Raw genomic sequence first — 256,859 nt, forward strand, 5'->3', positions numbered from 1 at the left:
GTTAACTGAAAGAGTGTCAACAACTCAGGCCATTATCATGATGTGAATGATGATTTTATCATCTTTTGAGTTGAAATCTGAAAAGTGTAGTGAGAAGCATGCTGAGACATGGAATATCAATCTCTCATCAATTTCACTAACAGACAATGATGTTAAATCTTGAATAATTATTGTTGGGTCCTGTTCCTGAAGGAATTTATGATTAACTAACATAGAGTTGCACTCTGAGTCAAGACAACAGACTGTTAGTTTGAAAGAGTTCTTAATGTAATCTTGTGCTGTTGCATGTTTTCAGTGACAGAAGTTTCATTGCATGTCCAGAATGAGATTAATGTGTTGCAACATCACTATATCATGTTCAGAACTAGTGAGATAGGCTGATGATTCACATGTATGTAGATGTTTGAAGAGTTGGTTTTGCAAAGGAAAGACTTCTTCACAATGATAGCAGATAGTGTGAGAATCAGCATTCATCTGATCTATTTCAGATTCTGAAGATGTGTTGTCTTCAGTGATAATTAAGTTTTCTTCTGATTCATATGAGTAATCTTCATCAACATTTGTTGGGTCTGAATCTGTTATATATGCTTGTTGCAGTCCTACTGTATTATGGAATGGAGATGATGGACTTCATTCAGTTGACTTGAACTGTAATTTTTGGAGTCAGTCATTTGATCTTGTTCTCCATTGTTGATTATTTTGTGTGCAGCTGAACTGTTCATAGAATTGACTAGTTGCATATGAGCATCTTATATTTGGTGTCTGAAATGTGATGGCTTTATAGAGAGGTCAGTAGATAGATGTCATGTTATATTGATCAAATCAATTGACTTCTTTGTGAGCCAGCAGTTCACAAAAGACATTCATTGTTGTGCCTTCTAGTGATTCATCTATTGTGACTTGTAGAGAAGTTTCAAGATAACACCATGCATGCAGTACAACTGCAAATTCTAAAGTGGCCAGTTCACATTGATAAGCTGCTGCTGTGATATTAGTGAGATAGACTGCTGTTGACTTATTGTTACAGATGTCCAGAACTGTGTAGTGGATGTTATCAAATTTTGCTTGTGCTTGGGCTGGTGAAATCTGGAAACATTTTTCAAGAGCAAAGCATCAATCATGAATGCCAACTGAATCTCAGATGAGAACTTTGCATGCAAGATTGTTTAGTTTAACTGTTCATCAGATTATGATATTTTCATGAAGACATGAGTGCAATTCAGCTTCTATCTGCAGTGAGTCTTTAATTGCTGCTGCTGCTTTAATTCTAGTCATGAAAAGATAGACATCTTTAATTCAGATCTTTTCTTCTTGATCTGCAATGTCTCTTCCTCAATGATGTGGCATATCTGGGTAGAAATAGTCAATATCAGTGATTTTCCAGTTTTGCTGGAGTATGAGGTTGTTAGGTGTAGAATGTTGGACTGATAAAACTGAAGTTGGAAGAGAAGTAGATGATTCTCTGTGTAAGACTGCTAATTCTGAGTGTATAATTGTGTGCATATTTACTGTTACTGCATCTATAATATATTGCATATTCATGTTGTTTGTATGAGCTGCACATTTCTCTAGGGCTTTAATTGATGATTCTGAAGAATTGCCAGTGTTTGGGGGGTTTTGATTGTTAAAGATCATAATTGCAATTGATTGTTGATTTTCTGTAGTTGTCTGGTCAAGAGATGGAAATTCATATGTTGTTGGGGTAGGTAGTTTCTGCTGTATTTGATCAGAAGTTGTTGATGGGACATTATTTAAATTACCACTTTCAGACAAAAAGTCCATCATCAAGTTAGTCAAGAGATTGCTTGAGAACTTGTCCAAGATGGCTTGCTTGCTTGGTAGTGATGCTCTATAAGAAGATAGCTTTGTAACTATCATTGTGTTCTGAATGAATTTGTGGATTGCTGTTCTGATTATTGATGAGTCAAGATTTCAGTCTGCTGGGTAAAAAATGTTGAAGAACTCTGATTCTGATTGAGTCAGCTGTGAACTGTTCAGTGGAAGCACTTTAGAATTCTTCTTTGGTATACAAGATTGATAAATACTGGAGGCTTGAATTTGTGGTAATGGTATCTTATTATTTTTGGTGATGAATTCTGCTAGATGTCATGTGCCAAGTGAAATTACTTGAGAGCTAGAGTTACTTTGGCTATAGTTAATTATGTATTTAGCTGTTTGCAATACAGAATTAGGGAGAGACTCAATAATTGATCTGGTTTTGTTTGCTGGTTCCATTATTTCTTGTTAAATATGTTTAGAGTTCATGAGTATTTCAGTAAGATTTTTTAGAATTTTGGGCTGCTCTCAGAGTCCTCAATCAAGCAAGACATGCTATCAGTTTGTTATCTGATCTAACTGAGCTATGGAATGTCCATGCAATTTTGATTGTGTAGTAGAAGATGATTCTCCTATTTCCTTCCAGCTTTGTGGGTAAGCTTGAAGGGCTGACTAAGTAGCTAACTATTCTGGTATTATGTACAGTAATGATTCCATGTCACTGCTTCTGTGGCAAAATGATTAACTGTTGAAATTCTGTCATTAGTGCTCACCATCTTCACAGCAGAACAATTAACTATTAATTGTTCATCATTTATGCTCATCATCTCTGTAGAACTAGTGGCAGAAAGTGTAGTAGATGTTATACTTTCAGATAACTTAATTACAACATCTCTCACTGTCTCTGTAGCTTCTGTGGCAGAATGATTGACTGTCATTGAAAGTTGATTTAGTGTCTCTATTTCAGTCAATGATGTTGTTAGATCATTCAGAAGAGATTGAATGTAGATGTCTGAAGTTAATGACTCTAATATTAACTCTGATGTTGACAATGCACATGTCTCTTCTAATTGATCAGTTAGTGTCTTAGTCATTGTCTTTATTAATTTTATTGACTGATCAATGATCTTCTGACTTTTATGTAGTGTATTCTTCTCAGAGTCTTCATCTTCACTGTCATGCTCATTTAAGCTTATCTTGTTAATATCACTTACTTCAATGAAAAATATTACATCTGACACAATGAAGCTCTTCTGTAATAAAAGCTTGCTGTTGATCTTATTAGAATTGAATAGCATATCTTTGTTGAATATAACATCTCTTGTTAATATAACTTTTCATTGTACTGAAATTCAAATGTGAAAAATATTTATTGATTCATATTCAATACGATATTCAACTTCTGCTCTAGAAGTCAGTTTCTGATTTCTTTCATATTGTGCATTCTTAATTAAAGAATACACTCTACAGCCAAAAACTCTTATATGTCTAATTTTAGTTAAAGAAGTTGCAGTTTGAAGATATTCTTCTAAGAATTTAAGAGAAGTGTTCCAATCAAAATCTTTAACTGAAATTCTGTTTAAAATATACACTGCAGTCTTGACACATTCTGATCATAAATTCTCAGACAAATTGACTTTAATTCACATTATATGTGCTGCTGTTGTTATTAAAGCTTCTGCATGTTCTGCAGCTCTATTTTGAGCTGAGATGTAGAGTGTCAAATGTTGAACAACTATATTATATGTTCAAGTCAACACTGTCAGATCTGACTGCATAGAGATCTCTCCATCAATTCAAATAGTTAAGATAGTTAATTGATATAAATTGAGAATTATTCTTATCATTTTTGCTGTGTATGTCAAACTTTTGGATTTTTGCTGCATCATTTTCACATAGTGCAGATGAGTATAATCACAATATAAGTGAACTGCCCACCTATCTTCATTATAATCTGAAGCAAACTGTATAAGATTAACAGATATTTTCATGAACAGACATATAGATCTTTCTGATGATGTTCTGTGTATAATTTACTTTGCTTTTAAAAGAGTGCAAGATCTACACTTTATGATTAGAAAACTCTGAGAGATCTTTTCAAATTTCATGTTAATAGACATCTTTAAGAGATGTGTCAGAGACTTTCTGTTCAGATGATTAAGTCTCAGATGTCAAATATTCATGATTTCTAGTGAACTGAAGACCAACATCATGACTGATTTTTTAACTGAATCTTCATTCAATGAGACAGTAAAGACACTCTTTGTTATACTGTCTGTTGCAATGTTAATAGATCTATATTCAATGACCATTTTTCTCTCTTTAACAGTCAAATTGAACAAGATATCTCTTGTGTCAGTGTAGTAAACTGTAAGAGACTTGTCATTTAAATAACAATTCTTTGCATGCAGCAATTCATGTGCTACTAGATTTGTATGAAAGTCAGAAATGTAGAGAATGTTTTGTAGTAATATTTTGTCAGCATCTGCTGATGTTTGAGTATAAACTTCAACATCACCATATTTATGATTTTTACAATGAGTATTTTCAATGAGCACAATATCTGAAGAATCAGCATTTCAGTAGTTTTGAAATTTTGTAAAATCATTGTAAATATGTGCATCTGCACTCTCATCTAATATGAAGCTGTTCTGTAATGAATAGGGTTTATATTTATTGCTCATGTTAGTGAAGTTAAAAACTGTTACAGAAGCAAAGATAGTTGAGTTAGAAGATGTCTTGACAACAGCTTTATTAGCATCATTATCTATCACATTGTCTGAAGTGTCAACTTCTTCATTAGTATTTAAATTCTTTAATTTCCTTCAATTTGCAATCTTCTTCTTTAATTTTCTTTTGTTCACTGGATTCTTCAATGCTTTCTTGATCTTATCATCAATTTTTGGATCTGATTTTCAGCCCATTGATTGAACAAGTGAATTAAAATATGAGCAGTATGCCCAATTATGTTGCTCTCTGTAAAGACATGCAGAGTTTATATTTTCATTATTCTTCTTCAACAGCTTATTTTAAATGATTCTTTCAGTGGAATATGCTGATGGCTTATTACTTTGATCTGGCTCAGCATCTTTCTTTAACAACTGCCAAAATATCTAAATATATCTATAAACATTCAGCTCATGTTCCCAATTCAAATTCTTCTCAGTTAGAAGCTTAGATAGATATGTATAGAAGAACTCTCTATAATTTAAAGAGATTGCTCTTAGAAATTGTTTTGAGACAAAAGATTCACAGATATACTTATTCATTTTGTACACAGTTGTCTGATTCAATACTTCTTCATAGTTCAGTAAATATGCTTCAATTGATTGATTCTTTAACTCTTCTTCAAGAGTTTTGAATTTCTCTACTAATCTAGCTTTTAACTGAGAAGCATTCATTACATTTCTAGCATATAAAGCTTTTAGATGTTCTTTTGCAGTAGCTTCTACACTGTTCAATTCACTTATTGTAAGAATTTTCAGAGATGAATTTATATGATTTCTTATTGTCTTCTGTAGCTCTTGCATTGCTAAGACTCTCTTCTCTTAAGTTCTGTATTGATCTCTTTGCATATTTCTTGCATGTTTTGTATCTGCAGAAGTTGTGATTTCTTCAGTTTTCTCAGAAGAAAGAAAATTCTCTATAATGAGTTTCTGAAGTTTGAAATGTATTTCTTTTGTCAGATCAATATACAGTCACAATTGATGAAGATTTGCTAAATACTTAATGTCTTTGATTCATTCTTCTCAATCATCAGAACTATTCAGCATAACAACTCTTCTAGATAATTCATTCATTTTTAATTAATTATTGAAGTGAGACATTGACTCTAGAGAATGGAATTTCATAGACTTAGATTGATAAAATATAGATGCATTAGATCTCCATGAACTCTGCAATTAAGATTTTAAGCTTAAATAGAAGATTCAATGTATGATCTCAAGATACTTAATAGTGATCTCTATTTGTATGGGTAACAAAAGTAAAATAAAGTATCTTGAATGTATCTTTAGATAATAATCAAATCTTTGAAAGAGTCTGGGCTCATAACTATTAAATGACACAGAAGCACATGATGATCATGTGACTGAGTGTCTATATTGTTATGTCTGATCTGCTTCTAATGAATGAGACAAGAATACTTATAGATGAACATGCTATAATCAAGACTATGGAAAAAACATATGAAAAACCTCTAGCAAACCTCTGCCAGCCTGATAGACAAAGATAATGAAATTGGTACTGTGGTTGAGAAGAGGTGGTGGCAAACCTACGGTTCTCCAGTTCCTCCTTTGGAGACCTGGTCACCTGACAAGTCACCTGACTCCTGCTCAACAGCTACGAAGGTGTTGGCTTTCAGCCAAGCCCTGTTGTCTTTGCTTCCGATAAATTTTCGCCGTCCGAAGCGTGAGAAATAAAATAGTCAATGCAAAAAGCAAGGTGCTCAAGACGCCAGTTTCCAGACTTCTGAGAGGCTATTGATATCATTTCACCGCTCACGCATGTTGGATCTGGTATCGTCGCCGGCAAGTGTGTCTCACTCAGAGGTGCCATGGGTGAGAGATGGAACTGATCGGGGGATGAAGCCCCAAGTGTGGCTCCGGGGCCGGGCGTCTCGTGCTGGATGGCGTTTGACTGCCAAACTTCGGGGCGTCGCGAATGCGCTGGTTTGCCCCTGTCGAGGTGGCTGCATCACACGCCTTGCTGAGTCAGCTCTTATCGACACGATGACATAAGCCACCGTGGGGCTGACATGGCTTGGCGAGCGCGTGTTCCTGGGAATTTGCTCTGTTTGCATGTCAGAACCAGGGACCGGCAACGACGTCATTGGCTGGCCCCCAACGGTTGCCCCGAGACGCGTGGTAACGTCCGGTAATAATACATATCTTAGTGTGGTCCTGACTGGTCCACCCGCCATGTTCAGCTGTTTCGCCGGGTAATAATATGTCTGTCATTCGTCTGGATCATTACATATGCATGCAGTCATCAGTCATTCGTGATCCCCCCCCTCCCCCTCATTACCACTGGCGCAGTCATCACCATCTCAAGAACTCTTCCTGCCTGTTGGTCACCCAACTTTTATTGCATACGCTCTGGAAGACGCTCTTTGTATAGTGCCAGGCTACGTGAAGCCTCTCCTTTCTATTGCCACTGGTGTTAAACCAGGGCTTCAACTCGAAGCTGGACCAGCTCCGGGAGCTCCGTTTATCCACGCGCTGGGATTTCGAACTGCACGTTGTCCTACCAAGGCAATATAGACCTTGACTGGGAGGCCTACACTCAACTTACATAGCAACAGCTGATCGCTTATATGCCCCCGCTGTCGAGCCCAAGCCCCCATAACTCTCACCCCGACTCTAGTCTCAACGCGTCTTCTTCTCCATCCTCTATCACCGGCGCGGTGGCTCCAAAAAGGAAGAAGTATGCTGCCCGAAAAGACAACAAGATGGCGCAAGCCGAGCCAGATACCCAGTTTAACAAGGGGTAAGTTCTGACCCGGCGTCGACACCCAACCTACGTTTTCTTTTTTGGTTTGTGCTATCTTTCAGGCCAAAAACTGACCGGAAGCTGTCTATAGGAATGCCCCTGACCTCCTTTTTGAGTCTTTCCCGTCAACACTTTTAAGAGAGCCCGCGTTGGTGAATACCACGTCGCCCGTTCTAGATGCTCTTACCTCGCTACCTCTGTCCCAACTGCATGATACCAACATACGGACAGATGATTGGACTAAGTCCATCCCTTTTGGTGGTACGCCGCCTCAAGAAGCTACGAGTATTGGTGAATCTCCACCTACTTTTATCATGCCGACAGATAGAGGGGCGTTTGACCGAAGCGCCACTCCGGCTTCTCCTCCACGTAGCAGACATCGACCCTTGAGTATTGGAACCGAGCATTCTGAGTCTCCAAGATACCAGTCTCACGATAGGCAGAAACGAAACTCCATAAGTACCCAACAGCAGTGCTACCCTCCTCCACCCCATCTTCCTCAGGCGCATTTTTACTCTGCACCCGATATCGATATTCCTGGAATTCCTCCAATAGGCACAAGGGCGCAGGAGACACTTGGGTCTTCATTTTGTGCAGTTGATAATATTATCTTTCAAAAACCTCGTCCTTCTGTGAAGAAAGTTCTCCTCGTCGGGCGGGATGGAGCCTTAGAAGTCTTGTCACTTGACGGCGAACAGGCACGACTTCTTGGGGCTCTTCGAGGACTGAACGGTAGGGTACTGGATGCAAAAATACTAACTTGGACTTGTGGGGCTGATCCCTTCCTCTTGCATCGACCGCTTGTTGTGGCTACAATATTTGGTCCTGTCACTCCTGATGACACGGAGCGGCCAGCTTCCGTTGTGCCTGATAATATTTCTACTAGGCAAGATGGCAATCCAGGTCGATCAGATTTACCACATATGCAAACCCGCGTGCAAGTATTCTCGCTTAGGTCGCAAAGTTTGCTTGCTACCCTTTTTGCAACCAAACCCGAGACATGCTACAGTGCGTTTCCCGGGTCATCTCCATCGGTGCCTCCGCCTTCTGGAGATTTGAGATTGTTCACCAGTGGAAATTATATTGTTGTTGCTTCCGGAACAAGCGGCGAAGTCTTGATATTTGGTGCTAGTAAAAACCAACGAAGTCCCTATAGCTGTCTTGGAAAGACATGGACCAATGTTCGCGTAAGGGATACACACAGGCACTCGGGGTCATCCAATTCAACTACCACCGACGAACTGTACTCCGAATTCGGCTATGACATAGGATTCTCGGAGACTCCAATACTGTCGCTAAGTGGCCGATGGCTTGCTGTTTCTCCACCGCCTTCGAGTCGAACATCACTAGGAGGCACTATCCGCTGTCACATTCACCACAAAAGGATATATGAGACAGATGCTCATAACCCACCAACTCGGCCAACTGTGACTTGTGTGGCAGACTATGACAATGGCAGTTTTTTAACTAATCTCACAAGAGGTGTGACTCAGGAGATCTTTCGAGGAGCGACATGGACTGGAGGCCAGGTTGCGCAAACTTGGAATAATTATTTCTATAAGGACGCCCACCATAGCCAAGATATGGCCTCGCGTCGAGGAGCACACATGGATCCGCCCCATCCCAATTTCTTCCCACCTACCCACTCTCAGGACACCGAAAAGCCCTCGGTAAAATCACCTGATTTGGTCTCCTTGATTGATTTGAAACGTCTGGAAGAAGGTGAAAATGGTAAAGTCACAACGATTAACCCAGTCGCGACATTTCAGCCACCCAACGGATGCGGCTTCGTCTCTTTGTCACCAAACGGTCTTATGCTTCTGACCGTAAGCAGAAAGGGAGATATCCAGCACGTTTGGGATCTTATGCAGATGCGGTTCTGTCGATCAAAACTTGTTGTTACGGATGATATATCTCAAACTACTCCATCTCTTCCAGCATACGTTCGGGAGGTAGCAAGATTTGACCGGCTAACAATGACAAGTATTCTTGATGTGAAATGGACAGAGCCCATCGGAGAGCGCTTGGGAATCGCCACGAAGAATGGTACTATTCACTTATATGATATCCCAAAAAGCGCTTATCAATGGCCACCGCTTCGGAGGGTTCAGCGTCACCAAAAGCCCAATTCCGATGATTCAACAAAAGAGAAACTTGACGATCCATCGCCACGTGGATATGGTATTTCTACTGCTGTTAAAGTAATTGGTGACACGACTCAGCCCATATTGTCTGCCTTCAGGGGACGAGCACCGAGCGTTGGCGCCGCATTTGCAACAGTGGGCATAGGTTTCGCTACTTCTCGTGGAAGTAAAGTTATTGTTTCGGGATTGAGCAAGTCAGTGGGGGCAGCAGCTGAGACGATGAATGCTATTAGGCATTTCGGAGAGAACCGTTTGCACCTTCGTGCTTTTGCCAGAGAGGCCGCTCCGTGCCGCATGGCCTGGCTTGGCGATGACTGTGAGCCTTTGCTAGGAATCGTTGATGGCGAGTTCTTTCGGGTTTATAAGATTCGAGACGGGAAAAAGAAGCAAGAGCAATCGGCGTTTGGGACTAAAGTACGGGAAGTACTTCTTCCCTCATATCTGCGTATCCCGCCTGGGCCAAGCCAAACCCTACTTACAATGATAAACGTTGAAACTGCTGGACACTGGTCACCCCCTCCGATAGTACCATTGACATTTCCTCCGACTGTGAAGTGTTCGCCCCTTTCTCAGGCAGAGATTGAGACAAACGCCCCCTATCAACCTTTCCACACAGACCGCCGAGTCAACCTTGAAATTTTTACTGCGAAATACCAGGACCAAGGCCCAGATGCCGATCCGTGGGTATTTGGGAAAAGTACACCTTCCAGGAAACTCCTGCTTCAAGCTAATAAGAATACCACTGATCCTTCAAACCTATGCGAAAATGGAATGGAAAACCACATAAACCTAGGTAGAAGAAATGGCACCGTCGAATATGCAGTATTGACCACTCGACAAAAGAAAAGAACTGGCTCTGGAGACGCCTATGGTACTTCTGAAGGCAACGAGGAAGGCTTCTTTGAGGACGATTGTGATATACTTGACTTCGCGGCCGATCGGGTTTGATATCTGCTCTTATTTTCCTTTCTCTTTTTAATCCTCTTCTTTTTATCACATATATTGTCTGCTTTGTTTCAGACACTAACTACAGCATACACTTGAATCGATCAAGTCGGGCGTTTGGTTGAGGTATTGTCGTCAGTGGTTGATGCTATAGTCCACACCACAGTAATAGAGTCGGCGCGCATAGTCTATTTGCAATCAGTGGAGTTATCATGGGTGTTGCCTCCCGGATTTCGATGCTGCTGGATTTCGTTTTATGTATTCACATTTCAAACAATTTTTGGATTTCTTTTCCTTGGGCGTTGTTGGTACTATGAATATGTATGTCTTTGGATTTTGCTCTTATATACTGAGCTATCTGGCGAGATACCTAGTATATTATCTACCTACGTGTAGTCTGATGTGTTATTATTTATTCTTAATCTCATACTGAGAATTCTTTGGTACTTTGTAATCGTTTTGTCTAATAATATGTTGGAAGAACCGAGGTACATATTTGGAGCCAAACACCCGAAAGCCAGAGTTTAAAGGCGGTCGTTGATAGTGAGTCGAGTAAAAGCAATGCTTCGAGCTTAGCTGAGCGACGTCTAGAAAACGCCATTCAACCTTCCCCGACAGCCACGACGTTACAGCATTAATTGCGATGCGCGCTTTCATTGCTGACATCACCCATTTCGTCCTGCCACCAGTGCATAAACTCCTGAATTCTTAACGTCCTCTTCCGGGCCATATCACGACCAGAGTCCGTTTTCATTATCGCTTCCAGCTTTAACAGTTTCTCGCTAAAATGGTCCACTGCCTCGTCGAGTTCCCAAGGCAGAGGTCCGCCAATCCCCTGCCGCGGCCCTTTAGCACCCAGATAGGTAAAACACCGCCCGATGCCCACCGCGCCTATTGCATCTAGACGGTCTGCGTCCTGCACAATAGCTAGTTCTGGGAACCCTTCCTCCGCGATGAGACGCCTGGCAACGCTGGGGTCCTTGACCTCCGTACTGTAGGAGACGTTTGAAACTATGGTCTGAACCTTTTGAGCAAACGACGGCTCGCCGCCGCTGCGGATGATGGTATCACGGACTATCGTGGTGGGGTCTTGTGTACTGCCCGGTGTTAGGTATTTCCTGTCTCCGATATCGTGAAGGAGGGCGGCAAGGGTGACGAGTGAGTCATTGTATACGATCCGCGAACCGCGAGCGCGCTCGGCGGCGAGGAGGCGGTGGGCGAGGCGGACAACGCGGGTGATATGCGCCGGGTTGTGAGAAGGGTCGTAGTGCTGCATCTGGTTCGTGACAAAGGATCGCATGCGCGAAATCAAGACACTGTCGGAAACTAGAGGGTTATGGTTGGGCCCGTCCATGGTGCTCAAGGTCCGTAAATTCCGATCGCAGCTGAAGGCTCGTGTCTTGGATAGACGGGTGACTGAGAGATTGGGAAGAGGCCTCGGCCAAAGACTCGATATCAACCGAGCCATCTGGACAGAGACTCATTTGAAACCAGAGAGATCCCATGCCTTACCCGATGTTGTGCATGTGGCTTCGACGATTGGTGGAGGACGGAAAGTTGGGTGGAAGAGATTGCGCTGTGAAGGTTCAGCGATGACTAAGGGCCAGTTCCATAGTCTCACATTGATTTGTTGTCTCGGAATGAACGGACAGCATACAGAGGATGTATCGATTGGATATCATATCATATCATTGTGTTGGCATAGATACTCTGTATAAATGCACGGTCGTCATGCTTGTGCATCACCTAACCAGACGTTTCTAGCACAGCTGTTCTGTCACACATGACAGATGCACTCTGGAAATGTTAAATGTTGACAGGAATGCCAACAGTGATCATCAACAGCCGGACTTAAAAATGTGCAACTTAAATGGAACAATGAAAGTCCTTTTCTCCATGTTCATTGGTATATTGGCACAGCTAGGTTGAAGATTGTGCGACTGATATGCAAAAGGCCGGATGAGGCGGCGACTCTTGTACAGAATACGAAGTACCAATATTCGTTTGGCCGATTCAATGACTTTGTGCCCTGTGTGTATGGGGTACTCAGTAATGTTCTGACGCCAGTAGTCTGTCTGTACTACCGAACAAGAGATACTGGATTACGGAGAGGGAAAGGGAATGGCGTGTAGAGATGAGAAAGCTCTTTAGAGATGGATTCACTGCAAGTGGGAACACTATGGGCGACAACGAAGTAAAAAAAGAAGACGGGTAAAAGGATATTAATCTTTCAGTATTAAGGTCCAAGTACTAAAGAATCCTACTATTGACAGATCACACATATATCCAAACACCAAACCAACAGCCCCAACCAGCATTACGAGGTCTCGTGGTCATCGCTTTGGTCGAGCGAAGGGCATGATTAGCTTCATTTAGAGGGCAAAGGCAGCGAGTGCGAGGCCGAAGAAAGTGCCAGCAGAAGCACCGGAAAGACCGGCAGCAGCGTTAGGAGTGCTGGCAGCGCTGGTGGCGCTGGCGGAGCTGCTTGCGCGAGTGCTGGTGCTTGCTGTGAAAAATGTCAGCTATGACGAATGCGAAAATATAGCAATGTAGGGCATAACATACAACTGCTACCAGTTGGGCGAACAGACGAGCTGCCGGAGGCAGTTCCGGAAGAGCTACCGCTGGGGCTGGGGCTGGGGATAGGGGTTGGGGACGAAGCGCTGGTTGGCTGGGCGGGAGCGCCGGTTTGAGGAGGGGTAGCAGCGGACGACAAGTAGATGGACTTAATGCAAGCCTGCTGGCACTGGGCGTAGGCCTCAGTTTGTGCCTGGCTTCCGTTGCCTTGGGGACACTTGGCGGCGCATTCGGTGGTCTTTTTGGCAGCATCAGCATCAGGGCAGGGAACACCAGCGCACGCAGCCCTGCAGCAGACGTCGGTGGGATTGCCTAGTTCCAAAGCATTAATCAGTCAGTCCCATGCAACAAAACCTTTCGCTAGATTGACACACATTTAAGGGCACAGCTGGCCGCTGGCGACAGTGGAGCGGTAGAGGACTGGCTTTGGGCAGAGGCCAGAGCGAAGAGGGAGAAAGCGACAACACCGGAGAACTTCATGATGAATGGGAGGTAGAAAGCCGGAAACTGGTATTAGGATTAAATGGAGGGTAGAGGGAGAAAAAAACGACAGAAGAAAAGTAAACGAGTGGATGTGGTTGATGGAGAAGAAGGGGAATAGCGAGCGTCTTAAGGGCAGAAACAGCAGGACAACAACAAACAGTTTCTGGGGGAAAATTGGCGCCAGCAGCCCTTTTAAAGGGGCAGCAGACGAGTCACCAGATCGCGCCGGGCATCATTGGCCTGACAAAGACGATCCTCTGGGACTGGGTGCGGCATAGCGAGGCCACCGTCACCCACCATACCCTGGGCAACGCCGCGCGATTGGCCGCTGGCTGGTGGCGTTCGATTTCTGCTCCATCGCCGGATCAACAAACCTCTTTCGCAGCTGACGGCAACGCCCGCGATCCTAGCTGCAGCGCCGCCTGCTGGAAGGGCCTCGGAGATGCATCATCGTACGGGCCACGCAAAACAACCCGTCCGTGGTCTCCCCCATCGCCCGCGCAGCACCCAGCACCAACGGCCAGTCGCTCGCTAGATAAAATCCAGCTGTGATCAACTGCGGTGTTTCAGCAGAACCCCTGCCTCGCTAGTGGACAAGGCGGCTTGGCTGCTCCCATTCTTGCCCGCTGCAGAACCACTCCAACAATAGCATTCTGTGTGGTCGCTGGCCCACGCCTAGTACGGCATGTCGGAGCGCTCGCAGAGCCAGGCCGTGGGTATCTGAGGTCAATAGCACGGCTTGTTCGCGTGCTGGAGACTGTGAGGTGGTGGAGTTGTTTCTTCCTGCTGCTGATGCCACGCAACACGCTAACGCAAGTGGGCTCGGGTTGGCTTTGCTAGCAATCTTACTTGATATTGGCGCTATACCCAACAAGTCTGCCGTTAAAGTGCATAGCCGGTTAGGCAAGGGGTCTGTACATAATAATAAAACAGGCCGTGTGAACGCGAGCGGGCCACCCCCATCAGCCAGGGTTTTTTAGAAACAACAACAAGCTTCTCTCTGTCCGTGATGTCATGCGCAGGCATCCCGCTAGCCCGCCGCGTTTCGACACGGTCACGTGCTAACGCGTCACTACAAAACACGTGAGCCGAACTTCTGCCGGCGAGGAGAAACGTCTTTGAGAGCATACAGAGTATACGAAGAAGCTCCATCGTGGTGGGCTCGCTGGAGAATACTCCGAATGGAGCGTCGGTGACCGCTACGTGCGTGTCATGTCCACGCTTGGCATGCTAGGAAATGTCTGATACTGACGGCTATGTGTTTAGCGACTTCGACTGTGACAGTGGGCTTTTCATCGAAGCTTCCAATGACACTCTCCCCCCAGGAGCTTTGCGACCTGCCAAACGACGACGTTTAAGCCCGGAGACTACGGGCCGCCGTGCGGCCCATGAAGCTGTTTCGAATTCTTCCGTGCCAGCGACAACTCACGATGACAAAGTCGCCGCACGAAAGTCCAAAATTCATCTGCCGAAATACCATGTCGACCACGAGCCTGTGTTTGTGAGCCAGACCCAACCGCCGTCTAGTCCATCTGTGATTCGCGGCCCCCGGTGGAAAGCACCCGGGAGGCAAAAATCTATTCTTCAAGCAAAAAGAAGTCCCGCGAGAGCTGAATGCAAAAAACAAACTGTCCCTGACTTTGAGGATGAGCTAGAAGATGAGGATATTGATGCTGCCATTGCTGCATCGCTTCAGTCGTTCAAAGAGGAGCAGTGGGCCCGGGTACCCGTTGAATCGTTTGAGAACCCAGTTGATGGCCCTGGTGGAGGCCTGGGGGCTACGGCTCATAAGCAAACTCCTAAGGAGGAAGCTTCGTTTGAGTTTGATGACATCCCAGATGATGCGTTCGACTTTGAACCCGAGTATGGGAATACTACTAATAATAATGTCCCAAATTTGATTTCTTCACAGCAGCTATCACAAAAAAATCGGTCGCGAGGTTCTCAAAATGGAAGTTTTCGTCAGACTACACTATTTGGAGGATTTACTAGCAATATAGCCGCATCCCAGCCATCATCTCGTAGCTGGCCGCTAGCAAGTCAGAATGAGCCTCCTACCCACCACGAGCTTAACGAAGAAGCTCTCCAACGCTGGACTTTTCCAAATAACCTAGGGAGGAAGAGAGAATATCAGTACAATATAGCCTACAGAGCTCTGTTTCACAACCTACTAGTTGCACTACCCACAGGCCTCGGAAAGACCTTCATCGCCGCCACGGTCATGCTGAATTGGCTTCACTGGACGAAAAGCTCTCAGATCGTATTCGTTGCACCAACGAAGCCGCTCGTATCACAGCAAGTTGAGGCCTGCTTTAATATTGTGGGAATCCCTCGCTCTCAGACCACTTTGCTTACGGGAAACACCCCACCAGGCGTGAGAGCCGAGGAATGGAAGTCCAAACGAGTGTTTTTTATGACACCCCAGACAATAATGAACGATCTTAAAACCGGCATTGCTGACCCGAAGCGTATAGTCCTGCTAGTCGTTGATGAAGCTCACCGTGCAACTGGCGCGTATGCCTATGTTGAGATTGTTAAGTTTCTTTATCGATTTAATAAGAGCTTCAGAGTGATGGCTCTGACTGCTACGCCTGGCGCCACGGTTGAAGCTGTGCAGGAAGTAATTGATGGGTTAAATATATCCAGAATTGAAATTCGAACGGAACATTCTCTTGATATTCGCGAATTTATCCACTCGCGAAACGTCGAGTTAAAAACGTTCGAAAACTCTCAAGAAATGGTGGCTGCCATGGAACTTTTTTCTAAAGCACTTCAATCCACTGTCGATAAACTTCGGAACCAAAATGCCTACTGGGGAAGAGACCCCATGGCGCTCACCCCCTTTGGTCTCACGAAAGCTCGGCAGGAGTGGAACAACTCTTCGGCTGGGAGAGCAGCGTCCTGGCCTGCGAAAGGTGCTATCAACTCACTATTTACAGTGCTTGCCAGCCTTGCGCATGCGATTGATCTTCTAAAATATCACGGGATTGGACCATTCTTTAGAAACCTAGTCTCTTTTGAGGATTCGGTTTTGAAAGAAAAAAAGGGAGGAAGATCTTCTGCTCAAATTGCTTCGGACGGCAATTTTAAGATCTTAATGTCAAGGTTGCGTTCTTGGACGAATAATCCAGACTTCATAGGGCACCCTAAGTTGGAATACCTAAGAGAGGCGATTTTGAATCATTTTTTAGATAACGAAGGCGGGAGTGACCAAAATGGCGAAAAATCCGATTCTAGCAGCACTCGTGTCATGATATTTAGTCATTTTCGCGACAGTGCTGAAGAGATAGTTCGTGTGCTTAAAAGACACCAACCGATGATCCGGCCGCATGTCTTTGTCGGCCAGGCCAATGCGAAGGGGTCAGAGGGGATGGACCAAAAGACACAATTAGCGGTTGTGTCCAAGTTCAAGAGCGGCATCTATAATACCATTGTTGCGACCTCTATTGGTGAAGAAGGGTTGGACATAGGTGAGGTCGACCTGATTATTTGTTATGACGGGCACTCTTCGCCAATTCGCATGTTGCAGAGAATGGGGCGAACAGGAAGAAAGCGATCTGGAAATATCATACTTCTTTTATCAAAAGGCAAAGAAGAAGAGTCCTACAACAAGGCAAAAGATAGCTACGAAAAAATGCAACAACTCATTGCTTCCGGTAAAAGCTTCAACTTTCACGATGACAAGTCGCCGCGGATCATTCCGCGAGCAATTCAGCCAGAGGTTGACGAGAGGGTGATTGAGATCCCAATTGAAAATTCTCAGCCGGGGCTCCCTGAGCCGGCTAAGCGCGCTCGCGCACCTAAGCGGCCACCAAAGAAATTCCACATGCCAGATGATGTAGAAACGGGTTTCACAAAAGCCTCACGCCTGGGTCGCACGAACACCAATTCAAGCCGGGGTTCAAAAAGACAGAAACCCGTTCGCTCGCCGAGCCCCGAGCTTGAGGAGGCCCCGGACCTTGATGATCTATGTGCAAATCAGAGCGATGAATTGGCAAAAGATCGGGATTTTCAGGCGATCGTCAACCAACCGGCTCCTACCGTTCGAATGGATGCATATCCGGTATTGCAGAGATCGCTGCGACCTACAAGATACATACCACACGGACGAAGTACTCGCCGCTTCGTTGAAACACTTCGAAAGATTAGAAGTATAAGCCCTACGTGCAAGGACGAGCATACAGCTTTTATGGATAATCCCTATGGAGATAGCTTGGACTTCGAAGACCTGCCCACAGACCGGGAAGATGATCCGTGTACCTTGAATACGCCTCAACCCCGTGAACCACTATCTGATTGTGAGAGCGTGCAGGGTATGGATCTTGACCAGTTGATTCTTGAAGCACTCAGCACTGGAAAGAAGCGCGGACCACCTACTGAGCCTGATATCAATGAGGTGGATAGCCCCCTGCCGTCTCAGCGGAGGAAGCGATTTGTGATCAGTGACGATAGTGATAATGAATAGGGGTCTTTTTCGGATAAATAAATACATACTTCAACTTTTGTAATTAGGATTCGTCTCAAAAATTTCCAAAATTTCTTGTGTCTTTACACTCATATATTCCACAGATGTACAAGAGGGAGGGCGAGGGTTTCACGCAAGCCCCGTGTTGCCACGCACTTTGTGGGGAAGCTGGTATGTATCATGTCGACCAGAGATTCCTGGCCGCGAACAACAGCATTCGAGAACCAGTCGCATAGGAAGCGCCTCACAATTTATTGCCATGGCGGATACGCAATTTGACAGTGCATTGTAAGTGCCATCAATCCGCGATTTTGGAATTCGTGTTGCACCCATACCCCACCCATTACAGCATTGAAGCTCATCAACTCGTCCGTAGAGACCTCCTCCGTCGCCTCTCACCCCGCGACACCAAGCGCAATCTCCAATACATCACTACACTGGTCCCCGACCTCACAGAAGATCTTCTTGCTTCCGTCGATCAACCGCTTGAAATCCGGCGTTGTGCCCGCACCAGCCGCGACTATCTGCTCTGTGACTACAATCGCGACGGAGACAGCTACCGGAGTCCCTGGAGCAACGAGTTCGACCCACCGCTCGAGGATGGCACAGTTCCTAGTGAGAGGGTGAGGAAGCTAGAGGTTGCGGCAAATGAGGCGTTTGATGTTTATCGAGAGCTCTATTATGAAGGTGGGGTTGGGAGCGTATACTTTTGGGATCTGGACGATGATGGGTTTGCGGGAGTCGTGCTATTAAAGAAAGGTTTGTTTGCTCCAAAGGCCTATGCAAGGTCAATTATGGATAGGTTTCGCTAACGGAAATTCTGCGTTAGGAATTACACCGGGCTCAAAGAATTCAGGGGCGTGGGATAGTATTCATGTCTTTGAGGCCACTGACCGAGGACGAACCTGCCACTACAAGCTTACAAGTACTGTCATTCTACACCTATCTACCGGTTCCGAGGCTCTTGGAGAAATGGATCTTAGTGGCAATATGACGCGGCAGATTGAGGCAGATATGCCTATTGAAGGAGAAGCGAGCCATGTCGCCAATGTTGGTCGGTTGGTAGAGGATATGGAGTTGAAAATGAGAAATTTACTACGTAAGTGCCATTTCGGGTTTATTGCTATTACACATGGTTTTGCTGGCTTCGTGCACTGTGTGACGAGGGCTGACAGGATCTTCATATAGAGGAAGTGTATTTTGGAAAGGCGAAGGATGTAGTTTCTGAACTGCGAAGTAAGTTCCAATGTTATATTGTTTATTCCTCTTCCAATACACTAACCCATGTATCATTCAAGGTATTCAACCATTATCTGAGACAAACAGAGATCGTTCCGCCCATAGAGACATGATCAACTCGATGATGAAATAAAGGCTTTGGTTGGCCATTTTCCTCCCGACAAATGGTTCTTAGTGGCTATAGCCAAGTCAATATCATTGGCATGTATACACACAAACACGCACACATACCTAGCAAAATGGATAGACATCATACCATCTTTCTAACGAGCCTTTCTACTTTTAATGCATGATAACCAATGACCATATTCCCAGAAACCTCCTTCCTTGGGCGACGTGGGTCCATTCATATTTCTCAGAATGATAACAGATACGGATCGAATTTAAAGGAAACTACAGGTCGTTTCCGTAGAATTTCAAGTTTCCATATTTCTAGTATGTATGTTGTTCATAAATGGGGGCGGCATCTGAACTATTCTGGCTTGGTCTTCGTCTTGATTTTTGGGCGCACCGGAGAGGTAATCTAGATTAGTGACAGACAATCAATCGACGTCCATTTCCTTCGGCAGGTTGTCATTGGATTGCGGCTTAGGTCCGCCATCCGTGGTTTTCGATTTCAACTTCAAAACGAATTCTCTTGCATCTGCCCATAACTCCGCTTCCTTCTCCTTCTCAACAGTGTCTTTGCGAGTATTCAGCCAGCTTATCTCCAACGGGTTCGTTGCTCCTGGGGCAGGAGGCACGGCACCAATACCAACGCCTTCGCCGGCTTTTACTGCTGACTCGGGGCGAATGATTGATGCTTCCTCAAGGGCGTAGACTTGCCGACGAAGACGAACATCGATTGAAGAAAGGAGGGAAAAATATTGGGAGGAGGCTTCCTTAAAAGCGTCTTTATGAGCGTCTAGGACATTTTTCTCGGAAGACGAAGAAGCAGTTTGAGAAGGGTTATCGGTAGGAAGAGGCGCGTTTGTTAGTGCTTGAACAGCGAGTCCAGCAGCATGGAGGAGTTTGGCAACATCCTATCAAGCGTCAGCCGCTGCGTGAGCCTGCTTTGTCGCAAACTAACTTGATCAATTTCATTCAATTGCCGAATGCGATCAGCAGCACTAAAGGTGTGATCCGGCTCTTTCGAATCCATAGTCGCGACGAATATGATAGATAAATTGCGCTTTTCATTGGAATTTTGTGGAATACCGTAATGTTATGGTAGTGGCAATGTTGCCACTCCATAGTAACTCAGCACAATGTTGATCCAATAATTGCATAATAATATTAAATCAGATTGCCATTATTCTGAGATTTCAATTTAACATATGCAGCTGTCTACACTGCACAACATATTGCATTCTTAATGTTATCATTACTTAATCTATATTCTCAATCTCTCTGTTCTTTAAAATACTGTTGAACCAATTAGTGAAAATGTATTTAATACTCTATAATAGAATCATATAGTCAATATTGGATTTTTTTACCATACATTTTACTCTCACAGAAGATAGTAGTTACTCATTCTCACACATTACCACATCAGAACCTCATACTATTCTACTAGATTTTACTGTTTTCATAGTTTTTGCGGACTTAGAAATTTTCTGGAAGGTTCTTTGTATGTAGGTGTAATTGTACTTGTGGTAGAAATAGCTAGCTGTACTCCAATACAAAGACATTACTAAAGTCAAATACACTTAATCAAGTTAACTGGATATTCTGTATAGAAATTGATTCAACACAAGGCGTTGCTTTGGGAGTAAAGGTCTTGCTTTTCGGCCCATAAGAATCTGCGATACATCTGACTTTGGGTTATATAGTGAATTTCTCAAAATCAGATATGGATCCTACTCCTGCAATTACGAACGCTTCATCCTGTTCATGCAAAGATCCAGAGCCACCTCCCATCGTCACATTGCCCTCCTTCGGCTTTCCAGGCGACTCTCCCCCGAGCCTTTACGGTACAGGAACCCCTGACGTATTAAAAGTCATAAAAATACTTGAAAACGCTGGTATCTGCTGCTGTCTAGTAGGAGTCTCTGCATTAAAATACTATGGCGCAGAACGAGTCCGACATGTTAGTACATATCATCTCTGCTCTGCAATTTTACTGACCGGTAACCCAGGATTGGGAAGTCTGCGTGCCAACAGATTTGCTTAAGAAAGCCTCGCAGATTTTCGAGTCGGAACCCCACAGTCAAGTATATCAGGCGTTCCCTGACGAAACGCCTCAACTTGGTTGCCTCTACCATACCTTCCCGCGCTTCAAAATCCGTGGTGTCACGCTTTATTTCGTTATCATCCCGGCAGAAGATGCCTACCTGAAATGCGTGCCCTCAAATATAGAGAGAAGTCAAATGGGCCTTCCGTACCCAACGCTTCCAGTTTTCGCCCAAAGTCTGCTAGATACCGATTCTGAGGTGGCCTTGACTGATTTGATTGACGGTATGAATTTGACAGAGGAGTGGGGTCTGAAGCATCTGAATCTCGATGGGACAAATGATGTAGCATGGGCTTTTCGTAAAAACGAGAAGATTCGATCGTCAGTCCCGTTAACTGATTACTCTTGTCTTTTGGAGCTTGCTACACATGCTACGAGCAAAATGGAGACCTGGAAACGAATTGTTGGAACAAAAGAGAACCGAATTGGGTTTGAACTCCCAAAAGAATATTATGCCTCAAGGTTTTATGCAAAGACCTCTGGGGACCCACGGTTGGAGAAGAGAATTTACGTTTAACCATATTCGGGCACGCCTGCTATTCGTTCAAGTTAACACTCAGAGTACAGGCCGAGGTGCTGCTCCGCTCTTGCTAGTTGCGAAGTGCTCTTACCACATCGCTTTGAGCAAAAGCAAGGTTTGAGATGATGAGGGCCTGAGATGCTTTTACAAAGTTTCCCGTGACCCTGCCAAGCCTCTTAGCGCTTTACCCACTAACAGGTAGTTACCCGCGCCAGGCGCCCCTCATTTCAGTAGCCTAGAGCTCTTTATCCACCCGCGCCACGCGCCCTTATGATACTAGCAAAAGCCAGGGAGCTCGGCTCGTTAACATAAGCTTAGGATAACTACAGAGACTCCCTTCTCCGTTTCACCGATTTGTTTCTACTGTCGCAAAGTATGGCACAGGTATCTGGTACCTATACAGTAGAGCAAGGTATGGCTCTTGCACGGGCTTCCCGCCTCGTACGCAATGAGCACTTGCTCTTAGCTGCACGCCAAATTACTCAAAAACTTACGGCTAGTAATATTCCTTATGCGTTGATGGGTGGTTTCTCTCTGTCGCTTCGCGGAAGTCGGCGTGATACATTCGATGTTGATATTGCGGCCGGATGCAATATGTTACAACTCATACAGGCAGTATCAAATAATGAACGGTTGGTTCCCTCGATCCGAAAACTATCATTACTGACATATTGTATCTCAGTATTCTCCGGCCCCTAGGCCCTATGTCGGGGGTTTTGAGGCTGTTTGTGCAAGTGGAGTCGGGAAATGAGCCCGAAATTCATGTCATGGTTGACTTGATTCTTCAAGGTAGATCTGAGACTCCCTCAGGAGGAACAGTGAACTTCGCTGACGGTAGTTACTGTATGTTAAGGCTCACTTGGCGCACCAAGCGACCTCAGGACATCATCCGAGGCGATCAGCATAAATACGGAAACGGGGCCGCAGACATTTGCTGTCCTAAACATTAAATCTATTGCAGAGAGCAAGCTAGGGGCATTCTTTGCTCGAGGTTCCTCAAACGATTTTACAGATATCCAATTTCTCATTCTTACTTTCCCAGAGAAGGTTTATGAAATACGCGCGGGACTGGATCAGACGCACCGGCAGCATTTTGCCAACATATTTGCTCAGAAACGTACAGACCCGTCCGGGCGAAATCTACTCAAACGCGTGAAACAAGTACTCGGAGTAGTGTAACGTGTCTCTTGTGCCTACCTTGCCCTACTACCTACCATATCAAAGTCCTATTTACTTTGATTAGCCAAAAACAATCTTAAACCTTTTACTAACCCTTTCTTAAATAACTAGCTAAAAAAGATTATGCTTAATCAACCTTGGTTAACTACTCCTATGGCGCAGATTGGTCTGAATAGATCAGGTGCAGGGTGCAGCCCTACACCCTAAATACAGAATATACACCCTCAAAATCAATAGAACCTGCTTGAAGAATTGTGATAGGAGTACTTGGTAGCAAGAGTGGAGAAGCGAGCAGAGCGAACTCGCAGTAAAGTATTATAGGACGCGATGAGATAAGTTATAAGATATCATGTAATTCTAGCAATATTTTCCATAATCTCACAACATAATCATCTATAAATTCAGTTATTAAGTGTAAACTCGGGATACGCAAGCTCTATATCTAAGCACGTCAGCACCCTTATTCAACCTTCAAGGGAGCGCCGTTGGTGTGGTGAGTTTGAGAAATAGATCTGCGACGGGAAATATTCGACCAAATACTCCACCGTTAGATATGCGCACCGGTGGGAGTTCGGCACCGATTTGTGTATGCCATTCATTGCGCAATTATCGTAGTCGTTGATCAGCATTTTCGTGATGAAAAGAACGATCGCGATGACTAAGCACTTGGCCATCGCTCGATATCAACCGACGCTTCATCCAACAACTAGCAAGCACCGGCGGCCTTTTGGAAAATCTGCCATGATACCCTTTTCATTGAATGCAAAATTCTCAGCTGCTGCTTCCTAATTTTTTGTAGCTGACTATTTTGTTACATAGACTTACTCCATATTTTTCTTCACTTCAGGAGCGCATAACATGTCGGCTCCAGCTCCAAGCCCTGGCCCGCGCGGTGGCAGTATTGGGCCAAATAACCCACAGCCTCCCTCAGCTCAACAGCAGCCGATCAGCAATACCCACGCTTCTAGTAGCGGAACCCCTACTACTACTACAAGTTCGTCTCCCCAAGTCATGTCACAACAAAACCTGAATCAGATTGTAAGTCATGTTCAACACCCTGCTATTTAAGACAAGTTGCGACTTTTGACTTTGTTTCTGGTTATTTTCTGGTGTATACAAATGTCTTGTCCTTTTTCTGTTATTCTCACTTAAATTTCAATTGCATGGTCTTCTGCAGTGAAATGGAATGTCACAACCTTCTTCAGACGAAAAGTGTTGCCACTGCTTTTGGCAATACCATTGCCTTGTTAGATTAGTTCTCACGAATCTCACGTGCACTTCAGTGAAGTCACCCCTCCACTTTGTTTTACTAAGTTCCCCTCTAGCTCTTATGAGCCCTATACCCCAATTTTGTCCATCCATGTACCTCGATTGAAATTTCAGGAAGGAAATTTGAAAACCATTTGAAGCCACGGGGAAATATATTTCACCTTACCCCAAAAGAAAACTATATGTCAGACAATATGGATGTCATGTCTAATATGAAATGTCTGCTTTTTTAATCTTGATAACGCTTTCCCTTTTCCCTTGTGTCTGTCTACCTTTCTCCCAACTATACAGCACTTGAGTTTATTATTTTCTACATTTTACCCCCTTCTTTTTTCTTTCATATATGGCTAATCAACCCGGCTCGTCAGGTCATTGATTATCTGGCGAAGAAAGGCTATAATCGCACGGAAATGATGCTTAGGATGGAATCCGCAAATCAAGAAATTGACGGGCGCCCCCTGCCGCCTACTGGTGATGATTCACGTGCAAGGTTTCGGCCTGCATTTGGTACGTTGCAGCCTTTCCTGTCTAATATTCAAACAACCATTTTCATCCTTTAACATGAACGAAGATATGATCAGGGCATGGGTCGAGAATAACCTGGACATCTACAAGGTATGCAGAATTCGTTACCTGAAGACTTAATAGCTAACGCAATGTCAGCCTGAACTCCGGCGTATTCTATGGCCTATTTTTGTTTACTCGCACATCAGCCTTGTGTCAACCCTAGCTCCAGCAGAGGCTCGTCAGTTCTTTGACACAAATAAGGACTATTTTCTCCCAGATCACAGCGACGATATTCGCACACTAAGCCCTGTCACACTTCCAGAGCACCTGAACACCAATGCTATTGCAAAAACTTACCGAGAGAACAAATATCGTCTCACACTGAGCAATCCTGCTTTTTCGAACCTTATGCAATATCTCGAGAGCAAAGGCAAGGAAGGATCATTGGTATCGGCATTGCTTAGCAGTTACTGTACGATAATTACCAAAGATCGTTCCTCCGATGACAGGTTCAGTTTTGCAGCAATGCTGGCTAGGGCCAAAGATATTGACGGCGGCCCACCTCTGGAAGATGAAGGGATTCCAGGTCATCACCCCGGCTCCGCGTACACTGGTGATAACCCCGCAATGGCAGGCACTCTCCCACGCCTTAAACTTGGAAAACTTCCCCTCGAACCTGAGCTTGAAGGCGATGTGAGAGCCGAGCTAGAAGATGCAGATACTAAGGAGCCCCCTCCTCCTGGAAAACCCTCTCTCGTCCAGCATTTTGAACAAATGATCAAAAAGGAAGAAGACGTCGAGTCCCCTTCTCGCTCTGATATCCCATATCCGTCTTCACTTGCTCGAGATGTCGCTATTGAAGTTCAAAGGGTTAAGGAAAATCGCGATAGGTTCAAAATTGAGAGCCGCACAGGTGGCGTTGGTCCCGCTATAAGCGTTTGCATGTTTACATTCCACAACACATACGATGGGTACGTAAAACGCCTTTCATAATAATGACAGGAACTTTTATACTGATGATTCCTTTAAAAGAATAAATTGCCTCGACTTTTCGGGCGATAGCATGCTTGTTGCAGCCGGCATGCAAGATTCATACATTCGTGTATGGAGTGTAGATGGCCTTCCGATACAGCCCACTTATCCTGAACTTGAGGATAAAGACTTCAAACCTTCGAATTCTCGTCGCCTTTATGGCCATTCTGGACCTGTTTTTGCGGTTGCGTTTGCGCCATCAATTGCTAGTCCTGACGAGGCAGAAGTCAAAACAAATACTCGCTGGCTTCTTTCGTCTTCTGGCGACAAGACCATTCGATTGTGGTCCCTCGATCTTTGGCAATGCATGGTAGTTTACAAGGGACATGACCAGCCCGTTTGGGACTTGGCATGGGGTCCGTATGGCCATTATTTTATTTCTGGTGGTCATGACAAAACTGCAAGGTTGTGGGTTACCGATCGCATTCGCCAACAACGAATATTTGCGGGTCACGATCAGGATGTCGACTGCGTTTGTTTCCACCCTAATTCAGCGTACATTTTTACTGGGAGCTGTGATAGAACAGTTCGTATGTGGGCAGTCACAACCGGAAATGCTGTCCGTATGTTTACGGGGCACACAGGTAACATTACCTCGATGGCCTGTAGTAAGGATGGAAAGACGCTGGCATCGGCTGATGACCATGGCTCCATTTTCCTCTGGGACTTAGCACTCGGCAGACTTCTCAAGCGGATGCGTGGCCATGGAAAGGGTGGAATCTGGTCGCTATCTTGGAGTGCAGAGTCTACGGTTCTCGTGTCTGGCGGCGCGGATGGAACCGTTCGAGTCTGGGATGTTACGGGTCCTTCCATGGACCCTACTAATAGTCAAGGAAAAATTATCGGTGAGGGAGGAACGGGGACAAAGATCGACGGTACAAACACGGCAGCTTCCTCTACAACTCAGACCGGAGCTGCAAGTGGAAAGAAAAAGGGAAAAGACGTCGTTGTCACCCCGGACCAGATCAGTGCCTTTCCAACTAAGAAAAGCCCGGTCTACAAAGTCCAATTTACAGGAATGAATCTGGTCATCGCTGGCGGTGCGTATCTACCATGAATCCCTAGCAGTATTTTATGCTGTGCCACTGCTTCGCCATTTTGGGTTGTGCATCCTTAAACTTTCCGGTTATGTGCATGGGTTGGAAATTTGATAGGAGCATAGGGACGGCATGCGATTTTGTGGCGTTTGGGTGAGTGGCAGCTGACACAGCAACGGTTGATATTGTGGAAGGCGTTCTTTCTATTTGCTATGGCCATAAAATTGCCGGATTAATCCAGTATTCCCCAAGAGTATACTCCGCGACTAACTGCCACCTAATGGAACCTTGATTGATTTGAATAACTTCTTCCAACACTTCGGTTGCATTTGATTTCAGGTGGCAAGTAGCTACAGTTTTTAGCTCATGATGATGGAAAACCAAGGACTTTTGACATTGCCTTAGTAGCCATCATGTCACCGACCTTTGGGGGCAATACAAGGGCGCTTCTATCGTTTCTTTTATAAAAATCAACTAGAATACGAGCAGTCTTAGTGGGCTGGTCTTCATGAATGAAATGACCCGCCTCAGGAAAAACCTGCAACTGATATTTTCCTAGAACTTCTGTTAGAACACCAGGGGAGTGCTCTGAGAGGGGAGGGCGCATGTATACACATACCTTGCATTTGACCGATGATCAACTCTTTATCTAACCGATCTGTTCCCGCAAGAAGAAGCAACTTTCCTCCCTTGGCTTCGAGAAACTTTTTACTAAGGCCGATGAACCAATTCTCCCAAAACGGCTTTGTGGCAGCTAGATTAGTATTCCATTTCCACGGTCGCGAGGAATCCGATTTATCTTCACGGAGAAGGCCTGGAACAGAAATACGGGCTGAATTTGTATTGCGGATGGTTCGAGATCGAAGGCTGATGATGAGTAAGTCAGGAGGCATTGAGAGCCCGTTTTGTGGATACACCTACTGCCAAGTGATGCCGGCTGATAAAGAGGGAAAACTAGACGGTCGTATGGAAAGATACGTCTCCATACTTTGGAGTGCATCCATTGCAGAACCTAGACATGTGAGCGTTAAATAGCTGAGTTTTTAGACTATAGTAAACACGAACCTTCTACAACATCAAGAACAGCATAAGCAAGCACATCAGAGCCTAGTTCACCAGTTCTAGCAACATGTGTGACAACAGCACCACCAAGGCTATGACCAATCAAGACTAATGGGGGAATAGATTCCCATTTCATCTCTTCTTTTGTGTGGCGGATGACATACACCAGGTCGCGGCTTAATGTCTCCAAACTCAAGTCCAACTCATCAGTATTTACTTCAATATCAGTGGGCTGGGTATTGCTTCTGGATGTGCTGTTTCCATGATTGCGCGCATCCAAGGACAAAATTCCAGCACTCGGCAAGATTTTTCTAATTTCCTGCGCGCAAGCAGCAAATGAAAGACCTGAAGATCCAGCCCCATGATGCATGACGAATAGGGGCCCGGAATCTTCTGGAGGTGTAATATAAGCATGATGAGTGATGTGTAGATCATCAGTGTCCTCTTCAAGAAAGAGCTCTCTTTGAAAATAGTCTATCCATGGAAGAGATGACATTTCCCCTCTTCCAATTTGCGTCCTTTGGAATACCCAAACGTTAGAAATGTACCAAGTAAAATTGAATATTAGGGATCCAAGAAGAGAAACCCTCCTACGCAGTAACACACAGGGACACCAGAAATTCACCGACACCCAATCTGTATTAAGGGCTGCTATGTAAAAAGAAGAAACATACCCACTATTTCTCGCAAATAGTTTTTGACTAGGAGACGGCATCACCGTGCCCGTTGAAGATGCAGACGAGGCCGAGGAAGAATCATCATCAAACTTCCCCCACTCCCCATGCCCAGCATTTGCCGGTTCATGTTCCGGCAGTTCGTCGAACATGGAGATGTCGGGAGGTAGCCTCGCTAATTTAGATTTAGCGAACGACTTCTGCAATTCACTCATATTACAATTAACCAGCTCATGATATTGTGGTCTCTTCCTGAGATACTTTAGCGCGCCACCCACCACCATGCATACGAGAAGGCTCTCGGCGGCTGTGGCGGGATTATCACCACGCCCGTGGTTACTTAGTTAGTTAACTAATAAGCTGTTGTCCAGCTTGGCGGCTCTTAAGTCAGCCCCGAATTGAGTTCACATCCTATAGGGAAACCAGATGTAGTTTATGGTGCAAGATGTTGAATTTTGGGCGCCTTTATTCTATCTCGTGTCCAGTTCTAGAAAATAGGGCATTTTCCTATTCAGCTTTCTGTATGATTGAGTATTTCAACAATGCGATGTGAAAAATACAATCAAAAAGGCATGTTTGCTATATCCACGGCCCATCAATCTGAAACATCACACTTAAATGTCAGGGAAATCAAGAATGACGCAAGTGAGGAGGGACAGACAAATGATGTCATGGTATTATTGCCACAGCCAATGTTGGGTGACGTACGACCTCAGGTATCATGGCATTTGCAAGTGAGGATATTCCTTTCTTCACAATGCTCTCACAGTGAGTTCATTTCTTCAATTGTGTGAGTATACTGAACCACTCAGTCTTTGCTGTGCTTTGCAATTATGTCCCCTCTCTGGGGTTTACGGAGAAGCGCTAGCGCGGAAAGAGATGAGGAAAGAGAGGGTAGCAATCAGGGCCAAAGGGTTCAGGATGAGAGGGATGTTGATCAACACACTCGTCTCCTCCCTCCAGGAGGTGCATATCTGAGTCCAGATGATCCAGCTGTAAGCAGTACACTTATTTCTACCCATCATCCTACTTCTAACAACTCCTGCAGGTATCTCCTTATAACTTGTGGGGCATTCGCGCTCTTCGCTCTTTAACAGTTCTATTTCTCTTTATTACTCTGATATGGTGGATTCTATTGTTTATTTCTATATTCGTCAGTCCTCCAATGATGAGCACCCGCGGCTCAGGATTCTTTGATTTCTCATTCACAACATTGACGCTTGGCAACCTACTTATTGCCTTAATCTTCTTCTCGGTACCCTCAACACCAATGACAATATGGGGAGTATGGATGTCAGTATTCTTAGCTGTGAATATGTTCATAATACTTGGCGTTGCGCGCCTTCGGGTCGAAGAAGGATGGGTTGGTATAGCATCAGTGGCTTGGGCTACGCTTATATCCTTATACCTGGTGGCTCAAACTCGCACTGTTGCTTGGGGAAAAAGAGAGGAGGAAGAGCGGCTGACCGGACGAGAAGAAACAAGACGGCCACTTCGAGAATGGATTGCTGTTCTCGTTCAGACAATCGTCATGACAGTAACTGCCTTGGTTGCAATCCTGCTTATGTCGACATTGGTTCTTCGCGCAACGGATGCCGGCCTTGCCCCTCCAGGGAAAAGGTATTATGTCGATAACGACAAGTATCAAGTTCATGTCGCCTGCGTGGGTAACGTTCCCGATATACTCACATCAAAAAACAGGACGACTCCAACTGTTCTCCTTGAAGCTGGCAGCGATCCCGCTGAGAATACTTTGATTGAGTGGGTAGATGCTGCTTATAAACATGGATCAATTCCTCGGTATTGTTATTGGGACCGCCCGGGAATTGCATGGTCAGAAAACGCCCCATCACCCCATTCTGCCGGCATGTCCGTCGACGCACTCTCCGAAGCTCTAGCACTTGCGGATGAGGAAGGGCCATGGGTGCTTGTCTCCGCAGGTGTAGGTGGCATATACAGCCGTATATTTTCGAGTCGTCACTTGCGCGATATTAGCGGGATAATGCTCGTCGATGCGATGCACGAAGCGTTTCTTTCTGACCTGGGTAGGCCTGGAAGAGGGTTAATGCTATGGATACGGGGGATACTCTCACCCCTAGGGTTGGATCGCTTAGCAGGTGCCATTTTCAAAGGTCGCACCCGGGAAGATAGGGTATGGGGTAAAAGAGCGTACCAAAATGGGAAATTTATCAAAGCAAAGTTGCAAGAAAGTTTGGTTGCGGACTCAATGACGAAGAGTGAAATATCAAGTGCCCGAAATATCCAAACACCCTCTACACCACTGGTGGTAGTGAGTTCTGGAAGAGAAATGAGAAGAAACAAAAATTGGGCTGAGAAGCAGGAAGATTTAACCAAAATTACTCGGAACTTGATAGCATGGGATATTGTAAAAGGTGTCCCACACCAAGTGTGGGAAACACTTGAAGGGCGAAAAATTCTTGAGAAGAGATTGAAAGAATTGGTCAGAGGAAGCTAAGCTTTTGAGATCAATTTGACCTTCATTGATATTTGTCAAAGGTTTTCACCTTTGCTTATTATTTGGGGCTGGTTTTTTTTACTGTTGTATTGCCTGTCTCTCCTGCCTGTACCATCTTGAGCAATGGCGTGAAGTTTCTGGTGGAATTTATTGTAAGAAGCTGGATCAATGGAGAGTTTCGGTGGTTTTACATTGGTATTCGTAGCATTGAATACCCTGAATTGAATTGTTTTGCTTCAGTTGCCTCACGATGAGTAGTTTATTCGAAGTTCCAGTGGGTCCTAGTCGGGTGCGGATGGTACTATAGTCCGTACGGAATACTCCATAGTAGAACCTGTAAATGCTTAGAAAATTTGCCTTATAAACTCGTAAGGGCTCAAATTCATAATAGCTGGGGAAATGGAGCTTTATAAATCTTCTGAGCAACGCATCATATTCTAAATTCCAATATTTACAAGCCATAGGATCCAAAGTATAGTGTGTTGAAATGAAATTATCTTAACAACCATCTATGATCGCCGCTGTACTCTCCGTAGATATTGCGAGGTTGTTTGGAATTCGTGTTTAGAGGGCGCAAAATTTGGATAGTAGTGGAATGCACACGTGACCAGCTCTCTCGGCCCACCCCAAGCGCCCAGAATGTGCCCAGCATAGACTGGACGTCAATAAATTTCTGACGAAATGTGAACAGTTTCAGTAAAGAGGCAGAAGGTATTTTACAGAGATTGACTGGGGAATTTCCAAATAGTTGGTGACGAATTGCTTTTCTGGGCAGCTATTACTCTTTCTATCTACTTATCCATACAACATGTGGACAAGGCGATTTCCTCACCTCCTCAGTGGGCACCGCATTAAAACATATATACGGCTAATATCACCCTCAGAATCAAATTCGTTACGAGATAAATGGTTTTGAGTCTTTCTTATCAACCGTCACTTTATCTGAGTCATCGGCGGGAACGACAACATCTGGACCCAAGTACTTATGGCCCCGGACAATATAAGCAATCAGTGCAACAATAACAGTAGAGCCCAAAGCTAGTGAGCTCCAATTCATCGACTTCGGGGTAGGGTGTGGCGCGATCGGGAAGGTCGCCGAAACCAAGAAGCAGATAAGAAAACCAAGGGCAACAATATTGATAATATTGCCGCCCAGTTTTCCGAGGAAGAAGACCGGTGGCCTAGAAAGGTTGCCGTATACACTACCAAAATTGCGGTTATGCAAACGACAAAGAATGGCAATAATGTATGAAGCCAGAAGCGCAGTGATAGCGATGGACTGGATGTTAAGGAAAGCCTCTGAGGACCCAAGAGGGATCAGGGCGATGAGGCAGCCAATAAACCATGTCAAGAAAACTGCATTCGCTGGGACATGTTTGCTCGAGGACACCTTTAAAAGCATTGTTAGTACCCATGTGCCCAAAAGGGGACAAAAAAACAAGAAAACAGGAACATACGTGGCTAATCCATTCAGAGCATGGCAGCCCACCATCACGCGCAAATGCAAAAAGCTGACGAGAAGAAGTAGTGTTTGCATTTATGGCACAGAAAACAAGGAAGAAGATGATCAGTGCCATAAAAATCAAGGTAGGTATGCGTGATTGAGTTGCATTTAGGATGATTTGGACCCATGGGGCTCCAGTAGGAGTCTCAAGAACTTTTTGCACGTCTCCTACCACAAACATGGATGCAAGGAGAACCATGAAACCAACAAGGTAGTTCACGCCTGCAGTCATTAACATTGCCCGAGGGAGATGTCTTGATGCATCCTTAAGCTCTTCTGCCAGGTGGACCGCAGAATCGGACCCGATCATAGTAATGACCGGGCCACTCATACCCACAAAACAGGCAGAGCCGATACTCCCCCATCCCGCGTTGTCTTGAAAAATGGTGAAGACTTCTTTGGCACTTGAACGCTCTCCCATGACCAGCAGCACAATGAAAATTGCAAAAAACTCCAAGATATATAGTGCAAAGACAAGACCCTCAATCCCTGGCATTTTCCTAGCAAAGAATGTGTTGAAAAGAACAGCGAGCGTGCAAATGGCTATTGTTAAGACAACAACGTGCCATGGCTTGGGAGTATACGAATCTGAAGCAACCACTGCAAGTGCTTGTATTGTCGCTCCGCCAACATTCGCTGGGGCCGAAACTGCAGTCTGCCATCCCAAAGCACACATCCATCCTATTCCAAACTTATGTCAGAACCAATAGAGTTTCAATTACTCACATAGGACACCAACCGACAATATAGCTTGCAATTTTTCGCCATTTTTTAGGGGCAAAAACTGCAACCCAATGATACTGACCACCCGCAGTGGGTTCACTTGGTCCATCAGCCATGAAAAATAGTCTCTATAGCTTTGAAGCACTCACAGTGATGCCATTTCGGCCATTGAAAGAACTACAGTGAACATACCAACACATACCCCCAAATATACCCAGATCGCACCGGCTGGACCGCCATTTGTAAGGGAAAGTGCTGATGTACTGCTCCCAGTAGTCAATTGTCTGCAAAAACCAGTAATCTACTCCACTGTAAGGAAACAGATGGAAGACTTTGCTTACAAGAGCGAAAATGGCCAGGTCAGACCGAGAATAACTGCATATCCGGCAAGAGTGACAGTGCTGTAGACTCGCTGTGATTATCAGCAGGGATTTAGCAATAACATTCTATTGCGGGCATGGACTTACATTCAGTTGCTGCAGTTTACCCATGCGCCTCATGTCCTCTGCATCGTGCACTGTGCCAGGCAGCGGCCCCTTGGAGGCATGGCCGGGAGTGTTCATCTCAACCTCGTCAACACCCATGTTTGAGAGCAAGCAGATTGTGCAACACTCCTAAAAGAGGGCTCCTGAACAAAGACTTCGTCGGTTTTGTTGGGCATGGGGAAATGTAACAAATACGGAGTACAGAAATGATGGGATGGACGGAGGGAGGGTCTTCAAAATCACTTTGTTGACCCCCCTGCTCTGCTTCGTCCCCGCTACACAGGCTTCGTAATGTGAGAACACTCGGTTGGCTACCATGCATTCTGCAGGGGTGGTGTTCACAGCCGCTTGGCAGAGTTTACCATCCTATGAGGCAAAGATGTCTGCGGGCGCTGGCTGTCCCGAGCCCGCGGAAAATCCTAAGTTCGGAGCTTTGATACTCCACACGGCGCATTCCACGCGAGTTTTCAAACTCTGTACTCCGTACGGAGTATAGTTATCTCTTGCCCAGATAGCCCTTCTGCCGGGTCATACTATTGCTTGCTATGCCAGAATAAGGCCAGGATCCCGTGTCCATCGCTACTAAAATTGTTAAATCTCAGCCGTTCGCGCAAATAATCTCCCTCTCAGCATGAAGTTTGAAGCAATTCGCTATCTCCAATTGGCTGTAAAAGAAGAGACGCCGGCCTATGGGCCGCTTTTAGGCACGGATAAGCCTTCCGTGCTTAGCGTGCTTTTGTGTGGCTCAGACCAGTTCTAAATTCTGCTCCGAGAAAAGGTTTCGTGGAGGCCCATGTCCATGGCCGCTCTAAATGCCGCCGTTTCTCTCGGCACCCCGAAGGCGTTGAGCTTAAGCAACCGATTCCGAGCTAAACAGGCGGTTTCCAAATTTTAGCCTCTCAAGCCCTCAAGATCTCGGGTTGTCTTCTGTTATAGTTCCCAGAATTAACTAGTTGTTTTTCAATGCAGCCGGGTCCCTGAGCGGAGAAGCAAAGTGAAATCGACCCAACTACATTAAAGTACGAAGCCATGCCTGTCGTTCTGCAAGGTCCTATTTCCAAGCTAGCTCCGGCACTTGAATTATGCTCCCCGTTGCTCGAATCCCTGGCCTCCTTTCAATTTCTTGGGGATGTTAAAGATTTGAAATACGGAACAAATGTGACTGATAATATAAATGTGAATTCCGTATAATTTCTGAGGAGTACCAAGTCTCTGGGACTTTTTTCTTGAAAGTCTCCAGAAAAATGCTCAGTGGGAATTCAAGCTGCAACTTCGTTGGACCTTCAAGCATATCAACATTGAGCAGTCGCTGGGATGGAGGCCGTAAAGGGCCCTGGGCGTATGACTAGCTTATCAGAAAACAACCACCAGCCATGGCTCTGGTTTGCTCATATGTTTGCTCTAATATTTGTCTTCCTGGCAGCCGTCATACGAGCTCGAATCAAGCGAAGACACTATGGGCTTGAAGATACGGTGCTCCTTATCAGCCATGTAAGTTGTCAACATCTAACTCACAGGGATGCCAATACATGCCTTGACACAGGTTGGATGGCCCAATAACCCTCATCTGCTCTTAGATCTTATACCTTGCATATTGGATTGTCCTTCTTGTTGCGATCCTGAGCTCCCTCGGGAAATCTGGAGAGATTTCAAGCCGAGTCAATATTGCGAAAGTGTCAAGAGTAAGTGGTTCCAGAGCCTCCGTAGATATACTATTACTGACAAAGTCTCATTGGCAACAGTTGATATTCGCAAGTCGAATAGTGTTGACACTAGTCCTTTGCACTGTGAAACTTTCAAGCGTGCTTCTCATTTACAACATCTTCATAAAGTCCGTGGACCCTTCATGCGTGTCGTTGTACGTCATTATTGGGTTTATCGCAGCTCAGGGGGTCGTTGGGCCGATAACCATCTCAGCCGGTTGCTCTCTGGATTGGATACCACTCGCCGGAGATAAATCGGCCTGCTCAAATATCGTACGTCCCTCATGCTATATCATTATTGTCATCCACTAATTATATGTGCAGGTGCCGCGCTGGATTATTTTCACGACCTTTGAAACTATGTTGGAGTGTGCACCTGTTTTCCGAGTAGTATCTCAGGTTTTAAACTTGCAGGTTGTTACAAAGACAAAGGTTTTTGTAATAGCGGCGTTTCTAACCCGGCTGATGTGAGTTCTCTGAGCTTTCTTTTTTTCCAGACACTTTGTAAGTCGAATACTAATTATTACGAAGAGTATTGGTTCCAGCTTGGATCCATTTAGTATGTTACCGACGTTTTTTACAACACGGAAGTGACAATATTGGTATTGTGTCGACTATCATTTCCGAAGAGCTATGGGCAAGTGTGGCACTTGTATCAACCTCCATCCCGGTTTTGATGCGAGTAGCGAAGAAATTCTCCGTGTCAAGGGAGATAGGCGAGACGACAGCTCGGGGATCTCGCTCTAACAAATCACGAGCAACAAAAAAGACCCCCAACCCTAGCTTCGAGATGGCTTCAGCAAACGGGCATGGCAACTGGCAACCGCACAAGAACCAGGAGGCGTCGTATCTGCACCGGGATAATTATAGTGTGGCAGTTCTTCCAAGGAAATTGGCCCCAGAGTCTATCACCAGTACGAGCGAATCGCAAGTCGGTATACTGCGAGAAATCCAGGTCGAGATTTCATCGCTCCATATAGCTAAGTCTGGACCTAGAAGTCCCACTGTACTTTGAAATGATCTCTTTCCCGAAGTTTGGTAACCATGAGAGGGCCCGCAATGACCATTGCTGATGAGGGGCTTCATGTGAATAGTCAAAGCGAAATTGGGCGTTGTGTTCTTCTCTTTTTCATCTCTACTTCTTCCACGAGGACCTTGAAAAACTGTGGCATGAAGTATAGAACGGGGATATTATGATGGGGTTTTTTGTTCTTACCTGACAAAATTTGTGACTATGTCGCTGGATCATTATTATTATTCTTATTATTCTATACTTAATCATAGTTGCTCTGTTTTGACTTCGGGTCCAAGTCCTAATAATAGCTAAATTCATCCTAATAACAGACTTCACTATCGAGGTGAACATACTCTCTCATGCGGAGAATATTCTTCACTGGCGGTGCCTGGCATGTGGGATGGAAAAACGACACCGGGAGATTGGCCGCTGATACCCAGGCCTCTGGGAGGGCTTCCTGCACCTGAAGCTTTGTTTTTTCTTATTTCTCGTTTCACCAAAGCAATGAGCCGTGCCATAGCAAAAAAAGCAATACGAAGGCAGGGGGAGCACGAGCGAAACATTTCTTATCTGGCTGAAGAGGAGAAAAGCTGTCTTAGATGATTGCATCGCGGCAGCTCTATATTTATTACTCTCCTCGGATCTTAAGTAAATCATCACCGGTTCATATATTTATTACCTGGCTATCTCTTCGCAGCAAAAGTTTAGCTTCAAGCTTCTCAGGTCAACATGCTTAAACCGAACGTGTAATTTTAATACCAGGATAGAGTGATGTTTTATAGAAGTGGATGTACTGATATACCCTGCACTCATATAGTAAATCTTAACAAATTTTTCTAGGGGAATTTCACTTGTACGTTCTTCTTTATGAATATGGGTGACTGTTATGTAATTTCTAGCTCATAACTTAAAATTATTCAATCCCTAAATTGCTTCTGGGAGAGTTCTTTTACTAGAAAGATGTAGTCAGAAGCTTCAGTCACTTGCAAACTGAATTCTGAGGTTATTCTCTAGTCCAAAACCCAGGTATATTAATGAAGTCTCTTGCCCCTGCATATACCGGCAGATATCTGGCAGATAACCAATAAGGTAGTCAGGCAAAGGGTAGAAGAAAAAGAACGAGTGTTTTTGCGGGAAAGAAAGAAGTATAATATCGCGTCGGTACACGCCAGCTTTATGATGCCCACGGGCTCACACTGTATGGGAGCGACCTTACAAAAACTCTGTTGAATTTCTTTTCCTTTTTTTCTGCTTCATCACTAGCCAAATAGTTATCCGAATATCACTCAGAAAAAAAGCATATCACACCCTCAAGGAACAATAATATTCAAACGGTATGCTCCAGGCATTTCTTCTCGTTATTTGCACTAAAAATGGGGAGAATCGTGCTAGGCGAAAAGTATTTTACGGGTAAGGATGTACGAAGGGCCGGACGGAAGACGCGAGCATGTGGGACGGAGAGAAAGAGGCTTATTCTAAGCTAGCCCCCTTAAACCTCTTAGCAAGCTGATCATTCTCGGAATTAACAATCTTAGGGGAGAAAGTTTGACGGTGAGAATGGTTAAAAGAAGCATTCTCTGAATCAAATGGCCAAGAACGTTTAGGGGGCGGCTCACCGCTCTCCTGAAGGATGGTTACCAAGGTTGCCCATCCTGGGGTATTAATCAACTGGACACTATCGGCGGGGTCATGACTTCGGGCGACGGTACAGAGAAGAGCTTCCTCTTCCTGAGATGATATAACTTGAGTCAACCCTAATCACAAAAGCGTACATGCAGGAAATGGAAAGGGTTGCTTACCTTGCTAAGAATACCAAGCCCGCGGAGGAAGCAGAGGAGGTGGAAATTTGACACGGCGCGGATGGCGGCATCCGGATCGGTTTGTGAAAGGAGTCTTTTGGCAACTGCTCGGATATCTTGCGATTCTCCAATGAAATCTCGGTTTTCAATGGGAAAGGTGCTATCGGTAAATATGCACGAAGGCTCAGTCGGAAAGCCGTGAGTCAAGGTGACGAAGAGATATTCAACAGGAAAAGATGGTTTAGCGTTCTCCTGAACTTTCGCACCATATTCGTTGACCTTCCTATAGAATACTTCGGGTATGTAACGAGATATGCTGGTATCTGCATTCTCCAACTCACTCTCCACTTGCACCAACATCACAGAAGGGTCTGCAGAGGGCTCAACTATGTCTGCTCTCACCATTTCAACAGCTGAATTGGAAGCCTGATATGCACTAATGGAAATAGCACCGTTCTCATCTCCGCTCAAGACACAGGTTATGAAATTCGAGCCAAATCGGCCTGTTTCGCTCCACTTGCTTGGTTTAGGATACCGTGCTTGGAACTGAGCCGCAAACGTAACTTCAAGGGACGATAGGTAGTAAGAGTCAATATGTCTTCGACATATGACTGTTCCATCTCCAGCGCCAGAGTCCAAAAGGTCAGTAAAAATAACACCTACCTTTTCTAGGCCACATAGCCCAGCAACCCCATCAATGTCATTCTCATTCTCCCATTCACGAAGAGTGACACCATCTACTTCATCGGCCTGTGGAGGTTCATAGATAGCCTGAACAACTGCCTTTACACCAAGAGGAACTTCGGAATACTCCTCATATGTGCCATATAAAAACCCAATTCGTTGGGCACCTGATTTCCGCCAGAAGTCAAGTAGCGAATTAATAAGGTCTGGTGACGAGAACTCAACATGGTCAACCATCCGAAATTCCTGTGGTTGTAATGTGATGGCACTAGGTTGGCATTTTGTGCATATCCCTTCGGGCCAAGACGGATGCCCAGAAGGGCAGTCTTTTCGGACTCTGTAGTATGGTTCTGTTAGGGGAGGCATATATGAGCTCTTTAGCTCCGGCTTATTTTTGGATGAGTTGACCTTTCGCAAGTAAGAGTGGAAGGACAGGTGTTTTATCTTCTTATCCATCAAATACTCAGGGGCATATGGCTCCAAGGGCATGCAATAGTCACACATCCCCTTGGGGCCATGCCGACACATCTTCACATCCCGCCCTCTCGGTATCTTGCCATCTTTCTTATCTAAGCGGTTATCCAGATCAGATTGCTGGACAACTTCCCACGGGTTTTTAATTATGGTCGTCGGCGATGATGGCTGCGTGTGCGTGCTCTGGGTGGTAGGCTTGGTTGAACCGCCGTTCGCAACAAAAGGCTGTTCGCTGTATCCAACATACAGCTTATCTCCATGCCTTTTGTCTCACTACGTTATTCTTTGGTTGCCTAGACAGCACCGAGGGCAGTGCTTACTTTAAACCAACTCTCTGTATTGATACACCCTGTAGTAGCTTCACTTTTCTCTCCTCACCGCCCGTACCTATGGGTCTATTTGACAGGCAGATAGAATCAGGATCAACATTCGGAGGCAAGTTTGAAAGGATCTGTCGTAAGGCACGCCTGGAAGTCAGCCCGAGTTTTATATAGTGGGGGAGGTCTGGGGAAATTCTCTAGATGCTTCGATACCTTCGGTAAAAGCGTTGGGAAAAGCTCTGTTGGTGCAACAGTAAGTCGAAATTGGCCGTTTCGGCTTTCAAATCGGAGAAGTAAAGGTCTTGGAGGCGCGGGCATGCTTTCCAGTCGGTAGTATGGCAGCACAAGAAATCTGGTCTGCTGGGATTCCTTGCTTGGCTTCAGTCAAACTGCATAGTGTGAGAGTGATAAGTGAGAGAATGTGCGTAGCGTGAGAGAGCCCCCGCAGAATTTGATACTTAAAAGGCGTGCAGAGTAGAGTCAAGCAGGTGCCTACCTGTTAGCTTGAGGTCGTGGCGGTACTCTGTACATTCCGCTGCTTTAGCAGCCTAGCTTGCGGAGCTCCATTTAAGTTAACGCTGCTTTTAAGCTAATTAGTTAGTTAGTTAACTAGTTAGTTAACTAACTAACTAACTAGTAAATTAACTAGTTGACTACACTGTAATTTACTCCCCAGTTAACAGCTAACTAACATAACTACAACTCTTAACTTGTGGCATGTTTTCCTGGGTTTTGTGTTCTCAGCAGACACATAGCACCATTTCTTTTAATAATAAGTGGTTTTGACGATAAATTATGCTCATTCAATGCCATTTCCCGAAGGGTGACGGCAATTAGGTACATGTATATCACCGCAATGGCATCCGGCATTATTCATATTCTCCTCCTAATTTCATATACAGGAACGGGCTGTTTCCATACCATTTGACTTCTTACTGCCCATCTGCAAAGTTCACCTTCGAGACAGCCTGATAGAACGACTTGCCTTGAGTCTCTGCAAGCTCGATTTCAAGGGCAGAAGGCTGGCGCGAGCCATCGCCAGCCTATAAGAAATCGGTTATTATAGGAACATCAACAATAGCATCATGTAACGGCAGCAGTGGCACTTACGGCGAATGTCCCGGCGCCCCAAGGGCTTCCACCTCTGGTCTCCGTCAGATTCGAAAGTATAGGGAAAGCAGTCTTGTATCCAAGTGGAACAAAAATCATTCCATGGTGGACAAAGGTGCTCATGGCCGAGATTACAGTACTCTCCTGACCACCACCGGGAGTGCCAGTAGAGACGAAAGTTCCGACATATTTACCCCAGTAGCCACCCTTGGCCCAGATGGAGCCTGTTTTATCCCAAAAGGCTTTCCATTGAGCGGGGAAATTACCATAGCGGGTTGGGATTCCGAATAGAATGGCATCGTAGCTCAACAGTTCCTCCGGGGTAACAACAGGATACCGTGATTTGGCGGGAGCATGCATTTTTGTAAGGACTTCCTCTGGCAGGGTCTCGGCAATTCTGAGTGAGATGCACCGTTAGAGGGTATTCTAAAAGATATTGGCAAAGGCGGGGTTGCATGGGGGAGATGATCATCGGAGAAATGTCCGGGGGCTGCCATGGGGGGCAGACGTACTGGTACAAGGTAGCGGCACCTCCAGCAGCTTCAATGCCTCGCTTTTCAGCTTCAGCAAGTTGCTGGACATGTCCGTACATGGAATACTAGGGCGGACGCCTGTTAGCATGGGTCTCTCGGCCACGCGGGGTCGGCGGGGTCACCACATACAAAGACAATTGCAATTCTTGGGGCCATATTGACGATGGGTTGAGTGCAATACAAGCGTTGATGCGATGTCTAACAAGCAAAGCCGAGCGAAGAGAAGTTGGTAGTTGGGTTGTTGTTAGAGCCCGCCGGCCAGCCGCGGGAAGGTGGTTAACTATATTGTTGCGCAAGGCAGGGAAGCCGCAGTCTGGGCCACAGCAAGCTCGCCCACGGCTGCCCGCCGGGAGAGTTACGCAAGCTCGAACTCAATTCTCGCAGCGGCCTCCAGGATTATCAACCACTGACAAATGGCCACAGCACGGCCAGTAACAGGCCTCGTCTGGGTGGGCACGCCATTCTTTTGCGGCCGTGCTCTCGTTAGCAGCCGACGCTATGCTTAGATAAAGCTTACAAAAGTTCTCGAGCGCAGCGTCAAAAAGCTGATGTCAAGGCTGAACCGGCGGCTGCTGACCAACCCTAGCACGAAATAGGCGTCCACGGTACGACAAATCGGCGACCATGCATGCAGCTGCAGGCATTTATCATCGCTGACGGCGCTTTGGTGAGCTTGTCTTGTCTTGTCGGACGCAGGGGATGACAAACCGCCACGCCGATCACTGGGCTGTGCGCTCCACTCCACCCATGGTTGGTCTGGCTTCGACTGATGATGGAGATGTCCTACGGAGTACGGAGTACTCCGTGCCCTACAGTGGGACTGGGTTTGGATGCCCATCCCAATACCCCGTACTATCGCGACTGAGATACGTGGTATTGCATCTTTTGGAAGCCATCTGTCTCACACTGCTCCTGTTTGAACCTCTCACATCTCGCAGCTTTATTTAGGTTCGTGTCACTAAGGGGCTCCTCGGGCAAGTCAACCGGGTGCCTCAGCTCCGGCCCAATGCCTTGAGCACTCCATGCCAACTGTCCATCCAACCCCAGCTCTATACTCTTTGACCGCCATTCGCGTCAGCGCTTGCTCCATTCAACCCTCTGATCCTTGAACCACCGCCGTGATGTCATCTGGGCGAGTGCTGGGTTACGTTGGCGCCGCCACCGCTTTCTGCATCCTCGTTAAACTCGCATCGATTCTCTACCCCCTTCTCCTACCTTCTCGCCTCTCTAAGTACATACGAAAAGACAAGGACACGTACGCTCTCGTCACCGGAGCCACTGATGGGATTGGATTGGGTTTCGCCCGCGAGCTCTGTCGGCAGGGCTTTGGGGTCATTCTCCATGGAAGGAACTCGCAGAAACTGCAGCACGTGCAGGATACGTTGAAGAATGAATTTCCAGACGCAAAGATTCGTCAATTCGTTTGCGATGCGGCCGTCTTAGCCCCTCCTAAGGTTTTCGACGACTTTGCTCGCGAGCTGGATAATCTGAACTTAACTGTTCTTATCAACAATGTGGGAGGTCAAGGGGGAGGCGAGGGCGGCCCATATCAGAGCTACGATCATTACACAAACGATGACATTGACCGAGTGATTAATGTCAATGCTCGCTTCATGACGCAACTAACACGGGTACTGCTACCCATCCTCGATCGCTGCGGACCTAGTTTAATTCTCAATATGAGCTCGTTTGCCGCTGGAGGTATTCCATATGTTGCTGTTTACAGCGCTACAAAGGGCTATGTCAAAACATTTTCAACGGCTCTGGGCATGGAAATGAAAATGCAGAAGAAAAAAATCGACGTGGTGGCTCTCAACGTTGCAGAAGTGCAGAGTGGTAGCCACCAAGTGCAGACAAATTTTTTCATTCCAACAGGGTACAACTTTGCGCGGGCCGCCCTAAAGAATGTGGGCTACGGTAATGGGACGGTAGAGGGCTGTTGGTCACATGCGATTCAAGGAATATTCGTTGGTATGATTCCAGAGTGGATGAGGCAGATGACTGTGATGCAGGCCGTGAGCTCTAAAATGGCAACATTCGCTAAGCAAGCCAAGCACGTGGAGTGAAATATATATTTTGATTTCTCTATACGTTATCTGAAGGTGCATCTTTATCTTTATCGATGAAATTCGAATTTTAATTGGAGCATAGGAAAGACAGAATTGATACCCTTAACGAACAGTGCCTAACTCCAATCCAGGTCTCTAAACGCACAACATGAATTTATATGAAAAATGCTCCCTTTCAAGCACGTATCACAATCATGAACCTCCCGAGAACATTCCACAAACAACCATCATCTGCATCATCCTCCTCCGGTCAACTTCCTTTTTCAGCATCAGCAGACACGTTGCCACAACCAGTGCTTCGTCGATTTCAGCGCCCATCGCCTCGCCATCCAGCATTAGCTCTCCTCCATTACCCGCCGTACACTTCGACGTCCCTTCCGGCCTCGTAGCCTCATTTCTTACCAACTGGGCAATACGTCGGCTAGCAACGCTATTCTTCACCTTCTCCAACACCAAAAGCTTCTTACACACCCATCTAGGATCGTCGCACCTGATATATCGCCACTGAAACGAATCCCCATAGATGGTAGTGAAGTACTGAGTCCGCGACTTCCATTCACTGGTGACTCTGATGGTGGGAGGAGAGTCTTCTGGGATGCCATCGGCTTGCAATCCCTTGCTCGCCGGTTGAATGACCGGGTCTCGATTTGGTCCGAAAAAGTACGAGGTGCTGAGAAGCTCTCCTATTTCGGGCGATGAAAGCGTTGCATCCCCTGAACTGCGCTTGCTGCGCTTGGAGGTATATGCGAGCGATCCATCGGCGTTATGAATCGGGATCTCTAGCTCTGAGGATGGAAGTGGGAGTCGAATGAGGCGGATACCGTGCGCATCGAGGAATAATGACTTGCTTGGGCTAAATGGATGTGTGATAGTAGGGACGGCTGTGGTTGTATCGCTGATGGACCACTTGTTGCCTTTGCAGCTCATGAGTTCCTCTTTGTCTAGCTTCTCTTCATAAGTCATGTTGCTGTATGGAGTGGATTTTATGTTCAACAGAAGGCTTCAGACCCCAGATAAAAGGTAAGACTATGATTTGAGAAAGCCCATTTCTATAAGCATTTTCACTCTACTTTATAGAGCTGGGAGGCCTACCACCACAGCCACCAAGGCTCACATCGTTAGGCATATTGCAACAACTATATATGTAGAACAAGGGCATAGTATAGCCAAAATAGGAATATTTTCGTATTCTTGGCTTTTCAGTGTGTGGTCATAGCCAGTTTCGTGGCGAAGTATACTAAGGTCGTGGCTGTGAAGCGCAACTAAAAATGCTGTGTCAACCAATTATTGCAGTTCACTGCCTTTCCCTCGGCCAGATAAGCGCATCTCCGACAAGAATGATAAAATTGTCTTCTTAATCAAAGCGGTTCAGAATGGGCAGTGCAAGTGAGTTGAGCCGTAAGTAATAACAAATCAACTTTCATCAAATACATGTCACAGTCTGGTTGACCAGAAACATAAGAGTATTAGAAAGATGCCCCGAAAAATAGTATTGGATTGATTTAAAATATTAAATGGATGTAAAGCTTAGGCTGCTTGATAGTAAGCAAAGCTCAAAATGCTCTGTATAGTCCTTTTATCCCCACACATGATGGCAAGCATGATACAGAATATAGGTAGGAAAAAGGTAAAGTTAAGATTCCCGAAGTATGGAAATTTCTTGAAGAGAGCTTCATTTTCAGCTTGATCCCTATTTAACCAGATTGTTTTGTTACTTCCAAGGGGGAATAATCGCAAGAATAGCCGCATTGGAATAGTAAACCTGAATAGAAGCTTCATTGCCATAGATCAATCGATATAATGCCGGTTTTTCGTGGGCTGGTTCATTCACCCAAGTGATCCCAGGAACTCTGATGTTTGGCCAACAGTCCTCTAAGACCTGATGGTTAAATACTATCAGTCATGGGATTTTAGAACATAGAGAAAAACTTCTGGGGAAAATCCACATACGTCTTGCAATGTAATCTCATCATGCCAGTTGGAATATGTATTTGGATGGAAATCAGTTCCCACAACGTCCATTGGTTCTCCGATACTGGAAGGCAGCCGGGTCACATATAGGTGTTTCCACCTCTGGTGAATATCTTCAATATGATGTTGACTTTGCAAGAGTGTATGATAAGTCAAAGGTAGCGAAGTGATATAGTTTTTCTTTTTCTCTGCTTCGCGTTGAAAAGATGCTTGGTCATGATCGCTATATCGACTGCTGTATTTAATACTGTATTTACTGCTGTCCTGTGCCCTGACAATCTCGCCGCCCTATTTGCAAGCATTTAGTATCATGCCTTATTTAATATCTGTGGAAATACAATAACGTACACTGAGAATTGGGCGGACTGTGACCCACAAACCAAGAGATTTTAGGGCCGCGTAGATGGCCATGTCTGAGCCTTTGAGCTTCCGTGGTAGTAGATATTCCGCTTCGTCGCTGGTATGTGGGTATGAATGGGAACAATAAATGCCAATCACTCCGCCTGCAGCAAGAGTCAGTAGAGATAATTATAATCCCAGGTCATGAATTGCTCACCTTTATTCATAAAACGAGGGCTGCTGAGAAGGCTATCCAAGTGGCCATATAGCGGAAGGCTGCAAGGGTCAATAAGGGAGGGCTGGATGATACCTGCAGCTACTGGCTCAGTAATAAACAGGTTATACGTTAGAGTCACACGGTGACCTTCTGTGACACGTTCTATCTCAAGTTCACAATCGCTATAGAATGCCGCCCACTGAATATCAGAAACGGCCTTCTTATCCCAAGCAAACTCCACTGAATCCTCCTGATGTCGGACAATAAGTTTCCCACCTTTATGGGGGACGGTAGGCAGACAACCAAAGATCCAAACTGATTCGAAGAGCGTGGAGTATCCACATGAGCGCGAAATACACCGGAAGGACCGGAGTAAACCTATAAGTATAAATAACAGAGTCCAAGAACTCGAGACACAGGCATTCTCACATTCAATTTATAGAGCTCTGCTTTAACACGACGGAATTCTAGCTGGTTTTGCAGGGTGGAGCTGATATTTGGCAATAAGGTCTGTTCAATGGACTCTAATATGCCAAAATCTGCAGGATGAAAGGTGCTGCAGAAGCGGTCGACGTCAAGTTTCCCAGCATGCCGGTAAGACGGATCCAAGACATCTTGTTGGCCGAGTCCGAAAGTTGCAGGAGTGCAAGTGTCCACTAACATTTGGAAAGAGGTATAGTCAGAACGAGAGTTGTCCTCCGGCAGCATAGTCTTGTAAAGGTCTTTGCCCTCTGAAGTCCAGTAAAAAGTAATGGGCAATGATCCTCGTAGCAAATCATCATTTCGTTGGGTAACGATGTTGACCGATCCGCCACAGGTAAAAAGAGCCTTCGATTCACTGTCTTTAATAATATATCTTAGCTCATCGAGTTGGTCTTTCGGCTTTCCTTCAGCCTGTTCCGTTTCGGAGTTGGTATCAATTTCTTCTCCTACATCAGATTCCACTAATTCTGGGTTTCTTGAAGCTCGTAAAAGGTTTAAGTACGGTTCTTGGTGGATTGCGAAGTTTTAGCAAAAGAAAATTCGCGGCCGTTAAAAATGTCTCTCTCACCTGAATATGCATATTTCAGAACATGGGACTTCATTCCTTTGACTTTTTCTTTGAGCAAGGCGTACTTCTCAAGAGCAGTGGCCGACTCCGGGAAACTGACTTCACCATATTCAGGGACGAGGTTGTCTAAGTCAGCAATAAGTTCTTCCTTAAGACATTGCTTCTGATGCCAGTAAGCAGATAGTTCTTTCTGTGCTTCAGGAGCTTCGATGGTCTTGTTTGGCCTTTTGTTTTTCAAGGCTAAAGCGCGGCTATTGTATCTATCAATACACGCGTCGACCTTGCAATCCTGGAAAAGGGTCAGCATAAGTTTAGGCTAGCGAGTCTTTCAGATGCCCACAATTTTCATTCGTTTCAGAACAATTTGTTTGGCTTCTTCCAACGATTTTTTCATGATACGACGTCGGGAAGAGTGAGACGACATGGTCAGGGAGATAGATAGGGCGTTGAGGTAGAGATTAAGATATCGATTGAAAAAACTGCAGGGTGCTATGGCAGAGAAAGCTTATAGCTCAGGTAGATATCTGGACAGATGAGGAAATCATAGGGGCATTGGAGGTATTTATGTATTTGGCAAAAGAACCCAGCCTTTCACTTTCCTTTGCAAGCTGATCGCGGCTATCGGCGATCTCAACATTTCGAGTGCCATTGATTTTAGGCAGCCGTCGACATTTCCGAAATTTGATGCACAAAATAGTACTGGCCCCGTCTCTAGTGACCGGGACCGAATATGTGGTTAGGTATGGGTGAGACATGGCCAATCGTGCAGTACTGCAAGGGTCAATTCATGCACCTGCATACGGCCAATACAGTCGAGATTCTTTCTTCGCTGCAAGGAGTCCAGGCAGCAGTCTGGATTGAGCCTCCGTTTAATCACAATTGGACCAGCCACTATTTGGTGTCACCATAGTTGAATTTGTGCAGAAGACACGGGATGCTGCCTGGCGCCAAGGCTGATCTTTTTCATTCTGATGTTGTGTATGTGGTTAAGCACATATAGGATGGAGCCCAGATGATCGAGAATGACCTGTAGTTAGTTAACTAACTAGGTAACTAGTTATGTAGCTGGCCAGCAAAGAATGCTGCGAGGAAATGATTGAGGGAATAATAGCCTGGTTATGTACTTCAGGCAATCCGGAGCACACCAAGTCAAAGAGTTACTGGTGATTCCAGTAGTTTCTTAAGCAGAATTTAAATAGTCCCTCCATGTTCTAAAAATATTGGACAATAGTAAATCATTCTGTCGATGTATGTTCTGCCAACTTTCTTTTCCGGAAGGATGCCTTCACATTTTCCCTTGCGCCTTAACCCATCGGTCTCTCCCAACAAGCACAGTACTGAGCACCATCGCGCTGCTTACGACTAGCGGCGAGACATCAATCCAGCCAACAAATGCACCTGGCATAAGTAGGTCGCATCCATTGACAATAAGATTTCGCGCCAGGCTGGAAGCTTTCGGGTGTAGCTCTGTACGTTTTGATTGCCCCGTAATGCTTCCTTCGGCACCGGACTTTTTGCTCTTTTTTGACTTAGATGAATTTAAAGAAGCATTCCCCCCCCTTCTTTCTTCATGGCCGCCAAGTTGGGATGTGTCCAATGTTAGCTGGGCGCATATAATCTGCCAAACGTTACTCAATATTGAAAATAGAATTGCATAGAACCAGAACTTGTTGGCCTCGACAAGCATCATTCGAGACCATTCTGTAGAATGAACCCCCAAAGCATCGAGCTGGCAAGGAAAGCATGTCAGCCGTTCGTCAGCCTTTGGGGAGAGGCGCATGCTGGTTTTGGAGTTGGACGAAAGAAACAAAAAGCAGGTATCCTCCGACGAGCACCAAATTGGTACTCACAATCGTAAAAGCTTCTAAAAGTAAATAAATTCCATAGGAGCTAAGCATGCAAACTTCGATACTTAAAGCTGCGCGACCACGACGGCTTACACTCTCGTGCTTCCCACTAAAAGTATCCCATGCGTTTCGAAAATACGTGAGGAATTGAAAATAGCGAAAGTATCGGCGCCCTATGTAAGAGCACTTAACTTGATTGTCCCATGTTTGAATGTGCAGGCCTTTAAATACCCAGAGAGAACTGTCTTCCCAGAATTCGCCAGTGTTCAACTTCGAGGACGTCCACTGTTGGCTGTGTCGCTAAGATTTGGGAGAGAGCCTGAAGTAACCGGAGGATATTTTCAATCCCAAGCGCCGTGCTTATGTAGTTGTTGAACTGGAAAATGAGATTGGGAGTTGGCAACTCGGACATGGTGGCATCAAACACACAACGATTTTTTCGGCATGGGCTGGAAGTGTTAATTTAAGAAGCTGTCGGTCAATCCTCCGTGTCCTTCTATGCTGATCACAAGTTATTCCGCTGAAAACATTCTGAATTATGGATTCTTCTGAATGGAGGTTCAAACTTCAATCTTGAGTCACATTTACATATAGAAGATGATAATTTTTTGAAAGCCAAGCCAAATTCCAAACGTGCCCCTTTCTTTCAGGCACATTTGCATTGCCTTTGCATTTCAAAGTATAAATAACTAGCGACTCCACATACGGAGTACATATTCACATTTTAAAGAATACAAAATTTAATATTGGTTTGATTTTAGAACAAAAAATTAAGATAGGGGTATCTTTCGAATATGAGGCTTGATATTGAATGAACAAGGCAACGCTAAAACAAACAAGCAAGTCGAACCATTGATTTTAACAAGGGCGAAAAAAACCCGACGACCATGAACGCCGTATTCTTACAGGGCTTCCTGTTTGATGCAACGAGAAAATAGCGAAATGACTGTTGAAAATTCGTGTTATCTCTTTCCGCGAAATCTCCCGCCCATGAACCGCCCTCCGCGACCCCGATTCTCCCTTCTCCATTCCCTTTCCCTTTCTTCCTCTTTCTCCTGCTCTTCTCTGATTCTAGCCTTTTCGATCTCTATTTCCTCCGCAGATTTTTCTACCCTCACAGTAGGCTTTGGCAAGCTATCTGGCCACCTTGGGTGTGCTTTTTCGCAGCCCCTGCCATCAGGGCAGAAACCAGCGAGGTAAAAGGGGCATAGTTTCCTCCGCACATGTTTTTTCGCACAAATGGGCCCCAACGGGCAAAATCCTTTGTCATAATGCTCGCACGGCGGTAATTTGGCTTCTTCAGGAACGTGTTGATATAAACAGTCATCGCCGTTGGCACAATAGCCACTTCGAGAAAAAGATTGACATTCTGGCATGCGGCGTAGGTTGTATTCGTGTAGATACTCGCATTTGATACCCTTCTTGCAGAGTCCTTTCAGGTAATGTTTGCACACGAGACTCCCATGTGTAGACGACGGGGCAACAGCGGGCGAGGTAGCAGTTGAAATACGAGATGGCGTTGGATGACGGTCCGGGCACACGGGTCCGAGAGGGCAGTGTCCTTCCCGGTATGCCTTGCAAACAGGGACATCTGAGGCGAGGCCGAAACCGAATGTTTTTTGGAGGAATGGGCTGAAGGCAAACTTAGTGAAATTCGGGTCTCGTGAAGCATCAGTTGACAGGATTCTGTCGGCAACAGCCATTTTGAATGGAGGGCAACTGGGTCACTAGAACTCAGGCACAGGCTGTAGGAATTATTGAAGCAAGCCTTGATCAAGGCTCATCAAAGCTATCTGGAGGGTTCTGATTATATAATCGGGCCTCGATGACAAATCACCAGCATGACGCGAGACGAGCCCATTTGCAAATATTTGCAATTCATTTCAATCCATCAGGTATTTGAGAAGACACGTCTAGCGAGCCTCGTCAACCACGAGTCCCATGGGTATTTGACTATTTAGCGACCCAATGGCGGCCCGATATACCCTGAACTGGTGCATTTCGACAGAATTTATTCTCCACTTACTACGGAGTACTGCACTTCATATCATGTGGAACAGGGTGATTTCGGCGTGCATAATGAGTATTCTGGGCGGTGAGAGAGAAAATTACCCTAGCCTCAACCGCTGTTTTGATTGCATGAAGGTGATCTCGTTTCCCAAGAAAACTTGGTAGCAATGCGGCCCAAACGCGCATTCAAGGGTTGAATGATTAACCTGGCTGAGTCCACGTATGGCTGATAATACTAGGGGTTTTCAAGAACATATATTGGCTGGTCTTCTATATTACAGATTATGGCGTACGCAGGGTTTTAAATTTGGTCAATGACGTCCAGCCGAACATTCACCCTAATGGGGAATATCATCCAGCTGTGGTCTCTATCGACCGTCGCAAGGGATTGAATCTTTGCAGAGAGCCCCTCATATGGTATTTACTAGGGTGAAGCGATCAAGGCTGCGCGTCAAAATGAAACAGTTGAAGGAATACATCGTCAGAATCAAATATGATGAATTCGATGAAATATCTGTTCGGTTACTTAAATCATGCCTGGTTAAATATCTCCCGATATTGAATAAAGCTGAGGATATTATTTTATTTTCTGGTATTTGAGTTTATAATCCCTGAGATACCCCCAAGAAAACCTTAGATTACCTGACGGGCAACGGTTTTCTAGAAGCCCTTTGGAGCTTCTGCTCGGTATCCTGTGCTTGAATTTTAGGTTGAAATTAGCCTACGCATTGATCACTGTTTCTTCAAAGATAAGTTGACCAGCTGGCAGACTATCGATACAAGTGTAATTCCAAATATCCTTGATATTCTGCAGGAGGGATCTGTGAGATATGCTAATAAGTACCCCGGAATTACCACACGAGTGGAAGTGATTGAATCCATGGGCTGTAACGTGACATGAGCGAAAATGCACTCCATTTCTTGTTGTATTTTCGGTGATGGAATTAGAATTGCCAGACTCCTGGCTAGAGATTTTACACCCTTATATGGCTCCATTCACTGACATGCGAGTCTATAGCCAGTAATTGTGACCTAATCCTTCATTTTGTGGTTAATTGATACGATAATGGAACAATGGAGCCGCGTGGCTTACGCAAGAACACGGGCAGATATATGAACGGACTATGCATGCACATGACCACTGGGTGCATATGTCTGTTGGGGCGCTACATCTAGATGGTGCAGTCCCCCATTTTATATACAAACCTGTTTTAAGACACGGGTACGGAGTAGGCTTTCCCCCCACCTTGTGGCAGCCATTACATCGGGGAATCCTTGCTAGTCCAGATGGTGGAGAAATCAAAGAGCAGATAAACCGCAGGCATCGGGCCTTTCGTCCGCACATCTCACAACCTCTACTATACGCAATGAGGAATCAAGGTCATTGTTTTCCTCGGGGTTAACTTAACTCTCACCACCGCAAAAGTTATTCCAGTCAAGGCTTCAAGATTGTCAATTTGAACAAACTTTAAGCTGCCATTACATCTGAGGATCATCTATCTTTCTTTTTTGGCATGAACTGTGGCTGTACGCCGAGAGTTGAGGCCTGGTAAGAGGGCCCCCCATTTCTCTCGAGCCCCAGCTTGGGCTGCCATTGCTTCAATACTATAGGTTCTTTGCGCCTGGCCACGGCGCATAGCTTGCATGGCTGGGGTTGTAGAAGTCACACGGCATGTGAAGCTAGTAACTAATTCTCTGAAAGGGTCGGGGTATTTTGGGTCCCTTATTCATATGGAGTGCTCACCTATCTTGGGTAATTCCCTCTTGGTAGTCTTGCCCAGGCGTTTAAACCGCTTGGAAAAAGGATGAACAACTACCGAGCACACATAATATCATTTGAACCCCAGATAATAAACCCCAGTCGCTACAGCATTAGCCTGAAGCCGATATCTCTCAATGATGAAAAATAGCGGGCAAGGGCCTGGCGGATCAGCTTTTCGAAATAACTAGTGTCAGTACTAGTGGTGGCCCCCTGAGTCGCCGTTCACCTCGCATCTCTGAATGGACAGTCTATGGGCCCTGAGCCATGTCAAAAAAGCAACCCTTGCTAATCCTGCACATCACTGAGTTTAAGTCGGCGATGAGGAATTGTGCTGATCGACGCCAACTGTTTTGTTCGGTTTTTGCCTTTTTTTTTCTGCCGTCATTCAGCCAAATGTGAACTGCTCCAAAGCCTTTTTGCTCTTCTTCTCGTATCTTCTTACTTTTTGTACTCTGTACTCCATATTTGGGAAGTCATGGCCAGAGTTTGTGTTAACTAACTACGGAGTAGATCAGTAAAAATAGGCAGATGGCTGGTGATGTACTCTGTACAGAGTACATTGTTGGATAACTTACCAACCGGCGCGTGCCAAATTTACAGCAACGTCCAACGGTGTGGAACAGAGAACATGCTCATGAGGCATCTCTCGTGGGGCCTTTTCTCTTAGTTTTTAAGTGGCTCGTACCTTGGAAAAGCCTTGCCTCCCTACGAGCAAAACAATCTTTCTGCCCAATCTGTATCACCTTTTTACACATCCTCTTTCAGGCTCGCTGTTACTCTTCACAACATCAGAGCAACCCTCAGCCTTTTTGCTTCTTTCTCTTTACTGTATTTCTGACGACGTAGTCAGTCCTCCATGCAGAATGTTCAAATATACCGGACCTACATACGGTCCGTGGCCCTTGGGGATCAACGGTGCCTCCGGCCAATATGACACCATGATGGTCCCAAGTGACATCTCCATCTACTTCAACGCTGTCTATTACCCAAGCTGGAGGATTTACAAAGACCAGCCGCCGTCTTCGCTACGGCTGGGGTTTGTGAGTCATGTGTTTTATGCATTTGCATGGTATGAAAACAAATCGAGCTGTCTGCTTTGAGCTACCTTTCCCATTTTAGCTGATGACATGGCGTGTCAAGCCGTACTATGGTATCTGAAATGCTAAAGTCTCTTCTTCGTTCTTTAGGGTGAATCCGGATGGGACCGTCAGAGTGAGCGTTTCTTCTCTTCCCAGCTCCTCCTCTAATGGACCTGATGAGGTGTCTTATTAGCTCGGTGACGAGTGGGCAGACGAACAGATGCCTGTGGATGGCACACAAGGATGTATCAGGGCCTTTACACAGCTGAAAGAGCAGCATAAAGGAATGAGGGTGCTACTCTCAATTGGCGGAGGGGGCACTGGAAGTCAACATTTTGCTGCCGTGGCCAAAGACCCCATAGCGCTTCGCACTTTTATATACAGTGCAAAAAATCTGGTCGATCGATTCGACCTCGATGGACTAGACAGTACGACCTCCTTGCCCTCCACCAGATAATATACTCCATGACATTAAACCACTAACGTCGAGTTCTATACAAAGTCGACTGGGAACACCCCTCCGACTCCCAACAAGGAGAAGACTACGTCAACCTCCTCCGCCTCCTCCGCAGCGAGTTTCCATGCTCCCACTACACACTCACCACAGCGCTTCCAGCAGGTGCTTGGGCCCTGCAACATATCAATCTCGCGCACGCGCAATGCTACGTCGACTTCATCAATCTTATGACCTACGACTTCTCGGGGCCCTGGGTCCCGCACAGCGGCCACCAGTCGCAACTTTTCGCCCCCGCGGCCCCGCACAGTGACGCAGCCACGCTCTCGTGCCACTCGGGCGTATCCTACGCGCTAGCGCATGCCGTGCCCGCGAGCAAGATCCTGCTGGGCGTTCCTGTGTACGGACGCGCGTTTCCAGGCACGACGCGCGCGGGTCAAACACATGGCGGCGACGGGGCGGCTGAGGAGACCGTGTTGGATTATCGCGACTTGCCTGTTGCGGGGAGTGTGGAGATGCACGATGAGTGTGCATGTGCGGCATTCTGTGTGGGTGATAAGGTTGGGTTTGTGTCTTATGATTCCACGGCCACTGTTAGGCAGAAAGCGGCGTATGTGCGCGAGATGGAGCTGGGCGGCTTGTTTTACTGGCATATTGCCAGCGATGCGCCGGGGAACAGGAGTTTGGTCGCTGCGGGGTATAATGCGCTGCATGATCTTTGACGCGACGTGGGCCAAGCTGTTGTCATTGCTCTAGAACCGAGCTCAATTAAGATGCCTGCGGCTTAGAGAAGTTTGTTTTGTTCTTCGTCCAAATATTACATGTATATTCATAGATCCTGTTCTTCAAACGTCTGTAACATACAGAGCTGGCAGGACGCTGCCAGGCAAAAGCTGACTCGAATCGGAACAATTTGTCAACTATTCGGGGATATCATAAAAACCAAGCAGGCGGTAACGCGTTTCCAATTCATATGCTTCAAATAGATAGCAGGCCGACAAAAAAGAAAGTAGCGGCAGGCAAAAGCAAAGAAAGCTCCGAGTTCCGCAAAATTATAGGGAAAATGCCATAGGAATGCTCTGGGATATATGCATCCAAATCGATTCCAAAAAAAAAGAGGTACGTGTATTTTACTTTAATATATTACTAGAAGTATTCAAACGGCTCCGTGTACTTGGCCTAGGATTTCCTTCCGGACAATCCGCCCAATGCAGAACCGACATTTAATTCGACATTGAGCGTATTCGATTTCAATGCCTCAGTGAAATATGGCAAATTCTTACCATTGTACGTGGCTGATTCGCCGACGATTCCAATGGGGAGAATACCATTCTTGTATTTCGCATTTTGGCCGGCGATGAGGCCAATGACGATGGTCTGGTTGACTTTGGAGGTCATTTCAATGTTGTTGTCGCCGGGGCGAATGACGACGTCGTTCATGAACGACTGTCCGATGGGCTGGCCGTCGACGGAGAGGTTGAGGGTGAGGTTGCCCTAAGGGGGAAGCCACATGAGCGGGAGGTCTTAGGGGCAGGATCTTGGAAGGGGAAGCTCTCTTACCATTGTCAGGCCCATCACGCTTGGGTTGGGGATGAAGACATTTCCTCGCATGTTGGTTCCGTCTGCGCGAGCTGGAAGGATCAGGGAGAACTGAGTGACATTGAAGCCCTTTAGGCCGTTGAGGCCTTTCAGGGTCACAACCTTGTCATAGTTGACAGGAGTCTTGCGCAGAGCACCAAGCTTGAGCATAGTTTTGCCCGAAATCTTCATACCAACACTATCCTTCTTCATGACAGCGAGGGCAAAGTCAGTAAAAGCATTAGCAGAGCGGATGTTGACGTCCTCCTCGATTTCGGCGACGGCTCCATTGACGGCCTTGACCGGGGGAACATTAAGGTGAAGGAAAGCTGTCGAGCTGCCGTCGAGGAAGACTTGGGCGGGGAAGCCGTCGAGCTTGGGGTGGAATGCGCTCTTGGTGCCGATGACCTGTCGCAACTTGATACGGAATGACTCGGGGCCTGGGTTGGTGATATCCATGTTTGTGACATCGAGAGTGGATCGGTTTACGTCGCGCTGGGCTAACCGGGGGTAGGCAACGAAGACGCTGTTCGTATTGATATCAGCACGACTGCGCACAACCACGAGGGGAAAAAAGCCAGGCACTCACATTGGCAGTACGACCACAAGGACAACAATGACCAAGATGATCAGGCACACCCACCAGAAGCGCTTGCAGATGCCGATACAGCCGCGCTTCCTGCGAGGAGCAGACCGCTCAACGGCCTCGGAATGATTCTTGTCAAAATTGTCCGACATGATGAATTATTTGTTTCTTGCGCAAGGGTATCCAGATATCCAAAAAGAGAGCGCACACAAACAAGGGAGAATCAATGAAGGTTGGTAGCGACCGTCTGACACGAGCTGGGGATCTGCTGGTAAATCAGCCCACGTCCAAATCGTACACGGCACCGATGAGGCACGGAGATGCAGGGCGAAAGTCCAGTGAAACAATGTTTCCCTACAACGACCTTCTCACCTGCGAGAAGCCGGGGAGGTGAAACAGTTGAGGTGGAGGCAGGTCTATATCGGGGAGCATACCTAGAGTAGAGAGACAGCGCACCCACGTCGCACAGAGCGCCAAACGAACCAAGCAACAGACGACGACTGACAAGCAGAGGGGAGTAAAAAGGGGAAGGAAGAAGAGAGAGAGGGAGGCCAGAGGGGGCGACGGGGGGAGGCAGAGGGGCCCGGGGAATTAAATACGACAGTGGGATATGTCGTCCCACGGCACGGAGGCGAACAGACAGCGGGTTTATCGACAGGCACGAGAGGATCGGACTCCATCACATTATTATTAAATGGCTGCCAAGGCGTAGGATAGAACCGCCGCCAACTAGCTCGTTACTCGTTTCTCGGTGCTGGCGGGCGGCCCAGCGACCGCGCGAGGCAGTATGGCCGAATGAATCCAGGTTGAAATCCACGGATCCCCGACTGGCCTCCCCACACCGGGTTGAGTTTTTCGCAGCCGGCACGCATGGCTAGCGGCGTCTTGGGCATGGAGCTTGCGCTGGGGTCGTCTGGGGAGGGAGCTTGGGGTATGCGGGACACCCCTTCACATGTCCGGTGCGGCCATCACCCGCGGCCCAGCGAGCGATGAGCAGAAGCAGAGCAGAGACCTGGACTGGGCTGGTGCTCGGACAGCGAGCGAGCGAGAGGGCGAGGGCATCAGAGAGAGCGGGCGGTGTTCCGTGGGCATAGCAGTCAGTTAACTATGCCACTCTACGCCGTACAACTCTGGAGTATCACTACTCCGGCCGCCTGGTGAAAATACACTCGCTCACTCACACATGAACGACCGCGATGGCGTTTCGGCCGGCGAGATCGACACGCCGCTCCCACAGGCCCGGGCAAAAAGCAAAAAGCCACCCAGCACTCGCCAGCACCCGCGCAGGGCCAGCGGAAAGTGAAATTGCAGGGGAGAAACACTGGTTCAGGGCGCCTTTTGGCTTCGCCTGGTCTGCCTTGGTTCCGCCGAAAAGAGTTACCAGCCCGCATTGCTCTTTGCTCTTCCTCTCTCGTTGCTCTCTAGACGCGCTGTGGCAGGCGACACCGCTTCTCGCCACCACTCGTCGGCGCATCCAGACTCACACGCCTTCACCGCGGTGGTGGCTGTCTCGGACTGCTGCTGCTGCGCTCGGGCTGCTCCGAACGCCGGGTTGCCATGGATGTCCACGCGTGAAGGGCTTGCATGGGCCACTTTAGCTAGTAAACTAGGCTCCCGACTCACCTACTTGACTCACTACTCTACTAGTAACTCGCAACTAACGCTTACAACCTTCACTGCTAACTTTTAGCCTCGCCTGGATTTGCCAGCATCCTCCCTCTCTCCCCACAAAGAATTAAATAGTCAACACATGGACGCTCTATAATACGAGTTCAGCTATGGTTGTTGTTATTCCCATCCAACTCCTTCGTATGCTGCCAGACCCAGGACACTCTGTAACACCACCGCGTTTGACCCTCGACGGCCCCGGTCGAAAAACGCGCTTTGGAAAGCAAGGTTTTCGAGAACAAAAAGCCTTCTTTTTTGCCACAAGCTGATCATCTCTTCTCACCCTATGATTGGCTCTGCTGCAGGAACTGACGGCTCTTCGGGGTCGCAGACTGATTGCTTTTCCACACGAAATCAAGTCGTCCCAGACAACACCCGACTTCGGACTTGTCTGGGTTTTTCTTCGGTCCCAAAGAAATAATAGCAAGAAGCAATAATAAAATAGTATAATAGTAGGCAGCGTTGGGGCCGTCTGACACGCGTGGGCGGTGAAATAACGGGTTCATGTGCAAATCGCAATACTTGTAATTATATGAGGACCCTTAAAAGATTTACATCTGATGATCGCGTGTCAAGGAGCCCTGGCCTGGTATAAGCTTCGGCCTGGTCACCTGCTTCACCGCGCCTCCAGCGACGACTCGGTGATTTTGGAGGGAGAAAAAAAAGAACGCCAAACTGCCCATGTGGGCAGCGTCTCCGTACCCCAGAATGGCTAAATCTAGCGCCCTGGGGTACTCCGTATGGGGCATGAATTATCACATGTTGGACGCGTGCGCGCGCGAGCGCCGCCCGAGCCGACGGCAAATATGGGTGACAAGCCCTCACGTCTTCCCAAGTCTTCCACCCAACGACAATTAATCTCAGACCGACTTTTCTGAAGGAAGCTATGACAGTAAACGGAAGAATCCCATTCCTAAATCCTAGATGAACAACATCCTCTATTCTTGGTGGTGTTACACAGAGTTTTCAGGCAATTGGTGCAGGGCAGCACAGGCGCAAAAAGCAAATTAGGAGTCACGGTAAGGATAAAGAAGACAGCCAGCTAGTCATGATGAAACGTCTAAGGCAGTAAGAGGCATAGAGGAAAAAGGTCTCCTGGCCGGAGGTTTTTGAACGACAAAAATAATAAGGGATATCATGGTAAAAAGGAATAGAAAACTCGAAAGGCATGGTCTTGCTCATGATACTTGTGAGTATTAAATCATCTCCACTCTGCGGAGGTACGTCAATGCAGAATATGACCCAAATAAAAGAAAGCGAATGGCAAAGAATATACAAGGCGTGTATGCAAGGGTTGGAAACGAATGATTAAAACAATAGGCCAAAAAGGACCAGCTCAACTAGTGTCCCAATGCCGGCGCAAAAAAAAAGCTTTGGAAGAATCGAAAGCAATTAACGGATCGAGATGTCATTTGACGCTCGTATGACGAAAAAGGCGAAAAAAACGGGCGATTAATTAAAAAAGGACAAAAGAGAAAATCTTTTTTGTTTTCCAGGTAACGGAACGAGCGGTAATTAGTTAACCGTCGTGAGCACTCGACTTCTTTCGGCCAAAGATAGATCGAGTTCGAGATTTACTTCGTGGCGACTTCTTCTCCGAGCCCGCCGCCGACTTCACACTCTTGTTGCGTGGTACCGATTCGTCGTCACTCTTGTATTTATCTTTGTATATCCTGTGACAGAAGAGCACACGGTCAGCCAAAGAAAAAAAAGACACGCGCTTAAATATAAACGAAGCAAATAATGCCGTTCGACATACCAGCTATTCCCAACCATACTCATCCCCTTCGCCTCCGCCATTCGATAATACTTGGCCGCCTTCTTCAGATCTTTTTTGCATCCGATACCCTCAACATAGCAATATCCCGCTTCCGCAAGGGCATCGGCGTCCCCCCACTGACCGGCAATCTCAAAACACCGTCGAGCCAGAGTTTTATCCTGGTCGACGCCCCATCCATTAAGATGGCTGACGCCCAGCTCGTAGATGCTCAGCGCAAACTGCGCCTGGCGGGCCTTTTGCTCTATTAACGCTTTCCCTGTGGGTTTCAGCGTCGTCGTCGTGGGCTCTTGCGTGATGTCGGCGACGGAATTCACTGCCTTGCGCAGCCATTCGACGCCTTCTTGCTGGTTGGGCCGCATGCCCCATCCGTGTCGGCACGCCAGTGCGTACATCAGCATGCCCGTGGGGTGGTTTTGGAGTGCTGCGAGTCGAAGATAATACGTTGATTCCTTCAGCGATCCGTTCTCGTGGCACTCAATACCTTTAGCAACATGTTCTTCTGCTGTCAACTGAGAGGGGCCAGTATCACTGAGGTTAGAGTTACCCCGTTTGTGGCCTGTATGCGGTCTGATAGTGCTTCCGCTGTTTGCAGAAGTAGATTTGGCATCATCCTGGTCCACGGTCTTGGCTTTTAATTTGCTACTGTTGTTATTTCCTGGCGATTTTACTGTCAGAACCTCTTGGGTCACATCGTCAAATGAGTGTCGCGGTGGCATTGCTGGGGCTTGCACATCTTGTATGAGCTCCTGTGCTGCAGATGATTTTATCGAGGGAGCCTTCTGGATCTTTAGGGTCGGCTGGATAATTTGCCTGGGTGGAGGCGGCGGAGAGGGCGTTCGGCCAATGTCCTCCCGGAACACGCTGGGTGGTGGAGATTCAAAGAGCGGCTCTTGCCATTCGAAATGCGGAGTTTGGAGGCCGGAGAATATCACCGAATCTCTCGAGACGCCTCGTCCGCGCGGCAAAGTAAAGGTAGCGTACGTGTATGTTCCTGAGGGAGGTAGATCTTCCATCTCAGCGGCGCGATTTAGGACACTGATAGGCGCAGGCCGATTCTCACGAGTCAACGCTTGAAGCTGTCGCTCTCCCGTCGGGCCCATCTCTGGGCTTAGCGGGGATGGAAGTGAGACACTTGTGCTAGATCGACTCAACGGCCGGGAGAAATTGAAGGAGGGCCGTGGAAGTATATTGGGGGTGCCGGCTTGCTCCAGGGCTGGTGAGGGCGAGCGTGGCTGCGCACGAGTGAAGTTCGACATTGGTGAATGAGGCATCGACATGCCGCTGCTCGAGGAGAGCTTTCTTGGCTTGGAGAATGTAGAACCAGCGGCGGAGCTGGTGTATCCATAATAGTCGTCGTCAGAGCTTTCTGGGAGCGATATGCCTCCCGGGCTGCTCGTCGATCTAGGCAGATAGATTGGGGGCGCAAGGGTATTTGGTTTCGATTTCGATGGGGAGTTCTGAATGGGCCCTCGTCGAGCTTTGGCTCCAGCTCCAGGAGACCGCAACTTCTGTACTCCTGCGATAGCATTGCGGGCAGAATTCTCGTCGTCTGGCGATCCAGCAATATTCTCCTCTGAGCCCGAACGGCTCCCAAGGAGGTTTTCCCACGGCTTCAAGCCAACACCATCATAGTCTCTCTGAACACCGCTCAGGCGTGGGTGCTGGGACTTTGGCCTAAACCTAGGCTCCTCCACCTCTGGATTTCGATCGCGAAAGGCCGGGCTGATCGGGGTTCGTGGGAACTCGCGAGGTTCGTCGTGAGAGGCGGAGCGAAAGTAGCCTGGGCGAGGGCGGGATAGCGATCGGGCAACGCTTGCGGGCGGGATGCGGCTCATGCGGCGGCCAGCTTTCCTGGATTCATCGAACTGCTTCGCCAGCAGTCGTCCCTGGGCCGCAAAGGCGTCCAAGGGCGAGAGAGCCGGCGGAACTTCTCCATCGAAGTGCTCGACACGCTGCGACGGAGAGAGGTGGTCGCCAGGACTCATCTTGCCTGGGCTTGTCCGCGGCCCCAACTGGTCATGGCTTGCCATAAAAGAGAGCGTATAGAGGAAAGAAAGAAAGGACAGATCACAAAACGAGCGACAGAACGCCGGGCTGGGAGTATTTTCGCTCGGGGTTCGGTTAGAGGGTCGCGGAGTTTGGTGCAGATTCGCAACAACAGGCAGGGATCGGGCACATTGGCGATAGAGAGCGAGATGCCGTGAAAGGGCAGGTTAACTAACTAGTCAACGAACTAAATTGGCCTGCGCCCTAAGTATTAATAACTCGAAGCTGTAACTAATAACGTAGTGTCTTGGGGGGACATCCAGGGGCCGAGCCGGGGTGGATAGTTGACGCACTGAAATCAGCAATGGGATGGGAGTAACTAGTTAGTTAACTTACTGAGGACGGTGGTCGGGCCGCAGAGAGGCCAGCAGGCTCGCAGGACAGGCGGCCGGGTTATAACCAAATGCACGATGGGCGCAGCAGCGGGCAGACAGGAGGCGCGAAGGGGGGAAAGCGTCGACATGAGGATGTTTTGTATTTGCTTTCGCTCCACCGGGTCGCATCGCCAGATCGCTAGCGGGTTGCATCTCAGGGGCGCCAAAACAACAGCCTAGCCAAGCCGCCATCACTGCGCTGCTCATCTCGCGCGCCGCCCAATAACGGCTGCAGTTCTGCCTGCCCGGCGCTCGCCCGTCCAGCCGCGATCGCTCTCTGATCACGCCCGCCTCGCACAGGCCCGTATTGGAGCCGCGTCGCGCTCGCTCGCCGTGGCCGCCGCAGACCGGTCTCTCTCTCTCTCTCTCTCTCTCTCTCTCTCTCTCTCTCTCTCGCCGGCAAGGAACCGGTTTTCCCGCGCTGTCTCAGCTTCGAATCAATCTAACACAGTGGATGGCTCAGGTTGCTGGGCGGTAAAACGTGCTCGTCGACGACTTCAGACATGCTGCCGCGAATAAACAAGCCGGGCTGCGGTGCGATGCCACTCTCTGTGACTAAATTCGCGCTGTCTGGTGCCCTTGGATGCGGCCATTTATTGCCTCTCCCCTGCCTTTATTGCCGCAGAAGGGGTGCATGATCGTGTGTACGAGACGGCTGTGTCTTAATAGCTACTCTACCCTCGGGTCCATTGATCAAATGGCAGGCCGTTGACCAGACATTGACAGGCGTTATAATACTATAACTGACAGCGGAGAAATGCAGCATCTATCACATTTGACAGCAAGCCATGTGCTTGGGTTTGCCTAGGAAGCTCCCACCAATCCTTCCCGGCCTACGAGCTTGATCTAGATTAAATCAAGCTAAATTCGCGCTGGTGCCTCGATGCTACGCATCTCTCGCTTGCTACTGGACAATTATGCCGCGCTGCTCATCCGGGATGTGTCCGCGTGAGGAAGAATCACGAAGATAATAATCTTAAATCGAATAATAATTCCCCAAGGTGACAAGGATAGGCGCCATCGATCCAGACAGGCACTGTCAGTGTTCCCTATGGCTCCGTAATCCCTGCATCTGAACGCCCACTGTGGCTTCAACCAGGGTTACATCGTGCTCGTCGCGTCGATACGCGCATTCCGCATTTGAGCAGCTCACGGTCCCTCAACACCGTGCTTAAAACACTGTACCTGTGTCTCCTGGAGTTTCACCCCCACCGGCTAGATATCTAGCCTCCGTCCTCCTGGATGACTAGATTTTCTTTTGCGAACTGCCCGGCAGAGGCAAGTGTGTCTTGAACTGCACGGAACGCCCAGGACGAGCGCTGACACCGTTTTTTGACAGAGTGTTTTGCATTGCAACACATTTGCTTGACTCCCAAAAATAGCTGGTTATAGTTACCCCAAGAACTCCACTGTGAGTTTGAGCTCACGGACGGGCCGGCGAACCTGCCAGCTTCGCCCAAACCACCATCCCCAAACACAGAGACCTCTGCTCCAGATGGCCTTCCAAACCGACCAGTATAGCGCTGCGTCCTTTAATAGCTCGCCCGACATTCTGTCGCCGGGCCTTTCGGACGCTCTGATGCTGCTGCGACCGTTGCCAAGGTCTCGGGGAATCTAGGCCTCTCCACTTTGCCAATCGACCTCGTCACCACGTGTGTTGGTCCAGCATACAAGCAAGTTTTGCGTCCCTCGAGCAGAGCCGCGTTGTGTGCGTGTGCGAAGACGCATTCGATCTCCCAGAGGCCAATGGAAGGCTGGTGACGGGTTTGGATCTCTATGATTGCCAGGAAGGGGACGTCAAGAGAGGTGCTATTATTGGTTGTAGGCATCACCTGCAAACGAGATCTCTTTGAACGCTACGCAATCATTGCGTTGTGTAAATGTCTTTGAGCCTGTGAACAAATTGTCTGATGCTACTTATATCAATGAGAGAAGGGCTCCAAAGCTTTGACTCCTTATAAGGATCATCCGTTTAGGATCCAGCTTTGCTTGAAGGGGCGGCGGTGACCCGTGTAGCCTACCGTACAATAATCCCTTTATTATACGCATTGTGCAAGCTCTTTTGCAGTACGTGCGAACTCCCTGACAGCCTTCCCTGACAACCCTCGTTCTCAAAGTCGTTCCTCGTCTGGTGCTGTCTTGATAAATTATACTTTCGGGCCGGCGGGAGCTCCTCTAGGGCGGAAAATCCATACCCCGCTTCCCAGGCGGCTTGCCTGTTGGACTGCCTACTACTATTCCGTACTTTGTTTTTTGATCCATCGCCCTCCTCCCTCCTGTCAGGATCTTTGACATTTAAGAAATTCCGCACGGGATAATACTAATCCTTCCTTCATGGCATGAGCTTGGTCGGAGCACAGCCCAATCTGTCCTCCCACCTCCTGTTGCGTTGCCGAGGCTGCTTTCTCCGAACCTGGCACAGGTTTCCTTGACCCTGTCAATGCAGTCGCCCAAGTATTCTCATGTTACGGAGTATTTTCGACGAGTTTTGCATAAAGGTGATACCTCACAATATTTTGATGCAGTCAAAGCTGCCCGATGCGAGCTGGAGTCTTCAGTGCAGCCCGCTTACCCAAGCCCTTCTTGTGTACATCCACCCTACATATGCTTGTTGATATCACTATGGCCAAATACCTTACATGGGCCGATCATCTACGGAGTAGCGAGTCAACGACTGGGTTCCAGTCAATCCCCGACTTCTCTTGGCAAGATGCACCACCATGTCTTTTAAGTTTGTTTGCCTTTTTTCCGCCGAAGAGTGTTTTGATACTGGCTTTTAGTTTTGCAGAAAGGACGGAACCAGGTCTGGGATTGTCAAAGCCCGTTATTTCCCTAATAATATCTAGACGCAGAAAACGTGCCCATTTGACGAATGTACAGCGACCAAGTAGGGACCCTTGTTCATTCGAAGCTGTACAACCAGCCTCTTGGGCTCGTTTTTGAGGACTCTCTGCGAAAGTGGAGCTTTCTGGTGATCATGCGTCTACAATATCCAAAAGGAACCATTCCTTCGGTTCAATTCGTCCTACGCCTCAAAAACAGGACTTGCTGCCAGCATGAATTCGTCACCCTCGATTCAGCACCCGCGGTGAGGGGGACGGGGGCTGGTCCATTAATGGCATGGTGCGCCCAATACGCGTCTTGGTCATGCAACGAAGTCTGGTAAAGGCCGCACAGAGCAATTTTGTTCCGCTGAGGGGAGACCGGGTTTTGGGGAGGAGGCAGTAGGATGCCGGGCTCGCTAATGAGGGCCAGCGAGAAGGCCACGGACCGCTTGGCCCAGAACAGAACGCTCAATGCCTGCAGTTGATAAATGGTCTCCAGGGTACGGAGTATATGTCTCTTGATAGCCGATAGCCAGGTAGCTGTGGGCGAGTACGGAGTGCTGGTTGGGGCCTCAGCCAGCTGCCGAAAGCGGGCAGTGGTTAAACCTCCCGGCGCGCCAACAACAGGCCCGAGTCAGTCACTAGTTGACTAGTAGGTTTAGCATGCACGGTCTGTTACTTGAGCACTCCTGTTCGCTCCTCACCACGCTGGCCGCGACGTTGGCGGCGCTCCGGTGGCTGCAGACGGACGTTTCTGGGAGCATCGGGCGGTGTTTTGAGGGCGGTGCAGGGATCAACGCGGCGTGCAGCCTCCAACGACAATTGTAATCCGAACTCGATCTGTGGGCGGACGAGAGCAGAAACGACACAGCATCCAGAGCGCCGTCAATCCCTCCATCGGCATCCCGCCGGGTATTCAGCGACGGAGCCTTGCGGTGCTCGTCCCTGCTGGGCTCGACCGCAACGCCATCATACACCGCGTCGCCCCCGGTGCTGGCAGCGAGGCGGCCTCGGCGCCGCCGGGATGCGCGCTGGCAACAACAACAACAACAACACCTTCGAGGGTGTCAGGGCGCGACTATCGACCGCCGTGCTGAGACGGAGCTGGAAGCAGCGCGGGCAGAGAAGGGGGGGGCGGGCAGGCCAGCAGTTGCAATTCGGACGGGCAGGGAAAGCCGGAAACGGCTGGAGGCAGACAGAGTGGCTGCGTCGCACGCCAGCCGGGGGTTTGTGATGCGTCCACTCGTGCGGTGTCAGGTATCAACCCGCCCGTTGGCGGGCGTCGACCCCCCCCGCCGTTGGCTTCTTGTCGCGGTGCATGCAGCATGCAGAGTCCCCCTCCCATCACCAGCTGTGATTGGCATCGCACCGCTCGTCGATCTGCGTGGGCGTGCATCTTCTTTCTCTGCTCCTTGCTCCGCCAAACAGGCGGACCAGCGTTGCCAATGTCCATATAAACCCCTTGATTCGCCTTCTGCGAGCCGTCAGGAGAAGACGCTGGGGGCCCATTAACTAGTTAATCAGTGAATTCATTGTCCAGCTTTGTTGTCGGCTTCGTACCCATCCACACGTCGCAATGGCATCGTCGTCCGTCACGACCGTCATCAACGGAAACGAGGTCCAGCTAGCCTCCCTCGAAACCGTCGATTACATCGGTGTTTTGATCGGCCGGGAGGAGGATATCGCGAAATTGTACACCGCCTGTCGCACCAAGGGCATCTTCTGCCTCGACATGAGAGACACGGCTTTGTTCTACCACGGATACGGCTACCTCCAGCTATTGAAGAAGATGTACAAATTTCACAAAGAGTATTTCAACCATCCAATGGAAGTGAAACTAGAGAGCCTTGTTGGCCCTTCCATCGAGAGTGGCTACCACAGCCAGCCAGACCGTGAAACCTTCGAAATTCCCTTTGACAGCCTGGGCATGTATGCCCCGGGAAAATTCCCCAAGCCTCTAGACGACGTGGCCGTCTATGAGTTTATGCACATGTCGCAAGCCGTCATGGAAAAGCTCATAGAAAGCCTGTCTGCCTCTTTATGTGAAGAGTTCCCCGATATACCTTCACCAAACACTCTCCATAATGATCGATACCCGTCAGCCTCCGGCTTGAAAATGGAGAGCTTCCCCACTGTTGATAAAATCGTTCCTTCGTCCGAGCAGACAGACGGTGGCACCCTCACTTTGCGATTGTGCAACACTCCGATAATAGAAATTCAAGATGAGGCCAATCCTGACGGCTGGAGCCTTATACAGCCACCAGAGGGACATGCCATTGTGAACGTGGGAAACTGCTTGGAGAAGCTATCGGATGGGAAGTTCAAAAGTGCTCCTTATCGAATTGGGCAGATAGCGGATGGTACTATGGATAGGAGGTGTATTGTGTATTCTCTGCGACCAGAGACGAAGTCGGGAGTATACTGAGTTTAGCATTCATATTGGAATGCGAGATGTGCTGCGTTGAAATTTCGTTTTACCTGAATACACGTGTAGGTAGTCTGCTTCATTCCATGTGGGTAGCATAATAATATGTGTGCGGGTTATGATGTTTTGGCTTCCGGGTCTGAGAAGTTATGCCCTTGCACCAAATATTCAGAGTAGCACTACCATCCATGCCAGAAAACAAATGCAATACCGAATACGGACCAGTTGTCACCAGTTGTACAGAGCATTTATTAATCACGCGCAAAAACAAATTACTGATATTATACATGCATATAAATTATGTGATGCGTAGAGGTAGCTAGAATGTGGCATCTTCGTTTAAAGGGTTTCGGGGATTGGTCTCTGTTACCATGTGAGACTAGGTCGTTGCTCATGCTAGAGGCTTTTCCCGAAGGTGCATAACAATCGGGACCGCTAAAAATGTCATGCAGAAAGACAGAACAGTACGATGATCAGCATAAGCATTGTCATGTTGTGGCACCGCATGTATTACACTCACTGGGCATGAGCTGAAAGCTCTGCGAATATTCGGATCGTACAACAGCTTGGATCTTTTCCGGCAAAGACCGTGAAAAATGCATGTCCTCCAGGATTCCCTGAATAATCTGTTGTTTAATGTCAGAACGTTGTTTCAATGGCAAGAGCCGTCCAACAACAGAAAATCCTACCTCCTCCCTGTGAGGCACGCCCTCTAAGGACCTGAACAGTCTTCGATAGAAATCCTGTTGCATGAGTAGCGTTGATGTGCCCACACCTAGCACCATGCCTACTTCCTGGCATAAATAGTAGCTGCTCACAGCGGTTGATATATGAGATTTTGGGGCATTGGCTAATAGCCAAACGAATTGAGCAGAAAGAACTAGCCCAAATGAAAGCCCTGCAGGAAACACGTATAGTGCCTCCCAAGCACTCGTTTTGTGGACCCAGCGAAGTGCTATCACAATATACGCCAGGCAGCCGAGTGCCAACGATCCGATAGAGAGGGTTTTATAGGTCTTGGTTCTGTAATGGGGTTCATTTTGTATATTTTTATGTTAAAGGTAAAATAAACGAAACTAACCTGCTGATAATCACGCCAGATACCAAACCCCCTAACGCGGTTCCGATGCTGGACGGAACGATATATGTCGACGCAACCACATTCGACGTATCCTTTGTTCGAATATAAAATGATGCTAGGTGTGTAAGAGTCTATAGAGGTTAGGAATCTTTTCACACGCATTGAGACGGGTAGACGGAACGCACGGATAAACGACCCCAGGAAAGCAAGATTTGCACGAGAAACAGAAACCCGATTCCATTTTGTCCGATCATCCATATGGGGGTCAATGGCTCCTTAGCCCAGTAGGCCTCGATAAAAAGGAAAACGATAAACACAACAACGCAGGCAAGAAACCGCAAAAGATCATAAACGTCACAGTATAATTTACGCCCCGCAACGTCCAAAACCCATAGCAAAATAGACAATGACAGTGTTAGAAAAAACAAGCCGGCGAAATCTATACGACGCAGAGTAGAAGAAAGGCTAGGATTGCTATTTTTAGAGATTTCGCCCTCTACATCTGGTGGAAATGATGTGCAGATGGGGATATAATACGCCGCTAGAATTGCGCACACAGTCGCAAGCGGAATTTGACCAAGAAACGACCTATTTTGAAAATAAGCAATTGAATATAAAAAAGAAAAAGGGGGAAGCTTCACCATCTCCAGCCCACAGTGTCCACTAGATATCCCCCGAGCGCAGGACCAAGGCTTCGGCCTGTAATACTTACTACGTTGACATAACTTCTGTATAGCGCAATTTGCTGGATACCTGCGAGGTCTTTAATTTCAAAGGTTAGTATTGTAGGTCTCATACCCCCTTAAGCTACTTTACCTGTGATAATAATGGAAATCAAGGCCATCATTCCAGCCGAGCCAAGCCCCATAAATACCCTCCCAAAGATAGCCTGAGTGATTGAAGTGGCGGTACCTCTGCATCCGTCAGTTTCTTTTTATCAATATAGTTAAAATCAGATCAAACAGAAACGTGCATGAAGAAGCAGCCAGTATTGAACAAACAATAGGCAGCCATTAACGGCCGTTTTCTCCCATACGTGTCGCTCAATCTTCCATACTAAAAGAGAATATCAGACATGCTGTATTTGAGGTCATTTTTTAAACACACAGACAAGGCATGTTGAGCGATTGGACTTACAATTGGCAGGGCAACACAATAACCCAGTGTATATCCAGTCACAAGCCACGGCCCTCGGGATAGTTGGTGCAAATCAGAGGCTATGGACCCATATGTCGATATAACCATTGACTCGTCTCCTCCAGCGACAAAGGCCCCTTCACATCTAGTAAGATTCCAGTTTGAAGTCAAGAACGCTTTGAGAAACTCACCTAGCAGAAGAGCAGCCACTCCTAAGAAGCCCGGTCTCTCATCTTCATTTTTCGTCTGCTGTTTATTCCTGGTAGCTTGTTGGTTTGGTGCATTTTGTTCATCCAGTAAAGGAGATTCTTCATCCATCATCAAATATTGATTCTCCCCACGATGCTCCAACACCATCTCAAGACGGATGACAATTGGTATTCGAAGACCATCTAGAAAGACTAAAGATGATAGCATGCTTGAATCTTGATAACCTATCATGTCGTACAATAATGTTGACAATCCTGTTTCTTGGATAAGCCAATCGAAATTCACGGGGGACGGGATAGGGTTCTCGACAAATCGGTTTCTTCACGGATACACTCAATGAAATTACTGTAAGGCCAAACTTGATCCGGTTGTTATCATGTAGCGTGGCTTCAAAGACGGGAGTTGCACCTAGAAGCCTCTCATTGGATGGTATAGAATCTCACAAAAGTTGAGAATTGGTCTATGAACTAGTAACTCCGCACACGGTTCGGTGTTGAACGTAGCTCTCGCAGACCAGCCGGATTCAATATCGATTCGAGCGGTACAGGGCAAACTTTCGCAACATGTCACGGTAAAGGTGACCCACAGTCCATCAAGAATGAGGGGGCATATAGGGCTTACATTACCAGAATACGAAGTTGAATGTTGCTTTGAGCAGGTGCAGTTTATAATTGTGAAGCCAGAGCCACCGCTTGGAAATTTTTAGGGGCCAATTTTTGCGAAGCTCCTCTAACTCTAGTGGAGATTTGGGCCATGTGCCTCGATTGGTGATGCGTTGCTTATAGCAGCTATAGTTCGCTGCGGCCATTCAAGCTGGTAAGCACTTTCTCATAAAGTGACATCTTCTGAGAAATGAGCTTGCGTGTAGCAGCCTAGCAGGGTATCCTCTTGGGTCAGTCCTCTTTACTGCCAATTCTAGGAAGAAACACTGCTAGTGTTTCCGCCCGAACGATATATAATGAGGTTATGTTGGATTAAAAGGTTTGTGGCTTGAAGTGTCACAAATATGCATAATATGGACTTGCTAGCACGACGCGTCAAATTCCGGGCCCAGAGGCATCCATGGTCAAGAATTGATACGCTAAGAAGCCCAGTGTTATTTGTTCAATATTCAGCGACAGGACAGGGTCATAGACACGGACGGTCCAAGGAAAAGTATTTTTACCCCAGCTTGATAGGATCTGCGCTGGATTATTCCCGCGCAGTCTACAGAGGGTTTCGGTAAAGGTTTCAAACCAATAATTGCAGAAAGGTAAACAGCTGATGCTTCCAGCCATAGTCTTTGTCGGATCTGTTTGCTAGGATAAGTTCCGGGTATAGTGAGTCTACTGTCTCTGAGCATGACAGAAGCAGCTTTAGTACATTTGAAGAAGAAGCATATTCCTGCAACTTGTAAAGCTGCATGCTATTAAAAAAAGATTCTACCTATCACCAAACTACTGAAATAGAGAAGTGGTAGGTGCGAACAGTCCTTCCAAAATTTGAAGAGGAGTTATAGTTATTCCGAACCGAAATTATAGGACGATCACGTGCCGGGCCCTCGTGTCCACGTGTGGCAAAGGATTCTCCATCAGCGGTAATCAGAAATGTGCTTCCCTGGCTTCTGGTTCCGCCAGCCGTCGTTGAGGGCCCAAAATCAGGGTGGAATGCCATTTTTCATTAATTGATGAGGACATGTTGTGCTGCCCGCTCACTAGTTAGAAGGGTACTTCGGAATCTGTGAGTTACCTGAGAAAGTCATTCATATTAGGTCTAACCCCTGAATAATAATACAAAACTCTCAAGTGCGAGCTGTCCAAATCCTTTCTGCGGGGAATATTTCTTTCAGGTCTCTGCGGGTCGGCATCCTCTACGCTGACTGGCGGGGCCCGTTTTACACGTTCTCCATCGTGTGGAGTAACTTACACAACAGAGCACAGGTTGGAACTACTGGAGGCTAAATAAAATCTTTGCAAACCTCTCATTTCCGGAGTACGGTTTCCTAAAATACAATCATCTATATGCGCATAGTACACCGTGGAGAAGTGTATATTGAAGAGTGTTACCTTATTTGTATCATATGTCTTGTAGCTTGCCTGGGCCGCAAAAACGCTATTTACGGAGTATCTCTTTCACTTTGCTGCCCGAAAATAGGTTCGACTAATGCATCCAAATCTCAAGCCAAGTAGTTACCATCAAGCGCCCTAGCCTGCAGTCAAGTGGAGAAGCTAGTTAGTTTTTCAAGAAGACCACTCCAAAGACAGGATACGGCTGCTTTCAGGTACATGAAATCGATGCAAAGCTGGTTTAGGGCGTTTTGGAGCTTCATTCGACATGTGTGACGGGTGCACTTGGTACAGACATAGTTATATGTGTGACGCGCAACGGGCAACACGCCTTGTGCAATGCTTTGAAAAAACAAGCTATTTTAAACTCACGTATTCTCTTTAGTCCATCAAAAAACCCTAAACTGTATGTACCGTCCAGCAACGATTTTGGCGTGTTGCCCTCATGGCGTCGAGCGCATTTTGGTCACTGCAGTAAAAGGAATGGCGCGGCTGTTTTAATGTTCACCCGCCCCCATAGCTATTCCTATATCCACGGTCCTCATTTCTCGCCGCCACCATCTTTTCTTCTTCTTCTTCCTTCCCTCTCTTTTCTTTTTCTTTCCTCCCTTTTTGCACCTACGACGTTGGTGTCGGTTGCTGGTAACTTGTCGTCGAGACAACCAAGATGGCGCGGTCTTTCCACGCGCTGATGGGCGCCGATAAGTCGTGCGACCATTTGTTCATGTACGAGACGTCCTGGTGCTTTCGGCCGTATATCTTAGCCGCTATCCGTGCTACCGTCTCTTTCTATGTTTTCGTATCGACCTTCTTCATGTTCGGCTGGCGAGGGGTCCATGGTCGGACAGTGGAAAATGAACGCTCATTCAGCTACTTTACAAACTTGACGTACTGGGGACTGGCGTTCTATTTCCTGTCCGCCGCAGTCCATACTTTTGGGTATGCTGCAACAGGCCGGGCGCTGTTCTTTGACAAACTGCCCCGAAGCTTCCGTACGATGCATTATTTGCTGCATACAACAGCCATGGTTTTTCCACCTTTAGTCGTCATTGTGTACTGGCCGCTGCTGTATAAAGGAACATGGTTTTCCTCCGAGTTCGACTCCTGGTCAAATGTGCGTGCTGCTGTTCCGTCCTGCCTAATTCTGGCCAAGAATCCTCCCCGCCGTGCCCCTCATGCTAATTATCCATAACTACATGTAGATTTCTCAACACATCTTTCCTGGCTTCTTCTCAGTAATGGAGTTGACCTACGGGAACACCCCCGCTCCGCCATGGCTTCATTTTGCGTTCGTGACTGTTATCCTTCTCTTGTACGTGGGTCTTGCGTACGTCTCGCATGCGACCCAGGGATTTTACCCCTATCCATTTCTTGACCCAGGAGAAGATGGAGAGCACTCAAGACGGGTCGCTGCCTATATCTTCGGAGTTTTCGGCATCGCCCTCGGCTTGATGCTATTTATGAAGTTTCTGATACCCTGTCGCCAGCGCCGTACATCCCATAAGGTAAAATACGCAACGCCGAGGCAGCAAGAAACACCTAATAATATGGAGTTGGGCGTGATCGATCCTAAGTAGCTACGGAGTATTGGTTTCGGGAATGCTGGGCCGGGGACATTTTATTTAAGTGGTATATCGAGCGGCGTTTGTAACCCATGTCTTGAAACCTAGTAATATATTGTGACTGGATAGTTTAGCTAGCAGGAGTCAGGTCATAGTGAATAGCATGTATGTACTAATATTATTACCATTTTGATGGATCAGGCCCGCGAAACACAGATTCAAAGCAGGCCCGGTACGGATTATCATCTATCCGTAATCAATTGTTTTCTTGACTCTACTCCGTATGAAAGAATTTCCTCGCACTTCATGAGAATTGCTAATCTGAATGAAGCCCTGCGATTGCGAAATAGCAAACGCTGGCAAACTAATAACTAACTGCCTCCTCCACAAATGCTTTGCTATGAAATCCCGTCAATTACCCCTGGGCAGTACCTCCATATTCATCAACAATCACGATTGCCTTCAGCCACACCCTCCACTCTTTGTAATTTTCTCCTTCATTGCTTCCAAATGCCAGGACTGCGGGTTGGATCACGGCCAAAATATCATTTCCATCCAGTCGCGTATCCCCTTCGTCCAGTTTCTGAAGGCGGTGTGCAGACATGAAAGGCGAGTTGACCTGAAATTTGCCCAGATCATGTAGCCAAAGGCATTTGATATTGTTTCTCTGTGTCCAGAGACCCGCGGATATGTTGCTAGCATCTAGAAGAAGGCCAGCGAGTGACTCGCTTCTGAGCTCATTTTCTTCTCTGGTAGCCTCGCGACAAATTCGAGATATAGGCCCGTTCATTATCGCGCAAGCAAGCCATTTGCAGGCAGTCTCTCGCTGATGCCCCGCATGTGGAAAAATAGTATTTGATGAGCTTAAAAGTCGAACTGTCTGAGAGCGCCAGGAATGGGCCTGCACTTCATGATCTGCTGGGAAGTCAGATTCTGTACACGAGGTATTGTAACGCGCGACTTACCCCCTTGGAACAACCCATAAAGAGCATGCAAATCTTGGGCAAAACATGACTCAACATAACCATCGTGGGCTGTATCATACAACCTCAAGAAATGGAAAGGCCGCAAAAATACGTCACGAAATCCACACCTGGAGATGATGGCTTGGACCAAAAGGAACGGCGTCTTATCCTTCCAGGTTTGCTTGTCCAGACTTGCACGGCAAAACGTATGTAATTGTACCACATCTTCTAATACCTCGTTCAACCATTGGATATCGCGATGCGATAAATTCTCCAAAACCGAACACTCTTCGCCTGCATGCTTCTTTGCCCATCCTCTTACTACTCCCTCAAACTTTTTCATTTCAGTACGAACAACGCTGTCTTCTTGCGGTGCCCACTTGCCCTCGCCCATATTTCGAAATGCGCTTTCTTGTGCAATCCGAACCTTTTCGGCATCCGCTTCCCGCTCGGACCTAAGCAATTCTAGCTCGGCTTTTAATTGCTTGCTTTCCGACTGCAGGTGCTTGGCTTGCTGAGTGTATTCGTTTTTTGCATCAATTAATTTTTGCTTGATGAAGCCCGTCAGCCATGGATCGAATCTCAGCTGTCTGCTACTCACCTCAAAATAATGTTCATTTTGCTTCTCTCTGCGATAACATTGGATCAGCTCTTGTTCTTGCTGCTGGAGCTTTTTTATCGCCAAGTTGAATTCATATCTAAGGCCCCCTTTTTCTTGTTGAGGCTGCGTCTGACAGCTGGGATTGCTTCCCGAACTTGACTCAGACTGCGAAACATTTCCTGACGGTGTATTGTCATATCCAACCAGAACTGAACTGTATGATTGCCCCATGGCACGCCTGGTTTGAGATCTACCCGTCTGGTTCATATCTAATTCGAGTCTTGAAAATCTTAGAGGAGGCAACTTATTATACGCATATGCCACATTCCTAGAGGCGAAATCCGAGATTAACATACAAACATGAAGGAACTCGCCTTGAGTATAGAACATTGTGACTGTCCATGACTGAAAATTTTTCCTGACATTTTTCTCCTTCGGCTGACTGCTCTTTTACTCAACATATACTGTGCGTCGGATTCACCTCGACATGGCCAATACTCAGGAAAGCGGTTATTTTAACGCCCATAAGATCATTGTTGGAGTGGACTATGGAACCACATTTACTGGTAAGTGAAGTGCATGTGTTGTCTAACACGCCTTGTCCAATATGCTATTTGCTCATACAACGGCCTGAAGGGGTTGCCTATGTTACTACCGCCAAAAATGATATCGATGATATAGTTGTTATTACCAGTTGGCCTGGAACCGGTCGCCACTCTGAGACTGTGTTCAAAGTTCCATCTCGGATCGCATATCCTGATGAAAACTACAAAATTCAAGATATCAAGTGGGGCTTTCAAGTAGAGCCTCGGATGACCTCTTATTCCTGGACTAAGCTGCTTCTTGACAAGAATGGGCCAGCAGCAGAGTTCGATGACGAAACACTTGCCCTGCAGGCGGCGGTTGGTATGCCAGTGCTAAGATTACCGAAGAACAAAGACGCCGTATCTGTCGCTGGGGACTTCTTGAAGGCTATCTATAAGCATACAATAAACATTCTTGAAAAGCAGATATCAGAAAAGACTCTAGCAGTTACCCCTCTTGAATTCTGGTTTACCATGCCAGCCATCTGGTCCGATGAGGCGCAAAGTGCAACTAGAGAAGCCGCTATGCAAGCTGGGTTTGCTTCCCGTCGTGGTGATCAGATTTTTATGATAACAGAGCCGGAAGCTGCTGCACTAGCTGCGCTCAAACGCAGCGCGTCTGCCGGCCCATTAATGTGCCCTAAAGAGGTATGCATAGCTGTGAAACTTTATATTAGCTATCTATTTAATGCCTAACGCCAATACAGGGCGATGGAATTTTGATTTGTGATTGTGGCGGGGGTACAGTGGTAATAAGTTACTGGTTTCCTATGTTTTAAATATTTCTGCTTACATTCTTAGGATATTACCACGTATAGGATCATAGGCGTTTATCCAAGGCTCACTTTTGAAGAGCTATGTACAGGAACAGGTACATACGTACATATATTGATAGGCACTGTTGATAAACTAAGTTGCTAAAATCTGACAGGTGCAAAATGCGGGTCTACCACAATTGACCGGGAATTTTACAAACTGATGTCAAAACGGTTCGGGGACGCCTTTGATCGACTACCTCTAAAATTAAAAGGTCCTGGAAGTGAATTCATGAACGCCTTTGAGCGGATCAAACAAGATTTTGGTTATTCAACAGTGGGAGATGAAATATATGAATTACCACTAGACATGTCGACTGAAGACGCCCTACCAAAATATTTCGATGAAGACGAACGTCTAGTCAAGATTTCCCAGTATGATAATCCTTTTTTTTTTTCTAGGCTAGCAGCTTCCCACTCACTATTTTCTTAGGCAAGATGTTTGCAACCTCTTCGATCCGGTTGTAGAACGGGTAAAAGCACTTGTCCTTCAACAAATTGGAGCAGCAAATCTTGATGCAGCAGAGGATGTCATCAATGTAAGTTTTATCCTGATAAGCTTGTAACAGTAAGCTGATTATTGATGCTCATTTTAGAAAATAATTTTGGTTGGTGGGTTTGGCGATTCAGAGTATTTGAGAAAAGCTTTGAAACAGCATTTTACCGCGACGAGCGATATTCAACTTATAGTTCCTCAGTACCCGTAAGACTCCGAACCCGCGGATCTGGTCGACCACTAATAGCGAAATGCCTTAGACAAGCCGCGATTGTGAAAGGTGCTGTTTTGAGAGGCCTTGAAGGTGTGCGTCCGACCACGCGGCGGTGTCGTCGTCATTATGGTTTTTGTTATGTTGCTCCCTTCAGGAAGGGGGTCGATGATGAGGCAAAAGCAACTTTCTGTGAATTTTACGGAACTAAATTTGGGCCACCAAGAATGAACTGGATGATAGAAAAGGTCAGTAACCTCTATCTATTAGGGCACCTAATATTCTAATTCCTTACAGGGGGAAAAAGTTTTGGAAAATACATGTCAACGCGTAGAACTGTATAGATCTAGCACTGTTCCGTTTACAAAAATCTCCACCTGCCTCTATTCCTGCAGCCTGGACGATGCGCCGCAAGATCCCAGTCACCAAAGTTAGTAGCAAACGGATGACGCCAATTTGTAGTCGAAACTAACACTTGTGTAGGGGTCAATATTGTGGGTAACATTGTTTCCGATGTTTCAAACATTAGTTCGCCCTTTATTGAATCCAAAATCAACCAGAATGGCGTCCGTGTTTATGCACTGCATTTTGAAATTGAGATGCATTTTGGGGCGAAGGAGGGTGTTCTGAAATTCAAAACAGTTGTGGGTGGGAATGTCGTCGGAGAAGCAGAGATTGATTTCTCGAAGAACTAAGCTCTTAAACAAGTCATCCCCCTAGTACTTTGCACTTATGTATGTACAACACTTGAAAATAAATTCTCCATAGCGCTGTCAAGAAGTATGACACGATAAAATGTGAATAGCCAACGCCTTCCGGTATTTTAATAGAGAGAACTCAGTATCTTCCACCCCTCCGATAGCGTTTGATGTATGATCGAGGTACTATCATGTTGCAAAAGCGCGCCTTGGTTGGAATTAAGTTGAACACACCAGTGAGCATTGTACTAATTCGTCGGGTAAATCTGTTTATGACACCCAGCGACATTTTGGCTACGCGAATGGTAGAAGCCTAATAAGGCTCTGGTGAGGCATTCAGATGGCAATCTTGAGATGAAAATATATTAAATACCTACTGCATACCTTGGGTTTAAGGTATGTTTTCCTAGGCTATTTCGCTTCCATACCCATTGTCCTCATCAGAAATCGAATCGCCGGGAGAAATCGTAGACCCGGTTCGTAACCCAAGCATCCAGCCAATCAAAACGCCAGGGATAATGTTCCCAACGATAGCATAGGTTCTAGAGCCGCGGCCAATATATACAACTTGGCGCTTCTTTTTCCGTATTCCAAAAAATGTCTTTTGGCGCGGAAGAAGGGCATCAAAAACCGCAAGATGCAACTCCCTTGCAGGTGTTCCGTAGAAATTTCCTAGTCGCCTAGTGCGGTGATCCAGGCTTGCTAGATACGGTGAGCCGTATAGTGCACGGTGCTGAGGTTGCCAAGTAAGGACTTCAGTGCCTTTGTTCTGGCAATTAGAGTCGCGAAACCGTCCAAAATCGAAGTTACCTAGCTTCAGCTCGATAACATCAATGGAGCCGGTGCCATTTTCTAAAAGACGTAATTCTTGTCGTAAACTTGTTGCAAAACCAGAGAGAGCCTTTGTTACGGCAACTTCAGGGCTAGCGAAAGGGGAAGAGAGGGACGATTGAATAGATGGTGTTATTACAACAATAGAGCTGTTGTTGCTTTTTAGGGTAAAAAGGGGTAGAAACAATTGGGTTGTAAGTATTGGGTACAAAAGACGGGTATGAATGGTGTCCGCCCAGTTGGATGCTGGGATAGTAGCAACAGGGCCAACGGGATATTTTATAGAAGGCACCAGGACAAGTCCAGTTAGATGACAAGTATGGGGTGGAACTCCTGGCATTGGGGCTTGGGGATTTGTGATTAACGATTGGATAACGTATAGCGAAGGGTGTATTTCGGATGGCTCTGACGGTGTCTATTGTCCGTGTTAGAGGATTTATACATATAATTAAGAGGCAGTAACATACGTTAGCTAAATCCAGCCATAGGGGCCGAATATCCTGGCGGGCCTCATTTTCGACTACGTGTTCCTCGTCGGAGGATGTGACTGTAACAAAAACAATAAAGCCTCTCCGTTCAAGATCGCAGGCAATAGACCTCGTAATTGCCTCATGCGCTGAGCCCGCAACGACTATACGGAGGTTAGCAAATCTTTTGGACAGAATCCTGCTGAGCGGGTGGATGGAGCCCTACCGACTATCTCTTTTCGGGCACCGTTGCTTGCGCGCCTTGCTTTCCGCTTTTTCACATTTAATTTCTTATTGCCGTATATCAAAAGGCCACCGGTGCCGATAAATGCTAGGCCTGCGGCTGCCCATGCGGGATTCTCTAGAACCCAGGCATGGGCCTTATCTAAAATGGATCTTGGAGGTAAAGGTTGCGGAAAAGAATGACTGGTTCTTGGATGAGGTCGAAGAGTAGTTGGAAGCCAGGTTTGTCGGGAAAACACATCGCGCACATTTGCTGCTGCACGATCTACATGGTAATCGATAGAGCTTGCGACCTGGGTGGAGTACCGTTTTACGTCGTTAGGGATCCAGGACAGCTTCTAGAGCTGTTAGCGTGCTAGACTCCGACACATAGGAAACTGGTAGCACAACTTACATAGTCAAAGAAAAACTCATCGTCACTTGTCATGCTGTACCAAAGGGTGTTATTCCGTCCTCATTGCAGAGTGCCGAGCAGGCAGCTATCTCTTGAGTCTGCTCGCCTGCAGATTCTCGGCGATGATGTGATTTGCCACTCGATATCTTGGCATAGGCTTATGTCAGCTATCGCAATGCCCTGTGATATCAACACGCTGTTTGGCTGGGCATCGGGCGGCGGTTAGAGAGCCGCTGGCGCCAGTGAAGATGAGATGACGGTTGTCATCAGTCAAAATTCTCATGAGGTCCCCTAACTGTTGTAACCGCCGTGATGAGAATCCTGCCGCACTGTTATTTGAATTGCAGCAGCCTGCGCCCCACTCATTTATGCTTCTACCTGCCAAAATCGAATATCTTGCTTCCAAGATTTTGGCGTTCATATAACTCTCTTTTCACTGTGTCTCCTGCCTTGTATGCCTTGCGATGGCCCCAAAATTCTACTACAAATTGCCCCCTGGCGCGAAGGGAACCGACCAGTTTTTCCTCATATATCAACATCACAAACACAGGGCCAAGGAGGCAGAAGCTTTGACGCTTTTGCGTAGAGTCGCTTCTTTGGTCAAACCTATTATGCGTCAACGCTCGTGGAAGGTCCACACACTCTCAGAGTTCTATCCTTCAACTGCTAGGTTATTGGGATTGAATGTCAACCATGGCGAAAAGATTTGTCTCCGTCTCAGGCAACACTATGATGAACGGGTGTTTCTTCCCTATGAGGAAATAGTTGATACGATGCTTCATGAGTCCGTTTTATTTGGTTTTATAGGTTAGTTGGAGGCTAATATTTCCTCTAGATTGTGCCATATTGTTCATGGCGAGCACAATGCAAAGTTTCATGCTCTTTGGAATCAACTCCGACTGGAATGTGAACGGCTCATTCGAAATGGCTATACTGGGGAAGGCTTCCTCTCCGAAGGAAGGCGACTCGGTGGTCGAGAAGCACCATTTGATGCGACCCGAAGGATCGCCGCAATCTCTGCGCCGCCGGCAGCTACCGGGAAGAGACCCAGTGTTTTTACCACTGTACCTGGCCAAAAGCTAGGAGGCACCCCTGCTTGGGGAAATATGGACATGAGAAAACTCATTACGGATGCTGCAGAAAAACGTAGAAAGATAAACGAAGGCTGTGCAAGCGGTACCCAGGCAGGCCAAAGTCTAGCAGAAGAGGCCTTGCGAAATGGATTCAAAACACAAGCAGAAGAAGACGATGCAAATGATCGTGCAATAATACAGTCCTTCATCGACCTGATTCAGCAAGAAGGAAAGGAACGTTATGGGAATTCATATATCCCCCCTAGCGCTGCTAACCCTGTTGGCCCGCAATCTGCCAAACAAGTATCGGCCCCCCAGAGTGCCTGCTCCCATGATTTTCCCGCTCCGCAGCCAGGAAGAATCGAGGACGATGCGTATGGCTATGCTTGGAGTTGTCCGCGATGCACCCTAGCTAACCCGCCGATGTTCTTATGCTGTGAGGCGTGCGGCCAGGAAAGACCTACAGTTGTTGATGTTGCTTCTTCTGATAGCCTGGCCCCTGGTCAAAAGCGTCGCATCGTTCACTCTGGTGATTTTTCTGATAGCTATCAGCGGAGCAAATCGCAGAAATCCCAAAACGATTCTGCATATACTGGAATCCCCGAGCCAAGCGAATGGGGTTGTCACAGATGCGCAAAGTTTAGGGACCGCGAGTGGTGGGCCTGTTCGTCTTGCGGTTCGCTAAAAGCATCGCCATCATGATATTCCTATTTACGGTCTTAAGATTTATGATACCCTTCTGGATAGATGTTCTCGTTGTTTGAGACAATGTTATTTAGGTTCTGATGATAGGTTCAGTGTGGTTTTAGCAGGTGAGCTTCGGTTTTTAGCTTAGGAGTCTTGATTCAAAGGCTATATGATACAGGAGGATTTCGGTAGACATCAAGTAGCCGGGCTAGCTCAATCGGTAGAGCGTGTGGCTCTTATGAGACTTTCATAGGATCCGTAGATCACCACAAGGCTGCGGGTTCGACCCCCGCGTTCGGCTTCCTTTTTGATTTTTTGTTTCGATCTGTGTGTGTGTGTGTGGGTTTTGGGCGAGCTTGGACGGAAAAACAATCTCACCGAAACCTCGACGCCAAATGCTCTTTTTTTTTTTCTCTCCGTACGCAGTAAACTTCACCTTTAGTGGCATTTTAATACACAAAACCATATATAATGCATGTCCGTCTTTGCTCCTAGCTTGAAGTAAGTCCCTCATTTCCGAATGATCATTATATTCGATATCTTGCACCCAGCCCACCGCGTCCCAATCGCGGTTACATGATGACCTACCAAGACCCAATTTCTTTAGGAAGAGCCGGAAGAGGAATGGCAGCCCATCAGCCCCTGTTTAGGGAAAACTTCCAGGCAATTATGTGTTAGGACTCCCCGCAGAGATGGAAAAACGAACGGCTTTAGCCCAGATGTATCGTCATATGCATCTTGATACTGGAACTGTTCCTCTTTTCCCCTCTTCTGCGGATTGTATTGATGCATAGCCATTTTGCCTGGAGGGATGGGACTGTTGTCGGTGCTTAGAACGGGTTTCACTGATGTTTATGTTTATATCGAGGAAGGAAGGCATCGTATTTCGCTGCCTCGTTCGTTCCGGGTGCTTTTCTCGGATTCGACTTGTGATGCAGATGTTTTACTTTGCCTGCACGTCCTTGTTTTGCATAATCGTTGTTCGCTTCCACTACAAGCTCGTTTATTGGCAATGAATACTAACATTCTCGCGTTGGAGCTACCTGGCTCTGTTTAGGCACTGTACAAGGTCTCGATGCACCATATGACACTTCCCAGAATTCAACCAGAACTTTTGACTTCTAGCAAAGACATGTAATCACTGAACCAGCATTTGTATCCCAGCTGGGTCTACTACTCTTTGTAGTAAATTTTCATCCTGTCATCTTAGCACATTCTATTTAATTCTACTGTCCAAACCCTCTTTATATAATGGCATATCGATAATCGTATGTCCCAAAATCGTGCATAGCACCACATACAATACAATAAATGTCTAAGCCTAAAACACCATGGTAAAATCCCTTCAACTCCCAGATACCAACAAACTTTTCCATATCATGCCCATGCTGCTAGAATACTATGTATGATGGCTTCATGCAACAGTTATAAACTGTCGCTTCTTCACACCTTGTTGCTGCCGCTCTTCTTGCTCCCACAGTTCCTCGTCAACATAGTCCGATTTGCCCTTATCTCGTACTTGACCACCGATGAATTGCAACGCAGCTAGGTTATAGCCCATCTCGTCCTTTTGCTTCGAAAGTACGGCTCGCAGGCTCTGTCGGATGCCATCGAGCATTGGTCTCATCATCTTGCTTGCCACTATTTGTCGATGATGAGTCTTGAGAATGAAGAAGAGTATGCGGCATGTTAAAGGAATGTCCCACTCCTTAGTTGCCCAAAGGTTCAAAAATGTGAAAAGCGCAGGAAGTTTGGAAAATGAAAGAACAAGAAGGGCATCTTGTAGGGAAGCAGATGGGATTTTTTTGACGGTATTGAGAAGATACTTTTCCGCCGAGATGTTGCCATAGGCAAGATAGAGGGGGTTGCGAGATGGATAGGCAACTTTGGGGTTGGAAGCCTTCCTCTCATTGTACTCTTGCATTAACTCAAGATCCTCCATTCCGAGTTCAAGAGCTTCGATTATCCGCTCTCCAGCCGTCAGGGTTTCTATAGTTTGCTTACCAGCAGCAACAGCTTCCGCCCTATCCTCCCCTTCAATGGCTTCTTCTCGATCTAAGGAATCTGCGAGGTTTTGTTCATATAATTCTTCCAATTCCTTTTCTCTCTCCTCTTCGAGAAAAATCTGTTCTTCTGTTTGTTGCCAAATTCGAATACTTTTATCATGGCTTGCGGTGACGATAAAGTCTCCCGAATGACTTATTATTAGCGACCAGATTTCTCCATGGTGGCCTTCAAGTTTTTGGATCTGTTCAAACTTGTCACCATCCCAGTATTTTATCAATCGATCTTTACTTGCGCTGAAAAAGTTGTGTCCGTCTCCTTCCTTGTTGTGAGGCATAAATGCAACAGCCATGATGCTGTCTTGATGTGCGAAGAACGCTTTATGGCAATCTCCAAAATCAAGGCCCCAGAGTCGCACATTTTTGTCAGCCGAGCATGTAACTATTAATCTGCTGTCGTATGAAATGTCCATGTTAAGGACAGGGAGTTTGTGGCCATATAAGTTCAAGAATAGGTTCAAGGTATCAACAAAGAAGACCTTAACAGTGTTGTCTAAGAGAGAAACTGCGAGTAGCCGGGCGTCTGGAGAGAACTTCAAGCTTAAAATATCATCGCTTACTTTGAGGGTTCTCGTGTGCACCAGCTTGAGCTTTGGTGTGGTACGTTTGGTGCCTAGAATCTCTTCCTGCACAACTTCGAATCTCCAGAACTTTGCGGTTTTGTCGGCGCTACCAGTGACCATAGACTTGCCGTCAGGATGAACATGCAGCGCCCATACAGGTCCATCATGGGCCTTGATTGTATCAAGTAAAGTAGACGAGGCAATGTCAAAAACTTCCAATTCTCCGTTCTTATTACCCACCACAACGATCTTGTCTCCAGGAAGGAAAGTGGAGCAAAGAGCGTATCCACACTCTAATGTTCGAAGACATGTCTGGGTGCGAACGTTCCAAACTTTCAAATTTCCACTAGACGCCGACGCCAACATCCTATCATCTGAACTGAGAGCCAGCGAACGTACGTCTGTTCGATGGCCAGGGATTTCCACAGAGAGCGCCCGATTATAATCCACATCCTCGGCTTCTTTTTTCTTCTTTTCAGCCGTGACAATATTGTAGGTCTCCAACTGATTATTGCTGGTAGCAGCAAGTAACTGAAGCCCCTTTCCACTCATCCAGTCAACAGAACGAATCTTTCCCCCAGTCCTTACAATCGCATGCGTCACAAAAACTTCGGTAATCGGAACTGACGCAAGTGAGATTGGGACATCCCCAGTGGGTTTATCGTCTTCTTCTGCCGGGTTCCCACCTTTTTCCTTTCTCCTCTTCCGTTTTCTGGCTAGACTTTTTAGAATTTCCTTCTCGCCTCGGATACGCATAATTTCAACTGATTTCTCAGAGCCGTGAACCGCAATGTAATCGTGACGCGGGTGAAAATGTACACCGATGCTTCTATCTTTTCCCTGGCGATATAAGTTTCCTCTATCCACTAAGATCTTTCGTGTATTAACGCCCTCCTTTTCTTGAGCAATTTCTCTCATAGCACTCGCATCTATCGCCCACACTCTGAGTTCTCCTTCATTGCCTGCAGTAATGCACCCACTTCGATCGGGGGCTAGGCCTAGACCCCAACACTCTCCATTGCTTTGAGCAATATGAGTCTCGATACAATGTTGAGAGGACAAATCCCAAACCTTGATAAGTGAATCTTTTCCTGTACTTAATAGAAATTGTTCTTGCTCGTGCTCGCACTGCAACTCAACCGCTTCATCCTCACTATCAGAGCTCGACAGAAAGTGGAGTGACGTTATCTGGCCAGTATGCCCCCGCAGCTTGATAAGTCCAACCTCTGCAATTAGGTCCCAGATAATGATATTCGTATCCTTTGAGCCACTTGCCAGTCGTGCGCCTCCGTGATCGAATGTCACCTGAGTGACAGCGGTTTTATGGCCATTGAATGAAATAATCATGGTGCCGAGCCTAGAATCCCATAGCCTGATTGTACCGTCCTCGTACCTGCCATGAACATCAGAACCACTATCCAAATATTCAGTAAGAGCAATTCGTACCCGACTGCAAAAATATCTTCATCGGCTTTGCTCTGCGCAATACAAGTAACTTGCGCACTGCATTCAGAATCGTGCCATTTAGCAAGTAGTTCGCCCTTCTTTATATCCCAGCATGCGACCTCTTCACCAACCCCAACAACAGCTCGTCCAGCACTTGTATGGCTGGAGCCCCTTAGACCGCCTTCGTCATTTATCCAGACTATATTTGAGCTGGCAGAAGTGACCAGGCCAAAGGTTTTTAATGCTTCGAACTTTCTGCATACATGAAATTGTCTCATTAGCAGGCTTCAAAGCCATTGTAGTTCTTGTGCATACTTACAAATATGACTTAACCATCTTTTCTTCCCTCCGTCGCAGAAACCGCGCAATTTCTCGATCCACGCGCTCCCACGCGATAAAAAGAAAATGAATTAAACTTTCAAAGATGAGCACTCCGGCGACCGTAACGCACCATCTTGGCAGAGAGCACGCCGTACTATCAACGCGGAATGACGACGAGGAGCCCGACACACAGTTGCCCGCATCTACAATCTCCATTGGACTAACCACCCAGAACTTGCTTCGTTTTGTGATGCGGATGCATTTGCCATCATGCTTCTTCTAGATTACCAGAACGTCCTTCTCCAATCGCTTCTCACTGAGCGGTTTTCTGGGTGAGTCTGTTCCCCGCCAGCTTGTCTGGCAGTAGCCTACAGTCTTCAAGCTACGACTAACTTATACCACAGAGCGCCTCCAGCATACATCGATCAGGTAGTCTCTGATTTTGACGGCGTTGCATTCCATGTCTCTACACCCGAATCCAAAACCAAAATCCTCATCTCTATCTCTGTGAAATGCTTTCGCGAATTGGTACAATATGGTGCGCAGGAGGTCCTCGAGAGAGAATATGGGCCTTACATCGTCTCCCCCGAAGCCGGATATGATTTTTCCATTCTTATAGATCTTGAGAATCTTCCGTCAGAGCCTGAGGCACGGGAGGAACTAGTTAGCCGGATTTCGCTACTAAAAAGGAATGCCATGGCTGCGCCGTTTGAGCGAGCATTCACCGAATACTCAAATTTGGAAGCGGAGGCCGTCAAGTACACAACTGAATCTATACCACAGCGAGTCAAAGACGGAGGAGATGTGATGACGATTCATTACCGGGAAGAAGAGGCCATTTTTATCAAAGCCTACCACGATAGTGTAGCCGTCATTTTTAGCACGGTCTTCAGAGATGAGACTGATAGGATTTTTGGAAAGGTCTTTTTACAGGCACGCTACCAACCAGCTCCACTCATTGACCTCTACTTACTGGATATTATTAGGAGCTCGTTGACGTTCGAAGGAGAGCGATAACCAATGCCCCTCAAGTTCTATTCCGACATGATCCACCTCTAGAATTGCAAGGAATACCTGGTCTGAAAAATGCTCAGAATGGTGAAATTGGCTATATCACCTTCAGTCAGTTTCCAGCGCTATTATTGACTTAACCTACCGCTGACTGTCAATCAAGTTCTCTATCCTCGACATCTCCTGCCCCAAAAGCGTGCTGAAACAATTTCTCACATACAAACTTTCCGGGACTACTTCCACTATCACATCAAAGCCTCAAAGGTTAGTGTCTAGTGCATAGATATTGAATACTGAATTTCTCACGCTTTGGTCCTAGGCATATATCCACACTCGTATGCGAAAACGGACTGCGGACTTCCTCCAAGGTAATCAATTGAAGCTGATAATGCAAATACAATACCACTACAATAACTAACTGAACGAATAGTGCTTAACCGTGCTCGACCCGAAAATGAAGAAAGGGAAAGGAAGACAGCGAGCGGAAGGACGTTCCGAGTTCAAGGATAGGATATTTAACACTCCATGTCTTTTTAAATATAGAATAAGGATCACGATTCGTATGAAGCGCGTTGACAAACTATCACGGATCCTCGCTCGCATATACACAACCATATTGGCCCAGCTGGTATAGCAATATAGTAGAAGGGGTTTCCTAGGCTCCCTACGCACTGTTTAAAACATCGTAGTTCTCATACATCCGGCATTCTGCTCTCATCAAGTATCATTGCTATCATTTGCCATAAGGTCAAGAAACTTATGAGAGCAAGGAGCACGTGAAGTTGACTCTATAGTGAAGCTTTCGTAGACATCGAAAAAATCGATGGAAGTTTCCAGACAAGAGGCAGGGGATCTGCCAGCCACCCAAAATACCCAAGAAGGCAATATAATGCGTATAATTGTAACGCAGAATGGGGCTTATGCGCTAGCAAAGAAAAATTTTGAACATTTCCTTGAGCAAAACCGGGAAGTTCATCGAAAAGTGGCAGGAAATGGGAGGTTGACAACACAAGGCGGGTGTAGCCCCCCTTCCCCCTCCCTTTGCATACCTGCGCACGAGCAACTGTATACCTGCCCAGACACCTCGTCGACCGAGTCCTCGAGAATATGAAGCTGGTTGAGAAAAATCCATATAGTGACAAAATATAAGTCATAACAAAACGATATGTTGGTGGCTCCTCTGAGCTTTATTTGAATATAATATCAAAGGAATACAACGCCGCCAGAAGTGCGTGAAGAGAAAATAATGGTGCAGGTCATATTTGGCACTTGGGCAGTGACCATGTAGTGCGAGGTGAATCAGCGGAATTACCCAATTCACACAGCAAAGAATGCCAGCCGTCTCCATTGAACTTCGTAAGAATGGGTATTGTAGGGGGGAATGGGTTTATTTCTCTCTCAGAGCTGCCAGCCTTTCTTTCCACAGTCCTTCTTGATATCAATTTCTCATCGCTCTTCATTGGGGAAAAACACTGTACAACAATCTAGTTCAACATACACTCTTCTCTTTCTCTTGAATGCCACAGTTTCAGTATTTTCTGTCGGAATACAACACCAGAGCTAGAGTCTTCGCTGTGTGGCGTTTTGGAGATGTCTTCAACCTCTTCCATCAACTCTGACGATAGCTATGACGAGAACTATATCCTCCCTCAAACTACCTACGTTCCTCCGCCCCGTCAACCTGCTACCTATGAGCCAAGGCCTCCATCCTTGGAGAAACGTAGGTCTGAGAGGCGTGACTCGATTGTGGATGTGTATTCCAAGGTATATGGCATTGCAAAGGTCGTCCTGGAGGTCATGTCAGCCTTTGGTGCAGCTGTAAGTTCCTAGAGAGTAGCATAATTAAGCTATATAAGGCTGACAAGATCATGACTAGATCGACACTAGCCCAACTGGAATTAAATTCTATATCGACCGAGTGGAAAATCAAGTGACTGAGAATTCCTGCTCGAAGCTTCTTGTGGCGGTAGAAGATCTCTTCTACGCAACATATGCAACACTTAACATTGAAATTAGAAACCTCGAACATTGCGAGAGTTTCCACTTTGATATCCGGCGCTTGGCTCCAAATAACAGGTTTAACGCTAAAGAATGTCTCCCAGAACCGGATCACTTGAAATTGATATTTCAAGCTTGCAAGGAATACATGGCAACTGATATTGTGCGCGGGTTTCTTAACAAAGAGATTATTCGTCAAAAGCAAGCCGAATATGTCAACCAAACTGTCCGACTCAGCATGGAAGCCGGCCATGTCCCCAAAAACGAAAAGGAGTTCCGCCAGTACATTCAGAGACTTGTAACTGACCCACAGTCAGCCTACTGTCGCGAATGGACCGGACTCAATCCGATTTACGATGCAGCTCCAGGGATGGTCCTTGGGACCCTGTCGGAGAAATATCTCAGTATCCTCCAGAAAGAAGAACAAGCGAAACATATGAAAAAGCGGTCGGAGAAACGAGAGAGCACTGATTCCGAGCACGAAGAACGGAGATTCATTGCGGCAAACCGTGAGGCAGCCTACGCCATGCTTCATGGGAGAACAGTTGGAGAGCACCGCAGACAGGAAGGATATATGTCGCTGAGTGCATATGTGAAAGAAAATCTCTGCATTTGCTTTAAATATTGCGAATGCGCCCGCAAGTGCACGCTCAAAGGTGGCAGAAAGTGCCCCTGCAGTTCTCGGCTCAGCGTCATCTGCGATTCTCACGAGGTCGACGAGCAAGAGTGCTTCGTCGAGAAGTGTGCAGATATTGCGGCGGACGTGTTCGACCGTCTATCTGCGGTTAAACGAGGAGCAAACGTCTTCCAGATGGCAATGGAGCTGGATATGCGCCTGGATCGGTTCCATCAGGTCATCATTGAGTACCGGCAGCAGAGTGAGAGGGCACCAAAGGATCCTCATCAGCGTCTTTCAGAATTCTAAGAAGGGGTTTCGGAGGATGTCCGTTCGCGGACTTGGCGACAGGGCTCTTTAGATAGGGAGTTCTCCGGGGGCGGAGGGTTTACGACGTCACGGACTGTTAACGACGCAACGAGTATGAACTGATGGCGAGTGGCTATGTGTGTCTTCTTTGGCGGTGATGGCCTGTATCAATGGGGCGATATCTGCTGCTGTGTTTCTGCTGTATACTAAACTGCTCCCGTCCTCATAGCCCAATTAATAATTCTTAGCTAGCTGGGAGAAATGCTCCGCGACAAGGAATGCAACGAGCTTAAGTTATGGAGCTTTGGGGCGTGTGAACCTTCGCAATCCCTGCTGGGGCGTCTGTCGGCGCCGGTGGCCCTTGTCTAGGGGCCCTGATTCGGTGGCCTCGGCAGCCTCGCAGCGAATTGCTGGAGCGGCGCGGCTTCGGGGCGCACATGGCGTTGTTGATATTGCCTTAGTGGGATTTCTTGTTGGATGGCCGGAAGGCAGTCATTATTCTTGGGGCTCCTCAACGCAGCCTTTCCGCCTCTCCCACCCTGATCCCCAAAAGACAGATTTGTGAGACAAGCCTCGATAATTTTTGCAGCATGCTCTTTTCTTGATTGCATGTGGCGGTCTAGCATGTATCACTGACGCTGGCATGACCTTTAATATTGCAGCTATCTATCGTGCCCTGATATCGTCCTCCCCGAAGCAACCTCTCCGTCAGAGTTTCTCTCAATGGAGAGCCGCCGCGTCGACCTACGGCATATCCACTCCGTCGCCGACTTTGCCAGAGCTCTCGCTCGCCAATAAATGCCCCTTCGTTTTCGAAACTGGCTATGCCCTGTCTCCGAAACGACCCTCCCGCCCATTTCCTCCCCCATTTATCTCGCCACCCTCTTCATCGTTTTCAGATCCGTTGACGACATACCATCGAAGCCAGGATGCCAGACCCTCAGTGAATGGAGAGTTAATCCGAGGTCTAACAAATGGCGATGATGCTGTGCTCGTTTCACCGATTTTTTTAGGCGTGAATGATGGAGTCGGTGCCTGGGCAACAAAACCTCACGGTCATGCTGCGTAAGAATGCCTTCCCTTCATAACACACGAAAGCTAACCAACTGGCCTCCTCACAGTCTATGGTCTCGTCTGATCCTCCATTTCTGGGCCTTGGAAGCTGAACGGAATATCGATGGCCCTCGCCCTGACCCTGTGGAGTTCTTGCAGCGTGCTTACGAGCAGACCGTGCTTGCTACTTCATCTCCAAATGAATGGCTCGGCACTACGACCAGTGCAACCGCCTTGCTGCATTACCAAAATGTTGCCGGCTCTTTAAAGCCCCTACTCTATGTTACTAACATAGGGGACTGCCAGATCCTCGTCCTACGACCAAAGGAGGAAAAAGTGGTATTCAAGACTCAAGGTCAATGGCATTGGTTCGACTGTCCGATGCAGCTTGGTACCGATAGTGTGGATCGACCTCGAGATGACGCATCACTTTCGGTTATCGAACTCCAGGAAGATGATATCGTTGTAGCCTTATCTGATGGTGTCACAGACAATCTATGGGAGCAAGATCTTTTGGAGCTTATACTTCTGAGCTTAAAGCAGTGGGAGAATGGAAAGGGAATTGAGGTTGCTGGGGATCGTACTGCCGGGAAGAATGGAGGAATGTTGTACATCGCGCAACAGTTGCTTCAGACTGCAAGAACAATTGCACAAGACCCTTCAGCACAAACTCCATACATGGAAAAGGCGATAGATGCAGGACTGGCTATATCTGGGGGTATGAATCTTGTACCCAGCAGCAAAACCGATTTGCTAACTTAATTTGTCGGCAGGTAAAATAGATGATATCAGTATTGTCGTTGGCCTTTGCGAAAAACGAGATACATGATGAGCGCTTAGGCGATTACGTTTCTGGAATTGACGGTTATGAAATTTCATCAATTAGGGTGTGCGTCCGAGATTTTTCTGATCGACAGAATGGACCGGACGCTATATTCATTCCTTATGGTAAGTTGACGTCTTTGAAGTGCCTCTGATGCCGAGCTGACGCATACCACTAGGCGTTCTTTGTTTTCTTATTTTATGCATAGATTTTACCATTCAAGGGCTTGATTGGAAGCGATAATGAATTTTGCAGAAACGGTGTTATAAGGGCATACATGTGGAGTATCTGGCTCAGTTTGGGCCTGGGGTTGATATTTGGGCTTTGGTATGGGTGCTGGTAGTGGGTTACCTGGATACAGGTACGGAGTAATTATTTTTTGTATGAAAACTTCACTTTTTCGGGTATAATATATAACATCCTTCTCCAAAAAATACTATTATACTTCTGGTTTCCTCTGGTCAATATTACTCGCGAGAACCTTTTTTTGCAAAAAGTACACCGTATTTATCCTTCATTAATTTGCATTGAGCGTGAAATTCAATGTCCTTGGCGCATACTTATTTTTGAGCTCCAAAAATTCACTATCACTTTTTGCTGCAGTAAGCAACAGCGAATCGGTTTCAAAACGATTGATTAATTAGGAATCCCTTTATTAGCTATCAATATGAGAGCAAAACGTTCAAAAAAGTACCGCAAGCTGATGCACCAATATGAAATCACTTTCGGATTTCGCGAGCCCTATCAGGTCTTAGGTTAGGCCGTCCATAGTTACTGGAAAAATAGTTTTGAAGCTGAAGATCTAACTATACCCAATAACAGTGGATTCTCATTTTCTGCGGGCTTTATATTCCTTTAAAATGGATTTAATACCTTCGCTGGAACGAACACTACAAGGAAAAGTAAAACCCTGTAAGTCCTCAGTCCAATATGCTGTATCGGCCAGCAAGGGTGTTAACCTGATAGTTAGTTCTTACAAAATGTTCTCTCGCCGCCATGACTGCCTCATTTTCTTCCTCAACCTCTTCTTCCGTACAACGACCCGGAGCTGCCCCCCGAAGACCACCGCAACTCCCTCCCCCCACCGTTCTGCCCCTCCGGTATTGTTCCCATAACGAAGATGATACGCCCATCGACGAAGCCAGCTGTCTTCTCTCTCTACTTTCACCGAGCGCGGAATCGAAAAAGAATAAAGAGCATTATATATTAGCATCCGCGGATCCTACCCCAGCGCCAACGAATGATCGCAAACGAGCTCCCACAAAACCACCGCCACGGTATAATCTAAGACGGGATGCGCGATCTATACCTGGCGTCCCAATAATATATGTGAAGCGATCAGTTATGATACTAGAGCCTATGAGCGGCACGTCGGAGGGCACACGGGACGGTATAGAACGAGGGAAATTTAAGAATGGGTTGATTTCAACAGCAACTAAGAGAAAGAGAGAAGACGATGAGGCCACTGGTGCAGAGCCGAAAGAGAAGAAATCAAAGAAAGTTAAAGGGGTAAACCCGCTCAGTGTTAAGAAACCGAAAAAGAGAGAAAATCCAGCTGGACAGAAAGAAAAGACCGAATTAAATGCGGAAGAACAAAGACCGAATGAGACAAATGAGACGGACGCGGTACAGGATGGAGATGCATCAGCGAAGACAAGAAGGAAAAGAAGACATAAGCAGAAGCCCCATAGTGAAGCTGAAGCAAACCCAGATGGTTCTATAGCAGTCGAAATATGAATACCCAAAAAGCGAGGATCACTTGTATTGGAGGCTTGTCGCAACGTATCATAATAATATTTTACAGAGTAGGGTGTATCTACTGTATATCTGTACACTTTTTTTTCTCTCTCTCGCTCGTAAATCGAAATCGTATCCCAAAACTCCATCGAGTGTACTCCAAAACCGGCAGAAATGCAGGACAATAAAACGTCAGGCGAAAATAGCTCCGCCTTCTCCACACTGATATCTAGTCTCCTCTTGTCTTCCATATCTGCTCAATCCTCCCCCGATTCTCTCTTGCGTCATCTCGGTTTTTCTTCGATCGCTTGAACCGCTCCTGGCCGAGGCACCGATTGACCTCTCGTTTGATGTCGTTGCATCCGCCGACAGCTTTGTAAAGGAAGCCGCGGGCATGGCATTCGTCCAGAGCAGTCATTATATCCTCGCAGTCTAGACACATACAGTTAGTCTAATATTTTCAGAAATCGGTATGGGGACTGACTGATGTTGTCTTTCGTGTGAAGATGAGAATGCATGACGGGTATAAGGCAGCAGCTACTGCCACAGGTCCAAGCTGTTTAATAACGAGTGGAATTGTTTTTGATCAGCAGCAAATTGTGACTACAAGGCGTGACTCTCCAAATGCAGCAGTGATTTCATTGAAGCATTATCTAGAGTTGTTCGGCGTAAATCATTCGATGAATGGCGCTAGTTAGTTTTCTGCCAAGGCGGTGATCAGCTGTCCCGCTTATCAAAACTTCAAAATTTGTTATCGCGAAAGCCCGGATGAGGAAGAGGTGAAGAGCCGGTAAGGCCTCAGAAAGACGCTTTTCTTTGGGATTTTTGCGTGCCTATAACTACTTCTTGGTAGGATTTTGGTGCAAACAAAGCTCCAGGACTTCGTTAATCGGCATTTGTATGCGACAATATCAACCTGAATGGCCGTGTATTAAAACCAGCATACTCGAAAAACTGACAAAATGGTATCCATGATAACGAGTACGGCATGGGTACGCCGGGGGGTTGCGGCACAATTTCCAGAAAAGTACGAACTAGACGAAGACGAAATCAATAGAATTTCGGAATTGGCACGCGTTCAGTTGGAGGATGCGAAAACAGATCTAAAAACCGCGCGCGAAGAGACACAAGATGATGAGATGGAGATTGGTGGAGATGACAATTCTATTGATGAGACTTTATCAAAAAGCAAAAGCAAAAAAAAGGGTAAAGAGTCTAGTAAAATGTAAGAACTTATTTTGGTAGCTGTTTAGGGCTTTACTTGGGACTTTCTTTGCTAACATTTTGATACTCTCTAGGGATAGCAGCACAGCACAGACTGGCACTAATAGTGATGTCTTAAAAGAATATGATATGGACCATTACGACAGTGATGCTGTAGATGAGGACGGTGAGGAGGTCACAATGTTTGGGAATGTCAAATCACTCGCATACCACCAGCCACATGAAGAAGACCCATATCTCGTCGTTCCCGAGGGAGAGGACGAGGATGATGAAAGAGAAGAACTACAGATTATGCCGTCTGACAACCTCATACTCTCCGGCAAAGTGGAAGACGAAGTGGCTCATTTAGAAGTCTATGTGTACGAAGATGCTGAAGACAACCTATACGTACATCATGACATCATGCTGCCTGCCATACCGTTGTGTCTGGAATGGCTAGACATTCCAGTTGGACGAGGGTCAGAGAACCGGTCACATGGAAATTTTGTGGCAGTGGGCACAATGGAGCCAGACATTGAGATATGGGATCTTGACGTGGTGGATTGCATGTACCCAAATGCTATTCTAGGCCAAGGAGGTGAGGAAGAAAGTACGGATAAAAAGTCGAAAAAGAAGAAGAAGAAATCGAAAAAGGCCAACGACAGCTATCACATTGATTCTGTACTGGCACTAGCGGCGAACAGACAGCACCGCAATCTATTGGCATCTGGATCGGCTGATCAGACCGTCAAGCTATGGGATTTGAATACTCTGAAATGTGCAAAGTCATACGCAAATCATAAGGATAAGATCTGTTCGTTGGACTGGCACCCCAAAGAATCCACCATCCTATTGAGTGGAAGCTATGACAAAACCATCGTTGCAGCTGATATGAGAGCACCCGAGGCTAAAGCGGCCACCTTCCAAGTGGCCAGCGATGTCGAGAACGTCCGATGGGACCCGCATGACCCCAATTTCTTCTACGTTACGACGGACAACGGCATTGTATATTGCCACGACATCCGCAAAGCGTCGGCGAATTCAGAATCCATCAAACCACTATGGACGCTCCAGGCTCATGACTCATCAGTATCGGCATTCGACGTCCACCCTTACATCCCAGGTTTCATCGCCACGGGCTCAACAGACAAGTCAGTCAAATTATGGAACATACAAGATCACAAGCCCAGCATGGTCGTCTCAAGGAAGCTGGAAGTGGGTAAGGTGTTCTCCACGACGTTTGCTCCAGACCAAGAGGTTAGCTTCCGTCTTGCTGTCGCGGGAAGCAAAGGAGTGGTGCAGGTCTGGGACACGTCAACCAATGCGGCTGTCCGACGGGCATTTGCTAGCCGTCTTGGCGCTGCAATAGTGATGAGTGAGGCCAAGGAGGAGCGGCTGGTGGGTGTCGCGCGGGACGATGGCGGCGATTCTGATGACGAGGAGATGAACGGTGGAGAAGGTCCAGCTGATGCAGGGCAGGATGGCTGGGAGTCTATGGATGAGGATTAGCTGACTTCTTGTTCTTTCTTTTCATTTTATCCCGCGTGCACGACGCTACGGCGGGAAGGGGCACGAATGAACTGGGAGTTAAGTTGTTTTTGGGATAGATATATCAAAAATATTGTGAGGAAAAGTTTTTCTGTAGGGGTACAATCGTCTGGTTTTTACATTCCATTAAATTCTGTCAGTGTCAGCGCTTTAGTCATGCTTTCTGTAGGGGGCCAATCTGAAAACAAAGACTTGTCAGCTTCAACTCCCTCCTGCCTATTCGTTTTTCTAAAAATCCCATGATCCCATCGCATATCGCAATCTCAAAGATGCGGCCGTGGTTTGTCCCTTGCTGGGTTATGCCAGACTTTGTTTGGCCGGATCACCAACGCCCCATCTCCTCCGAAATACCTCCAACACCACGAGCCACAAATCCAATAATGCGTCGATTTTGGGGCTTCGTTCACAGATACCTGCGGCTATTTTCGTTGTCGTATTGTAGGTGGTTTGGGGTGCCCTACGACAATCAAATAGCACAACTTCCCTTCGGATTGATCCTGAAATGGTCCGACGGTACTAGGCTTGAGGAAGTGTTGACAATGCAAGTTGCAAGAAACGCGGGCCTCCCAGTTCCGAAAGTGATTTGTTATGAAGAACACCCGGATTGCCCTCATGCTGCATATTCAATTCTTATGACACGTGTCTCCGGCAAGGAATTGGGCCAAGTTTACGATAGCCTGAGTGACGAAGATCGAACGCTGATATTTACGCAGCTAAAATCGTTTTTGGAGACCATGCGGCAATGGAAGAGCCCATGGGGTGAGAATAGAATTTGCTCTTTAATTGGTAGCTCTATTAGAAGTGTTCGTATACCCAAACATTCCGCTGGGCCCTTTGAGTTGGAGGCTGAATTTAATGAATATCTTATAAAACCTGCCTGGGCCGGCAGTTTTTCCTCGGAAGCAGCATACAATGACACTCTTAATCGAGCCCAGCAGATGGAAAAACTATCTCCTCACCGGATTGTGTTTACACATGGAGATTTGAAACACCATAACATTATGGTGCAAGATGGGAAGATCACAGGATTTCTCGATTGGGAATCGGCGGGATGGTATCCTGAATATTGGGACTTTACTACAGCTTTTGGTATTACGAGGAAAACATTTTGGTGGTATGATTTTGTGAAACGACTCGGTGGGACCTTATATTTAAAGGAGTTGGAATGTGAACATGCACTCTTCTCCCTCACAAGCAGCTCGTATTACTGGTGATAGTCCTTTCTATGTTGTCTTCGCTTAATGGAATTCGAATACGGGGTGAAAACCAAGTATTCAGGCATTTGGAATTTGATTTCACGTCTGAAAGCATAAAGAAACCCCGTCCTAACTGCTTCATTGAACAGACCTTGGCGACCCGTACGGAGAAGGAGTCGATATTCTTGCTCGCACTTGCATCCAGTTGCGTGGTGTATTATTATTTGGTCGGGACCCCCAAGCGTCAATGCGGACCTGAAGTTGTGTCATGCGGTGGTGGCATTTGACAGGGGCCTGAAGGCCGGGATGCCAATGTAGCTCAGATCGAATACTATGTATTACTCCGTACTCCATACATCAACCAAAACAAATAGGAGAGACATACTCCAGGTCCTTCTCACTTAAAGGAGCCATATTCAACATGCTTGGAGGAGGGTATCACTATGCTTTATTTAATCAGCCTTAAAGGCCTTAAATTCCTTAAAGGCTAAATGGATCAACACAACATCCCTTCAATCTCGGTCGAAACATCATGCGATGTTTGAAGTTTCGGGGCAAATTCGCGATGTTTCAGCGGCAGCACATCATTCCAGAAGAATCATCCTTGGGTCTACTCCGTAGTAACTTTTCAAATACGGGGGGGAGCGAGCCGCGAGGCTAACCGCTGGCTCGCATGCACACGACCTGTTGATAACGGTGGCTGGAAGTTAACTAAGTGTGGGGATGCAGGGTAGCATCTGAGCCGATCATGCGCAGCGATGCGCACCATTTCTGAGGTCCCCTAGAGAGAGCGTCGCCGCGAGGAAGTGCTTCTCAAATCACTACCAGGGGGTACGAAGTAGAAAGATGGGGTGTAAGTACGGAGTAGAGAATGCAGTACTGAGTAACTAATTTCAGTGGTGGGCGAAATGCGCAAGAAACAGTGTGGACCAGAGTGAGCTAAAAAGGAAGGCAAGAGCAGCCAATTTATTAGTGCAACAGCTTAACTAGTTATCAACGCTAGTAAGCCGTCCAGTGCGCGTACATACGGAGTACTCCGTACAGGGTGCAAACTCGCCATTCCTCTGCCGCTGTCTGCCGGTGCTCTTCACGTGGACAATTAGTCTCCTGGCATGTAAGTAATGGAAGCAATCTTTCTATTAGTATTGACAAGCCAGCTAAAACGTAATTCATTCGGGGATAGTACTCCGTAGTATAGTTCTGTAAAGGAATGGCTCGAAAGTGGATCTGTTTGAAGGAGGGAGCATATTAAAAGCTCTTGTCTTGACTTCTGGTGTTTCTGTTAATAATAATGTTGAACCTGAGCTCATCGTAGACCATGAGAAGCGGCTCGCTTGCCTACAATACCTGTGTACGCGGTGAGTCTCCTCTTGTTCAAGTAAACTACTCCGTACGAATGCCAGACGCCACTCAGACGTTTCATCCCCTTTGCAGGCTTAAGCCCAAGGGCAGGCCACGTACAGAGGGGCAGGCCAAGATGCATTGGCAAATAATAACGGGCCTTTCTCCACGACCTAAAACCGTGCGAGAAGCTTAGCAGAGGTCCTGCTAAGCGCCGACAATCATGGACCGGCAGGGTCTACCGCGGCAGGGCAGCTAGTAGCAGACAGACCGAGCACGACGGAGATGCACGCGAGCTAAGACAGTGTGCAAGAGGCAGCGCTGGTCTCAGGCGAGTCGCAGCAAAACAAACACACGGTCGCAGGCTGGCCCGGCAGCCAACGAGAGCAGGCGAGACGGGTTTGCTTGTGACGTCGGCGCGGTGGAGCTGGGTTAGTCAGGAGCAGGCCCAGGGCGGGCGGTGCGAGGCCCGAAGCAGCCTAGCGTGCAAAAGGTCCGAGCACTAGGCCCGTTCGGGGCTGGCGCCCTGGCCGGGTTTCGAACAGGCAGCGGACCCACCGAGCATGTGCCGCCGCCCATTGGCTGCCGCGTGGACAGGATTGGGCGCGAAGTGAAATCGACGGTGTTTCGCGATTGGGTGCCAGTCAGGCCCGGCCCCACCGCCAGGGGAAACTGACGGTTTGGGAGCGCCGGCGGCGACTCCACCGGCCGGATTCTGCGCGTGCAACCTTGGGGTCGTGGGCTTTAAGCATCTGGTGATCCGCTCGCCCACCCCCCCCAGGCCACCCCTTTCTTCGTGCCAGCCGCCTTTGTGCTGCTTTCACATTCTTCGTCAAGGCCACCCTTGCGTTCTGTCCTCTCTTTCGCATCACGCTCCTTTTCTGGTCTTGTGAATGACCATCTTCCCTTCGTTGTGGTCGTTCCTCACTTAGCGCCCTGGTTGCCGCTCTCTTTCACCACCCCCATTCCTCCTCAACCGCCTCCTCGCTGAGAAAGATTGAAAATTTTTCCTGTCCTTGAGCGAGGTGCCCAGATTACTTAGCTTGTGATATTGCTGTGCAAGTCGCAGGTTTCTTTCTTTGAACCTCCTTTTTCTCAGAGCAGCTGGCCCCTGTCTTACAAAGTGTGCGTGGTCCGCCCTGCTCGGCAACATACTTATCCATTATCGATTGTACGCTGCAGCAACGCCGCACCCTGCAGAATTTTTTTTCGACTGCTTTCTACTGTGAGCCTCCAATATAAGGACTTGTTTATCTCTAGCCCATTCGAAGCCGAGATTCGAACAGAACTCTATCAACCATGTCGAATTCGCAGTCTATAATCAGGGCCTTCACCAAGCGCCAGAAACGACCAAAGGTGTCTGCTCCAATGCCCTTCCGTGAAGGCCAGGTCAGATTCGCCCCAGGAACAATCGACCGTTCTCAGATTTCTGCCGCCGTCGAACTCCTGTCATCCACCAATGTGCTTGCATATACCGCTCCAGACCTCCCTGGCAAACAGAGCCCCAACGGACTTTCCTCTTCTTCATCCTCATCTTTCCGCTCTGCAGATGATCTGGACGCCTCAAACTTCACTCCGGCCACATCTCCAGCCGTTTCGTCGCGAGTTGAATCTCCTGTTTCTACAGAACCCAGCCTTCCTTCCTACTTCAACTCTTCAAAGCAATCAAAACCTAGCGCTAGGTCTTCGGCCTCCTCGTCTCAATCCAAAGATAGTACACCTCCAATCCCACAAAGGGCGCTATTACATACAAAGTCGCACCCCAATCTCGGCCGAGATCCATCTACACCAAAGGCAATGCTTCCTCCAATTTCTCTCAATCATCCAGATGGCTCCCGGGTAAATCAAGAACCATACAATACTTTACCGGAATCTGCGCATCCATTTGGGAAAGAATTAGCCCAGGTGAATGAAGTTGCAGAGGAATTCACCCGCAGCGTACGCGATGAGGAAGAAGAAATCCTACTGAATAAGGGATTGATAAAGTACCGAGTGGAAGATTACATTTTTGAGATCCAAGATCTTTACGAAACATATTTCGGAGACGAGTCGAGCGAGCGACAACAACCCGCAAGCGCATGGATCTAATATTGCTTCCGCCATGCTCATGACGATCCTCCCCTTAATTGTCCACATCGAGGTGATCTGTAATCGAGAAACGACATAATTGAAGACACAAAGTGTGTCATGGGCTCACATTCATTCAATAGTAATCGAAAAACGGCGTTCCATTCTCTGCAATTTCCGCCTCCAAGCAACTTTACAAGACACTGACCAAATTGTTCCATGTCTTAAATATTACGTTCAATTTTATTTTACCAATCTGGATGCATGCTGGCCAATATTCTCTGTATCTATATATTTACACTTCTATTCTGCCCCAATATCCCACATTCGTTTTCATACTCTCTTTCTTGTTTGTTACGAACATTGATGCCCCCATCTGACGACCGGTATAAATTAGGACTTAGCTGGGTTAGGTATTTGTGTTTTACGGTAGTATGTTACACAATAACTAGTGGTGACACATGCTATCAAAAACTGTTTTAAAACGACACTGTCTAGCAAACATATTCACCTTTTCTATACTCCGTATGCCCGATTCCTGCCACTGGCGCATAACCTTGGCACGTAAATCCATGCATTGATGGGCTTCCCAGGGGTGTTCTCGAAATTCGCGTCAAAAGGCAAGATATCCCTGGCCAGCATGACTTTCCCAGCCCTCTTTAGAAAGGATCACTCTATGTCGTGCTTGCCCCTGTTTCGGTAGCAGGTCGAAACAAGGCATTTTGTCCTGCACCCCAACATGCCTGTTTCAAACAGCCAGCCAAGCTTGCACATCACATGATCGGCGCCTTTTGGCCCCCTTGACTCCAAGACGGATTTTTATCGAGCCGGCGCTTCTTTTCGCACTGGAAGGCATGCTCAGCATTCGGTAACTCCTTTGTGATTGTGTACAGAGTACCTGGCGCCTGGCTCAGCCAGTATATTTAGAAAGAAACACTAATACGGAGTAATGGAGTGCCTATCACAACGTCGGCCCTACGCCTTGTGAGATAAAGTTTCTGACTTGTTCTTTGTTGACCTTTTCAAGTTCTCATGCCGATCCCCCACCATGCGACCGCGTTGTTTCAATGATGGCTGCTGTATGTGTGCTGCAAAAATCAGGTTGAGCTCAGATTGACGCGCTGTTTTACAATATTTCTCGGCTTATTAACATGTTCAGCCCCTCCTTCTCGAAACAGTTTACAGCCAAGACGAAGGGCTCGATCTGTTATATGGGGAGCTCAAGATCTTTGGAACGCTTAGTTCCATAACCTCTTTATCTAAAACCGCAGTTTTATATCAGCCCTGTGGCCCAAAATCATGCATTCCTCCAGACTAGCGGTTTTGAACTAACAATAGCGTCAGTCCAGACCCGGGGACAAACTCGGGGGACTCCTTCGACCTTTTGCCAGGTCTCACCCCGGGCATCGGTCTGCAGTCGTCCCAGCTTGGTTGTTTTATACATATGATGTCTTTCCCATCTTTTTTTCATGCGAACCTGAACTGGCATCTTAGTGTGACATCCCAGCGTGATCCATGGGCCTTCACTACAGTTTATCCCTAATAGACTAACGACTACTCCCGAGGAGTTGATGCAACCACCTAAAAGCGCCATTCGGGTAATCCTGCCTTTCTTGGCTTTGCACTTCGGCATTGCGTAAGATGAATTCTCTAGAATCGTTTGCACTTGCAACTGCCTGGATCTTACGGTTGGTAGGAAATACAAGAGTATTTCCTGCTGTTTTTGTTTGCTCTTCTCTTCATCTCATCACCAGCTACTTGTTTTGTACGCGAAGAGGTTAACAGTTGTGCCACAAGTCCTACCAAATATTCCAGGACCCAGTTTATAAACACAGGGCACTTCTAAACTTAGGTCTTTTCATACGTCGATATCCAGGCATTATAGAACTGATTTCTACAATCCAATTCCGATATTCGTTTTGACGGTCGCACTAGGTGTTGCTTTATTTCTTAGTCATGAAACCAATCGCTTTGCAGTCAATATACATGCTTTTGTTCGACTATGAGGGCCAGACGAGAGCAGCATACCATGGAAATGAGAATGCGAACAGTGACAGTATTTGAAGGCTTTCTGATTTCTACTCCTCGTAGGGGGTTATTATGTCCCCTCCTCTCGCTCCCCTTATACCCCTTGTGGAGACTATGACTACAGCCTCTGTAAGGATATTCAAAAACCTCAAACCCATCTCTACTTAGGCCTTTCAAGCCGCCTGAGGTTATTGAAAGCTTGTAGCTTTGACTACCTAGCTATATTTCCTGCTATGGGCACAGGTATCACCTGCCCTCTTCGCCAACAGGCAAAACGGTCAACTAGAAAATATTGACTGCAGCATCAACGCCTTTTTAACAGATCTGCCCTGGTTTGTGTAGGGATCATATCTAGTATGATAGTGTCGGCTTAGCACTACCTGGACAGCCTGCTATTCACGCACTATCCATATTCCACCTTTCGAACCAAATATGTATGCCAAATGATAACAGCGCACTCTTTGTCTTATCTAGAGGCAAAGAATTGGGCCACCAGGGAATCTTTCTATATTCGCTCAAACTTAATGTTCAACATGAGTTTTATCTAGTATATTCTATTGAATATAAAGAAATGGCTAACATTAAAAATGGCAAGCTTTCTTGTATGGAGTAGACTTCAGGAGATCAAGCATATTCCTCATATTCGGCCTACGAGTGCTTGATATAGTACACTTTGACTTGGCCGCGGAAGAATATAACCCAAAATATTCGAAATATCAGCCGATTCAATAACGGCAAACGTTAAAAGATTGTCCGAAGTCAACCGAGCAATGACATACGCTATATCATGGTAAAGTATGAATACTTCGGGGGAGCTGTGTAGGTGTTCTGTAGAGGGTTGAATCTGCCAAAGCTTTTTCTGTGGGTGATGAAGAATTCTTTATTAGTGGTGAACGTGCCGTTTATGGGGCTAATTCTGTTTACGCGTTAGCAATTGCTGTTGATGATGCGATTGACAACCTGGAGAATGTCGAATCGGCCTCGTGCCTTCAATTCTCTACTAATTTAGGCGAAAAAGTATGGAGACAAAACTGACGTAAGACAATTCAAGATGGCCAAGCGGTATGCCGACTGTTCCGTGAGGTCAAATCTCGGGGCAAAGCCATCGGGAGAAAGGCACGGGGTAGTAGCCTTAGGGACACAACTAAAGGATGAGTCGTATTTCAACTACTCTGCGTGAAGGACACTATTGCTTTCTCATCGAGCGTTGCTGTTTCAAGGGTAAAATGATATCTTATTTTTTCTAGATCTGATATGCTAGAAAAATTCTAGTTGTAAAACTAGAGCTTGATTTATTATTGTAGAAGATATGAATTATAAATTAGAGAAGCAGCTGGACAGGTAGAGAAACAACAGTGGGTAGCCATTTCGAAACAAATTCCCAACTCTGGATGGAATTTACTTCGTGTTAGTTCCGTCCGGCCCGATCCCTTCCAAGGTAATAGCAGTAGTCCAGAAAATTGTAAAGCCAAATCATTTGAAGGGTAAGCTTGTGAGCTGAAAGCAAGGTATATGCTTTCAGTCAGCTATTGATAAGATTGAAGTTCCATAAAATTTGGGCGAGAGTCAAACCGGATGAAGGTAATGTTGGGCAATACGAATTGACCGGAAACCCCACACAATACAACAGAAAAGCGATCCTCTGGACCTTATGGGCCACCAGGCCTGGTTGAAAGGGTCGTCTGTGCTGCTGGTGAGTTTGCCAATTGTGGGTCTTGTTCAAAGTCTCGACTCTATGGGCCATGGCGGGCGTCATTTTGCCCTCTTCAGAGTATTAAAAAGAGCCGGCAACCATTTTGGACTGTCTCGGACAAAAGGTGCTCGAGAAGTTCGGAAAATTCCTGTATATCTGTCTTACAATTTTCTCCACATTTAGGATTCAGTTTTGCATACGAGATCATCTCAACTGCATGTATCTCTGCACTTCGGGTGAAATAGAAGTTTGAATTGAAATCGAAACTTCTAAGTCGGTTGCAGGAAGCCAATAGGAGTATTGACAAGATATGCGATGGTTATGCGAAAGTATATTTTCACACAGCATCTCAATAGGTCTTACTCAAGGGACCTATTTTAAACAAATACAACCGTATGTTGTATTTGCATAGGGTAATTCGTTGCCAACCACAATATGCGGCTACACAAAGGCGCTTTTTTCGGCATAACGGCGGTGAACCCAATATTACTGTTACCAGCCCCATCAGCGAATCTCTGGGAAGGAGACTATCTTGCCATAGGCAAGTCCAATTCCCATAGCCAGTAATTAATAAAGCTCTAGAGTCTTTGCACACACATTGTCAGTAAAAATCATTCCCCCGGACAACTCATATTCGTTTATCAAAGCAATTGGATATTTTTGTACTCCGTATCGAGCGTGCAGTTGTCCTCCATCCCGGGTAATCTCCCGAGACAATGTTGTAGATATTCTTGGGTTGCAGTTCCAATCAGCATGATTTCACTTCATGGCCCATATGGTGGCTGCGAAGGCGAGGTGGGGAAGGCTTCGCATTTTGGAAGGCAACTTTTGTATGGCGAGACGGAAATTAAAACCATTGATATGTATTTTCCAAGATTTCAGTGAATGCCATGGCGGGGATCATCCGGGCGCCATAAGTATCCGGGGCCTAGATGGCATCAGAATGGAGTTTATTTTGGCTTGGAAATTGTTGAGCTGGTTGTACGGAATATGTGGTGGTATCAATTAACTCTTCTGCCCGAATCCTTCCCTTAGTAGGGATTTAACGGATGATAGCAACAACAAATCTTGTTTCAAAAGACAAGCTGTTCAACAAGAAGCTGGGAATGTCTTGTGTAGTGTTCAGCCCGAGCTAATCCTCTTTGGCGTAGTTAGTAGTTAGTTAAATAAGACATATGATTGGTCGGACAATGAGTCAGCGGAAAGTCAGTGGCAGGGCTGAGAGAACCAAATACCCGTGCCGCCGACTAAAATGGCAGGGCTAAGCATATGTTGCCTTGGCTGGGAGGGAAGAAGCGCGAGTCTGGGTGCTATGCCTTCCAGGCGGCATGAGACATATCCATAGACCATTGGCTGCCATATCTTTCAGCCGCCACGAGCTGGGGACGCTAGGGAGGTCGACGATGTAAGAGCAAATCCGGTAGCCAATCACTTCGCATTGCCGTCACTAACTCGGTGGCAAGCAATTGGCTCGGTCCGACACCACATGGCTAGCCAACCACCAACGGCACCACACGCGCACGCTAGGAAGTCAACCTCCAGAAGATGTTCATCTCCACAATCACTAACCTCTCCGCCTTGTCATGGCTCGCGGGCAAGCAAAGAGCCATAACAAGACCCGCGAGCCATGACATCAACGACTCGAAAAGGATGAGAGGAACGACATGCGATGCCCCGCAAGCCAGGTCAAGCCACCCATACCAGTTGTCTTTTTCGCCTGCATTTTGGCTCTTTGGCTCTTTTGCTATGGCAATGCTGCCTATACAAAAGGGAGCACACCTCTCCCGCATCCATGGCTCTTTCCATCCCCCTAAATATTGTTGCTTAAGCCTGGTGTCCTTCGTTTGAATCGGGCGTCTCGATTCGTTTCCCACCATAGCCATGGCTCCGTCACTCCGCAGTCTGTCGTTATGGCTGCTTTCGGGCTCAGCCATCTTCAATATGGCCAACGCCCAGTGTACCCCGGGACAGCAGCTCCTGGTTAACCCCTCGTTTGAGAGCGGTAATACTGGTTGGGTTTTCGTGGCAGATTCGGGCTCCATCATTGCCGACAGCTCTGCTCCTGACGGGGGATCAATTCTGTCAGTTCTACAACGATCTCCCAAGTTCATCAAGCTAACCATATTATAGCCGGTCCCAATTAACGACGCTTGGTGCTTTGGCATCTATTCAGCAGCCCATTCTTCCTGACACCTCGTCCACCTATACATTGTCCCTCAGTTGGCGCCTTTCACCACTTCTGGGCCCGCCCACCGGCCCGATCACCTGCCAGATGTCGATTTACAATACCGTTCCAGGCCCCCTAACTACTATCGCCGAGGGGACATTAACCATTGATCCTACTAGTCCCACAACCCCTTGGACTGTATTGTCGGCTAACTGGCAGCCACCAACCCCGGCCTTGTCTATCGTTGTATCCTGGACCTGCGCGACCCCTCTGGGTGGAGTCTATGTTGATCTTGACAATGTCCAAATGACTTGTCTTGCAGCTGCTACAACCACTACTACGTCCACCACAGATACTGCTACGACGACCACGGATACTGCTACATCCACCACGGACACTGCTACCACCACCACGGACACTGCTACCACCACCACGGATACTGCTACGACCACTACGGATACTGCTACCACCACCACGGACACTGCTTCCACCACCACGGACACTGCTACCACCACCACGGATACTGCTACCACCACCACGGATACGGCTTCATCCACCACGGACACTGCTAATCCAACTGGCACCGACACTACTACAGCCACCGGCACTGATACTGCTAATCCCACTGGCACCGACACTACTACAGCCACCGGCACTGATACTGCTAATCCCACTGGCACCGACACTACTACAGCCACCGGCACTGATACTGCTAATCCCACTGGCACCGACACTACTACAGCCACCGGCACTGATACTGCTAATCCCACTGGCACCGACACTACTACAGCCACCGGCACTGATACTGCTAATCCAACTGGCACCGACACCGCTAATCCCACCGGCACTGGTACTACTAATCCCACTGGCACCGATACCGCCAACCCAAGTGCCACAAATACAACCATGCCTACAGGTACTGCAACCAATACCGCCACAACTACTGGTACTGGTACCGATACAACTCTGCCCACCGGTTCGCAACCCCCGTACACTAATACCACAATGCCTACGGGTACTGCAAGTCCTTGTCCTACTTGTACAGGAACAGGCGGTCCTGGAGCTCCTACAACTGTTACCGTTTGCCCGACCTGTACTGGCCCCGAGCACAGCGGCACTGCAGCTCCTACAACTGTTACTGTTTGCCCCACTTGCACTGGCCCCGAGCACAGCGGCACTGCAGCTCCTACAACTGTTACTGTTTGCCCCACTTGCACTGGCCCCGAGCACAGCGGCACTGCAGCTCCTACAACTGTTACTGTTTGCCCTACTTGCACTGGTCCCGAGTACAGCACCACTGCACTTCCTACTACCCATTGCCCCACTTGCAGTACCACGACGAAATCTATCACGACTACACTCTATTCGACGACAAGCTATACCGTCATTGTGTGCCCTTCGTCTGTTCGCCAATGCCCTAGCACTGATCGTACAACAACCATCGTTTCGGAAACCATTCCTGTCTTGACCACTACTTTCTGCGTAACTGAAGTAGTGCCAACACCTGCTCCCACATCATCCCCCGGTGTGCCGGGCCAGCCCGGCACTCCAGGTCAACCAGGCACTCCAGGTCAACCAGGCACTCCAGGTCAGCCAGGCACTCCAGGTCAGCCAGGCACTCCGGGTCAACCCGGCACCCCAGGTCAACCGGGCACTCCAGGTCAGCCAGGCACTCCAGGTCAACCAGGTACTCCGGGTCAGCCAGGCACTCCAGGTCAACCAGGTACTCCGGGTCAGCCAGGTACTCCGGGTCAGCCAGGCACTCCAGGTCAACCAGGTACTCCGGGTCAGCCAGGCACTCCAGGTCAACCAGGTACTCCGGGTCAGCCAGGTACTCCGGGTCAGCCAGGTACTCCGGGTCAGCCAGGCACTCCAGGTCAGCCAGGCACCCCAGGTCAGCCAGCTACTCCAGGCCAACCAGGCACTCCAGGTCAACCAGGTACTCCGGGTCAGCCAGGCACTCCAGGTCAACCAGGTACTCCGGGTCAGCCAGGCACTCCAGGTCAGCCAGCTACTCCAGGCCAACCAGGCACTCCAGGTCAACCAGGTACTCCGGGTCAACCAGGTACTCCGGGTCAGCCAGGCACTCCAGGTCAGCCAGCTACTCCAGGTCAGCCAGCTACTCCAGGTCAACCAGGTACTCCGGGTCAGCCAGGCACTCCAGGCCAACCAGGCGTCCCACCTGAACCTACTGGACCCCCATCAGAGCCTACAGGCGCTACGCCGAACCCCACTGTTCCACCAGTGTTCGAAGGCAAAGCTGCCCGTTCTGCTTGGACAGCTACCTGCGCCTTAGCTTCTGCTATAATGGCTGCAGCGTTATTGCTCTGAACTAGAACTTATTTTAAATGAAGGAGATTTTTATGTAGCTGATAGCTGGTTTGATATATGACATCTATTATCAATTCGTTTCAGTCAACCCTTTACTCCACACTGTATATTCTAATTCTTAATTCTAATTCTCTCCATCATTTATACTTATTAACAATACTTTCCCTGTAATTGCCAGCTTCTGTTGCACAAACCACTGGCTTCTCCTATGTGGAGGAGTGACCACTGCTCCAAAGACGGTGTAATCAGAATGGGTGGACGGAGTACGTACGGAATAAGAAATAACTACTTTGTACGGTACGGAGTACTAAGGCATGATTTAAGGCCGTAGCGTAGCCAAGAGTATAAGGTTTGGGCTTAATCATCATGTGATCCTATATAGTTATTGGTGCTTAGTAATATTTCAGCATGGTCTTTGAAGTTTTTTGTGGGATTCTCTGCGATCGCATGTTGTGGCGCCGGCAGACAATTAATTATTTCGTATGAAGTACTCTGTACTCTGTACATCTGCTCTTATGTTTGTTTTATTTTGATCTAATTACCTGGCTTGTGGCCACCGCAGATATTTTGATTTATTTTGATAACCCTTTCTGTGGCTTCTATACCTAGAGCGCGCGTTTCGCGGAATGCCGCTGGAGATGCTTCTTACTACAACGGCTGTTCAACCACCCTACAGTTTAGTCATTACGCACAATCTACGACTTTCTGTTCCGTGATGGAAGTAGCTTGCTTTGGGCCCTGACATTTCTTTGTATCTTGTGATATTCGCTACATAAAGTACGCTACGCGTCTGCAGCTGACCTTCCGCCCTCTATTTACGATGTCGATTGCTCGCTCATGCACAATGGCTAAGTTCTCCTCTACAAGCCGTACTACCCTACCGACTCCTCCCCTACCGATACCCTCCAAATCGATTTTAAAAACGCGGACGACTTGTGGCCAAAAACGCAAGATAGACATGAGTTTAGCTTCTGAAATCTCAACGGCTTCGGATTCTTGCTCCTGGCTACCTTCCAATAAAAAGCGTGCTCGGGTAACTTTTGAAATCGATACGCCCGATTCTGATAACAAGATAAAAGCTGACTGTGGCGGCGTGGAATCTCGGTGTAACGAGAAAAGCACCACTTTGGTGAGAGAGGAAGTCAGGCGTGTTATACAACGGCATTTGGCTGGCGATAGTGAAGGATATGATCGCTTAAAGGAATTATTTTCTGTCGATCCAAAAGTACTCGAGGAGAATGGATCCCCCGTATATGATTTGCCGACACACACTTCGTTAAAAAACCACCTTTTAGGATTGTGGTCCAATGTTTCCGCACTTGACGGGACTTGCAGCGGCCTTGTACATGCGGTACTGACAAGCGAGTGGCTTGGGAGGGACGAGGCATATGTAAGACTATATGTTAGGTTTCTAGGCACTTTGGCTGCTGCACGTGGCGGATATCTAACTGCTGTGCTTAAGATGCTTGCGAACAAGTTACATCATGGTGAGCATAAACCAGCATTCCTCTAAAGTGATGCCACGGTTGCTAATCACTCCTTTATTATAGTTCCCTCTGGCACTGGTAGACTCCCTGGATACCCTATTGTACGGAATTCCGAAATCTATGATAGAACACATCTCGCAATTCAATATATCGTGCACCTAATTCCTGCTGGCAGTGTCACCTTGTCCCCAATCCTCTCTTCTACCTTCCCGCATGATACAGACACAGCGAAGTCACACATTGCGTTTACTCGAAATTTAATCAAGCTCATTGACTACGCGCCTGAGCTGCGCTCGGATGTTCTTGCTCTTATTACTGATAAACTAGTCAAGCTTGATGTGCAAATTCAAGTCGATTTAGACGACTTTGAGGATGAATATGGGGATGAAGAGAAACTTCATGACGAGATAACAGCAGAACGATTTGCTCTTGAAGAAGATGATGATGATGACGATGTTGCCGAGAGTGTCACGAGTGATGAAGATGCCACTAATATTGAGATTCAACGATATAAAACAGTGAAAGACAATATTAACAAAATTGATTACATGCTTGATTTATTGTTTGAATACTACTCTGGTCCTTTTAACCATGGGAGCGTGGATGACAAAGAAAGTACTCTAGACCTCCTCCTTAGCCACTTTCAGAAAATCATTCTTCCTACCTATCGCTCCCGTCACTCTCAGTTTCTTCTTTTTCATTATTCTCAATCTTCTCCTGTTCTCATTGATCGATTTGCCGCTGCTTGCATTCAGATTATATTTAGCAAGTCGCATCCTCCTGCTCTTCGACAAAATGCTGCCGCTTATCTCGCGAGCTTTGTTGCAAGGGGTGCGCATGTGAGCAGCGAAGTTGTGCGTGATGTGTTTGACCTCCTTTGCACTCATTTACGAAATCTTGTCGTTGAATACGAACCTACCTGCCGAGGACCAGATCTACGTCGATATGCAACATTCTACGCAACCACTCAAGCTGTCCTTTACATCTTCTGTTTTCGTTGGAGAGATCTCACCACGGCCGCGCAAGAGGAGAATTTCACTAATCACAATGAACTTGACTTAGACCAAGTTCATTTTCCGCCCAATATCAGCGACGTCCTCCACGCTACCATCCACTCAAAGCTCAATCCCTTAAAAATTTGTTCGCCCTCCATTGTTCGCGAATTTTCCCGCATCGCTCACCATGTTGGCTTCATGTACGTCTTCCCGCTCCTTGAGACCAACAAGCGAATTCGAATATTCTCTTTCAATACAATTTGTATGGATTCACGATTCGGACAAATGGAGCGCGAAGCGCTTTCCAATAACGATTTGGGCCCGCAATTAGACACCTACTTTCCGTTTGATCCATACAATTTGCCACGGAGTCGACGGTGGTTGGAGGGTGACTACGTAGAATGGCGTGGCGTACCAGGATTAAGAAATGAGGACGGCGATGGGGATGATACCGACGATCGGGATGTCGAGGATGCAGAGATTGGTCACGCAACAGAGACGGACGAGGATGAAATTGGATGCTAAATCCAAAAGGAGACGCACTGAATTATCTGCCTTTTTGACTGATGTCTACCAATCCCACTTGAGCATTACCCGCCGAATATTTATGGGCACGCGACTACAGGCGCTATTTTCAAGAAGCGGGAAATCTACTGAGAGTTTGAATCATCGAGCCGGTTACAAATTTGATCGTCGCATCGGTGCTAGCCTTACAATTTCAAGGCAATAGCGGTTACGTTAAATCTGTTTTTTTTTTTTTTTTTCTTTTTTTGCAAAGAGCAGTATTTGAAATATATTCCAACGACGCTAACATGGAAATACGAAGCCACTCATTATGACAAGAATGTTTGAGAGACATTTGAAGGAATTGTGGATTGCACAGTGGTAAATCCTTGGATGGCGGCAGTTATTATCTACCTTCGGCTGCTTGTACGGTACTTAATTTACATATGTGGATGTAAAAGAATTAACATTAAGAATGGAAAAAAAATTAATAATCTATTTCAAACCACAGGCATAGTCTAACATATATTTGAACCGACCTGACAATCCAGTCTATCAAATAGTCAACAAAATATTGTGGGATGTGAACATGTAACTTGAGGAAAGTATTGGAGTGTTGTATTATATCAAGCATTTAGTTCTCTCCCACTTCCCCTTTGAAAAATTGTTTTCATATGTTCTGCTGCAGCCAAATAAAAGACATCGATCTTTCCTTGGTCCCTAAACGGATTCGCCGATTTATCCCACGCATGTTTTGACTGTTCTATCATCATCGATCGCACCTTTTTCCCCTGATTTTCTAATCGCTGGACAAACTGCTTGCCTTCATGCAGTAGCATATCCCATTCACACATGTATATGAAGACGTCGTGAGGCAGGGCATCGGCAAGCATTTGGTCGGACGCATGGATGGGAGAAGCAAAAGGTGACGCGCGATCGACATGGTCTGGTAGATAGCTATTATCAAAAAGGTCTGTGAGCACTGGGGAGAGAGACTTTCCAGGGAAAGCACATCGGTTACGCCGAATTTCTCGGGATAGAACAAAGTCGAGGATAGGGTACCAGGAGACTATAGAAACAATTTGCATATTCGGGTGGGTGTTTGTGGTGGCGGTAAGGAGTTTGTGAGTAGAATCGTTCCTGAGAAGGTCTGGTCTACTGGAATTCGCGCTGTCATAGCCCAGTTCTGTGAAGTGGGATTGTAAACGAAGGGGCACCGAAAATGCCAGATTGCCACCGGCAGAAAACCCTGTAAGAGTGATCCGTGTAGTGTCAAGATATAGTTCTTCCGCATGGTCTTGTAGATAAAGCAAGGCGTCGACACCATCGTCCACGGCCGCGGGGAATGGGTGCTCTGGCGCTAGTCGGTAATCCACGCTCACGACGACAGCGTTTGCGGTTTTGTTCACAATATGCGCCCATCGAACATCATCCGTCGCTCTTCCCAAGCAAAAACCGCCGCCGTGGAAATTCACAACTACAGGGTATTTCGTGCCCTGCGAGGATGCCTTTGCATAGTCTTTCGGCGTGTAGAAATGGAGCTTCACAGATTGCGAATACGGAAAACGCCGCGGCAGCTTGCGAGTGAAGTGTGCGTCCAACGGCCCAGGCAGAGGAAATCCGTGGAAGAACATTCCAATACGCATCAGAATGCGAAGGACGACGGCCTTTATCAGCAGCCACGCTCGGCCGCCTTTCGATAATGCCGCTGCCATTGCGAAATCTGGTCGAATTATTGTATCTCACGGTCCACTCTCACAACATAGCTGGTGAAAGGGGTGATGAATTCTCCATGCACGGTACTCCTGATCAGCAGCGGCAGGATCTAAGAATAATATATTCACCAGGACCAATGTCGTGGCAAAGTGTCGGTTCGAGGCCGGCCCGAGTCATCTAGTGAAAAAAGCTTAGCATTGGCCGGGGAGAACCGGATGGCCAATTGAGTCGGAGTCGGCAGCTCTTCCACACTGGTAAGCGAAACCGCCTCTTGCTTGACGGCCAGCCTGGCAGCAAGTTCGTCTTCGAAAGGGAGAATTGGTCTTTGGGTGTTTTCAAGATGATGTCATCTTTCTATGCTGACTCATCTTGCCCGGATTAGCAGTGTCGCCGCAACTACCCGCTCACTACTCCGTTCAATGCAACGCAGGATCTGAGAGAAGCCCGGCTCGCTATTGAGCCAGCTAAGGGGGATGGTAAGTGAGCGATTATATATATCCTACTAATCTACCTGGTCGTCTGTATAGCCTGCAGTATCATCCCCGAAATATGGACCACAGCACAGAGGAAGTTTGACCCTTTGTACGACGCGTGCCTGGCTCGAATTGCAAACTATGACATATACATAAGGTTTTCTTTCAGGGCAACCTAGACTAATGGGGCACATCCTCTCGATTCTACGTCTAATGCTTTGTCAGACTGCCGTTCCTTTGAATCAACGCGGATCGCGACATAGAGTGGGATCTAGGTCCTGCGAGTAAAAGGTCATATAGGGCCCATTTTCTTCAGAATAGGCAAAGCTAATCCATGCCTGAGCCAGGGTTGTTTTGTCGATGGGCGTGTTAGGGCTGATTTTCATCCCGAGGTCAGTTGTATTGTCCTATATAGGATGGCAACCTTCCAGTTTTGGGGACACGACTTACAAGTATGATCGCAGGTTTCTCGTATAGTTTTCTGCGTGATCCTTCCATCCTAATGATGAAAAGAACCCGGTAATTGCAGCGGCATTGTCCGTATCGCTCAGACCCCTAAGGGAAAAGTATACTTTGGGCTTTGGAATAGGATTTCCCGGCTGTAATTCCCAATTCACTACTAATGGGTTCAAAGTGGTCGGGTCCTTGAAATGTGGATAGTCATTCGCCATCTGTCGCCGCCCCTCAGGTATTTGCAACCTTCGAAACAAGTCCTTCGCATGCTCAAGGCCTTTCAAATGCCCAGGCTCATTCAGTCGGCCGCCCATAGTCCAGTGTGCCTCAAGCCGATCCATGTCAACTTGCAGTTCAATTGCGTAAATCTTGATGCGGCTTTGTTTAGGCTCTAGCATGTCAAACGAAATACTCCAGGGAGCCGCCGTGCATGAGGTATCACCAAAGCCCTTGCCCACGGAAGTAGCAAAATATTCTTCAACCAAAGATAAGGCCGGGAATACCTGACCTGTCGGGTCGGCGGCACGTGCTGCCCCGAGAAGCAGCTGCGATTCGGGGGTTCCCGTTACTTGAGACTTCAAGGTTGGAAACATATACACCTTCGCTACTAGTGGCCCCTCATGGCGAAAATCAAACGCCATTGTCGTCTGTAGCTCAAAAAGCTTCGCTTTAATGAAGCCCTTTTCCCGAAGCACATCCCTTTCTTCGTCAGATGCCTCCAAGTGCGGTTTCATAGCGTCATATAATGTGGTGGAATATCCAAAATGGTTCAATGCGGGTTTGAGTGTTTTTAAAATTGGAGTGGCTGAAGGCAGATAATCGTCCTCGCCATCAGCTACCGGAACCCGGACAACTGGTAAGAAGCATATGCGGGCTGTTGACTTTGATTTTTGGAAATTCATACTTAATTCGAAATCCGGGTCCCCAGTGGATGGATTAGGGAAAACGCGCCTTGTTCCTAAAGCAGGCCCAAGGTGTGGGTAGAGATGCTCACGGATAAAAGCTAGGTACTCGAATTGTCGGCCAACATCATAACCACCGTCATGGAGAAATTTCGCGAAGATAGGCCCTGTTGCTCTCCACCATCCAGCTTGGTTTTCATCAGAGAAGTGAAATGCGCGATTCAACGCACGATACGGTTCGGTAAAGAGCCCATTGTCGCCTTTAGCGACGCTTCCATCAGTAGAAGTAGCTGAGGCCATTATGGGAACAAGATATGTGTCTGATACCGCTCGAAGAATGTCAATGCGGTTATAGATGAAGTGGATAAAAGAAACAGAGGTTTTTCTGGGTACTAAGGGATTAAAAAATGGAGAAATAGCTGGCTAGGCCTTTGGAAGATGCCATGTCCATGCCCAAGAGACATGCAGCTTGGGCCGCCCAAACTGTGACTAGCAGGTGAGTTGAGCTTTGAAATATGACCAATTGCACATATCACAAAGACTCCGTACAAGGATTCATTCAGTCGATCCAACTCGTATCCAAAATGTGGAATTCGACGAGGCCCGCGACATGTACTCTGTAATCTGATTTGTGAGAGGAGACCGGACTAAGCTGAATATGTAAGACCCCTGGCCGATCATTTAGACCATATTTAAACTTGTAACTTCTTTTCAAGACCCTTCTACGGAGTACGAATCTTCAAATGCTATGTGTCTGAAATACGGGATTGCTAAAGAAAAAAATACGGAGTACTGCCAGCACTATTATTATAACTACTATTATATTACTCCGTACTTTATAGAATATACTCTACGCTGCCAGCCCGGCTGTTCACCAAAACCCCCACTCCATCGCAGATACCAAACAAAGGGACCTAACAGCCCCTCATTTGCCCAGCCTAACCTATATTAATCCAAGGCTTGAAGATCGCTCACTTTCTCGTAGAATTCAACATATCCCCACCCGACTTTGGCCTTGTGCGTTTTCAGGAGCGCCACTGATTAGAAACCGGGCTACTCCGTGGCTGGTCAAAGTAAATCACATGCCTCAGCTAACTAGTCTCGTGGTTGGTACTGCCTATCTCTCTATCGTCAGCCCATGCCAGATGGGTGACTGTTCGTATCAGACCGTTCATCTGAGTTTAGGGTTCAGCCAGACGGCCCGAAAGCTTGGCTTCAAGAAAAGCCTGTACGGTTAACTACGGAGTACCGCGCCGTACTCCGTACAATTAAATTTAATAATAAATAATATCTCTTCGTCGTCAGCTGCATCCACCGGCAGCCTGCATTGTCCCGGGATCAATGCATGTACGTACGGACATGACCATCTTTATTCAGTCCTATTCTTTCTGCCCCTTGACTTTTTTCTTTAGGCGAACGCGACCTCAGCGCTTCCTCGCTTTCTAGTTCCTACTTGTGTCTAAAACGACCACCTCCACCATGAGCATTGCCAGCTGCGCCTTCTTCCCATTCTATTCCACGCTAGGAACGTACCTTATCCTGTTTACCGATAAAGCTGCGTGTCGTGATGTCCTCTCATTTCTTTCCTCGACCCATTGCCAATCCTTTCCTAGGTAATGGCTGTTAACCCCACTCAACTGCCTTTAATGCCATGTGGCCTAGTCTATCTTCTTTGTGGCCACCTCATGGCGGCAAGAGAGCAGATTGCTCACGCCAAGGCACCCATTGATTTGACGAGATATTTACCGGCACTCTATGGCACTTCACAGAATATATAGAGTTGCTAGTTACTCAAAGGCCCTTTCACCCAACAACTACATACTCTCCAAGTATTTGCACATACATAGAATTCATACATAGCTATATGCCAGCTTTGGGTAAGATACAATATCGCCATATGCGACGCTGGGATTATGTCCAGCACACGACATATCGGGGATGAAGACAAGGGTACAACCCACCACACAAATGGAGTTTTCATTATCGAGCGCCTATTTGCACTGCTAGCTATGGTGAATCAATATGCTGTCCAATTTTTATCCCCGATTTACTACTAAACGTTCTAGCCAAGCCTTCAAAGTATTGAAGTGGGATAGTTTCCAATTTGCGATGATAACGATCTTCTACATCTTCAATATGCTCATATTTGGCGACCATCGGATACGAATAGCCATTTCCCTGTGCCACCTAGGCAGATTACTGCACCTTTCTCCTGCAGCAATCTTCCGAGCATTGTTCTGACAGAAGCCAAAGAGGGCCGTTGAAATCAGCGGTAAAGGCAAAAAGAATCTTTCGTCGGGCTGGATTTGCGCTCACGTGCTTCAGCCGCCGTTTAGTCAGCAGTCGTGGTGCACGGGCTCACTCGGCTATGACGTAACAGAGTTCAAGCCGGCCTGCCATCCGTTCCGCGAGAATGACATCACTACCACGTTAGTTTCTGACTGCACTAATGGCCCAGCGCAGATCTGCCAAGCCATGACGAAGGCGACCGCGAAACAAACGGCGATACGAAGATGTGCTGGACCGTGGACAAGCAAGCCGAATCCCGGACGGTGGTTCTGGGATTCACCTAAAGCCTCATGCACCAAGCAGGCTCAAGCTTTTCCCATACTCCATGTCGTTTTAGCGCTGTGCCGTGTAGTGGATGATCCATCGAATAAGAGCTCAATCATCACCGCCCCGCCAAATTCCGATGCTCGCGAAATGATCAGGCGCCTTTAAAAGGTGATTCACATCCGTCTCTTTTCTATACAAATTCAGGTCAAATATTTCCCAAATCTAGTATCATTCTACCAAGCAAAGCACTGTGGGAGCGCGGTTTTCCAAGGTTTTGCCTGCCGCGATAATCCTCCGCAATTCAGTATTGGCCTGTCCTGTCGGAAACTCTTCCACTATCGAGGAAAAGGGTAACTCGCTTTACATTAAGCTTGGGTTTGTCCTTTTTCGAGAATTTTTTTAGCATTTTCTTGAGACTCGAATCCGAGGTTCTCGCATCTCATCTCTGATCGCCGTCTCAAAAAGTCTTCACTGCACAAGAAATATTTGGGCATTCCCTTCCATTTCGACTTTCATGTCCAGATCAGCAATTCAGCTGGATTCGTACCGGGATACTCTACAGCGCCTATCACTCCAATCAAGATTAAGCTACAAGCCTACAAACCGCCATGTCAATCAAACATGCAATAGCCAAAATTAGGAAGGCTAGTTTATCCGATAGTGAGCTGATCCCGCCTCGCCACAGCCTTTCGCATTTTATCCATGGACGCGAGTTTGTCAACTCGAGTGATGAAACGAGCGATGATAACGAATCCATGAGCAGGAAGGAGCTTAAACGTCAAGCGCGACAACAGGCAAAATCACAATCCCGCTCGAGATTAAGCGAAGACTCTAGCATCGATCTTGCACGAAAGAAGGAAAGAGATGAACAAGCCGCAAAAGAGGAGACGGAAGAGATGAGGCGGCGGTATGGCGATTTACCCTTAATGCAGTCGCAGAGCCGCTTTGGGAAAATACTCACACAATTCGACGCGATCACTTCCGCGATGGATGGTCAAGAAATTACATTCCGCGCGCGAATTCATGTCATACGCAGAATGGGCACGAAGCTAGTGTTCATTGTTTTTCGCCAGCAGGTGGCTACGTTGCAAGGCGTCCTTACTGAGACAGAGGGCGAGATATCCACGCTCATGGTACAATGGGCTGAACATCTTCGGGTTGGCTCTATATTGAAAGTAAAGGGCGTGCTTCGAAAACCTGCTATCCCAATCATCGGAACAACTATTCACGATATCGAAGTGCAGATTAAGGAATCTCATGTAGTTGTGAGAAGAGACGAACCTGTTCCATTCAGCGTTTATGAGGCCGAGTTACCAGCTGCGGATGAAGAAAGGATCGAAGGTAGACGCACTCGAGTTCCGGACCGGACAAGGTTAGCAAACCGCATTCTCGATTTACGTACCGACACCTCCCAGTCTATTTTTCGCATTCAGTCTGCGATTTCTTCCCGCTTTCGTTCATCCCTAGACGCAAATGGATTTATTGAGATACACACACCCAAGCTACAGGGTGCAGCTACAGAATCAGGGGCCAGCGTTTTTAATGTGAATTATTTCAATCGACCTGCGTTTTTAGCACAGAGTCCCCAGCTTGCTAAGCAAATGGCTATCGCTGCAGATTTTGAACGAGTCTACGAAATTGGTGCTGTGTTTCGTGCAGAAAATTCAAACACCCATCGCCATTTAACAGAGTATACCGGTCTAGATATCGAAATGGCTATTGAAGAGCACTATCATGAGTCCCTCGAAATTCTCGACCAAACACTTAAATCAATATTTGCAGCAATTTACGACAATTACCAACGCGAAGTACGAATCATTCAACACCAGTTTCCTTCCGAAAACCTAGTCTGGCTTGATAAAACTCCGATTTTCACATTCAGTGAATGTATCAGAATGCTTAACGAATCCGGATGGCGATCAGAAGATGGAAATGAATTGTCTGACCTTGAAGATCTCGGAACTCGTGATGAGATTCAGCTCGGTGCTTTGATTAAGGAGAAGTACCATACCGATTATTACATCATTGACAAGTTTCCTGCTACAGCTCGTCCCTTTTATGCGATGCCAGATCCTAAGGATGACCGATTTACCAACTCGTATGATATCTTTGTTCGGGGCCAGGAGATTGTGTCCGGTGGACAGCGTATCCATGACCCAGAACTGCTAGAGCAGCGTATGAAAAAACTGGGCGTAGATCCTTCTTCTATGGAAGAATATATGGAGGGCTTTCGATGGGGTGCGCCTCCACACGCCGGTGCTGGCATCGGCCTCGAGAGACTGCTTATGCTTATTTTGAAACTGGGCAATATTCGACTGGCTTCCATGTTTCACCGCGATCCTAAAAGCTTTCCAGCTCAAGATCAAACAACGATGCTTAGACACCCAGAAGCGTCTACCCTTGATCGCCCATGGGATAATGATGCCAAATCAGAAACATCGAATACCCCTGGGGAACGCAAACTGCAAGATCTGGAAGAACTCATTGCGAATTATGGAGATTCCACCTCTACCTCTTGGTTTGATGATCGCTTTTTAATATGGCGGGATACTATTACGGGCGCTGCGGTTTCTTATGTGCCTATTCACGGCCACGCCATCATCTCTGGTAATCCGCTGTGCGATGTGTCGCAATATCCAAGAATAGTCACGCAGTTTCTTCGATGGCTCAAGAAGGAAACGAAATTGAGACCTATTTGGCTGCTTTGTTCTATAGAAGTTGAAGAAATTCTCGGCGACAAGCTGGGGTGGCGTAGCCTCTCTTGCGTCGCTGAAGAACGTGTTGACCCGTCGCGCAACCAGGTGGTATCAGATGGTGAAATTGCCCGTAAACTCCGACAAGCTGAAAAAAATGGCGTTAAAATCACTACACTTAAATTTGGCCAGGCAGTTCCTGGAGAGATTCAGAACAAGATTGATATTCGGATCCAAGATTGGCTTGCGAACCGCAAGGGAACACAGATTCATCTTTCTCAAATTACTCCCTGGCGTGACCAGCGCCACAGGCAATACTTCTATGCCACTGATCATGAAGGGAAAATATGCTCTTTCGTTACCCTTGCTCAACTCTCTCCCCGAAATGGCATGCAAGTCAAATACAGTTTCGACTTTCCCGGCTCGCCATCTGGGTCCATCGAGTACATCGTAACCCATGCCATTCAGAGTGCTGGTCGAACTGGCGTCAAAACACTTACATTTGGGGGTGGAGCCACTGCGCATTTGACCCCGGGTCACAATATTAGCAGCACCAAGGCAAAATTCCTGTCAAAAACATACGATACTATTGTTAGACAATTCAAGTTGAATCGGAAAACGGAGTTTAGAGCGAAGCTAGGTGCCCTTGAAGATCCCATGTATATTGCATACCCAAAACATGGCTTGGGAACCAAAGGGATTAGAGCCATTTTGAGCTTTTTTGAAGACTAGAGTTGATTTCATTCTTTCTTTCTCGTGATAGCCTTAATGTTGGTATATTCTTGTAATGACTATTTGTTTCAATCTATTTATGGGGGTGAGATTGTTTTAGATCAACTATGTATAGATATCTAAGAAAGAGATCCATCAATAGCCGAATTGTACTCGTTATCCGCGCAAATATTTCTGTCAAAACTTTGGTCATAACTAATAATTCTCCACTTTTCATTGAACTACTTGTCATCATTCTGGAATTTGCGTCAGGTTGCAATCTAGAATAACTCCGACGATTCCAATTTTCAACTACAAAATTCTGCAAAACAGCCACGTCAATTAATCGCCGCAGTTTCTCATACCAGCATTCTTCAACAAATTCTTCACATACCAATTGACGAACAGCCTTAATTACCCAGGACTGACAAGTATCTTTGACCTCTGCCTGCGTTTTGGCCCGTGGGGGCGGTTGCTGAGTGGCCCGATATGCAACTCGGCCTGAGGTTTGCGCATCAAGAACAGCAAGATGGTACATGTCTTGAAGCCCTGGAAGATCCAAAATATTTACATTTTCGCCGTGCGCATGACTCATGTTTGTATGGTCGCCAATGACCTGATATATTGCGATCTTTGTCCCTCCTGTCCGACAAATAGCGGCCAATGGTGTACCAAACCCTCTCCTTGTCTCTCACCAACGACACAAAGAAGCAGAGGTATGCCATTCTCTGGTAGGTACCTGGAAGGCTTGCCTCTCTTTATCCCCGGCTTAATGTGTATACTCGGCCTTTTCTCCTTTCAGAGCGATTTCGCGGAGTCCTATTCTCTTACTTATGTATCAGTCCATGGTACCTGGTGGGAGAAGAAAGCTTAGTCTTTGAACTAGACAACCGCCTAGAGCGACAGTATGTATCACTGCCACCAAGTTTGAGTCTCTGTCATTCAGCATGTTAGGCTGGATAGCCTACCATTTTGAGATAAACGTCAGCAACCTCCTTCCAAACATTTGGTTTTGTTGGGGGTAAGGTTAATAGGATGTATGATGTTGCCTGCCCAGCACAATAGCTAGGATTAACACTAGCTCTGTCTGCCAGATGTTGGCTGGAGGCTGTGGTGCTTCTCTAGGGACATGGATGTGGACAGCCCTGCTTGCATCCAGCCGGATGCTGCGGTGTAGAAGACCCTGGCGTGTGCAGATTCTGAACCACATGATGTGCGGCGTTCTCCCCCGGCACTCAGACAACATCCAAGCAAAGATCCATAAACATCGCCTGCAGAAGTGCAATGATATTTCTTGGGGAAACGCAAAATATTTGCCGGTTCTAGGGGCGACAATCTACTAGAGATATCACTGCCACCTGTCTCTTTTGATTCTTAGGGTCGACCACAATTCCCACGAAAAAAATTAGGCAATCATCGTCATGGCTTCAAAGTACGATCTCCTAGAATATGATTCTGATGAAGAAAGGGAGAAATTCCCAGCAGTTCCCATGGAGAACTTAATGTCTGCCGCGCTCTTCATGGCTAGCCTTTTTGACCGCGCGGGTGTCCCTTACGGTGTGATGGGCGACTTTGCAATCAATTTAATGGGAGGGGAACGGGAAACCCGCGATGTTGATATTGCCTTTCAAGCTCCTGGCAAAATGCGTGATCTATGGGATATTGTGGAAGGAGAAGAACGGTGTGTCCTCCCCTGAAGGATGATGCTTTGCGATGAACTAATACTGGGCGCCTTCCCCAGCCTTATCGTACCCAATACCCGGCTTCTCAGCAACATCATGAAGGTGTTTGTTCTCACTGGCCCAAACTTTGATGAGTGCACTGTCACAATGCCAATTGAGATAGACCTCATTGAAAGTGGTATTTCTATCATGGTCCCCAAGTCCATCAGGTCTGTTGCAGGGGACTGATCTTTCCTTCGTTTTGCAGGTTTCCAAAACAGCCCTCGAGATTTGAGTACCAATAGGATTGAACTTCAAGCTAAAATTGGAAATGAAACGAACTCCATCTATGCAGTTGGGCTGTATTACCTCCTTCGGGGTAAATTGGCTACATATCAAGCCAGACAGGACGAACGTGATAGATCAGACATTATCCATGTACTGAAAAAATTTCCGGACGAAATTCGAGAGTTTGCAACAAACCTAGAGTCGGATACTGTCTCCTCCTTCCTTGAATCTCTTCCCTCTTATCGTCGCGAGGCGATTGGTGGTATACTCGAAGGTTGAGTACGACGGATAACCAGGAGACTCTAGAAAATGACTGTTATCGTGATTTCAGCCACCGTATGTTTCAGTGTTATAAAGCAACTGCTAGCTGTCATTACTGGGATTGATGATCAACATTTCCTCCTGATCTCAAGATCATGGATATCAAAAAAGGCTTTGGACCAGTAAAAATAGAAAACTAAACACCTGCCTTTTTTTGCAAGCCACTTGACTGTAAATTCTGAAGAACTCACTTTGAAGGCCACTAGCTATAATCCTGGTCTATTTCGTAACCGCGGATTCTTAGACCCAAACTTTCGGAACCGTGTAGCATATATCTCAGGTGAATATTTCCACCCCATACGCCTTTGCTTGCTCTGCACACATTTCTTCCAGAGCTCTCGTCTAGGAGACGGGTTAGGGTCTATCAGGATCCACATATCCTCAACCCCATTGTCTTTCAGAACCTCAATATAGTTCTGCGCCCAATCAGAATCTTTATTACCGTCGAGGTTCAAGTTTTCGCCTCCCCAGTCTTCCGAAAGATCCATCCCGTCAACTAGATCCTCAAGTCTAGTAAATTTCTGGTGTCAATGAGGCTTTGTACATAAATATTAAGCTTTGGGTATGGTAGACCTCCTAACTCAAGGATAAGTGGTATTTCTTCTCATAGTATGCCCATAAGCATACCTTGGCTGCATTCTATATGTTCTGGCGCACATTCTAGGCGACAGTAGCTCGCTGGTACGAGTAGCCAAAAGTTTTTCCTCCCAGCACCCTTGAAACGTGGGTATTTATGATTCAGCAAATTTTAATTGGATAGAGGGCGGGATCCACAAGATTCCAATATATCTTGACGCGACTTGAAGAGCTCGACGGCCCTTTCGTGCTGGTCATTGGGGACGCATAGAATTCGATCCTGGAGGAATGTGGTGGCTTTGTCAGTAGTTAATTGGTAGGGTCAACAGTGAAAATAAAACCCGTTCTCGCCAGCATATGTGGCCAACCGGGCGGCGTGTACCGTAGGATATCAATGCAAATTCAAAATGAAACAACAAGTTATTTTGTTTCGCGTAAGGATACTGACTGACTACTTTGCAAACTTGTTCAGAGGTAGGTAGTACGTCTTTAGGGTTCCCAATGGCTAGTGGGTGGAATGCAGGGGATACAATAGAGGTACTATCCCCTACTGTAGAAATAGGCACTGACATGAGGGGTCCTAGACACGGCCATTTTGAGAACCAGACCTGATGGATTAGGGGCGTATTAAGCGTTCGGACTACATTTCGTCCATGTCCTGCCTGAAATACATAACTACATGCAGAGTAGTTACATGGCTAATTTACATTGAATTTACATTGAACGGAGGTAAAAAATGAAGCTGCTTAAATTATGTTTAAAACCTATCTAGCCTCCTATGAATCATAGCAGAACAAGAGTCCAGTTGAGGAAGCACATGGCAATGGCGACCTCAGCAGCAAAGAGACAAGGACACACCGATGGTACAATACATTAAAGCATCAGAAGGGGATGAGGAATATTTGCATCACCTGAAAGACATAACCGCTTGACCTAGCTTTTATCCCGAACCCCAGTGTATTTTCGTTTGCATGAAAAAGTAGAAAAAAAGAGAAAACTTCGTAATCATCTTTCATCGGAATATTTAGTCAACCTCTTCCATGGTGCTTTCACCAGCGACTTCGGCAGGAGCAGCGGTATCGGCAGCTTTCTCCTCGGTGACTTCAGGCTCTTCATCAACATTCAAACCGAGAGAGACGAGCTTGTGAATGCGCTCAGCGAAACCGGCAGGCTCATCGATGGTGAAACCAGAAACAAGGAGGGAGGTCTCGTAGAGAAGCTGGGTAATAGATTTGACAGTACGGTCGTTCTCACCATCCTGCTCGACCTTCTTCTTCAACTCCTTGATGATAGGCGAACGGGGAGAGATCTCGAAAGTCTTCTTGGAAGCCATGTAAGCGCTCATTGAAGTATCACGGAGAGCCTGGGCTTTCATGATACGTTCCATGTTGGCAGACCAACCGAACTGGCCAGTGCGAATGGCACAAGGGGCACCGATCAATTTGTGGGAAACGACAACCTTCTCGACCTTTTCACCCAAAACATTCTTGAGTGCCTTAGCAAGACCTTCGTACTCCTTTTCTTCAGCCTCGCGGGCCGTCTTCTCTTCCTCAGTCTCCTCCAATTCAAAATCCTTGGTGATATCAATGAGCTTCTTGCCGTCGAACTCCTTGAGCTGAGTCATGGCGTATTCATCAATTGGGTCAACCAAAAACAAGACCTCGAAATTCTTTTCCTTGAGAGAGTCGAGGAATGGAGACTGCTGAACAGCCTTGAGAGATTCGCCAGTGATGTAATACATCTGCTTCTGGTGCTCTTGCATACGAGTAACATAGTCAGTGAGGGAAGTAGTCTCGTCGCCAGACTTGGTAGAATTGAAGCGCAAGAGCTTAGCAAGACCCTGGCGGTTCTGAGAATCCTCATGGATACCAAGCTTGATGTTCTTGCTGAAAGCGGTGTAGAACTTGTCGAACTGCTCACGGTCCTCGGCAATTTCGTTGAAGAGCTCAAGAGACTTCTTGACGATGTTCTTCTTGATGACTTTCATAATCTTGTTCTGCTGAAGGGTCTCACGAGACAAGTTGAGTGGGAGATCTTCGGAATCAACCACGCCCTTGATGAAGCTGAGCCACTCAGGAATGAGCTCAGTGGCATCATCAGTAATGAAGACACGACGGACGTAAAGCTTGATATTGTTCTTAGTCTTCTTGGTCTCGAATAGGTCGAATGGGGCACGTTTGGGAACGAAAAGGATGGCACGGAATTCGAGTTGACCTTCAACGGAGAAGTGTTTAACAGCAAGATGATCCTCCCAATCACTGGAAATATGTTAGAATGAAACTTACTAACAACGAATGTAAATATCTAAAGCATCACTTACTTTGAAAGAGTCTTGTAGAAGGAGCCGTATTCCTCTTGAGTAATATCAGCAGGATTGCGAGTCCAGATAGGCTTGGTTTTGTTAAGCTCTTCCTCCTCGATCTTAGATTCCTTGATCTTTTTGGTCTTCTTAGCCTTCTTTTCCTCTTCTTCGTCATCAACTTCTTCGATTTTGGCCTCCTTTTTGTCATCTTCGTCGGCTTTGGTTTCTTCGGCGTCCTCATCTGGCACCTCCTTCTCGGTCTCCTTCAAAACATGGAGATAGATAGGGTAGGAGATAAATTCGGAGTGCTTCTTAACGACCTCCTTGATTCTGCTTTCGTTGAGGTAGTCGGTTTGTTCTTCCTTGAGGTGAAGAATGATCTTGGTACCACGGCCAAGTGCCTCGCCCTCGGTATCCTGGGTCAAGGTGAAGGTACCACCAGCGCTGGACTCCCAAATGTATTGTTCGTCATCGTTGTGTTTGGAGATAACAGTAACTTTATCAGCAACAAGATAAGCGGAGTAGAATCCAACACCAAATTGACCGATCATAGAGATATCAGCGCCAGCAGTGAGGGCTTCCATGAATTGTTTGGTGCCAGAGCGGGCGATGGTACCAAGGTTGTTAACGAGATCCTAGTGTCAATCGTAAGCAGATATTACGTATTATAAAAGCAAAGTGAACGTAATACATACAGCCTTGGTCATACCAATACCAGTGTCGCGAATGGTAAGGGTCTTGTTATCCTTATCGGGAATGATATCGATGCGGAGATCCTTGTTGGAGTCGAGCTTGCTTGGGTCCGAGAGAGCCTCATAGCGGATCTTATCGAGAGCATCAGAACAGTTGGAAATCAACTCTCGAAGGAAAATTTCCTTGTTCGAGTAGACAGTGTTGATGATAAGAGAAAGGAGCTGAGAGATCTCAGCCTGGAACTCAAAGGTTTCAGACGCCATGATGCTTGAATGAAACGCTGATTCTGCGAAAAGCGGGATAAATTAGCACAAAATCTGCGATAGGCTTATGATAACTAGGATTCCAAAGCTAACATGCAATAGAGCATGAATCTCGTGAAGAAGAGCAAAGTGAACTTGCTGAAGAGGAAGAGCAGAAGCAGCACGACTCACATTAATCTAGATAGAAGGCGGGGAAGATAACAAAGGATAGCTGGAGAGGTAGTAAAAACTGGCGAAGCGAGGAGAGGAGTTGAAGAAGTGAGGGATAGTGTGAAGAAGAGGAAGAGACGAGCGAGGGCGAGGCAGCAAAGAAGAAATAAATCTCTGGAGCTTGAGAGAGCCTAAGCGAATCTTCCACCAACTTCCATGGGGTGCTTCGCACCGCCAGCAGCCGGAACTAGGCCGCTTCGGGCTAGCGACCCAGGTTTCCAAGGTAACGACACCCCCGCCATCAAAGGCGGCAATGTAGCTAGAACAACCACGGCGGTGTTGGGAATGGGCTGCTGTTGACAATGGGATGCGGACAGGGTGGTGCGTCGTTTTGTCCCGTTGGTTGAATTGTGAATCCTGTTTGGGCTTGACTGTCTAGTTACGCCTTGACCCTACCACTGGGACTCCGCATATAACTAGAGCACTGCTTACCATTTTTCCCTTTATGTCTGCTGTGTCTAAGCTCTACCAACATCTTAGGTATCCTTAAGTGCGCCAAAGTTTTGCCAGCGGGCGGTTGCAAGAGGAGGATTGCATCCGATATGCCATCTGACAATGTTGGGAAGTTATAAACGATTCTGCGTGGTTAACTAGTGGGTAGACGGGCAGCTCATCCCGTTTGATGCCAACGTCTATCTAACTCAAAGTGGAAGCCCTACACAATCAGTACGCGAAAGTTCCATGGCATTCGGTGTATAGTTGTCCACCGTCTGTAACTGTTGACATGTACGGAGTACGGAATATGAATAGCTACGGAGAGGTAGTTAATCCCGTAAAATGTTAAAGGATATCCATATTAGCTCCCAACAAGCTCCCACCTCCTATATGAACCAGTAAAGAATAAACCAATTCGCCTGAACAGAATTTTCCATTCCTCGCCACTCTCCACCTACCACAGATTGGGTGGCTGCGTTTGGCTGGCGAAGGGCGGAACCCTCGCCAAGATCTAGACCGTTCTTCAGCCGCTGCGCGCTCGGAAACCCTAAATTCCACCCCGCCGCGCTCCGCCGACCGCTTCAAGGGAAAAGGGGGAAATTAGACGCAGCCACAAAAATCAAAAATACAGGGCATCTGAAATATAGAAATGCATGCTAAAAAACATTTGTCAAACGTCCATGTGCTAACTCCAATAGAATAAGACATATATCGTAAATATAAGGCAAATCCACGCCGTATGACACCTGAAAGCCGCCAACCTGAAGAATTGATGCCAGATAGGCCGTGTATGCATATTAGGATGTCAATAAGCAATACGCAGCTCAGTCCATGAGAGCTAGCCCGTCGCTAATTAAAAAATTCGAACCCAGTTTGAGAGATCCTGAGATACATATCCCAATGTTTTTGCAAGCCAAAATGCTAGCCCTCCCACCACGCCTACGCCTCCGATGACCTGGAGTACAACCCATCCTCGCCGTTTCATATTTTCTTTCATTCGAATCAACCCAAGGGGGTCATGCGGGCTCATGCCGGCAACGCAGTATTGGAGATGCCGGCCATCATGTCTTTGCAACGTTAGAACGCCCTTTTCTTTCTGGAAAGAAGAAACTTGTCCAATGGGGACAAGCGTTCCGTCAGTCACACATTCGTCCAGCCGCTCAGTTAACCACGCCACTCTTTCGTTCTGAGCTAGCCTCACATATTGTTTTCTTTCATTCTGAAGACTGTTTTGCAAGTCTATTGCCCATTTTGCGAGCTTAACTTGAGCGAAGTTCTCCTCACGCTGTGTAAAGTCGGATACCCTAGCTAAGGCGTATTCCGAAAGGCCACCCCCGTGCCGACGAGCTTCGAGAACCTGCGAGTTGGAAATAGATGAAAATGGAGTATTAAACTGGGAGATGCCAAGGTCCGATATCGTAGAGCTTGTGGAAGCCAACTCTTTTGCACGTAGGGGCTCACGCGAACTGCAGGATTGGACTAGCTTTTTTGCCGCTGAATGTCGAAACCAAGTGAAATTGTCTTGGGTGAACATTCTGTCGATAAGTAGGCCCAGCTCAGACGCTACTAGAGGTTGTACATACTCGGGGCTCATCAAAACACTTGCATCCATCATCTCATCGTCATTTGCGGTTGCAGATGAGACTGAGAATGGAGCCAATGGAGTGGAAGAATCATGTTCCTCCGGTGATGGGTGCCCAAAGAAAGTTCGGATGCCATGCTCTCTCATTTTTTGGAGAAATGATGTCTTCAATTTTTGTATCTGACTTGTAGAAAGTGTATCAGCCTTGGCAATCAACGGGATCACATTGCTGAACTCCGATAGACGCTTTATGCATTGAATATCAGACGTAATGGTATCTACCAAAAGGGGTCAGTTATCATAGAAATCAAGAAACATAGCTACGAATTAAGATCTTTACAAAATGTATACGTACCGTCAGAAATGAGGTATAGTATAGCATCAACCTGAGCACCCCCATTCCCGCTGAGTAGGCTTTGAAGGTCAGCATTCGTGGAATCAATTGCGGCGGTAGCCCTATGAAACTGCTTCATCATGTACTGAATCTCCAAACCAGTCTGATCGTGTCGATTCGTACCCGAGTTGAGGGTATCCACAAAACAAATATTTCGCTCCAGAACAACATCGCCTAGACTCTTCCTCCTCCGCAACACTCTCGAGTCTTCAAGATCTGACCACCATGCTGGATATGGCTTAGTACTTGCGTAAACTTCTGTCACTGATGGGATGGCCCGCGGCCGTCGAGGTTTGGCGACAGGGAAAATGTCGGCTTGTTTAGAAGTGCTATGGCGAGTATGTGACGTATTTTGAGGAAGAGGGTCGACATGAACGATATCTTCGCAAGTTTGCACAATGGACTTTAACAGGGACGTTTTCCCAAGACCTGTAGAAATATATATGTAAAACAGTGTATACTCAATCAATCCAGTCCAACCTACCTGTGCTACCAGCAACCATAACCTTTAGCCTTCCAAGAGATTTACCTCTATCCGTAAATGGTCGTCGACTGGGCATCCGTATGCTCGGCATTACAAGTTGTGGAGCGCTGCTCTGAAGGAAACTCCTGCCTTCTAAGGCTTCGTCATCGCTAGATTCTAATGCGCGGCTGCTAGTTTCGTCGGATATTGAGATATCATCAGATCGACGGAATGACCGGGTAGAAATCGACTCAGGGCTTCCATTTAACGATCCCAGTGCAACGGGTGACCCGGGTATTAAAGGAGTTAAAGGGAGGGATGGTACGTTATCCAGTATTTGACTATCTGCAACGGCCAAAGGCAGCTTTCTCGGTTCGGCCTCACTGGTGTTGATCGGTCTGGCCGTGGCTGTCCTACATAGAGTGGTAGGTCTCATATCATCCTCTAGCTCATACCTTTCGTCATGTGGTGGCATTTGAGGCTCTTTCTCAGGAGTCCTAGGGGCCTCGTCGAGGCTTTGTACTCCATATGCAGTATCTTGTAGCCGCCCATATCCAGCCATCTCTGAATGGTCCATATCGTCCCGCCGCAAGAGAAAAAAGGATTCGGGCTGGGCATATGACTCGGTCCCGGCGCGACGAGAAATCGATTGCTTGCGGGGGCTAGGGTGCGGTCGATCCGCCGCAGCGTGCCACATTGTTGGGCGAGGAAGCGGCTAAATCAGGAACGAGCCTCAAGGTGGGTGATTCAGCAGAGAAAAATTCTTCGAAATCCAGTCGGCCCTGTAGTTGCTGGAGAGTGTGTGATGGCGACTTGTTTTGTGGCCGTCATGTTTCTGCCATCGTCATGCGGGCCCCTCAGGCATCCGCGCCCAAATTACGTGGGGTTGGGAGCTAACGACGCACAGGGTACACTACGGAGGAGTTACCCGCCGACACGCCTCTTGGCTGCCCAAAAGCAAGTTAATATGAAGTATCACTTCCGAAGAAGCTTTCAACGCTTATTTGACCATGTATTCTTTTATGTAAGTATGGAGCCGAAGTACTGTGCTGGTTTACTCCAGAACCATACGTTTGTATGTACCCCTTACAGTGCATATATGCCTGTACGGTACTGCACAAACGATCCAAAGCTCCCAGGCTTTCTAGGTGGCAACAACTACGACTAGTTAACTACATAATTATATAACCCGCCCAAACACCATTCTGGCTGTAACCCCGTAACGGGGGGAGGGGGGTTGTAGTTGCTTGGGGTCACGGATCATCAGGTTTCATAGGCAGGCCAGAAGCTCCCAGTATGTAAACTTCACAAGTCTCAAGAGGCGGAACAATTTTCCTTCAAAAAAGGGTTACAAATGGTAGGATTTGCTTGAGTGGTGGGCCGCCAAGTGTCTTATAATTGGAATTCTTCAGAGAGAAATCATCCTTCACATACAATTTCTGCCGTTCAAGTTTCCTGAATACCTGTTGGAGACAAAGACAAGGCTATACGTACTACGATGTACAATTCCAGCTCTGTGTAGGTATTCCAAGGTCTTTAGTATTTGCCTTACAGTCGATATACGGGTAGCTTTGGGCATTATTCTTGTTTTTGTTATAACAGTAGCAAGGCAAGGCCCAATCAATGGGAGTACCAAGTTTTCATGGGATTTATTTCCCTGAAGTAAAAATGTATCTAACAAGCTACAGGAGAGAAGTTTCGAATGCATTGTGATATATTAGTTTCGTTTTCTCCTGAATGTCTGCTAGAGATGATTATTAGGGTTCATCTCTCTTAAGATTCTGGGCCATCCAGACAGTAGAAAAGTCATACTGGCCTGCCTTATTCATGTTCTTCTATTGAGCACCTCGCTAAGGCAAAGGGATAAAAGACACGGGGAGTTAGATTGATACCATAATTCTGCCCATAGTTCCTCGTTCTCTTCGACCTCACAATCTTCACTCCTAGTGTTCGCATAGAGTTCAAAATTCGCTGTATCGTTATCATTGCGTTCTTCGCATTTAGATGGAGCCGTTATCGCCATCTCCAGCAGCGGGAGGTATTTAATAAGGACGCTAAAATATAATTAGTGCAGAAACTAGTAACGAACTTAAATGAAAGCCGAGTACGGAGTATTCTGTAAAACGTAAAGTTACTCGAAGGCGACTCAAAGGGTACTCCGTAGACGCAGAGGAAAACAAAAGAAGCGAAGGTGCGACAGGGAATTGAGATGAGTAATCCACAGATAAATGCCACAGCGCAAATCGCGGCATTTTTGTCCAGATATTGAAATCGTGCTGAGTAAATCACGCAGCGACGCAATAAAGGCAACATGGCTGCCAATAATGAGACGCTGGGGGAGGATGTTGCGTACGTACTCCGTATTCCGGACGCTTCAAATTATGTAGTAGGAATCAGGATATTTGGTTGCCCAACAAGGGAACGGACCACGAGTGGTATTATGTGCTTTTTTCGCGTCTGTATGAGGTAAGTTAAAGCGGGAAGACAAGCACCAGTGGCCACCCGACGAGAGAGCCCTGTCGCTCTGCTTGGCCGTCTGCAAGAGCTGCATTTGCCATGCCCTTTTCGGTTAATCCCGGGCAGATGCCATTGGCTGCAGGTGAAGATGGAGAAACGGATCAAGCTTGGGGCCATGCACGAACGTGGATTTGGCGTTCCGTCCAGTTTGCAAGTACTCCGTACGGCAGACTAGTCAACGCAGCGGTGGCTGGTGTGCTGTCAAAAAAGAGTACTTATGTGCATTCCTAGTATAGTGTGGAACAAGAACAAAGCCTTTTCCAGCAGTGGATCTAGAGCCCGCTGCCAAAGCGCGCGGATCGCGGGGCCCAAGTTGTTGCGTCTCTCCACAAGGCAGATTCGCAGATTCGAGATGTCGAGCATTAGTTGGTTGCCCATTTAGGGTTGCGCTAGCCGAGATTACCTGATGACTACGTCTCGGCACCCTAGCCCCGATTCGGCAGCCCTCCCTCCCCACCGTCGTTCGAGCCAAAACTCTCTTCGACGTTCCCGCTCCGCGACTCTTCTCTTACGCCCCGGAAAACATGCCCATCGCCGGCCTCGGTATGCTCATCGCGCCTGATACGTGACTGCGCTGGCCCGACGAATAATGGTCTGATCGTTTCAGTCCTGATTTCCTGACAACCGCCACCCGCGTCACCATCCCCGCCCTCCCGATAACGTCGCCTCCCGCCATCGGTGCAGCTCGCAAACGTCTTGAGAACGCACAATTGGGACTTCAGCTACGATGAATCAAGACTCCTCGCTGGCAGCATGGTCTGACCATATGCCCGACGAATCTATTCTCTCCGCACCCAGCGAGGACTTCACTAATCTACTGGACTTTACTTTTGACTTGACTGACCTGGAAAATGCCGCCGACCAGAATGGCCAGGCTATCACGACTGCTGCATCGCAGGCCTCCGTCTCGATGGTGCGAGACACTCAACTGATAGCAATGGAGGGCATTCAGACTTCGCAGCCTCAACAGTACCCACCCTCATCGTTTGTGGAACAAATGCCGCCCATTGGCCTGCCGGCTGCAAGCTCTATGCAACAGGTGAACCCATCGCATTTCTACATACAGAAACAGCGGCAACAGACTCAAGATGGCATTGTACCTCAAGTATATAACCAGTTTGTCCCACCTACACCAAACAGCACTGAGTTACACGGCGGTATTGCACGACATCCTCCTCCATTAGACACAGGAATCCAACGACGATATGAACCCTACACCAGAGCAACCGAGGACCAGGTATTTATTCCTCATACTTTCGTTTTTTCAAATACCTTCGCCACTTTTAACTAACCCATTCGCTTCTTTAAGAGCGCTTTTACCCCATTGATCTCTCCTGCCATGACGCCCCTGGAACAACAACTCCGATTTCCAGAGTACGCCACCCCAGGAGAATATCTCACTCCGTTGACTTCCCCTGCTCTGGAGGCTCACCATCCGCATGGGAATGGATTCATGTTCAATCCAGCTGCGAGTATGGAGATGGGCTTTATGGTATCGCAGCCAGAAATGAAGCCACCTTTGCCAGCAAGCACCGCACCTTCTTCGCCAGCTATTATTAGAAGGCATAGGCGTAAATCATCGCTTGTATCGAAGCCGAATTCCCGACTACTTCGCCAGTCCCCTTCTATGAGGCCTATGAGTAGCCGCCAAAGGTCCCATCCAGGATCAGCTATTCTTTCTGGAAATGACTCCCGCATTTGGAATAAAGATAGCTCCCAGGATCCATCTTTGGCCTCAAAAAGAGTTGGCTCCCATCATGGCAGTAGTAATGAGAGCTCAGGCCAGGATTCTGTATCCCCGGAGCCATTAGCGGAGCCTTTGATGCCCCCACCCGCAATTCCACGCGCTTTCAAGTCTCCTTTTATAACAGCACGTGACCCGAGTATGGAGCAAAAGTCCATGGAAGCTGCTACTCCAGCGACATTAATGAACCTACCAAAGCAGGCAAGCCCCATCGACCCCAGCGTACAATTTTCTCGTACCGGCTCTGTAATAGTGTGCAATGTTCCAGAGGAGGCAATGGAGGATATTACTCTCCCTGAACCCGCAACGAATGTTGATCCAGCTGCTACTGTAACGAGTAGTACGCTGACCGGAATAAATCAGCCGACTCCGAAATTGACATCGAAACGAACGCCGGTCCTTAGGTCCTTGAACGATATCAGCGGTCCGGGAACCGCCTCAGTGACTCCAAGTCCACAAATAGGCGCCATGAAATCTCCAATGGGGCCTGTTGGGCTGAAACGAACGGATACAAGACCTGGAGGAAGGACGTCCAAGAAGCGACAGAGTGCTAGCACGTCGCAAATCAGCCCTGCATTGAGACCAAAGATCAGCCCTAGTATTCAACCCCTTATTCGGGGAGAAGGTATAGAAAACATAGCTAGTTCTTAGTTTGTTCCGATTCACTTACCTACTTCTTAGGCCTATCCTCAGAGACATCTGCCCTTTATCTTGCATCGAAATCCAATTATCAGCACATTCTCGAAGGGACTCTTCTTCCTGGCGTTATCTACCCAGAGGCCCTAGCTGAAAATTTGAGCTCGAAGCGCACAAATCACAAACTTGCCGAACAAGGACGGCGTAATCGTATTAACACAGCACTTAAGGAAATAGAAAGTCTATTACCTCCTTATTTGGCATATGATAAGAGTAAAGATAAAGACAAAGACAAGAATGCTGAAGGCGGAGCAGGGTCATCCAAACCGGACAAGCCGGCTTCGCACCAGCCCATCAGTAAAGCTAGTACTGTGGAACTCGCCATCGTTTACATCAAGACTTTAGAAAAGGAGCTCTCAGAGACAAAGAAGAAATTAGAAGAGGCAGAAAAAAAGTTACAAGGTGCCACCAGCAAAAGTACAGCGTGTACGGCGGGCGCTAATGACGGCAGCGATCAAGCTAAAACTGAGGCCTCTCCTAGGTCTACAACTACCGTTTCAACGACTCCTGACGTGGCACACGCCGAAAGCGGGGGGTCAGAGACCACGAGATAAAGCGTCGGCACTCCAAATCTTCAACCAGCCTTTCTCTCTTCTTTATTGTCAATATTCTGTTTTAGTCCTTACTGCGTGACTTTTTTTTCTTACGACGAGATGTCTGAGGCATCACTTCCTACCTGCAAACTGGGATATTCTAATGTTTAAAATGGTGGGATGCGTGAATATTACAGTGTTCTAGTAACGTATCTCTTATACTGCAAAGATCCTGACAGAACCGGTGCATATGGCGGGTCACCCTGTTTCTTTTGTCTGTGTCTGCATTCTAGTTTACTCCGCTTTCTTGCTTCGCAGGTCGTTTTCTCGGAGATTTTGTGAAAGAACGGGTGGGTGTCTGAGTGTTTTCTTCATGCCAAATGTTTGTTTCACTTTATCTTCTTTTATGTCCATCTGATTCTTATCTAATTTCGAGAGGGCCCTTTTCCTTTACCTCTTGAACATGAAATATTCAGTATATACTACAACATTCTGTGATGTCTTTTTTTTGTCCATATTATGTGATAAAAGACGCGATTGTAAATAATTAGATATTGTGCTATTCAACTAATATATTCGTTCGTTTTATAATTTCCAGTAGCACCGCCATCGAATTATCGGGGCTATTTTCCCATTAATGAAAGTATTTAATCCACAGAAATAAGCAGTGATATATATGGTATGGACACGTTGCTTAATTCAGTTATTTATTTGAATAAGAATCAAGTTTTTCAGCGCTTTCCACTCTGCTTAGCACAGTTCACAGAACCCAGCGTTTCTATCCCCCGCAGCGTCCGAATAAAGGTCACGCAGTCTTCCACTGGGGCAGTTGAACCACTGTTTATCCAATTTAGACGTCAACATATACCCGTTGCTTTTAGTAAGCATGACTGATTCTTTTGTTCAGAAGAAAGCGCGAAAAGTAGAAAATAGAATAAAAACTGAAAAATAACTATGTAGTGTAAAACAGAGTGATAGAGAAACTAAAGGGCAATGAAAAAATGTAGTACAAAACTGAATCTGAATACAGAATGCTTGCAAAAGCGCCCAGAGAAGAAGGAATATGTCATATTGCACGTAACAAGAGAATTCTCATGATCGCTAGATAATATCAAGCAAACATCAATTCAAAGGCATCCATAAAATAACAAATGCAACAGTAAAGCCGTGTTTTCAAAGGAAATTATCAGAAACAGCCAGCAAATAGGAATACAGGGTAAATAGAAGAAAAGTAAGCTTTTCCAACCGCCTGAAAATGCCATCACCATGTTACTCCTAAAGGAAAAAAAACCCCTGGAGAGCATAAATGTTGGTCGTACATCCATGCATGCGGTGAACTGTACAAAACAAAAAGCCCCATCAAGCTCGATATTTTAGAATTCATAAAAGGCGAGAAAACGAAAGAATTAGGCAGCCTGAGATTGGGGACGGCCCTTGGGAGTCATTGTACCGCCGCGGCCACCTCGAGGAGTATAGCGTCCAGAGTCTTTTTGAAATCCGCCACGACCTTGGTTAGCGGTACGATCGCCACGGCCACGCGTGGCGCCTCCTCTACCAGCGCCAAACGGAGTATTTCCACTGTAATTATTAGTCCGTCGTCGTTCCTCAACTACGATACGTTCAGTACCGATTTGGTGGGGGTTTGCAGCAACCGCAGCTTTGTAACCTGCGGCATCGGCGAATTCAATGAAGGCGCAGCCCTAAGAAGTATGTATTAGTCACAATTGAAGTAAGGGAGACGCTAGAGTTACATACCCGATGACGGTTTACATCAAAATACTTAAGTTTTCCAAAGCGTTGAAGAGTCTGTTTGAGATGAGCGGCATCTACCTTGTCATTGACGCTTTTGATATATCCTAGCGTGTTATCATCGCGGCCTCTACCAGCAGTCTGCCACTCAGATCCAGAGCTGGAAGATGTCTGGCTTGGTGCTGTCTCGCCATTTGTAGTAGGCGCTGGTTCAGCGGGAGCCGGCGCGGCTTTGGGTTGCGGAGCTGGCGCAGGATTAGGCACAGCAACGAGAGTGGCGACAGGAACCACAGCGGCGGCAGTGGCGGCGGCAGTAGCAGCAGACTTGCTGGTGTTCGAAGAAGCGATAGAAGCCCAAGTCATTGAAGTAGGTTTTGCAGGTGGAACGTTCTCCTTTTCAACAGCGGGAGTTACAGGTTTCGGTGATGACGCGACTGGAGTAGGCTCAGGCTCCTTCGGAGTTTCTTTCTGCAACGCATCCACACTAACAGGAACAGTCTGAGGAGTAGCAGCGACCTGAACTGGTGCTGAGATTGTTTTAGGCTCGAGGCCTAGAGGCAGAAGAGCTGGGTCTTCGGCCTCTGGAGCTTTAGCTTCAACATCCTTGCTTTGGCTCTCAATTTTAGGGGGAGGAGCATCCTCCTTAGCCGGCTCGACTTGAGTATCCGCCACAACGGTCTCCTGAGCAGTTTGCTCATCAGCGATCTCCTCCTCCTCCTCCTCATCGTCATCAACAAGAAATCGAATCACATCGTTCAAGACGTAATATCCATTCCGTTGCTCAGCTAAGACGAAGGTCTGAACAAACTTGCGAGCAGGTTCGTTTTTGTTGGACAGTTCGCCAATGACACAGACCACGATGTTATCGAACGAGGATTGGGAATCAACATTCAAGACCCTAACTTTGGTATCTTGGTAATTTAAGAGCCCAAGGCGTTCCCGGATGGCCTGAATGCCGAAATAATGATCAGTTATAAAAAAAAGGCAAGTAAGTGACAAAGGCGGGAATAAAGCTTACATTTTGACCAACAGATACGCCAACAGTCTCTGCCTCATTACCAGCAACAAACTGGGATTTACGAGAATAGAAAAGGTGAAGTTTATCTGGGGAGCGGCTCATGGTGTTGTAGTACAGCTCAACGAAGAACCATGCAACTTCCTCCTTTGGAATATCTTTGGGGTCATGGGGAGGGGGAGCCGGAGTAGACGCATTGCCCGGTTGGTGAGGCGCAGGCATATTGGCTGCATGGTAAGGGTCGGTATTATATGGCACAGGTTGTTGAGCATAATTTCCATTAATGTGAGCTGCGTTGTCAGTAGCCATTGTGAAGAAAAATTGCCTAGTTGTATTGAGATGCGTCAAATGTATTTTGTTGGCGTGTGGAACTCTGAGATGTAGACAAGTGGTAAAATAATAATTCAAAGCTGAATCTCTTTTCTGGAGGAAATAGTTAGCATGAGGCTCAACTAGATGGGGCTGGGTTGGGCAGAGGCGTACAGTATCAAGCAGGTGTGGCCAGAGACAGGAAAAAGAAGAAAACACGCGTGTCGAAAAAGAAGAAACGTCGCGATACGTGTGTTTGAAGGGTAGTTAGGGAGAAATGGAGAAATGGAGGAGAATAAAAAATTTTTGCCGGTGGAAGCTTGGAGGAGGGAAAAGAAATTAGGTCAAAGCGAATTCTCTTGAACGGCAAAGCGGGCTCAGGAAGATTAAGAGCAGGCTAAATAAAACAGCGAGAATGAATAAGAAGCCGAAGCGGAGAAAGGGCACAAAAGAGATAACTAGGGTGTCAGTGGTGGTAGTGGTGGCGACGGGGCGGACAAACGATGACGGCGTTGTTGGATGAACGTCGAGCGAGAAGAAGAAGATTGTGTGATGAAAATCGAGGAAGGAGAAGGTTGAAGAAGGCCCGTTCTGCCACCCCACACCGGCTTTTTGGGCTGCCCGCCGGCGAACCGCTGAGTCAGCCCGCACGAAAATCTCTGCGGGCGATCGCCGAAACACTGCTCGCGCCGCCGCTGCCCATCCAAGCGCCCGGGGTTTCTGCTCCGTGGCTCATTTGCTATTTCTTGACTTGAGACCTGACAGCGGCATTCTTTTCTCTGGGCTTATTGGATATGCATACATCGGCGGGAGCGCGTGCCAGGACGAGCGTTTTCAGTCGCCCAAAAAGACATACACACACGCGTCTATTATCTATTTTATAATTTGCCGGCTACTGGTAGTGCTCGATACATTGGTTGCCTTGGACAGCTCGATAATTAAGCTGGGACACAGCGCTAACATATGTATTCCCATATTACGGTCTGGCTGGATAAGTTCAACGCAGGGTATTATTGGTGTTTCTTGATAATAAACCTGACTCCTGTAGGTAGCACAATGGATGTGAATCCAGAAATAACATAAGAGACATCAACAAATAATGGGCATGGCAACTGGTATCAAGAAATGAAATTCCACACGGCAAACGTAATGGCTGGATGATTCAGCAGCACAACTCCCAAGATGGATATAGTGGAAAGGAAAACAAAGGGTGGTAAAAGGGAAAGGGGTGTGTATAATGAGGGGGGGAAAATGCCATGCAGCCACAATCGGCCATTATCTATCCAAAAGGAAACAGTTACAGTAGAAGGAAATTGCGGGTATAAATAAATAGGGTGGTCTAGTTGGGGACTTCGGCGACTTCCAGCCCCTTTTTCTCCTCCAAAATGATTGGTTTGCGCATGACGGCATCCTGGCTGGTCATTCTTCGTCTCAGGGCGCGCTCGACTTTTGCCCCAAGGGCTAGTTTACTTAGATCATCGGTCTTCTCTGCCGTAGGCACAAAGCGCTGCTGGTTGAGCCTTTTGTTCTCCAGGCGCTCGAGGCTTTCGCCCAGCTCTCTGATCTCATTGAGGCGGCTGTCGCTTGTCATGGTGCTGGAGATGGTATTGTCGCTGATGGTAGAGAAGCGCTGAGAGTTTCGCTGAGAGGCAACCTGCTACAGAATAGGGAGTTGGAGGCATTAGTACGAGCGGTCCATGGGATTTCGGTGAGGAAGCGCTGGGGAGACAGGTGATGTCAGAGGTGCATGGTGGGCGCTTAGAACTTACCGAGGGAGCCATGATGGGTCGCTGGGACTCAAGGGACTGTCGTCGTCCAATTCTAGGCAGCATTATGACGGTATGTCGACTGTTTGAAGAGGGGTCGAAGGCGAGACTTGGAGCGAAGGAAAACGGGTTGCGGCTGTGCTTTAAATACCTGCGGGCCGGCAGTCGTCATTCAACGTTGGCTGTGCAAGCGTTAGTCACTATGCAGGTGAAGATGCCATTCACATCGGCGAGGAGCCACCGCGGAATGAGCACACAGGTAGAGTGGTAGCAGCCAGGAGATGGGCGCCGAAATCAAGGTTGTCAAACGGCGAAACCTACAGGAGGTACGGTACGTAAGTGCAGCCGTCGCAGAAACAACAGCGACCAGACACCGAAGCCAGGCGTTTCAAAACAGTCAGATCGCGAAAGAGAGCACAGAGAGGAGGGGGGAAGGGGACGGCTGGGCAGTATGTAATGCAGAAGACCGGCAGAAAGACAAAAGAATGGCTCGTGGGTTCATACAGGCGGAGCGAAGGGAAGCGATGAAGCCGTTTCACCCTCGCAGCGCCGACGCTTGTACGGAGTAGCGTGGAATTACGGGTGGGAAACAGGGATGGCCCGGCAGTGGGCCGTACTGCTCGGTAAATTACGGCGCGCAGATTGGCTGGGCGGCGCAAAGCGGGCGTACGCGAGCGTATTGCGTATCGGCCGCCCACAACTAGCAAGCGTGGAGAGGCCACGAACAAGACGGCAGCAACGCTGAGCGACGATCGCCCGCTACTGCTGCTGCTGCTGCTGCTGCTGCTGCTGGGGCGCGGGTGGACTGAGGCCTGCCTGCTCGAGCGTGTTCGTGCCCTGGGTTAGTTAGTAGTTAGTTAGTTTAAGCATCCGCTTCCCTCCCACCACGTGTGTTTCCGCGGGTTAACAAAGCATCCTGGTCAACTAACTAGTTAACTAACTAACTACGGAGTAGGCAGTTAGCCTCCCGCATGGATGGCCAAACCCATCCTCAGCCCACCGTTTGGCTCGCGCGCGCGACGCTGCCCGGCACAGCCTTGCCCCGACGCCATCCCGTGGCCGCTCGCCACCCCTCGATCGCCGACGCAGGGAGCGCAGCAAAACAGCGATTGATCGAGACGCTGGGCATGCAGGGCATGGTGTAACGCCTTTTGCTTCCGGCATTTCATTCGTGTTGGGTGTGCTGGAGGGCGATCTGCAGACTCCGACCAGCGGGAGGCTCCCGCTGGGCCTGAGCTCTGTGAGCTCCTGCGCACGGTGCCCGGCCGGTTTGTGCGATGATTTTTCGAGCGACCAGGCAGATCGGTTTATCATGCATGCCCGGTGTTCGATCCGCTGCAGGGTCGCGATTCAAGGACCTGGGGGCTATTGGTTGGTGCCTGAGCACTGACGCTCGTGCGTAGGCAGATGGAGAAATAAAGAGCTTCCGGTGCATTCGCAGCCAGCCATCATCCCAATAGACTTTCAAAGGAGCTGGCGTCGGCTCTTCGCGATACAGACATTGGACGATCCGGCGCCTTATCTTATCAGCCCGAGCTTCATCATCCCACTTTTGCCATCACAATCAACCACCGGATGCCCGCAGCTGAAGCCCCAACTCTTACATGCATATTGGCCCCCGCATTTTAGTATACAGAGGCTCGAGGACCGTCGAATACGAGTCGCCGAAAATTTCTCGACCAATTTACCGACGGATTGTCTCACCCGCCTCTCATCATGCCCAAGCCCAAAGCCCTTCTCAAGGATATGAAATCCAAAAAAAAGACAAAGCAATCGGTAAGGATGCCACAATGCCCAATTGTACCCCGCCAATGGTGCCCAACCGCCCTTGGGAGCCATCCCGCTAAAACATAGACTTAGGCCCCAGAAACTGCCGACGAATACCTGGCTGGTAGGCTCTAGAAGCGATACTACTGATTAAAGATTGAACCTTTTTTAACTTTAAGTGCCTGTAGAAGGAGTCAACTTTGAAGAAGCCGGCGAAAAGTGGCGCGCCGGGGACGCCGTGAAGTCTATGCGCTTCTTCATGCGCGCTATCGACACCTATGATACAGGATTAAAACAGTACCCAAACTCATTCGATCTCGCTTACAATAAGTATATACATCTTCCCTTCAGCTATGACACGAAACTACTGCCTAAAACAAGTTTTCTAACATAATCTGGCAGAGCTCGAGTGCAATATGAGATTACACAGCACCCCAAACTTGCATCTCAGTTGCCCGCGCCCATGATCGAAATTCTCCAGATTGCACTGAAATCTCACAGGGAGGCGCTTAGTAAAAACCAAGATAATGCTGATATCTTATTCAATACAGCTCAAGTATTAACAAGTCTTGCTGAGGTGTTCGCTGAAGGCAGGCGTCATTCCGAACCGCGAACTCACGAGGCCATCAAAGACCTACAGGAAGCATTAGAGCTGTTTCAAAGATGCCTTGCCATACAAGAGCTGCGATTTACAGAACATCAAGAACAGATGAATGCAATTGAGTCTGGTATGCCTGATGAAGAAGATCAGATACCACCTCCTGAATCAACTTTCCCACCCTCCGAACAAACCGAGCAGTGGGCAGCTGTGATCGAACCAGTAACCAAAAATACACTAGTAGATACGGCGATAGCCCAGCTCGAGGCACTAGCAACCTTGTGCGGATTGCTCATCTATGATCCAGGCAGCAGCGGTTTGGCCTGGATCGAAGAATATTCTTCCGATCTGCTTAGGGAGAAAATCAACGCCTACGCTGAAGGAACAGATAGAAAATATGACATCGCCTTAGCACGTGCTAGATTTGTGTCTGCGTTCACGGAAGCGGTATATCGAAATGGCCAGATTGACCTCGAGACATACAAAAACGAACTTAACAACGCCTATACCGACGGGCTCGATGTTACCAACGACCCAGCTGGTTTGTGTAGCCAAGCAGAGGCGCTGGTCAGCTTCAATTCGGCCCTAGCGGATATATATAGCCCAAACAACCCCGAGGAATCAAAGATGGTATTGAATTTGCGGTGGACGTCGCTCTCCTCCGCGCTAGACTCTTTGACCTCAGCCTCAAAGCTCCCTAGCACTGGGGAGAATCTTCCAAAAATACACATAGCGAGGGGCGATGTGGAGATGCACCGCTGGCGCCTAGGCAAGGATCCATGGAACTATGGACCGGCAGCGAACAATGCCTCAACGTTGTTAAAGAACGCCGAGACGTATTATCGGGGAGCTGTGGCGATAGCAAAACGCGACGGATGGGCCGGTGAGGAGAGAGAAGGAATGTTTAGAGAGGCGCTCGTCAAGACATTGTCCGGCGATTCTGCCCAGATGGAGTCGCTTCTGGTGGACTCGAAAGAAGAGCTCACTCAGAGCGCGGACGACATGGTTGAGGATGGATTGATTACCAGCGAAGACTTTCAAAAAATCATACATAGCATGGCACCAGATGAGATCGTTTTCTAATATAGTCAGATCGCGTTGCCTTTTGGAAATATAGTTGAAGTTTTCACTCACATTGCGCATTCCGAGTCTCCGGCCAATGCATATCGTAGTCTACCTGCAGGCAGCATGGCGCATAAAGCTTTGGTTGATATCCAGATAATAATCGAGGCGATAAACCTTAGGGCTTCAGTTCCATTTAGATGTTTCGGCTGCATGTCTCGAAGAAATCGTCCACAGGGCAGTGATTCAAAGCCAAAAAATGACCTGGGTTCCTCAACTCTGCTGAACAGAGTTCATCTCTTCATCCATGCGCTCCGCTTCTTGCCGTAGACTGTTATCCGGGTCAAAATCCTGCATGGCCTTCGCTGCCCCCTCGATGTCTCCAACAATGGCTTCCATTCCCTCAAGTAGCTGTCGGATTTCCTCCTTCTGGCGCTGTATCTTTTCAGCCAGCAGGATATTGTGTTTTTCAGTCTCTTCCAGCTTCAAATCCAGCGACTGCTGCGCCTGCGCAAGGTAAGGCGTGAGATGCGCCTGGTACAGCTCAGTAGCCCCTAGGGTATGTGGCCTGTATCCATCAGCTTTTCCTCAATCCATCTCCCACATTCGAGAAAGCGAAAAATCAAAACCTACGCAACACCGCTTTCCTGCTCTCCTTGTTCCTTTTTCCTCTTCGCCTGCGAGACCAGCAGGTCTAGTTCATTGAGGCCTTTGACCACCCCCCTCTCGCGGATCACATCGTCGAACTCCGCCCTTGCACTCTGTTCCAATTTCGCATTCAGCTGTCTCCAGACCGACTCGAGACTATGGGGTACGTGTTTGGCTGGTGTGGGAAAGCAGGATGAGAAATTGGCGTATGAATTCGCTCGAATCGTGCGAAGGAGTGCTTCACTAAAGACTTGTTGAAGTCGAGATGCGCGGGGGCCGGGCGCGAGGGGCACAGGGGCCGGTGGCGGCGGAGATGGAGATCCCTCCTGTTGTCTTTGGTCTTGCGAATCGTCGACTGGAGGTACCGAAGACATAATGTCGTTGAATATGATGTCTTAGTTCGGGTCTCAGAAATTTGGGTGGTATTATCGCGACGAAAGGTGGCATCCCCTAAAACGCGCTATCACGTGCTAAAACCTGTGCTTTGCCAGTTCAAGGGCTTAGACGAATGTGCTTCCACTTCGGAATCATAAGTAAGTGATATTATATTGGGCCCTTGTTGCTGGCATCCAGAAATTATTCAATTACACAAACATTTCAGTACTTTCAGGTATCGGAAACGATGAAAGGCAACGTAATCACAAGCGCATTGAGCACCAGGATAAAGATGTATCAGCTTCAAAACAGTGCAGAGCTCATAAGCCAAACATAAGGATCTATACGCGGAAACGGATACAAAGAAAATCCCCAAGCAGCATAACTGCCCCAGCAAACGCCTCGCTGCAAACCATAACCCCGCGCAGTCCCCTTAGACTCCTCTTAGTAACCCTGTGACACAAGCCCTGAGCCGCCGTACCCCGTAGCTATGTGTTGTTGTTGCTGCTGCTGCTGCTGCTGATGGATAGCAGCCTGATGCTGAGCTTCCTGAGCTTGCATCTGATTTAACTCATGGAACCAAGGGTGCCGCAAGGCCTCCGCAGCACTAATCCGCATTTCAGGCCGAAGCTGAAGCATGCGATTAAGCAAATCCAAACCAAGCCGATCGATCTGCGGGAGAATAAGTCGTAGGTCTTGCGTAGCGTAAACGTGGAAGGTGGGTTTGTATTCCGGGAACTGAGAGATTCCAGGCCATGAGCGCTCGGAGGGTGTGCCCATTAGGCGGAAGATTTTCTGCAGCTGGTCTTCATTCGTAGTGCCAGGAAAGAGAGGTCTACCCGTGTACATTTCAGCCATGATGCAACCAGCAGACCAAATGTCGATGCTGGTATTGTATGTTCGACTGCCCAACAGAACATCTGGTGCACGGTACCACAGGGTGACAACCTCATTCGAAAAGGTGTTCACAGGAATACCAAACGCTCTTGCCAGGCCAAAATCCGCAAGTTTAAGATGTCCCTTATTATTTATGAGAAGATTTTGGGGCTTTAAGTCGCGATGCAGAACGCGATTCTCGTGGCAAAACGCTATGCCGCGGAGGAGCTGCTGCATAAAAGATACGATTGTGGCATAGTCCAACTGTCCACGGTCACCCCTTATATCCATATACTTCTTCAAATCTCTGTCCATATATTCAAAAACAAGCATCAGTTTGTTCTCCGTGTGGATAACATCGTAAAGCGAAACAATGTTCTCATGCTTCAGCTCCTTCATAAGCGAGATCTCTCGTATCGCGGTTGACGGCGTGCCTTCCTCTGAGTCGAGATGTATTTCTTTGAGGGCGACCATCTCGCCAGTCTGACGGTTTCGTCCCTTGAATACCTAACTAGAGGCTTAGTTTCCGGGCCACGGAGCGGAGAAGTGGTAAATTCTGCTCACCGTCGCATATGTTCCCTCCCCCAGCTAGAATGCGTGGTTAGCACTCAGCTATGAAGATATAGATATTAAGTAGATAAAGAATACCTTCTCTAGCTGCTGAAATGAGCTAGGCTGCTGCCGTTTGTCCATGTCGCTCGATGGTGATTTAGCTTTTGATCGCGGGGCCGTCGGAGGCGACTTGCGCGCGTTGAAAAGAAAGGTGGACGGCGAGGCAAGTGAGGAGGCAACCTGTAGATATGAGGCGGTGTTACGAATGCAGGGATCAAGAGCTGTAGCAGAAACAGGAGTTGCGACGGGAGGATTGTCCATGTCAGCCTTTATACCGGCCGGTTGACGAGGATTTCGATGTCGGTGCAGCGCCCCGCGCTCTTACCTAACAGGCCGCCGCCTCGAAACGTGGAAGCGCCCGTGGGCCATTAGCGCCTGTGCCTATTTTAGTGGGCATCAACGCCCTTGGCCCGACGCTGTTTCAGCAATGGAGGTGCTCTATTTTTGAGCAGCGTGTCTGTCTAGAGCTCTATATATTATATAAACAAAATTTCGAATTGTAGCCTATACAGTGAATATTACTCCGGCCTTCCTCAGGCCCTTAAATTGAGCCGATGCGGTCAAGCCTCGAAACGACTTCAGGTAGGACATGTTCGGTCTTCTCACTGCATCGCATACGCGTCACTGGCATAGACTTCTCATTGGCATCTTTGAACAAGCTGACTTCATTGCGAACACCGCCCACATTCAAGATGCCAATAGACATTCCTCGGTGTTGTGCTCTTTCAACTAGACGCCAAGCGGAGAAGGTTGCCAAACTGCTTCCCAGAATCAGAAGTTTGCCTGCCTCGTCGATCGCTTCCTCAGCAGCCAGTTTTGTAGTCTCATCCACCGATTCGCCAAACATGACAACCGCGGGCTTGAGAATCCCGCCATTTGACCTCGAGGACCACGCACCATCTGGTTCTGTTTCAACGATCACTTTTGTTCCGTCTGTCCGGCGCGGTGGTTTAGCTAAACAATGTGGGCAGGGCGGGTAACGAAAAGTTGAGTAATGGGCATTAGGAATGTCTACATCCCCATCTGGATTCACTCGCAGACCTTTTGCCCTTTGTTCTGCCGCGACGTCGGTCTTCAGGGCTCCGGTCTCAATGATGCGAGCCAAAAATTCTGCCCAAGCGGGGTTCAGCCGCAAGAGTGATTCTTGATATATTTCTCTTGGCATTTTATGGCGACAGTCGATGCAGATGACGGATCGGAGGTAGCCATGGAGCTCGAGCACCGGAATCTGGGGATGGGCAACGCTGTGAAACGAGTCAACGTTCTGCGTGATCACGGAGCTGATGTAGCCCTTCCTGCCGAGCTCTCCGATAGAAAAATGGGTGGAATTTGGCACAGAGTCTCGTAATGTGGGATAACCAACAAAACTCCGTGCCCAGTACCGCTTTCTAGCCTCGTGTAGTGTCACAAACTCGTGGAAATAAATTGGGCGGTACGCCGCATTTCGTCTATAGGTGCCGTTTTCGCCACGATAGTCCGATAGGCCCGATGCAACTGAGATACCAGCACCTGTGAGAAGCACTGTTTGGGCATTTGAACCGACGTTGATGCCCCTGAGATATGGAGATGGAGGGGCGGAGAGAAAGTTGGTTACCGCGTCGATGGCTCCTGATAAGGTCCTGGCCGACGATGGGAAGATGACCGGCGGTGAAAATGGTGCGGTGAAAGGAATTCTCAACCGTTTCGTCATGAGAAAGGCATATCTGGATTAGTGAGACTGAGCTAGCGAAGGTCTTCCGCAAGGAAAGTCACGGAGAAGCGAAACTGCAGTTCGGCTGAGGCAGCCCAATAAAAGGCCAGATGGTCCGGGGTGCGAAAATATGTCTCCCAAAACCTGGAGATAGGCCGCCCTCGGGGTTTCATCCACAAAAAGCACGGCCAGAGAGACCAGGGTCGCGGGAGTGGAGCAGGAGGGCTCCCCGGTGGTGTTCGTTAGTAATAAGGCTTCTGTGGTTCGACTCGGATGGTTGCCTCCGAGACGCGCCCAAGGGCACAAAGATATCATATGTAGATAACCAAGTCCCCTAGGATGCGAGCGTAAAGCCGCCAATACTGGCAGGGTGGATTGGTGGTGAAACAAACAGCCCATGCACCGGCCTGCGTTTCACTGGCTTGGCTTTGTCGGGAAGCTTCTCGAGGGCAAGGTCGAGGCGAGCTTCAGGCGCAGTTGCGCGAGACATCTGGGGTAGTTCAACGTACATACATAATAGCTCAGCAGCCAAGCGATAAGACCCATCCAACAGCTTTCACGGTCCAGCACCAGCTGGGCCGTCACCAGAGAAGGCATGCCGCTGAGCCAGCTGCGTTCCGGCGGAATCGCAACGCGCAGCCGCTTGATCAGCTTACACAGCCGCCAGCATTCTTCCCCGACCAACAACATCGTGCAACGGCGCCGCGACTCGATCCAGCAACGTGTCTTCAGGACATCCGCCTGCCGCCTTTCTCTTGCTCGTCTGCCGGGCCCTCCCTATGCCCCGTCAGCTCTCGTTTCGCCGTCCCCTTTAACGCTTCCGCCCGTCCCTCTTCTCCCCCCTTCCCGCTTCGCCCGCGTCGTGGCCATGACGAGCCAACAAGTTCGTGCACACGGTCACCATGGCCACCACCATCACCACCACGATAATGCATACCTTACCTCTAAAAATAAAGATGATCCCGGGGTAAGGATCACGCGAATTGGGTTGCTGGCCAACCTTGCCATGGCAGTTGGCAAGGGGTTCGGAGGCTATGTGTTCCATTCTCAAGCCTTGGTTGCCGACGCGTACCACGCTCTCACAGACCTCGTCTCGGATTTCATGACATTAGCGACCGTATCTTGGTCCCTCAAACCGCCATCGTCAAAATTTCCCACGGGATATGGAAAGGTGGAAACATTGGGTGCTTTGGGCGTCAGCAGTCTGCTTTTATGTGGGGGATTTTTGATGGGTTTAAATGCGGTGGAAATTTTGCTCACTCAGTGCTTTCCTGATATTGCCGAGACAGCCGCTCACCTAGGCCTGCTTGGACATGGCCATTCACACTCACACGGCCATCACCATGGTGCTGCTCTTGGCCCTAACATCAATGCCGCCTGGTTAGCTGCTGGTTCAATTGTTGTCAAAGAATGGTTGTATCGTGCCAGTAAGTGCAACAGGCCAAAATTCTAGTGTTATTGTTTCTAATGATGTCGTTCTATAGCTATGAAAATTGCCATTCAGCGCAAGTCGTCTGTGCTCGCCTCGAATGCTGTTCACCACCGTGTTGACTCCCTCACAAGCATTGTTGCCCTTCTAACCATTGGTGGCGCCCATGTTTTCACGGATGCATCTTGGTTGGACCCTGTTGGAGGATTATTAATTTCATTGATGGTGATTCGTGCAGGATGGGGAAACACAAAAACATCTTTATTTGAATTGGCTGACATGGGTGTCGACCAGGAGATGATAGATTCTGTCCGAAAGTCAACTCTCAAAGCATTGGCAACTACACCAAATGGATCTGATGTGGAAATTCGGGACATTCAAGGCATCAAATCTGGCCCCAACTATCTCATGGATATTGAAGTGTCAGTTCCAGGAAGTTGGTCTGTGGACCATACCCGTTATATTGAGGGATTAGTACGGGATCGGGTTGGATCGCGCGTTCGGGGCGTTAAACGAGTGAAGCTGCGGTTTACTCCAAATGCTGAGAAGGAAATCACGTTTGCTGAGGAGTTTTTTGCGCCAGATGTCAGCCCTCGCAGCAGTCCCGAACCAGAGATGGAGGGGAATGGTATCGAAACGGCCACAAGCCAGGAAAAACAGCCGGAGCAAAATGGTGTCAGAAAGCGAGGGTGATCTCATCTGTATACATGCTACTGATACTATTGACTGTTGCTACCCGGACTGACTGGCTTCGTCAATCATATGCCCGGGTGGCCAATCGCTCGCGGCTCTACGTCTGATAAGTTTTATTACACAACATTTGAGTACTCTGGTACATGCATGGAGGCTGCAGCTAAAAGTTCCGTCTTGGCTGCTTTTCTGGGGTTCTTTACTGCATTTTTTGCGAAGGCCACAGTAGGGCTAAAATACGCAGCTTGAGTATAGACCTCAGATTTTCGCACCACTGTGCTAGCATTTAGAACTTGCAATAAAAAAATTCAATTGTGTTTGGATTTTACTCCCTTTTTGTTTTCGTTAATCAACGTTGCTGTCTTAGCTTGACCCTTGTAACGCCCCCTTGGCAAGCGGCTTCTGCTAAAAATAGAAATATTTTAACCTTTTTCTCGACTTCCGGTAGTATGGAAATAGAAACCTCTCCAGGGATATTCAGCCATTGGTTGGCTCTGGTAATTCCTATTTTCTCCATATCAGATCAAGCGTTGAGTACTCCGTATGAAAATGGTGATCTCTGCTTAACATCATTGGGCCCCACATTTCCACCTGCGTCAAACTAAGGAGGAACCTGGTTGCAGATTGCATGATTCGCATCCAGTTACGGAGTACTCCGTACTCTTATGATGACGATTTGCTGTGCTGTTTATAATTTTATTCTTCCCTGGCAGGGACACCCGCTTGAATAGTTATCTGCATGCATAACCCCGCCCCATACACGAGCAACGAAATGGCTTCTGACGAACCCTTATATCTCGGGTTCGACCTATCAACGCAGCAGCTGAAGGGCCTCGTTGTTTCGTCCGCGCTTAAGGTGGTCAATGTCGCCAAGTTTGATTTTGACACTGACTCCAAAGGCTTCGGTGTGAAAAAAGGAGTGCTCACAAACGAAGATGAGCATGAAGTCTTCGCCCCTGTGGCCATGTGGCTGCAGGCACTGGACAGTGTTTTACTACAACTAAAAGAACAAGGCCTGAATTTTAGCCGTATCAGGGGAGTCAGCGGTGCGGGCCAGCAGCACGGAAGTGTATATTGGAACGAAAATGCAAGTCGGCTGCTGGGGCAGCTTCATAAAGAACAGCCCTTGGAAGATCAGCTTGGGGCGGCGCTATCATACCCTTATAGCCCAAATTGGCAAGATGCAAGCACACAGAAGGAGTGCGATGAGTTCGACGCACTCCTCGGCAGTGAGGAGATGTTGGCACTGGCTACTGGGAGCAAGGCCCATCATGTAAGTAAAAGCGGTATCTGGTACTTATGCGCAACGCCGCACAGCAATCTCATACAAAATAAATATCTAGAGATTTACAGGCCCTCAAATCCTAAGGTTTCATCGGAAGCATCCAGATGAGTATAGAAGAACGGCCAGAATATCACTCGTCTCCTCTTTCTTAGCTTCAGTGTTTCTGGGGCAAGTTGCCCCAATTGATATTTCGGATGTCTGTGGAATGAACCTCTGGGATACGCAAAAGAATTGTTGGAATGAAGATCTAATTACATTCTGTGCCGGTAAGTATGGTGCGAATGACCTGAGAACCAAGCTTGGTGAGGTCCCGCTTGACGGCGGTCGGCATCTGGGTAAGGTTCATGGCTACTTTGTTGAACGTTATTCGTTTCATCCGGAGTGCACCGTCGTACCGTTCACCGGCGATAACCCCGCGACAATTCTCGCGTTACCATTAAGGCCAGGTGATGCGATGGTGTCCTTAGGGACTTCAACCACGTTTCTTATGTCGACCCCGGAATATAGGCCCGATCCGTCAACTCACTTTTTCAACCACCCTACAACGCCTGGCATCTATATGTTCATGCTTTGTTATAAGAACGGAGGTATAGCTCGCGAACAAGTCAGGGATGCAATCAATGAAAGCATTGAACCCAGGAGTGGTTCAAATTCGTGGGAGACTTTCAACAGGGTCCTATTAGAAACGCCAATCGCAGGCCAAAGGACCGATGGAGAGCCGATGAAGATGGGTCTATATTTTCCAAGGCCAGAGATTGTGCCTAACTTGCGCAGTGGAGAGTGGTATTTCAATTACTATGCTCAAGACAAACGGCTTCAGGCGACCCCTGGTGACTGGAATGGCCCGATTGACAACGCGAGGGCCATTGTTGAAAGCCAGATGCTTTCGCTTCGGTTACGTTCGAAAGATCTAGTTCATAGCCCCAAGAACGGAATTCCGCCACAGCCCCGTCGAGTATACCTTGTAGGTGGTGGCTCCCGCAACCATGCCATTGTCAAAGTAGCTGGAGAAGTGCTTGGGGGCTTTGAAGGTGTGTATAGGTTGGATGTTGGAGAGAACGCTTGCGCGTTGGGGGCAGCCTATAAGGCTGTTTGGGCGGTCGAGCGGTCGAATGGTCAGACCTTCGAAGATATAATCGGGGAGAGATGGAAAGAGGAAAACTTCATCGAAAAGATGGCTGACGGATACCAGCCTGCCGCCTTCGAGAAGTATGGAGCAGCGGTCGAGGGATTTGAGATGATGGAAAAACAAGTGCTAGATCAAGAGGGCCGATGATATCGGATGCTCATTGCCTGTTTAGTAGTGCCAAACATAGCATTCCAGAAGGCCTTCGTGTTTGTTGGTATGAGTTGGGTCGCCATGTTTTCTGGAAGCTTATTTCGGGGTTTCGGCGGCTCGTGACCAGTGTGTGCCCAGTTGCCAAAACGATAATTTCATACTGGTTGGAAGTTAACGGCCTAACCCTCGAAAACACTTCTTTGCCAATGGTCTACTGCCTGTGCCCCCTATCTTTTTTACTTAGCTCTCTTATTCTTGTGACTCTGGCTTGGACTGCCATCGCAGCTTGCCCTGGCCCTGAAATGCGATAATCTCCAGTGATATGATCCACATTGTTATCAGTGACTGCCCACCACCATCTAATTCTCCAGGCTGAAGCTGCATAAGTGCCACACAGATATACCACCCCCAACGCTGCAGCGATCTGCGGGAGCAGCTTGCGCTGTGACAAAGCTGGGGGGAAGATGGAGGACCAGGTACCTTTTTTTCACCCCCTCTCATTTCAGCACCATCGCTGTTTGGTGCCCCGCCATACCAAGTCCCCCTCCATGACTCAAGAAATAGCTGACACTGGTTTCATATCGCCAGGTAGCAAACGCAATTGAGATAGCAGGGAATCCGTCCTCCGACCAGTCGATCAAATCGCAAGCCTTCGAATACCTCAACCGGCTTCGTGCTGATCCCTCCGGCTGGCAGGTCTGCCTGCCACTGTTTACAAGTACCCCGAGACGTTCAGATGTCGTGCGCCACGTGGCTTTAGAAGTCATCAATAGTGCTACCCAGACTGGACTTGTAGACGCTCAAAGCCTCTGCTTTATCAAAGATAGCCTTTTGACGTACCTTCAACAGGCATATAGATCGGATACGGCCTTGCAACCGGATCCTGCAAATATTCAAAATAAGATTGCCCAAACGATTACGTATCTCTTTTCTGCGCTCTATGCAACGGAATGGAACACGTTTTTTGACGATATACTACTCCTGACCTACCGACCAGAAAGTGCGTTACGGGACAACATTTCGGGAATTATTTTTTACCTTCGTGTTATAAATTCGATCCATGATGAAATTGGAGATGTGCTTGTATCACGTTCTCGATCGGAGCAAGACAGGGCCAATATACTTAAGGATCTTATTCGTGAAAGAGACGTGGAGAAACTCGTTACCTCCTGGCAAGACATACTTTCTCAATGGCAAGACCGAAATGATTTAATTACGGAAATGTGTCTAAAGGCCATCGGCAGCTGGGTCAGTTGGATCAATATTTCTTTAGTGGTTAACCAGACCATGTTGGATTTGTTATTCCAACAGCTTGCCAAAGCAAATAATGTTGACCTCCAACACGGCAGTGAGAAGGTGCGGGATGCTGCAATCGATGTGTTTACAGAAATTGTTGGCAAGAAGATGAAGCCTGCGGATAAAATTGATATGATCGTTTATCTGAATTTGGAAAGTATAGTTGCTCAACTTACTGCTAGCTCTCCGTTGCATGAACACCGATTCACCTCCAAGTATGACACAGATCTCGCCGAAACTGTGGCCAAGTTGGTCAATATTACTGCAATCGATATAGTCAAGGCGCTTGATAGTGAGAATGCCGACGATGCCACTAAAGAGAAAGCAGAGACTCTCCTAAGAGCCTTTGTTCCCCATATATTACGCTACTTTTCTGACGAGTACGACGAAGTATGTTCAACTGCCATTCCCTGCCTCAATGACCTGCTGTCATATTTTCGGAAAGTTGCGAAGAAAAATCCAGCTGTTATACCTCAACAGAGCCCAATGTTATTACCTATCCTGAAGGCCATTATTCAGAAGATGCGTTATGATGAAACTTCCGATTGGGGGGCCGAGGATGATCAGACAGATGAAGCAGAATTTCAGGATCTGAGGAAAAGACTGAATGTCCTGCAGCAGGTTATTGCAGCTACCGATGAACAGTTATTTACTGATGTTGTAAGTGAGGTTGTAAGCACAACATTCCAAAATTTACAGCAGTCGGGTGGACAATTAGACTGGCGTGATCTTGACCTTGCTTTACACGAAATGTTTAATTTTGGCGACATTGCCATTCGATCCGGAGGCCTATATACTAAGAATAAACCCAATAATCCAGCATCAGAACGCTTGGTTGAGATGGTGCTCATGATGGTCGAATCAGATATAAGGTCATACACCCACCCAGCGACTCAATTATTGTTTATGGAAATTTGCGTTCGATACAGCTCTTTTTTTGAACATCATACACAGTTCATACCCGGGGTTTTAGAGGCATTTCTTCGACTCACTCACCACCAATCGATTAAGGTCAAGACGCGATCATGGTACCTATTTCAGCGTCTAGTGAAACATTTAAAGAATTATATTGGAAACGTTGCTGAAAATGTTATTGAAGCATTACGTGATCTATTGGTTATTCATGCAGAGATTCCAGCGGAGGGACCTGATGGCGATGACATGTCTTCTGAAGACCACGAGGGCTCTGCTGATGCTATTTTTACCAGCCAACTTTACCTGTTCGAAGCTGTAGGCACTATCTGCTCGACTTCATCTATTCCGGCCGAAAAGCAAGCTCTCTATGCTCAGTCCATCATGAATCCAATATTCATTGATATGGAAAGGAATCTAGGAGCAGCAAAGTCAAATGATGAGCGAGCGCTTCTACAAATTCACCACGATATTATGGCTCTGGGAAATCTCGCAAAGGGGTTTTCTGACTGGATACCAGGTGCCTTGAATCCTGCTACTCCACCTGCGCCCGAAGTTTCAGAGGCATTTGGACAAGTAGCGGAGGCAACATTGGTAGCACTTGAATCTTTGAAAACTTCATTTGACGTTAGGTCGGCGGCTCGGTTTGCATTTTCAAGGATGATAGGCGTTCGAGGGTCACGCAATCTACCACAACTACCACGATGGATTGATGGTCTGCTCTCAGAAACCTCATCAAAAGACGAAATGGCTTTGTTCTTACGTCTGTTAGATCAAGTTATCTTTGGGTTCAAGACTGAGATTTATGGGATTCTGGATACGTTACTTACTCCCTTCCTTCAGCGCGTTTTTGCTGGTATTTCCGAACCAACTACGGGGACGGATGATGAAATTCAGCTTGCGGAGCTAAAACGAGAATACCTCAATTTTTTGCTTATGATCCTCAACAACGATCTCGGAACAGTCATTATCAGTGCTGGTGAGTTGCGACTCTTTGACTGCATAAGGAGATATTAACCGGACTCATTAGCAAACCAACCCATTTTTGAAACAGTCATTACCACTATCGAGCATTTTGCAAAGGACGTTGATGATTTTCCCACTGCAAAAATGGCATTTCTCGTTCTATCCCGCATGTCGAGTATGTGGGGAGGCCCAGACATAGTCCATCCCTCAGCCTCTACCAATGGCAGTATACCTTCACAGCCTGCGTTGCCAGGGTTTACACATTTTATGATTACCCGTTTCTCACCACTTTGTTGGGCATTACCCATGAATTCTTCCTTTAACCCAAAGGATGCCCAAGCAAAGCACGTACTTGGTGAAGCGGCAACTCTCCAGAAGACAATTTACTCTAAAACGGGCCCCGAATATGTACGGTGGTTAAGGGAGACTGAGCTACCAGGCATTGGAATGGGGTTTGACCTTATAAACGAATATGTTGGGTCGTTGGAAACGCAAGATGTGAAAGGATTCCGTCAGTTTTTCCAGGTATGGACTATCCTGTGATTCTTTAGCCTAATTTCTGTATTATGTGAGCTAATTTTATGGTTTATGTTATAGGCATTTATTCAACGTTTTAGCGCATGATGTCAGCAGATATAAAATCGCATTTTCTTGCACTTTACTCCACAGAAAGCGCACTCGATTTCAATCTATTCTCTAAATTTCCGCAACTAAACACTATTTATATTACACGCCCGGTTGAAACTTCCATTGCTGTTCTTAACTGCCATTTTCTTATGAAGCCTACCATCATCTTACCCTTATTCTCTCCACAGGCATGGTCACCTCCAGCATTGCGATGTTTATCAGTTGCAGCTGGACAGTGCAAACATCAGTGAGTTGTAGCCTCTATATCGCAAACCACCTCCTACTGTACTCAATTCACCAAGAACAATTGAGACCTTCACCAAAAGATACCCTTTACTTGCGTTCGCGCTTCTCCATTGCTAAACTGATGAGCTTTTCAAAGTTAAAGTGGGATGGTCAAAACGCCTGTATGTGCTTCATAATATTTTGTGCCTATGTTCTGCCTGTATGTATATACTTACAGTAAGATTAGCGTCGGGATTCGAATGTTCCCTTGGGTAATTAAAGGGAAAAATAGTGATGCAATGTAAGGTAAATAATAAGGATTTTTCAACATGTTTATATTTCTAAGCGATGGTAAACCGTGAAACATGGAGTATATACTTGTGAGATATGAACATACCCCCTTGCCTTTTATCAAAGGAACTAAATATCAATGAATGCCTCTTGAGTCCGACTCCTCCTTGTTGGTCATAATTTCTGCTGTGCGGTTTTATCACTTCTATCGCCGTTAGATGAAAGATTAGTAGGGGACCTGACAACATACTATGCCAGCAAGTACTTTGCAGCATGCTCGATATGGTCATCAGAAAAGGTAGCCATCGTGTAGTAACTATGATCATAATCCTGTTGGTAGCGAATATGGATCCCCGATTCAAGGCCAGCTGTTTTAGCTGCCTCAGTGAAATTCTCAGGGAGCAACTGCCCTTGTTTGTAGAAATTGTCGCCAGTACCCTAGGTAGTCCGTTTAGCCCATAGGAAGTTTTGCGCCGATACTAAATTTACGGAGGCCTCACCATATCAATCAAAATATCTAAGGGACCTCCATTCCATTTTTTAATCAATTCAGTGGCATCGTGTTCTTTCCATTTCCCAGTGTTCTCCTCCCCGAAGTATCCTTTGAACGCTTTCTGACCCCAGGGGCAGTTAATTGGGTTGCAAATTGGAGCAAATGCCGACACGGACTTGTATTTCTCGGGGTTTTTAAGGTACTGGCCAAAAATGTTGTTTAATATCAAGTTTTGACCAAACATACGGCTGAACAGCACATACCAACGTCAAAGCGCCATGGCCACCCATGCTGTGTCCCGTAATGCTCACACGGCTTGAATCTAATTGTGGAAAGGCCGAAAAGACGGTCTGGGGAAGCTCTTCAGTAATATAGCTGTACATTTTGTATCCTTTATCCCATGGAGCTTTAGTCGCATCGACGTAGAAACCGGCTCCAGATCCAAAGTCATATGAATCGTCTTCGCCTTGAATATTTAATCCTCCTAAAGCACGCAATGTACTATTAGCCATCATTCACAAAAAGGCAGGGCAGAAAGCAAAGTAAGATGCGTACTTGGGCTGGTGTCTGGATACAGCACAGCGATACCCTTCTTGCTGGCACCGTGCTGGAAATAGCCTTTCTCAGAGCAATTTTCCGCTGTGCAAGTCAACCCAGAAAGGTATATAAGAACAGGGACTTTCGAAGAACCGTTCAAGGCCTGTGGTGGGAGGTATAAGTTAAATGCCATCTCGCAGCCAGTGGAAGAGGCATTGTGGGAGAGTTTTAAAAGCTTGCCTCCAAAGGAGGCTATGGTAGCTTTGGTAGTTACAGACATGTTGTAATTGTCGTGAAAAGAATTGCAATTGAAAAAGGGAAAGATGCAGCGGCATATGAGCTCCAAAGTGTTAAGTTATAGTAAAAATGACCCGAGGGGAATTTCGATGCGGGGAACTTGGAGTGCGGGGCAGGGGAATTTCAGGTTTCCCCTTTCCCCACATCGGAGACAAAAGTACAGAGCGAAGAGACTCATCAAATAGATCTACTACAAACCAATGATATCAAGTTTAGAATGAACATTGGGAAATTCTAACATATTCAATTCAGATGTTTAAGCCAAGAACACTGGAACGCCATACACAACCGGCGCCGCACCGTTCAAATATTTCAAAATACAAGCATCCCGGGACCGCGCTATGGCAGTGTCGAGGCCAATTGAGTCCCGAACTCCCTGTTCTATATTGCCATCACACCTTTTAGCTGAACTCCTAGATGAAGAGCCGCCCCCTCTCTTTCCTCCACCGGCCCTGAACAAACCCCATTGGTCTAGAACATTCTTCGCAAACCGATCAATATCCTTATCAGTGACGTCCCACAGTGTGGCAACTAAAGCGGGAGAGCCAGCATGGACATAATTCCATGGCGTGCCATAAGGCTCGAATTCTCCGGCTTCAGTCATCGATCCGCTACTGCATCCCATCAAAAAGGTGACAGCACATCGCTTTAGTCTTCGGATTGTTCGGCCGCGGATATATTGAGCGCCGCTTCCATGGCCAAAGTATAAAAGAAGGTGCTTGGATTCTAACATCCGTCTGAATTCCTCTTCACTAGGCTCTTTTTGAGAGAGTTTGGTCCATCCATCTAGTTGAGATAAGGGGACGTTAAAGGTATCCTGTGTTGATTTGAGATCGCCAGTGGGATTTAGAATATACGCTCCATTTTTTTTATCGATCTCAATCCCATGTGGTGAAGAGGGACCGCCTTCCTGCATTCTCATCTCGAGGATTCGTTCACGCAAACAATGGAATGACGGCATCCGAGACACGGAACGGCCGCTAAGGCAATCCAGTGACTCCCATGGAAAAAGGTGTAGTACCTTATCTAGAATCAGAATTGTGTGAGATTCATTCGGTGTATCCTCATCCCTCATTTCTGCTTCCGTGTAACTACGCAAAGCATCCAGCGTTTCAACGACCATCATGTCAAAGTCGATTTCATCGTACGCGTTCCGTTCTCCTTGGAACTGCAAGGCGTCGATAACAAAGTATAACAGATCCATTATCGAGTTCTCCGGATCATCTTCGTCCGCTAATCTCTCGATATTGACGAAAAGTTCCATTATATTGCAATCCAGGTGAAAGCCCAGGCTCTTTGCCTTCCCTTGCTTACCACGCCTAGATGGTAAATGCTTGTCTAGGGTCTTCTCGAATGACTGGGTAAATCGGTCAAGCAACACTTGATTCGCCAATTTTTGTGAAAATATACCTCGGAAACCTCCAAACCAGACATTTTCGATATTGTAAAGGAGGTCTTTCAAACGAGTATCTAGAGCTTCGCGTTTAGCCCACCATTCCTTTTTGCCTTTCTTATCTGCCTGAGCACTCGCATCATGCGCGCTTTGATTAGCCAGTTGTAAAATTTCTAATAGCTCATTCTTGCCATCATCGAATGAAAAGGTTTGTTCTCCATCGTCTTCTGAATCACTGCGTTTGAGAGGTATGTGTAACATGAACGGTTCTTGGTGTGCGCGAAGTTTCGAAATCACAAACTCATTACGGTCATCACTTAGGCTTATCGATATAACGTCCCAATTTTCAGGCAAAATATTGAGATATTGAGTCTGAAAGTCTAAATATAAAAGAGACTCCAGATTTTCTGTCGCATCGGGGACAGGAGGCCATTTTCGGGGAATTGTTGCTAGCGCCAGTTGTTTATCCGCTATGATTGTATTATTCTCTCGTATAAATGCTAAACTTCTCCCAATTTCTATTTGATCTTAGCATGTATTAACTTAGCGAAAAGGAAGGCAGAAAAATCACCTCTTAGCTTTACTGTATCATTAAGGTTTATGGTAGCGTTGCTATTTAAAGTCGCATAAGATAAAGCTGCCAATTTGCTTGATAAATACGCAGATAAATGAATATCTTTTGTGGATCCATGGGTCACGATTGATGGAAAGACGGAATCGAGACAAGTCTTAGCGGTCGATAGGAGCTGAGTAAAATCTTCTTCAAGTTGGCTCTTCTTCGAATTCGATAGGACTGGCTTTGTATTTCTTTTGGAAGCTTTTAAAGAGCGTGTAGCACCTGCTTTAGCACGTTGACTGCCTTCAAATTTTTGAATGGAAGGAAGGGCGATACAAGACTCAGGGATCACGCAGTAGACCCCATGATTAGCAAGTTTATTGATAGTTTCACTCAATAGAGCATTGGCTCTGCAAAGATCCTGCATAACGTGTTCAGTCTTAAGTTCAGTGAGGGTTTTAGCTTCATCAAGAAGTGCCATGGCATCTCGAGTTTTTTGATGAGAAATGAGAGCAGAAGCCTTGCGACGAATCAGAGTACCTCGAAGTCGTGAGATTAAACATGGCAATAAATTATTTGATACCATCTGACATGACTGCGAATTCAGCACTGTATCTGTGGGTTTTGAAGTATTTCCAGACTTTTGTGGGCGTTTTGTTTGTCGATGAGGTCGAGGCTTTGTATCACTTACTGCTAACTTGCTAATTTTTTTCTGGAGTCTGATAACATCATTATTAGACGGTAGTATCTCAACTGCTTTTTGTATTACCTGTACCAAGGCCTGCGGACAGAAATGAAGCTTTTCAAGTTGAGCTTCATTTTCGCCGCGAGATTGATAAATCTTCGAGACATGATATCGTAGTGCGACGTAATGAATTGTCAGTTCTAATGAAGATGACTCTGTATCTGCCTCCTCTAGGAAGCGGTGTCCCTTTTCCACTTGGTTACTCCGTACATAGTAATCACCCAGCTCTGCCTTTATAAATGTCGCTGTGTTGGTAGCTCCCAAAGCATTAGCCACTTCCAGTGCTTGTTCAGCATAGTATATTGCATCTTGGCAAAGGCCAATGTGGGCTGAAACTTGGGCTAGCTGGCGTAATGCAAAGCAATGCGACGAGAAGTGCGGCCAATAAATGGATCCGAAGTGATGGGTTTGAATTTTGGACTCGCACCCAGGCGACAATTTAATTGCAGCAAGCTTTTCGGTTAGGGGGTTCAGCTCCGGATCCTCGACACTCTTATTGGCAATTTTGAAATTTCCATGCTTCTCCAGTCGCGCCCATAGCCTGCTTCCGAGCTTCACTGCAGTTTTCGCGTAGAAGACTGTATCATGCATTTTTCCTTGGCTGAATGATATCTTTGATAGTAACAGAGCCCCATCGACCCCCATCCTATCTACCAAGCAACGGATCCGTGGAGAATCTTTAGATATATTGTTATTCACGGATTCGAACACCATCTCAGCGTTTTGAATACACTCCAGGCTTTAGAACTGTTAGCATACTGCTGTTTCAAATATCATTGCAGTGAAGTTTACCTTTCATCCAGAAATCCCATTTCCGCAAAATACTCCGCATATGCAAGATGCCAGGATACTAAAACAGATGGGCAAACATTTTGACGCTCGGTCAGGTACTTTGCGCCCTTGAGTATTTCACCAGCTCTTTCGGCAAATCCAAGACGAAGGAACTGTATGCTCATCATATATGAGGACGTTATGAGTGAAGACAAATCCTGCTTTTCCTCCAGCTCTAAAACATGCTTCAACAATGATAGAACTGTTATCCGAAGTGTCCAGTGCGCATGAACCTCCAGATAGTCAGCAACAGCCCAGAGTTGGGCAATCCAGGTTTGTGGTTCGGAAACCTTGGACTCCAATGATTCCCATGTTGCCCAATCCCGTGACATTTTTGACCATGTCTGAACAACAAACTGCAAATTATCTGTTGTTAGATCACAGCGGGAGAACCCAAGATTTAATCGGAGTGCGGTCATCAAATCCTCTTGATAAGCAAACAAAGCGATGTCTTGGGAAAGTTCTGGAGGCTGTGAAAGGCAAAATTCCGCTTCCCTCCTAAGTTGATATCGAAAAGAATCTTCAAAATCAAGGCCAGAATCCAAGAGTACTTGCATGGAAGAGAGAACAAGTCTGGTTCTTCGTAACGGGTACAATGAAAAATCGTATAACAAAAGAAGCTGGTTTGTTGTAAATATAAAACACTTTGATAGCATATCCGATGGGTTAACAGTAATGACTTCTGTTAAAATGGCTATTTGACGTTCAAGTAGGGTTCCCCTACTTTCCACATCTAGAGTATCATCGTCATATATAAGTTTCGATGTTTTCCGTACCTGTTTCAACCTTGCCTTGATGTAACTATTGAGCACACGGCCCAAGGCGAATGTTGGGCTATCAGGCTTTTTCCAGATGACGCGCGGAGGATATCGTGCCGCAAGTTGACGAGCCACCTCAAGGGTACCAAGTTTTATATGAGCGCGAATTGAGGAGGAATAATTGAGTTCCGCCTTTGCTTCATGCCCTATTTCGGAATAGATACTGGCAAGCCTTTCCAATTTGATGGCGATAAACCCTGAAATCTGGTCGGCTTGTACACAATGGCCCAGGATATTTATTGACGATTCGAGAAGAGGAACCAGCTCAAAAGATGCCTTCCCAGCCTCTTTCTGGGCAGTATACCTTGACCAATATAGATTGGACAATCTCAGTAGGCCAGATGATGCACACCCGGACTTTTGGTCCTCAAGGCTGAAATCAAGTGGTGATTTGCTGAGGAAAGTGAAACAATCAGTTAAAAGGGGCTCAATCATATGCCACGGAGGTGTGTCCTTATTTAACGATAGCCTGGCTAAAGCAACACTGGAATCAATAGCTGCCAGTGAGATGTTCCGACATGTGGAAAGTCGCTGTAACAGCATGTTCTTAGAATCGATGTCTGTATCGGGTGATAACGTAGGTCCCAAGTATCGAGCGAGAAAGCGGACAAAGCTTATTAAATATTGGATGATACTAAGCCATATATAAGTGGACTCAGTGCCCTCTTTGGCTGGGAATGGTATAGCGCTTGCCAGGTCATTGGTTATTTTCAATATCACCTTTTTTAGCTTTGCAGCTTCGACAAGTAATTCATCCAAATCAATTAAATTTCCCTTGAGCGATTCACTCAAGCTCCTCGCTGCTTCATTGATGGCTGTGTCGATTTCCGTTACATTTGCAGCAAGCGAGCTGCTTAAAAATTCAATTGTAACAAAAGCAATTTTGCATCGACAGATAGCTAGTTGCAATGGATTAGAGGTAGTAAGACATGTAGCAGAAGCTTTGCAAAATTCCACTGCCTCGGACAGTCTGCCTGCCGTGTAAGCCATTTGGCCCAACGCCTTCAAGACCGAAGATACGGACGCGGATTTAACATTCTGAACGCAGGTTTCATGTCCACTAAGCCTCAGACCTGTCTTCAGTCGCAAGAATGCTTGCTTGAGACATTCAAAGTCACTGCTTTTAATAACTTGACATCGTCGCGTAAATGCAGAGAAATACCGAGAAAGAGGGTCCCAAAGCTCCCTATCAGCGTCATATTTGTGACCAGCTATTTTCCACCAGAGAGATTTTATTTCAAGCGAAAGGATCTGCAGCAGTAAGGTAGTAGTAGGCTTCGTGCGAGTCTTGTTTGTCTTGACTTCTCCAGAGGATATCGTTAGAGCAGCAAGCGATAAGATCGTACTAGAAAGGGATTGTAGCTGCTGCGCAGCTTTATCTGCCGACAAGAATCCAGCTTTATATGCTGCGAGCAGAAGATTTGGGGGGCTGCAAGGGTTGGAAAGCAAAAGATGATCCGTCATCTTTTGAACAACGCCGGGTTCTCCTTCAACTAGCACCGCTCTGAGAGCCAGGTTTTGAAAAGATATAAGTAAATGAAGCATAGAACCGTCATTCGGTATGCTGGAAATACAGCCAAGAAGGTTTTCCAGTTTCTCAATCCCTTTTTCAACCGCCGCGTCGGTAACTAATTTAGTTGATCTCTTTGTCGTGTTGTGACCATTAAGGTGTTGACGTATTCTCATTTTTAACTCTTGTAGTTCTTTAATGGCGCTATCCTTCAGCCCTACTGCAAAGAGCTTTCCGATGAGTATACAGAGGCCTTGCTCCAATTGAACATGAAACCCTGGCGCCCCATTTTCACTAGACTTTAAAGTCCGAAGACTTGATAGAGCAAAAACAGCGGACTCTGCAACACTGTTTATATTGCTAACCGTGCTTTGTGTTTGGTCAGCCCGTTCCGATCTTCCTTTGACCTTGTTCGGTGATCGTATCGCGCGATTCGGGGAACTCGGTTGTAAGGGTTTTTTGGGTGAAAGAGAGATTTTTGGTGCTCTATTTTCGTTCTTACTCGCAGGGAGAGGCCGAGAGGATTGTAGCTTTATGTGCTCGGATATAGTTTTGGATGAGATATTGAATATATCAGTGGCCAAAACAATCTTGTGCTGTTTAGGTAGTAATGGAGCTGTAGAAGGATTTTCGTTTTGAAAAATTGATACTTTTCTGGTAGCGCGGGAGCTTTTATTGCCTCTTTGGCCGGTAGATGTCGTTTTGGCGGTTCTTGTACCTCTGCGTTCCACTGGTTTTCGTTCGTCATTGACGGCGGAGAGAAGCTGTCGAAGCAACGCGACGGTATCGTTCGTGCAAGCAGATGGGCTCTGGACAGAGGCTTTGACAGAATCTATCAATGAGCATGGGGATTGGGAGATCATATCTGTAAATTTGCATTAAAAAAAAAAGAGAGCGAACGAATCTGTATAAGTCTGTCAAGGATCGTGATGTTCATTCTTGCGGCAGCAGTATTGCCAAAAGCGTTGCCCGGTCAACATGGACCCAGTTACATAAGCAATATATCACGTGAAACCTCAAACGGCAAATTCTCCAGGTACCTAATCAGATAAAATCGAATTTCAGAAAATTGTTCAAACCCCCAGCAATTATGTCGCTGAGATACGGGCTCAATAGCCAACTAACTTATATTGCAAGTAGAACGAAATACAAGAAATCTTTATTAGGTACCCGATTTCAATGTCTCTCTACCCGCTCAACAGTCCCACGAGTTGCTGAAACTTCAATATGGACGGCGATGATCCCAAAATTTCTCCGCCCAGGCTGGCGAACCTCGGAGCCTGGCAGTTCAGAGAAGAAACGGAATCCTGCGACTTACTTTGTCGTTATGTTTATTCTTGTTGGCTCACAAGCCCTTCGAATGGTTCAAATCAAAAATGATCATGGGAATTATGTCAGAAGTACCGAGGCGAAGATAAGGTTGTTGAGGGAGGTAATTGAGAGGCTCCAGCGAGGGGAGGATGTCGATGTGAGAAAGCTTCTCGGAACGGGAGACGAAATTGCAGAAAGGGAGTGGGAAGAGGGTAGGATTCATGTCTAAGTACTACTCTGCGAACGAAATGTTGACTAACTTCTGCCTGAAAGCTATCCGAGAAATCTCACAAGAAGAGCCCATATCTCAGCCAAATACGAAACCTTTGCCCAAACCGGGTACAGAGCCAACAACGCAAAATGACAAGGGTGCGGACACCACACATCCCCCAAAGCAGGCAAGAGATTCGAACCAAAATGAACTGAAGAAGCGCACCGCCAAGTTTTATTAGGAGCATGGAACTCAAAACATACACATTGGTGAAAAGGCGAGGGTAATATTATATACCTTATTCCTAAGGGATTACTTTTGCTTTTCTCATCCGTTCCAATGCAGTGATCCAACTGACTTGCAGCGGCTCGTCTTCAGTGAATCCAGTTGATCTTAGCTTACCAAGATCAAGGTATCGATCAAAATGCAATTTGGTTAAGCACCAATTTGGCGAGCCGTCCATGCTTGGAGAAATCACTGGCCATCCCTTGAGATGGTGTTTTTCCAACATTGCATCGTATTCCTTTTGGTGCAATTTGATGTATTCCTCAGGACCAGGTGTTTTGGTAGTATCTTTTTCATTGTCCACCGGCGGTTTCCCCACCAACCCAAACCAAGCGCAGACCTCAGGCCACATCATCTCCCAGCTGGTGGGCGTCGCGGATGACGCGACATTATAGCCCTGTCCATTGACAAATTGATCTTCCAGCAGCGACAAATGGATGGTTTCTTTCGCGATCATGTCGCCTCCCGCCTCCGTGCCCAAGGCTTTCCACACCCCGAAACTGCCGAAGAATGGACATTCGGCTCCTTGGCCATTGATATGTGCATACAACGAAAGGTACATAGCAACCGGATACACACCGTTCCAAGCATTAGCGCGGGGAACAAAGCCTACGACTTATTAGATATTTGCGTGCCCAAAAAACATTCAATAGATGAGCCTCTACATACCAACAATTTCCCCAGGCCTTGTTTCGCACCATTTCCAAGACTTACCTTTAGAAAATTCTTTCATGAAGTCCGTCCATACTTGATAGTGAAGAAAGTCACACAATGGCTTCTGAAGAGACGGGAGACCTTCAGTCAGAGGGGGTGAGAAATTAAACTGGTCAGGGAAACACAATCCGTATATGAACGTTCCATACTGAAGGTGGATAAATCTGAGATTAGGCGCTAAGCTCTCGATTGTCTTAAGTGACTTTCTCAGAGCACCAAGTGACACAGCAAAAGGCTCCGGGCTCTCAAAATCCGGGATAGGATCGTGAACTACCAAAAATAATCGGTTGGTTATCATTATGACGTTACCTTTCAAGGTCATTTAGGCATACCCAGATAGTAGACATGCGTTACAGTTTTCATGTCCCTAATCTTCTCAAATTTTTGCCTCAGAATATCTTCATCATCACCGTGCAAATCAAACCCTGACGCCAAAGCGAGCCTATCATCTGTTGGCCAATATGATTTCTCTTCTTCGTTCATTGGTTTCCTGTTCACACCAGTGATGCGGCGCCATATCCCTGGCCGTGGGTAGTTGTGGAGTAGTTGATTGATAAATGCCCAGCCGGACATACCGGACGCTCCCAGGACGAGTGCGTGGAAATTCCTGTCGCTGTTCGACATATTCTTGGCTGATTTCAGAACTTTCCCAAGATAACTTTCTTTGCGGACGTGGGTGTTTCAAACAACTGACATATTCATTAATTTTACAGGAAAGAACGGACTGCCTTTTAGATCTGTGAGATATATGAAATTCTGGTCGATGGCATCACATGTTTTCGCGTCCTTGTGATGCAATGACGCAAAGTTTTTCTCCGATACGAGTTTCGGGGATAACTACTCCGTAGCACATCGATAATAATACGATGTATTGCCAGAAACTACTCCGTACGTAGTCATACTCCGTACAAAGTCCTGGGCCGAGAATATTTGTCAGCAATTGGGTTTACTTTTTACTAAAGTATGACATTATAAGTATGGAGTATTCCGTATAGCTTGGAAATTCCTGTTGGGCATCGATCCTTTTGAAGAAACAAAGACCATGGTGAGGGATAATTCCATGTTCATCAGGTCTATCATACATGAAGAGCGGCAGAGTAAACAGATGATTGAAACGCTAAATCGCAGAAGAATTGAGAAAGACCACACCCCAAAATATAGGGTATAATTTAGCCATTCACTTCATGAAGCCCAAAAGTTTTGCAAACCCACTATGATTAAAAATAGAACACAAGCATTAGATCGTACTGGACCCCATTTTCTTTATATCAGGGATATATTCAGATTTGTAGGGTTCAAAATTAGGGGGCATGTCCCCCGCTAGCTCTAGGCGCACTGACCGGTGCGCCAGCTCAAAATGTCGGGGTCGTGGAGAGTGTGCCATCTCTTGGGGGGGAGGTGGCATGTACATTTCTCCCGTTGATGGCCAAGCCACCTCCGTGGGGGGAAGGCTGCCGGGATCTTCTTTTGGTGTTACTGCCTCTTTATTATGGCGTCGCTTTCGAACGCATATGGCAAGCAGAATCACGCAAGACAGTATACTGAAACCAACGGCAACGCCAATACCAGCTTTTAATGCGGCTGGCAAACCATTTGAATCCGGGTTGGAGGATGGACGCGGTGAAGACCCCAAAGATTGTGTCGATTGTGGCGTTGTTGTCGGTGCCGACGTGAGGTTTGCGGGAGATGATGAGTCTGTTGGTGCGGCTATCGTGTTGGTAGGTGTGGCGCTTTGAGATCTAGAAGCACTCAGGATATTCCCTTTGTTATCTAAAAAGGTTCCTCTTCCCCTTTCACAGCATGAAGCATCCGAGTCGCAGCAGTAGCTACCGTCTGCACATTTTCTAACCCGTGGCAAAAGTCCGTGAAGGTTCGCTCCTACATCAGCAGTCATGTTAGGCCAAAGGCAATCGAAACCGTTTGTGGGTGAAGTGCTAATTAAAATCAAAGAAGAGCCTTACCATATTGGCAGATATTCGAACAATCCTGCCAGGGATTCACAGCACACAGGGCATTGACATACTCAGGAGAATTGTCTTGTGTACACAGGCGATTACCTGTGCACTGGTGAAGATAGTGACAGCAAGCATTCGAGCCCGGGCATTGCGTGTTATTTGTCAATGGTCTGCCCGTAAAATCGAAGCAAGTTTGCAACGGAATAGGATCATTCAAAGGGGACGCCAGGGCTGAATACGGAATAGCTAGCAGCAGCGAAGTTATGGTATGCATCACCCTCAAAGAACGCATTTTCACAACGGTATGCAGAAGGTATCGAAAAGCTTGAGAAAAGAGGACTGATATACCACCCTTGCGATCCACAGAAGGGAGAAGAAGAACTTTTGGCTTCACACAGCGAAATCAAGAAGTAGAAGAAAATGCTCAAATGCCACACTCTCGTGCCACGAAGAACGATGAGGAATGAGCCCAGCGGGCTCTGCAGCCCCTCTGGACAGGGACGTTTATAGATACCACCGCTCATTGAGCAGGCAGACCCGACAGAACGGTTTGATATTGCGCTATACCGCATTTGGGTGTCAATAGGGAGCTGCTGTGAGTGGCCGTCTAACCGCTGGCATTTGGCTGCGAAGTGGCCCCCCCTGCCAAGGCTTTTTGAGGGCACAGTGGCAGGCCGGCTCGGCTCCAGCAGCGAGAGTCGAGGGTGCAGACTCGCAATAATAATAATGAAAAGGTGCACTCTCTGTGTGCTCTGCGTCGAGCGTCTCGCGGAGAAACCTATCGTCGAGACGGGTTCCACGGGCAGAGTGTTGTCTCGAAACCTGCTGGGGGCTGTGTGAACACTGTTTCGTGTTGGTGGGCGCTACATTGGTCACGTTCTTGGCGCTTGGCATGAACATCTGAATGAAAGTGAAGATGTGGTGCTCGATTAACAGGCAAGAGGACATCTATCTCTAGCAACTACCCTCTATCTAGAAAAAAAAGACTCGATTGTGAGAGCAGCTTCTATGGAACCAAGCAAAGGGAAATCTCTCTAGAAATCGCAAAGAAAAATTCGCCGCAGATATTAAATTGAGCTAGGAGAGCGACATCATGTCAATAAATGCCATGATCTCTTTGTTCCAAATCGCAAAAGAATTAGAAACTCGATTGCCAAGAAAGAAAAGAATTTTCGTTGCCGAGAAAATCGCAGTGGAGATGGAAGACGACGCAAGGTAGACAAGCGCAGAAAGAAACATGCCGATAGTACGCCAGATCCAGAGACACAAAAGGGCAAAAGACCGGCCGGGGCGCAGAAAAGAAACAATCATTTGCAGTGCTAGAAAGAAATAGAAAAAAGTTTTAAAACAGTGAAATGGAAGGAGAAGCCGCATCGTGATATCGTAACGGGAACACTTTTGAAATCGAGGGTGTAAGATAGCTGTTATCCAAGAAGCTACTGCAGCTTAGATAAACTAAGAAAAAACTCGCTAGAGATGCTTGTCGATCTAGAATCTTGAGCTTCTTTTTTTAGCTGATTCGAACAGGCAATCTTTTACCTTTCCAAAAGAAAAGTAAAAGTGTAATCTGCGGGACGGCTCGACCTCCTTGAAATCTAAGTTGCGTCTATTTGTTTTGCGAGGAAAGGGCCGAAAAGAAAGAAACAAAATCTCTCGGGGTTAAAAAGTGTAAAGAAAAAATCATATCCTGGTGTGCTTTTTTTCACTGCTTAGCAATTCCTGGAAGGCCAGGCCAAGATTTGCTCTGGGGAACACGGATTCGTCCAAAATTTTCGTCCAAATCGAGGATAAGTTTAAGGGCATTGCGAGAACGGAGATATGGGAGCGGAGCAGTCGCAGGTTGGAGGCCAACGCTTGGTTCTGAGAGCCCAGTGGTTGTCACCTCTTCATGTGCAGTTCCTGGCATAGGCAACATCTTTTGAAGAACTTCATAAGCGGCGAGGGTGAAACCAAACTGAGGGGAAGATCGGAGGATACGAGCCGGACCTCCTTTGAAGAATGCTGTAAATCCTTCTTCCTTCATGATTGTGGTGGCACAGTGACGAAGGGATGTGTATTTCGTTTCTCCCTTACGGGCCTCGACCTGGAGACGAGTTTTGATAACATCACAGGGGGTGGTCAGGTAAGCGGCTGGCATACCAGCGATGGCGCCCGCTGTGAGAAGCTGAATTACGCCGAGTTTCTTAGTGGCAGATTCGCCGAACAAGTCTGTTTTTAGGTGGGAGTAGGTAGGGAAGTAAATGGCAGAGAAAGGGACTAAAGTATTTCGGAGTTAGTACTTAAGCATCATAAAATAGAATTGTGAGCTTTCTAACCATCACGGAGAAGACAAGCACTGGCCCCTTTGTACAATCCCATGAGACCCAAGTTCTTTACAATCCAGATAGCTGAGCGCCGGGGAGCGGCCTGTCCAGACTTGGCAATTTCTCCTTGGACCTGAAGACGAATCTTGACAATTTCCAGGGGGTTGGTAAAGACCTAATATGTCATAATTAGAATCCAATGCGAGTAGAAAATCCGAGATCGAATCACATACCACTTGACAAGCACCAGCTGTACCACCAGCAAGTACCTCATGACCCCACCAGATATTACCGGTCTTCTTATCAGTGAGCCGGCCGCGAACAAGGTCGTTGACAGTTAATTTGATAGCCTTTTCCGGTGCAACACCAATCAACTGAGGCAAAACACCGGAATAGAGACCCAAGACACCTTCGTTTCGAATGACCTTTTTGAAGCAATCAAGCGAGTTGGTGTAAAGTTTCTCACCAACACGCGCGCTTCGCTGGTTTTGCATTCGGGTTTTAACGAGATCAATTGGATACACCATGAATGCGCCGAAGGCACCTGCAATACTTCCTAAAGCAAAGTGATGAGCCGATTCGAGCAAGCCATCCAAAAGTTTCCTCGATGTCGTCACAGCATTGTCTGTGGCCTTAGAGACTGCATTGATTGCCCCCGATCCTAGCATAGTAGTAGTGTGCCATGAGGAATCGATCACCTTCGTGAAATCGCTCCATGACAGCTTTCCAGATGGCGCATCCAACCCGGCAAAATGAAACAGAATGTCAGCTTCCATTGGTGTGAACAGAGAGAAGCGGGTGACTCGCGCGGCTTCATGTAAGAAATCGGCCCTTGTGATTTTGCCGTCCTCGCTCTTACTGATTGCACTACGGATGATGTATTCAATCATGTCCATCTCGCGGATAATATTCTGGAAAGCGCGCACATTGGCGTAAGAAATTTTGCTGCCTGTGGAAATATTGCAAAGCGTTGGTAAATTTTCCAGCAGGTGATCGGAGAGCTTGTGTTTGGCTGTCTGGAGAATAATGCGCTGGAAATCTTCTGGCGCGATGTAGCCGTCTCCATCTTTATCGAAAAGGTGGAAAGCTTGACGAATTCTCTCACCCTGAAGACCGCGGAGCATTTGCGCAAACTGCGGATAGGTCATATCGTGCCTGGTCTTCTTCCTACCAGTATACAACGAAGCCCACTCCGAGTTCCAGTCAAATGGGATCGCATCTCCACTCTTGTTTGCATTGTAGAGCTTCTGGATAGTTTCACACTTGACGGCGCCAGTTCCATCACTGTCAAACAGTCTGAAGGCAATTTCGTATTCGGCATCAGGCTTCGAGAGGAGGCTTTCAAAGGCAGCCCAGTCGCTCAGATTCACTGTTCCTGCGCGGCGTCGATCGGCGACCTGGAACAGGATTCCATACTGCTCACGCTTAATTTTGTGCTAGGTTATCACAAAGGCATTAGTCACAGACATAAGATCGAAGCGGGCAGGAGAGTTTGCCGATGATGGTGATGTGTCACGACACAAACCACATGGTTTACACGCCGGGCTGGTCAGAGACAAGCTTACATAGTCTTCATGCTTTGGGGCAATGGCATTGATGAAGTCCTCCTCCATCATACACAGGTCTCCGGTTTCGGGGTGCTGGCGCGCATGCTGCATGAAACGCAATTTCACCTGTGCAGACATGGGCGGCTCGGGCTCAGTTGTGCCCACCAGTGAGGCCTTGATGGACTCCTTCACCTGCGCCATTGTGCAATGACCAGTATGACAGGAAAATGCCTGAAAAGAGCACTGGGGGGTGCAGGTGGTGGACGTCCAAGATCAGGCTGCGTCGCGTCTGGTTCAAAGAATGCGGCTGAAACAGCAGGGGAGCTCGGCAGGCAAGCAAATTGATACAAGAAACAATGCGCAAAAGCTGAACAAACACAGAAGAAGAACAAATCACAGCTCCATTGCCGCCGGAAAAGAAGAGAGAGGGGAGATGAACAGCACACCAGGAGAGTCAAAGAAACCGCAAGTTGCTGGGGGAGAGAAAAAGAGAAGCGAAACTTTTCTAGCCTGCGGTGACGCGCGCTGACTGGCTGCCGCAGCCGGGCCGGGCGTGCGCCAGAGCTTAGCGGTGGCGCGGGTGGCGGTGACTGCCGCTGCGGTGCTTTGGCGCGTGCTGCGCTGGCGGGCAACCCGACATATACTCTGTATGTACTCCGTAGCTATGCATATTCTACTTCATCGACGGTGCTGCGTCTGTTGTTGCCAGAGTACAGCAATTCACGCCGAGCAGCTGCGCCCCGCTCACTACAATCCCGCAAAACCACATCCGACAGAGGCGTCACATGGTACATGGAGATGTGGCTGGTGGCCTGGTTGGCAGATTTTCAGGAACAAACACTTGTCGGAGGCGAAACCACGGCAACAAAGTTTGACGGAGACAGCATGAACTCCTCTCTGAGCCTCGGGATTGCCAAACATTGCTCTACGGAAAGGCAAGTGCGAGAAACTGGTGGAAAATGTGCTGTTGCGAGCGAGAGCCATCTGGGCGGTCAAGCACACGCGCGGATGCCTTCTCCAGGTTTCGCTTCAGGCCGTATCCATATCCCGGCGGTCAACGGAGCTTCGCTCCACACAACCCATGCGAACAGCAGGCTCTGACCCACCGCAACGCAACGCCCGTCCATGCTGTGTCCTGGCGTCGTTTCGAAATTCTCGCAGAGAATCGTCGCCCGGCGCCGCGGCGCTCCGTCTTTCACCGAAGTGCCGAATACAACAGAAGGGTGAAGATCGATGATAGCGACGGTTAACCACAAGTAGCATGTTAGGAACATCGCGTCGACACCTCGGGGGGGGTCAGAAGTGATCTTGGGATACGATCCGTATTCTGGAGTATGATTGTGGGTGGCTGCCGTCAAATAAGATCATGATCCAGAAAATTGCCTCAGGTGCAGCTGGCAGATAACCGCCTCTATCAACCTTCGCTTCCCACACGTACGCCGCGACCCGCGCCGATTTCGGCCTAGACATCTCGCTCCCAAATTTCAGTCCCGAAGGCTGAGAAAAAGCCGTTCCGGTGCCAAGTTCCGGCCCCAACTTCTTTCACCCTCGGCTTGGCTGTGTGCGACAAAACCACAACAATAATGTTAGCTAAAAAGGTGCATAATGTTTGCGCATCCAGATAGCTACAGAGCACATAAGTGCCACTTACTCAGTCGAGTGGCCTGTTTTATACTCCACTGGCCTCAGAATGTTGAATTCAAGAAATCGAACCACCTGTTCGCGAAAACTCGGCACACCGCCAACGTTCCTACACTTCTGTGAAATGTAAATGATAATTTACATTTTGAGTACAAACACTCCGTACTCCCGTACTGAAAATCGATTCCTGCGCAGACTCCCATATCCGCACATGTTGAAATCCCATAAGATACTGTGTGCGGCCAATTTATTGGGCCCAAGTTCTCAAAAGGAACACACCTTTGCACTAGCAGCTACCAATCTTCCCTAGAATCTCGTTATCATCAATCGTCATCGCTAATCTTCTTCGGTAGTCACGGCTTGGGCAATATGTCTCCAGCTGCAGGTAATAATGTCCCGAACTAATATCATCATAGCACAAATGCCGACGGCTAAAGAAATACCGGAATTGATCTTAGTGGAGGCCCTAGATGACCCACTCCTCGAGAAAAGCAGACGTACGACTACACATAGGCCCCTCTCAAGCAAACTGGGAGCCACTCTAAGGTGTGACACAGAAAGTGAGCATTTACAAAAGCAATAGTTGGCCTAGTGGCTGCAGGTCCAATGACACCAAGGACAGAGCCTTCGTGTAAGTGGCCTTTCTATAGGCGGTCTACCTCAAAGTAGACAGAACCACGGAAATCAACGGGTGATGACACTTTACAAGTAACAAGACGGCAAAAAATACAGGCCCCAGTTCATCCCCTGTCTATGGCTGATATTGCTCTGCAGACAGCGTAAGCATGATCGGCTTTATTAGGATTACGCTTACAGGGGGTGAAATCAGCGAAGTGAACTTAGGTATCTTCTAAAGTTGTATATGCTTCTTTCGACAATGACATAGTTTCACATTGCAAGGCCTGGCCTGCGAAGATGTTGGCTCGGTGTAAATTCCAGCTTCTCATGTGCTGAGGTTTTTGGGCCTAAGAATCAATTGTAGAAAGCCCAGTGAGATTACACTGCATTCTGTAAAATTCGGGGCCCATTCAACTGCCTTGTGGCCTGGTGACGAGTTGGCACATTATCTTGTGTGCATTTTCACAATTAGATAAAACTCAGGATACTATATGCAACCAGGCAGAGCTGTATTAGAAGGACTATGAGATGCATACATTGTGAATGCTCTTTCAGTATGGATTCTATGGAAGAAGGGGTAACCTGTAGAAAGGGAGTAATAATATGGGTTAAATCATATTATCCCTAGGGAAATTTTTAGAGACGATAACGGAGTAGCCACTGGGTCATTGCCGAACAACTGCACCCTGTAGTCTGAAGTATCAAATATGCCATCTTTCGGCCACTTGGTCAAAAGAGCAATCCACTCCAAGCTGCGAAGTATTTATGTAGTAAATCTCAATATTATATAAATGGCCCTTTGAGATATCGTTGGCAGTATGCAAAAAGGGGCAAATCGGAAGGCGGGTTGGCTCTCTACGTTTGACTTCGATAAATCTCTCCTCCATGGTGATTATAGTCATTAATATGGTTAAGTATAATTTGTGGGGATTTTATCTGCCAGTTAGGCGCAAGGAATGCACAGAATAGTGTTGCATATTGAACAAGATTTTGCCAGATGGACCTTGGACGGATAACCGTCAACAGTCAACCAACTTGGGACTCCATACGGAGTACTCCGTAGAGTAAATGTCTTGAAAATTGCCGCCGCTAATTCGGAAAAGGAACCATCAGAATTTCTGTTTTGAAAGCCCCGGTTGATTGGGGCCTGATTCATCGGGCTGTTCGCCCACTCCCGCCCAGGAAGAGGGATTTCACTATTCCATCACATTTCCAGCCCAATTCAATAGCCAGTTTGTGAACCTTGTTCTTCTGTACTCTGTATGTATGGACAGCGCATAAAAGTGAGAAGTTGACTGGTTGGGGTCCAGTCCAGCCACCAACTTGAACGCATCGCGAGGCCTGTGCAACATATTTCGGTCAACAATTCTTGAAAATAGAGACTGGTTGGGGGCGTGACTCGAGCTCTCCACTGTTGGCGATAAAATGAGCGGTGGATTCCGGTTCTGCCAGCGAGACGCCGTAACAGAATAGAATCTAGTTTTGCTAGTCTCTTTTTGCTTTGATATTTGGTATCACAGCAAGTTGCACAAGGTACCCTGGTTGGTAGAAAACAGACATCCTCGGGCTCAAACCTTGCTCTTCCATTTGTCGAGGGTATTCTGAAGCAGGAAAAAGTAAAAGGCAGCCAGACGGATGCTCACACTGGTCTGGCACAGCGCCCAGCTCTCCCGCTCGGTCACATCCAACTCATTGATCGGCTCGAACGGAGGGGTAACATTGCAGGCGGCGTTGGAATTATGCTTGTCAAGGCGGCATCGATTCCCTCAGGCTCGACGGCATGCATCCTTCTCCGCTCTCCAGAGCCAAACAGAGCGGCGAGGCCCCCTGGGCGGTGTGATCCGATCCGCCCGTTGCAGTGGGTGGGTGGCTAGCAGGCCAACTTCACGATCTCATTCGCGGTACGGCCCCAAGCATGCTGGCTAAAGTTTTCGCCCTAACGAGCCGTTCCCCTCACTGCCGTGCCGTTGATGGCCGGGGGCCAAAGTCGCGCCCGCAGGGCCTCGATGGATGGGCGAGTGGAGGCGCTGCCTATAAATAACCCTGTGCCGCCCATGCATCGTCCGATTTTTCCCGGACCCATCTCTTTGCTTGTTTATTTTCTTCAGCATCTGCTCTGAGAACTGGCTTCTCAAAGCTCTGCCTCTTTTTATTTGGGATTATTATTCTTCTGTTGGTTTTTGCTCCTCCGTTGTCGATCTGTTGGCTGGTCCAACTTGCGTGTTACAGTTAAATATTCTCCTGTCTCAACCACACTCCACTGGCACTGCGCCTTGTTATCCCCCACTAGTTATATAGCACACGCGTTATCCTCCCACTGAGAATTGACAACACAATCATTAATCAGTTCGCGATGTATGCTACTCGAGTTGCCAAACCCAAACTCTCCCTCAATATTAAGGTCGCGAGCGGTGTTACTGCGCTCTCTATTCCGTCTCCAGCATCAAAGGCCATTCCAAGAACGCCGCTCTCACCCGCTCCACGAAGCCCAACGACAATGAACACCGCCCGCAACAGAATAACTAGCCACGGTCATCTTTCTCCCATGCCACAGCAGGCGAGTTTCACATATTCGAATACCAGCTCGACGAAAAGTATTTTAAAGAAGAACTCTGCTCTTGCAAATGCCTCCACCGCAAAGAGAAAGATTCAGTTTATTGGAGAGCCAACCGTGCACTGCGTGACGCCTATCGAGAATCCAGATGAGTACTACGGCTCGTACGTCAAAATGAGCAAGGAGGAGCGAAGATGGTCTCAAGTCTCATGATAAAATACGAAGCACCCTCACTTCGATCATGGGTAACACAATCAAACCAACTATACACCTATGCCTCGGGTGTGATGGAGCATTACGATTTTATACGACCATGAATCCAAGACAGAGGATTAAGAGCAGCGATAGCTATCAGGATATTAAAGTTGATCAAGCGCCCAGTGGATCCAAGCCACAACGAGCCTTGTAATTTTACCGTATGGCAGGATATCCGGTGCCATTAAGCGACAGAACCCTGGGTTCTTCAAAGCACTTTTGCCCTGGTCGTTAGATATTTGGGTACTTGGTGAACGCCGCTTTACTACGAGTCGCAAGAAGATGAGGCAAGGAAAGTTAGCCCAGTGATCTGCTAGCCTGGTTAGTTGAGGTACCCAGGGTTGAGAGGAATAGTAAAGGTCTGGATTGCACCCGTGCGATGTATATAGACGGGTACACATCCATGTGACTTTGATGCTACTTGTGGAGAGTCAATTATTTCAAAATAAATATCAAAGTTTGAAATCCTTAGTTTCATTTACTTCATACCGTGTAATTTTCATAGGTATTCAATCGAGATATCAGAAGGCGGGTATGGAGTACTTTGACTAGACCGGCCCATCGAGGCTTACTAACCAGTCTGAAGTCAATCTCTCCAGACTTTATCCTACTCGGAACACCAGGAAACACACAAATACCGGCTCACCTGCCGCTCCTTAGGGCTATCAATGCTGTCATTGCGGGCAGCATGCAGAATTGTCTATCCCCAGAGAATACTGCCGGCTCGACGCCATGCCCAACTTCGACAGCTTTTGACCCTTGCCATTGAATCATCTTGGTATGCAATTCCCATTCAGATTATTTTTCCCCTTGGTTTTTAAAACCCTTTGGCTTCGTTGGCTAATTTTAGTTTAGTGACGACACGTCCGTCGCCATCGTTGAAAAACATGGCATGACATCTACCTCTGTCCACTTCCTCGAAAATATTACCGCGGACTCAAGAGAATATAGAGGCATTCATCCGATCGTGGCGCTTGGCTCTCACCAGCAAAATCTTGCTAAATTAGTACAGAAAGCCCTTCGATACCTCCCACCCGCCAATGAAGACGATGGCAATGGACGGTTCATAGATATTTTACCTGCTGATGGTGCCTTGGCCCCCGTGCGTAGAAGGAAGCCGGATTTTATTTCTGTGACTCGAGGACCCGGGATGCTCTCCAGCTTGACTACAGGAGTGGATACTGCGAAAGGATTGGCGGTAGCATGGCAGATTCCCTTGGTAGGGGTGCACCATATGCAGGCCCATTTGCTGACTCCAAGATTGGCGACCGCACTTGAACCGTCTGCGGAAGCGATCACGGTCTCAAAGCGAGTTGAATTTCCATTCTTGTCCCTCTTGGTGTCTGGTGGTCACACGCTACTAGTACACTCTAGGTCTATTGTTGATCATGAGATTCTCGCTTCCACAGTTGACATCGCCGTTGGAGATGCTCTTGATAAGATTGGAAGAATTGTATTGCCTATGTCATATTTGAAGAACTCTCCAACAACAATGTACGGCAAAGCTCTGGAATCATTTGTTTTTCCGAATGGAAAGACGGACTATGCAGGTTACAAACCGCCAGCCTCTCGTGGAGAAGAAATTCCACGGCGCCAAAATGTACAATGGGGCTGGTCCTTTACCTTACCCTTTAGCGAAAAGAAGATACTTGCATTCTCATTTTCAGGGTTGGTATCAGAAGCCACCAAACAAACGGAAGACTACAAAGCCATTTGGAAGGAAATGAACAATGACGGCGGGAGTGCCGATGATTGGCTTCCTTACGACGCCCGAGTCGCCCTCGGAAGAGAGTTCATGAATGTTTGCTTCGAGCATCTGGCCTCGCGGACTGTGCTAGCTCTACAGTCGCTACAGCATCCGTCGGGATTTGAACACCTGAATAAAAAGAATCGCAGGAAAATGGATCGTAAGAACGCGAAAGGACAAGCTCAAGCCAAGAGCCCTGTGAAGACGCTTGTTGTGAGTGGCGGTGTCGCCGCGAACCAATTCTTACGGAACCTTCTTCGATTGTTCCTGGATGTCCGTGGCTTTGAGGACATTGACATTGTTGCGCCACCAATGTATTTATGCACAGATAATGCGGCAATGATTGGCTGGGCGGGAATTGAAATGTTTGAGGCGGGTTGGAAATCCGATTTGAAGTGCCGGGCATTGAAGAAATGGGCTCTTGATTCCAGAGCTGATGATGGCGGAATTTTGGGACCTGAGGATTGGATACGGCGCGAATAAATGGAATTTTGATGCACAGAAAAAAATTCTAGAACGTATATACAATGGTATATTTCAAAGTCTTCGATTTTAAATTCTGTGTATATTTGCCTGCTGGCCTGTGTTATATCCAAATCTTCGAGGCTTTGTGGTCATATTTTCTCCAAATTCATCGAACGCAGCTATCGTACGCAGTATACACTCAGAATTACGCACTATAGCGAGCCTACGGTCAGATGGGGCCCGGTTTCGTGCTTCTGGTATAACTAACTACACTCAATCATATCGTACATACATTCACAAGGCCACTCCACTTGCCTCCGCATACAATGGTCCATAATTATTGTAATCTTTTGTTTTGGTTCTCTCGCTCTCGCTCGCCCTGCAGAAGGGGAAGCCGGAATTTGCATGGAGAGCTTTTTTTTGCAGTAGTCATAAAAAATTTCAAATCTGCTTAGGCTGCTGCAGTGTCGCGGGTTGATCAAAAGGCCACATAGATATAGCCTCTTTGCGTTGCTTATCGTCCTCCAAATTTGCCATAATATTCTCATAAAAATATTGATAAGTCTGTCTCACTCCCTCCCAGCGAGCCTCAGATGTCCAGCCATCCTCCTCCACACCCAGGGTCTCCACCATATCTTGTCGCAGTTCCAGCATAGAATTGTAAGTATAAAGCTGCTCTTTGTAGAAGCTCATCTCATCCGGGCCTAAAGCCGGGATTGGACAGTTTTTCTCAAACCCCAGCTTCTGCCACGAGTCTCTTAGTTGCAATAGTTCGTGGGTAAAAGGGACAAACCCATCTCTCCATGTCCGATGGCAATATCGAAATGGCCTAAGGAGGGTCTCGTCTATTTTTCTAGCTCCTCCCAGACGAGGAGCTAGAAGGGCGCAGCCTATTTCGTACGCCTGGCTGCAAAGGCTTTCATCAGCAGACTCTGGCGTGCCTTCGGCAGGGACTTTCGCAAAATCAGGTGAATCATCAGCATAATAGAATGCTGGCTCAACACTGGCACATTGCCAGTCAATTATTCCAGTGATTTTGGTCGGGTCATCTTCAGAGATAAAGATATTCCTCTTGTGTAGATCTGGATGAAAGAGCATAGGCGCTGCGTTAGATTTTATGTCAGGATGCTGAACAAGTTCGGGCAAGACGGCGCGGCCGAGTTTAAGAAGCTTCAAATGCCTATCCACGGTGCCTTGATAGGGAGGGTTTTGCTGATGGAGAAAAGGAAGGTCTGCTTGTGGTAGTCTTGCAAGGCCTGAGTCTATCAGAGCAGCAGCATATGAAGAAAGATCACACCCTAAAAGTTGAAATCATCAACAATTGTTAGATGTGAATAGAATACGGTCGCCTCACATGGTCCTCTATTCGGCGCACTAAACGTATAATGCCTTGGTTCGCCAACATTGCAATCCCAGTAGGTACTACCTCTGCAATGAGGGCCAATGCAATATTTAGTATCACTTTCTAATAGTTTCTTCGAACGATCATCAAGAAATGATGCATTGGAAAAATAAAGGCTGCCATATGCGGGGAAGTCAAGCTCGGACACAGGTAGAACACTGGAACAAATGGCTCCAGTACATTTGACTTTCAGGTGTGATGGCATATCTGTCCATGCTTCCTGTAGCAGAACACCGCCAACGTGTTCTAGGATAATATACGCCGCGCCAATTGGATTTGCAGGATCATCACTCCAGTCCAAAATAGCTGGAATAGGTATTTTAGTATTGCGTTGCACTGTAGGCACATCTTAGCACTGGAGTTTACTCCGATAGTGCAACATTCATCTTACAATAAGTAATTGTTGCAACTTCAGAATTGGTCACATGTCTTGCCGGTCCGACAACAGACGTGGGAAATTTGACGACAACGCGTTTGCCATCATCAGTTTCAAGAATCAATACTTTACTAAATCCACCCTCAATCTTGTAAAAGCTTTTAATTGACGTGGCAGAGGGGCAGAGTGAAAGGACTTTCTCACATAGGGCGACAAAGTCAAACTCCACGTAACGCGCGTCGCGTTGGGCTTTGTCAAGGCGTAGCCACCGGCCCGCAGTATAGGTAAACAAGGCTATATTCCCGCATGAGAACGCGAATCCAACAATCCAAGAGGAATTTACATGTGTGGGGGCTGTTGTTGGCCATTGCGGAGGATACAGTATAAGTGGAAGTACTTAGATACTGTGTTGCGCGAGTCCAAAACAGAGGTATGGTTCGGAGAACCCGGGTGGAATTCACACGGGGTCTTTTAAACAAACAGAAAAGTAACGATTTCGAGCCCATCATTTGTTCTGAGGCGGACCCAAGCAATCGAGGGCAACATCTCCTACAGCGATGAGGTCTCAAGAGGGTGTGGCCGGATAAACCCTACGCCCGCTAATTAGTTTGTTAACTACCTAGTTAACTATGTAACTAACAGGTAGTTGACTAAACTAGCTACCTCAGTTAACTAACTGACAAAAAGGTGAAGCTACCAGGGTGTCTAGTACTGGTTCCTTTGGTTTAAGCAAAAAATACCCATGGGGTGGGAACCTTGGGGGAGAGGATCATGCTCCATCAAAAAGCCCTGCTGCAGGTAGTTTTCGATACCCAATCATGTCGTCGCAATTACGACCGAGCATCTACCTCAGGAGACATTTTGCCAATGTTGTATGATAACTATACCGAAAATAGCCATGATCATATTGCTCCCGGGCTTGAAGCGAGTGAAAATGATGAGTAACTTGGTCGCCTTCCGGAAATGGGACTAAGATTCTGATATCCAAGGGGACATGATGACCACCCACCCTTTTTCTCCTTCTTTTGGGGATTTCTCTACCTGTGACATACCATATAACTACCTGATTAGCAAGCGTTAAACGATCGAAATGGGAGTCGATTCGGACAAGGGGCCTACTGCCAATGTCGTATCCTCCGCAGAAAGTGGTGGCCAAGAAACCCGCCGGCTTCCCGTCACTCTCCTGTCGGGCTTTCTGGTTAGTATTGGATTAACATGAAGTGAACCAGATCCTGACACCATCGTTCTAGGGAAGTGGAAAGACCACTTTGCTAGAGCATATTCTCAAAACGCCAGACCATGGCTTGAAAATTGCAGTCATTGTCAATGACATGAGCCAGTTAGTCAATTCGATAGAATTCCTTCCATAGGTAGGAGGCTAATTGCTCTATCGTTATAGGCTGAATATTGATGCTGCTCTCATCACACACCACGTAGTATCGCAGACGAAAGAAAAACTCATCCAGCTCCAGAATGGTTGCATCTGCTGTACTCTTCGTGGAGATTTGCTTTCCGAGCTGGCACGTCTTGCAAAGCAAAAAGAGGTGGAATACGTTGTGATTGAGAGCACTGGCATCAGTGAGCCCATGCAGGTGGCAGAAACTTTTACTGCGGAATTTAGCGCTGCTATGCTTGAAGCAGAGGATATAATCATGGACACGGATGAAGAAAGCAAGAAAATCCTTTCCGAAATGTAAGCCAAACATCCCCTTGCTCATAGGTTAAGTGGTTGACCTTTATTTTGTATTGCAGTACGCAGCTTGGAGGGCTCCACATGGTAGCTACTCTGGACACCACGGTCACAATAATCGATTCTTTCAACTTGTTATCAAATTTTGATACTGCTGAATTCCTCTCGGACCGTTATGGTTCGGATCAAATCGTTCCAGAAGATGAACGCACCATCTCGGACCTTATGGTTGACCAAATTGAATTTGCTGATGTTGTGATAATTAATAAAATAGAGACTGTCAGCAAAGAGGTCCGTGGTCGTATAAAGCAGCTCGTGAACTTGCTAAATCCTAATGCCAAGCTCTTGGAGGCCAGCTACTCAAAGGTAGATATTAAAGAAATAATTGGCACAAAGAGGTTCAATTTTCTAAAAGCGGCCTCTGGCTCGGGGTGGCTGCATAGTCTCCACGAAATGACCATTATGAACACAGCACAAGGAAAAAAAATGGCTCCTAAACCAGAAACATTAGAGTTCGTATCCATACCTGACATAGAAGATTGCTATGTCAAAAATGCTAATCGTGACTCTTAGGTATGGCATTAATAATTTTGTATACACTGCTAGAAAGCCGTTTCACCCGCGCCGGCTCTTTTCTCTTCTCCATGACAAATTCGTCCTTCTTCAGCAAACAGAAGAAGAAGGCGGGGAAGAGAGTGGAGATGAAGGCGAGGGTTCAGGGGATATCGATAAAATGGATACGAATGAGGGCCCTGGTTCTGGGGATGAAGATGTAGAGATGGAAACTGAAAGTATAAAGGGCTTTGAACAGCCTGACACCTCCGTCATTCTTGCGAATAAGCGAGCCCACGCATTTGGGCGTATTCTCCGTTCAAAAGGGTTCTTTTGGCTTGCAACTCGACCTCTTCAATTCGGAGAGTGGAGTCAAGCAGGTGGAATGCTGACGGTGAACTGTGGAGGCCCTTGGTTTGCAGAAGTCCCTGATGATGCTTGGCCAGAAGATGAGGATGTCTGCAAAGCTATTCGAAATGATTTTCAGGGAGAATGGGGCGATCGAAGACAGGAGATTGTTTTCATCGGTGAGGGGATTGATGTCGAAAAAATCAGGGGTTTATTGGATGATTGCCTTTTAGATGACGCCGACATGGCTAGATGGGAAAGGGTGATGAAAAAGAGGCGGATGACTATGGAAAAAAAGGCACAGACGTTGGCTGGAATGTGGGAAGACGGCTGGGAAGACTGGCCTGCATTTGAGGTCGAAGAGAGCGAAGATGAAGAAGTTGGCAGGAGGCAACCAAAGGAAGGGAAGCACAAGCATCATGCAAGTGAGTATTTCGGCCATTCCAAAAGGCCCAACGGTGTCCATAACCATCAGCATGGCCATATCAAGACACTCGATGGGTCGGACAAGAGGAAGATGATAGCAGCTTAGTTCCTATACCAGGTTTGTCAGTCTTAAAAGCAACAATCGAACTTATTTCATGAAGAGTCGTTTCATCCGTCGTTCCATTGTTTACCCCAGATTTGCCTCCACGTGAGGCTCTCTTCAACTCTAACATGGTTAAGCTTCTCGTCTTGGCGTTTCTCCCCGCTACTTATCGGTTTCTGAAACCTTTCTATTCGTGGATTAGCGCCGTTGAACTTGCTGGTTCTCGCTTAACTAGCCAGGGCGTCGTCCGGCGCTAACAGCGAACTCCGACCGTTCAAGACCGCCCTTCTTGCTGTTCACAGCATTCCAGTCGTCTTTGAACGACAACTCATAGTTGTGCTTCTTGCATGGTGGCTGCATGAGAAAGTAGCCATGCTATTTTCAGAAGTCACCCGAAAGAAATATGCAGCATCTCTTGCTGGATAGTGCCAGCGTCGCCCCTTCATGGGCTTCTTTACGCCACTCTCGTCTCTTTGGACACACTGGCTGGACCGGGTCTCTCGGCGTCGGTGTCAGATAACGAGATAGTATGTTCATAGGGCTCTTTGACTGGACCTTTTTTTAGCTCGTGCCCTGGTGGTTCTTTGCCTGGGTGGAGTGCAGAAAACATCACCAATCAGTCTTGAGGATACCCGCCCGGTATGAAAGCGACCCACGACGATGACTTTTCTTAGCCTGAATCTTCGAGATGGCTTACATTGGAAGTCAACCTCAAGAACTGAGCGCTTAGCGGCCCTCGTTCAAAAGCTAGAGGTTCAGCCACTCCCATTCTCTTCTTCATCCCCCTTTTTTTTCCATCTCTTTCCTTTCGAGAGATTTCATACTGCCTCTCGTTATGTATGATCTCTAGTCATTCGTTTTGTCTGCGTTTCTTTTAATTGATGGCTATCTAAGCCGTCCGGTCTCTCTTTAGATAATCGTTAATATACTTCTTACAGTATTACTTTCCTTTGGACTCTATTTCTTTATATTCAAAATGGCACGCTCTTTCGCACATTCATTTGTGCATCTACTTCTTCTTTCAGGCTCTGTTCTTGGAGCTACTAATTCGCAATGCTCTGTACGACGGCCACAATCGGTAGACAATCCCTCGTTTGAGAACGGTGACAAGGGCTGGACGTTAACCGGGGCTCCCTCTGGCGGTAATGTTGTCACCAAAGACGGTGCCCCTGACGGCAAAAGCTTCTAGTAAGGATGACAGTGGCCAACAACGTTATCCTGTACTAATTCAATACTCTCTCTATAGTCAAGTCAAGATAGGCACGACCGATACACCAACACTATCCACAGCCTTGACTGGCATGAAAGCAGGGGATACTCATGAACTTTCCCTATCATGGCGGGTATCCCCCGCCCAAACAGGACGACAGGACTGTTTCGTTTCTTTATTTCAAGACGACGATTCGTCTGATGCGAACTGGCTTACCAGCAGCTCTATACAACTTTGGGTAGGCGATCAATCTTCCCAATGGACGCCCGTAAAATTGAACTGGAAGCCTCGAAAAGCGGAACAGAAGCTTCTAGTCCAGTTCTTTTGCGAAGGCATATCTGAGTTTAATGTCGATTTTGACAACATTGGAGTCACTGGCCCAGAGAGGGAAGTCTGCAGTACCCCTACGCCGATGCCGACGCCCACTCCAACACCATCCAATACGGCATCTAGCTCTATTACAACTACGACCAGTAGTAGCAGCTCTTCTTCATCGGCATCTATAACTACATCCAGCGCAACCAGCACTACTTCTTCTGTATCATCAAGCGCATCGTCCACAGATACGGTTTCCTCTACCAGCAGTGCTTCACAAACGAGCTCTTCAGCTTCGTCATCCAGTGTTGAATCTGATTCTTCTAGCAGCACTACCACGTCAACACAATCTTCAAGTGCATCAAGTGCATCTTCCGCAGATACAGCTTCTACTACTAGCAGTACCTCCAGTGGTGCCTCGCAAACTAGCTCCTCAGATTCATCACCCAGTGCTGAATCTGTCACTTCCAGTAGCATTTCCGATACAACGTCAACGCAATCTTCAAGTACGTCATCTACAAACACCGCATCTGCTACTGGTAGTGCTTCAGTTTCATCGTCTGCTGTCGAATCTGGTACCTCTAGCGACATTACTGGTGCAACGCCAACAGCATCACCCACAAACACAGTGTCCTCTTCTAGAAGTATTTCTAACAGTGCCTCCCAGACTGGTTCTTCAGCTTCGTCATCCACTGAGGTTGAATCTGGTATTTCTAGTAGCATTACTAGTGCAACGCCAACAGAATCGGCATCCATATCGCCCAGTGCCTCGTCTGGAAGTGCATCATCTACAGAAAATAATGCATCCAGCACCATTTCAGCATCGAGCTCCTCGAACTCTCTTTCCAATGGTGAAAGTGCCACTTCTGGCGGTATCACCAGTGGAACACCTGGGCCTTCGGCCTCCGTGACCCCTAGTGCCTCATCAGGTTCTGCTAGCCCAACAGGAAGTGCGTCTAGTACAGCTACAGGGACTGATTCTTCGACTGCTTCACTCAATACCGGATCTAACACTTCTAGTGGTACCCCTACCGTGTCTATATCATCCAATGCCTCATCTGGAAACACGGCTTCTGCCACGCCAACCGACCAGGCTTCGACCGGTTCTTCAGGTGGCTCCTCGAATTCCGAAACTGGCACGTCTGGAAGTACATCAACAGCTTCTATATCATCCAATGCTTCATCTGACAACACGGGTTCTGCCACGCCAACTAACAATGTATCAAGCACCGTTACGAGTACCGTCTCCTCGGCTGGTGCATCCAATACTGCAACTGGAGTTTCTGGCAGTGCTGCAAACACTATATCGCAGAGTATCTCATCTGGAAACACAGGGTCTGCCACGCCTACTGATAGTGTATCGAGCACTGCTACAGGCTCCAACTCTTTAACTATTGCATCAACCACCGTAACTGGCGTTTCTGGTAGTGCTACAAACACAGGATCAACACTCTCGGCATCTATATCGCAGAGTGTCTCGTCCGGAAACGCAGGCTCCACCACTCCAACGGAAAATGGCTCGAGCACTGTTACAGGTACAGGCTCTTCGGCTATAACGTCCAATACAGATAGTGCAATTTCTGGCAGTGCTGCAAACACAGGTTCGACAGGCTCCGCATCGATATCAAGCAGCGGCTCGTCTGGAAACACCGGCTCTGCTGCTCCAACTGGCAGTGCATCGAGCACAGTTTCGGGAGCCAGTTCTTCAACTCCTTCCTCGAATACAGAATCGGGTGCTTCTGGAGGCATCGCCTCGGCTTCTTCGTCGCCCACGGGCTCATCTGCAAACACAGTTTCTTCCACTCCAACGGGCAATGCTTCTAGCGTTCCTACGGGAACAGCCGGGTCTTCGATTTTCCCGTCTGAAGCCGAAACTGGTACTCGGACAGCAGACGCGTCTGTGTCCGCAACAGGCGGTGTCACTAGCTCCTTGAGCGTGTCCACGGCCAACTCTGGATCGCCCACCAGCTTGTCCGGGACTCCGGCGGACAGCACGACAGCGACCCCGACCGGGACCGACTTAGCGTCTGCGTCTAATACTCCCGCTATTCCTTCTTCGGGAATTGCGACTGAGACGCCTCCAACCAGATCTCCCACAGGGACGGTCACCGCTTCGGGCAGCACAAGGACCCCACCCCAAGACGACAACACGTTGACGGGAGGAGGCTCGGGAATCCCATCTCCTACCGAAGTTTCTTCGCAGCGCGCGACAACGAGCACCGGGGTATCAAGTCCTTCTGGAAGTTCCTTTTCAGCGCAGTCAGGGACCACCCCTGTCAGTGCTCCCACGACGACGACGACGACCGCGGCAGCGACCTTGAGAGCGTCCGGCAGCAGCGCAGAGGACACAGCGTCGGCATCGGCGCCGTTATTCACCACATCCACCATCTACAGCACCCAACGCGTAACGGTCACCGCCTGCCCGCCGACAGTGCCGGAGTGTCCCACTTCGCATCTTACGACATTCGTGATCACCAGCGCCGTCCCCATCTCCACCACCGTCTGCCCCATCAGCGCGGCTGCAGCTGTCACTGCTACTGCTGCTACTGCTACTACTGCAGGTGCTGCTTCCGCGCCGCAGCCAACCGGCTCGAGGATCGCGACCGCAGACACCTCCGGGTCCACCGCCTATCCAAACGACGCTCCTACGATTCTCGCCTCTTCTTCTACTGCTGTTGGTCTTCCGTCAGACGTCGTCGTCGGCGCTGTCGAGACGGCCTCGCCCTCCGCCCCAAGGTTGCTGGCGTCGTCGTCGTCGTCGTTTGTCACTAGCTCTTCCTCCGGGGGGTTGTCTTTGCCGGAACCGACCCCCAGCGGCGGAGCAGCTGCGGTGGGGTCGGCCTCGCTAAGCACCGGCGGTAGCAAAGATGCCCCGCCGCTGTCGACGTCCTCGTCGTCGGGTTTTTTGAGCTCGAGTACCGAGCGCGCCACGGCTCCCTCAGGAACACTCCCTGTAGGGGTAGCATTCGAGGGCAGTGCATCAGCGGTTCGCGGCGGCAGCGGAGGATTTTTGGTTGCCGTGCTTGTGGTGATGCTTCTTTCTTAGTGCGCAGGGCCACGTGGTGGGGGGGGGGGGATGGTCTTTTGGAGATCACAATTCTTGAACTCCGTAGTTTATGTTATTATGTCCGGAGTAGTTCATTAGCTCCTTTTTTTGCCCTGTAGAAACAAAACAACAACGCAGCAGCCCTAAACACTAGCTTCTGCCCTAATGTTAATATTTATGAATTTTGCTTCCTGCCCTGCTACTACTATTCTATATTTATCTCCCATTACCCGCCAGGCACAGAGGGGAGGGCGACGCGTTTTGTTTTGGATGATCGGTTGACTTAATTTCTCTTCGTTATAGGTGCAGGGTATAGCTATAGTGAACTTAACTAACTCCATATTATGAAAAAAAAAAAATGACGTGATTCCAAGCCACGCTTCCTATGCCATCCTATCAATCTTAACATCCGCAATGCAGTCGAAAGACAAACCCCCTGTGGAAGGGAAAAAAAAAAAAAAACCTTGATTATGTAGTTCAAATCCCAACAATGCATGAGGAAAAAGGAAGGACAAAAAAGGAAGGTGAACAGCATACCGCCCCCGCCTCCGCCTCCCCCGCAGAAAATGAAAAATCAAAATAATAAAAAAATCAAAAATCAAAAGAAAATCGGACGATGATGAGCATAATGCCACAATGCAAGAAACATAAATGATAAGCGAGGTGAAATGAACAAGCATATGATATGATGTGAGATGCATAAAGTCAAAAGGAAAAAAAGAAAAAAAGGGGGGCCGATGATGGACAACAGAGTGTGTAAAAAGGGTTGAAGGTCTAAAGGGGGAGAAAAAAAAAAAAAAAAGAGAATGACGCAAGCATCAGATCATGGCGACTGCAAGAGCCGATGTATTCGGACCCGGTCTTCGTTATAGCTGTCTTGACTGCCGCTTCGGCCTTCGGGATGTTCTCGGGGTAATTCGCGAGGGCCCAACGTGGGAAGTAGTGTTCTGGCACCGCGCTCGAGGCACTACCATGATCTTAGCAAAAAAAAGGGGCCAGGCCAAAAAAGAAAGCAGCGGAAGAAAAAGGGCTTCCTCCAGGAAGCGCGCCCGAGAGGTAGGGAGGGAGGGAGGGAGGAGGGGGGAATTGATTAGCCGGGGAGCGGCTGTCGTGCCCTCGTCCTCGTCCCTTTTGCTAGTAGCAGTTACGACTCACCATCTTTTCCACATCCTCCCAGTTCTCGCCAACGGCATCGGCCAGGGGCCGCCAGGTCTGCTCGCGCATCAGCATGTAGCTGTTGGCCAGGCGGTCGATGCGCTCGTCGTTCCAGTCGGCGGCGCCGCGGCGTTTGGCGTTGAGGCGCTCGTAGCGCTTGCGGCAGGCGTTGGCCGACTTGGACGGGAAGTGGTCGCGCTGGATCTGGTTCCAGCCCTGGTTCTGCGCCCGCGCCGCCAGCAAGATCTCGTCGTCCCGCGACGACCACGGGCCCGTCGAGCCGAGTCCGCTGGACGGCACCACGGGGCTGACGGGCAGCGCAATGGTGGCCGGAGGCGTGTGTGGCGGGCCGGCGAGCCGCCGCGACGGCGCGTAGGCGGTGATGTGCGAGGGCAGCGAGCGCGCATGGGCAACCGGGGCGGGCCACGGGCTGAGGGCGTGCGAGGCGGCGGCGGTGGGCGCGGCGGTGCGAAGGGGGTTCATGGTTCGGGGTGGGAGGGGAGGAGCAGGAGTAGCAGCAGCAGCAGTAGCGGACGAGGAGCCGAGTCTGGCAGCCCGAGAGGAAGGGTGGTGATGATGGTGATAGTGGTATGGCGCCGGCCTTTTGGGGGTTCTTGAAGGCGGCTGCTTGGGCATTATTTGAGTCCGTGCCCTTGGGACAGCAGCGCAGGCAGGGATGGGTGCGTTCACGGCGCATCCGCAAGAATGGGGCTCGCCCCGAATATGCTCAGCCGGGGGCGCAGGAAAGCGGTTATCAAGTGCAGCGCGCGCGAAGGTTTTTTTTCTTTTTCCTTTTTTTTTTCGCGCTCTTAAAACATCGAATATATGTGCAGTGGATCGGCCAAAGGATGCATACAAGCTAGAGCAAGGTTAAGGGGTTTTCAATAGCGGGCAGAGCGCGCACACGGCAGTGGGTCGCAGGCGCGCGCGCAGGCGTTGCAAGCGGTGCAGGGCGGGAATCAAGCTGGAGCCCGCCGGGCTTGACGCGATGACGCTCCGGCGTCGCAGGCTGGTCGGGAGACTGGAGACGGGGAGAGGGGGGCATGGAGGCCGCAGAGACAGCGCGCAGCCGGGCAGACGACGCGCGGGGGACGAACGGCCAGGCGAACGAGCGAGCTAGGCACGGGGCATCACTCGGGCCACGAAGGGGGCAGGCCACAGACAGCGAGCGGCGGCGGCGGCGGCAGCACAGCGCAGGCCGGATATCAGGGCGGGCGGCGGGCATATAAAACGCGGTGTAGCACCAGCCGGGATCCATATTTGGCAGCAGAGTGGGCGGGTATGATTGCGTTCGCAGCCACACACAGGCTGGTCGCTAGGCGCCTGGGGCCGCCGCGGTGTTCGTAACGCCGGCCTGGGGCGGGCGCTCATGCAGCCTGCAAGGATGCTGCTGCTGGGTTGTGGCCGGCAGCCAGGACGGGACTGACACCCGGCGCAGCAGCAGCAGTACAGCACAGCTCAGCTCAATACTCAACACAACAGCATGGCAATGGGCACGCCGCCGGCCGGCAGGCGGCCGCAGCCCCAAGGGCGACGCTGCTTGACTTGCCTGCGAGGCTGCAGGGCCGGCGCGGCTCCACCCGGGGCGGCGTTCCGGCCAGGCACTGTCTATGGCTGCTGCTGCTGCTGCTGCAGCTGCGCTGATTATAGTTATAGTTCTGCAGTCCTGGCCATTGTCCACCGTCCGTCGTGCGTCCGTCCGTCCGTCCGGCCAGCCAGCCAGCCAGCCGTCCTGGGGAAGGGTCTAGGGACGGGGGAGGGCTGCACGAAGCCGTGCTGAGGCGAGCAGGGGGAGGTCATGCCAGCAGCAGCAGCAGCAGCCAGCTTAGCCCAGCCAGCGAGCGAGCGCGTGTGCGTGCGTGCGTGCTAAATCGGGCGGGACGGCGCCCTGGAGCCCGTTCTCGATGATGCCCGGCCGCGCTGCAGCTGCAGGCCAAGGATATCTGCGGCAGGGAAGCAAGACTCTTGCGGCCCACACACACAAGAACCGGCTCGGACGCGCGCTCGATCTCGCTGTCTCTTCTTGCGATGCGCGCCGGAGGTCGCGTGGACGAGCTTAGCCCGTTGGGCCCAGGGCCGCGAGCGGAGGCGAAGGGATGGGAGGAGGGGGGCCGGGAGTCTGAGGCCGGGCATGCGTCGTGCGGGATGGGTCGGGACGCGGCGACGCGGGAGAAAGGGGGTTGGGAGCGCAGCAGCAGCAGCAGTAGCAGCAGCAAAGCAAAGCAGCAGCGCAGGGCCGGACCGGACCGGACGGGCCCGCGGGCGCAGGCGAGGTTAGATGACGCGCGCGGGCGCAGAGGTTGAGAAGGGGATGATGCGGGTTGCTATTTTTTTCTCTCGCTCTTCCTCGCTCGCTGGACGTCCGCCGTTTCAAGCCAATTTAGGGTTTGGGCGACGGCCCGCCGTGGCGCGACGCTCGCGACGCCCAATCGTGGCAGCCCGTAGCCGCCGGCCGGCACGCGGCCTGGCGGGCGGCGTCACCACCTTACTTAACTTGACTAGTTATTGTGATTTAGTCGGTGGCCCTCCATGCCTATGCCGTTACCTAACTATATTGATTCTCTGAGGCCTGGCGCCGCTGCTGCTGCTGCTGCTGCTGCGGCTCTGACACCCCATCCGCCAAGCTACCGCCCCCGGCCAGCGCGTTTCGCCCTGACTGGTCCTGACTCTGCTGTTTCTGCTGCTGCTGGCCTGCTCTGCTGCAGTGTGGGTGTTGTATTTTATTTTTTCATTATTTTTAGGCCGCTTGCCTGCAGCCCGGCCCAGGATCGGCGTGCAGCGCGCGAGAAACAAAAATAGCGCCTGCAAGCGCCGGCGGCTGCAACCCCCAAACCATATGTAACTACACCACCACCACCACCACCACCACCGCCCGCTGCAACGCTTCGCGCGCCCGTTGGAGCTAGTTAGCCATCCCACAGTGGCCCTTCGCGTGCGCCCGGATAGGTACGGGCCTACCTGCCTGCCTGCCCGCCTGCCTGCCCGCCAGTTAGCTCCCGGCCCGACCGCGCGCATAAGGCCGAATGCTGAATCCTTCCAGGCCAGACTGCCGTCCCCACCGCGAATCCTCCGGGATTGTCGCCAATGCCGTTTCTCCACAAGCTTGGCCCTGCGCGCCATGCCCGTGGCTGCCCCTGCGCACCAACCCCCCCGTCGTTTTTTTTTTTTTTTTTCTTTTTAACGCGGTGCCAATGCCTGGTATGCTCATCATTGGCATCAGCAGCTGCAGCAGCATCGTCATCATTATTATCATCATTATTTGTGATTACTACTACTTGCTGTTTGCTGCTGCAGTAGCCTCTGTCCCTCTCTAGCCGCCTTCCCCCGGGCCCCGCCTACCACCCACCGCCCACCTCGCCACGCCCCAGCCCGCGCGCGTCTGCTTTCGACCGCCTGCAGGATATTTGCAGTGCTACCTGCCGCATCGGCACGGCTGTTTCATGATGTGTTCAGCCACCGTGTACAACTGTTTCATCCGTATACACACCCTGCTCCATCCCAGATGCAACTGCCCGGCCACCACGCGCCCGCCCCTCCACCTCCCCTCCCCCATCCCTCTCCCTCGAAACTCTTAGCCGCCGGCCAGGTTGGCGTGCGGTGGCTGCAGCGGCATCTGCAGCTGTTGCTGTTGCTGTTGCTGCAGCCCGGAAATTTGCTTGCGAAGCTCCAGAAAGAAATCCTTCCCGCTCGCCAATGTGTTCGCTGGCCCCAGTCAGCTAGTCAGCTTCCTGCACGTAGACGGATGCATCTCAGGGTCCGGCAAGGCAAGGGGAGAAAGCTTACGTTTCAAGGCCCACGGCCCGCTGGACCTGTGGTTGTTGGCGTCCTGCCTCATAGATTTGTAGGCCACCGGCTGCGAGCCTGCGTATGATGTCAGTCCGGGCTAGCTAGGAGCCACTTTGTTCATGGTCTTGCGTAGCGGCGGTTAGGGTAGCATACTACCTGGCCCGGTCGGTTGATACTCTAGCATCAATAAGCGAGACAGCTTCGAACAAGGCAGCAGCTAAGACAACAACAAGAACAAAACAACAGCAACAAATCCACCTTCGCCATGTGGTGCGGCGACCCACCTGATTTCAGGGCGTCTTTCGACTCAGCGGCATTGAAACCGCGGACAGAGACATGGTGGTCTTGTGCAGGCCCGCCCAGTGGCCCGCCCCACGTGTTGCCAGCATTCTGAGCAGTAGCCTGACCCTGATGTCGATGGCCTTGTCGATCGTGGTGGCTGCTGCCGCCGCCGCCCATGGAGCGCTCGCGGAATCCGCCACTGTGATGTCGTTGCCCCGATTGTCGGTTGGGGTCATACCCACGACCGCCGCCGCGCCATCTAACGTAGAACGGGATGCGTTAGCCAGGGAAAAAAAAAAAAGAGAGATAACCACTTCCGGTTATTGCTCCCGGAGAAAGATCGGGGGACTGTCGTGTACACACCGCTCGTCACCGGCACCGCTCATCCTGGCACCGCAGCAACTTCGAGAGCAATAATTATCTCGACCGCTCATGAAGCGGAGAACGATTAGGTTTCGTTTGGGGCGATCAAGCCAAACGGGAGGCGCTTACCTAAGCATCTGCCAGTCACGAAAGCTTGGCATCCGTCGCCTGCGCGTTCCCCAATACGGCTAGCGCCGCTGCGTGCTGGAGCCAGCCCGTCCTCAACGACCGCGACGAGCATCGCGACAGCTCGCTGGCCGTGGGCAAACACGCAACGTCGCTGGCGTGTCCTTCCGATCTTCCGTGAGCTCCGCTGCGTCAACCGCCCCGGGGCCATGCTCTTTGCTTCCAGACGTTGTGCTAACGTTCTAGAAAATTTCTCCTGGCTGCCTCCTCCTCCACCACCACCACCATCTGCACATATCTCGCCAGCATCTGCCTCCCCCCGCCCGTCGCTCTGAATGACACCGCCGCTATCATGACGCGTAAGCTATTTAGCGGTCGGCCCAAACCTCGCAGCGGCGCGAGACTGAAGAACCCGCCGCCCACCGCCGGCCAGAATGCCAGCGGTGAGCCACCCCCCAAACGACGCAAGTATATCCCCGGAGGGCCCGGAGGCGGTGGACGCTACGTCGAGATCGACGGCACGGAGACACCAGTGCGGCCGTCGAACTCGTCCAACAAGAATAAATCCACCCCACGCAGCAGACCGCCTCGCGAGCCCTCGCGAATGGTTCCCCCAAAACTGTCCGCTTCGATATCAGCCGCCGGCGCCTCCGCCGCTTCCCCAGCGACTCCGGCCACCCCGGCCTCCTCCTCGTCCGCCCGTCCGAGACGTGAAAAGAACCAAACCCGCCGGTTCAGCTCTGCGGCTGCTGCCGTCCTCGCCGTTGCTCAGGGCGATGGCTACAAGCCTAGAGAAGAGCGGGGCTGGGAAGAGTTCCATCCGGATCTCGATATCGATGCGAAGATCGCCGTGTTCAGCTCCGATGAAGTCGACGGGCTCGTCCGGAGCTGCTCGGCGCAGGACGCGAGCAATAATGGCGATTGTGCCGCCGAACCGGATTCTTTGACCGCCACTTCGCCGCTGGAGCCGATGTCCTCTTTCTCCTCGAGACGGCGGCCGGGTCGGCCGCGGCGGTTCGACTCAATGGTCACCAGCATTCTCCCCCCTCCCACGCCGAAATTCGTCCCTGCTCCCGGTCCGAACCCGCGAGAGAAACTTACGCTGCCCAAGCCGTCGTTTGTGCAGAAGGACCCGTTTTTACCCTTTGAGCAGAAGGGGGTTGGGCAGCAGAATTACGTGGACCGTACTATGGCTAGTGTTGGCTACCAAGAGAGCGATGTTTTCCTTCGGCATGAGCGTCGTTTGATTCGCATGACAGAGGATGCAGTGGAAGAAGATCTAGACCTGGACCCTCCCGCGGGAACAGACGGTGATGCTGTTAATGCTGCTGTCGGGAATAATGGAGTTGGCCGCGTGGAATATGACATGGATGAACAGGATGCTAAGTGGTTGGAAACATACAATGCTCAGAGGAAAATAGATCAATTTGAGCCTATCAAGCCGGCCATATTTGAAATTACTATGACGAAAATCGAAAAGGAGTGGCACGCTCTCGAAAAACGAATCCCGAAACCTAATCCTAAACCACCGCAAACCCAACGACCTCGCTCGAGTTCTGCTGCAGCCGTGAACGGCGAGCATTCTGGGCCCAACGAAGAACAGGATAGCAAGTGCGCTGTGTGTGACGATGGTGACTGTGAAAATTCAAACGCTATCGTCTTTTGCGATGGCTGCGATCTTGCTGTTCATCAAGAATGCTATGGTGTGCCGTATATCCCCGAAGGCCAATGGCTGTGTCGCAAATGTCAGCTGCTTGGGCGGGGAGCTTCCTCCTGTATTTTCTGTCCTAACACGGAGGGCGCTTTCAAACAAACCAACACTTCGAAATGGTCTCATCTGCTATGTGCCGTATGGATTCCCGAGGTGTCCATTGGCAATCCTTCTCTGATGGAACCAGTCTTGGATGTGGAAAAAGTTCCAAGGAGCCGTTGGAAGCTAACGTGCTATATCTGTCGGCAAAAAATGGGTGCTTGTATCCAGTGCAGCAACAAAAACTGCTTCGCTGCATTCCACGTCACCTGTGGGAGGCGCGCACATCTCTACCTGAAAATGAAACTGACACCGGGAGCTCCCGCTGTTATGGACTCGAATTCCCTCAAGGCTTTCTGTGATCGCCATGTACCTCCAGACTGGCGAAGGGAGTATTGCACCGACCTTGCTACGGCAGATGCAGTTGAATATTATCGCACTACCATGCAAGGCAGGCGATGGGGCGACAGTCAGGCTTCTGCCCTTGCTTTAGAGCCAGAGTCTCCCAGTGGTGTGCCGGGAGCCGATGACGATCAAAGGCCTGTTACTCCACGTATTACATTGACTGTTGGTGGAAACAAACGAAAACGTGCTGGGCCACCAAAGGCGGTGTGGAAACTTCCATCCGGGGCGCCAATAATACCACAAGTCATCCTAAATAACGTCGTGGCATCTCTGCAACGATTCACTGTTCGTCAAAGAAAACAATACGCTGAAGATGCTTGCAAATACTGGACATTGAAAAGAGAGGCTCGAAGGGGCGCGGCCTTGCTTAAACGACTCCAGCTCCAACTGGAGACTTTTTCTTCTATTGAAATGACAAGGCGAAACTTTGCCGGGATGGGGCCGACCGGAGGTGTAAGGCTCCAACGACGTATCGAATTCGCCGAAAGGCTATACCTGGATGTGGACAAGGTTCGGATGCTCTGCGACGAAGTCAAAAAACGAGAACGCGAGAAACTCAAAGATGCGGAGACTCTTCGGAATATTGTCGATCTAGTATATTTCCCCATTCCTCCCATGCTCTGGCCCATTCTGGAGAAGACACAAGTGTAAGTCCCCGAGTTTTCTGCGTGGGTCTCTAGGATTTTGATCCGTATTGACTTTTTTTTTTTTTGTTCTGTAGGCTTGATGGCAAAGGAGTCTTCCGCACAGGGTTGCTTGGCATTCGTTCTAATTTGGAGAACCGAGCGTATACATCTGTTTCAGCGTTCTCCCGCGACCTCGCTCACGTTTTCACGTCTGAGATCGGAGTGGAGTCCGTTGGAGATACGGCTGAATTGCAAATGCGGATGCAATCCAGCGGGCGAGTACCAGAGTTGAGTTTAGAGCAACGGGAGAAAAGGAAGCTTGCCAAGCGCATTATTAAGGCGATCCAGCCGGCTTTGGAGGATGCTTTGAAAAGAGAGAGTGAATTGAATGGCAAGCCATATGAAAAGGAGCTGAGGGACTTGGACCTCATGTTGGAGAACAGCATACTGTCTCGAAGAGGATCGGTTTCTGATTCTGCTGAAGCGGGTTCCGCCGAAGTGGAGGCTGAAACCACGGATTTAGTCTCTAACGAAGCGAGACATCCATCTGAGGGAGAGCCTGAGCAGGTGTATCAAGATGTCGAGATGACCGATGTCGCAGCTGCTGTTCCAGAGAAAGACGAGACCTTACCCATAATAACAACCGCAAATACTCAGAATCACATCAATGAGGAAGAAAAACCGGTGAATGTTGAATCTGTTGAAGATGCTCACTTGCCGCTCCGAAACCATCAAGCGGCACTCACCCCCCAGACCATTCACAGTGCAGGTGTGAGCGATATGGAAGTTGTTGCTGCTGCTTTGAATCACGCCAAAACGACGGAAGAGCAGACTGGCCCACCTACTCCTCCGGCGAGTTTCAAAGACAGTCACCAGCCACTCTCAGCACAGGGCGGCATTCAGTGGTATATGGAACCGTTTGATCCCGTTGGCACTACCATCCACGAGGAAAGATGGACGGGCCGCGAGGTCCTTCGTGGCATGAGCGAAGAGTTGAGCGAACTTGACGAGGATGAGCTGCGCCATCTGAGTGACGAATTTGTCGGTGGAGCGCCGGCTCAGCCCAGCAACGGCGGGGAAATAACAACGGGTGCGGGTCAGCTAGTACTAGCAGAAGGCGTCCCTTCCATGTCAAAACCCAAGAACATTCCCAAGAACAAACGGCGTTGGCGAGGATTTAAATAAATTTTGTTGTTCCCCTTTTTTTTTTTTTTTTGGGCAGTTCTCATAGCGGGACTTAGGGATTTTCTTTTTGTTCTTATTTACTATCTTGGTGGGTTTGTCTTTGGTCATGGTTGTGCGCAAATAATTATCATTCGATGTGTATACAGTCCTCTCTACTAATCTTACACCTCTTTGGGCACTTCGCACTCCGTATTAACGATGACATAAACATGATATTTGACATTTCGTAAGCGCGCTAGTCTAGTTTAGGCTCCCGCTAAGTTTCTCCTTCATCGAAGCTGCTTTCAACTCTGACCTCAACCATCTCTCAACCTCGTCCCTGAAGCACGCTTCTGCCTCTCATCGCCTTTCAAAGAAAGTCGATCTTTGATACTACCGCATTAAATCTATTCGTGTATTTTGCAAACTCCTATTCTCACTGTTGTTTACAGTTTTTGTGGTGGCAACACTTCCCTTATCACCTTTCTTCCACCTCTACACATGTCTGGCATGGAATACGAGAACGACAATGGTCGATATGACGGTATGAGCCTGCTTGGCTTCGATTTCGATAAATTTCATTCTATACGCTAGCTGACTCTGATGAAAAAGACGCGGCCCGTTACGACCGGGACCGTAGCGCGTCTCCTCGTGGCAACGGCCACTCAGCGGCCCGCAATCGCAGCATGTCTCCAAATGCTCGCGCCGATGCACGGTGAGATTTATTATTTTACATTTATGACGCGTTTTTACTGATTTTCGCTTAGCCCCCCCGTCGACACTCGTATGAAGGGTGCCGAGGACGAACCTGGTGCAATCAACAGTGGCACCAACCTCTTTGTCACTGGCATCCATCCTCGCCTCACTGAAGCCGATGTGTCTCGCCTTTTTGAGAAGTACGGAGAGGTTGAGAACTGCTCCATCATGCTGGACCCCCATACTAAGGAATCTCGCGGTTTTGGCTTCGTAAACATGTGTACTCCCGAACAGGCTGAAGCTGCTAAAGAGGCATTGCAGGGTGAGTCCATTGAAGGGCGAACTCTGAGCATCGAAAAGGCTCGCCGTAGTCGTCCCCGGACGCCTACTCCTGGAAAGTACTTCGGACCTCCCAAGCGCGGTATGGTTGACCCTGTCCCGGATTATCATCGACTTACTGACGCGTGAAGATTTCCGTGGACCACCTCGTGGTGGGCGCTTTGAGCGCTATGATGACCGGCGAGGTGGCTATGGCTACGGCGGTCGACGCAACGACGACGGCTATCGCCATGGCCGCTACGATTCTTACAACGATCGTAGCCGTGAGTATGGCCGCCGCGAATACCGCGACGATTACGGCTATCGTGGCGTCGATAGATACGCGACCTCCGGACGCGAAGAGAGATATGGAGGTAGAGGAGACGACCGTCGTCGTGGTGGCTATCATGATCGAGATGATGCTCGCGCTCAGACTGCGTCGGCTTATGCCAGTGCGCCTCCCCAACGTGAGTCGCGTGAGCCATATGGAACTCATCCCGATGATAACCGTTGGAATGATAGACACGGCGCCAGGTAGGTAAGTCGCGAAACGAAGTTTTACACCGACAGTAAGACTCCACGACAAGCGTCACACGTGGCGGCACGCCTATTGCTCCCAATGGTCTCTTTCTGTTATTCCTCTTACCCCATCTTTAATATCCCTTACTATTTTCCATTCCCCTTGTGTATTCCTGAAATGGGTTTTATGTCTACGCCCCCAGCTGGGTCAGTTTCTCTACGGTCACCGCACGGCGCCTCTCTGTTTTTTGTCTCCCAAAAAGTCAACTTCTCGCACGCACTTAGTCAAATATCTTTTTCGACGGATCCGGAAGTATAGCAACCTAGGATTGGCACTTACGCCGAGCGGTTTGCTGGTGCAGTTGTCAGCTTGCTGCATTTTCTTCCTTTCAGGCCTCGAAGCAATTGGCGGCAGAAGCAAAGGATTCACTTGTATTATCTCGACATGTCTTGTGGCCCTTAATATCTTTTCAGCTATGGTCCTTATCGGTAGTCAGCTCTGCAGCTTTTCCGCCTTTTTCGTTTGAGATTCAGAGAACGACTTGTATCTTTCTCGACCAAAGTGATACAACCTGAATTTATTCCAGTACCTCAAATATAGCGCCAGACTTCCTACACAAGGCACTGGCGCATTCATCAGTTACGACTTCGTCTTGTAGTGTCGACCACTCGGACCGTGCAATCTAAGCCAAACTGACTGAGCTGAAACAGGAAGATTGTAAAACTTCACCTGGTGCTACAAGAGCTTTCCAAATCATCAACCAATGTCACCATTTGTGCAACCATTCTCAAGACTAAATATCAAGGGAGAAGCTCCCTCTTCCTCGTCAACCCTGCTATACTCAATCGATCTGGGTAAGTTGATTGGACCCGTCCTTGCCTTTGTACCCCCTTAATTACACTGCTATTGTTTGTCCTTTCTAGGCTATTTCGCTACTATTTGACAATGTGGTAGGTGAATTTTGTTCCGATCGTACTTCGGTGAACGAAAACAAATCGTATATCATCACACCTAGCACCAGCCATGGTTATGCTCGCTGATCACCCGAGCGAATTTCCCATGAATTCACATGAACACCCATTCGCTAATCTTGCTATCTCTACCAACAGCAAGGTCTTGATTTGATCTCTGCATTAAATTGGAACTGCCATCATGCCCCTGGCACGATGGTATAGGCATTTTGCCTAAACTTACTCCATAAAGGCTTGGAATCCAGGCTATTTTCATAAATTATTTCGTCTGCCCTCTGTATTTGCAATTTATGGACTAGTCGCAGATGCGCTGCCTGCCATGCGTTAATTACGTAGTTTGGACCCTGAACAAGCGGGACATTAGCCGATGGATTGGGCCTCGGATATAGTCGTTGGCCTAGGCGCGGGATACGTCACGGCCACCTGGGCTAACGGCCAGGTACAAATATGCGCTCGTATGAAGTTTTTTTATACATTTTTAGATAGTGGGAATTTTGTAAAGTTTAAGATACCGTGATTTGCTTCCATTCTAAGAACCGTTTGCCGCCTCGGGATTATGTAGTTGTAAAGGTAATCTGTTTTGCTTGTAAACGCCTGTATAGTAGCATTTTGGCACAGCCATGGTGTTCTCGTCTAATAGGAATTCACCGTAGCCGAAAACATATTCTTTTAGAATTCTCAAATCAACCCTCAATCGTATTTCATGAGACACTCGGCGGTTGTTCATTGGAAGGCTCTCCGATCTCTATACTCTTAGAGATCAGATACTCGCCGAGTAGTCGCAATGGATTTGGCGGCCTAACGCAATTTTGGTATATGTTAGAATTTTACAAAATCCACCCTTAGTGCCCGATGATCCAAAACAGATCATCGACAAAGACTCAAACTTGGGCGGCGTATTAGCAGGTGAAAGGGTATATCTCACTGATCCTTCGCTAAGGGTTTCATTCCTTCCAATAAATAGGGAACGATTTTCTCATTCAGATAAATACGAGCTGGGGCACCACCAACACTAGCCAGGGGAGTAGAGGATGATGCCATGCTGCTAGCATCGGTTATCGCATTATTTTGCCGGTTCATTGATCCACCCATAATGATATCGCGATCCACCTGGGTGGTTGGCCCAGGGTGCGAAGGGAAGGCAGTGTCTTGTGAGGGAGCGGAGGCTGAGGGGGCAGAAGCAAAATTCGAAGGGGAGGCGGAGTTGGGACGCTGGTCTGAGGGCTATGATGTGATATTTAGCCTGAGGAGCGAGGGTAAATCTTGGAGGAAGGCTAGCGGGAACGGGTATTTTTTCATGGAAGCAAGTGGGTCGCATTGGATTTTTATCTAATGAAATAATTCACATCTACTATGACATACCGTGTTATTCTGCATTGTTAAGGGTGCCGCATGGCTTTCTCCATCCATCCTGGTTTGTGGAGCTCTTTGTGCAGTGCTGGAGTTCGGAGGAAGTAAGAAATCCGGGCCAATCGGGGGAGGAGCTGAGGACGAAGGGCTATGCAAAGCTTCAACCATATGAGCCTTGTGGGAAAGCATTCACGCCTTGACAATAAAGGTATTTCTAACCTTTGAACGCAAGCTGGCAAGCTGTCTTGGAGATTGAATTCGGAACTCAAGTACTCCATAGTCAACTAAGTTAACTACTCCAAACTGTGCAAACAAATCATTAAATCACGTGCATTCGCGTCAAGCCTTTTTCGTCTAATCGCATGGCTACGTGAAGCCATGTCTTATTACGCGCTACACCAACCCTGATACAGTCGGCAATATGCCGTGAATCAATAAACATTCATAATAAGAACTGCTCCTATGGACAACTTCATTCACAGTCCTGCGCGAAAACGCGCTCGAATATTCGATATTCAGCAAAAACAGAATAAACCAGGCAAAGCACCCGAGGTAGAATCTGAATCTGGGGAGGAGTCTGATTCGCGGCTCTACCAGTGCCTCGATAGTCTGGCCTCCATTAGCGAGGAAGGTAATTATCAACCAGGGACACAAACCGAGTTGGAAACATCCCTGGCCCCGGTCGAATCTAGCCAGGAGGCGATAAATGAATATGAAAGCCTCAAAACCTCCGTTGTGGATGGGTCGAAAGAGCAGGATATACAAGGACGATATGATGATAGAACTTGGGTAAAAGGGAAAAGCTCCATCTATGTGGATGCCTTTAATCTTACGTTGAAGTGCGTTTTGGACGAGGAACCTCATTTATTTGATGACAAAGAGATGGCGTTATTTGACTTCTGGAAACAGCTTCCTTATGAATCTCAATATCTGTAGGTACTCTGGAAGTTATTTTTCCATGAATTGACATCTTTGCTATAATTTTTGACTGAAAGGACCCGCCATTGACGAGTGTCAGATATGTGCGGTTATTCCTACGTAAAACGGCTGCCTGGCACCGTATCAGTCGGCTTGGCTATTACCATGATATTGGAGATATGCCTGCCGCTATTGAAGAGCTCCGATTAACAAGACCTTTGCCCGCTGCTTCAGAAAATCCGACACCAATCCCTGTTGAAATATACTCTGAAGCAAACATGGCCTTGGACGATGAATTTCAGTTTGCGGAGGGATTAGAGGAGATAACAACAGTAGAAGAGGCTTCTTCTTTATTGCTCCTAGATGAACTTAAAGAACTGGGGAGGCAGGCGAGAGTACAGGGCAAAACTAAAAAAGAGCTATTAAAAGCTCTCCAGGGATCAGTCAAAAGCCAGACGGGTCTGAGCTGGCCATGTTCTCTTGATTCAATGAACAGCAATATATCGGAGGTGGACCGTACGGGAATGCCAGTATCAAAACAACTTGCTACTAACAGTCGTTTTCTCAAGAAAATATTGAATTATACAGGCGACTGTATTCGCCTTTCTTTGAGACCTCTAAAGCTATTTGAACGCGTACAATTGATCTTTTACCGATCTACCGAATGGACTGAAAAGTCCCTTACAACTATAATTCTAGCCAAAATTTCAAGAAAAAATTATCCCGATTATATAGTCTCACGCACAAATGGCATATTTCCAACGAGGGCCATCCTCCTCGAGTTTGAGAGGGCTATTCGCATTCAGTTCGATTTGGATAATGCTATGGAATCTGGTAACATTTCTCTATCAGAAAAATTACAAACAATCCAGACCGCGTTAGATAATGTATACCCTAGGTGGAAAACATTGCTTACAGAGGAACAGTATAAAGAAGACCAGGTCTATGACATGGGGGAGGGTGCGTATCTTCGCAGGTTTTCTCCCGCCTGGGTCTATACACGGATCGTTCACAAAGGTCTCTATGTTTTGGGTCGACTGAAAAACTATAGAAGGGAACACAATTTATTATCGGAATTACTTGACCAGTGTCTTTTCCATCCTTCTAGGCGAGGCGCTTGGTATCAACGTAAAGCATTACTAGAAGAGCATTACATGTGGAATCTACTTCCGTCTGACACTCTCTCGGAAGATGCGCGGAAAAAGAAATGGAAGCGTTACGCCCTACAGACCTGCGAGCGCGGCCTTGAGGATCCTCATTGTCACATCATCTACCATTATGACCTACAAAAACGAATAATGAAATTGGAAAAGTCTTTGAACATAGCGAAGCGCGAACAACATGATTTTTCTCATGTAATGTTGGCTAAACCAGAAGAGAGAACCGTTGAAGGTGTTCGCGTCGAGAGGGAGTTACCAACATCGCTTACCTCTAAGACTAGCAGCATCCCTAATTCGTCAGCGAGAGGCCGGCCCACAATTTGGATAGATGAACTGGAAGATGGCAGCGAATGTAGAGTTGAGAATATGTGCCTAAGCTGGTACAGGAAACAAGGCTGGAAGGGCTATCACTGTGAAGGTGGCATCCTACGCACACTGGTATGATACTTGATATCTTTTGACAGTAGTCAAATGGCCAAATGATACTTACTTCTTATTAGTTTGGACTTCTTTTCTATGATGTCATCTTCACATATGTTCCTAATGTTTTTCAGACCCCATTTCAAACCTGCCCTTTGGACCTGCACACAGACGCTTTCTACTCCTGCCGAATTTCAGAGATAAACCGCCGTCTTGCGCAGATATCCAATGGCGAAGCGCCAGGTATCCTTGAACAAGTGCATAAGCGAGAATGCGAAAAGCAAACCTGCGCTATCGGTATTGACTGGTCATTTGAACTTAGCGACCTCCTGGAAATTGTTCAATGTTTTCGCGGAGAGGCGTTGGCGACAATATGTAAGGTCATGGCGCAAGAGTACCAGCAACGAGGGGGAGGTGTTCCAGACCTTTTTCTTTGGAGCACAAAAGCGGAGGATGTGTTATTCGTTGAGGTGAAGTCGCTGAATGATCGGCTTAGTGATACTCAAAGACTTTGGATACACGTCTTGACCAGCGCAGGAGTAAAGGTTGAGTTGTGCAATGCTGTGGCGCGAGAAGTTCGCCATGTACAGTAGCCCTAGAGTTCTACTTTATAGACATAAATATATAAACGAGCACCACAAAGGTAGTTATGAAATGATATAGGGCACATTGGGGCACGTTTGAGATCTGGGTGATCTTTGAATTTCTGTATTCGATAGATCTGACAGTGAAGAGACGCTAACTAATCCAGATTACTGAAGTATCCCGGAGAGTTGCTGGATTCTCGGGAGGTAAACCTCCTATTTATTCCAAGAGTAAATTTCTCGAAGAGTTCTTCTCTCAGTTTTAAGACCAACAACATAAACAAGTCCGTTCTTCACGCCGTAAACACCGAACCCACGAGTCCCAGCTTTTCGAGTTTTGGATATACCACATGACGACCGTTTATGCAACAAGAGTGGAAGCAGTGGCGCTTTCGTATCTCCAGGTGGGTGGAAGAACACCGACAGTCTTGTAGTAGCGAGAGAGACGGTGGATACGGGACTCGATGAGAATGAGGCGGAATTTGCTGTCCTTATCCTTGCGGTTGCGCTCAAGGTGCTTGCGGACGGCAACAGCCTGGACGCAGGTGAGGGTTAGCCGTGACCAAACAAGAATAAAGAATCTCGATTACCTACCTTTTTGATCAACATGTAAAGGTCCTCTGGAATTTCAGGGGCGAGGCCTATTCATGATGAAAATCTCTCCGTCAGTCTATGTATGACCAAGCAGAGGCAATGCTGAATCGACTAGTTTCCAATATTTGGATACCAAAGTCTGCGGCGTAATATGGCGGGTTCAGGTGAAGAATTGATATCCGGTACTTCAACCGTCCATATTTCGTCATTCATGAGGGGGATGCGTATAATTTCATACCATTCGATTTCAAGATACGGAGAATCTTGTTACCTATTTCCAAAAATAAAGTAATCAGCATTTGCGAGTCTATTTTAGATAGCACAATCAGATATCCATACCAGTAACGACCTTGACCTGAGCAATTCCGTGGCTGTCACGGAGAACGACACCGATTTGAGAAGGTGTAGCACCCTTCTTTGCCAATTTGCAGATCTGATCAACGACCTGATCGGGAGTGGTTTTGAGCCACGCAGGTGGGTTGCGGGAGTATGGGATGGCGGAGGAGGAGATACCCTTGCCCTTGCTATGAAGACGACCCATTATGAAATGATATCCTGGCGAAGAACTCGGTGGTTGGCGTGTGTATCGGTTGTTGGCGCTTGTCGAACAGGTTCAAGTCGTTTGCGATCTTTTTTCGACTCACACTGCAGGGTTAGGGCTGGGGCGATCACATGGATCGCTTATTAAAAGGATTGCCAAGGTATGCACCAGATTTGGCTTAAATCAAACTTTAAAGAATTTAGACGGTTCGGAGCGGGAAAACCCGAAATCCGAACAAGAATGGCGACTTGACATCAATGAGAATGACCTATAGGTATGTATGGATTCCCGATTGAACTGTCCGTATAAAAAACCCTTCACCATGAATAAAAATGATGGCTGTTCATATTTTTGAATGACACTTGGTATCTCTTATACTTATCTCCCAACGACACCATACCAGCACAAGCCTAGTATTCCGCCGAAAATGATGGCAATGGCAGGAGGAACCTTAAACCATGCATTTTCAGCATATGTCAAGGCAGCTACAACCAACCAAAATGGCTCTTTGCCTAGACTTTGACCAGAAGAGGCTTCAGATGTCAAATATCCGATCTCCCACAGACGATACACAGCAGTAAAAACAAGTCCAACAGCCGTTGAATTCATGCCACGAAGCACACTGGTAGTAAGTGGGTATCTCCTCACATATCTCCAGCAGCTCTGAAAGCCGACAGCGAGTGTGATGCCTGGGAAAAAGATTCCAACATAGGCCATCAGTGCCCCAACCACTGTTGGGGACTTGGTAGATGCAACAGCAAGAGCTCCCAGAAACACCGCAAAATTAAAGTTAGGGCCTGGGAATGCCTGGATAAGTGCTAGCCCTATCAGGAAATCTCTGGATGAGACCCAGCCAGGTTGAACAACATATTCGCGGAGAAGGGGGATTACAACTGGACCACCACCGAAGATAACGGTTCCAGCTAAATACATGTTTGCAAAAAGATTTAGCTCCAATGGAGGGTTCTTTACGCTACCCCGGGCAACGAGAACCGCGACGAAAGTAGCTAAAACATTTGTTAGCCTCGTTACAAATATGAGGGCAAGTAAAAAGCACCAAAGAATCCTAGAATGATCAATATTCCCCATTTGACAGAGAGCGACCGAGGACTTGCACCGATTTCGTGTACATTTGTTCCGGCTACGTCGCTGGTAGGCCTAGAATTCAGAGGGAGAATGCTTTCGTTCGTATCATCGGTTCTGGAGTGGACGGTTCGCCTTTGGACGTTAGATGACACTGAAGACCGTTGTAGCGAGCTGGTCGTCTGAACGACAGTTTCTTCGGCAGGTTGCTCGGCAGGTGCTGTTTGTCTTCGAATCTTGCGCTTTAAAGCCAAGAGACTCTGTTGACCGTAAAGGTCCCATATTGCAGTAGAGCAGCCACCTATCACCATCAAGGTTGGGAAATACCATAATGAGTTATAACATAAACCGGCACAAGCTCCAAGAATGACAAGCAGTCTAGTGATGGTGTCCTTGATAGACTTTTCAGCTAGCTAGATCAAAATCGATGAGTCTGGTGGTCTAGATATTTGATATAGATTTTGAATTACCTGAACAGCGGCTAAGGCAATAATTCCTACGGTAGATGCGTTGAGACCTGAAAGTAGGGCATACACTACATTGGGCAGGACATCATCCAGTCTTTGTACCCCAAGAGAAAGTCCAAACATGCCAATAGCACCTGGTAAGCTATTCCAGTTTGTTAGGATACGAATGGTCGTCAAATCGCTTGATAAAACGCACCTCCAGACGAGCAAATTGAATACTGCTGGAAAAAAGCCAGCATGTATCAAAGCAATACAAAACAGCATCTTTGTGCTTCCAGGACCCGGTAAAGCCTGGCATATTGCAAATAGTTCCTGGTACTATACTCATGACGTCCACTCCGATCAGCATTGCTGGTGGAAGTCATAGTGAAACAGGAGAATGTCATATCCCACCGTCTGTTCGTCTATCCATGGCGGCTTCCCTTCATTTCCTTCAACAAAGCGTTGATAGAAAATTCGAAAGTGAACAGGAGGGCCACCAAATGATGTGAAGCCAAGGTCCCAAGTCCGCGAGAGCATGTCCCAAAAGCGGGCGAGAAACTTGTCGTTGTTAACGCCATTTGTTGCCGGAGACCCGGAGTGAATTTGGCGTATTGCCTGTAGGAAAGATCCTATAGGCATGGTAGTACTCGGGGCTGCTCAGTCTAGAGTGAATTGTGGTTTTGATGAGACCTCGAAGCCAGTTGAAGGCGGCAGTCGAGTCTGATGGTTGGGTACAAAGTGTACTGAAGTACAAACCCCACCCCAGGCAACTATTTCAGAACGGCAATGCCGCGTTCCTTGCGAATTGCGCTCGATAAGTCTAGCCATTTTGCCCCTGTTGGGGTGGTGTTGAATCAGAGTTGCACGTGATAAAAAACCTAATAAAGGGGTAATTAACTATTATATAATCAGGCTTACTAATCTAACCCATTTTTTGCTCCAGAATTTTCTTCTCTCCAAACTCACACAAATATACTGTTCGTACACATTTGCCATCTATGGTAACAGGGCTACACTATTTGAGCATGGAAAAGCTTGCTTTGTTAAAACCATAACAAAATGTAGCCTGATCTTAATTTTTCTCATGAACTAAGAGGTTCGTTCACCCTTCTCTCCCCAGTCTGCAGTTTTATGATGATACAACCCATTTCTATATTTTCTGGTACCTCTTATGTCAGGGGCCGGGCATACCCTGCCTATCCTCGATGATCTAAATGGACTTCTGATGTCTGCATTCTTAATAATCTCATTGTTTTGCAATTGTCGTATTTGATGTCATGCCTAAACTGACACCCATTGTTTGTAGGACTTTCTGACCACGCTATTGACTATTGATCTCCAGGCCGGCAATTCCGATATATGCAGACTGGCTGTGGCTTCGGGATTTACGGCTTCGTCATCTGTAGCGTTAGCACTTCGTTATTCTTGTGTCAAATATCTACAATATCAGCTTATAACTTCTTTCTGAACCTGCTTTCTGTGCAAGACACTTCCTGCTAAAGAGTAACATTCCTACGTCACATAGCTACTGCTCGCAGATCTCGCTGCTCATGAGAGAAAACCAGCAGCACTGCCATCGTATGGGATGATCGTGGCTGTTATAGGTTCCGAAATCCGTTCCGTACTATTTCTCTTTGCGTAGTATGGCGCGTCTTAACAAGACACAAAGGCCTTCCCCCTCGCGCGCATCTTCCTATGGTGGCGGTGCGATGTTTAGTTTTTCGCTACGCTTATTGTGAAACCAAGAAAAGAGTGAGAGTTCCGCGGCTAAAAATCCGGATAAACTCGCCGTGCCTGACGCCGTCCATATAGTGTGCTATTTTTGTGTCACTTTCGAAGCGCCGGTGGCGAAGTTGATCCCAAACCGGTGTAAACAGACAGGGCAAGATACCGAAGCTTGGGGGCAACCGATCTGTCCATGGAACTACAAGCCTCCTCTACCCTGATCGACATGACTAGCCATAGGTGCTTCCCGCGTCTCGGTGGCAGGCATCTTGGGGGGAGACCAGTGCCAGACCGACATAATCCGTTCCGAGAGCAGCCTACAGACCGAAACGGATTCTGAGTGAGACAGGCTGCTGGTTCCGGGCGAATGGCCTTGGGCTGGTGGGGTCGGCGATGAGAAAAAGGAATCGCAATGGATGAAATCGGGGGATTATCGGCAGCAGTGAAGTCGTTTACTTCGCACGTATGCCTCTGAAAGGATCCTTGTTGAAACGGGAATAAACATACAACCTGTAGTAAACCGGCCATGGTTCAATGTTCAGCCGGTGTGGCCAGCGGCGAGCGAGGGTGGGATAGCTTCCTTTCCAGAGCTGAATGCCTGCATTCCGTCCTCCGGAAACGAAAACTGTTACAGCGAGCACCTAGAAACCCCTGGGGAGCAGCATACAGTTCCTGCCGGGCCGAACAGTGTTGGCGCGGAGGAATGGCAGTTGTTTCCGAGTAAACAAGCTAGCTATGTGATGCCACCCCAAAGCCCTGCTCTGGGATCAGCATCGACGAGGTGATGACGCCGTGTTCGCACGTTCGAAAGTAACCCTCGCGAGGAAATAGATGGCACCTCCAGGGTAGAGCTTGTAGGTGAAGGTGCAAAAAAGTCTGGGCGCGAGCCCCTGAATCCGTGGTTCAGCTAACACACAAACCCAACCTCGCTATCGCCCCTTTGGGCGCCCTCACCTCTCGACCTCCTCTGGCGCCGTCCTGGCGTTGTCTACAGCAGTCCGGTGGTCTTGACGGCGACCTAAGAATGCTCCGTCGGTTTGCTGCAATACTACCTATTTTTCCTGCGACGACGTCCAGTTTTGCTGTGGGAGGTGACCTCTCGGCCTATTGTTTCAAGCCTGTTAGCCTGTAGCTACTTGAGACATCGGCAAAGCTTAGGGACGACGGATGGTTTTTGATACGCCTGATGGCCATCACAGGCCAAACCAACAGCGTTAGGCTGTTTCTAGCCCACACTTTTCTTTCCTAGCCATTCCCAGACTGATTCTGGCTTGCTATGTTTGGAATGTGGCAAGTCGACACAAGTTTCTTATCTCGGCCATGGGTTTCATTTTGAAACTGGTGAGCCTCTGTCTGTCTGTTACTATGCCCTGTTCTCTACGCCGGAGTACGGAGTACACTGGGAACTGTCTGGACGGATCGCACCGCTCGGCCTCGGGCATGCTGGCCTCGGTTTTAGCCCACACGCCATGCTGTTTACGAACCGCTGAACTGTTTGACCAGAGTTGTCCGCCTTCGGTGTTCACAAACTTTTTCCTAAGTGTTGTCTATCTTTGAAACCCCTGCTCGCATGGTAGACTGAAGCCTTTCCCAAAAAGCGACCTCTGGGCAAGAGACAGCTCTATATAAGAGGCCTGGCATCCTTGACCCTGATAGTTTTTTCTCCATCATCAAGCACTGTCTTTCGATCTGTCTATATAATTCTTAATGTTTATTTTTTGTTGATCTACTTTCGTTCGCTGAAATCTCATTCCAGTCTTTAATATAACACTCGCTCAATTCTCACTATCCACATACATAATTCAAAATGAAGTTCTCAAACGCCATCGTTATTTCCGCTCTGGCAGCGTGCAGCCAGGTTGCTGCTCATGGAACCATCACTCTCATTAAAGGAGCCAACGGCGTCAACATGCCCGGTCTCACCGGTACGACCATCTCCCCTCTCTGCCTCTCCACTTGTAACGGGCACTGACATGCCACACTCCAGTTGTTGACGGAACTCCTCGCGGCTGTGCATCCGCCGCCTGCGGCGCCCAAAAGGATACCTCGATCATTCGTGATGCCGAGATGGGATCTTCCAGGGCCTCCACCCTGGGCCGCACCAGCTACGGCGCTGTAGACCCCGCTGCTGTCATGCAGGCGTACATGGGCCGCGCGAAGACACGCCGACATGCCCGTGACTTCCTGAAACGCAAGTGACCCCAAATGAAACGGGTTGGAGTACCTTGATACTGACTGTTTCCACAGCACGTCAGCTTTTGAACAATCTTGCCTCCGCCATCACTGGCCCAGCTGGTGCTGTGCTCAACGGTATGTTTACATTGATCGAGCCTGGGAGGGTATTTACCATAGCTAACCCATTTCACAGGCTTCCAAGATATCGTTGGCAACACTCCATTGTCTGGTGTTATGGACGGTATGTATATTTGATCCTAAGTTTCTGCTTGCCAGTTTTTCTAATGTGAACTGCTCCAGGTATCCAAGGCGGTGCTGCTCGCATGGGCGGTGGTCAAATGACCCCCAAGGGTGTTATGGAGGGTGGAGTTGGAGAATATTCCGGCAAAGGCCAGTCCGCCGGCTTGCCAACCGCCGCCTCTGACGGAACGATCACCATGACCTACCACCAAGTAAGTCGACGTGCATATGCCTCGCAGCATTTCATCCGCTCCAAGTACGCTAACATGTGCTTTTCTTCTCTTCAGGTCAACCAAGACGGAGCTGGTCCTCTGACTGCGGAGATCGACCCATCTTCTGGTGGATCCGACCCCAAGGCTTTCCAAAAGGCGCAGGTCATCAAGAACGTCCCCGGAGCCGCTGGTTTCTCCACCGCCTCCAACTCCGACTATGAAATCCAGATTAAGATGCCAGATGGCATGAAGTGCACTGGCGAGCTTGGAGGTGCTAAGAATGTCTGCGTTGCTCGCGTCCGCAACACCGCTATCTCCGGTCCTTTCGGTGGTGGTGCCGCTTTCACCCAGTAATTCATCACTCTCGAGTCGTTGGGCAGCGTAGATTTTGCTTGTTTCCTTCTATAATATTATTGAATTTACAACGTTGATGATAAATATGTAATCAGTGACCACAAATATGGAGTAACTACTTTTCTATGTCTGAGCGCGGTCTTATTTCCAACTAGTCGGCTTTATGGCGTCCCAAACTACATAAACCAATAGAACAACATCCCTTACTTTTGATCATCATACCTCGAGTTTTTAAAAATAACCTCTGTAAACCCTCCTTCTGTTTTGTTTTCGACCGCAAAAAAACAACCTCCTGTCTCCACGCTAGGACAGAAAAGGAAACGGGCGCCACACGGTAACATCTCCAGCACTTCCATCTCAACTTTCCGCCAGAGTCGCAGCCCCTCTCCCCTTTTTTTTATTCCCGGACAGTGGCAGGGGCAGAGTGTCTAGAAGACCGAAATTCTTTTTAAATTGCACGGGGGCACAGCAAGGTCTCAAAAATCAGTGTTAGGTTGTTTTGTCGCGAACGAGATCACTCGCTGTTTGTTGAGCTCAAATTGCAATCCACGAATGAGCACAATTCATGCCCAACGCCTCAGGTCCTTGACAAAAACGGCATACCTCGTCACCTAATTGGTTGCCATGCCTGTCAGTGGAGGGGTACGTGCATGAGAACTACATAAAATTCCAGCAACGACCAGTGCAACGGGTCGTTCTTTGTTTTTTGCTTTCTCTCTTTTCTCTCGTTTCTCGTACTTACCTCTACGCATGGGTACCATGAAGTCTGTCCATCAACCCCAGCACTCCAAAATTGACATTGCCTTTCTCGTGGTGGACATCGTGGCTCTCGACGCTCGGGAGGCGGAGCAGGGAGTAGCCGCTGTGGGACACGGCGGCATCGAAGACTGCGACGCCCGCGAACAGCACCAGGGTCAAGAAATGAGCTCGCTGCAGGGCCATGGGGACGTATATCGGCATGGCGTTGGTCAGCACGTGGTCGACGGTGTGCGAGTAGATCGCCGCCAGCGCCATGGGCGCGCGGAACTCGTGGTGCACGCGGTGTATCTTCTGGTACATGGTCTTGGTGTGCATGAGGCGGTGCACGTAGTAGAAGAGCACATCGCGGATGACGACGCCGACGGCGCAGTGCACGGCGACCTCGCGGAGGCTGGGCAGCTTGGGGTCCATGCGGAAGATTGAGAATTTATACCCGATGAGCCAGTGGGCCAAGAAGTGCGAGACGATCAGATACGCCTGGTTGCCGAACACGAGGCCGAGACATTTGAGCATCTGGCGGTTCGAGGGCTGCTTGGAGGGGGCCTGGATCTTGCGGGTGCTCATGACTGCAGGTTTCAGGAGGTCGAGCAGCAGGAATGCCAGGCCAGGGATGATGAAGCCGATGATCTGGACCCAGGCCGACCCGACGACCTCAATCCACCCGGGAGGGTACTTAAGGCATATTTCCTGCCATTTCTGGGCCAAGGATTCTATCAACGACATCCTGCTGTTAAGAAAGGACGGTTAACCACTTTCAATAGAGTGGGAAGGATATGAGGTTCTGAAGGGGGAGCATACTTCTCTGGAGCTGCACTGGCAATCACTAGATATTGGTGGTTGTTTTTCCTTGTCTATGATATTGTTCGCTTGTGGATGATATTGCGCGTTTTCTCTCCTGCTACACTCACTCTCTTATGTAAAAATCTTCACAAAGATACCACGCTAAGGGTAATACCCACTGGCAACATCCGTCACCTATGTCTTATATGCTTGAAAGGAAAGTTTCCACACACGCCTTTTCCCGACAGAGGGGGGGGCGCAGGGGGTGATTTTATTCTCCGATTCGCGACTGGCTCCTCGCACAGCCTAGGCTCAAGGGGGGGTGGAAAATGTCGCACTGGCGCGCGCTGACTGAGAGATTTCTCCTGCGCGGCTGAGGGCAGCTGCATTGCAGTCTCGCACCCGGCTTCGTTTTTTTCCCACCTGCTCTGGTGACCTGGCATGGCCAATGAGACGGTCACACCGGCGGCGTGGCCTCATCGATTCGGTTTTCCGCAAACAGCAGTTCGATACAGCAGAACCCCGTCGCCTGGAGAGGTTTGCGCTTCCTAGGCGACGCCTTCATGGCACCTAACAACATATATTGCGCTTGGCGCATTTCGTGCATTTGAAATAGCCCCCCCCGCCCCCGGGGGGAACGCGCTGCGGCGCGGGAGCGGGCCAGTATCAACGGCTGCCCGGGACGCTAAGACCTGGACAAGAATGCCACGGACAAAAGAAGACTCGGACGGCGGGCTTCCCCTCACGATTGGCAGCACCCATTGGCCGGTCTGGCGGGGGGGGGATGGCACGGAATGGGATGGGCGGGACGCTGCCACGACGGCAGACGCATGGCTGCTCGTTCTTGACGGGTCTCCGCGGCCGTTTGCGCACGCCTTAGCGTTGGCTGCTGCGGTTTCTGCTGGTCCCAATTTTGGGAGACGCAGCCCCGGCGGCGGCAGCAGCAGCCGTTCCAGCCGCGGGAGCAATGGCCCGTTTTGGGGAGGGGAGGGGGTTGGCGGCGGCGGCGGCGGCGGCCGACGGTGCATTTGGCGGATATGTATGTATGTAAGTATGTCTCTATGTACATGTACATATGTATGTTCCTCCATCCGGCACGCCAGGGCGCTGCACCCGAGGCGGGCAGGGCAGACTGGCTGCCCAACGGCATCGGCTAGTTCGTCCTGGAGGAGGTACCTAACTACATACTGTACATAAGACATGCAACCCGCTACCGACGGAGCCTGCGTGTGCGTGCGTGTGGTGCCGGATGCCCGCTGGGTCAGCTGAACCAGGGCGCGGCGTAGTTTACAGACATCCCATCCATCCAGCCATCCAGCCATCCAGCCATCCAGCGAGCCAGTGTGTGTGTGCGTGTGCGCGCGGGCATCACCCTCTCATGAGCTAGCTAGGTGGTTAGTGAGCTGGCTGGCTACCTAGTGAACTAACTAACTAGGCATGAGGACGGCCAGCACGGATGGGCAGGGCAAATCACGGCGCAGGCAGCCAGGCGTGGCGCACCACCCAACGGGCGTGCTGCGTCCCAGGCGAGCAGGCCAATGCCTGCGCGCAGTACGACGGCGGAAGTCTATGCAGTGCACCCTCCCAGGCGGCGGAGGCGGGTGGTGGTGGTGTTGGCCGGCACCGCCTAAGACTTGCTGCAGGCGAACAACCAGCAGCAGCAGTACCAGCAGGGGCCGGCGCCGGGGGAAGCAAATGCGATGCGGTGCATTGCAGTGCAGGCCAGGGCCGGGCAGGGGGCTCGCACCCGAAAATAGAAGCTCGCAGCCCAGACAGCAGACAGCGTCGCAGAGAGCCCAGACAGACTTCGATCGGGCGTGCATGGCTCGTCACAGCCAGTCTACGCAGCAGCCTCTCAGTGGGCAATACCGCAGCAATGCGCCCGCGAGGGGTTTAGTTAATTAATCAACTCACTCGCTGGCTAACTAGCTAACTAGTTATGCAAGGCCAGAGTGACAGCAAGACGACACACTTCGTCTCGCGAGTGCATGAACGGCAGCGTGGCCCGGGCCGGCACGACGATCGCGATGCGCGCGGCGGCCCAGCTCGTCAAGTGACGGCGAAGCGAGGCAGGCAGGCAGGCAGGCGGCTGCTGAGCCGTCGACGGACGGACTGCCTACCTAGCTGGCTCGCCTAGCTGGCGAGTGATGTCGTGATGTCGTGATCTCTGTTGGCCCTCGCCCTCTTCTTCTTTGTCTCACATCAGAGTGTGTGGAAGCGTCGCACCACGCCACACCTGACGGATCATGGATGGGCAATATTGGACATCCGCTCGCTAGACGGGCGACCGACCGACCGCACGAACGAACGAACGAGTTATACGCCGGCTGCCCATCCATGTGTTTTGTTGGGACCAGCAGCTGGGCCCTGTCCCTCCCTCCATCCCTCGCATCCCAGCACGCCAACCCGAAGGTCGAAATTTGCCCGGCCAGGGACACTCACACCACACACACACACATATCTGCGAACGGGCGAGACCCCAGGGCTGGGGTGAGGGCGAGTCCGGGCGATCGGATACACACCGTCCCAGGCAGGCAGACACAGGCACCAGTCCATGGTTGAGATCTCAGAGGGCCGACAGACGCGGGGGCCCTTGCAGGCACCGCGCAGGCGTGCTGGGGAAACGCAAAGGGGCCCCATAATAAATCCTCATCATTCGCCGTTACTTTGTGGTCTTCATGCGTGCCCAGCGTCGAAACAAACAAAATCATAAATAATAAGATGCCAAACAGCCGAGGATCCGCGCCAAAAGCAGGTTTTTTTTTTCTCTGTTCTTGGAGCTTACGGTGCGGCGGGAGGAAGCATGCGGGCGTTTCGTTTTTTGATAACGGCCATCCTGCGAGACACACAATTTCGATCCAACCACGCCGTTCATTCATGCAAGCTTGTGAGAACCGCAAGCGCCGCGGCGACGACGGGCAGGCCGACGACCATAATAATCAAGGATCGTGACAGCGACGACAGCAACGACCGGACTTGACTCACGATGATCATGGCCGGGCGCAGTCGTCGTGCTCGACTCAACGCATCGCCGGGCGGGAGATCCACCGGCTGTCGCGGCTGTCGACCTCGCCGTCGACCAACGACACCGCCGCAGCTCCGGTACGGGCGTGGGTATATTAATAACTACTCCGTACGAACTACTACTTTAGTACTATGTACTACTACAGCGTACTCCGTACTGAGTGCGAAAAGGTGGGCGGGCGGGCGCGAAGGATCGCAGAGTCTGATCTGCTTGTCTCCTTAAAAGCGGAGCCCACACATACTGTTCCGTCCCAAGAGCGCCGGGCTGAGGGCCGCCGGGCTTGGGACGGCGTTCACGACTGGCAGTGGTTGGGCGCCCGCGGGCTTGCGCGTCGGAGAGGGGCGACGGGCGGGTTGACGTCGCCCACACACACACACACAAACACGAGGCGGGCGCGGTTGTCGTGGAAGGGTGCTGTGGCCTGCGATACGGCCAGTACACCATCGCGAGATTGTCGCTGCTTAACGGCTGCTGGCGGCGGTTGTGGTTGTGGCTGTTCCTCGCCCCGGACTTCCGCTGCAGTTCTGGAACTCACCGCGACGGGCAGCCCCTGTCAGCGGCGCCGAGGTCCAGCAGTGCCCGCCTGGGATGCGGGATTGGCTGATCGGCCGGCATGCAACCCTGCCAGGGGCGACAACGACCAGCCAGCCAGACAGCGAGAGCGAGAGCGAGAGAGAGAGTGAGAGAAAGAGGGGAGAGGAGAGGCTGCATACATAGGCGGCTCGTCGCTGCACCTGCGGGAGCATCAGCAGCAGCATCAGCAGTATCAGCAAGCAGCAGACTGGCTCACACGACCGCGACAGACGGGCTACCCAACCAACTAGTTAACTCACTAAATACCTCGCCTGCTAAGCCTGCGACTACTGTGCTGCGGCGGCGGGCATGCTGTTTAGTCTAGATGCGCCCCTCCTCCACCCCGCCCGCCTGGCTGTAACGGCTCTGGGCGCGCCGGGCGCGTTGGTTTCGGGAGTCTCTGACATGTGTGTGCCGCCATCGCCCGCTCGCTGCTCACCACACACGCTTCGAAGCACTCGACTCCAGTTCTGAACAGCCGTCTTCCCCGGTCTGACTGGCTCGCCGCGCTGGCCCTGGCGCCAGGGATGCCCGCCGCCGCCCTCTCTTTCCCCCCCAGCCCGCCTGCGCTGATAGGCGGGCGCCGGCCTCCCAATCACCACCGCCCGCAACCCGCCGCCCTTCCACCCACGCACTCGCCGCGGCTCTCCACGGCCGGCCCAAAACAAAGTCGAAACTAATATCCTCCCGACGGGGCCTGCTGCGCGGTCCGCAACACGCTTGGGATGATGGGCTCCGCCGGCCGATGGAGCGTCTGAACGCTGTGCCCATACTCAGCCGATCAATCCACGTCCCGCATGGCTTGCGCGCCTTGGCCGCTCCCCGAAGGCTCTGGCTTGCTTTCGCCCGTGGGTCTCCGTCCAGGCCCTGGCGCCTTAGTCTGGTTCCTGGCCCTGACCCCCCGGCGCCTGGTTGGGTGCGAGCAAAGAGGGTCGCCAGAGCCTGGCGTCTTAAGTCCTCCGTCCTATAATATTATTTACCCCAGCTCCGACTCCAGAAGCATTTCGTTCCGTTTCCCTTCCTCTTCTTCGCTTTTTTTTTTTTCCTAGCGGTTGTTTGGACCCCTCGTTTGTCCCTCCCTCTCCGGTGCCACTCCTTTGCTGTATCCTCCTCTCCCTCATTATTCTTTACTTTCTTTTCCCTTGAGCCTCTGGAGAGCGACATTGTGGAGGCGGATGCCGGCTTGGGACGCCTAAATCTACAACGCACACGACAGCTGGAGTGCCGTGCTGGAACAGAACAAAAGGACCACGTGCGACTGCGTTTGCCAGGCTTTAGACACCAGGAACCAAAAGACCAACCGGCCGCCAAGTGGTATATATCTACGTGACACTCCGTGACCTTGCTCATGAGGGTAGGGTCGTGAGAAACGGGGCCAAAAACATACAGCGCTGCATCCCACGCAGCACACGCCAAAATGAACTCTACCATGTGCCCGCCACCGTTCTTGAACGAGAGTCAGTTTCCAAAAAACGGTGGATGTGAGTGCTGCCAACGATGATGATGCCGCCTCCCCCCAGCATGCATTGCTTGCTAATGCTGCTTCTCAGTCCTTGCCGGCCGAACATGTGATGCAGTGACCATGCCATCGGGAGTCAAGGTCCGCTGCTGTCTACCGTGCCCGCAGGCCGAATGGAGATATACAGACGGTAAACACTCGCCGTGCAGCAGGCCGTGGCCTTTTTTTTTTGTTTTTTTGCTGACCGGAGTGTCCGCCACAGACTTTCTCCGCCGGACAAAAATTGCCAGTTGGCTTGCTCTCGCCGTCTTCATCCTAAATACCTTGATGCTTCTCACCTATGCAGTGCTGCCGGCGAAGGCGACTCGTCGTCACTACCTCAGTATTTGTTTGATTTCAGCTCTCATGATGATGGAGGTAGGTGTACATACCTTTAAGAAAGGGACAGGACTCATGGGCTTGTGCAGGATACTGACAGTCTGGTAGCTTTCTTTTATTATCCCGCTTGCTGCACAGCCAACACAATGCTACGATGCAATTACACCACATGACATGAGATCTGACCTCACTTGTGCGTTCACGAGCGCCTTGATACTAGGCGGTGGTTGGGCGGCGGTGCTATGGAGTAGGCTACTTTTTTCTTTTTCTTTTTCTTTTTAGCTCGGCAAGATCGTTTCTTGTACTGACGCTTTTGACAACGTAGGTTTTTGCCGCACGCTGTCCCTGCACGTCCAGATCTGCTGGGACGTCGTTCCTGGCCGCAAGTTTTTCATCTCGACAATGTGTTTTGGGTGGGGAATTCCCATCATCGGTCTTGCAACCGCAATGGCGGTGACCGGCACCTCCTATCGCTTTGGAAGCATCTGCCACATCAACCACGAGAAAGGCTTGTTTATCTTCTGGGGCCCGTTGATGACCTTTGCTGGGGCGACCATGCTCATCCACCTGACCACGCTGGGCTACTGCATCCACGTCTACGTGAAGTCGATCCTGGACACCAAACCCACAACAGAGAACAGCGGCCCATTGCCCTCGTACACGGGAAGCGAGCGCACAATTTCCGCGCGGCAGACGTACCGCCGTGTGAAAAGGATTCTACTACTGCAGTGGCGAGGGTTCGCGGTGGTGTTTACGATCTTAGCGAACGTTGTCTTCTTCACCGTTGTCTTCTTGGGCCTGGACAACGCCGCACGCCGGTCGCCAGAAAACGTCGCCAAATCTCAACCTTGGATTGCCTGCCTCGTACTCTCGTCCGGCAACGCGGACGAATGCGCCAGACTGGCCGCCAGCCTGGGCCCCAGCGAGAGCTCCGTACTGGCCGTCCTCATCCTGCTGGGCATGAGCGGCTTCTGGCCGGTCATCTTCCTGGGCCACTCGACGATGATCACGGGCTGGCGCGACTGGATCAAGCAGAAGATCCACCCCAACCGCGAGTTCGTGTCGATGGACGCGCGCAAGAAGGGCTCGCCCACGCGCGCCTACGAGATGCTCGCCGCCGGCCGCCAGCCGTCGTCCATCAAGTCGCCCGAACCGCTGCTCAGTCCCGTGCGCAACTCCGACCACTCCATCGCGACCATGAACTACTCGGCCTACGCCTCTGCCGCGCCGCCCACGTCGCCCGACCCGGCCATCATCACGCCCGAGGCCCGTTACCACAGCCCGCCGTTGAGCTTCTCGACGCCGCGGCCCCCCAGCCAGCGCGGTGTGTCGTCGCCGTCGTCGCCGTCCGCGATAGCGGCGGCCAAGGATTGGGATCCGCAGGCTACTTTTGCTCCTAGTCGAGCCGGTGGGAAACAGTGGCATGACAGACCCGGCCCGTCCTGAAATCTCTCCCTAACCATAAATACTAAAATCCCCCTCCTTTAACCGCGGACCTCCCCGAAACACCGGCGCCGTTTCTCGCCTTTTCACACACCCTCTCTTTTTCTTTTCTTTGTGGGTTGCTATTTCCACTGGGGTGGGCATTATTCCTACGAAACCAGCGGCTATTTTTCACACATGCTCCAGGGGCGCCACTTCGTTTACCGCCATTACTCCCTCCCCCCCGCCCCTCATAGGGGTTCTTGGGAACTATGATGGACCCCGAGTACCAAAAAAAATACCATTAATCACAATACCCTTAACTTTTTGTCTTTCTCAGAATTGGAAAGTATAACTGTACAACTAGCCGAAGCTAGATGCTTGGAAGAGGGAGGAAGGGAAATGCATACGGCGTTTGTATGTACCCCGTGCAACCACCCCCTCCCCTAAAGAATTACTTGAGAGTATATCTCTCTTTCCACCATGTGAAGCGTCCAACTGCGATTTACTCGCTCTCTATTTACCCCCTTTTTTTTTTCTTGTTTTTTTTTTCGGGTTGCTTTTCCGTCATGCACAGCATTAATCCTTCGAAGCCATCCTACCATCGTTCTTTTCACTCTTTAATCTTTTTCTGGAGTCATGTTAGCGGCAGGCGGCGGAATTCTGATTGATACGTTGTTACTGGGCACATCTGGGACGGGAAGGGCGTTTTTCTTTACTTTTTCTTTTTTTTTTTTTTTTTCTTGCTTTCATACATTCGCTACAGTTGAAACCAATTCTTGGCATGTACTGTACCCTCTTTTTTTTTTTTCTCCGAGACGTGGATAATACTTTTCTTCTATTCTTCTTCGGCTATTTTGGTTTTTCACGGGAGGATTCTAGAGTTAGAAAAAGGGAGGGAACCGGTCACGCGATAGTTACGGCAAATAATATGGAGAGCGAGAAAGCAAAAAAAAAAGGACTGCTGCTGGTGGTTTCACGATGCATACACGCCCAGACGAGCGTTTCTTTGCGCGAACCATGGTACCTGGAGGGACACTACGACGACGCGGGGAGGGGGAGGGGGGAGAGGCGCACCGCACCACCAACCAGACACAGCGTCGCCCGGGCTGGGCTTGGTGTGGGCGTTTTTTTCTTAACCGCGGGAGTTGTATATAGACACCAAAAATTTCCCCAAAGAGCTTTTTTTTTTTTTAATATACTATTCTGTTACAAACTTCAATTTTGCGGCGTTTCGTCGCGAAGCGAGGGACTATCGTTTCTAATAATACTCCGTAAATGGATTTTCCACGCGTGGGGGGCGTGCGTGGTTGCGTGCGTGCGTATGTGTCTGTGTGGACTACTATCCGTACTACTCCTATGTCCCATACTTGGTGGCTAGGGGGAAGGAAGCCTTTGGTTAAGCCCACCAGACGGCTGTTTTGCCTTGTTTTTTTTATATCAATCCTTCGAGGCGGCCGCTTGGACGCTGACGTCGATCAAAGACGGCGACGACGAAAGAAGAAGAAGAGCCATAGAAAAGACAGGAAAAAAAAAAAAAAAAGACGGGGCGGGTCTAGAGTGTTTAGTGTGCCCGCTTGGCCCCTCAGTGCTGACGCTTCCCCCGCGCCGCATTGAAAAAAATAAGAAAAAGGAAAAAGGTAAAAAAAAAAGCAGAAGAGAGCAGAGCTAGTTAGTTGACTGGCTGGTAAGTTCTGCAAGCTGTGAGAGTGCCGGCTGGGTGTTGTTTCATCCTCGGTCCACGCAAAGGACCGGAGAGAGAAAGCCGTTCCAGCGGACGAGACGCGCGATTGAAACCCAGAATCTCTTCGGCTGGGCAGGTTGTGTGCTTGGCACGTCGACTGGCCGGGGACGCCAAACGCCAAACACGAAGAGGGGCGTTTTGTCTTGCTGTTGATACTGCGGCGGTGGTGGTGGGCTGGGTCCGGGCCCATGGGTTCGGCGGGCGGGCGTCCTGAAGGAAGAGAATAAGAATAGTTAATGGTAGGCACAATACGAGGTTGCGTGGAGCACAAGAGATCCTGCGACGGGCAGCCAGCAGGCCGGGTGGGCGTCGAGAGCGTGGCAGTCTGGATAGTTGGCCAGAGTCGAGAGATAGACGCGCTGAGGCGGCGGCGAGTCTCGTGTCGGGCGGGGCGGCTGCTGCGAATCGCACGCTCGCATCGCCGGCCAGCGTCGCCGGACTTGCTGCGGCGCTTTGTCCGCAAAATACAAATAACTAAGGAAGAGTGGGCGATATCATAGCTGGCGAGCTAGCCGACTACATACAGATACGGCCAACGTGGTTCAGCGGGTGATCCAACCAGCCCGGAGGATTCGCCTCTGCAAGTCGTTAACTCGTTTGCCTATCTGGCGGCGCGGGAACTCTCCAGCTACCACTAACTAACTGCTAGTTAGTTAACTCGTTAACCTCCGCCTCTGCCCTACGGAGAACGACCACCAGCGACGCCGTACTTCCACCGCCATCGCCACTGCTATCACTCCCACCTATGGCGTGACTCCCACCATCAATCCTTCGCATGCAAGCCGGTCGGCCAGCGAGGCCGTTTCTTTTAACTAACCCTTCTTCCTGGATGGCGATCCGCCGCGCGGGATCGTCCTTCTCGCCCAGCTCTTCAGCCGCATATGCTCGTGGTATAACTCCATCGCGATTATTATTATTATTATTATTATTATTACGATTTATTATTATTATTATTATTATTATTATTATTATTACGATTTAATATTGTACTCTTCGCCCCGGCCCAACCGGCCGCCTGAGAGTTCCCGGCGTGGTTGTGTGTGCGTGCGTGCATGCGCTCCCCCCCCCCCCCCCCCCCCCCCCCCCCCCCCGCCAGTCGTCCGCGCCGAAGCAGGGCCATGCATGACTGCGCTCCCGACCAGAAAGGGGGGCTCCGTGGGATCACGGAGTATTATTGGTGCCTCTAAATCATTTATCCGCCTGGGGATCCTGGATGTCGAAATTCTCGAGCACAAGTCGCTGATTCAGACCGCTTGGAACCCTCTTTTTTTGTTGGGCGGCTTGTGTTTTTTGTTTTTTATGTTCCCCCTCCCCGTCCCTCTTCCTGTCGCCGGCTGATCGCCCGGCCTCTATTATCGTGCCCTCCATTAATAACTATATTGCCCCGGTGGTGATCGTCGTGCTGCCGCACGACGCTTGGACCGGCGTTCAACAGAAGCCGTACCAGGCATATCCATCCCTATAGGGCGGGGCTGCACCAAGCTCAAATCACAAATTCCCTGATCATAAATAATCGCTCGATCCCTCCAAGCCCGTCCTTGTCGGCCGCACGTTAGTTATTATTATTATTCACAAACCTCGTTTCAGACCTTTTCTTGGTTTTTATCTCCCCTCATCTCTCGGTAGGGGATTTTCTCGGGTTCTCTGCGGCTGGCACATGCTCGTTCCATCTGGCGAGGTTCATGGATCCTCAAGCGCCGAAATAATTTCTCAATGCAATCCCTCTAGTTATAGATATCTCTTGGGTGCGAAGAACATGCTCTATTGAGCTTTCTTGGATGCCATGCGGCCCATGCCTTCTACGCGATTAGAACGTCATACGGATACTCCGTACACCCTCCTGGTTCATGCAAATCTTGGTGGTCTGATTAGACAGGTTACCGGATGGATGGAATTCCTCCTAAGTAATATTATTTTACAGGCATGCCTTAAAATCATCTGTTCTGGTGCTTCCTCCATGCTCCCTGACGTTCTCCTCCATTCACAAGCTAAAACTTCCACCCACTAACCCAAACTACACAAAACCTCCGACTGATGATCTTGCCTGACATTACATATGTAGGAAACCAGTCCCGCACGCGTTAAAACAAGAAACCTCCAGATGCTCCTGAAACGTTGCTTCTTCCTTTGGGTGCACAGACTGTACAAACTTCGGCCCCTTCACCCGATACCCGCATACTTGGCACTCGAGGTCTTTATGACTGCCTCTGCATTAAACTACCCTCGAGCTTCTCCTAGTATACAAAAATCCTATGTTGGCATAAGAAAGGAGAGAACCATCTGGGTCGCTATTCCAGGACTCTGTACTCCGTACGGAACAAGAATCCCAACACATCCTCAAGGATGACCAACTCCAATAGTTGAGGGAACACTACTGGGTTCGCCTGACACCCGCCGACTCCAAGGTCTCGATGATGCCGGGTATAGATCTCGATCTAGATTGCTCTCTTGTTTCACACTGGGGGCCGATCATCGACGCGTGGTTACTAGAGGCGACTAGCTATCTCCGTGGCGACAACAGACGGGATCGCTGGGGAGATCTATCACCACACGCAGTTTCTAGCCCTTTGCGGCAGGTATTAACGTCACCTTCATGTCACTGCTTTCGGCAACCTATGCGAAGCATCACTGCCTGTTCCCGTATGCATCGGGGCAGCAATCCCGCACCCGCTGCGATGTGTTTTCTCCCTCCCAAGCCGCACAGAGTAGGACTGGCTGCCCAGAATCGTCGTGTTGGGAGCTTGGACACATTAGACCTGGATTTTTGTCGAGAACTGACTAATAATAGTCCGATCTTACAATTCTCCCCGATGAACCAAGCCCAGGATAATTATTTTTCCCCTAGATAAGAGTCAGTTTCTTTCTTATGGGTCGATATACTCCGATGTAGCAGTAAGTCATGTAACCACACCGCATGTCCCAAGCTCCATTACTATCAAACACCAGCTATTTACCCTGTTTTGCTGGGATACCTGGTATCTATCTACCTTTGGAGTTGACTGTTAATAATGTGTACCACCTGCTCTAGAACCCTCAACCCACCAAACAATAAGAATAGCTCATATAGCCCCTCAATCGCCTTGTTCGCGCCGAGATAAATATTAAGGATGTCTGGTTTCAATTCAGTGGACGTCCTGCAAGCATATAATAAGAAACGTCTTGGTGTGTTCTGGATCGCCCACTATTTCTGATCTATCGAAAGCTATGGGCATTGCCGTGGTAAGCCGTGCGATGCCGTCGAGCCCAGCCGCATTCCTTGGGGAAAGAAAAAACGTCAGCTTTTTTGTTTTTTTTGTTGGGCTCGAGCATCTTGTCTTTCTCCACTGCTCCACTGAGGTGAAGCCTAGCTGGTGTGAACTCGGGCCGTCTGGCGTGATTTGTAGGAATGATAGCTATTCTCCCGATGCTGAAGATTGCTAGGAAGTATACAGAGTGTGGAGGAGTTTACAGGCAGCTATGCGTAAAAAAAAGCAGCAGCTTACCAGCTTACCAGATTTGCAGCACGGGGGGTGTACATTGAAGCATCGTGTAGATACAACTCCAACAGGGTTTTTTGAAAGAAATTTTTCATAATAATACACTGTTGCATTACAAGTATTTGATATGGGCACATTTTCCACAAGGCCACAAATCTCAAAGATACACATCGCTTTCGCGCCGCCAGTTGAAACGATACCTCACCCAACACTGCTCTGCACACACCACTCACCAAGCGCCAACGTCAAAATTTTCCTATAAAACCATGTTGTCAGTGATCAAGGATACAGACTTAGGATTGGGGGCATACCTCTGAGAAAAATGTAGTCACAACAGTCCGGTCCTGGAACTTGCGGCCCGCCAATGCCTTCATTGCCTTATGCGCGGTGTCGTAAGTGTCAAATTTAACGTAAATCTTCCCAACACCGGCTGACTGGCGGCTGCCACCACTCGGTCTTGGAATCTTGAGCTCCAGCACCGGGCCGTACTTGGAGCATTCTTCATGAACGTCGTCGCAAATTTCTATCGACGTCAGAGCTAGCAATGGCAAGCAAAAGAAGCGGGATTCTTACCCTCATAGTCATCATTGTCCATCAGCTCCTCTGCAGTGACCATGTTGAGTAGTTGCAATACTCGGCCAGTCTCGAGATCCTGGGAAGTGGTCTTCGCAAACATTGACATGGCGTTTACCCCCATATCAAGACCAGCAGCTTGCGTTGCACCAATACTTGCTCTGGTCACCTTAAGATGCTTGTCACCGAGCTCCATGCCGTTCAAGCCCTCAACAGCAATGCTAGTGGAGGACGGGTCGAGGTACTCGCAGAATGCAATACCCTAGGGCATCTAGTTAGTTTGCTTTTTATAGCAAGAGATTCTGAGGAAATTCAACATACCCGAGAACCATCTGTTCCACTATCCTTAACAAGAACAAACGACTTCAACTCGCCAAAAGATACCAGGAGCATCGTGACTTGTTCCTCCTGAATGAACAAAGGAATGTTCGTGACGCAAATCTTGTTCGGAGAATCGGGCACATCATTCGAAACAACACCTTCTTGATGATTGGCCTCCTCGTTTTCAGATGGAACAATGTAGTCTTTAGGTCTCCTGATCGAAAGACCACCACGCGACCCATTCATGTTGGCGTTGGCATCATCAGGCTCCATTGAGATACCATCAAATGCCAACGCCACAGTCGCGTCGGCCGCTGATTTGAACTCTAGCAGCGCAAAGCTCTTATCCGTCGAGAGCTGGGCGGAGACGCAAGGGTCCACGCCCTGGATTACATTCAAGCCATTGAGCTGCAAGTTGAAAAATTGGGTGATGGAGTCTTCGGAGGCAGAGGGAGGTATGTTATAGACAAACAGTCGTTTGGCTTGTCGTGAATTCGCCGGCTTCAAGAGCGTGCTATTTGCGTTGCCAGCAGGCTGGTTCATGAATGCTTGTAGGCGTGTGGGGTCGACTGCCTGTTGTCGAGGTGCACCTGGTAGGGGGAACATGCCTGTATATACGGTTAGATGGGCCATGCCCATTGACTATAAGGTAATGTCAAAAAGGCTCACCTGATAACTTGGCTTGCTCTGCGGTAACATTCTCATAGCCTGGTGGTTTGATATCCCACTGCGTCAAGCGGCGTTTTCGTTCCAAAATTGGGATTACGTCTGTCAAGTCGGGCGTGGGTTCCTTCTTTCGCTGCGGCGGACTTTGGCTTCTTCGCTTTTCTCTTTGCGCCCCTCGTTCCCGGCGCGGCTTATCGTCAAATAGTTCCCGTTCTCGTCGTGGCGGGCGTGCGGCCTCATCGTCATCCCGCCTATGGTCACGTCTTCTCTCCCCTCTTTCCCTCTCCCTATCCCAATCTCTGTCATCGCGCCGACTATATCTATCTTCCCTCTCTCGAGCACGGTAATCGCGGCTGGAGGAGTACGAATCCAATTCGGGTTCGCGACGCGGGCCTCGAGGGTTGTGATGTGGCGATCTAGATCGTCTCCGATCCCTATCACGCCTATCGCCACGGTCACCACGGTCACCACGATCTCGTCGGTCGTCTCGATCAGTGCGCGAACTCTGTTGAAACTAGTCAATAACCGAAAAGAAAGCGTCTCGAAAGCTAAAATCTCACATAATAATCTCTCGAGCGGCCGGTGTCTGTTTCATACTGAAGTAAGTGCCTAGTTAATTCAAATAGTAGATTATATTATATGTATCTTACCTCTGGCACCGTAAGTGTCACCGTTCATTCTGTTCGAATGGGTTTCTTTATATGCCAGGCGGCTGGTGGATTGAAGGTGAAGGGTGCAAAAATGCGATTGCGGGACTAAACAAGTGTATCGCAAAACAAAACCCAGTGGACGTAAGAGCTTTTGAGGCGCTACTTATGCTTCCACTACTGCAAATGCCCTCGAGAATTCAGCCTGTTCGCGAGAGATCGAAAGACAGTCTAAACCGCCTCCCGTTGAAGCTCTTTCGCGCTGGTCGTGCTAGCCCAGGTATGGTTAGCATCTCCAAATAGTAACGCGGCTTATATAAGCAAAATTGATTGCCAAGACCTCGTCTCCAACTTCGGAGAAACAGAACAGATCAGTTTTGTCAAACCGGCCAGAATGTCCATTGGATGCTGGTCAGAATGGCGCAAACTGCCTGTGACCCTCACTGAGCTGTGTATCAACACTACGCTGAGATGTGGACAAACGTTCAGGTGAGACCAGTACATTGGGAAAAGCTCAGGGGCTGATTGTATATGATAGATGGCGGCGAACAGCTGAAGATGAATGGAGTTGTACCCTGCAAGGGCGCATTGTTTCATTACGACAGGATGCAACCCATCTTCATTATAGGTCTTTTCCTTCTCATTTCAATGCTGGGGACATTTCGAAGAGTGATAATACCGAAGCATTAATATACCACTACTTTGATCTGGCCACGAATCTGTCGGACCTATATGGACAGTGGGCCTTAGCAGATGTAAATTTCAAAAAGAAAGCGCTTCACTTTACTGGAATTCGTATTTTACGCCAGGATGCATGGGAGACTTTGGTCTCTTTCATATGCAGTAGCAACAATAACATAACACGAATATCACAAATGGTGGAAAAGTTATGCGCCGACTACGGTCCCTTAATTGGCCATATCGATGAGAAGCCGTATCATGGTTTCCCATCGCCGTCAGCTTTGACGGGTGCGGGCGTCGAATCTCGCCTTCGTGAGCTAGGGTTTGGTTACCGCGCCAAATATATCTATCGAACAGCTCTCATGGTTGCAAACGAGCGCAAACCTGGATGGTTGGACTCCTTGAGAAACCCAATACGCCCTGCCTTTGGCCAACTAGATACAGCGGATGAGGTTATTGAGTATCGCCAAGCGCACGAAAAGTTATTAGAACTGCAAGGTGTGGGGCCAAAGGTTGCTGATTGCATATGTCTGATGGGGCTGGGCTGGGGTGAAGCTGTACCTGTCGATACTCATGGTACAGATTTCCATGTTATCAACCCAAACTAACCCCAACTGACGTGTCTTCTAGTTTGGCAAATTGCTCAGCGTGATTACAAATTTGGAAAAGGAAAACAGAAGAGTCTTACAAAGGCGACATACGACGCCGTAGGAGACCACTTCCGGAAACTCTGGGGAAAGGAGGCTGGCTGGGCTCACAGCGTTCTGTTTACAGCGGACTTGAAAACTTTCTCCGATCGACTAAATACCGCTAAAGATGCTAATAAGGAATCATTGCACATTAAAGAAGAGTCTGATGGTGAACCACTGACGAAAAATGAGTCTAGAAACCTGGTTTTCCTAAAAAGAGAGCTCACGGACGGCCCAGAGGATGACAAGACTTCCATGGTTGACTCAGCTGCCTCAACCACGACTACGAAAAGACGTAGAACCAGACGCCGATAGCGATGGCATGAACTCGAACGTAACACGGATTTTGATGTGCACTTTTATGGGCAGATGAATATCTAATACAATTGCACATTTAGAAAAGTCTCTTCACTTGGCCTCGAGTTTGCCTCCTTCTCACTTGTGCGAGTGGAACCTGACTTAAATCGCAATTCAAGCTCTCGCTTTTTGGTTTGCGACGTATATTTTACAGTTTCTGTGGAGAGACGATTTCTGGTCCGAAACGCGATAAGGTTTGTATAATCGGTGGCCTTTTTAAATATTGGGACTTCTTGAATGATTCACACTACCTAGGTACAGTACATAGTTGACATTGAACAACAATAACATCCTCGATTCTGAAAAGTCACAGTTAAAAAAGTTCCCCACCATCTCATATCTGTTTACGTGGCAGGTCAATAAAGGGCCTTGCAAAACGATGTTCTCCCCACCACCCTTTTTTATCAGTTCTCCTCCTTCCATAGCCACTTGTCGAAATCCCTTCTGCTCAAGCCACGCGGGATTTTATCGACTTCCTGCTTCCACCTTGTTGTTTTCTGAATGAGTCCAAACGCGACCGGGTCATTGACAAGCATATCAGCCCCAGCTGTAATTGTGTGGTTGGCTCCATATGCAAGCCTGGCTGCCTTTTTGGCCTTTTCAGCGAAGACTTTAGTACGTGCGCGGTCTCCGTGTGCAAACGCGATGATTGCAGCATCGTAGTAGAACGTCGGGGCAATCATTTCTGCAATTCCTTCCTCTTTCAACAGAAACCACAATGCGTGTGCATTCTGAAGAGTCTCCAGCGGTTCGTTAATGGCGATGCCTTCCACTCGAATGGTATTGGAGAGGAGAACAATTGCACCCAACCTCATATCGCTTGCATATCGTTCTTCCGGCGAGCGACTACAGAGTTCGCAGGTACAGTTGAACCCAAACCTATGTTTCAGGTGGTTTTTTCGGACCGAGAAGGTCAAAGCCGGTTCAATGTATGTGATTGTGATCTCTTTCCCTTTTGGGATACTTTTCACGACGTGAATCATAACTTCACCAGAATCGTTGAATATGGCGACTGCGTTCGGCCTGCACCCGTGGTTTATTCGCGATACATTGAGATATACGCCGCAGGCTTTGGCCTGGACGCCCATGGCCATGGCATTGGTCATGGCAGTCCCAAGGAATACCCCAAGAACCTCCTTGTGCGCGTTTTCCAGCGAAAAGAATTCTCTCTGTTTTTCCTTGCTGATTTCCTTCAGCTGCTCGCTGATGGCGATAGTCAGAAACTCGATTTCAAGTTTTGTAAGAGCGTCAGGATCCAAAACAATTCCGGGAATCTTGACGATGTGTCTGTCAGATAAGATATGTGTCCCCACCCTAAGATCGCATGCCGCAAAAAGGCCACGACCCTTCCCAGGAGAAGCCTTGACAGCACAAAATTCATTGACTGGAATACCGGGCACTTCTGGGTTTTCCATGGCAACTTGAAGTTCGAACTGATAGTAAAGTTGTCAGCCCTCTCTCACTTCCCCTCTTTACACAGCTTTTTAAAAGCAATGCTCAAAGACTCAAAAGGCATTGACAATACCTATCAGAAACCCGGTGTAGCACTGCACTTACAGAAACCAGAAGCTCTGTTACCCTTTTGTTGTGACTCTTCTCAGAAGTCATGTTTTGAGAAGGGCTGTTAGGAACAGATATTTCCCACAAAGTAAATGCAGAGAGGGCACGACATCATCTTTCTCGGCATTAACGAAAGAGGACATTAACAAAAGAGGCTTTTGTTACATTATTCTAAACGGCGTGCAATGGTATGTGGTTTGGATTTCACTTATCTTTGTTCTGCACAGTTCCGCCAGTGGCATATCTAAGTGATATGAAGCTACTATAACAGCTAGTTGGCTGATGATGGCCAGTAAAAGGCAGGTTTCGTCCATCATGATTCATACATTTCAAATAGGTTGATATCCTACTTGAACCACTTAACAAGCCCTACACAGGCCAGTACGGCTCATGTACCTGGAACTCAGGAGGACACACCTAATGTCCCATGTGAAAGTTGAACCCAGGTTTTATCCCTCATAGCATCTCGGGACTTCAGTATATGAAACCTCATATCTGTACAAGCAATTATGTCGTCTTCAAAATCAAGCCTGTATACGGTCTTTGACGACGTAGTCGAGTCCGTCGCCCGTGACAACCAGTGCTACGGGCAAGTAGCAAGTTTTCCCGAGGAATTTTCTGACAAGTGGGGGAATTGAATTTATGTATACTTGTCTCTTTTACTGGCTGACCTTATCTGAATAATCCCGGGACTTTTTTGCATAGGAATGGCAAATGTTCAGCCGTCAAAAACGCAGAAACAGTAGTTTCCTTGCCTGTCCAAATACTGGGCGTGGGTCTTGATCCGAGATGACATCAGAACTCTTCGTTGACCTACCGACAATAAGCTAAAGGCGTTACATCTAGTTTCGAAGGATGTCATAAGAACATTCAGTACGGAGTAACCGAAAACTCCCGGGTGTAGCGGTGAGACACTATGTACCCCCAAGCTTTCAAAACCTATTCCAAATAGGCTAATATCAAGTGTTATTGGCTTACCGGGGTCGACTTCTATAACCAAAAAAATACCAGTATGGATGCAGGCTATAACATCTGGAGCAAAGTGGAAGGCAAAATTTCCTTCGTTTCTAGAATTTCCAAGATCACGTATCCCCTATTGTTGTGTTTAAGAGGTCGAAAAGGTAAGAGTGGTACCAATATTGACTACTGTATAATTATCGCCATTCTCAAAATTTTCTGACCTGTAAATAGCTTGATCAAAGACCTACACCGTCAATGCAATGCGCCCCATTTTAAGGTAGGGTAAAGGCACCCCCTTGTCAGTCAACTGTTGACTGGAGCTACCCTTTTAGGCCTGGTGGTAAGCGGCCAAAATCTTGCATTTTCTTGTGCCTGGAGGATTCTCCAGTGCAGATCCGCGGCCAGCAATGATATGGCGGTCGGGAGGCCATCTTTTCTTGGACAACTTTTCTCCTTCAACAGCCGGCCCGAGGAAGTCTGATACCCAAAAATAGACTGACATCTGGGGCATGGGGCAGCCGTGGCGAGAATTGGGGACGAAATGAGTGATTTTACCGGGGATATCGACCGTATCCCCTGTATGTATGTAAGCAGTGACCTGGCTTCAAAACCTCGGCGTGCTCAATGCTCTTATGTGCAACGAGGGACAAAGCTGATGGTCCACGACAATGGTCATCTGTGGGGAGAACCTTGAGGCCGCATGGACGTCCCAAGCAAGGCGATAGCTAGACGACATTCCGGGGCTAATTCGGCTAAGCAATGGCCGATATTCGTCTTCACCTAAGCTGCATCGTGTTGTCTTGGAGCATGAGATGTTCCTTTTCATGAGGATTGTCGGTTTTCAAGATACATGCTACTCGGGGTTTGCAGTCGGGTAATATGCTGCTCCCAGAACATACGATATGTTCTCGACCTGCCGCACGCCTATTATTGGGCCGGAATGCGGCCGCTGCACGGCGCAGCGCAGGAACCCATGCTGGCTGCCGGACAGGACAAAGAGTGTTGAAGGATTCATCTTAACCAAGCTCGGTCGCGAGCCAGATAGCCGGGCTACCCTTGGCTAACGTGATTGGCATCAGACAGCCCCGATATGTTACCCGGAAATGCAGCCAGTTCCCTCAGGCCAATCTTGAAAGACCAGTCCAGAAGGAGCAGATTCTGCATGAAAGGATTCTGAATAGCGAGGTCGCCATGTACATCCTAGGCAGCGCCGAGGGACTCCAAGGGTGGTTTAATGCGCACCCTGGTAGTGACCTAGGTTAGTTGCGCGGCCTGAACAGCACAGTCAACAAAGATATCTGCCCATCGCACTCCCACCCGCTCTAGAACAGCTTCTGGCGTCGTTCTTCTGCCGCCGTGGCGCGCGAGAACAGTACCACCCAAGCACGCTGCATTTCTTATTGTCCGCCTAGAAGGCTGATGGGCATCCTAGCCAGCCAAGCGCCGCCACATCTAGCGCGGCCTGGACTAAGTATTGAGCCCACCCGGCCTCTGCGCTTCCAAGCTCGACGCTGCTGCCACTGAGCAGGTTCCCGGAGCTTAATCCAGACAGAGACGATTGATCGACCGGGCTTCCGGGCTTCCGCCCGTTCGGAGAGCGCCTGACAGCGGCGGAGAGCGGGTAAAAAAGGCACCTCGACCTCAAAGCAGGGCGTTGGGCGCCATGTGTGCGATATCAACGACGTGCAGGATCTGGGCAGACCTGGCTCTATATCAGTTTTCTAATAATGACTGGAAGTCCCTAGCCATGCAGATAACTTTCTTTGGAATTTCTGCGATCATCCGCTGGGCACGTTGTTTTCGTCCGACTCGCCTCTCAATGGCCATAGTCTCTCAGCGGAAGGGAACGGACCTCTCGATCCCTGTCCCTGGATAATCTTTTGTGCTTCTATACGCATCTCTGCGTCTACATACAGTTTGGACCTTGATGGTGTTCTTGGAAGAGGAGGTGAAGGGGGCAAGTCTGAAGCTATATAAAGGGCGGTGTCGTCCGGGCAAGAAGAGGAATTCGAAAGCCATCAGGTTCTTCACGGTTAAGCAGCTTGAAGAAAGAGCTCGATTTCAAATAACCAGTGAGTTATCTGCTCTCCAGTGTCTGAGGCGAACGTTAACGATATGAAGCAGGCCTTAACTTGTTAAGCAGTTCAGCAGACAACGCCCATCATGTTTTTCAAGCCCGCAGTTATTTTGGCGGCTGTCGCCTCCTTTTCCAGCGTGCACGCAGCACCAACGAACGCGACATCGACCAGGAACGCCGCTGCCCGTGCAGCAACCTGGGAAACCCATTTCGGCCTCACCTCCTCTGAGTTCAGGGACGTCTCCCGAGAAATTGTGGCTGATGGGCTCCGTCTCACGTATGTCAGCGGCTATACTGATAGCAGAAACCGTGTCCTATATACCGGCCTTTGGGAAAGGAGATCGGGTTCCTGGCGGTCCACCCACAACGAGGATTCGTATGACTTCCAGCGGTCCTTCGATAGGGCCCGTGATGACGGCTACCGCCCCATCCTCGTCAACGGTTATACTGTTGACAGTCGGGCACGATACGAGGCTATCTATGATACATCCCGTTCCCGAGGATGGGAGTTCAGGCGTGACCTGAGCGCACGAGGGATGCAAGATGCCTTCGACACCCTGACCGACCGAGGTTATCGCATTGTCCATATCAACGGATACGAGGTTGGCCGCGAGGCTCGCTATAGTGGAATCTGGGAGAGAGGATCGGATGTTGCGTGGGAATCTCGCTTTGGCCTCACCAGCAGCCAATACCAGAGAACGACGGAGGACTTAAGGAACAGAGGCTATCGGCCCGTGCAGGTTGATGGATATACTGTCAATGGAAACACATACTTCGCAGCCATCTGGGACCAGTCGCGTGCCACCTGGGAGTCCCGACACGACATGACTCCACAACAATACCAACGGGAGCTTGACACCATGACCCAGAACGGATTTGCGCTCAAGGTGGTCAGTGGCTATCCCACCCGCGACGGCGAGAGATTCGCCGCCATCTGGGAACGCTGAGCGAGGGGCCATCAGAGCGGTGGACATGGTGCATGAGTGATGAAAAATGACGTTTGCTGTTTTGCTTCTGATCACACGCCTGACTGGCAGTAGCATCATATAATATGCTAGTATAGTTAAATGAATAAACGAATAAACGAATGAATGCAATTGAATCGACTTGACCGCGTTTGGGTGCCTTCGCTGTAGTTAAACGCCTGTACATATTGTCCGACGCTTACGCCGCGGAGGACACCCCACTCTTATGCCGCCGGATGGGGAGTGCCAGCTTGGATCGGGCTTGGGTCGCCTTGTTACGTCTGGGCGACTCAAGGTTGCGCCGGTGCGGTTGGCATGGGGGACGTGAGCGTGGCGGCGGCCAGCACGCGACTGGGCGCTGCTTGCAGAGACTTCCGTCGTCGCCGTCGTTGTTGTCGGACTTCGACCTCTCAGTCACCACAAACGGGAACCCCCAGACGGCCAGGATGTCCGGCCCGCCCAGCATTCGCCATGCGACGACTCACGGTACGTGCCGCCGGTCGCACCGGCACCGAGCACTGGTCTGGAATACAATAGCTAATAGAACTGACCCCTGGCTGACCACAGACGTCCCGACCATCCTCGACTTCATCCGCGCCGGGGCCGCGGCCACCAGCTCGCTGGACCACGTCGAAGCCACCGAGACCAGCCTGCGCGCGACGCTGAACTTCGCCGACTCGCCCGCGGGCCACCCGGGCGTTGCCAGAACGCTGCTGCTGGAGGCGCCCGAGGGCGTGGTGGCGGGCATGGCGATCTACTATTACAACTACTCGACGTGGCGCGCGAAGCCGGGCGTGATCTTGGAGGAGCTCTTCGTGCGGCCCGAGTTCAGACGGCGCGGGTATGCGCGCCGACTCATCGCCGAGCTGGCGGGCGAGGTGCGGCGCATTGGCGGCGTGCGCGTGGAGTGGGTGTGCCTGCGCGACAACGCGGCGGCGCTGCAACTGTACGAGAGCCTGGGCGCCACTCGCATGGAGGACTGGGTGACCTTGCGGGTGTCGGGCGAGGCACTAGACCGGCTGGCGGAAGTATGAAGCTGCTGGGTCGGCTCGTGTACATATATTGTATGTATCAGGCTGGCTGGCGGGTGGTGAGGAGCATGTCGTTGGCAGGCCAGAAAACTCTGACCAGGTTCAGCCTCGCCCGGCTCACCGCCAGCTGGCTGGCGTAAACTCGATCCGGCTTCCGGCAAGCCCAGTGCTGGCCGATAACATTAAACTAATTAGCGCTGGCGCGCCGGGAAAATTTCTGCTGTCGTGCATCTGCCATGATCTGCCCACTGTGGCTGACCCCCTGCATATAAAAATCGCAACCGCATCCGCGTTTCTTGCTTGCTGCCACACCTCCCTGCGTTCTTCTGCACGCTCTTCGTCTTCATCTCAATTGCCATCTGCCCCTGCGCCCGCGTCTGCCTCGCTGTCGCTGTCGCCGTCTGCCTCCTTGTGCCTATCGTAAATTATCTCTGCCTTCTCCAAAATCTTGTCTGTCTACGAGCAGTCCGGCTCGTAGCCCCATCAGCTCTGGCGGTCATCAAGCAGTTTGTTCCTTCAGCCGGCACATGTGTGCTTGCTGGTCTCCCTGTCCAGCAGCTTAAACCGCCATAGGACGCGACGCGACGTCGCTCGTGGATGCTAACAGCATTCGTCTTTTCAATCTGTAGTCCTGCCCTTTGGTCTCTTACTCTCTCTTATTTTCTCCGCTCTACCCGGATGGAAGTATCGCGTGGACCGTTCGTGTGCCTGACTGAACCGGTCAGACAGCCGTGAAGCATCGGTGTCGCCGACAAAAAAAAACATTGCTGAATTCGACAAAGCAAGCCTCGCGCCTATTGCCAATATGCCGGTCTTTGTACAGCGTCTGGTCCAAAGGCTCAAGGGGAAGGATATGGAACTGGTGAACAGCTTCTCAGGTGCGCAGACTCTCGCAAACATCCCCGTAGCTCTATTGCATGGCTAAGACGATTCTTTACAGGCAGTGACATGACGGATGCGAGCTGGCGCCATATGCCCCTCGCAAAGGATTCAACGGCCCCGTCAGTCTTGCGTGCTTTTGCCTCGCTTCCCATGAGCATGGCCTTTGAGTACATGGAATCATGCCGTCAGGGTCTTAGTCAAGCTGAGGCCGATGCCCGTCTGAAAATCGCAGGCCCCAATATCCTGACTTCCAAAAGCCCACCGCCCGCCTGGAAATTGCTGCTGACGATTTTGCCAAACCCGTTCAATATCTTACTGGCCTTCCTGGCGATCATCAGTGTTGCAACACCGGACCCAAACTGGGTAAGTATCTCGAGATCCCCGTGTAGCTTGGAAATTAGCTAATCAGTACCAGTCGACATTTACAATTCTGGTGGTGATGATTTTGATTTCGTGCACAGTGCGCTTCTGGCAGGAATACCGCAGCAACATAGCTGTCATCAAGCTCCAGTCTTCAGTCAGTACAGATATCAAGGTGCGGCGACAATGCCCGAAGTCCGGCAGTCTTATGGAAAGCTCGCAGTCTACGGTGGCAATAATCCATGTGAAGAATCTCGTACCGGGAGACATTGTTGTTATTCAGCCCGGTGTCACTGTCCCTGCAGACTGCCTGGTAGTAGAAGCATCGTCTCTGCAAATTGGCCAGTCAACGCTCACTGGGGAGAGCGAACCATTACGCAAAACCCCTGTATCGGAACCCACGAAGCTTGAGAAAGAGGACGACATGCTCTTCGAGCTCGAGAACATCGCCTTCATGGGAACTAGCGTTGTTTCTGGGAGTGGAATGGGTTTGGTCCTGAGAACCGGTGACGGTAAGCCCTTTTCTCCTCCTAACTTTGGGGCGCAACTGGGTCCTGATTGTCCTCTTAGATGCCTTCATTGCAACGATCATGAAGCAACTGAATAAAAAGAGGCCGATCAATTCATTCCAGCGGGGTATTCGAAATGTGACCTACATGCTAATTGGGTTCATGCTTATTATGGTGCCAATTGTAGGCCATTCCCTCAATACCACCCGCAGGGCTTTAGGAGCTAATGGTGATACAATTAGGTCTTGGGCATTTCTGGAAAAAATACTGGAAACTGGGGAAATGCAGCATTGTTCAGCTTGAGTGTTGCTGTAGGTCTTGTTCCAGAAATGCTACCCGCGATTGTCAACACCAACCTTGCTCGAGGCGCTTTTAACCTTTCAAAGAAGAAGGCCATTGTTAAACGACTTGATTCAGTCCAAAATTTGGGAGGCATGTCAATTCTGTGTAGTGACAAGGTAAAATTCCCTAGCGTATCAATAACTCTAATCCTCGTAGACTAACAGTCACCTCTGGTTACAGACAGGCACACTGACCAAAGATGAAATTACTTTGTCCGACTACCTCGATTGTGCTGGAGATAAGAATAAGGGGGTGTTCCAGTTGGCGTTTATCAATGCGTCCAGCCAAGATCTTCAAGCAAACAACATCGACACCGCCATCACGAAGTTCCAGGCTGAAGCCAAGGTAGAGATCGCGTCATATGAGACAATCTCGCGAATTCCTTTCACCTTCGAAAGACGTCGTTCGAGCTGCATTGTTCGTGGACCAACCAAAAAACTAAAGTTGATTTGCAAGGGAGCTTTCGAGGAAGTGTCTGAACTCTGCACATCGGTTCGTGATGGTTCTGAGGTAGTAAGCTTGGATCCTGAAAGACGCAAAAAGCTCACTGCACAATCCAATAGCCTAAGCTCTGAGGGATACCGGGTGATTCTCGTCGCCTCAAGAGAAATTCGGGAACTCGAAATTGGAGATCCTGATATGATTGAAGAAAACCTCGAATGCCATCTTGTACTTGAAGGTCTTCTCACACTGCTGGATCCACCAAAGGAAGATGCTGCGGAGTCAATTGAACAACTGCAACGCCTGGGTGTCGATGTCCGAATTCTCACGGGTGACAACCTGCCAATTGCCCTCAAACTCTGCCAATCGTTGAACCTTGTCAGTTCCGTTGACGAAGAAAATACCCAAGCTATGACAGGCGCAGATCTGGCTAGACTTGAAGGTACAGAACAGTTTCACAGTGCCATTAGGACGTGCAAGGTGTTTGCAAAACTTACCCCTGCCCAAAAGGGCCAGGTCGTCCTGAGTCTGAAGCAAAATGGAGATTGTGTTGGTATGCTCGGCGATGGCATCAACGACTGCGTTGCCCTGAGGTTGGCGGATGTCGGGATTTCTGTTGATTCGGGTGCAGGTGTTGCTAAAGACTGCGCAGACGGTGAGTGAAACTATTTATGGACTAACAGAGCCAGTTGCTGATTGTTTCTGGCAGTGATCCTTACTGAGAAGGGACTGAACATCATTGTTGGCGCCGTAACAATGGGCAGAGTTACGTATGGTAACACCATCAAGTATATCAAGGTATGTGCTATCCTATATTTGTTGATATAGGAGTGAGCTCACTCAGTGTCTAGATGGTTGCCTCTTCAAATTTTGGTAATGTATTCAGTATTCTCATTGCCAGTTCATGGCTACCGTTTGAGCCGGTAAGTTAATTCTCCAAATATTCACTCTTAGATGTGGTCTGTACTAACTTCTCACTAGATGACCAGTTTGCAACTTCTTGTTCAGAATCTACTTTACGACATCAGTCAGGTCGCAATTCCCTGGGATCGAATGGATGAAGAATACTTGCAGGAGCCGAAAAAATGGAATCCTTATGGTAAACTAAAAAGTATACCATCGGTATATGCAATGTTGACTAACGCATGTTCACAGATCTGCTTCGATTCATCGTTGTACTTGGCCCAACCAGCTCAACCATCGATATGCTGACTTTCTCCCTCGGATGGTTTTACTACGGTGTTCAGGATGCCAATAACATTGAAGGCGTTAAGATGTTTCGTACCCACTGGTTCTTGCAAGGGTAAGCTAGCCCTTTCCAACCATCCAAGAAGCCGCCAGATTGACCCTATTTTTGTTTAGCTTGCTCACGCAGACCATCATTGTCCATCTCCTGCGTACCGCCAAAATCCCTATCATCCAAAGCAATGCTTCAAAGGCCTTGATAGCATCAACGATCTTGATCACGCTCATTGGGTTCTTCATCCCGTACGTACCGCCATTCCAGAAGGCTTTTCAATTTGTGCGGCCTGCGAACACCTATGTCGGATTTCTCAGTGCGGAATTACTATTGTACTGTCTGGAGGTGCAGCTGGCGAAAGTGATATACAAGCGCATTTTCCGCGGAGCGTGGCTCTAGACAACTATTGTTGAGAACTATTCCCATGTTAAAAATAAAAATGCGTTCTGGAGGTGTGACTAGTAATTATTCCAACAATGATTGCTGGTATGCGACTGGAAAAGCTTATTGGCTGGCAGGGTGGTGTTCAACACGAAGACTTTTCCATGTCGCGGAGGATTTTCAAATTGTCTTACTAAATTGAGAGAACTTGGTGTATTTTGTTGTTTGGAAATGAAATTGGGTTTCTTGGGAATTTGTATGTATCTAAATTGAATAATTACATACCTAGTGCTTTGCGTGGTTTGATTCAAAAAGTGGCAGCTGGTACACTTCCTTAGCTACAACAGCTTATCCAAAAAAAGAACACCAGCTTTTGTTGGTGCTCATGGTAGAGCCATTGTCAATGATGAGAACCGATAGTACGAGTTCTTTATTAAGGACAGCATCATCTGAAGGAAAGGGAAATTCTTTCACCGGTGGGTGAGTCGTCCGCTCTCCTCCGTATGCGACCTGTAGATGCTGCAATGATATATAGGGAAAACTAAGGAGTACCTTGCCGTTGAATACATCGCCGTTTTCCCGAGATATCAGAGTCAAAAACGCCGGGGACGTGGGACAATCACTTAGTATCTGAAGGGCCCTATCATGCAGCGACAGTGCCATGGTTCCGGCCCCATTGTTCAAGTAACTGTTCAGTACGATACTCTGTGGCCCAGCCAAGGTCGCTCTCGATACCTCTAAGCAGGTTCAAAACAGTTTGCCTTTTTCGACTATCTGTCAAGCATTGGCCACTCACAAACAACGGCTGGACAGAGTTAATACGCACGGATGCTTCAGGTCGAGACATGGATATCCCGCATATTTCATGACAATGGAGCTGAATCTCATCCTTCGCTGGCCTGTTTGCCATAGTTGCCCGTTGGATGGCAAGTTGAGGTGGCTTATTGGCTAGAAGCAGGATGCGAGCCATGTGGTAGTGTTGCATTGCAGACGCACACATAGGCATACTATACCAAATTTTCGTAAAGGGATAGAGCTCTTGATTAGGTTCGAGTGATGGAGGATAATGGTCGATTCGCGCACATGGTCTGAAGGCCTCGGGCAGCCCACAGTACCACGTATCCATTTCCGTTTTCAGCTGAAGCCATTGAGTAGCAGATGCCGTATCTGCATGTCTCGTGCTAACCACATAATTCACAATCTTAGAAGACAACCATACCATGGCATTTGATACCATATCTTCCGCCATAACACTGTCCGTTGTGGCAGATGTGTTGCTTGGCTGAACAAGACCTGAGCCGTCCAAGAGGAGGCCTGCCTCTTTCCACAAGAATAAATCATCCGTGTCCAGTCTACATTTGCATTTGTTGATAACTAGATACTGTCAGTAAGCTGCCTGCTCAGCTACCAAACAAGTCTTACAAGCCGATAAATAGTCCTGCCGGGCAAAGTTCCAGAACGTTGCCTTTCTTGCCCTTGAAAAGCTCGCCGGCCGTGCTCGTGAAAAGAACGATGCGCCATCAAGTGACATTCGTTGTTCTTGCGACATCATCCCAATTTCCGAAATGTCCAGCAGAGACTTCACGCCGCTTAGATGGCGATTCCATGCCAGGCCTGTTGCATCCAAAAACTCATAGACGGACAAAATTGCAGTTGCAGTGAGCACCTCATCGGACTGGATATTGCAAATTTGTCCATTAGAGAACCTTCTACGTCTGTTATGCGCGTGGGTATATTCGTTTCCATCGCAGGATCTGGTTTCATGCCATCCCCCTCGACTATCTGTGGGACTTTGGCCGTCGTGTTGTAGTGTTTCCATAAGAAACTGAATAGCTTTGGCATAATAAGCAGCTCCAAGAAGATGCCAGTTGGTGTTTTCAATGCCAGGCCAAGATTCAATAGTTGGCTGCCTACCGTGAAGAATACTAGGCTTGCCTTTCATCCCTTTAACTCTACCAAGATGCTTCGCGGCGTATGCACAGGCAGCATATCTGAGAACGGGTGTGGTAACAGCCTTAGCAGGCACATAAGACGCGAAATAAGCCCCAAGGTCGAAAAGATCCATCCTTGAAAATATCAATAACACAACATGCTACAAAGTATAGCACACTTACCATTTTCCAGGGGATTCTGAGAAATGTCGAAGTAAAAATGCAATTTTAATATCCGTCTCAACGTTCTGCTCCAGCCCTGTATGAGAAAGAAGTGCTTTCGAGGTTACTGGGAGGCCAACTATAGCATCAGGCGGACGAAGGGTTGGGTCGATGTATGGAGACACAGATCGAGAAGGCAAATTGATGTTACTAGTCGACGTTATTGAGGCAGATGGGGAAGGAGGGTCAACTGGGTTTGCTGGGTTTGGGGGAGGGATGCTGCTTTCTGGAGGATATTGAGATCCAGCCTGGCTGAATCTGAGATGTGTGTGCACAGCGGAGTTTCCTGGCAGTGGGGCTGCATTCGCTATGGAAGCCTGCTGCTGTGGTTGCAGACCGTGCGCGTCTCCTGCTGCAGCTGCAGATAAAGCTTCAAGGCCGTGGGCCTGGGCTGCACTCTGGCTAGCTAGGTCTATCCTCCTCCCATGCCACGGGTCTGAGAGCTCACTTGCAGTCGTATTTTCGAAGACATTCAGAGAGATATCCAGTTTCTCCGTGTACGGGTCCGTGACGTTGATAAACGTCACTGCTCCCTCTCTACGTCAGCAAAATATTCTCCCAGTAGAGCTGCCTCAGTAACACACCCTGCTTCGGAATTTCCAACCAGACACTATCCTCATCAAATGTGTTTTTGTACGAATAAAACCCCCCCAATCCACGACAGTCTTTAGGCGCGTTGCTGTCATTCCTGTTCATCGACGCATTCTGCTGGTGTCGAAACACAATCCCATCGCTGGGCCGGCACTCTCTTGATGCCTTGCGGCACTGAGAGCATTCTGGCTTCCGTTCGTCGCATTTCAGCTTACGCGCACGGCATGTTAGACTATATTTATACCGGCAAGAAAGTCCATGTCAGTCACACAGGTCCACATAGTCAGGCGTCTCGTTTTCCACACACCAGCCCGTTCTCGACCGCATTTCGAACACAACAGCGAAGATGTCTAATCCGTCATTTGTATGCACGTAGGAAGAGTGCTTTCCGTTGGGGAAGCGCGGTTATGTATCCTTGCTCGGTTCCAAGGCTTCCGTCTCGCGTGCGATAATGGTCGGAAGAGAGCAGCAGACTCCAACTGCCTGGTCAAGTAAAACATCACTGTCACGAAAGTGGGGTTGGCGGGCGGTAACCAAGATTTGAAAATCGATATATGTAAGGAAAGCTAATGCTGCTCCGTTTCGCTCACCGAGTGAAGCTGTAGGTGAATTGACTTTAGAACTTTGAGTTGGCTTGTTCACCAGTTGCATAACTACTTGGGGGGAGTTTAGGGACAGTTAATGTTAATTATTTACGACAGCGACCACAGATATTAAGGGCATGTTGTCTACAGAACTACATCGCTCGAATAAGGAGTAAGGCATTAGAAACTCGTTGCAGGTTGCATAAAGGAACAGGATAGGCAAAGCTCAGAGCAACAGCCGGCCTTCACAGAAGGATTCGAAAAGAATGGGAACAAAGAGCACTTTGAAGGCAGGTACTTAGGTAGTTGAGTGATTAGGCGATTACAAAGACAAAGCATCCTCTAGGAACCAAATGTATCCTTTGGAAAGCAGTATGTCCACGCAACCAAATTCTAAGCAAAACAAGGGTAGTCGTCTTTACCTAGGGCAAGAAAATAGCGGAAAGGATTCAAGAAATCGTTTTCAAGATCAAGAGAGAGGCAAAATATTAAAACAAAATAAACTCCCTCAATAGTACCAACCGAAAATAAAAGACCTTGCACGGGTATTTGCCTCCTCCGTAACGCCGATTTTTTGCTGAGTATTATTCGTTAGAAAAAAGTGATAAGGAAAGTGTCGAGATTAGATCGCTGGAACGCCAGGCGCACGTTGACGAATAGAGTCAAGAAGGTACTCGGGAGGCAAACGTCTAAGGTCTGGTTTCCGGTCCATGCCTTGCGGAGCACTGACATATCCTTGTCTTCGCCGCCGGATACGGCCAAGAATGATGCCAATAAGAACAATTAAGAATATGCAACCAAGCGCAATACAGAAGGAAATGAGTACAACAATGCCCCTGGAAAGCCCTTGACCTATTATGATAATCAGTAAGATGGAGTTTAAAAAAGTAATAGAGGGGAACGACTTACGGCTGCCACTGATTTTGATTTCATTCTCAGAGAACAGTCCGCTAATGCTTCCTGGTTTGCCATCCGAAGTGCTGGATAAGATTAAAGGCTCTACTGTTGTTCCATTATAAATCGCTCCAGAAACCATACCAAACCTCGGCAATTGAATCTGGCCAGTTAACAGCAGCGCTTGTCTTCTTTCAAGAAATGGGGTTTCCTCGTGGTTTTCGCGAAGTCCAAGTATTTGAAGCCCAAGAATCGTCGTCTGCTCACCAAAAAGGGAGCCTGGGGAGCGAAACTCTGTACCATCGTAGTACACGAGGAATGTCGAACCGCTTGCAGACTTGCCGGCTACCCACAACCGAGAGCCGTCTTGCCTAGCAAGACCGAGTGCAGTAACCGGACCGGTAATTAAATCGGAAGATTTCCCAGTAATTGTGGACCAAGTCTGTGTTTTCGCATCAAAATTTGCAAGCGTTGTTCTGTTTCCCCCAACGGTTATATTTCCAGCAGCAATGAGCTTTTCTTTTGAGGCCCATATTAGGGAAGAAATAGCCCCTTGAAGGTTTGTTCCAGGCCGAACCCACTGCGAGGGGCCTGTTTGAAAAGTACACACACCGGGGCATGGTAGAGAGCTTGCAGTATCGAATTCGCCACCAACATAGATATCATCAGATCCTGGACGTGGAGAAATAGAATTAATAACAACATTGCTACCATCTAGTAGTCCAGGTTGTTGTTCAAGATAGTCTTTCTTTGCGAGGTCGTAAACGACAAGTCCCTGGGTATTTGATGAACGAACACGGCCTGTTACTTTGCCGCCTAGGAAAAGGGAGTCTCGATGTACCGCGGCAGATAAAAATGTAGAATTGGACTGAATGCCAGGTTTGAGTCCAGTCACCTTGTCACCATCAGCACCATCAATGAGAAGGACGTTGTTAATGTCGGAGCCATCCGATGCCATTGCAGTGAAATGGCCAACTAAGATCGTGTTATTGCGCCCGGAGCCCTTATCGAACAAACCGGTAGTTACAGACTGAGATCCATCTCGATTCAACACAGCCCGTTTTCTTCCCGATGATGATCCAGATGTTTGCTGGATTTTAACGGGAAGGGGTTGGAGGGCAAGGCCATTCTTATCCGTCAGGGCAACAGCACCATGGGATGAGATGCCGCCGGATGCAAGCGTGCCAGCCAGTATTGTATCATTTCTTTCTAGGATAGACGTTGTAAGTTGGCCCGCATAAGCCATCTGATTGATATCCAGTTCTTGAAGCCATTTCTTTCTAGATGGGACCCAAACTGCAAACCCTTTGGCAGGTATAGCTCGACGCCCGTCTGAAGCCTCTATTTGGGAGAAATCACCACTCACGGCGATGGCTGTTTCCACTCTACTAGACGAGACATTCACGGGAAGAAGCACAAGAGTACGTACGATACCGTTAACGCCCGAACCTAAAGGCAGCCAAGTATCGTCTGACGGTGTGTAGGCTGCAACGTGTCGCAATCTGGAGTTCCCGCCTTTTGACAAGTCTGTAAAATTCCCCCCCGCGTATACCACATTGTCGAGGGAAATCAACGAAGTTACCGCCGCGTTCAAGCCTTCACCGTTCAGACCAGATGCGCGGCCATCACGAAGAGACAGGATATTGTGGATAGTTGAGTTCGAAAAGTTACCGCCCACAAATAGGGTATTATCCACATATATCAATGAGTCGACCAATGCCCCGCGACCAAGATCAGTTCCCGCCCTATTAACAGCGGAAGAGGAAAAATTAGTGCTTGACTGTTTTTCTTTCGGGTCATATTCATATAAGCCATTGAGACCTCCAGTAGATGATATCAATTGAAAGCGAACTCGAGAGGCAACAACGTTAATAGTTCCTTGACCTGTCTGAGCGGAGACTGTAACTCGAGGTCGAAAGTTACCATTCCCAGCGTCGACCCTTCCTAGATAAATTTGATCATACTTGTCGAAGTTATTGGTTTGGTGAATGAAAGTTTGAACAGGGCTGTCTGATTGGGCAAAAAAGTTACCGGTGACATTAACAATACCACGGGTGGCACAAGTTCCATCTTTGATACATCCGGGAGTGAAAATTGTTACTGAGTAGTTACCGGACTGCTTGATGTCTGGAAACATTGAAACGGACGTAGAAGCACTTGTCAATGAATCAACTTGTGCACTGAGAAAATCAGAACTTTGGCGATCTGGAATCACAGTCCAACTTCCAGTGTTAGTAGATGATGAGGCAAATGGAATATTAGCACAAGTTGGTTCATTAAAACTGTTCACGGCATATGCATAGATGTCTGCGATAGTAGATAACGTAAGTAGCGGACCCAATTAAACAAGGGATAAGACTTACCGTCTTGAAAGAGCTCGATGCCATTCAGCCCTCCGCCTTGGCCATAAAACTCAATGATCTCAAGTCTAAAACCGCTCATTCCGACAATATTGACGAAGTGAAAGTCCCGAAATTCTTCTGCTGGATCGTCTGACAGCGGGCACCTGGCGTCGCATGCCATTTCTGCACCAGTCTTTGGGTCAGTGTAAGTAAGGTTTAAAATTCCGGAGTCGGGTAACGCGATGAATCGAAATGTTCTGGTCCCACGTCCTTCAAAGCGGGTGTTCCAAAGTCTCAATTTCGTAGGCTGATATCCGAATTTCATCTGAGCATTCCAAAATCCGGCCTGCTGATCCGAAAGAAGCCATGTGGTGCCTTCACCGTCTCGTTTTGAGGCTTTACAGACAATATTGCGGGGGTCACCAAGCCCTGGTCGAATGTTGCTCCCACCGGCGGATATCTCAGCGGTTTCCAAATTGATCATCTGCTGATCCTTGAGAGACGGTGTTGTTGTGTTTCCGAGCCCATCGAACGAACCTCCAAATATAACTTTATCCCCTTGGCCTTTAATGATTGAAAGCACGGGTCCATTAAAGCCGCCGAAAGGAAGGTTGGAAAATCCAGAGTCCCGAGACCAAGAAATAGCATTTGAAGAGTTTGATCGTTTAAAATCGCCGCCAACATAAACTTTATCGGAATCGCAGAGCAAAGCAGAAACTCGACCCGACAAATTGGGAATCGCGGACACTTTTCCTGATTGCGTGTCGAACAGCGCAAGGGCCTGAGACTCAGTTCCTCCTAGACTAGTAAAGTTACCTCCTACGACAAGAGCGGTCAATGCCCCATCTTTCGATTTTAATGGGCACAGGGCTAAGATGTCCGCGTCGGCAGAGGATATGGGGGCAAGGCCGCCATTAGGCAACGGCGCAATGAGCGACTGGGACTGGGAACCGTTGTAAACTGCAAGCACTTCGTCTCTCTGTTGTTGAAATGTAAATAACGAAATCGCATCGAAATTACCCGTCAGGGTGATTCGACCAAGGGGTCCAAGGTCGAGCTGTGGAGAAGGAACGGGGGTAAAGAGCGTCGATTGCACTAAAGGAACGATAAGAAGGGAAAGTAGATGCGATGGCCCTAGGAGTGAGACATTGCCAGGCGGAAACAGTGAGGAGAACCTCATTGTTCTGCCGTGGAGGACACTGGCAGTGCGATGTTGCAAGTCTCTCGGTTAAGGAGGCGAGAATCAACCTATGGGCGGACGAGGGAAAACATGACGCGACAGAAGAGCAGAAGAAAGAAAGAATACAAACCAAACAAGCAACACGAAACCCAGACGCTGCTCGTGGGGCCTGATGGTGATAATGAAAAGGAGTGGATTTGGTGAGTGTTGTAAGAGAGCGAACGACGAACCTCAGGCTGTTGAGCTTGTGGTTTGGAAATTGAAGTGCACAGGTCACCTGTTGCAAAGGGGAAACCGGTGTTCCACCAATACCGCTGACAGTACCGTAAATTACCGGTGGCGGGGTGACGATTGGCTGGCGTTGGCCCTGTCTTGAGGTTATGTAAGCATTTACCCCTGGCGCCAGTGGAGAAATGATTATCCTGAAGCGTCCCGCCCAATCAAGCTTAGCGGCGGGCGTGATCCATGGGTTGGCTGATTGCGGCCAACGGCGGGAGACGAAGAGAGAGCATCGCGGCTGAGCCACCTCACAGACAATGCGCACACTACCGGTCGCCTACGGAGTACACAGATACGTTACCTACCCGAAATCCTCCCGCTAGAATTCTGACAGACGTCTGAGACGTCTTAGGGTCCCGTATGATCCTAGTTCATGCGCCGTGACAGCAGCAAATAATGTCATTTTTCACTCGCGCCCCCGGCTAATATCCCGTTTATTATTAGGCTATCTCCCTGCTTGGGCGGCAGAAGATTCTTTGCGGGGATTTTTTTTCATGCATACTGGATGTCTTTCTACTGCATGTCCGGTGGGGTCCACCAACCGTGAGTAGTAACTAATAATAATAATGTTGGTGTGGAATATGCACTCTCACTCGGCGAGGTCTCTTATTGACCACTTTTCGCGCAACGCCGCCTGCATCAGGCCTCTCACCAATCATACCGACGTTTATACCAGTACAGAACGATACGGGTTGTGGTCTCCCAGGTACAGAATTTTCCGTACGGAGAACTTACTCTTACCGGTAATAATATAAGCTGTTGTATCTTATCCTTGGTCTTATTATAACCGACAAAATCCCGACCCCATGCCACCTACGGTAAATACTCCGTACGGAGTACTGACTAACAATAATATGGATTTCCCTCGCGACCATCAAGTGTTCTTCAAGGCTTTTCCACCAAAGACAGCTGCGCAACGTACTTCATTCTGAGCAATTTCCCATCAGACCAGAGTGTTTACTATTGTCTTAATTCTTGCTTCGAGGTGCTTTCGAAAGATCAGGCCTTGACTGGGTGTATACGTAGACATCAGTTGGACACAAACGCTGCATTCTTGGCAACCGCTTGATCGTGTCATCGTGACGATGGCCACACATCGAACTTCTTAAACAAGGGGTTTAGGCTTCATCCTCCATGGATTCCCGAAAATGTTGTTCCTCCCAGAATCACAGTGTTACAGCCGTCTTCCAAGGCGTTGGCTCTTTTTTTGAACATGACACAGAACTTTACAATGAGCATAAACAGCGGGTGCACCTCGAATGAATTGCTACCGATTTAGCTTAGTTCTTAAAAAAAGTACTCGGGTCTTGAAGAGAACACAGGAGCTAGATCTACATCCCATTGAGATATTAACCGCTACTATGCTGATATTTTCTGAATGTGGAAGTCAATATCGAATCTCTAGCTGGAAGGATTTCACTCGTTTACAGACCATTTCCTTCCTTAGGGTAATGTCGATATTTCTACTTCACTTTCAAATTAATACAGGTATTGTTCATTTATTTATTCAAGATGGAGGGCAACATCTAAGTACGGAATATGCAGTACAATATAAGAATGACCTGGCTCACAGGGCGGTCCGTTTTATCAGAAAATCCCTGTGCAGATATCACGCGAACCAAGATCTTGTAATAGAAGGGGCTAGCCTGGGAGCAGGGAGCTTATGAGGCTCTCAAAAGAAGTTTTGGGCCTAGTGTCTTGTCTTTACTTTGAGCCAGCTGAGATTCAGTTTTGAGGTGGCCGATTTCATGTTCTTTATTGGGCTGCTTTATATAGAGTAACTGCCTGGACATAAACTCTTCATTTTCAACCAATACAGAACATATACGCCTTGCGGATGTAAGAATCCACTGCCGTACATAAGTCCTTAATCGAAACACTCGGCGGCCTACTCTAGCCTAATCGCACACATTTTGAACCTCCATTCTCTAACTTATAGGAACGACTTCAATGTATCCTCTAGAAGCCTAAGCGCGCCAGCCAATTTAGGTTTAGCGCTAACTTTGATAAAGTGGTTTTGGACGCGACACTACAAAGCTATCGCGACAGAGCTTCACAACTGAACTTCCTCTACCACGACGAACCAGCACTTCAAACGTATGATAGATTGAATATACATATCACGCGACTGCAGGAATTCTGCCTAGCAGCCTCTCCAATATGTATGTTTCATTTACCCACCACAACTAGGACGATCCATTGACACAGCCTAGGGAGAGCTTTGAAAATATCTACCTTGATCTATCGAAACAGTCGGGAAAATGCAAACTTGCTGAAAGTGGGCTAGGCTGGAAACCATCGGGAGAAGGAGAGACATTTACGCTTGATAAAAGTAATGTTGGGGCCGCCCAGTGGAGCCGTGCTGCAAAAGGCTATGAGTTAAAGATTCTGCCGCGCACTGGTGGTGTTATCCAGCTTGATGGCTTCGATCAAGAGGTAGTTTTTGGATAGTATTCCCGGACTAGCATGACTGCTAACTCTTGAATGGCTTAGGACTTCGAACGCACTAGCAAAGCATTCAAGCTATGGTATGGCGTAAACCTTGAAACTCGAGAACATGCCCTTCGAGGCTGGAATTGGGGCAAAGCAGATTTTGGGAAAGCAGAATTGTCGTTCAATGTTCAAAATAAGCCCGCATTTGAAATTCCGTATTCAGAAATCTCGAATACGAACTTGGCGGGAAGAAATGAAGTTGCCGTCGAATTCTCACTTCCAACCGATGGTGTTTCAAACGGAACAAATGGGCAGCCTGGAAGCACAAAAAATCGTGGTAAAAAGGCTGGTGCTGGGAAAGATGAGTTAGTCGAAATGAGATTCTATATTCCGGGTACTGCAGTAAAGAAGGACCAAGGAGAGGAGGGAGATGAAAAGAGTGCCGATGGCGAAGAGCCTGAAGAACAAAATGCTGCCAACCTTTTTTATGAAACATTAATTGACAAAGCTGAAATCGGCGAAGTCGCGGGAGATACTTTTGCGACATTTCCAGATGTGTTGCATCTTACTCCAAGGTAAAATTTCCAACCACTTTACTTCGTTTCATTTGCTAAAAAACACCAGAGGACGGTTCGATATCGATATGTACGAAAATTCTCTTCGTCTTCGCGGTAAAACATATGATTATAAAATCCAATATCAATCCATCAAGAAATTCTTCTTGCTGCCTAAAAATGATGATACGCACACATTGATTACGCTTGGATTAGACCCTCCTCTGCGACAGGGCCAGACCAGATATCATTTTCTTGTCATGCAACTAAAGCTAGACGATGAGTATAACCTTGACCTAAACATGACTGAGTACACAACATCTTCCCGAGCTGCCAGGCACACTACACAAGCTAATATTATGCAGCGAATTACTTCAAACACGGTATAAGGATAAACTCCAAGCTCATTACGAGGAACCTATTCACCAGGTCATCACGAAAGTATTCCGCGGTCTTTCTGGAAAAAAGGTCATTTTACCATCCAAAGATTTTATCAGGTCAGCACAAACTCACTGCCGCAATGGCGAAAATAACTCAGCTCCCTCCGAATCGTTTAAACGGATTAGGATCAGAAATACTAATAGTCAATCCAGTCACCACCAGCACAGCGGTATCAAATGTTCAATCAAAGCAAACGAAGGCCTTCTATTCTGTCTCGATAAAAGCTTCATGTTTGTCCCTAAACCTGCAACGTACATCCAAATCGAGAACATATCTGTCATTACTATGTCGCGTGTTGGTGGCGCGGTATCAACTAGCCGGACCTTTGATATTACAATGACCCTTAAGGGTGGCGGCGATCATCAATTTATCAACATCAACAGGTCAGGGTTCTAGTAGCAGGGACGAACATTTTTTAACTGAGCTAACAATGATATAGAGAGGAGCAACAACCATTAGAGGAGTTTTTCAAAGCAAAAAATATCCGTTTCAAGAATGAAATGGCTGAGGATGTAAGTGCTGTTATGAGCAACCTGAATGGCATTGCCGCTTGGAATTTCCAGGCCTTCTCGGCCTTAATTACCCAAGCTGGAGAATTTGAACTAAGACTCACTTTTGTACTAGGCTTCTGCACTTATTGCCGAGGCGCTCGACAATGACGAACTCATGGATTCCAGTGAGGACGACGTCGCAGGGGCTAACCGAGGATCGGCGGATGAGGACGAAGAGTCGGTCGATGAGGACTTCCAGGCTGAATCGGAATCGGACGTGGCCGAGGAATACGATTCTGCTCATGAGAGCAGCGGTAGTGGTAGCGATGCTGAAATGGAAGACGCCAACGATGCTAACGGACCAGATGAGGAAGAGAACAATAGGCCGAAGAAGAAAGTCAAGGCAGAAAAGTAATGATTGGCGTTGCTTCTGGTATGCGACACATTTGATAGTATGTAACTAGGAGATTCGAAAATATCTTCTGATGTCATTCTAAAAGGACTTGACCATATTTTGTACTTACTACCGGAATTTTCTATCCTACAGAGGCGCATTGAGAGACCCCTGCAACGAATTTTAGTTCGTATATGTATTCTATGCCGTTTCGAGAATATCAGTACTCTTGTTCACGCAATTACTACTTTTAGAACCTCATATCAGGTATCACCCTCCCATTCCTGTGAATATCAACTGCGAATGTCCTCCCCAAATATGCCCAACCTCCATCCATAAGGTTCCAATTCATAGCTATATCACGTGATTGACCAAGTTGATTAAGGTTTAGCGTGTCTTGAGGCGCGCGCTGGTCTGCCTGGAGCTCATGAATGCTCAATTGACGCCTTTGAAGCAGTGAGGAACGCCTATTGTTACCTACCGACTCTTTATTGACCATGGTAATAGCTGATCTACACTAATATACTTCTTATATTATCTCGATTTCTTTCACCAGCGGCTCTTGTCAAAACCTTCGTTGAGCAAACTTCGTTACGCGTTACCAACATCTTTAAACCGAAAGCCCTCACCTTGACTTCTTCCTCACAATGGCCGCGGCATATAGCAAGAAGACGAACTCCGACTTAATCGAGATGCTCAAATCTCGAGGGCTCACTCATACTGGAAAAAAGGCCGACTTGGTCGCGCGACTTGTCGAGGCCGATAAAGCCGCGGCGGAGACCAGTGGAGCTGCGAGCGCATCAGCGAAAGCCGACGCCGCTGCTGACGACGTTATTGACTGGGACGATGATGCGACCACCCTGGAGCCTACGGCCGCAGCCACCGTCGCTGTAAGCACCAATGCGACTGACGCGAATAGTGCGGTGGGCGCAAAAGAAACTGCTGCAACTTCAGCCACCACAGCAAAACAAAAGATCGACACTGACCCTTCGACTACTCATGATTTAACTGTTAAAAAACCAGCTGATCCAAAAGAAGCGTCAACGACAACATCTGCCGGTGAAACAAAGGACGCGAATGGTGCCGTTGAAGGAGAGACCGTTGAAGCAAAGGTAGCGGGAAATTATAGTATGGGCTTGGCCACTACCGACATTGATACTGAGCTCGAGAAGCGCAAGAAGAGGGCAGAAAAGTTTGGCATTGTCGACGATGACGGTACTAAAGAGGCGCAAAAGGCAGCTGAGAGGGCGAAACGATTTGGAACTGGAAGTGCTACTTCCTCGGGTGTGAAGGGCTTAGATGAGCCATTGCCAGAACAGGCAAGGAAGAGAGGACGTGGTTTTGATGATGGAGACAGTTATCATCGAGGTGGGAAACGACGAAACTTCTCCGGAAGAGGACGAGGGCGTAACACTCGAAGAACCCGCGACGATAATGGGTCCAGCTATGGGAACAAAGCGAGCAACTGGAGTGAACAAGATCGCAGTGCGATGGAAAAGAGAAGGGCTCGCTTCGGCTAATTGTCTCACAGTTGTGTTGCTACTGACATACGTCTGGTACAATATATTTTCGTCCTCGACCTATATTCATGGGTTTCCTTTATGTCTTGTCCGAACGAACGATCTGTTCCTCTATGTTATGATTTCACTGGTTCTGGAGTTAAATGGAAATGAAATTCGCGAAGAAGATCGTTAATGCTTTTACCCTCTTCGAATGGAGATATTTTCACGCTTTACTTTTCGGCATGGCCGCCTTCTTCCCTTCAACCATTGCATTAGTATATTATCCGATGTTATCCCCAACCAAGCTGTATGCGTTGATGGACCGAGAGTAAAAGTCGGGTTAGATGTGTGATGTAGAAACGGTTCCTTAAGCTGTTGGCTCGACTCTTTTTGCCCAACAACCGGATACCAAACACCTGTCTGGAACGCCATTGCTAGAAAAGCACCCAGCCTTGCATTATGGGCCATAAGTTGGCAATAATACCGGATACGTATTATTCATATGACTGCACACATATGGCTGAGTATGAATGGCATGGCTCATGTACGCCCGCTATTCTCTCAAGCCTCATCTATCAACATGGCATGGGCACAGTTTCACATGTGCCATCGCTGAATTTAACCACCCTGAGGGGTTCGCCTTCACAGAATGGCGCAATGCTGTCCTACCAGAATCGCTCCGAGTATCAGTGGAAGGGACACAGTGGTTACACATCCTCAGGAACGCCGAGT

The 256,859-nt window shown here is 48.3% G+C and overlaps 84 protein-coding genes and 1 non-coding gene across 85 annotated transcripts; 44 read left to right on the plus strand and 41 right to left on the minus strand.

The window, feature by feature from the left end:
* Nucleotides 1-7,090: 7,090 nt before the first annotated feature.
* On the plus strand, nt 7,091-10,358 carry LOZ57_001079 (uncharacterized protein; the record flags this gene model as incomplete). Its single annotated transcript, XM_049250172.1, has 2 exons — nt 7,091-7,263; nt 7,358-10,358. 2 exons carry the CDS (start codon nt 7,091-7,093, stop codon nt 10,356-10,358), a joined length of 3,174 nt encoding a protein of 1,057 aa, XP_049110532.1.
* A 631-nt stretch (nt 10,359-10,989) lies between these two features.
* LOZ57_001080 (uncharacterized protein) lies at nt 10,990-11,709 on the minus strand (the record flags this gene model as incomplete). The annotated part of the gene is made up of 1 exon (XM_049250173.1): nt 10,990-11,709. One exon carries the CDS (start codon nt 11,707-11,709, stop codon nt 10,990-10,992), a length of 720 nt encoding a protein of 239 aa, XP_049110533.1.
* A 1,018-nt stretch (nt 11,710-12,727) lies between these two features.
* LOZ57_001081 (uncharacterized protein) lies at nt 12,728-13,412 on the minus strand (the record flags this gene model as incomplete). The annotated part of the gene is made up of 3 exons (XM_049250174.1): nt 12,728-12,861; nt 12,921-13,244; nt 13,307-13,412. The coding sequence occupies 3 exons, from the start codon at nt 13,410-13,412 to the stop codon at nt 12,728-12,730; spliced, it is 564 nt and encodes a 187-aa protein (XP_049110534.1).
* Nucleotides 13,413-14,652: 1,240 nt separating this feature from the next.
* Nucleotides 14,653-17,880, plus strand: MPH1 (3'-5' DNA helicase; the record flags this gene model as incomplete). The annotated part of the gene is made up of 1 exon (XM_049250175.1): nt 14,653-17,880. One exon carries the CDS (start codon nt 14,653-14,655, stop codon nt 17,878-17,880), a length of 3,228 nt encoding a protein of 1,075 aa, XP_049110535.1.
* Nucleotides 17,881-18,139: 259 nt separating this feature from the next.
* On the plus strand, nt 18,140-19,252 carry CAP2 (F-actin-capping protein subunit beta; the record flags this gene model as incomplete). The annotated part of the gene is made up of 5 exons (XM_049250176.1): nt 18,140-18,168; nt 18,230-18,639; nt 18,710-18,979; nt 19,069-19,116; nt 19,179-19,252. 5 exons carry the CDS (start codon nt 18,140-18,142, stop codon nt 19,250-19,252), a joined length of 831 nt encoding a protein of 276 aa, XP_049110536.1.
* Nucleotides 19,253-19,661: 409 nt separating this feature from the next.
* Nucleotides 19,662-20,260, minus strand: LOZ57_001084 (uncharacterized protein; the record flags this gene model as incomplete). Its single annotated transcript, XM_049250177.1, has 2 exons — nt 19,662-20,141; nt 20,189-20,260. The coding sequence occupies 2 exons, from the start codon at nt 20,258-20,260 to the stop codon at nt 19,662-19,664; spliced, it is 552 nt and encodes a 183-aa protein (XP_049110537.1).
* A 693-nt stretch (nt 20,261-20,953) lies between these two features.
* On the plus strand, nt 20,954-21,851 carry LOZ57_001085 (uncharacterized protein; the record flags this gene model as incomplete). Its single annotated transcript, XM_049250178.1, has 2 exons — nt 20,954-21,190; nt 21,240-21,851. The coding sequence occupies 2 exons, from the start codon at nt 20,954-20,956 to the stop codon at nt 21,849-21,851; spliced, it is 849 nt and encodes a 282-aa protein (XP_049110538.1).
* A 378-nt stretch (nt 21,852-22,229) lies between these two features.
* LOZ57_001086 (uncharacterized protein) lies at nt 22,230-23,033 on the plus strand (the record flags this gene model as incomplete). The annotated part of the gene is made up of 3 exons (XM_049250179.1): nt 22,230-22,486; nt 22,537-22,643; nt 22,708-23,033. 3 exons carry the CDS (start codon nt 22,230-22,232, stop codon nt 23,031-23,033), a joined length of 690 nt encoding a protein of 229 aa, XP_049110539.1.
* Nucleotides 23,034-23,891: 858 nt separating this feature from the next.
* On the plus strand, nt 23,892-26,898 carry TAF5 (Transcription initiation factor TFIID subunit 5; the record flags this gene model as incomplete). Its single annotated transcript, XM_049250180.1, has 5 exons — nt 23,892-24,071; nt 24,671-24,809; nt 24,874-24,917; nt 24,966-25,780; nt 25,842-26,898. The coding sequence occupies 5 exons, from the start codon at nt 23,892-23,894 to the stop codon at nt 26,896-26,898; spliced, it is 2,235 nt and encodes a 744-aa protein (XP_049110540.1).
* A 344-nt stretch (nt 26,899-27,242) lies between these two features.
* On the minus strand, nt 27,243-28,829 carry PPE1 (Protein phosphatase methylesterase 1; the record flags this gene model as incomplete). Its single annotated transcript, XM_049250181.1, has 5 exons — nt 27,243-27,433; nt 27,498-27,745; nt 27,800-27,890; nt 27,944-28,458; nt 28,615-28,829. 5 exons carry the CDS (start codon nt 28,827-28,829, stop codon nt 27,243-27,245), a joined length of 1,260 nt encoding a protein of 419 aa, XP_049110541.1.
* A 618-nt stretch (nt 28,830-29,447) lies between these two features.
* On the plus strand, nt 29,448-31,090 carry LOZ57_001089 (uncharacterized protein; the record flags this gene model as incomplete). Its single annotated transcript, XM_049250182.1, has 2 exons — nt 29,448-29,609; nt 29,663-31,090. 2 exons carry the CDS (start codon nt 29,448-29,450, stop codon nt 31,088-31,090), a joined length of 1,590 nt encoding a protein of 529 aa, XP_049110542.1.
* An 895-nt stretch (nt 31,091-31,985) lies between these two features.
* LOZ57_001090 (uncharacterized protein) lies at nt 31,986-33,901 on the minus strand (the record flags this gene model as incomplete). The annotated part of the gene is made up of 6 exons (XM_049250183.1): nt 31,986-32,480; nt 32,548-33,275; nt 33,334-33,416; nt 33,467-33,601; nt 33,659-33,729; nt 33,785-33,901. The coding sequence occupies 6 exons, from the start codon at nt 33,899-33,901 to the stop codon at nt 31,986-31,988; spliced, it is 1,629 nt and encodes a 542-aa protein (XP_049110543.1).
* A 1,215-nt stretch (nt 33,902-35,116) lies between these two features.
* LOZ57_001091 (uncharacterized protein) lies at nt 35,117-36,520 on the plus strand (the record flags this gene model as incomplete). The annotated part of the gene is made up of 5 exons (XM_049250184.1): nt 35,117-35,293; nt 35,380-35,484; nt 35,545-35,778; nt 35,830-35,972; nt 36,037-36,520. The coding sequence occupies 5 exons, from the start codon at nt 35,117-35,119 to the stop codon at nt 36,518-36,520; spliced, it is 1,143 nt and encodes a 380-aa protein (XP_049110544.1).
* A 1,470-nt stretch (nt 36,521-37,990) lies between these two features.
* Nucleotides 37,991-41,596, minus strand: NPL4 (nuclear protein localization protein 4; the record flags this gene model as incomplete). Its single annotated transcript, XM_049250185.1, has 7 exons — nt 37,991-38,248; nt 38,320-39,709; nt 39,798-39,944; nt 40,734-40,840; nt 40,908-41,304; nt 41,420-41,505; nt 41,570-41,596. The coding sequence occupies 7 exons, from the start codon at nt 41,594-41,596 to the stop codon at nt 37,991-37,993; spliced, it is 2,412 nt and encodes an 803-aa protein (XP_049110545.1).
* A 965-nt stretch (nt 41,597-42,561) lies between these two features.
* LOZ57_001093 (uncharacterized protein) lies at nt 42,562-43,506 on the plus strand (the record flags this gene model as incomplete). The annotated part of the gene is made up of 1 exon (XM_049250186.1): nt 42,562-43,506. The coding sequence occupies one exon, from the start codon at nt 42,562-42,564 to the stop codon at nt 43,504-43,506; it is 945 nt and encodes a 314-aa protein (XP_049110546.1).
* A 195-nt stretch (nt 43,507-43,701) lies between these two features.
* Nucleotides 43,702-44,472, minus strand: LOZ57_001094 (uncharacterized protein; the record flags this gene model as incomplete). The annotated part of the gene is made up of 1 exon (XM_049250187.1): nt 43,702-44,472. One exon carries the CDS (start codon nt 44,470-44,472, stop codon nt 43,702-43,704), a length of 771 nt encoding a protein of 256 aa, XP_049110547.1.
* A 748-nt stretch (nt 44,473-45,220) lies between these two features.
* LOZ57_001095 (uncharacterized protein) lies at nt 45,221-47,511 on the minus strand (the record flags this gene model as incomplete). The annotated part of the gene is made up of 8 exons (XM_049250188.1): nt 45,221-45,388; nt 45,460-45,768; nt 45,829-45,983; nt 46,037-46,286; nt 46,313-46,414; nt 46,466-47,025; nt 47,088-47,376; nt 47,428-47,511. 8 exons carry the CDS (start codon nt 47,509-47,511, stop codon nt 45,221-45,223), a joined length of 1,917 nt encoding a protein of 638 aa, XP_049110548.1.
* Nucleotides 47,512-48,372: 861 nt separating this feature from the next.
* Nucleotides 48,373-49,346, minus strand: LOZ57_001096 (uncharacterized protein; the record flags this gene model as incomplete). Its single annotated transcript, XM_049250189.1, has 3 exons — nt 48,373-48,816; nt 48,938-49,107; nt 49,166-49,346. 3 exons carry the CDS (start codon nt 49,344-49,346, stop codon nt 48,373-48,375), a joined length of 795 nt encoding a protein of 264 aa, XP_049110549.1.
* Nucleotides 49,347-49,896: 550 nt separating this feature from the next.
* YTH1 (RNA-binding component of cleavage and polyadenylation factor) lies at nt 49,897-50,637 on the minus strand (the record flags this gene model as incomplete). Its single annotated transcript, XM_049250190.1, has 1 exon — nt 49,897-50,637. One exon carries the CDS (start codon nt 50,635-50,637, stop codon nt 49,897-49,899), a length of 741 nt encoding a protein of 246 aa, XP_049110550.1.
* A 3,007-nt stretch (nt 50,638-53,644) lies between these two features.
* On the plus strand, nt 53,645-54,961 carry LOZ57_001098 (uncharacterized protein; the record flags this gene model as incomplete). Its single annotated transcript, XM_049250191.1, has 4 exons — nt 53,645-53,775; nt 53,894-53,918; nt 53,979-54,213; nt 54,276-54,961. 4 exons carry the CDS (start codon nt 53,645-53,647, stop codon nt 54,959-54,961), a joined length of 1,077 nt encoding a protein of 358 aa, XP_049110551.1.
* Nucleotides 54,962-55,418: 457 nt separating this feature from the next.
* On the minus strand, nt 55,419-56,555 carry LOZ57_001099 (uncharacterized protein; the record flags this gene model as incomplete). Its single annotated transcript, XM_049250192.1, has 3 exons — nt 55,419-55,733; nt 55,800-56,343; nt 56,407-56,555. The coding sequence occupies 3 exons, from the start codon at nt 56,553-56,555 to the stop codon at nt 55,419-55,421; spliced, it is 1,008 nt and encodes a 335-aa protein (XP_049110552.1).
* A 3,035-nt stretch (nt 56,556-59,590) lies between these two features.
* LOZ57_001100 (uncharacterized protein) lies at nt 59,591-61,836 on the minus strand (the record flags this gene model as incomplete). Its single annotated transcript, XM_049250193.1, has 2 exons — nt 59,591-59,744; nt 59,831-61,836. The coding sequence occupies 2 exons, from the start codon at nt 61,834-61,836 to the stop codon at nt 59,591-59,593; spliced, it is 2,160 nt and encodes a 719-aa protein (XP_049110553.1).
* Nucleotides 61,837-66,672: 4,836 nt separating this feature from the next.
* LOZ57_001101 (uncharacterized protein) lies at nt 66,673-67,521 on the plus strand (the record flags this gene model as incomplete). Its single annotated transcript, XM_049250194.1, has 1 exon — nt 66,673-67,521. The coding sequence occupies one exon, from the start codon at nt 66,673-66,675 to the stop codon at nt 67,519-67,521; it is 849 nt and encodes a 282-aa protein (XP_049110554.1).
* Nucleotides 67,522-67,912: 391 nt separating this feature from the next.
* LOZ57_001102 (uncharacterized protein) lies at nt 67,913-70,156 on the minus strand (the record flags this gene model as incomplete). The annotated part of the gene is made up of 10 exons (XM_049250195.1): nt 67,913-67,956; nt 68,042-68,147; nt 68,211-68,544; nt 68,603-68,733; nt 68,788-69,190; nt 69,244-69,364; nt 69,419-69,516; nt 69,639-69,658; nt 69,740-69,876; nt 69,931-70,156. 10 exons carry the CDS (start codon nt 70,154-70,156, stop codon nt 67,913-67,915), a joined length of 1,620 nt encoding a protein of 539 aa, XP_049110555.1.
* A 3,815-nt stretch (nt 70,157-73,971) lies between these two features.
* Nucleotides 73,972-75,512, minus strand: LOZ57_001103 (uncharacterized protein; the record flags this gene model as incomplete). Its single annotated transcript, XM_049250196.1, has 3 exons — nt 73,972-74,471; nt 74,522-75,071; nt 75,123-75,512. 3 exons carry the CDS (start codon nt 75,510-75,512, stop codon nt 73,972-73,974), a joined length of 1,440 nt encoding a protein of 479 aa, XP_049110556.1.
* Nucleotides 75,513-75,609: 97 nt separating this feature from the next.
* Nucleotides 75,610-77,923, plus strand: LOZ57_001104 (uncharacterized protein; the record flags this gene model as incomplete). Its single annotated transcript, XM_049250197.1, has 10 exons — nt 75,610-75,688; nt 75,759-76,354; nt 76,414-76,455; nt 76,508-76,577; nt 76,638-76,896; nt 76,955-77,060; nt 77,118-77,224; nt 77,278-77,476; nt 77,526-77,658; nt 77,712-77,923. The coding sequence occupies 10 exons, from the start codon at nt 75,610-75,612 to the stop codon at nt 77,921-77,923; spliced, it is 1,803 nt and encodes a 600-aa protein (XP_049110557.1).
* Nucleotides 77,924-78,332: 409 nt separating this feature from the next.
* Nucleotides 78,333-79,894, minus strand: LOZ57_001105 (uncharacterized protein; the record flags this gene model as incomplete). The annotated part of the gene is made up of 4 exons (XM_049250198.1): nt 78,333-79,172; nt 79,225-79,388; nt 79,451-79,805; nt 79,862-79,894. 4 exons carry the CDS (start codon nt 79,892-79,894, stop codon nt 78,333-78,335), a joined length of 1,392 nt encoding a protein of 463 aa, XP_049110558.1.
* Nucleotides 79,895-80,325: 431 nt separating this feature from the next.
* On the plus strand, nt 80,326-81,636 carry LOZ57_001106 (uncharacterized protein; the record flags this gene model as incomplete). Its single annotated transcript, XM_049250199.1, has 2 exons — nt 80,326-80,645; nt 80,697-81,636. The coding sequence occupies 2 exons, from the start codon at nt 80,326-80,328 to the stop codon at nt 81,634-81,636; spliced, it is 1,260 nt and encodes a 419-aa protein (XP_049110559.1).
* Nucleotides 81,637-81,823: 187 nt separating this feature from the next.
* On the plus strand, nt 81,824-81,922 carry LOZ57_001107. The gene has a single exon. It is a non-coding gene; the product is annotated as a tRNA-Lys (tRNA).
* A 1,113-nt stretch (nt 81,923-83,035) lies between these two features.
* DIP2 (beta transducin) lies at nt 83,036-86,147 on the minus strand (the record flags this gene model as incomplete). Its single annotated transcript, XM_049250200.1, has 4 exons — nt 83,036-85,640; nt 85,694-85,948; nt 86,013-86,077; nt 86,145-86,147. The coding sequence occupies 4 exons, from the start codon at nt 86,145-86,147 to the stop codon at nt 83,036-83,038; spliced, it is 2,928 nt and encodes a 975-aa protein (XP_049110560.1).
* Nucleotides 86,148-86,284: 137 nt separating this feature from the next.
* On the plus strand, nt 86,285-87,535 carry ARC35 (Arp complex subunit; the record flags this gene model as incomplete). The annotated part of the gene is made up of 6 exons (XM_049250201.1): nt 86,285-86,346; nt 86,419-86,935; nt 87,001-87,136; nt 87,189-87,289; nt 87,345-87,393; nt 87,456-87,535. 6 exons carry the CDS (start codon nt 86,285-86,287, stop codon nt 87,533-87,535), a joined length of 945 nt encoding a protein of 314 aa, XP_049110561.1.
* Nucleotides 87,536-88,615: 1,080 nt separating this feature from the next.
* LOZ57_001110 (uncharacterized protein) lies at nt 88,616-89,948 on the plus strand (the record flags this gene model as incomplete). Its single annotated transcript, XM_049250202.1, has 2 exons — nt 88,616-88,843; nt 88,902-89,948. The coding sequence occupies 2 exons, from the start codon at nt 88,616-88,618 to the stop codon at nt 89,946-89,948; spliced, it is 1,275 nt and encodes a 424-aa protein (XP_049110562.1).
* Nucleotides 89,949-90,591: 643 nt separating this feature from the next.
* Nucleotides 90,592-92,067, plus strand: LOZ57_001111 (uncharacterized protein; the record flags this gene model as incomplete). Its single annotated transcript, XM_049250203.1, has 4 exons — nt 90,592-91,013; nt 91,070-91,719; nt 91,794-91,949; nt 92,003-92,067. 4 exons carry the CDS (start codon nt 90,592-90,594, stop codon nt 92,065-92,067), a joined length of 1,293 nt encoding a protein of 430 aa, XP_049110563.1.
* Nucleotides 92,068-92,491: 424 nt separating this feature from the next.
* LOZ57_001112 (uncharacterized protein) lies at nt 92,492-93,561 on the plus strand (the record flags this gene model as incomplete). Its single annotated transcript, XM_049250204.1, has 3 exons — nt 92,492-92,579; nt 92,647-92,736; nt 92,795-93,561. The coding sequence occupies 3 exons, from the start codon at nt 92,492-92,494 to the stop codon at nt 93,559-93,561; spliced, it is 945 nt and encodes a 314-aa protein (XP_049110564.1).
* Nucleotides 93,562-94,523: 962 nt separating this feature from the next.
* On the plus strand, nt 94,524-96,273 carry PWP1 (rRNA-processing protein; the record flags this gene model as incomplete). The annotated part of the gene is made up of 2 exons (XM_049250205.1): nt 94,524-94,786; nt 94,860-96,273. The coding sequence occupies 2 exons, from the start codon at nt 94,524-94,526 to the stop codon at nt 96,271-96,273; spliced, it is 1,677 nt and encodes a 558-aa protein (XP_049110565.1).
* Nucleotides 96,274-96,692: 419 nt separating this feature from the next.
* Nucleotides 96,693-97,526, plus strand: LOZ57_001114 (uncharacterized protein; the record flags this gene model as incomplete). Its single annotated transcript, XM_049250206.1, has 1 exon — nt 96,693-97,526. One exon carries the CDS (start codon nt 96,693-96,695, stop codon nt 97,524-97,526), a length of 834 nt encoding a protein of 277 aa, XP_049110566.1.
* Nucleotides 97,527-100,217: 2,691 nt separating this feature from the next.
* LOZ57_001115 (uncharacterized protein) lies at nt 100,218-100,937 on the plus strand (the record flags this gene model as incomplete). The annotated part of the gene is made up of 1 exon (XM_049250207.1): nt 100,218-100,937. One exon carries the CDS (start codon nt 100,218-100,220, stop codon nt 100,935-100,937), a length of 720 nt encoding a protein of 239 aa, XP_049110567.1.
* A 5,641-nt stretch (nt 100,938-106,578) lies between these two features.
* LOZ57_001116 (uncharacterized protein) lies at nt 106,579-109,135 on the plus strand (the record flags this gene model as incomplete). Its single annotated transcript, XM_049250208.1, has 3 exons — nt 106,579-106,718; nt 106,768-108,464; nt 108,960-109,135. The coding sequence occupies 3 exons, from the start codon at nt 106,579-106,581 to the stop codon at nt 109,133-109,135; spliced, it is 2,013 nt and encodes a 670-aa protein (XP_049110568.1).
* An 844-nt stretch (nt 109,136-109,979) lies between these two features.
* RRN3 (DNA independent RNA polymerase I transcription factor) lies at nt 109,980-112,142 on the plus strand (the record flags this gene model as incomplete). The annotated part of the gene is made up of 2 exons (XM_049250209.1): nt 109,980-110,622; nt 110,686-112,142. The coding sequence occupies 2 exons, from the start codon at nt 109,980-109,982 to the stop codon at nt 112,140-112,142; spliced, it is 2,100 nt and encodes a 699-aa protein (XP_049110569.1).
* Nucleotides 112,143-112,747: 605 nt separating this feature from the next.
* LOZ57_001118 (uncharacterized protein) lies at nt 112,748-113,836 on the minus strand (the record flags this gene model as incomplete). The annotated part of the gene is made up of 1 exon (XM_049250210.1): nt 112,748-113,836. One exon carries the CDS (start codon nt 113,834-113,836, stop codon nt 112,748-112,750), a length of 1,089 nt encoding a protein of 362 aa, XP_049110570.1.
* Nucleotides 113,837-114,756: 920 nt separating this feature from the next.
* LOZ57_001119 (uncharacterized protein) lies at nt 114,757-115,965 on the minus strand (the record flags this gene model as incomplete). The annotated part of the gene is made up of 1 exon (XM_049250211.1): nt 114,757-115,965. The coding sequence occupies one exon, from the start codon at nt 115,963-115,965 to the stop codon at nt 114,757-114,759; it is 1,209 nt and encodes a 402-aa protein (XP_049110571.1).
* Nucleotides 115,966-118,829: 2,864 nt separating this feature from the next.
* DPS1 (aspartate--tRNA ligase dps1) lies at nt 118,830-121,646 on the plus strand (the record flags this gene model as incomplete). Its single annotated transcript, XM_049250212.1, has 1 exon — nt 118,830-121,646. The coding sequence occupies one exon, from the start codon at nt 118,830-118,832 to the stop codon at nt 121,644-121,646; it is 2,817 nt and encodes a 938-aa protein (XP_049110572.1).
* A 1,400-nt stretch (nt 121,647-123,046) lies between these two features.
* LOZ57_001121 (uncharacterized protein) lies at nt 123,047-123,853 on the plus strand (the record flags this gene model as incomplete). The annotated part of the gene is made up of 3 exons (XM_049250213.1): nt 123,047-123,306; nt 123,367-123,485; nt 123,555-123,853. 3 exons carry the CDS (start codon nt 123,047-123,049, stop codon nt 123,851-123,853), a joined length of 678 nt encoding a protein of 225 aa, XP_049110573.1.
* Nucleotides 123,854-124,101: 248 nt separating this feature from the next.
* Nucleotides 124,102-124,383, minus strand: LOZ57_001122 (uncharacterized protein; the record flags this gene model as incomplete). The annotated part of the gene is made up of 1 exon (XM_049250214.1): nt 124,102-124,383. One exon carries the CDS (start codon nt 124,381-124,383, stop codon nt 124,102-124,104), a length of 282 nt encoding a protein of 93 aa, XP_049110574.1.
* A 1,112-nt stretch (nt 124,384-125,495) lies between these two features.
* On the minus strand, nt 125,496-127,729 carry HSP82 (Hsp90 chaperone hsp82; the record flags this gene model as incomplete). The annotated part of the gene is made up of 3 exons (XM_049250215.1): nt 125,496-126,729; nt 126,792-127,408; nt 127,469-127,729. 3 exons carry the CDS (start codon nt 127,727-127,729, stop codon nt 125,496-125,498), a joined length of 2,112 nt encoding a protein of 703 aa, XP_049110575.1.
* A 1,498-nt stretch (nt 127,730-129,227) lies between these two features.
* On the minus strand, nt 129,228-131,510 carry LOZ57_001124 (uncharacterized protein; the record flags this gene model as incomplete). Its single annotated transcript, XM_049250216.1, has 3 exons — nt 129,228-130,234; nt 130,312-130,779; nt 130,835-131,510. 3 exons carry the CDS (start codon nt 131,508-131,510, stop codon nt 129,228-129,230), a joined length of 2,151 nt encoding a protein of 716 aa, XP_049110576.1.
* Nucleotides 131,511-134,057: 2,547 nt separating this feature from the next.
* Nucleotides 134,058-136,324, plus strand: LOZ57_001125 (uncharacterized protein; the record flags this gene model as incomplete). The annotated part of the gene is made up of 3 exons (XM_049250217.1): nt 134,058-134,567; nt 134,640-135,699; nt 135,756-136,324. The coding sequence occupies 3 exons, from the start codon at nt 134,058-134,060 to the stop codon at nt 136,322-136,324; spliced, it is 2,139 nt and encodes a 712-aa protein (XP_049110577.1).
* A 1,385-nt stretch (nt 136,325-137,709) lies between these two features.
* LOZ57_001126 (uncharacterized protein) lies at nt 137,710-139,376 on the minus strand (the record flags this gene model as incomplete). Its single annotated transcript, XM_049250218.1, has 3 exons — nt 137,710-138,003; nt 138,059-139,000; nt 139,071-139,376. The coding sequence occupies 3 exons, from the start codon at nt 139,374-139,376 to the stop codon at nt 137,710-137,712; spliced, it is 1,542 nt and encodes a 513-aa protein (XP_049110578.1).
* A 1,339-nt stretch (nt 139,377-140,715) lies between these two features.
* On the minus strand, nt 140,716-141,208 carry LOZ57_001127 (uncharacterized protein; the record flags this gene model as incomplete). Its single annotated transcript, XM_049250219.1, has 2 exons — nt 140,716-141,033; nt 141,146-141,208. 2 exons carry the CDS (start codon nt 141,206-141,208, stop codon nt 140,716-140,718), a joined length of 381 nt encoding a protein of 126 aa, XP_049110579.1.
* A 1,650-nt stretch (nt 141,209-142,858) lies between these two features.
* On the plus strand, nt 142,859-144,590 carry LOZ57_001128 (uncharacterized protein; the record flags this gene model as incomplete). Its single annotated transcript, XM_049250220.1, has 4 exons — nt 142,859-142,918; nt 143,003-143,033; nt 143,098-143,239; nt 143,312-144,590. The coding sequence occupies 4 exons, from the start codon at nt 142,859-142,861 to the stop codon at nt 144,588-144,590; spliced, it is 1,512 nt and encodes a 503-aa protein (XP_049110580.1).
* A 252-nt stretch (nt 144,591-144,842) lies between these two features.
* Nucleotides 144,843-145,591, minus strand: LOZ57_001129 (uncharacterized protein; the record flags this gene model as incomplete). Its single annotated transcript, XM_049250221.1, has 2 exons — nt 144,843-145,137; nt 145,203-145,591. 2 exons carry the CDS (start codon nt 145,589-145,591, stop codon nt 144,843-144,845), a joined length of 684 nt encoding a protein of 227 aa, XP_049110581.1.
* A 445-nt stretch (nt 145,592-146,036) lies between these two features.
* On the minus strand, nt 146,037-147,341 carry PHO85 (negative regulator of the PHO system; the record flags this gene model as incomplete). The annotated part of the gene is made up of 3 exons (XM_049250222.1): nt 146,037-146,975; nt 147,033-147,056; nt 147,117-147,341. 3 exons carry the CDS (start codon nt 147,339-147,341, stop codon nt 146,037-146,039), a joined length of 1,188 nt encoding a protein of 395 aa, XP_049110582.1.
* Nucleotides 147,342-147,621: 280 nt separating this feature from the next.
* Nucleotides 147,622-148,770, minus strand: LOZ57_001131 (uncharacterized protein; the record flags this gene model as incomplete). Its single annotated transcript, XM_049250223.1, has 1 exon — nt 147,622-148,770. The coding sequence occupies one exon, from the start codon at nt 148,768-148,770 to the stop codon at nt 147,622-147,624; it is 1,149 nt and encodes a 382-aa protein (XP_049110583.1).
* An 868-nt stretch (nt 148,771-149,638) lies between these two features.
* On the plus strand, nt 149,639-150,892 carry MMT2 (mitochondrial metal transporter; the record flags this gene model as incomplete). The annotated part of the gene is made up of 2 exons (XM_049250224.1): nt 149,639-150,197; nt 150,255-150,892. 2 exons carry the CDS (start codon nt 149,639-149,641, stop codon nt 150,890-150,892), a joined length of 1,197 nt encoding a protein of 398 aa, XP_049110584.1.
* Nucleotides 150,893-151,661: 769 nt separating this feature from the next.
* Nucleotides 151,662-153,450, plus strand: LOZ57_001133 (uncharacterized protein; the record flags this gene model as incomplete). The annotated part of the gene is made up of 2 exons (XM_049250225.1): nt 151,662-152,162; nt 152,233-153,450. 2 exons carry the CDS (start codon nt 151,662-151,664, stop codon nt 153,448-153,450), a joined length of 1,719 nt encoding a protein of 572 aa, XP_049110585.1.
* A 467-nt stretch (nt 153,451-153,917) lies between these two features.
* On the plus strand, nt 153,918-157,251 carry LOS1 (pre-tRNA nuclear export protein; the record flags this gene model as incomplete). Its single annotated transcript, XM_049250226.1, has 4 exons — nt 153,918-153,929; nt 154,042-156,640; nt 156,692-157,152; nt 157,225-157,251. 4 exons carry the CDS (start codon nt 153,918-153,920, stop codon nt 157,249-157,251), a joined length of 3,099 nt encoding a protein of 1,032 aa, XP_049110586.1.
* A 768-nt stretch (nt 157,252-158,019) lies between these two features.
* On the minus strand, nt 158,020-159,080 carry LOZ57_001135 (uncharacterized protein; the record flags this gene model as incomplete). Its single annotated transcript, XM_049250227.1, has 4 exons — nt 158,020-158,208; nt 158,271-158,465; nt 158,527-158,747; nt 158,819-159,080. The coding sequence occupies 4 exons, from the start codon at nt 159,078-159,080 to the stop codon at nt 158,020-158,022; spliced, it is 867 nt and encodes a 288-aa protein (XP_049110587.1).
* Nucleotides 159,081-159,353: 273 nt separating this feature from the next.
* On the minus strand, nt 159,354-165,813 carry ESP1 (separin protein; the record flags this gene model as incomplete). The annotated part of the gene is made up of 3 exons (XM_049250228.1): nt 159,354-161,008; nt 161,062-162,530; nt 162,584-165,813. 3 exons carry the CDS (start codon nt 165,811-165,813, stop codon nt 159,354-159,356), a joined length of 6,354 nt encoding a protein of 2,117 aa, XP_049110588.1.
* A 227-nt stretch (nt 165,814-166,040) lies between these two features.
* Nucleotides 166,041-166,713, plus strand: LOZ57_001137 (uncharacterized protein; the record flags this gene model as incomplete). Its single annotated transcript, XM_049250229.1, has 2 exons — nt 166,041-166,473; nt 166,535-166,713. The coding sequence occupies 2 exons, from the start codon at nt 166,041-166,043 to the stop codon at nt 166,711-166,713; spliced, it is 612 nt and encodes a 203-aa protein (XP_049110589.1).
* Nucleotides 166,714-166,776: 63 nt separating this feature from the next.
* Nucleotides 166,777-168,095, minus strand: LOZ57_001138 (uncharacterized protein; the record flags this gene model as incomplete). Its single annotated transcript, XM_049250230.1, has 3 exons — nt 166,777-167,366; nt 167,427-167,741; nt 167,804-168,095. The coding sequence occupies 3 exons, from the start codon at nt 168,093-168,095 to the stop codon at nt 166,777-166,779; spliced, it is 1,197 nt and encodes a 398-aa protein (XP_049110590.1).
* A 613-nt stretch (nt 168,096-168,708) lies between these two features.
* LOZ57_001139 (uncharacterized protein) lies at nt 168,709-169,365 on the minus strand (the record flags this gene model as incomplete). Its single annotated transcript, XM_049250231.1, has 1 exon — nt 168,709-169,365. The coding sequence occupies one exon, from the start codon at nt 169,363-169,365 to the stop codon at nt 168,709-168,711; it is 657 nt and encodes a 218-aa protein (XP_049110591.1).
* A 1,763-nt stretch (nt 169,366-171,128) lies between these two features.
* AGC1 (mitochondrial aspartate-glutamate transporter agc1) lies at nt 171,129-173,477 on the minus strand (the record flags this gene model as incomplete). The annotated part of the gene is made up of 4 exons (XM_049250232.1): nt 171,129-171,682; nt 171,742-171,904; nt 171,963-173,165; nt 173,295-173,477. 4 exons carry the CDS (start codon nt 173,475-173,477, stop codon nt 171,129-171,131), a joined length of 2,103 nt encoding a protein of 700 aa, XP_049110592.1.
* A 4,411-nt stretch (nt 173,478-177,888) lies between these two features.
* QRI7 (Mitochondrial tRNAs modification protein) lies at nt 177,889-180,574 on the plus strand (the record flags this gene model as incomplete). The annotated part of the gene is made up of 4 exons (XM_049250233.1): nt 177,889-178,253; nt 178,850-178,876; nt 178,931-179,122; nt 179,200-180,574. The coding sequence occupies 4 exons, from the start codon at nt 177,889-177,891 to the stop codon at nt 180,572-180,574; spliced, it is 1,959 nt and encodes a 652-aa protein (XP_049110593.1).
* A 423-nt stretch (nt 180,575-180,997) lies between these two features.
* Nucleotides 180,998-182,702, minus strand: LOZ57_001142 (uncharacterized protein; the record flags this gene model as incomplete). Its single annotated transcript, XM_049250234.1, has 4 exons — nt 180,998-181,854; nt 181,911-182,294; nt 182,350-182,628; nt 182,678-182,702. 4 exons carry the CDS (start codon nt 182,700-182,702, stop codon nt 180,998-181,000), a joined length of 1,545 nt encoding a protein of 514 aa, XP_049110594.1.
* Nucleotides 182,703-183,424: 722 nt separating this feature from the next.
* Nucleotides 183,425-185,456, plus strand: LOZ57_001143 (uncharacterized protein; the record flags this gene model as incomplete). The annotated part of the gene is made up of 5 exons (XM_049250235.1): nt 183,425-183,532; nt 183,585-183,673; nt 183,734-184,027; nt 184,087-184,536; nt 184,598-185,456. The coding sequence occupies 5 exons, from the start codon at nt 183,425-183,427 to the stop codon at nt 185,454-185,456; spliced, it is 1,800 nt and encodes a 599-aa protein (XP_049110595.1).
* Nucleotides 185,457-186,909: 1,453 nt separating this feature from the next.
* LOZ57_001144 (uncharacterized protein) lies at nt 186,910-189,489 on the minus strand (the record flags this gene model as incomplete). Its single annotated transcript, XM_049250236.1, has 2 exons — nt 186,910-189,366; nt 189,427-189,489. 2 exons carry the CDS (start codon nt 189,487-189,489, stop codon nt 186,910-186,912), a joined length of 2,520 nt encoding a protein of 839 aa, XP_049110596.1.
* A 1,358-nt stretch (nt 189,490-190,847) lies between these two features.
* Nucleotides 190,848-191,662, minus strand: LOZ57_001145 (uncharacterized protein; the record flags this gene model as incomplete). The annotated part of the gene is made up of 2 exons (XM_049250237.1): nt 190,848-190,991; nt 191,180-191,662. The coding sequence occupies 2 exons, from the start codon at nt 191,660-191,662 to the stop codon at nt 190,848-190,850; spliced, it is 627 nt and encodes a 208-aa protein (XP_049110597.1).
* A 4,426-nt stretch (nt 191,663-196,088) lies between these two features.
* On the plus strand, nt 196,089-199,702 carry LOZ57_001146 (uncharacterized protein; the record flags this gene model as incomplete). The annotated part of the gene is made up of 2 exons (XM_049250238.1): nt 196,089-198,538; nt 198,613-199,702. The coding sequence occupies 2 exons, from the start codon at nt 196,089-196,091 to the stop codon at nt 199,700-199,702; spliced, it is 3,540 nt and encodes a 1,179-aa protein (XP_049110598.1).
* Nucleotides 199,703-200,182: 480 nt separating this feature from the next.
* LOZ57_001147 (uncharacterized protein) lies at nt 200,183-202,073 on the plus strand (the record flags this gene model as incomplete). The annotated part of the gene is made up of 5 exons (XM_049250239.1): nt 200,183-200,225; nt 200,294-200,396; nt 200,449-200,798; nt 200,848-201,229; nt 201,926-202,073. The coding sequence occupies 5 exons, from the start codon at nt 200,183-200,185 to the stop codon at nt 202,071-202,073; spliced, it is 1,026 nt and encodes a 341-aa protein (XP_049110599.1).
* Nucleotides 202,074-203,998: 1,925 nt separating this feature from the next.
* On the plus strand, nt 203,999-206,627 carry LOZ57_001148 (uncharacterized protein; the record flags this gene model as incomplete). Its single annotated transcript, XM_049250240.1, has 3 exons — nt 203,999-204,468; nt 204,555-206,052; nt 206,115-206,627. The coding sequence occupies 3 exons, from the start codon at nt 203,999-204,001 to the stop codon at nt 206,625-206,627; spliced, it is 2,481 nt and encodes an 826-aa protein (XP_049110600.1).
* A 352-nt stretch (nt 206,628-206,979) lies between these two features.
* On the minus strand, nt 206,980-207,753 carry RPS13 (ribosomal 40S subunit protein S13; the record flags this gene model as incomplete). Its single annotated transcript, XM_049250241.1, has 4 exons — nt 206,980-207,153; nt 207,213-207,259; nt 207,451-207,483; nt 207,552-207,753. The coding sequence occupies 4 exons, from the start codon at nt 207,751-207,753 to the stop codon at nt 206,980-206,982; spliced, it is 456 nt and encodes a 151-aa protein (XP_049110601.1).
* Nucleotides 207,754-208,131: 378 nt separating this feature from the next.
* LOZ57_001150 (uncharacterized protein) lies at nt 208,132-209,924 on the minus strand (the record flags this gene model as incomplete). Its single annotated transcript, XM_049250242.1, has 5 exons — nt 208,132-208,760; nt 208,811-209,249; nt 209,307-209,445; nt 209,500-209,621; nt 209,697-209,924. The coding sequence occupies 5 exons, from the start codon at nt 209,922-209,924 to the stop codon at nt 208,132-208,134; spliced, it is 1,557 nt and encodes a 518-aa protein (XP_049110602.1).
* A 2,995-nt stretch (nt 209,925-212,919) lies between these two features.
* Nucleotides 212,920-213,991, plus strand: LOZ57_001151 (uncharacterized protein; the record flags this gene model as incomplete). Its single annotated transcript, XM_049250243.1, has 6 exons — nt 212,920-212,935; nt 212,998-213,186; nt 213,258-213,320; nt 213,379-213,426; nt 213,486-213,637; nt 213,713-213,991. The coding sequence occupies 6 exons, from the start codon at nt 212,920-212,922 to the stop codon at nt 213,989-213,991; spliced, it is 747 nt and encodes a 248-aa protein (XP_049110603.1).
* Nucleotides 213,992-214,735: 744 nt separating this feature from the next.
* Nucleotides 214,736-215,473, minus strand: LOZ57_001152 (uncharacterized protein; the record flags this gene model as incomplete). The annotated part of the gene is made up of 1 exon (XM_049250244.1): nt 214,736-215,473. One exon carries the CDS (start codon nt 215,471-215,473, stop codon nt 214,736-214,738), a length of 738 nt encoding a protein of 245 aa, XP_049110604.1.
* Nucleotides 215,474-220,545: 5,072 nt separating this feature from the next.
* Nucleotides 220,546-222,411, plus strand: LOZ57_001153 (uncharacterized protein; the record flags this gene model as incomplete). Its single annotated transcript, XM_049250245.1, has 5 exons — nt 220,546-220,609; nt 220,679-220,777; nt 220,850-221,004; nt 221,074-221,158; nt 221,291-222,411. 5 exons carry the CDS (start codon nt 220,546-220,548, stop codon nt 222,409-222,411), a joined length of 1,524 nt encoding a protein of 507 aa, XP_049110605.1.
* Nucleotides 222,412-227,836: 5,425 nt separating this feature from the next.
* LOZ57_001154 (uncharacterized protein) lies at nt 227,837-229,845 on the minus strand (the record flags this gene model as incomplete). Its single annotated transcript, XM_049250246.1, has 7 exons — nt 227,837-227,863; nt 227,919-228,130; nt 228,181-228,442; nt 228,502-229,109; nt 229,171-229,672; nt 229,728-229,753; nt 229,818-229,845. 7 exons carry the CDS (start codon nt 229,843-229,845, stop codon nt 227,837-227,839), a joined length of 1,665 nt encoding a protein of 554 aa, XP_049110606.1.
* Nucleotides 229,846-230,208: 363 nt separating this feature from the next.
* On the plus strand, nt 230,209-231,499 carry OGG1 (8-oxoguanine glycosylase ogg1; the record flags this gene model as incomplete). The annotated part of the gene is made up of 3 exons (XM_049250247.1): nt 230,209-230,303; nt 230,353-231,071; nt 231,126-231,499. 3 exons carry the CDS (start codon nt 230,209-230,211, stop codon nt 231,497-231,499), a joined length of 1,188 nt encoding a protein of 395 aa, XP_049110607.1.
* A 446-nt stretch (nt 231,500-231,945) lies between these two features.
* On the minus strand, nt 231,946-233,149 carry LOZ57_001156 (uncharacterized protein; the record flags this gene model as incomplete). Its single annotated transcript, XM_049250248.1, has 2 exons — nt 231,946-232,974; nt 233,099-233,149. The coding sequence occupies 2 exons, from the start codon at nt 233,147-233,149 to the stop codon at nt 231,946-231,948; spliced, it is 1,080 nt and encodes a 359-aa protein (XP_049110608.1).
* A 3,075-nt stretch (nt 233,150-236,224) lies between these two features.
* Nucleotides 236,225-237,085, plus strand: LOZ57_001157 (uncharacterized protein; the record flags this gene model as incomplete). Its single annotated transcript, XM_049250249.1, has 1 exon — nt 236,225-237,085. The coding sequence occupies one exon, from the start codon at nt 236,225-236,227 to the stop codon at nt 237,083-237,085; it is 861 nt and encodes a 286-aa protein (XP_049110609.1).
* Nucleotides 237,086-237,549: 464 nt separating this feature from the next.
* On the plus strand, nt 237,550-238,137 carry ats1 (Peroxygenase 1; the record flags this gene model as incomplete). The annotated part of the gene is made up of 2 exons (XM_049250250.1): nt 237,550-237,589; nt 237,671-238,137. 2 exons carry the CDS (start codon nt 237,550-237,552, stop codon nt 238,135-238,137), a joined length of 507 nt encoding a protein of 168 aa, XP_049110610.1.
* Nucleotides 238,138-238,939: 802 nt separating this feature from the next.
* LOZ57_001159 (uncharacterized protein) lies at nt 238,940-242,307 on the plus strand (the record flags this gene model as incomplete). Its single annotated transcript, XM_049250251.1, has 11 exons — nt 238,940-239,012; nt 239,075-239,379; nt 239,432-239,888; nt 239,947-240,068; nt 240,128-240,343; nt 240,408-241,323; nt 241,378-241,466; nt 241,520-241,591; nt 241,650-241,767; nt 241,824-241,971; nt 242,031-242,307. 11 exons carry the CDS (start codon nt 238,940-238,942, stop codon nt 242,305-242,307), a joined length of 2,793 nt encoding a protein of 930 aa, XP_049110611.1.
* A 625-nt stretch (nt 242,308-242,932) lies between these two features.
* LOZ57_001160 (uncharacterized protein) lies at nt 242,933-245,138 on the minus strand (the record flags this gene model as incomplete). Its single annotated transcript, XM_049250252.1, has 4 exons — nt 242,933-243,663; nt 243,712-244,355; nt 244,404-244,968; nt 245,027-245,138. The coding sequence occupies 4 exons, from the start codon at nt 245,136-245,138 to the stop codon at nt 242,933-242,935; spliced, it is 2,052 nt and encodes a 683-aa protein (XP_049110612.1).
* Nucleotides 245,139-246,239: 1,101 nt separating this feature from the next.
* LOZ57_001161 (uncharacterized protein) lies at nt 246,240-250,033 on the minus strand (the record flags this gene model as incomplete). Its single annotated transcript, XM_049250253.1, has 3 exons — nt 246,240-246,469; nt 246,527-248,818; nt 248,875-250,033. 3 exons carry the CDS (start codon nt 250,031-250,033, stop codon nt 246,240-246,242), a joined length of 3,681 nt encoding a protein of 1,226 aa, XP_049110613.1.
* A 1,640-nt stretch (nt 250,034-251,673) lies between these two features.
* On the plus strand, nt 251,674-254,646 carry POB3 (FACT complex subunit; the record flags this gene model as incomplete). Its single annotated transcript, XM_049250254.1, has 8 exons — nt 251,674-251,842; nt 252,325-252,409; nt 252,526-252,748; nt 252,806-253,320; nt 253,370-253,609; nt 253,665-254,123; nt 254,180-254,252; nt 254,365-254,646. The coding sequence occupies 8 exons, from the start codon at nt 251,674-251,676 to the stop codon at nt 254,644-254,646; spliced, it is 2,046 nt and encodes a 681-aa protein (XP_049110614.1).
* Nucleotides 254,647-255,272: 626 nt separating this feature from the next.
* LOZ57_001163 (uncharacterized protein) lies at nt 255,273-256,145 on the plus strand (the record flags this gene model as incomplete). Its single annotated transcript, XM_049250255.1, has 1 exon — nt 255,273-256,145. One exon carries the CDS (start codon nt 255,273-255,275, stop codon nt 256,143-256,145), a length of 873 nt encoding a protein of 290 aa, XP_049110615.1.
* Nucleotides 256,146-256,859: the final 714 nt, after the last annotated feature.

This window comes from Ophidiomyces ophidiicola (assembly GCF_022830035.1).
Source record: "Ophidiomyces ophidiicola strain CBS 122913 chromosome Unknown scaffold_3, whole genome shotgun sequence".
Classification (NCBI taxonomy): domain Eukaryota; kingdom Fungi; phylum Ascomycota; class Eurotiomycetes; order Onygenales; family Onygenaceae; genus Ophidiomyces; species Ophidiomyces ophidiicola.